Here is a 288,358-nt window from a genome sequence, read left to right on the forward strand (position 1 = left end):
CCAAAATACAGTTATGGTGGTGTTATCTTTACCAGCAATTCTTCCCTGAATAGAAAATCAAGAGAGATCGGGAACCATTTCTCATAACTAATTTGCAGTGTGCAACTGAAAAAAAAAGCATCCCTAATTTTCTTATGTTTCTTGATTCCAGAATGTTACAGAAACATTCATCTTGATAGACTTGTTTAAAAATTAAAAGAAATGACTTCTGACCTCAATTTCACTTTATTATAATAAATCAGTTTCAAGCTCATTTGTGGTTAATCTCCATTGGAAATGTAGATTACCCAATCAGAACTGAACAAGTCCCTCAGGGAAGATCTCGTGTCACATAAAAATTCAACTCAAAATTCACCTAATAAATCAGCAAGTAGAGGTTTGCATTGATGTAGATACTAAGTCCATCTAAATTCTATTAAGAACCTCTAAATCCCATTTCAGGACAGAAAAAGAAAGAAACTTTCTAAATGAAGCATCCCTGAGAGATGCCTTAAACTATACATGCAAACATTTAATCACTGCCTAGGTGTTTTGTCCACCTGCAAGTCAGTCATTTGTGGCTGATGTGTACATAATTGGGAGCTTAATCCTATGGATCAGTGTTAGCTGCAAACATGGAACTGAATGAGAATGTCCTAGTTTCCTGGTTTGTTTTCAGAACATTCTTAGTCCTGCAGATCCAAACAATACATTTCACTGCTTGTGTCGGTCTCAATAATTATACATTTCTGAGAAGTCAGAGAAATGTATATTTTTTTCCGCTGCAAGGTTTATCTGTCTCTCTCTTTTTCTATCACATTGGAAAAATAAATAAGCAAATAAGCTCCCCACCCTTCCTTCCTTCCTTCCTTCCTTCCTTCCTTCCTTCCTTCCTTCCTTCCTTCCTTCCTTCCTTCCTTCCTTCCTTCCTTCCTTCCTGGATTAGAAAGAAGCTGGTATGTCCTTGTAGAGAAAATCTCCATGATTCAAGATGCTGCAGCTTCTTCCAGTCCACTAAAACCTTGGGTGCAGAGGTTCCCTAAATTTCTGCAAAATTGCTATTTTTAATCTGACAGGAAGAGAAATGCATTAAATCACATAATCTCTACTTGACTAAGTTATTTTAAAAATGTAAAGATTCCCCTTAGTGGAGCGGGCAACTTTAACATACATGGACTTCAGTTTCCAGAATTCCCCAGTTAGCATATCTTGGGAATTCTGGCAGTTGAAGTTCACACATCTTAAAGTTGCCAAGCTTGAGAAACCCCAAATTAGTGTACCTTCTAACATACAGATCATATGATGTATGATATATTTCAAAAATGTTCCTTTATCCATGTCTAGTCACTCTAGAAATTGATTTTATACTATGTCAGGAAGTTGTCCTGTTATATGATTCAGTTGTACAGCTTGGGGCACAACATCTTTGTGATTGAAAGCTAAATTTGTCCTTTTAGAAATGTATACAGTGCCATTGTCAGCCCCTGCTTTGCTAGTTTCAACCAGAGGAGCAGCTGAAATGGTTTTAATTCAATTCAAATTGGAATGTAATTATAATTAGACTAAATCAATTTAACCAAATGCAGTTAAGAAAGTAGCTCTATATGTGCTTTATAGGGGTTCAGAAAGTTGATTAAATTTGCTGAACCAAATCACTGTTCTGTAGTTTTGTATCTTTATAAATATGTTTATACATATCTAAGATTATATCAAAATCTTTTATTTTATTTATTTTAAAAGCAATTGAGTCCATTATACCACTTCTGGGTCCCTATTCACCTCTTAAGATTTCTCAGAGAAGCCCTAGTAGGCTGTTGATTTACATTTTTGACATTAACCCAAATTCTTGTTTTGTCAGACAAACTGAAACGGTTTTAAGAAAGCAGTTTTGTTTTGTTTTTTAAAAAAGCACCACCGAAATCTTTTGAATATGAAACCAGCCCGCAGTTCTATTTTGTCTACAATATTTTTTTATTATTTGATGTTTTGGTTTAGTTTGTTTTAATGATGGAAAGAGAATGATTGAAGATGGCATTGCACACTGTAGATGTTTGCATATTTTCTGCTAATTCACATCTGCTGTTTTTACTGGCTTTGTAATTATGCTACACGTGATTCAGTTATGTGAACATCAGCCAGTTGCTAGCCCTGCTTCATATGGTAGTCATATATGAATGTTAGCCAACAGAAAATCCCAAAGAGAGAAACAAGAAAAATTCAGTTCAAGGAGACAAACTGACCCATGTTTATCTCACATGAGAATGTTCTTGTCTGTAGCACATACATGATCAGAAGCAGCTGCTAGCTATGTAGGATGAGAGCAAGACAGTAGCATCAAGCACAAACATGCACAGAATGAGGTGTGGGGGGGAAGCATGCAACAATACAAAATTGGGGGAAATGTTATAAACATCCTCAGTTGCCATGTTGGCAAGCTGTTGTCCCAAAAAGGACAGTCTTGTGGCTTCTTAAGAATTAAGACGTTTTGCTTTAAGCTTTTGTGGAATCAGTCTATTGGTTCATCAGATACATAGAACGTATTCCCATGGAAGGAATACTCATTCTACTTAATACAATATAACTAAGAGAGAAAGGAATTCCATTTCTTCTGTTTGGCAAGTTGCCTTGCCCCCTGCTTATACCGTTCCTAGAAGAAACATCAGTATGCCTCCCCCACAAACACTTTTTTTCCCCTCTTCATGACAGATCCCAGATGGAGGAATCTCCTGGGATCTGGGAATGGTTTTTGCTATAGTACTGTGAAGATTAGTGTTGATCCTATTCAGATCAACCCTTCAGTTTGAACTATTGATTCAGTTTGAACTGTGGGCTCAAACTAATTCAGCATGTCAAGCTGATCTTCTGCATTTTTAAAAAGGGATATGAAAAGTTTGATTTTTGCCTGTGTGTAAAGTCAGTTCAGTTTGGAGTTATAGATCAAATGGCTTTCAAATTTAATCTCTGAATCAAAGCTTTGCACAGCCCTATTCTGGACTTGTTGGAAAAGACAGATGTAACAGTATGATGTGGTACCTGCTTGGGATACATAATAATTATTCCAATTACTATGGAAAAACTTTCTTCATCTGAGTGGGCAATAGGAGAGGGTAGACTTAAATAGATATATTAATTATATACCCATCAATTATCAGTATAAATACAAAGTATAATAAAAATTAGCATAGAATTGTCAAAACAAGAGGCAGCAAATATGTGAAATGTGGTGAATTTTAGTCTAACAAATCTAGAGGGCACCAGATTGAATTGGGCTGCTATAAACAAGGTATTTAGATATTTAAACTAAACTTAAACTTAAATTACATACACATATATAGGCTACGGGGGTTCTTTCAAAAGACCAATTCCTACAAGCCTATCATTCCGTAAAGGAGTTTACTATGTAATGGGAAAAACTGATTGTGAAAATCAGACATAATATGACTTGAGACAAAAACATAATAATCTTGAAGTAGAGCAAACAGATGGTTCTTCAAGATATATCCGTGAGTCAACTGCTTGTAGCCAAATTTTCTAAATGTTAACTGTTGCTTGAACTGTGCTTTCAGCTTAAAGTTTGATGCTATTTGGAAAGATTTAAACTGTGATCTTGCTACGATCTTAATAGTTTGAAGAATTGTGCGGAATACAAAAATATCATTCTAACAAGATATTTTTTTTCCTGTGAAACAGATTCACATGTTCATTCTTCATTTCTTGGATTTCAATGTCATTGTCATTGCTATCCAACATATATCAAGATGATTTCTGAGTTCCAAAAACATGTTAAATAGCAGCCTATTTCCTAAGAATTTGCCTGGACATCAAAATTAGCTACTGTTGATATTCTCTGGGTTAGAGTTTTCAACTTCATGACACATTACAATTCACTTTGAAACCATGCACTCTTGTAGTGATCTTTTGTTCATCTTTTGCCAAAACATATTTCAGGAAGCTTATTTTTTTTAAAAAAAAGTTTTGCTGGTATTTCTGAAGAAGCACTATTGTTTTAAGTTGTGAAGTGTGTAGTATTTGTAATAGATTTGTATTGCATATCTTTTATAATTTTATAATTCTGAAATCCATTTGGCTTCCCAACTTGAGAGAAGTTTGCTCCTAGTCTTTTCTCTTGGGGAAGATCCAAAGCCAGAGAAGCTGCATTCTGCTGGATATATGAGTTTTTTGAAGGAAAAGCAGAACATTGAGGCACACCATTTCCTATGTCATAACTAATTCAGTTCATGAACTAACACTCTTCCATAAGAATGCCTCTCCTCCTTGGAAAGAAGTTTCAAAAGATAATTATCTTTCTTCCAATTAAGTAGGAGCTTGTATGGAGAAAATGTGTGGTGGTTTATTTTTATCTCCTGCAGAACTAAGAATTAGTGCCTTTGAACTCTTTTCCAGCTTGGATTGTGACTTCAAACAAATGTGGGTTCACCACAGATTTCCCCATTTTTCCACCACGCAATCATCCAACTGCTCATTTCCTGGGGAAAGAAATTCCTTCTCTTGGGTTCTTGAGCCTCTGTGTGGGTATATGAACTAAAAAAAAGAACCAAGTAGTGGATTTATTTTTTAGGTTACCTTTGAAAGATTTTTTAGAGCAAAACATCCAGGCAGCATTTGGAGAGGCTTCAATGTGATGGAAAGATATGAAATATGTGCCAGCAATAACCATTGTCATGTTGCAACCATAATGTTAAAGTATGTTGTCCTCAGAATTTTTTTTGGTTTTTTTTTTGTTTTAAAAAAAACCTTGAGAATGAAATGGAAAACAGGTGGTCTTTTATGGAGGACAAAACTCTTTTTTATAAATTTTGAAGTTAGATTGAAAGACAGCACTGCAAATAACAGGAATGGGAGACAGTGCGGTAATGTAATGTTTTGGGAAATTTATTTGATCAATTTATCCCTTCAATTTTGGACATTTATCCTGGACTATTATAGCCATTGATCATATTTACAGATGTTTTCAGTTTTATTTTTTTTAATGTTATGTTCAGTCATATCCAAATCTCAGAGACTGCATGGACATCCCTGCAGTTTTCTTAATAAGGTTTTTCAGGAGTCACTTTGCCATCACCTCCTTGCTAGGAGTGAGAGAAGGTTACTGGGGTCGCCTATGGGACTAGAACTCACAGTCTCCCGGTTTCTAGCCTGATGTCTTCGCCACTACACAAAACTGGCTCTTGGTGTGAAATTGTTGCAAGAAAAGAAAAGGGCAGTTAAGTGAGACATTCTATGGATTTCACTCACATGGACTAAATTGGATGCTGCTAATCTAATGAAAAGTAGATTAAAATAAAGGCTGCTCAGAATTCAGTGCAGTTTCTGTTATTCTGACTCAGAGCATCCTCTGCTCTTTTGTGGCTGGTGCATTTACACTGCAGAGAAAGAGAAGGGAGAGGGATGTGGAGAGTGCTTTCAGGGCTTCTCTAATGGGACTACAGCTCTGAGACTTGTGGGTGAGGAGGGAGAGATTCGGTAATCCTCTGTATTGTTTGTCAGGCAGTGTCTGAATATAACAGACATTGGCTGAGTTCACAAATTAGGATAAATATTTTAACAAAGGATAAATGTTTTAACAAAGCTCGGTGAAGCAGAATTTAATTTTTAGCAAAATAAATTCAGTTCTCAATTAGATTTTTTCCCCCAAAGTAACACAGTCAAACCTAGCTTATTAAAATTGATGCACAATGACCCATCTAGTAAGTGAAATATTCCTAAATCTTTCATGCGTAGACTTCCCATTGCAAACATTCAGAAATCTTTCTGCACTCACAACTTTGTCACCTCATGCTTAGACTATTGCAATTTGTACATATACCATATACCGTACATATACCAAGTAAACAATCACTTTTTGATATCCACCTGGAGATTTCAGCTGGGGCAGCATAAGATGGTTTGAAAAGCAGTGTGCATATCTAGCTTTGCCAAAATGGAGAATTACACAGAGGTCAGGTTTGAATTCTTGGTTATTTTGGATTCTTTGAGCTTGGCATTTTGACATGCTTAGGTTTGGTCTTGTGCCACTGTTATTATGGGAATTCTGTAGGTTGTCAGGTGCAATTCAAGCTGTTGCCTCTAATAGTTTAATACTTCAATATCACTGCCTGTCTATTGAGTCCTGATAAACTGGTTAAGTCTGCCCACATGGAAAAACGTCTTTCCATTGATAAAATACTGGTTCCGTCTATACCAACTTAGTAGAAAAATCTCAGTCAGTCATGGTCTCCCTTCCTGTGGAACTGTGAATGGTGAATGTTGCCGTTATTTTATGATATTTATGGTTTTGGATTGGTTACTGTTGATGGAATCTGCTCGAAGCCCAGATAAGAAAAGAACCTAAGAGACAAAAAATTTTGCTCTTTCTGTCCTACCTTGTTTTTTTTTCCCCCTGCAGGTTAGAAGCATTAGTTAAAAAGTAGATTTCTCTGAACATTCAAATAAGACAAATTACACTAAATGCTTTGCATTTGTTTAGAGAAACTCTTTTGTCTATTGACTCTTATCTTTTCTGCTAATGGCATCAGATAGTGTACCCAGTGCATGAACTCTATGGAATATCTCATCTAATTACCGCTTGATTTTCATGCAAATTAATTTAAACTAAAAGGGTAAAAATAGCGAACTGCAGAAATTAATGATTTGTTACGCCCTCCCTTTTTCCATTCTGATGCCCTCTAACTTTAGGGTTCTTTTATGGAAAAAAAAAGAAAAAGAGATAGCAGATCTACATTTTTAAGCTGATTTATATACAGGATGGCTATTTTGTTCTCTTGATAATAAGGCAATGATAAAAGGAAATGTGCTACAGAAAACTCTGAAATCTGAAACAGTTATACCCCGCCTCCCTTTTTCTTTTTATCTTCCCCAATGAGTCAGTCTGCTCAGGTTGATAAGAAAATTCTGTTTATTGCAGAGGTTTGACATTGGGTTATGAAATATACAACTGCATAAATATCCCAGAGGGTTTAAAAAAATGCCGCAGTCTCTGTTTCATACTGCTACTAATCATCTATTGCAGTTTAAATACCAATTCAGTATCCCCTAATAACAATAGAATTTGAAAAGCTTCTCCTTAAATTTTGAACTATCAAAAATGCTGGGAAGTATGAAATTCATATACGGTAATATTTTCTACCCTTGAGAGTATAATGTGAGTTTTGTAGAACATTTTTGAGTCTCATCAAGTATCTACTGAAACAAATTTATATTAACCAGTTTTTGCATCTTGTTTTAAAATATGCAAGCATATTTTAAACAAACCACCAATTAGCATAGCTTTGGCCCTTGCCCCTTCCCATTTGCTAATCCCTTCTGTCAGGACTTTTTAAAAGAAGTTGTGCAAAGATCCTACCCATGCTTTGTCAATTGCAGCAGAATGGCTGGTTTTCAGTCATTGCACTAAGCCAGCGTTTCCCAACCTTAGGAACTTGAAGATGTGTGGACTGAAGTCCACGCATCTTCAAGTTCCTAAGGTTGGGAAACGCTGCACTAAGCCACAAAGTGGTTTGCTTTTGGTATAGCATCACAGATCACTTTAATAATGGAACTGTTTAGCACAAAGGGCAAAGCAGGCCATTTATTTATTTAATACAAATTTGAGGCTGCCCAGCTTCTCTGTGGATGTTATTATTTTATTTATTTATTTTTATTCCATTTATATCCCGCCCTTCTCCGAAGACTCAGGGCGGCTTACAAGCTTAGCAGTAGCCTTCATTCTATGTATATGCCTGCCTATTAGGGCTTTCACACACAACCATGTGGAAGACCACATTGGAGCTGTGACCAAGGGGGCCTTCTCCCGGGTTCGACTAGTTCGCCAACTATGGCCTTATCTAGACCTGGATTCCTTACGTACAGTCACCCATGCCCTTGTGACATCTCGCCTAGACTATTGTAACGCTCTCTACATGGGGCTGCCCTTGAGATCCACTCGGAAGCTTCAACTGGTGCAAAGTGCGGCGGCACGGACACTCTTGGGAGCCTCCCGATACTCCCATATCACACCTCTCCTCCGTGCACTGCACTGGCTTCCGGTTGCCTTCCGTGTGAAGTTCAAGGTGCTAACAATGACATTCAAAGCCCTACATGGCATGGGTCCGGACTACCTACGGGAGCACCTTCTGCCAATGTCAGCACCCCACCGTCCTGTGCGCTCCCACAGAGAGGGCCTCCTCAGGGTGCCACCGCTCAAGGAATGTCGGCTGGTGGCCCCCAGGGGGAGGGCATTCTCAGTGGGTGCGCCAGCCCTCTGGAACACCTTACCTACCGAAATCCGGATGGCCCCTGACCTCCGTACCTTCCGTCGCGACTTAAAAACTTTTTTGTTCCAGCAGGCTGGCCTGGCATGATAGCGTTAATTGGGGTCCCAGTTTGTGTTCATTAGTGTTTCTTATTATTTTATTGTTCGGTCTGTATTCTTCGTCCTTCCTCTGTACACCGCCCCGAGTCCCTCGGGAGAAGGGCGGTTTATAAAAACTGATAAATAAATAAATAAATAAATAAATAAATAAATAAACCCAAGCGGCATTATTACAAAGTCAGCTTAATTGCCCCCAACAATCTGGGTCCTCATTTTACCTACCTCAGAAGGATGGAAGGCTGAGTCAACCTTGAGCCTGGTGGGACTCGAACCTGCACTAATTGCAGGCAGCTGGTGTTACTTAAGGAGGCATTAGCCCACTGCTCCACCAAGGCTCTTTTAGAGAGGGCAGTAAATGCCACCAAGAAGGCATTCTTCCTAGATCTCTTGAGATGACACTGAAGGCACCAGAATGTGTCCACTGTACATATACCAAGTAAATGATTGGCGACCAATTACCATTTCCCATATCTTAAAATCAGGTGCCAATGGTATCCATCCAAAGGACCACTTGGGGCACCAATCGGGTGGTATATATATTTAATTACCAAAAGCAGCTCCCAAACCATCAATGCCTGTCCCACTACAAGGTCCTCCAGATCCTCTCTAGGACTCCATCCCTAATTTTTCCTCCTCCATGCAAAAGCCATTCAGGGAACTGAGGTACCAACGAACTCAACGCACATTCAAGGACTCTCCTAACACTGGGGGCAACAACAGATAAGCCAACTCATGTGGCCTCTGGAAGCATAGGCACTAATCTCACTAGCCTTGTCTGGCCAGCACCCGGTCTAGCAGCTACCTTGGTCCTACCACCTACACCTGGATGATAGGAAGAGTCTCAAGAGAGGCTATTCATGGCATATTTTATTCCTTTAGGCCTCCACACTATCTTCATGTTGACCATTGTCCTGATCTAAAACCACTATGACTCCTGATGATCCCAAACCTTCATTCTTTTTGTTGCTGTCCTCATCTATGCCTTTATGCCAACCTTCTTCTCTGACATCTCTCCAAGGCATCCAACGATGTCTGAGGTACCAAAGCTCATCTGGGGCCACTGAATGCTATACTTACAGTTCCTGCATTCCACACCATGAGCCCAGATGCTCTCTAGTTCTCCGAACGACTGCATACACCCTGAAATAAGGTATCTAGCTTCATAAAATGTAGAGTCTGTACTTGAATCATATCTAATCAGAATCAGCTCTCAGTTAACTCTGTGACATTTGTCCCTGATAAATTGGTCTAGAATCCCATATTTTCATGGCCATTAACACTGATTCTCTATTGGCCTTTACCTCCTGTTCAGTGGAGGTGAACGTAAACTTGTCAAACCCCTGGATCATCTGAAACCCTGGATGTTGATAGAAAATTATTCATGTTTGAAACTAATGTTAATATTTGCCCATCTTACTCATTCAAGTGAACAAGAAATATTTCTGTGTTTCCATTTGTTCTAAACTATTTTGTCACAAGCACATCCTTTAATTGAGAAATTTGCTCAATATTTGCTGGGTTATTAAATTGCAGATATTCTGAAGTGTGCCGGAAAGTGCTATCTAAAGTTAATATAAGATTGCACTTCTGCTTGACTCCATCTGTTCCACTTCTTTATTACTGCCCACAGAAATAAGAGTAGATGGTGAGCAGTAATAGTACATAATAAAAAGTTATATTGGATTAATGTGTCAGCAGGATATCAGTGCATTATATAATAAAATATTACATGCCAGATTAAAAATGTGGCTGTGGTGGTGAAGAAATGGAACAATCTAGACAAAAATAAATGTCTTGAATCCAATAGTCCAAATGGAAATTTATCAAGATCCAACTTAGAAATAAGGAGAAATTCCCTGACAGTGAGAACAATTAACTAATGGACAACTTGTCTCCAGAAATTGTGGGTGCTCCATCACTAGAGTTTTTTAAGAAGAGACTGGACCACCCATTTGTCTGAAATGGTATAGGGTTTCCTGCCTGAGCAGGGGGTTGGACTAGAAGATCCTCAAGATCTGTTCCAGCTCTGTTATAAAAGAGCTGTAAAAGACTGGACACAGCCTAACAACTGTCCAGGAAAGCTTTCTTTCCTAGAAATTCTGGATTTACATTCCTTTCCTTGTCTGCTGTTATCTAGTCAGCCTTGAGTAAATTTCTATTCTCACCTAGCAAGTATGTCTGTGAATTTAAATCCTGGCATCACCCTATGAGAAAAGGGGGGCGGGGTTTAATAATAGAATAGGAGAAGTTCTTTCTCCTTCAAGAAATCCTTTACCTCTTGCATTACCCAATGGCAGATTTTAATCTGAATTGTTCATGTCTTTAAAAATGAAAACTGATGCAATAAACTTGGACAAGTAGATGCTCTGGGGATCTACCAACTGTCATCCTAATTAATGATCTCTTCAATTTCCCTGAGGATATAAGGATCTGTCAAACACACATACACACACACACACACACACACCAGTTTGCCAATGATGACTCAAAGAAGCCTCCTATAATCTCACACAACTCCTCTGCTATCCAGAACAGTTCTAGATTCTCTCCATTCTTGATGCCATACTGTAGATATTCCTTATGCTGTGCTCAATTATAATCACCTTTGTATGTCTGCCAATTAAACATGACAATGTTCTTCCAGATAAAAATATAAAGGATCAGAGCCTTGAGGGGGGGGAGCACCTCAGTATGATGATAAAATTATTTTTATTTATATTCACAGGCAATTAACTGTTACAGGCAATTAATCTGGAAGTGATTCTGATTTTTTAATAAGCTTTCGGGGGAAAGAAAGAAAAGAAAAGGTCCATTTGATTATGAACAACCCTAACAATATGAAATAAAATTGTTTCATTTTATACTATATGGTTTATTGTTTTACTCTCCAATAAAAGGAATTTCACACATTCACATGACTGTTTAAGAGATAACAATATATGAATACTTAATATAGGTGATGAACATCTTTATGATGACGTTATTGATTAACTAATCTTTCTTTGGGATTTTTTTTTGCTAGTAATTGTTAGTTTAGCTATATATTTTTTTAAAAAAAGTTATGACTGATGATGCTCTAGACCAGGGGTGTCAAACTGCCGGCCCGCGGGCTGGAGCGTCACAGAGAAACCACGCCCATCCCATTTTGGGCAATGGGAAAAAGTTCTGATACGTCGCACGATGTCACATGACATTGCGAGTTTGACATGCCTGTTCTAGACAAAGATCTGTACACAATTTAGTTTATAAGTAAGTATATATTTCAATTATCTGGATCAAGATTTCAGTTTGTGAAGGACCAGGAAACTTCTTAACTTTGTTTTAACTTTTGCTTAACTATTCTCTGCCATATTATACACTGATCCAGAATTATGATTAACAGCAGCTACAGTTTAAATCCTAGTAGGATTTAAAGGTTGCTTGCCTTGGCTGTACTATAGTTAGAATACTGTTGGACTACAATAGCACATACATTGCAGCAAATAAATAAATAAAACAGCTAAACTTTATCAGTTCAGACAAGCAGAAGAGAATCTTCGGAGTCTCTCTTTCACTTGTGCCAAAATGGAAAATACATCAAGCCAATGTTTGTTTATTATATCTCTTTCCTGCTTGTTCATGTTGTAGTGAACATTTAAGCTACACAATGAAACTGTTCACTGACATTAAACAAATAATCTCCAAAAAAGGAGTGTTGCATTACAAAATGATTTTATTTTTTCAATCACATGGTTTCATCTCAAATTATTGAAATATTTTCTGTGGATATTTCTATGGATAGAACAGATTTACTGCCATGGTAGGTTTTTTTTTAATGTGCAGTGTTACACACATTATAGCCTCCTTGAACAGAGAGCCTTCATCAATAGTGCAAAATGGAAAGTACCTTACATATTTTTTTATATTAAAAATACTTCAAGTGAGACAAGAAATTACAGCGCTATAGGCTTAAAAATCATTTGTGGAAAGATCTAGAAAAAAACCATTAACAAGCAATAAAATTGTAGAACATCTGAAGCTGGTGTGTGCCCTAATAAAATGTAACCTGATGGGCAAGATAACGTACATCTCGTGAAAAAGCATTTAGACAAGTTTCAATAGAGTAGACAGATTAGGCTGTGTTAAATTATTCCATATGGACATGAACATTCTATTTGAAAGCAATAAAACTGACCATGAATTAGATCCTTTTGCTGATGATCACCCTGTAAAATAGGATCAGTAAAAGCCTAAAGAAATATAGGAAACTAACCGACCAACAGAGTTGGAAGGGATCTTTGAGGTCTTCTATTCCAACCCCCTGCTCAAGGAGGAAACATGATACTATCCAAACTCCAGTTTCTAGAGGCAAATTGTTCCACTGATTAATGTTCTGTCAGGAAGTTTCTCCTTAGTTCTAGGTTGCTTCTCTCCTTGAGTAGTTTCCATCCATTGCTTCTTGTCCTGCCTTCAGGTGCTTTGGAGCTTGGCTCCCTCTTCTTTGTGGCAGCCCCTGAGATATTGGAACTCTGCTATCATGTCACCCCTCACTCTTCTCTTCATTAAACTACACATACCCAATTCCAGCAATCATTGTTTGTATGTCTTAGCCTCCAGTCCTCTAATCATCTTTATTGCTCTTCTCTGCACTCTTTCTAAAGTCTCAACATCTTTATATATATATATATATATATATATATATATATATATATATATATATATATATATATATATATATATATATATATATGTGTGTGTGTGTGTGTGTGTAAATTACTAACAAAGAATTAAAGGGAAACTGGGATGCATTTCTGACTCCTTAGTCGTCCTCAGCCAGCCATACCCTTCTGAGATTCGAACCAGGGCTGATTGCATATGAGGCAGTGTTATTTGCCTCTAAGCCACAAGGTCTCTCTCGCTCTGTTAGCTTTTTTTCTGCAAGGGAAGATATGTTTCAAATGTTAACTATTTAGATTACCTTGCTAGGCCCCAAACATGGGGCAAATCTTTATTTCCTGTTTTCAGCCTATCTTGAAGGCTATCGAACAGGCAGTAGTCACACCGGACAATTCATATATTTGTGTAAATTACTAACAAAGAATTAAAGGGAAACTGGGATGCATTTCTGACTCCTTAGTCGTCCTCAGCCAGCCATACCCTTCTGAGATTCGAACCAGGGCTGATTGCATATGAGGCAGTGTTATTTGCCTCTAAGCCACAAGGTCTCTCTCGCTCTGTTAGCTTTTTTTCTGCAAGGGAAGATATGTTTCAAATGTTAACTATTTAGATTACCTTGCTAGGCCCCAAACATGGGGCAAATCTTTATTTCCTGTTTTCAGCCTATCTTGAAGGCTATCGAACAGGCAGTAGTCACACCGGACAATTCATATATTTGTGTAAATTACTAACAAAGAATTAAAGGGAAACTGGGATGCATTTCTGACTCCTTAGTCGTCCTCAGCCAGCCATACCCTTCTGAGATTCGAACCAGGGCTGATTGCATATGAGGCAGTGTTATTTGCCTCTAAGCCACAAGGTCTCTCTCGCTCTGTTAGCTTTTTTTCTGCAAGGGAAGATATGTTTCAAATGTTAACTATTTAGATTACCTTGCTAGGCCCCAAACATGGGGCAAATCTTTATTTCCTGTTTTCAGCCTATCTTGAAGGCTATCGAACAGGCAGTAGTCACACCGGACAATTCATATATTTGTGTAAATTACTAACAAAGAATTAAAGGGAAACTGGGATGCATTTCTGACTCCTTAGTCGTCCTCAGCCAGCCATACCCTTCTGAGATTCGAACCAGGGCTGATTGCATATGAGGCAGTGTTATTTGCCTCTAAGCCACAAGGTCTCTCTCGCTCTGTTAGCTTTTTTTCTGCAAGGGAAGATATGTTTCAAATGTTAACTATTTAGATTACCTTGCTAGGCCCCAAACATGGGGCAAATCTTTATTTCCTGTTTTCAGCCTATCTTGAAGGCTATCGAACAGGCAGTAGTCACACCGGACAATTCATATATTTGTGTAAATTACTAACAAAGAATTAAAGGGAAACTGGGATGCATTTCTGACTCCTTAGTCGTCCTCAGCCAGGTAATCTAAATAGTTAACATTTGAAACATATCTTCCCTTGCAGAAAAAAAGCTAACAGAGCGAGAGAGACCTTGTGGCTTAGAGGCAAATAACACTGCCTCATATGCAATCAGCCCTGGTTCGAATCTCAGAAGGGTATGGCTGGCTGAGGACGACTAAGGAGTCAGAAATGCATCCCAGTTTCCCTTTAATTCTTTGTTAGTAATTTACACAAATATATGAATTGTCCGGTGTGACTACTGCCTGTTCGATAGCCTTCAAGATAGGCTGAAAACAGGAAATAAAGATTTGCCCCATGTTTGGGGCCTAGCAAGGTAATCTAAATAGTTAACATTTGAAACATATCTTCCCTTGCAGAAAAAAAGCTAACAGAGCGAGAGAGACCTTGTGGCTTAGAGGCAAATAACACTGCCTCATATGCAATCAGCCCTGGTTCGAATCTCAGAAGGGTATGGCTGGCTGAGGACGACTAAGGAGTCAGAAATGCATCCCAGTTTCCCTTTAATTCTTTGTTAGTAATTTACACAAATATATGAATTGTCCGGTGTGACTACTGCCTGTTCGATAGCCTTCAAGATAGGCTGAAAACAGGAAATAAAGATTTGCCCCATGTTTGGGGCCTAGCAAGGTAATCTAAATAGTTAACATTTGAAACATATCTTCCCTTGCAGAAAAAAAGCTAACAGAGCGAGAGAGACCTTGTGGCTTAGAGGCAAATAACACTGCCTCATATGCAATCAGCCCTGGTTCGAATCTCAGAAGGGTATGGCTGGCTGAGGACGACTAAGGAGTCAGAAATGCATCCCAGTTTCCCTTTAATTCTTTGTTAGTAATTTACACAAATATATGAATTGTCCGGTGTGACTACTGCCTGTTCGATAGCCTTCAAGATAGGCTGAAAACAGGAAATAAAGATTTGCCCCATGTTTGGGGCCTAGCAAGGTAATCTAAATAGTTAACATTTGAAACATATCTTCCCTTGCAGAAAAAAAGCTAACAGAGCGAGAGAGACCTTGTGGCTTAGAGGCAAATAACACTGCCTCATATGCAATCAGCCCTGGTTCGAATCTCAGAAGGGTATGGCTGGCTGAGGACGACTAAGGAGTCAGAAATGCATCCCAGTTTCCCTTTAATTCTTTGTTAGTAATTTACACAAATATATGAATTGTCCGGTGTGACTACTGCCTGTTCGATAGCCTTCAAGATAGGCTGAAAACAGGAAATAAAGATTTGCCCCATGTTTGGGGCCTAGCAAGGTAATCTAAATAGTTAACATTTGAAACATATCTTCCCTTGCAGAAAAAAAGCTAACAGAGCGAGAGAGACCTTGTGGCTTAGAGGCAAATAACACTGCCTCATATGCAATCAGCCCTGGTTCGAATCTCAGAAGGGTATGGCTGGCTGAGGACGACTAAGGAGTCAGAAATGCATCCCAGTTTCCCTTTAATTCTTTGTTAGTAATTTACACAAATATATGAATTGTCCGGTGTGACTACTGCCTGTTCGATAGCCTTCAAGATAGGCTGAAAACAGGAAATAAAGATTTGCCCCATGTTTGGGGCCTAGCAAGGTAATCTAAATAGTTAACATTTGAAACATATCTTCCCTTGCAGAAAAAAAGCTAACAGAGCGAGAGAGACCTTGTGGCTTAGAGGCAAATAACACTGCCTCATATGCAATCAGCCCTGGTTCGAATCTCAGAAGGGTATGGCTGGCTGAGGACGACTAAGGAGTCAGAAATGCATCCCAGTTTCCCTTTAATTCTTTGTTAGTAATTTACACAAATATATGAATTGTCCGGTGTGACTACTGCCTGTTCGATAGCCTTCAAGATAGGCTGAAAACAGGAAATAAAGATTTGCCCCATGTTTGGGGCCTAGCAAGGTAATCTAAATAGTTAACATTTGAAACATATCTTCCCTTGCAGAAAAAAAGCTAACAGAGCGAGAGAGACCTTGTGGCTTAGAGGCAAATAACACTGCCTCATATGCAATCAGCCCTGGTTCGAATCTCAGAAGGGTATGGCTGGCTGAGGACGACTAAGGAGTCAGAAATGCATCCCAGTTTCCCTTTAATTCTTTGTTAGTAATTTACACAAATATATGAATTGTCCGGTGTGACTACTGCCTGTTCGATAGCCTTCAAGATAGGCTGAAAACAGGAAATAAAGATTTGCCCCATGTTTGGGGCCTAGCAAGGTAATCTAAATAGTTAACATTTGAAACATATCTTCCCTTGCAGAAAAAAAGCTAACAGAGCGAGAGAGACCTTGTGGCTTAGAGGCAAATAACACTGCCTCATATGCAATCAGCCCTGGTTCGAATCTCAGAAGGGTATGGCTGGCTGAGGACGACTAAGGAGTCAGAAATGCATCCCAGTTTCCCTTTAATTCTTTGTTAGTAATTTACACAAATATATGAATTGTCCGGTGTGACTACTGCCTGTTCGATAGCCTTCAAGATAGGCTGAAAACAGGAAATAAAGATTTGCCCCATGTTTGGGGCCTAGCAAGGTAATCTAAATAGTTAACATTTGAAACATATCTTCCCTTGCAGAAAAAAAGCTAACAGAGCGAGAGAGACCTTGTGGCTTAGAGGCAAATAACACTGCCTCATATGCAATCAGCCCTGGTTCGAATCTCAGAAGGGTATGGCTGGCTGAGGACGACTAAGGAGTCAGAAATGCATCCCAGTTTCCCTTTAATTCTTTGTTAGTAATTTACACAAATATATGAATTGTCCGGTGTGACTACTGCCTGTTCGATAGCCTTCAAGATAGGCTGAAAACAGGAAATAAAGATTTGCCCCATGTTTGGGGCCTAGCAAGGTAATCTAAATAGTTAACATTTGAAACATATATATATATATATATATATATATATATATATATATATATATATATATATATATATATATATATATATATATATTGCAACCAAAACTAGATGCAATATTCCAAGTGTGATCTTACTACACTTTACAAACTGTTGGGAAATTGCCCCACCAAGCCCATTATTAAACAATACTGTCAATGTTTTATCCTACTTTTCAGATAGGGTTGTATATTCTGGATATGAAAATTCTCAAAGTCTCGCGCAGGGAAAGTTTACCATGTTTTTCCTCAATTGATCTAATCCAAGATTTTGAGTTATTCAGCCTAATACGTAAGTGGGCAAAATATATTTTCTATCAACCCTCATATCTATTTGGACTGTTTGATGATTTTTGGTTTTAGAATAGGGTTGCTAAACCTGTTCTGGAAATGAAGCTTGTTCATAAATGGGCTTTCCAAGATCTTGTAACTTTCCATAAATTGAAGAATATGCCATAACATGTTACAGATATGGTTAAAATTCTATCCACACTTGTCCAGTTAGTAGATGTGAAACATTTTAGAAAACAAAGACTGTCCTCTGGAAAGCTTCTAAAGAAGCATGTCCTTCTGAGTATTTGTTTCTAACAGGAATCCCTGGTTTTACAAGATTAATGATGAAGTTTGAGATTAACTCTTGGACAGCATGGGAGCTAAAAGGAACCATTTGTCAGCTAGTTCATATTTTGCTTTTGAAGCCAGTTAACTAATCAGCCAAACAGAAAGTGAACTAAGATAAATGAAGGCCATTTGATTATGTAGAAAACTGAACATGAAGATAAATTCTGCACATTTTGCTTCATTTCATTTGAAGTTATCATCGCCATAATTGCTTATGAGCACTCAAGGTGCTCTTCATAACAGCCAGAACATTAGAGGCTTAATTAATTAATTATTTAAGCTGTCTTTTGCTGGGCCAGATTTTTGCTGCTGTTGTTCTTTTTTTCTGTCCCAGCCCCCCCCCCCCACCTCTCCTTACCTCCCATTAATACTGCAATGTGTTCACTCTGAGAAAAACAGGGAAGTAGAAAGCTGGAACATAAATAAATATTGATTTAGCTGATTCCAAATTATGGCTTTATAGACTGGGAGCATGCCAAAGCATTGTGGGGTTTTGGTTTCTGTTTATGAAGGGGACAATGACAAGAAACAACCAATTAATTGCCACTCTCTTCTCCAGTTCCCTGTGCATTGAATAATAATAATAATAATAATAATAATAATAATAATAATAATAATAATAATAATAATAATAAGAAGAAGAAGAAGAAGAAGAAGAAGAAGAAGAAGAAGAAGAAGAAGAAGAAGAAGAAGAAGAAGAAGTTGGAAGGGACCTTGGAGGTCATCTAGTCCAACCCCCTGCTAAGGCAGGAAACCCTATACCATTTCAGACAAATGGCTGTCCAGTCTCTTCTTAAAAACTTCCAGTGTTGGAGCATTCACCACTTCTGGAGGCAGGTTGTTCCACTGGTTAGTTCTTCTAACTGTCAGGAAGTTTCTCCTTAGTTCTAGGTTGCTTCTCTCCTTGACTAGTTTCCATCCATTGCTTCTTGTCCTGCTTTCAGGTGCTTTGGAGAATAGCTTGGCTCCCTCTTCTTTGTGGCGGCCCCTGAGATATTGGAACACTGCTATCATGTCACCCCTCACCCTTCTCTTCATTAAACTAGACATACCCAATTCCAGCCACCGTTCCCTATATGTTTTAACCTCCAGTCCCCCAATGATCTTTGTTGCTCTTCTCTGTACTCTTTCTAGAGTCTCAACATCTTTTTTACATCGTGGTGACGATTGACACGTAAAAGGACAGGGTGAATGTTTGGTACAGTTAGAAAATAAATTCTAGTGTTTCTAGTCTAAGCTTAGAGGTGGATGCAGCAGCATTGATGTTCAAATGATATTCAATGTGCTTGTTCAGAGTCATTGTTTCCATTTCAACCGCTGATTCTCATGACTTTCTGAATAGCCAATAACCTTGTAAAATATATTGAAAAGACTATACAGCATTGTTATGGAATTATAGCAAAAAGCCATTAGTGGTGTATACATCCTGAAGTTGGAGTGTTTTGTTGTCTTCCTGTAAGTAAGAAGTAAATAGCATCCTTTCTTCTATACTGTAGTATGTCATATTCTTGGATATAGTAGAATGGTGTGTTATGTTTAATCATGGATGGAGACTGTTTCAGGAAGAGAGGTGCAGGCTTAAAGTAGGATGCAAAAGATTCTCATTGATCCCTTTTCTCTGTGTTTAACAAAGTATATATATCTGAGTGCACATAGTCTTTTAATCCAGAATTTATTTTTAACTGAATACCTGGTCTCTATTAATACCAAATGCTATTGGTTTGGGGCTGCCTGATCATGGATATCTTTAGTTCTGAGGTAGCCAGACTGTTCCAATCAAAGCTGGTATACAATCTTAGAGTCCTCAAAGCCATCCTTTCTGCTAGTTGCAACTATTTTTATGACACCACTATTTTGCACTGTATACTGGCAGGCTTCTAGTCTGTTCAGAGTGCTACTTGTCACTAAGAATGGCAATAACAATAGCACTTAGACTTATGTACCTTTCACAGTGCTTTACAGCCTTCTCTAACAGTTTACTGAATCAGCATATTGTACCCAACAATCTAGGTCTTCATTTTACTGACCTCAGAAGGATGGAAGCCTGAGTCAACCTTGAGCTGGTCAGGATTGAATCCCTGACAGTGGGCAGAGTTAGCCTGCAATACTGCATTCTAACCACTGCGTCACCACAAAGTCCTTCTGGGCATAGACCCAGGAGACTTGAAGGACTATCTATCTTGGGTTGTCTCTTCCACCTGTCATGTTCTGTCTATCATTAAAAGGACTTTTGGTGAAATGCCTCTTTACTCCCCAACAATAGATACTTTGGGTTTGGTACTAGCTTATTTTACTTCACCCTAAGAAGTATAGAATTTGGTTTGGAAAGAATTAGATGAAATTTCTAAGTGTAGGAAAGGAACTGCTTCAGCACAATATATTTCTAGGTTGAAATAAAACAAGGACCAGAAATATAAAATCCAAAGTCAAACCAAGTTATTTAGAATCATCTTCCTACAGGCTTTTGTTTTATTTTCAAAGCACTTTCAAAGGCAAATTCTTTTTCATCATCTGATTGCATGAGAATTGATAGGAAAAAATAATATAGCGGAATTTTCTTCATAGCACTAGTATGGCATAAAGTACTATAATCATCTTCATTATCCTTCAGATTTTTCCTTTCAACATGAGTTGGCTTCTATATTTCTAAACTGTATAAATGACATTTGTTTTGAGAGATTGGGAAACCAAGAATCGAAAGAATAAACTACAATGTTGTAAAAAAAAAAGTGCATTTCAGCAGACCATCAAAAGAGAACAGAACATAATGGTCATCTTGTCTTGTTCATGGCTGACCTAATTTTGCTTGTGATAAAAAATTAAGGAAAGGAGATTAAGCAAATACAAAGAAGACAGGCAAATATGGTGAGAATATTGTAGATGCGTTCAGCTTAAAGACTAGTAAGAAGCTTATTCAGTTCATATAGAAATCTAAAGTAATAAGATTAAGAAACAGAAATAATCAGCAACCATATACACACACAAATATAGGAAGTAGAACAATAAGTGACATTTACAAGAGTGAAGAAAAATTAAAAAGATATAATGCAATATTAAGAGCTCATATGCTAAATTAAAGATACCTTCTTTGTAAGATGATGTTGCAGTTTATCAAGGAGACTATAAAAATAACAGAGGAACCATCCAAATCCAGACCAGATGTCCTAAACAGAGGTCCCCAACCTTGGCAATTTTAAAAATTGTGGACTTCAACTCCCAGAATTCCCCAGCCCACCACGCTTCCAAATTATTAAATAACAGTTATATTTTTGTTTTAATTTATGTTCATAATTTTTTTTAAAAAAGGTTATATGTTATATGGTGCTATGTTCAGGCAATTATACCAATTTACTTTGCAGTAAAAGAGCTTCTTAACTGTATTTGTTAACAACAGTGGTAACATGATTTAAAACATGGTTGACAAAAGAAAATATGGGGAGGAGAGGATATTCAGCCTGTGGAGTTGTGAATTGAAGGTGTATTGGATATTGCTGAGCAAATTCAAATCAAAATGTTGAAATTAAAAGAGATAAAGCAGCAACCCTGAGATCAAAATATCTCCCCAAATTAGATTTGCACCTCCTCAGGGCCATATTATCTTGACATGACTTGATCAATCATTGCAAGACAAATACTTCAAGTTAAGCAAGTGCATTTCACTTTGATGGAGATAAAGTTGAATCATACTTTCTCCTTTCTGCTGATATGAAAATGGAGAGAATCAGTCTCAATGAGAATGAAATGGAATCTTTGCATTTTGAGTTCTATGGGATAAACAAAACATCAGTTCCATATTTTATATAAAAACCTTAAATCAGGAAGAAGAGGGGGGTGGAATTAATTCAACGTGCACAATCCAAATATGTAGAGGTGTGAATCATCAAGTCTATTATGAATTGATAAGGTGTATCTTATTCATTTGCTTTTAGGAATTCATTTTAATTTTCTCAGTTCTTTTGGTCACTATGGCTATTTCCTGTATGGACTACTGCAATGCACTCTATCTGGGGCTAACACTGAAAAGTCTGTAGAAGCTGCAGAAGCATGGGCAATCCTGAATGCCACTAGGTTTGTTCATGTGATGCCTCTGCTACATGAACTGCATTAGGTACCAGTTTGCATCTGGGTCCAACTCAAAGTGTTGGTTATCACCTTTAAGCCCCTTCATGGGATGGGACCAGGTTACCTGATGAATTGTCTCATTCCAATCACATTGGCCCATCACACCCACCTGATTAGATGGTGAGGACATGTTGTGGAAAATGTTGGTAAAAGAATTTCATCTGTTAGGATCAAGGAAGAGAGTCTTCTTTATCATTGCCCCCACCCTCTGGAGCACTTTACCCCCACTCTTTTGGCCTTATGAAAGAATGTTAAGAGCTATAATCTAAATGGGTGGGATCCAGACTGCTGGAGTCTTACACTGACCTGTGTGTCACTCTTCTAAAATATACAAGAAGCTCTGTAAACTAATTGTCCCTTCACCTGTATCCCTTTTCCTTTAAATGCACTTCTCTGGAAGGCATTGTTGTTCATGGTCTATAGCTATGGGAGAATTCAGGAGAATAAAACACTTGGAATGAAATTTTAAGTGAGGCAGGGGAAGAAATTTTCAGAACCACAGATAGCTCAGTATGAAATGGGATGAAGATATGGACTACATGCCAAAAGATCTAATGAAAATGAATGGTAGAGACTGTTGTAGCACAAATTTGGAATCTGTACAGAGTGTACATAAAAAATTCCATCTTTCCAGAGGGTAATTGATCCATTTTACATGTTGGATATCCCACACTTTTACCATTTTAACCACACACATACACACACATGACACACATACACAGCACACAAAGATCCACACAAACATATGTGTGTATACACCCACATATACTATATACACATACATGTAGGCACACACAGAGAGATACACAAATCTCTCTTTCTGTAAGTAACAATTTGCCACTGAAGTTACAAAAGGAAGAGGGCTGTTTGATAGGGTTTTTTTCCTCTCCTGTAGGAGATATTTTGAATGTAATTAAGCATCAAAAACTACATTTTGGTATCATTTCAAAAGTAAAAGAAGTAAGAGTAATAGACAAATGCAATGGGAATTCAAAAATCAAAGCAGACAATCCACCATCAGTCTTTCCATTGTAATATTTAAAAAAAGGAATGAAGGATGCAGCATGTATTTTTTCTCTGTTAGGCTTTTTCTGCAGCTCTCTTAAGAGATGCTGAAAATAATATTTAGGGCAAATGCATTTCAGATTGACAATGTCAAAGAGTCTAAGGGGGCTAATTCACACATTATTACTTTCAGTCTGATAACTAAAACATGGTTTACTAGGCCAAAGGCAGTACATACATTGTGTCTATCCAGTCTCCCTTTTGCCCTTTCTTCTCTTGAGCCCCTGGGAGAAAACTAAATCATTATCCTTTTCTTTCGTTCCTCAATACTGTTGTTTAAGTTTTGACTATATCCCTAGCTTGTATATAGAAGCAAACTGCCATTTAGAAACTTGAGCTTGAAAATTCATGTATTCATGTATGATATACAAATCTAGAAGGATTTCATTAAGGCAGATAGGTTAAAGGGGGGGAGGAGAATTCAATCAAGATATTATTTCTCATTTCAACAAATTGTTGTTCATCAAATTGAAATTGTTTTGTGTGAGCCACAATAGAGACAAAAATTCAGCTGGGTTGAATCTGAAAATAAGCTTGGTGAAATGTAGAAGCTGGTTTTTATAGAAAGCTTTATTTATTTACTAATTTCTATAGAAAATGAGATTTCCCAATGTTATTAGGCCTCAGCTGTGAGTTTTGGACAGTCTCTTCTCTAGCGATGCCTAGTGAAAGAGGTGACCGATTGCATTCACCCTTATGTGTTAGGGTTAGAATCCTTTGATTATAGAAAATAAAGACAGAAGAGAAAGCATAATAAATATGAAGTTGGGCATATAGGAGAGCCTCTTATTATAGTCTGAATATGTCACTTCTTCTTCCCTCTCCCCAACCCTGGTATATATATATGTAAGGCCAATAAAATAATCGTCATCATCATAATCATTATTCTAGAGTGTTTCTCACAGGTGGAGAATCCACTTTTCACATCAACAAGTGTCATCTTGTCCTTTTACTGAGCTTACTAATGAAATAACAGTAAGTACACTAAAAAGCATAGGTGGATAGGACACATGCAAAAAAAGGTGACCGAGTCATTTATCATACAAACTGTTGTTTGAATAGTAATTGTTTCATGTTCTAAGCTAAAATGCTTAATAGCATAAAATAGTCTGTGTATGTGAGGATTACCGCACGGTTAACTCCCAACAGGGTTGATCTATTCACCCCAGCAAGGCTTTCTTATATTAAAAATATGATGACTAGATGTGCACTATACGTTTAACTCCAGGATGGCTTATTGTGTGGTTCAGATCCAGCTTCTTGGGTAAATTTATGTTTCACTGTTTACGTAAAACCCCAAATGAGTAAATCCAGTAACAAAGTTCAGTGAATTTTGCAAATTGTTCCCTGTTTTTAATGTCATGGCAAATCATGGAAGAAATAGTGGGTGCTAACATGAAAGAAAATTGAAACCCCTGGGTTAGTTGAGAACTACAGGTGTCAGAAGTGAGAGATTTCATGGATACTTCCGGCTGTCTCAAGAATAGCTTTTGGAGACTGTACAAAGAGATGTATTTTTACTTATGTCTTAAGAGTAATCTCAATTCAGGAACTGCTTCAATTTTAGAGCTAGAATGTTTGCTGCCTGGATCAAATCAAATAAAACTATTCCTTCACTCACCTCTAAAAGCAAAGCATAAACAGAAATTGAGTAAGATGAATTTTTCTTCAAAACTGACAATAGCCTACATTGGTCTACATTGTCATCTGGAAAAAGGGAATAGGAAGTCCAGGTAGATGCAGTGAGAAACTGTCTCTTTTAATTGTCTAGTAGTTACCATTCTGTGCAACTGCTTTTATGGTACCTTGAAAATATGTATAAGTATATAAATTATTCTGAGAAACTAAATTATAGTTAGATCCTAGAACCTCGATGAAAGTGCACTAAACAGTTTGAAGTGCATTTCAAAACATTAAAGGCTAAAGGAAAAATGTACTTGTGTATTTATTCTCAAACTGAACCAAGAATAGTTTTTCAATCACTGCTGTAGGCAGATGTTTGTTTTTAAGGGGATCCCCTCGGGTCTATTTTATACATCCATGGTAAACTGTCCCTGAGATTTCTTATAAAACAAGATGAACTATAATATCAAGATAACATGGGACTTCCTTGTCAGCTTGGCTAATGGAAAAGTAGTCTCAAACCATTTCAATAAATAAATACACCAAAAACTTTTTCTTTGCAAAGATAGTAACCTGTGCCTTACAAACTCTCCACTGAGTTCTTTATGACTTATGCTGCTTTTCCTGGCCTGTGAGGCAAAATTCAAGTGTCTGCTCTATATGGAAATAAATGTGTCTGGTTGACATTGATTTTGAGCAGTACGTGCAGAGGAGAAGGGAGATGATTTGCCCTCTAGCCTTCCCATGATTTCATAATGAAGATAAATGAGTCCCCAGTTTTCTCTTGTTTATTGATTCTCTGCTCTTTCATTGGCTCTTAAAACTTTTGCTTTACTTGAAATGCTGCTTTAAAGATGGTGCATATTAACATTCCTTCATATATTTGCATACTGCAGGTGTGACAAAGATATAATGAGGTTTTGTCCTCTAATTACAAATTCATTTTTCATTTCTTCATCCTTTGTTTTCATAAGACCCTATATAGCAAGTATGCCTGCATTTTATACAGAGTTGATCAGTCAACTCAACAGAGTTCCAATCAATTAAAATTGGATAGCAAGACGAAAGCTGCCAAAATGGCAAACCAATTGTTGTATAAACTCACTTAGGAGCAGTGGTTATAAAGAAGGTTGTTAAATGAGGTATTGGTGTGTTATAACTTGTTATTATAAAACAACTGTAAATCACTCTTTACCTTTCAGATACAGATGTCTAAGAATATTATTCCCAGTCTTAAAGGTTGCATTATTTCCTGTGAATTCAGGGCTTCAAGGAATTGTAAAAAGCCAAAACTTATGGTACTAATAGTTTGGGAGAAGAGAAAACATATCCCCAATGCAATTTTTATGTGAAATGGTGTTGTTTTGATCTGGTCTGGTGACTGACTGATTCCAATCTAGTCTAGTATGACTGATTTCAGTGCCAAGAGCTCATCTATGACATGTTTAATAAAGTTATGCACAATGTGGCCATCAGCTCCCTTGCAGAAAGTAAGAATTTTATTTATGCACATTAGTTACAAAGTTGACATTTGGATTGTCTGCACTGAAAATGAAGACTGAATTCAATGATGGTCTAAAATTCTCCATTAGTCTTGTATCCCATCTTCTGTTTCATCAGGGCTTTCCAAAGAATCTATTGTTCTGTTCATTAAAACTTGCTATGGAGGAAAATTGCCAATTGCACTGTGGATCTATAATTTCTTTAGATTCTGAGTTGTTTGATGTCCTGGATTCCATGACATTTTACATTATGTAATATATTTAAACTAATAAAGATTCCTTTCACTTTTATCAACTTTCAGACAAAGTAATTAGTAAGTGGTGTCAATATTCATCAAATATTTTTGTTCATGGGAGGCAAAGCCTTGGACTGGGTGGGTGGCTCACACACATGAATGCAGATCTATATATGAGAACCTAATAGATATGGTGGAGTTTCTCCAACTGAATGTGCTGTGATCTTTTGTTATGAAAGGACATGTAGTCCCATGCAGAAATATAGAATACCCAACTCTCTTGCCTGGAATTTGCAATAATAAAATTGTTGTCATCCCACCTTGATTCTTTACTTGAGTTCCCAAGGTGGATCATAGAACTGGTGGAGTCATTAAATATAGAGAAGAGATCTCTTATGTTGTCTAGTAAATGGTTTATTGATAGTTCATTAGGTCTGTACCTGTAAGTCATCATTATGTAGCAAATATTAGTTGTTGTTGAGATCCAGTTCATATAGGCAGACTTATGCCAAAAAAGTCCTGAAGAAGTTAACACTGTTTGAGGAAGGAAAATTAGTGGCTTCTACATCAAGCTGACAAGGATCAGAATCCCTGTCAAAAATGGGGAAAATAGCATTTGGAAAATTAGTTCAATTATTTTTAGCACAGCCTGTTAACACAGATTTGTTTAGAAATTGAACCTATGGGCTGTGATACTTTCTCTGCCAATTGCAAAATAGTTATGTATTTTCTTTAGATTCTGATTTGTTTCATTTCCTGGGTCACCTAACATTTTACAAATTAGTCCCCATTCAGAAACACAGAAAGGAGTCTGTCATTACATATCTTCATCCAGTAAAAGAGTGTTCTGAATGTTTCAACACAATGGCTATATTAGAATACTGAGAAAACCATCTCTTTTTTTAGATATAAATGAAAGGTCCTTCATTTTTTTCTCTATATTACCATTTTTCTTACTGGAATTAAAATTCTACCTAAACCTCATTATAGGAGTTTCTTTAAAGCACTTGTATTCCCTAGCAATTAACCACAGACAATTTAATCACTGCATAGTATTTGCCCATTTGAAATGATGACCATGAAAGTATGTTCTCTGTTTTTGCTTATTAAGGGTAATCTGCAACCCAACCACAGTTGTTATTCTCCTTCATCAAACAACATATTGTTAGTTTATGACTCCAAGTTGTGTATTTTTATGTGGAGTTTACCCCAATTGATTCTGATAGACAGTTAGACACAATGTGTTTTTTATCCTAATTATCCTTGATTGTTAAAGTCAGCAATCAAGATTTTGTATCACTGGTATGTGGTTAGTATTGCTAATACCAGAATCTCATGCAGATGCTGCACAGCTGGTAATATATTTTTCCTCTGATGAGCAAGAAAAGGACACACAATTGCAAATACTATATATACATTTCTTCTCTCAGCAGTACATGTTCACAAAACTACAGCCTCAAAGACACAGAATCCAGGATTCTGAGCATTCATTCTTGGAAACTCAATTTAAGTTTGGTGTAATTTCCTCCAGTGAAGGATTGCATTTCTTCAGAAATCTTAAATGCTTTTTAAACAATTGGAATTCAGGACTAGATGCAGAACCTATAAGACATTTTGTTTCAGGAATGTAATTAGAGTTGCTTCTATGAACATGAACAGACCTGAAGCTCACTCATAAGGATGGAATGTCAAAGTCCACATCATTTAAAGGTGATACAGTCTTGTCCTCTAACAGAAAGAATTGTTTAGTGGGCTCAGTATCTTTCATCTGAGAGAATTGCTTCACTTTGCTTAACATTAAAATATTTAACCACAGCTGAATACTGCATAAGTATATATAAGTATACAGTATAATCTTCTCTTCTGGAATTATTGACTGAATGATCATAATCATAATAGTAAAGTTGGAAGGGACCTTGGAGGTCATCTAGTCCAACCCCCTGCTCAGGCAGGAAACCCTATACCATTTCAGACAAGTGGCTGTCCAGTCTCTTCTTAAAAACTTCCAGTGTTGGAGCATTCACAGCTTCTGGAGGCAAGTCATTCCACCGATTAATTGTTCTAACTGTCAGGAAGTTTCTCCTTAGTTCTAGGTTGCTTCTCTCCTTGACTAGTTTCCATCCGTTGCTTCTTGTCCTGTTGATAGATAAAAAGTTTGTTGGACTTCTGGTGAGGTTATGTCAAAATAAACACATCCCCAACAAAGATAGAGACAATGACTATAGCAAAGTCCAAAGTACCAGTGAGTAGACAAATTATTTCCAGATAACAAGAGGTCCCACATGTGCACTGAATGGCTGTTTCTTGTGAGAAGACTGCAGGATGGCGATCTCTCATGTGTTTAAGAGCCAGAAGATCATCTCTTTACTTTTTACTGGATTTACAAAAGAGGCTTATTAAAGCCTTGACAAAGCTTCTATGACTGGAAAGAGAAAAACTGATGAGAAACAAAATCTTACATCATCTGAAGGGGTGAGATATCAAGATTGTTAGAAGTAAAAGGAAGGATTATAAAGTTGGATTGTTTGATCAATGTTGAAATAAGACATGTTTTTATAAAGCTTTGGTAACCCTTTACAGACTTTCTGCTTTAAACCAGGACTGAAAAGTTGATGATTTATGGATTTGCAGATAGAAAAGAAATGGATTAATGGAAAAAAAATGTTTGTACCTGTATGTATGTGGGGGGTGAAGAATTATCAAATTTGTTTTTACTTTGATAAAGATTGGGATTCACTTCTTATATAGTGTGTGTGTATGTGTGTGTGTGTGTGTGTGTGTGTGTGTGTCTGTGTGTATTATCTTCCTTTTCTTTTTCTTTCTTTGCACTTTATATTTTTTCTATTTCTAAGTTTATTTTGTATTCACTTTTATTGCTATAATTAAAATCTTTAATGAAATTACGGTATTCTTTTTTTAAAAAAATATGTTGAGTGATCTTGGACTGTCTTAATTTTGATCAGACTATCATAAGATCACTTTCAGTTTCACATCTCAGTTGTATATTATTTCTCTACATGTATGTATCTTCCCTTAGCTTTTGAGCTGAGAATTAAATCACAAAATTCAAATTTATAATGAGTCCAAAGGATAATTGCATTTCAATAAGTATATTTTGCTCTGAGAAGTGAGAATGTGGTTTAGTTTAAAATGTGAGTGGATGAAACTTTAAAGTATCTCTAGGGAGAATTCACTCTTTCCTAACTACATCAAAATTATTTGTATAAGCCTGTCACTTAAATGTTTGTAATTTCTCCAACTACTAGGGTTGGCTTGCTGTGTTTAGAAGAGAAGAATTTAAATGGAGCAGCCTTTGTTTTTCCACTTTTTTATTCGACTTTGTGATAATCACTCAGCAGGCATATTTTAAACTTTACTAAGTTCTGCAGCATCACATTTTTTTTTCATTTACCATCATGGTAAAGAATTTATTGCCCTTTAAGACACCCACACTGCTAGTTTAGAAGGGATGGCAAAAGCCATTTCAAGACTGAGGCAGTTTCAAAACAGATGTCATTCTAATGAGACAGTGAGCAGATGGTGCACCTCTGCGGTTTTACACTTCTCCACTGCTCTGTACTATACAGTGATTCTTCCACTCTGAGTGTGGCCCATGTTAATATGTTTGCTTCATATGTTTCAAGATATGAAGAACATCAAAACATCAAGGGTACAGTTTCCCCTCATAGTGGCCAAAGATGTCTCTGGAAAATTCTTAAACCATGAATAGATTTTTTTTTCATACCGACACATGATAGACTAAAAATGGTGACTTCAAAATAAAAGAAATGAGTGGGAGTATGATAGAAGATAAATTTGGTTTCATTTCTTTTAAATTAAATAGAATAAAAATGTATTAATATGACTGATTTGTAGACACATTTAAATATATGTGTCATTTATCTATCTATCTATCTATCTATCTATCTATCTATCTATCTACAGTATCTATCTATCTATCTATCTTTCTATCATCTATTCTCTTTCCCTTCCCTCCTCTCTCTCTTCCCCCCTCTCTTCACCTCCCTCCCTTAATCACATAGTAAATTCTTGATAGCTAAGAACATGATATATAAAACACAATAAAACAACAATTGAAATGCACATACTCAAAAAATAAGATTAATTTTCCAATTCAAGCAACAAAGTCCATTCCTGAAAAGGAACTAGAAGTTCCAACTTCATCATCTTCCAGAATTTCATCAAGATTGGTTCTACCTGTCCTCTTGGAAAACAGTGCACACAGAAGGGCCATCACCAAACAAAAACTACTAGATTCCTCATGAAAACAAGGAATAACTAATCCTTTTTTCCCCTCTTATGATCAACATGTTGAATGTATTTATCCTATTTGAAGATGTGGAAACAAACTGGAAGAGAATTCAACAAAGGCAAGGATAGTCAGGGGGCTACTAAGACATGCTAAGTCTTGTAAAAGAGGGAGGGAGGAAAGGAGAGGGAAAGAGAGAGAGACCTGTGAATCTTTAATCTTGAGAAGACAGACTGAGAAATGTCCTCTGCAAATATCCAGAGGGAAGCCAAGTTCTGTTTTCTATTGTTCCAGAGGGCAAGACATGTAACAATAGATTTCAGTTACAGGAAGACGGATTCCAATTAGATGTTAGGAGGGGGGAAAAAACATCTTAAGAGTAAGAGTTCAAGAGTGAATCCAATTGCTCAAAGAGTAATGTTGGATGTATTCAAACAGAGGCTAAAGAGCTATCTGTGGGGATGCTACTATTTGGATTCCAGCGGTGAAAGGCTGGACTGGATTGCTCAAGAGCATCTTCCTACTCTTTGATTCTCAATTTCTATGATACGAATAGACAATTCCCCCAACCCTAAAATGACCCCAGCCCTGTAAACTTTTTATAGCTTACATCAGCCACTCACCCATTGAAGCTTTTGACCACCTCCCTTGCCCTCCATAAAAAATGAAAGATGCTGGCTCAGGTCTAGGAGATTGTTTATGATTTCTCTGCAGATTTGCACAAATGGTTATAAACTCAACAAGTTCAGTTCAGAGCCTACAGACTGTTTTATTTTCAATGCTTGCTATGTTTTGCCATGAGGGTTCTTTCTTCTGATCATTGTACTAGTACTCCCCTTAGTCTTTCTTTCTTTCTTTTTCTTTCTTTCTTTCTTTCTTTCTTTCTTTCTTTCTTTCTTTCTTTCTTTCTTTCTTTCTTTCTTTCTTTCTTTCCCTTCCTTCCTTCCTTCCTTCCTTCCTTCCTTCCTTCCTTTCTTTCTTTCTTTCTTTCTTTCTTTCTTTCTTTCTTTCTTTCTTTCTTTCTTTCTTTCTTTCTTTCTTTCTTCCTTTCGTTCACTTGCTCAAGTTTGGATAGCGTCCTGTTCGGTTGATATTGCTCAAGAAAATAAACTCTTTATTACACTTAGTCAATGACCTTGAGTTTTCTTTGGCCTGTCCTTTTCACTTTTCAGGATTATTCTTGTCCCTCTCTTTGCATCCACTGTGCTTTAGCCTTTTCCTCTGGCCAATATCATTATCTCTTTTTTCTCGAAATATAATTGTTGAAGAGTCCAGTCCTTTTTGCTCCCTATTTTCTCTGCCTCTGTTTCCAAAATATGTCCAATTTCTGACAGATGCCACATCACTCTATTAAATTCCACATGCACAAATCTTTATTATTACCTTCTCCCTCCTCTGGGCAATAGTGTTCTCCATCTTATCAAGGTTGTAGTCTGGATTTCCTTTTTCATTTATGGCCTGCTCTGTTGCTTTAGTTATTTCTCCTGTGCTAATCTCTGAATCAGTTCACATGGCATCTAGATAAAACAGACCCCTGGAAAAACTATAATGCTTTTCACTTTTTGTTTATTTTTTATTACTTTTCCCCTAAGAAATGTGTTGAGGTAACATAATCTTTTAAAAAACTGAATTTGTTTGGTTTATCTACAATGTAATAATTCTGAAATTTCCACTTTGAATTGCACTTATGAGAAATACACAAAGGGTGTTTGGGCAAGTTGGGAAGTTTTTAATTAGACAATTTCCTGTGTTAATCAATGTATCATTTAATTATCTATTTTATGAATGGTTTAATTGTATATTTCAAGCTGCAGCTCTAATAAGTGGTATCTACACAAGCTAGTAGGAATTAAATGATGGATGGATGGATGGATGGATGGATGAATGGATGGATACCAACAATGCAAATTGGCATTGCCGGTTTTACAAATAATGAACTACTCAAACTACTGAAATGCATCGTGCCCAAAGCCACTTTCTTAACTCAAAACCCTAGAAATCATTTGTTTCTCCTCTCTTTACAAGCTAATTTTAATTTATTTCTTTATTCCCATAGTTGAACTTTGCTAGGTTTGCTTCCAGTGATTTATATTGAACCTCTTCCAAATAATAAGTTTATCAGTGATTATTCATTTTAGACCCTTCTTCTTCTTTTCAGTTTCAGTTTCAGTTTCAGTTTATTTGATTTATATACCGCCCTTCTCCTTGGTAGGACTCAGGGCGGTTCACAGGGCATATATAAAAAACAAAAAACACTATACAAAAATTAAAAAAGAATTAAACCCTTGCCCAATAAAACAGTAATACAGATTAAAAACAATTAAAAAACCCATAATCCCCATCAGGCCAGACCAGCTAATTCGAACAGATGGGTCTTCAGGCCCCGACGGAAAGTTCGAAGGTCTGGTGCCATCCGGAGCTCCACCGGCAATTGATTCCATAAAGCCGGGGCCCCCACAGAGAAGGCCCTCCCCCTGGGGGCCACCAGTCGACACTCCCTGACTGGCGGCACCCTGAGGAGGCCCTCTCTGTGGGAACGCACAGGGCGGAGGGGAGTCGATGCCGGCAGCAGGTGGTCCCTGAGGTAACCCGGACCCATGCCATGTAGGGCCTTAAAGATCGTAACCAACACCTTGAACCTCACCCGAAAGACAACCGGTAACCAATGCAGCTCGCGGAGCAAAGGTGTAACATGGGAGTACCGGGAAACTCCCAAGACAACTCTCGCGGCCGCATTCTGTACCAGTTGGAGCCTCCGAGTGGTCTTCAAGGGAAGCCCCATGTAGAGAGCATTACAGTAGTCAAGGCGAGAGGTCACGAGCGCATGAGTGACTGTACACAGGGCATCCCGGTTTAGATAGGGCCGCAACTGGCGCACCAGGCGAACCTGGGCGAAAGCCCCCCTAGTCACGGCCACTATATGCTCTTCCAAAGTAAGCCGCGAATCTAGAAGGACTCCCAAGTTGCGAGCCCTATCCACGGGGGGTAAGAGCTCACCCCCCATAGAAAGAGATGGAACATTTGGAATGTCCCGGGATGCCGGAATGCACAGCCACTCAGTCTTGTCAGGGTTGAGCTGAAGTCTGTTCCTCCCCATCCAGACCCGAACCGCCTCCAGGCAACGGGACATCACGGCGAGGGCATCACTGGGGTGGTTTGGGGTCGAAAAGAAAAGTTGGGTATCATCGGCATACTGATGATACCCAACTCCAAAACCACGAATGATCTCACCCAGCGGTTTCATATAGATGTTGAACAGGAGAGGCGAGAGAACCGACCCCTGAGGAACTCCACAAACGAGAGACCTAGGGGCCGATCTCTGCCCCCCTGCCAACACCGACTCCGAGCGTCCCAGGAGATAGGAGGAGAACCACTGAAGAACTGTGCCTCCCACTCCCAATCCCCTGAGACGCCGCAGCAAGATACCATGGTCGATGGTATCGAAAGCCGCTGAGAGGTCTAATAGGACTAGGATAGAGGAATGTCCCCTATCCCGCGCCCTCCAGAGATCATTCACCAGAGCGACCAATGCCGTCTCCGTGCTGTACCCGGGCCTGAAACCCGATTGGTAGGGGTCCAGATAATCCGCTTCATCCAGGACCAGAGGGAGCTGATGCGCCACCACACTCTCAACAACCTTCGCAAGAAAGCGAAGGTTGGAGACTGGACGAAAGTTGTTCAAAACGGCTGGGTCCAGGACAGGCTTCTTGAGGAGAGGTCTCACCACCGCCTCCTTCAAGACGGCGGGGAAATAACCCTCACTCAAAGAAGCAGATATAACCGCCTGGAACCAGCCTCGTGTCCTCTCCCTAGCTGCATAAACCAGCCAGGAAGGGCACGGGTCCAACAAACATGTGGAGGAGCTCAGCCTCCCCATAATCCTGTCCACTTCATCAGGGGTCACAGAATCAAACTCTTCCCAGATAACATTGACAAGACCGCCCGTGTCCTGATCGCCTGACTCTGCCCAGCTGGAGTCCAAACCGGTCCGAATCCGAGCGATTTTATCCGACAGATGATGACTAAATTCCTCGGCACGACCTTGCAAGGGATCCTCTCTCACCTCCTGATTGAGAAGTGAGCGAGTCACCCTAAACAAGGCGGCCGGGCGATTATCTGCGGACGCGATGAGGGTGGAGAAGTAATTACACCTCGCCACCCTCATCGCTGCGAGATAAGACCTAATATAGGTTCTTAACCGCAATCGGTCGGGTTCGGATCGGCTAGACCTCCAGCAGCTCTCTAGGCCCCGTTTCCTTCACATTTTCATTAAATATTTCTCTTCTGCATTTTTCCTCTTATGTGGCGCTTTCTACAACTCTCTCCCATTTATTTTTTTATTTTTATTTTTTAAAAAACACCTCTCTCTTTCTTTAAATTCATTGTATATGTATCTATTAACATCTCATAAAAATAGAAAAATTTTCTCAGGAATCTAAGGCAGATGTTCAAAATGTATAAGCATGAAAAGATAGTTCGGATACGCATACAGATTTTGCTCCTCTATCCAAACCTCTCTGTTTTAAATTGGGTACCCAAAATGAAATTGAAACGATATTCAATTTAATACAAGGGCAAAATTGTACATGAGCAAGGAATCCTTGCCTTATTCAATATCACCTTATTTTGGTCAATGACCAGGTCAACCTTGCCTTATTGCCTGGAACACATTAACTACAGTAAAGGCAGTCAAATAAAAATCTATTTCCACTTCAGCTTGCAGGTAGAATTGAATGTGGCTGGAATGAATTCCCTGTGGTTTTTTTTTACTTAAAAACACTTAACAATCTGTAAACTTCTGAAGGCAGTTTTTTTTCTTCTATCTCTTTGTCTTATTTTTAATTTAATATGTGCTTTTAGTAGAGCTGTTTTTAAAACATTTAAAGCTAACATTTCTTATATGAGAGCAGCTTTCACAAATAACAAATAATTCTTTGTTTAAACACATATTTATGTATTTGCACAAGAGGCAAAATCCTAAAATGTCTTTTCCTCCTATCCTTGCAAAAAATTGTTTTCATATTGAAATGGGTCATTTTATTGATTCCAAAATACTATTTGCATAGGACACAATAAATAAAATGTTGACAGGTTGTCACAGATTGGTAGGAAAGTTGATCACATTAATTATCCTACATTTACTAAAATACAGATATTCCTCAAGGCAGTACAGGTAATCCTCAACTTATGACCACAATTGAGCTCAAAATTTTGTTTTTGAGACAGTTGTTAAGTGAGTTTTTGCCCCATATTACAACCTTTCTTGCTTTCTTGTTAAGTGCTGGTGTTGTTAAGTGAACCCTTAACCCTTCTCTTTTAATGCATGGTTTTGCATGCTTGAGTCAAAACATACATTAAATCAAAGTAGATAGCTTACCATTATGTCTCTGGATTCAGACTCCATGGATTGACTTAGTTTAATAAAAAGTAACTAGTTATTTTGAGCGAACCGAACAGCGTTAACATGTAGGGCAGGATATACTTTCATATATACTTAGAGAACTTAGCACATATTTTCCAAGACCAGTGCATGTTTTACCTTAATTAGCTGTTTACCAAGTACTGTTTATTGTCTTAGTTCTATGACAATACGTTTATTTTGCTTACTATAATACACCTCTGCTTTGAAAATACATACAGGAAAACATGTTTTATAAATAAATAAAACAATCTAAGATTGTAATACACAGGAACAGCGTAGGAAAGCCTGCAGATCATGGCTTCTAGAATTCTTTCCAACTCTTTTCCTAGCAATGGGCATAGGGTGTATCGGTATTTTTTGTTTAAATGTGTAACAAGATAACAGGATGAATTTTTGTCTCTATATGAGCTTCTGTTCTTTGCTTGTACTGTGTGTATCTCTGTATCATCTCCATCTCCGTGGGTGTTTCTGTACTCTGCTTGTACTAGGTGTGTCTGGATGTGTATGTCCTAGAAAGCCTTGACCAGTTTAGTTGGTCAATAATTCTAGGCCTCTCTACTTTGGGTTATGTGCTGAGTGAGTGTCCAACATCCTATCTCATAGGGATGCTTTGGGCCATTAAATTTGCCAGGATTTTTTCCCCCCTTCAATTGCCTGATCCCTGATCCCTGATCCAATCCACTCTTGAATGTTGCTTTCCTTTTGACAGATCTATTCACTCCCACCATATGCTCCCCATTCCATACTGTGTTTGAAGATCTCCCTATGCTGGGTGGATAGATGGAAATATCTTACATAAGTTCCACTCTTTGTTAAGTCTAGAAAGAATAAAAAGTGGGTTGTAGATAATATGTGTACGGAGTTTCTCAATCATCTGGGTCATGGCTTTCCCTAAGGTGCTTTTTTCCAAAAAAAAACAACTAGAAACACAAAACGTTTCAAATTAAAAACCAAGAAAGTCCAGTTGCCTTTTTTGGGGGGGAGGGGAAGCACCTTTGGGACGTTGTGGATAATAATTCTCTTTGTCTATCTCCTCACTCTTTGCGAAGATGTTCTTATTATGAAATTAAAAACTGTAGTGAGTTAGGTACCCAGCTCTATAATAAGAAGCTAATTTCTCAATAAAGGATCCTGCCAACATTGGAAATGTTTTCCTTCAGACCAATGGGCTAAGCAACATCCTGCAATGACACCCGTATGACTAAAAATAAATAACCTTAAATGGGAAACGCTAATAGTTGTTCACTGTTGAGCCTATTGGTATGGAAATGAGTATATCACTCTTTTCCTTCTGTTTCTTGGAACATATACATGACTCTTTCTTAATGATTCTTTTGTTTTAAGCCGAGCACAGTATCAGCTCAGTGGAAATCTGTCGCGATGGCCAAGCAGCCCTCTTTGAGAGGGAACATTTGACTTCCGAAATAAACTTGGTGACTGAGAGCCAGCTTCTTGAGAGTGATAACAGCATTGGCAAAACAGCTGCCAGCCAAATCAACGGGCTGCTCTATTAAAAACCGACATGCCGTCCATTAATGCAGAACAACTACGCGGGGTTATTAGGCAGCTATGCAAATATGCTAAATTAATCATTTTGGCACAAAGCCTCTCACTCTTGCAATAAAAGCAATGGCAGCCTTATCTGTGAGAAGGAAATGCCACTTGGGAGGCGATCATAGAGCCGTTGTCATCATCCTGTTTGAATTGGTTTCTCTTTGAGGAAACTGAAAAGCTGGGAATCTAAGATTACCCAACCATGGGACTAAATTGGTTCACTCCTGTTTCTCAGAATGTAATTGCAACTTAATTATAGCACAGACTTTGCTTTGACTGCATCAGTTCCAGCAAATGGGTCCAACAGTGGGTCCAAAATGGGTCCAACAGTGGAAGACGTAAACTTCGTGGGTGCGGCTCGTGGCTGTTTTTCTGAACAGATCTCATTCTCTCTCCTTCAGGCAGAGTTTCATTTTTCCCTCATCTTTTTTCATCTTCTTTAAACTCTGTTCCACAAATGTGAGGTATTATTGCTTCATATTTTTGAGCAATACTTTTCTCTTTTTCTCCATATATTTAATTGGCCATTTTTATCTGTTCTGGACAGCATTTGGGAACACTTTTCTCCAACAGAACTGCAACCTAGTACACATTATTTGTGAATATATATTTTTAATGAAGATGTTTGCTAATATATATGGTGGGACGTTGAATGAGAATATTGAAAACCCCATAGAAGTGCACGTTTTGGGAGAAAAGGTACTTAATTTGAACTCATATATTGATTTGAATATACAAAGAAAGCTGCTTAAGTTCACAATGAAGTACAAAATCAATGCATTTTCACCCATAACTAATTATGGAATGCGAAAGAATAATGAGAGCCAGTCTGACCTAATGGTTAAAGTACCAGACTAAAAACCAGGAGACTGTGAGTTCTAATCTTGCCTTAGGCACAAAATCTGAAACCTTAAGCCAGTTTCTCTCTCTCTCTCTCTCTCTCTCTCTCTCTCTCTCTCTCTCTCTCTCTCTCTCTCTCTCTCTCTCTCTCTTTCTCTCTCTCTCTCTCTCTCTCTCCCTCCCTCCCTCCCTCCCTCCCTCCCTCCCTCCCCCTAAGGAAAACTTGTCCCGATAGTCACCAAGAGTCAACACTGTCTCAAAGATGCATACACAAAAGGAATAATCCTTCAGATGTTGTGGGTGCTTCATCATTGGAGGTTTTTAAAAGGAGCTTGGACTACCATTTGTCTGAAATGGTATAAGGTCTCCTACTTAACCAGAGGGTGGACTAGAAGACCTCCAAGATCCATTCTAACTCTCTTATTTTATATCTATATCTTAAATATGTACATTGCACAACTACAAATACTATGTAGAGGGTTGTTTTTTTTTTTACTGTGGCAATCTATACCAGTGAGAACATCCTCCTCTGAAAACTTTAAAATTATTAGTCAAGCACCATATTAGGAATTACAGTATGTAGCAATATCAATATAACTTTAATAGACTGTTAAATAGCTAATCTTTCTAATAGTTTAGGTATTTACTCTCATAATATTAACCCACTATTATTTAATCCAGGGGTTCCCAACCAGGGGTGCGAGACGATAGTCTACAGGGTGTAAAAACTTGGCTTTTCAAAATGATAGTGTATATGTGTAATTTGTTGCTGATATTTCAAACTTTTGTAAGGGGTGCGAGAATATATATCAGAAGTGTTCTAGTGGTGCAGGGTATAGAAAAGGTTGGGAACCACTGATTTAATCTAAAAGTGAGGAGGCAAAGCAATCTTAGAAATAAGAGTGAGAGGACATTAAAGCAGATTTTTTTTCATAGTTTGTAGTACATGGCTTGACCTGAAAGTGTGGTTTTTCAGCTAAAAAATAACTTCAAAAATCACCCAAAACATGACATATAAAAATGGGCTAGAATTACACCGACCCATCCATCCATAGATCATATCATTAAAAGCCAATCCGTAATAACTGAGTCTTTATGTGAAGTGGATCTGTCAAAATTGCAACTTTTATCGTTTCAATTTTGAACCAAGACAGATTTTTATCTATGTTTTCCCCGAGGGGCAGATATTACAGCCCAATGAAACTGAGAGTTAATGGTAGACTATCAACATGAAAATCTGTGTTTCTGCCCCATTAAGAACCTTGAGAATTATAACCCAGCATTTCACATTTGTTCAGATAAAGAATGGCTGTTCCTGTTGACTGCTAGATCTAACAGATGATTTTTGAGTTGGGACAAGACAACAGCTGTTTGTTAAATTGTAATTTTTAAAAGATGCATCATGTACAGGTTGTTATTAAAACTGCTTTATCTACCTTTAAGATACATTCCTTATGCTGTCTGCATTAAACATGCTTGAGTAAAGGACATAAGTGATAATAGTTGTTATTTAATCTCTAGAGTACATAGAACTGATGGATGCGTTCCCACACTGATTTACAGTTTTCTCATTTTTAAAAAACAGATAAATCTGTGGAACTGCCATGACATATGAAATGCATCCCCGAGCAAATTAAAGTACTTAGAAAGTAATAAAAAATGTGAGTAATTATCATCTGATTATAACTGAATGCATTAGGCAGCTCAGCATCCTTTGAAGTGTTTTAATATATTAATCAAACTAGTCATCAGCAATTCTGACTTAGGCTTACTACTGTTATGGATCTTTCTGTGAGCAAATGAACTCTTGATATAGTTTTTTTTTCTCTGTCTGGACATTTGAAGTCATTGTGTATTTTTTTTTAATTTTAATTTTAATTCCATTTATATCCCGCCCTTCTCCGAAGACTCAGGGCAGCTTACAAGCTTAGCAGTAGCCTTCATTCTATGTATATGCCTGCTTATGTGTCTGACTTTGTATGTATCAATCAATCAAACAATTAATCAATCAATCAACCTAAGTAGGTATTGCTCTCTGAGCATAGGAAGCAATGCAATCTACATTGGTCCTTAAAGCAAGCTGTGGAGGTGACATGTTTTGCATCACGAAACATCAAGAAAGGCACAATTCACCTTGAGTAGATATTTTGCTTCTAGACCAGTGGTGGCGAAACTTTTAGAGACTGAGTGCCCAAACCGCAACCCCAAACCCACTTATTTATTGCAAAGTGCCAGGGGCACATCAGCATTATGGTGCCCTGGGGGGGGCAATGCCACTTCTGGCACGAAAAAAACAGGGGTGCAAAAATGGGCCACTGTGCTGCAAGGCGCTGCACCATGCAAGAACGGGGCAGGGCTAGTGAGTATCGCACAGGCACTAGCCCCACCCCATTTGCAGCGCGTGCATGCTCGCGGCCTTGTGTGCATGTGCACGTATGTAAAATGCTTCCCTCTCCCTTTTCTTCCAGTCCACCAATCGACAATGGTTGGTGACCTCTACTTGAGCTTGCTAGTTGGCTGCTTCGCCTCCTTTGTGCTGGGTGGGGCTCCTGCTCCAGGCAGCGGTGGAGGACTGATGGACCTGCTGGTGGTGGTGGCGGCGCGCGTGCCAACAGAGAGGGCTCTGAGTGCCGCCTCTGGCACATGTGCCATAGTTTCGCCACCACTGTTCTAGACAAACAGCTGCCATGGTGTGCAGTGTCTAGTAACAAAGGACTAATGAAGATATGTTCTAAACAATGCTGTATTGCTTTGCTTCCCAAATCTGCTTCAGCAGGTGGGGGAATTAAAACTTTCCTAAATGTCTGTGGAGATTCTTGATCATCCAGATCATGGTTGTCCCAAACGTGCTTTTTCAAAAGACAATTGGACTTTTGTTTTGCTTAAAAACATTTAACTTCTCATCCAAGAAGCTTCTTCAGAACAAGTAAAAGCTTCCCTTACTTGCTGTTTGGCCTCAGGCATGTGTTTGGTACTTTATTTATTCACTATAATCCTCAACATATATTTACACATATGCACTCACACATACAATTTGTCAGAAGTCAGTAGCACAATGTCTGCAAGATCTTTGCTACAACTAAACCGCCTTACAGAAATGCTTTGTGAAATGCATTATTTTCAGTGAAATTGCTATAAGAGATAGACTGTAGACTGTATTGCTATGACCTCATTAAGATTGCAGAATATGATAGCTTATACTGACTAATAATACATCCTTATCAATCATGTTGAAGTTCAATTGTCAAATAATAGAACAACATGTATTTGGTGGTGGACAGCCCTTAAAAAAATCTGTCTTGGAGCTGATTTAGAAGATTCATTTTTATTTCTTCTAGTCGTTAGTCCAATTAGTTTCCTTTGAATTCATCAAGAAGGAAAGTTTCCTTAATTGTCATCCAAAAAAAAAAAAAAGAATCCTCAGAGATTTAATAAGAAAAAAAATACAATCAATGACGAGTTGATTAGTTCTTCAGGAAAAGAAGGATCCATGCAACTTTTTTTTTCAGTAATGCAAGAAATAAAATAAAATAATAAAGGAATCATAACATCAGTCAAAAATGATGTTCTGTCAAAATCTACAAGTTTTTCCCCAAAAGTGTTATTCTAGAATTTGGTATTTCAGCTTTATTCTTTATTCTCAAGGTGAGGAGGAGGAGGAGCAGGAGGAGGAGGAGGAGGAGGAGGATATCCCTGGTATAATATCTTGCTGTGAACAGAGAATTACAAGTGATCCAACTCTGCAAATCTGTTTATTAAGCAAAGCAAGTAATGTGCAATGATTCCTTAAAAAAAGATTTGCAATGATTGTCTTATGAACTTAGGGACAAACCTCATTCTTAATAAATTAGTGAAATCCATTCAGCCATGTACCTATTACCAGATCTTATAGTTATTTAATAACAAATGATTGTTAGGTCTTCAAAATCTATATCATATATACATATGTGTTTATGTGTGATGTCTCTCTTTGGAAGCATCTCTCCAGCCACATAGGACTTTTCTATTTAAGTCTTTTCATACCAATGTCTCCAGTGAATTTGGATTGCTTTCGTGATGGACAAAGACAGAAAGACCAAGCCATAACTGAATAGCCAATACTTTCTTTGCAAAAGATGCCCTACGCACAGTCACTCATGCGCTCGTGACCTCCCGTTTGGACTACTGCAACGCTCTCTACATGGGGCTGCCCTTGAGGACCACTCGGAGGCTTCAGCTGGTGCAGAATGCGGCTGCGCGAGTTGTGATGGGGGTTTCCCGATACTCCCATGTAACACCTCTACTCCGCGAGCTGCATTGGCTTCTGGTTGCCCTCCGGGTGAGATTCAAGGTGCTGGTGATGACCTATAAAGCTCTACATGGCTTGGGTCCGGGATATCTGAGGGAACACCTGCTGCCGGCATCAAGTTCCCTTCGTCCAGTGCGCTCCCACAGGGAGGGTCTTCTCAGGGTGCCACCGGTAAGAGATTGCTGGTGGACGACACTCAGGGATAGGGCCTTCTCAGTGGGGGCGCCTGCCCTTTGGAACCAGCTGCCAGTGGAGCTGAGGACTGCCCCCGACCTCCGTTCATTCCGCCGGGACCTGAAGACCTGGCTCTTCGAGCTCTCTGGCCCAGGCTGAGGATTAATCTTATTTTAACTATTTTATTTATGCAGGGACAAATATATTTTTTTAAAATTTGTTTTTAACTTTTGTATCTTGGTTGTTGTTTTTTTTAATCACCCTGTAAACCGCCCTGAGTCCTTCGGGAAAGGGCGGTATATAAATGTAATTAAATAAATAAATAAATAAATAAATAAAAAAAATAGGAGCATTGAGTGGCAGAAAAATTAAGAGGCTGAAGGGAGTTGCTTTCCATTGTATTAAATCGGAGACAAAGTGACATCTTTTGAAGCAAATTTAGCAACTTGTCTTCAGTATTCACAAGAATAGTGACTCACACAGAAAAAGAAGAATGGATAGACAGAAAGCATCCTCATATTTCAAATTCTGAATTAAATGAGGTTCATCCCACCCCCTTCTGTCTCTTCCAAACTGCCAAGCAGAGATTGCAGACTGTCAGTGCTTTGGACTGGATTTTATTGACAGAAGCCAAATAACATGAGAAACAGCAATATCTAAGCCCTTGTTCAATCAAGGAACAATGCAGACTTCTACTTTTCTATCTTGGCTGGATCTGCTCTGAAGTAATAGAGGCCCTGTGACTTTAGAGGGAAAGCTGTTGTGTAGTTGATTAACTCCAATTAAAATACATACCCACATTACATTTTAATTCCAATGAGTTTGTTCTTCCCACAGAATCCATTCAGCTCTGTTTTATCGCCTGTAACATCACCATATAAATGGCTGGGAGAGGAGGAGAAAGATGAAAGCTTTCAAATAAAAAGTCCAATAAACACAAAACAATAAAATGATTAATGCATCCACGGCTGCCAGAATCAATCTAAATAGAAAATACTACACTACTAATTTCCAAATTAAGATTTGGTGAGCAACTACCAATCAAATTAATGTTGTTGCACAATAAGAGAAAATTATGGACAAGAGGTCCGTCTGGCCTTTTGAGTATCTTCAAAATAATATTGCAGTGAATCAAAAGAATCAATCTACTAATTAATTTCAAAAAAGTAATCAGTCGAGTAGAAAAATGCAATCAGTCTAGTACTAATAGATGCACAAATATAATTTTGATTACAAAAATACTGATATCCCATGGCAAAAGTTGTTCATAACTAAAATGCATTTTAGTATTCTCAAGGAAGACCTTTTAAATAGAAGGCTCTTGAATTTATAATATTTCTCCTGGTTCTTTTTAAAACATATTTTATATCTGTATGTAAAAAAATGTCCATTTCCAGTCTTGGGGATCTTTATTAGACGAATCAGTGTTTTTAATTAGCATTTCCTCTGTTGAACTAAACCTATTGAGATTACTACACTTAGTAAAATTTAATTAACTTGACAAAAGAGCTAATTGTTTTCTTGCCACTGGTCCTTTTCAGAAACCAAAAATAATACTCTCTTAGTTAGGCAGTTACAACTTCTTTTAGTCGCCCTACATTTTTAAAAGGAAAATGTAACATTTTATTTCTACAAAATAATGGCCTGTTTTTGATGTCTTTATGTTAGAATTATCTGAATCTAATGCCAAACAGTAGGAACAAAAGCATGTTTTTAAGAGAGCACCTTATTAAGAAATAATGTATGTCTCTGATTGGCAGCTGTAAATTGAGCATGAATTTATTGATGTATTTTTTTTGTTTTGCTTTGCAGTTCTCTAGATTAATTAATAAATGCTCTATAATCAGTAATGGGTATATCACCCTGGGAGAAATAAAAAACTACTTCTAGAACTAGCCTAAAGAAATGTTTAGTCTGGAATTTTAAAGATGGATATCAATAATTACAAAGCCCATAATTTGAACCTACTCTGAATTTAAGAAATTCAGAATAGTCTATATCTCATCTATTTAATTTTGAATGAAATCAGTAAGAGATCTATTGCATCAAAAATTTGCATTATTTTCTGAACATAATTGAAACTTTTGCAAATATATGATTCAGGATCCATTATTCCATTGCGTAGGTATTTTTATTTATTTTTATTTATTTATTTTTATTATGCAACATTTCCTAATATGCACATTTGGAACAAAATTTAGGAATGTAGGAAATGCCAACAAATGGACAAATCATCTATCAGTATAAAGAAGCACACTATTATTTGTTTTGCTGTCATTTGCTTTGAGGATGGGATACACCTGTGTGATCACACAGAATATTTCAGTGACAAAGCTGCAGTTCATAGAGGGCTTCTATGCTATGATGTATATCAGGCATGTAATGAAGTCATCTTGGACATGCAGAAAGCCTTCTCTAGATCAGGATGGAGAAATAAAACATTCACATACATATTATATATGAGAGTTATTCATATGCATTAAAGTAGGTGTTTGAGTTGGATTAGAAGCTTCCAAAGTGTGCATTTCCCATACAGGGAATAAATGTGCTTTTCAGAAAATTACAGCGATCAATACCTTAAAAGGTCAGAAAAAAAGCAGATGTGCTCGAAGTTTGGTACGTGGTCTGTTTCCATCTAATGAAAAGTGATTGGGGTCATTTGACATGTGAATTGAGATGATAATTGTGGTCCCTGAATACAGAGTATAATCAAGAATGCAGAATATAATATTCTCTATGCATGTATGTGTAAGTGTTTGTGCATGTAGTCTCTCTCTCTCTCTCTCTCTCTGTATGTGTGTGTGTGTGTGTGTATGAATTGTAGAGTACTGTAATGAAATATTCCTCCATTTCAAATGTGTTTCCATTTATGAAGGGAAACAATGATTTAAGATGAATTGGGAAGGGGGGAGAGTTCTAGTTCTATTTCTAGTTTGTGATGGGTGATCTTAGCACCCTAGTAAGACTGTAGCCAATAGTTCTTTTTTCTTCTTTTTTTATAAAACTCCTAAAGTGCATTTGCAGTAAGGTGAATCCATCTATCATCTGTCTGTCTGTCTGTCTGTCTGTCTGTCTGTCTGTCTGTCTCTCTCTCTTGAAGACAGTCTTGCCTTTAATGTTAATAAGAAAAGTGCTTTTTGAAGCAATTACATGAAATAAATGTTCAGTTTAAACCGTTGTTTTGCTTCTAATCAGCTTTGCTTTACAGCACAAAATTCTGCTGGTGTCCATCATATTTGTAGCATTGCTAATGATGAGGTAGACTAGTGGTCTATGCAGTTACAATTTGATTGCCTATGATCCACTGAAGACAAAAGACAAGACAGAATTATTACCCCAAATCTCTCTTTAGTTTATCATGTGATTTGTTAGGGATGAACTAACAGGGACTCTTAAGATCACATTCAATATTTCTGTCCAGCATTATTGTTAAAAAATAATCCAAAGACTCTATGGATGCAAACATGGGCATATTCCTAGTTTGTTTAATCATATTTGCAGACAAAAAGAATTAAGCAGGCAGGCTTAGCAAGTATGCATTAACATTCTTGTTTGATTACAATAAAATCATGGGGGAAATATAGAAGAAGTAAAGTAAGACAGGAGGTGTATTAGACAAATGAAAACTTATAAAGTAGATAATAAGATAAAGATAAGACCAAAACAAATATATTCCTAATGTAAAAACTAGCCTTAGAGTCAATCCAAGAAAGAGATCATGAAAGGAATTTTCCAGAATGAGAGAATAGAACCTCAGTTAGTGTTAAAATGTTGATTTTGTGAATCTTTTGTAGTCCTCTCTCTCACCCTCAAGGTGTAGGAACTATACTATCTTCCTTCCTACCTTCCTCTCTCCCACCCACCCTACCTCCCTCTGTCCCTCCATCCCTTTGTCTTTCTTTCTTTCTTTCTTTCTTTCTTTCTTTCTTTCTTTCTTTCTTTCTTTCTTTCTTTCTTTCTTTCTTTCTTTTTCTTTCTTTCTTTCTTTCTCTTTCTTTCTCTTTCTTTCTTTCTTTCTTTCTTTCTTTCTTTCTTTCTTTCTTTCTCTTTCTTTCTTTCTTCTTTCTCTTTCTTTCTTTCTTTCTTTCTTTCTTTCTTTCTTTCTTTCTTTCTTTCTTTCTTTCTTTCTTTCTTTCTTTCCTTTTTTCTTTCCTTTTCTTTTTCCTGGTGGCGTTTTGTGCTTATTTTGTTGTTGGAGGTGCAAATGGAGTATTGTTTTCTGTGTTTCACCTTTCTACTCCAGTTCTATATATTAGTTGTATGAGAGGGATGCCTTGATCCGTTGTTAGTGGAGTTTCTCATTGTGAGCCTCAATGTGAGACAGAATGCTCATTGTAATGCCTCACTTATAATTTAACAAAAAACATCAGACATTTGCAGACCAGTGAAACTATATTGTATATCACAGAATTAAAAACAAAAGAAATGTGTTATATTATTTAGAGTGAAACATGTCTTGAAATACTTATGTTAATATGCCTGAATAAAGCAAAGATAGGTTTGTTCGTTTGTTTGTGAATGGAGAACACCTATAGCAGCAAAATTTAATATATCATGTTTTTCTCTCACCTCTTTTCAGTTCAGAGTCATGTTTGATCTTTTAACACAGCTCTAAATTCTAGCTGTAAAAATGAATCGATAGCAGTGTGTGTTGATTTCAGACTCCATCCATTGCCCTCCAGCCCTCCAATTTAGCCCTTTTAACCTTTTAAGCTGTCAGAAGGATCAGGCAATGTAGCATTTTCTTTAAAAGTAATTAATTTAATCTAGAGAGATTTATACAGCGGTTACATTTTCTGACAAGGCATCCTTCTAATTTTGTTTCTCAACTGAAAAGCCTTAAGTCAGCTATGCCCTTTGGCCCCTCTCAAAACATGTTGCAGTTATTACACCCAACTATTGTATATTTTTGACCAAAGAACATCACAGTCCTTCTGTCTGGGATGGTCATCCTCTTCTTCCAAGCAACCAACTTCAGGAGGGATACCAATGTAATAGTGGAAGTGGAGAGGGAAGACCTAGCCAACCAAATCAATTAAGTTAACCTTTATGATCAGAGGGTTGACAGATGTCACAGTGAGATCATCTTCACCTCTCTCAAACTTTCCTAAAATCTCCATCTAGAATACTGGATACAGATTACAATCTTCCTGACCCAGTAAATATTTACATTCAAGGATTTAATAAACATTCAGGACTACAATCCCACCCCAAATCTGGGAGGCTACATCTTTAGAGTGATGTCCCAAATAAATTTACAGGTGTCAATTCTTTGGCATGTTAGCATCTAATCATGTCTTTGATCATCATACCTGATTCCAAACCTGTTATCTTCCATACATTGGCTAAGGAAGGAAGCCTCAGTGATGCAGGAAGCTTAATGAGTCACCTTCTGTCATATGAAGGATCAGGGTGTCCCAAATAAACAAAACCCCAAAGAATTCCTTCATGAATGAAATATCAAACCTACTGCAATACAATTCTGTCCCCCAACACTGATCATTTCCATAAGATCAAAGACTTCTTATCAGATCCAGATAATAAGAGGATCCATGGTTCCTCTTATTTCATAGTATCTCCATTTTCGTTCCATTTCTGCTAGCAAAGACATTCTAAATTCACTATTGGTGAATGTAAGTTTTTACTGGCCAATAAAGACATTTAAAAACATCTGTGAATCTGGGCTGTACAATAATGAAAGTTAGATAGCATTTGTTGTAAGGGTGCAAAAATTGCCTACTTTTCATTATTACCTTGAATCCTAATATGATTGGATTCAACCCTATTTAATATACATCCTTTTCATATGCTTTTTGCTGATTGATGTATAATCATTTTCTGAAATGAAATAAGGCCTTCTGAAGAGGATGTTTCATTTCAAAATTATATATAATTTATAAAGAATTTTAGGGGGAAGGATGTAGTCTAAAGATTGTATAATGTTCGCTTTTTGAACAGACATTTTGGAGAGAAAAAGAAAAGTTACTTAAAACTAAAAAGCAAAGTAATTTTTAGATACGCTTTTGTTATTTAGAAAGATTTGCATTATTTATGCAGTTTTGTCCCAAACTTATTTCTTTTGTAAATGAAGAAGCCCTTTCAGTTTTCCAAAGAACACTGACTGAGGAACGTGAATTCAACGTTGGCATTCCAGATTAGGAGTGAGGGTGAAGAACAAAAGGGAACATCATTTTTGTAGCTGGAAATATGTATTATTCAAATTATTTAGCTAGTAAATAGAAGGGTGGTTAGTGATGCAGTAGATCCCTGAAGTGGATATTGGAATTCAACTTTTTGTTCACTGGATTTCTGCACCTGTCATCTTCACTAAGTAGTAGAAACATTAGAAGTTTGCAGGGTGGGTAGGTGCTTTTATGCTTTTTATGACTGATTTTAATTTTTTTTCATCATTTTCTTCATTCTTCAATTCAGTTTTCTTTTGGTTTTGTGATTCCAACTTGGGCAGTTCAGATACTCTTCTGACTAGCTGTCAGAATCCATTTATATCACATTTCATAAATGTATAGGTAGAACAATGTGCTTATTCTGGGGATTCTGCCATCTCTCCGAAGGGGGGGGAGAGGATAGACTTAAGGCGATCTTCAAACAACAGGGAACATTTGAACTGGGGGAGGGAGGGGGAGAGACAGATCTGGATTGCATCTTCATTTACAACTGAAAAGGAAAGCAATAACCATAAAACCAAGGAGAGTTCCCTTTCCCATGGAAGGACCTGACACCTAAGCAAATGATGAGAGCCTGACCAAATGGACTAGGGGAGGGGCTGAAATGGGAATGCTTTATATAGGATTGAAATGTAACTTTGTTAGATTCCGTCTTGTATTGCCACAATCGATTCCATCCTAGTAAACATTTTCCTTTTGGACTAAACTTGCATCCAAGAGTTCTTATTTCCTAAGATGTGGATTGAGGTGGGTCCTGACACTAGCTATCTCTCTGTAATGGAAGAAAATGTGCTGTAGATTTATAGATTTCAGTAGATCTCTGTATCTGAGACTTTCCTATAATTGTGTTATTTTTGAAATACAACCTTGTCTTCATTTAGTAAAAGACTCACAAGTATTTTCTTATAAAATATGTACACCCCTAGCCTTGCTACATCTTTCACAGTGCTAACTAATACTTTACAACTGGAAGGCCAAGGATTTCTGGGTTGTCTTTTTTAAGGATTAGGAGTTATTTATTTATTTAAATTAAGGACTGTAAATTAAGCCAAAGGGAAGTCTTATGCATTTGGCCTTTTTTTTCTTTTTGCCAAAAATTGCCCACAAGTTCTTGGATGTTGGGTGCTATTTTCTATGTAGTATGAGGATTACATAAAGAGATTTGGAGCTAAGTGCAACATTCTGTCCTGGTGTCACAGAATGATGATTTTTTTTAAAAAAAAAAAGCATAACTATTTGCTGGAAGCATTTATGCAAGATAAAAGTCTTTACTATGTTTCAAGATTTTATGTGTGTGGTTTTAGTCCATAAAATTCATGTCCATTATGCTCCAGGGTTTGTTTATTTTTGCTTACAAGCAAAAGTATTTTTTTTAAAGCCCACTGAAAATGATATATTGAAATGTACAGTCCTTATTGCCTACTTCTCTGAGCTTGGCTATTTTCTTCCTATCTTTGTTTGCTGTTTGTTTCTGCAGCAAAAGAAACCGAAAGGGGAATTATCTAATCTGCTCACATTGATTGAGACCCCACACATGTCAGAACAGAAATTCCCTAACTCAGTGATACTTGACAAACTACAGTTTAGGCACCCTGATTGATTTCTCTCTTGGTTAGCTTTTGTTTTATATTTCTAATAGTTTTTAAGCAGTTGATTGAAGAAATGGACCTGAAGTTGTCCAACTCAGACTTAACATACTATGCTTGAAGAAAATATGTGGCTGAGAATGATGTATGAAACCTACGTAATTTTAAACAAAATCCATTGTTACAAGACACAAATGTATCCTACCTTTTAATGAGCATGTTTCCTTCTTCTTCCATCACTCGCTTTAATTTTTGGCTTCAAACGGGGGGAAAAAAACATATTATGGATACCATCAGATTTGCATCCCACTCCGTGACTGAGTTCTCCTAGCCCAGCTTATTAAGGGTAAATAGTTATTGCAACTCTGCTTCCTTGGACAACTGAAATTTAAATTTCATTCTTCAGTTTCCTGAGTCATTAAAGTTTAATTCTCAAGGTATTCATCAGATAAGCTAAGTGACGCATGAAAAGTTATCTTACTATCCAGGAGTTTCCTGCCCTTTCTCCAGATGGATTAAGGGTGCAGTAAAAGCATCTAGAAAGCTGATGTCAGAACAGGTCTGCTGATTAATGGATCCCTGGGACTTTCTGACACCTTTGTATGGATTAGAGAGATCAGAGACAGCAGGCCAGAGTGCATTGCTTCAGAGAAGCAACCAAAGGTCAGAAGCATTGTAGAATCCCAGAGAGAAACATTAGACACAGACCTTCCTCTAGGGTGGGATAATGGTCTGCAAAGGCTAGTAATACCATGAAAGGTCACTTTGTAGTAGTCAAGCAAAAACCAGCTGCAAGACAGATGTTGTTAAAGAGTGAAGGGAAGGGTGGATCCAGCAGTAAAGAATCTATAGTGAAATAAAACTCATCATATGTCAGGCATGAGCTAATTCTATAAAGGACCCAATCTGGGTCAGTCACAGAGATTTAATCTTCCAAACTTTTGGATTCGTGCTTGAGTCCATCCTACGGGAACTTCTCTTTAATCAGAATGTAAACGTTCTGTAAAGGTTCATAAAAGGTAGACCTTCATCTTGCACTGTTGAAAAAGCAAAGTTGACTCTCTGGGTGTTGCTGTTGTTGTTGTTTTAAAAAAAACAACTTCAATTTGTGAATTGAAAAGATAGGAATTGGCCATTCACGTATTGATTACATTGCAAAAGGACATTGAATGTTATTTCTCTTACATTTTTGTCAGCTTTTTTTTCATGAATGATTGCATGATAATCAGGTGTCACCCTTTCATGTAGAAGTGGAGCTCTGAAAAACTCTTGGTTGAACTGTCTAGGTTAATATTGACAGTAGCAACATACAAGGAATCCCATAGTATTAGATAAATATAGCCTCTGAATTATATTTTCTTTCAAATAAGGGAGAGAGCATGATGCCTTACAGATGTTTGACTGCAACTTTCACAATCCCTTGCCATTAGCTGGAAAAGATGGGGCTGATGAAGATAAACCTGGTGTATCTAGGCTAGGAATTACATTTATCTTCAGGCTGAGATTATAGAGTAATAGAAGCTCATGTTTGTAGTGAGCATGGTCAGAGCAAGTAAGTCCTAGTAAGAAAAGATTGCACTTCATTGGCCATATATTACTTAATGTATAGATTGCAACTGCAGAGCAAGTAAACAACCTTTGCTGAAACAACAGCACAACATGATCTGTGTGTTTCTCTCTATATACTGTATACACATCCATCCATACACACATCCTTTGAGAATCAACAATTAAACAGTCAACCAAACAGGAAAAAAATAAGGTATTGTTTCCCCATCATGACTCCAAAATATTGTTTTTATTGAAACAATGACAAAACAAATAATTGAAGAAGAACTTGGCTGCGGGGTATATAAATTAAAGTTATTTAAATGTCAAGAATGGAGGGAAGACAATTATGAAAAATAACTGGATTCCCTTAATTATTGCAGTTGTAGAATATTTTTTTCCTTTGTCTTTATAGATGGGGAAAATAGTCTTGAGAAACAGCCAAGAAATGTATAGCACAACTAATTGCTGAAGTCTCAAAGAGCATGTATGCAACTCCATGCAAGTATAGAAGAAAAACAGGAGTTTCTCTGAGGAATTGCAACATTAGCCTGATGATACCCTGTTGGCTCTACTTGTATTTTGAGGTAGGTTAATATAAACATTTTTAACCTTACCAAGTTATTGCTAGGATGTTATTATATCAAGATAGTAATCTGCTCTTGCTTTATCCAGGCAAATATGATAGTATAGATCATGATCTGAAAACATGAACTGCAAAATTTGGCATCTTTTGCATGGCACTGTAATTAATTTATCATAATAATTTCCCCTTTCCTTTCCTTTCCTTTCCTTTCCTTTCCTTTCCTTTCCTTTCCTTTCCTTTCCTTTCCTTTCCTTTCCTTTCCTTTCCTTTCCTTTCCCTTCCCTTTCTTTCCTTTCCTTTCCTTTCCTTTCCTAATATATGTTTCCTAATAAGGAAAACATATTTTAAGCAACTCTGCAACTAAGTTTTGAAAGAAAATCTTGAAAATGGGAAAGCCAAGTCTCACTAGAGAAAAAAAAGTTGGGAAATAAAGGGATTGGCTAATTAGCTTTAATTGGGTCAGGCTGGATAGGGCTGATTGCCATAATTAACACTGCTTAATGAGCTTCCTAAGGGAATGTCCTTTGAGGCACAGGGTGAAGGTGAGAAAGTGATTTAGACTATCACAAAGGAAATTGTATAGCTTCTAACTAATATGAAAATATATGCATATTGAGCAAATATGCAGGAGAAGCATTTAAGTGATTATATTCAATGGAATGGCTATGCTGTTGGTTGGATGAACTAACTGATTGGCCCCTGGGATGCCCTTCTATAAGTTTTTATTTACTATTTACTTATTAAACATATTTTTATAAAGCCGCCAAACTCACACATAGTGATTCCAGCTGGCATACAATATTAAAAATTCACAGTTAATAACCCACAATTTAAACCTTCCCTACCCCATGTTGGTAGATCTGCCATGATCTGCAAGTCTAAATGAGGGTTGGGCCAAAGGCTTTGTTTGAATACACATTACTCAGTTCAAAGATGGATATGAATTTTTAAAAACTTATTCTTGTAATGCAATTTTCTACTTTAAAAAAAAATCCTGTGTTCAAAGTAGTATTTGTTGATTAAGATGATACTATCAAGGTATGTATGCTACTGGTTGATGTTGATATTTTTTTTAATGCTGTTGTTATTTTAATTATTTCTTAATAACATGTTACAACTGAAGTTTTATCATTCTTCTTTACCAATGATGTTTTAATAGTATTTATATTTTGTGAGCCTCTAAGAGGCTTGGACAGATTATTAGAGTTATAGAATGGCTGAGTACCTTTATTGAACAAGGGCAAACAGCACATTCCAAAATACACAATATTCCCTTTAAGCATTCAACTTCTGAGACACGGAGATACTTCAGAATTGCTGTTTTAGTTGAATTTTGTATGTTTGGTAATTTGACAGGCCTTTCTATTTTAGCACTAAATAATTAATGTTATTAAGTGCATGTTTCCTTTGCATACTGCTTGCATACTATTTTTCTCTCAGACCAGGAGAGTATTTGAACTGCAGCAAAATGTTTTATAGTTTATGATATGGCCCTGATAAATATGTAATTTAAATTAATGACAAAGCCTTTGACTTAAAACAGATAACAGCCCAGCTCCTTGGGCCATCCAGCATAAAATCCCATTAATTAAAGATGTATACTGTGTTGGCAGAAGGCCTTTGAGCATTCCTTTGCAATTCACACCTACCTCAAGCCACCCACACTGGAAAAAAAGCATATTGTCAAAATAAAAACTGCCAATCTGAGTTAGGAGGAACAGAGTCATATGGCAGAGAGCTATTTGCAATCATTGTATTAACAGAAGCAATGACCTTTACATACTCCAAAGAAAGCCATATGGGACAGTTTGTCAAGCAAAACCCTTTAATCATTTCTAACATGGGAGGAATATGTAATTCAACGGTCAGCCTTGGAGCAAAACTGGAGCAAGGAAGCTGAGCTTCAACCACACTCCCCCACCTCCCCTTAAAAGAGCCACCAAGATTTTTTGAAGTATCCAAGCATTAGCATTTTCCAGGTTTCTGTTTTGAACAAAATGTTCATCTAAAACATTGGCCTAATGGTGCTCAAAGGATGGAAAACAGATGGTCGGCAGTCATTTCCATCAAGAATCTAAATTAAACCCATTGGATGCTTCTTGAATTAATGAAAGTTGAATAATATACACTGGCAGCCTGTGAAGTTCTTATGATTTTTGGCAGTATAAAACACCACTGTGGTTATCTGCATACGGCCAACCACATCTTTGGTACAAGTCCATTGACTACAATAGATGTACTCGGAGATGAATTTGGCCTCTTGACGCTCATAAAATTTTCTTTTCTTTTTCACTTGGCTCTCAACTTTTCCAGTGTTTCATTTTAAGAGGACATAGCCTACTTCAGCTGAGTAAATTGCTCAGATGTTGACACTGCTTTTTAAAAAGACTTCTGGAATGGTTTACAATATAAATTGTATGCATTTCATTGTTCATTGTATGATATATATATTTTTATACACTGAGTATAGAAAGTCTTATGTGTAGTCTATATTCACTAAAAATATTGACATACAAAGAGAACTAATTCTGTGGTGTTCCATGTAGAAATCTGTGTAAATCTGCACCAGATTAGTGTTCAATGTATGTGCTGCATTGTGTCAGTGTTCATAACATACCATTATATGTTATTCTATAACAGTTTCTTTGGAAAATGTAGCTTTATATAAAGTCTTTTTTACATACGGTAATTAAGTTATTCTTCAAGCTGGTTATGTTCAGATTGAGACTTAACATCAGAAATGTTATTGCTTTACAACTTGGATCTGTAAAAATGGAAATAGATTTATTTTACCTGCAGTGCTATCCTTTACTTGTGGACCGAAGGAAGGAGAAAGACTAATGTGAAAAAAAATTGCCTGGACTGATTGGTCTGGATAAAGAAAATTAACTTCACAGTTTGAATATTTGGGTCATTCATTTCTCATGGGCTTTTAATCTCTGACATCTTTAAAGTTTTAGCAGAAATGTGGGTATTGGTTATGATTTGGGCGACAATTCTTCTCAGTTGTATAGCATAAGTGCCAAGTAATTGCAAGGCTAATACATCTCTGAAGTGAGAGTAAGTAGTTAAGTGGAGATAGAAGTTATCACAGAAGAAAAACAATGGTGCTAGCTCTGTGGAGTTCTTGTTGTTTGCTAAGCATGGCTGTTTGTTTGCTGATGTTTCATTACCCAACTAGGTAACATCTTCAGTGCAACAAGGAAATGTTCTCCATTTATATAAAGATGACTGTCCTGCTGTTGTTGTTGGAGATGATGTTGTTGTTGTTGTTTTCTTTGATAGTTCTTTGATATGGCTTTTGTTTACTGCTTGATTGTTTGAGTGGGTTGGTGTTAGTTCTTTCTTTGTCCCTTGAATTAAGAAATCAGTGGGATAACACCCTTTGCTTACAATAAATTCATTCAAGAGCCCCTGCCCTCCACGAGTTGCTGTGATAAAAAACAAAGGACAAACAAAATCTATGATCCAAGGATAGCTATTTATGGGGGGGCGGGGGAAGTATCAAGGAATATTGTGATTATGGATTTTTTTCATAAAATAAATATTGTGCTTCATCTCTGTTTTAGATGAAAATAAAAGTTCTTATTCAACATCCTACATTTTAACAAAAAAATTGAAAGAATTTCTAGCTAGTAGATGACAGCATCTAAGAATCTGGACATTTTCCTCCTGGACAAACTGTATGTCTTGTCTACCTTTTGGGAGTCCATGGTGTGTGGGGGTGATATATTCCTCTTTGTGCAACACTAAATCTGGCAAATAAACCAGTGAAGAAGGAAATTCTTGTGCTGCAATGTTTTATATAAATCTTGAGTAATGTGGGGAATAAATTCATGACACAATAATTATTGTTAGTTATAAGTAATTTTGCAATGTACATTTTTAACAAAACAAATAAGCATTGCTGTTGTATTTGGTAAATTGTACCAATTTGATTATAGTCTTTCCTCAAAATTTAGAAATAATTTGGAAGGGTATTTTGTTTGAATGTATGCGTGTACAGTGATAGATTTGAAGAAGAAGAAAAAATGCTGTAAGGAATTCCAAGCTGATTCATCAAATCCAACTTGCACAATGTAGCTAATTCCTATGAATTCAGGAAACAATTTGTGGTTTGGATTGTGTAAACGTCAGTTGGTTTCCATCAACAAGTGAATATTTATTCCTCTGAAAGCAAACAGCAGAACAGCTTCAGAAAGTGAGATGGACAGAATATAAATTGAATATATAAAGAAATAACAGCAAACATTTACTTGCATCCTATTTCAGCAAATACATTATTTTATTTCTCATAGGTTTTATGTAGCTTATTATTAATGTTGCTATGTACTACTCTAGCACCAAAATTAAGATTTGACTAGAAAATTATTAGAAAAGCCCCCCCAAAATCAAAGCCAGTTATAAATGGAATCACTACCAAGAAACAAACAAAAATATCCCTAGCTTCCATTTTGATTTTTCACTTGCTTCACATTCTGATAAAAGTGGCTGATTTACCACAATCATCTGTTTCTCAGAATTTTCACATAGAAGTTTGGCCCTCTTTTGCATACACAGCACAGAAAATGAAAATAATATGAACCAAATGTGCAATACGAGAATTCATATGTATTGTGTAAAGATTGTGATTCTCTGCAACAAGACAGGCAGTTAACAAATCTCCAGCCTAGACCACATACATATGATTACAGTTGTGCAGAGTCTGTAAATACCTAGGATATATAGGGTCTTCTGAAATTCAGTATTGGTGTGAACATTGCTAATCTAGATAGCTTTGAATCTTAAACAAAAGTGACTTACAGCAACAAAAACTGGTTGTAACATACTCTGAAGCTGCATTAAAATATTTTATGGGTTCAAATTAAGAGATAGAAATGTGCCACTGTTGTATTTAGGGCAAATATAAAAAAAATCTGTCACAATAGATTTCAATTAAATACAGAGTGATAAAAATTAACAAAAAACACATTTTAACTTTAATTCCCACAATGAATGACTGGTTGAAAAACTTATGGAATCAGCAGAGATGGATAACTTGAGTGCCGTAATCAAATACAGCTAATTTTGATTCCACTTGGAAACCACTTCTGGACTATGTGCTTGAGGTGAGCGAAAAAAATGAAACTTTGACTTTGGGTTTTGCTGATTAGGTAGGTTTATTGTTATAGAAATGGCTAGTATATATTACTATGTAAAGGCAAAAATATGAGGTTGGTATGTTATTACCATATTCTGCTGTGCTAAAAACTGTCAGAAATCAATGTTTTTCCTTCCTTTTCCCTTTTCATCCTACCCTACGCTTTTTCTTCCCCTACTTTCCCACTATTTTCATATATTTTTTTGCATTTTATATTTTGATCAACTAATAAAACTAATAAAAAACTAAAACTAAAAATACATTGTACACATCTAAAAACTCATCATGGTGGGAAAGTGAGAAGATTAATGTCAGGGAAGATTGCACTTTACAGATATATAATATATAATATATATATTACTAACAAAGAATTAAGGGAGACTGAGATGCATTTCTGACTCTTTAGTCTTCATCAGTCAGCCATACCCTTCTGAGATTCAAACCTGGGCTGATTGCGCATTAGGCAGTGTATTTACCTCTTTGAGCCACAGGATCTCTCTTGCTCTGTTAGCTTTCTGCAAGGGGAGATATGTGTCAAATGTTAACTATTTAGATTACCTTGCTAGGCCCCAAACATGGGGCAAATCTTTATTTCCTGTTTTCAGCCTATCTTGAAGGCCATCGAACAGGCTGTAGTCACACCGGACAGTTCATATATTTGTGTAAATTACTAACAAAGAATTAAGGGAGACTGAGATGCATTTCTGACTCTTTAGTCTTCATCAGTCAGACATACCCTTCTGAGATTCGAACCTGGGAGATATATATATATATATATATATATATATATATATATATATATATATATATATATATATATATATATATATATATATATATATATATGTGTGTGTGTGTGTGTGTGTGTGTGTGTGTGTGTGTGTGTGTGTGTGTATGTATATGTATATGTATATGTATATGTATATGTATATGTATATATATATATATATGTGTGTGTGTGTGTGTGTGTATATATATATATATATATATATATATAACTATTTTCAGGGAAAATAATACAAACATGAAGGAGTTTATAAGTGAAAGCAAATATCTTATTTATGAACCTTTCAAAAAAAATTCCTAGCTTATAAAAAAAAATATTATGGGCTGTAGTGCTATCCTGTCATGACAACACTAAAAAACACTAAACTTCTACCAAATACATGTGCAAACAAAAGATGTAATTTTAGTTTTTGGGAACAGTGTATTTTTAATTCTGTGCAGTCTCTTGCATGCCTACCAAAGTAAGTCCCTAATCTCAAGATTTTTATGTCTCTCTCTTTTTGTATCATACAAATGGTTTCTAAATCACTGCATGAGTTGTTTCATTTCATGTTATGTTTCTTTTACAAACTACCATGGTCATTATGGCTGGTAAACCGTAGGTTTGCTGCTTAAGGTGATATAAGCCTTAACCTAGCCAGTTAAGGCTTACTCAACTATCTATAGGCTAATTGTGACTTCATCTAGTATGTGAACCTAGCTATGAAGGTTGTAGGATTTCAACCAATGAATGCATTACTGTATTCTAGGTCAAAATGTTGGAAACATAACCACAGAATGACATTTAATATAGTTTCTGCTTCCTTTTGCATATACATCACATTTTCCAAATTTAGATTTTATTTCTTTCCATCCCAGCTGGTATGCAATGCCTTTAGGTCCCTGATTCTTTTGTTTAATAATAGCATCAGGCCGAGCTTTCTCATGTTTCTCCTTATTTTCTTCATTTGGTTGTTAAATGTCTGGTTTCCCGGAACATTTTGCAATATCCTTTGCATAAGAGCTGGCAGACCATTATTTGGATGTAGTCAGCATGTATCTTAAGTGGTGAAAAAGAGCTCGCTATAAATAATGCAGCCAATGAACATTGCTTCCAGAAGACACTAGTTAAAAGTTAAAAAGAAACAAACAAATTCACGGACAGCAGACTAATAATATTAGTAATTATAATTTTAAGCATTATTAATAATATTTAGAGAGGTCCCAGGTTGAATTGAAAGACATTTAAATGAGGTTTTTCCCCCCCTCTGGAATTCCAAAGGTTTCCCTTTTTCTTGTTCCCTTAGAAAAGTAACAATAATGACAATTCATTGATTGCATTTATAACATTTTTCATCCTCTCCCCAAAGAGCTGTGCCTCTTTACACATAGGTAGTTCTCGACCTACAACTGGTCATTTTGCAAGCATTGAAAGATATGATGCTCCCTCTCAAAAGCTGCTTGTGATCCAAATTAGACATTCTGGCAACCTTTATGTTTATGTGAGGAAGAATAAAAAATAATCCTAAGCAAATGAATAAGGCTTCTGTAATCAACAACAGTAAAATGGTTCATCCGCTTGCTCTCTTATTGGAGGTGAAATCCTCTATATTATAAACTTTTTGTCGTTATCTCAGTGATATTCCTAATTGAGATGAAGATGAAGGAAACTCTATGGTTTTTTTTTTCCTGGAAGGGCAGAAACTTTTTTTGATCTAGCATTCTCTGTAGGATTGAACTGAAGAAGCTTTCTAGTGTCTGTCAAGTATCTTCCAATTCAATATAGATGTTGCCAGTATTTCTTTAAATGCAAGAACTTACTTAGCAACATTAGCTAACACATTAAATAAGTCCACAATATATATATATATATATATATATATATATATATATATATATATATATATATATATATATATATGTGTGTGTGTGTGTGTGTGTGTGTGTGTGTGTGTGTGTGTGTGTATGTGTGTGTGTGTGTGTGTATAGATATATATATATATATATATATATATATATATATATATATATATATATATATATATGTATACTGTATTCCCCTTTTCCATGTTTAAGAAGCAGAGCAAGTAGTAAAAAAGAATCTTTTATTTCAAAGTCTGCTTCGTATATTGAAGCACATATTAAAGCAACAGTACAATGTTCATAAAATATAAGTGTGATGTAACATTTCTTACATGTCAGAATACTGATATTTGTATGTATACTAAAAATAAGAACTTTAAAATTGTACAAATAGATACATTTAAAAATGACATAGAAATAGGGCTTCTCCCACTGCAACAAGACAGAGTTTTATATCTGGCACGTATTAGATTAAGATGAAAGTATAAGCAAAAAGATTTACAAGAGTCAGCAGAAACAAGTTGGATGCTCAAGAGACATTATAATTGTACATTGTCCTGTACATATATCATATGTGTTTAAGCTGGCTGAATATTATATGTTTCAAGTTTAAAAATGCACTACGTAGGGAGTGTCCATAGTTTAAGGCGAAATTACAGCTCGGAACTGTTATCTTTTTCTAATTTGTGGAAGCTTCTTTGACATAAAAGATTTAACTGTTCAGAGTACATAAAAAGACTGCCCCTCAGTTCTAAGATGGCATTTAGAATTTCCTTTACTTAAATATGTTTTAATCATTATTCTTTATAAGAGATCATTTCCCTCTTCTAGCAAAGTTGAGACCCAACTCCCATCTTAGCCTCTTTTTTTTCATGAAAAGGTACTTCACAGTATTTCCTGTCCATTTTTTTTTCATCAAAGGACCCCCTCCCCATCAAACCTAAATGCAGAATATGAATTTTTCTTCCCTTTTTGTTTAAAAAATACCTGCTTACATTTCTTCTGAATATTTTTTTTCATTATTTTTTTAGCACATTAGACACAGTTCTTAAGGCCAAATTGAGAACTTTATTGTTAAGAGTCATCTTCAAAAGTGTCTTTGGAGCCGTATAAATCTGCTAGTTTCTTAAAACGAGGTCCCCAGTTTTGTAGATAGTCATAATCTAGATCAGAATCCGTGGTTGCCGATTCTAACGAGCTCAGTGAACCGGCTATTGATCCTCTCCCTTCGTAGCCATAGATCTGGATGGAATCATAAGGAGGAGCCGTGGGGTCATTATCTGCTTCTTGTATTCTCGTGTTAATAAAATCATCCACATCAACACTGTTGGGAGCTGGCCGAAGCCCGGGCCGTGGCATATACTGGTACTCTGGCTTGATGTCTTTGCGAGGGATAAATCCATTGATACCATCTGGATTTTGCAAAGTAGCGATGTCAAAAGCTTCGGTGTCTTCTTCGCCACCACCTTCATCATCATAAGTAATGATGTTCTCCCGTACATCTTCTTCTTCAAAAACAATGAGAGGCTCTTTCTTTTGTCGTTTTAGTGTCACAAAGAGCACAACGATCACTAAGGAAAGAGGAGAAACATTTAACAACAACAACCCAGAAATGATTCATGCAAAAGTCCCAGTTGTTCACTATCTGAAAGTGTAGGGTTTGAGGAATTGTATAAGAAGGTTCTGTAATTCAATGAAATAGAAGGAAAAACAAGAGAAAGACATGTTTATGGAAGTACCCCTAGCACCCTTTGTTGCATGAATAAAAAAAGTGCTTCAGTTACTGAAGAGGCCAGTCCTTGGAATCCATCTGCTTAGGCTACAGTACATTCCAAAATTAATCCATAGGTAATAGATTTTTCGTCTAGCTTTAGCTTCATGAGTAGCTCTGAATTCCTGTGGGACAGCAAAAGTATTTTTTTGGGGGGAAGGGTTGCTTGTTCAACTGGTCTGTGCCAAACCATCTAATCAGAAAATGGAGGAGGTGAAGGAAAAATGGAAGGACTAGTACATTTCAGGGTCCAGCTTTACATGTCCATCTGCGCCTGATAGTTTCAAGATTTTTTTTTTTTAAAAAAATGGAATTCCAGTTTGTCGCTGAGAAAAGTCATATATTATTTCAGGTTGGATTTCTACATCATGCTAAGCCACAATGTGCTTGATCGTTCACAACTACCAAGTTGTATTCTATTCGATAAATCATGCTTGAACAAACCAACCATGGCTTAATATAATGAGCAAACCTATCTGTAGTAGCAGGACTAAGCTGATCATAAGGTGAAAGGTTAGAGGTCTCAAATCTCTTTTTCCAGAACCTCAGTGAACGGTTGTGAGGTTCTGAAATCTAACAACTTGATGCAAGAAGGGAAACAATAAGCCTTTCAAAATTCCATCCACAGGTAAGTGTAGATCTCCATTAGAAAATCTTATTTGAAGCCTGGATGACAATGCTTTGATTTATACATTTTGTTGTTGTTGTTGTTGTTCTCCTCTTCAGGACAGGAGCTGTTCAGGTATGCTTTATTTCTTAGATGTCCTACCACACATTATACAACATAAATTTAAGTAGTTCAAGCCAAAAACCCATGAAAAACAGGCATTTCTAAGTCCTACCAGAAGCAGTATTTGAGGAAAAATATCCTGCCTAAATTTTCCACTGTATCTTAGCAACATTTTAAAAACAGGGCAGTGTCTCAAGTTTTATCTGTAAATGTATGCTTTAAAAGAGGAAAATGCAGTTCCAATCAAACAATTCTCCTTTTCTTATCTAGTCTAAAAACTGTAACTCTATAGAGTTTCTATTTGGATATTAGAAAGAATAGCACAATACCTTAAACTGCTGAATACTGTAGTGTGATACCCCGCTACAATGGGCCCTTTGTATGAAAGTGGCAGAAAAGAGTGGTGGTCATGAAGATGCACACATGAAACAGCTTCCACAAAATACTTAAAGGATATCTAAAGCATCTTCAACAATAGCAAAAAAGAATCTCAACTCATGTCTCATTAATCCAACATTTACTTGTTTAGTTGAGACAGGAAAACCCACTTTGGGGGTTTCAGGGAAAAAAAGGGTGATTTTCACTGCTCTGGTTTTTTTTCTAAATTAACTGACACAATATTAGATACCAGGGCTGTAACCTAGAATAAATTACAATTTGTATTTTAGAATTTCTTTCTTCAAAAGGAAGGTGTTGACTGAGAGAGAATTTGGATGTCATTTGGGATGGTATAGGATAGGAGCCTTCAAACTTGGCAACTTTAAGACTTGTGGACTTCAATTCCCAGCATTACCCAGCCAATATGGATGGTTGAGGAATTCTGGGAATTGAAGTCCATAAGTCTTAAAGATACCAGGTTTGGAGACCCACTGGTGTGGGATAATGATCCTGTTCCGTGCTGCCTCTAGTTTGGGAGGCTCTTAGCTCCACCCAATGAAATAAAGGAGTCTTAGAACATTGCTTTCATTCTTGGATCATACTTAAAAGAGGGGAGAATAGATTAGGTAAAGTGTTTGGGAGGGAGAGGAAGAACTTAAAATAGCCTTACCTAACAATATCACAATGCAAGCAAGGATCGCTATTAAAGCTCCAGTGCTTAATCCAGCATTGAGGATGTAGGCTTCTTGATTGCAAGAGATCACACCACCATTCCCATCACAACTGCAAACTCGAATAGGAAGCATGTTGGTGCTGCTTTGAGGAGGGTTCCCACCGTCACTTATCACAATATGCAAAATATAGGAATCTTGCACTTGTCGGCTGAAGCTTGTGCGTTTTGCATAAACGCTTGCAGAGTTATCTGTTTTAGATAAAAGAATAGAATTTGCCTTTCAATATTAAAGCGTTTCGGGGGGGGAAGGAATTCTCTGCCTTCACACACTTAGTCAACTGGTTTGTCCCTTCCTCCCCAGCACAAATATTCTTCTCAGAATAACATATTCTTAAATATGTCATTTAAGAATTGAAGGTACTATTGGAAAGAATATACCTTGTCTGAAGGTATGGCTAATCCACATATTGTCCTGGTTCACAAAAATGCCATTAATGAACCACCTCAATGAAAGGAGTTTCTTTGTGATATTCTAATCTTGAGAGGTAATCCAGTCAAGAAAATCGCTCAGAAGTATGAGCAATATCTTTATTAACATTCTGGTTCCATTTGTAGCCGTAAGTTGAGAACTACCCAGAAAGCAAGAGTTCTCTGTCTTAGGTATGTGGATTCCTTCCTTAAACTCGCAGTGATCAGAAAGACAAATTCTACGTCCTGCAAACCCAACTCTTATTTTGCCCATGTATACCTACTTAACACATGTTCAGCATGTATTATTGGTAGTACACAAACATACAATGGATGGTCCATTTTGTATCAGCCAAAATAAAAATAAATAAATTTGAAAAACAAAATACCAGTATTCCATAAGATTAGCACACCTTGTTCTGTTCTGATACTTTGAAAACCCTGAAATCACACAAGTCAACAATTTAGTGAGATTTCAAGCTGCTAAAAAATGGAGGTGATCTGAAGATGCTTTCTTCGTGGTGGTTGCCATAAAGGAAATGACTTGTAAAGCATTTCTAGGCAATTTGAGGCATTCTTTTTGGGTGAAATAGTGTTCCTTTACATCAGGGTGTCAAAACCTGGCAACTTTAAGACTTATGGACTTCAATTCCCTCAGCCAGCCAAAGTTACCAAGTTGGGAGACCTCTGTTCTACACCACCGGTCAAAGAATGCCGACTGGTGGCCCCCAGGGGGAGGGCGTTCTCTGTGGGTGCACCGGATTTATGGAACCATCTTCCGGTCGAGCTCTGGATGGCGCCCGATCTCCGCTCCTTCCGGCGCGATCTTAAAACCCATCTCTTTGAACAAGCTGGCCTGGCCTGATGGGACGGGGTGGGATTTTATAAACGGATTTTAATTTTTAATCTGTATTAATTTATTATGGGCACTGTTGAATTACTTTTTAATAATTTTTAATTTTTGTATCTTGTTTTTTATGTATTGCCCTGTTCACCGCCCTGAGTCCTTCGGGAGAAGGGCGGTATACAAATTAAATTAATAATAATAATAATAATAATAATAATAATAATAATAATAATAATAATAATAATAAATCAGCTTCACTCTTGATCCACTTTTAAAAGTTATTGGAGACTGAGTTCTTCTGGAGGGTATTTGGGACATGACACCTCTTTAGCATTGTGTGCTTTATGTCTTCTAGTTTTCTTTGTGTTGATGCTTATTATATTAGGTTTCTATTGAATTTGGAAGCCTGAAGTCTTTAAATTGTAGCAAGATTTTTTTTAAAGAATCAGTCCATTCATTTCATACGCTGAGTGTTATTTTATACATTTGCTTTGTTTATTCAGTTGGATATATTCAGATAGTGCCGTAATTTGGAACAGACTAGCGTGGAAGTTGCAAAAAGGGAAAGAAAAACTGGAAGATGGTTGTAACAAATAACTCCCATACTATGGCCAAGAAAACACCATCGGTAGAGCCATCTTTGTGCCAAAAGTGAAGCATACCTCAAATAAGACTTTGCTGTGTGAGAAGTAGTAAAAGAAAAAAATGATAAAGGCTTATGTGCTCATTCTCAATGGAACTAAAAAGCTAAATAAATTTAGTTGCCAACATTTTCTTCCACTATATTTCCTGGGTATTGTTTTTGGCAGATATTTTGCTGTTTAAGCACATGAAAAAAAGGCAGATATTCAGACATAATGTCACCAGGCAGACCTCCAAAAAAGCCAGGCCAGAAACTAAATTTAGCTCAGTGCAGAAATTTCTAATGCTATCATTTCCTATGACTTTACTTACAGTTTTAAAACCGGGTGAGCAAGCCAAACCCTACTGTATATTTTTCTATCCCGGGTCTGCCCTTATAATCAGATGTGATAATTTTACAGTATCGGGCTAGTATTAAATATGTTCATGTTCTCTGTCTGAAAGGATTATGCTAAGACTATGTGTCTCTCTGTGTGTGTGTGTGTGTTAAACTGACCACTTTTGGAGCAAGCTGTCATTAAAGTAACAGAAGGCTATAATCCTAAATACATTTATCTGGAAGTCCCATGGAGCTCGGTAGGAGCTACTTCTAGGTAAATATAATTGGCACTTTGTGGTCTGTCTTGCAAAGTACTTTAAGCTCTGAAGCACAGGAGGGACTAATCACTTCCTCAACCAGCTGCAACCTTGTACCAGTGGAGTTTCCTGGATCCAAAGTAGCTACCTTACACAACAAGAGATTTGCTTACAACAAAGCAGGTAACCACTGAGGACCAAATTCCCCTGTGGAACAATCTGCACAAGGACATTGGAAAGCAACTGGCTAGCATCAAAAATTGGATACACATGTTACGTCATTCTCACACACACCCCATTCCTAGTCTAAACTTCAGATGGTAACTTCTCTTTTTCTTCCATGCAGCAGGCAGGAAAGCGATAGAGATCTGAACTGGTCACTCATGTAGAGTTTTTGCATTCAGACTAAGGGCTATGGGCAGTTCAATAAAGGAGCCTAGGTCAAAGGTCCCCAACCTTTGGGGCATCAGGGACAGGGGGGCATGGTTGCGTGGTTTTGTGTGCTGCCTGCATTCCACGGATGGGGCTTTGCTTGTTTGTGCTGGCATACTGCAGCCCAGTACTGGTCCATGGACCGGGGTTGGGTACCCCTGGCCTAGGTGTTACTGCAATGAAATCTCAGCACCTGCTGACTTTATTTAAATGATTTTCCTCCTGCAGGTCCAACTGTCTGCAGAATAAAAAAAAACATCACATGTAGTTACGTATGCACTGGCTTCTATGTCAACTAGGTGTCTGCATTATCAGTGATTTGATTTATACAGAATAGGATACAGAATAACAGAGATCTTCTGCAGGTTTTCAAGTACTCTGATAAAGCAGGAGATCCTATATCATTCTGGAGAAATACGCTGGTATTTTGCTCAAGCAAGAGACCTTACACCCTGAAATCCTGGATAAATATTTTTTTTTAATGTCATTTCTTTTCTTACTTTAAAACAAAGAAGTACCTCCCTGGAAAGGGCATGGAGAAAGTGTTTGCATTATAGTAGCACGAGAGTGATGGAAGCAATGTATAACTGTTACCACACATAGTGTTTTGGTAAATAAAACTGGAAGCTTGATGTATGATTGGGAGTGACAGATATCCCAGGATTAACTAAAAAATGAAAATGGCTGATGCATAATCAGCTTGTTATCCGAACCACTGAACTATCAGGTCAGGGAAAATCACTTCCACAGAGATGTCTGCATAGCAGCTTTTTATAGACCACCTGGTGGATGTTTGTATCTTCTCTTTTTCTTCCTGTCATTTTTTTTTGGATGTGCCCATGCCTAAGCTGAGCTATTCAACAAAAGCTTGAATATATTGTTTCATGAAGGGCTATTCTACTGATACAGTGGTTCCTCGGCTCTCATCATTGATTAGTTCTGGGAGGTGCGGTAAGTCAGAAAAATGATGAGTACCAAACAGTTTTTCCCCATAAGGAATAATGTAGTGAATCACAAGGCAGCCAACAACAACAAGTTCCAGCTTGTGTGTTGAGTACCCAACAAACGCTAAATGACGGAACAACATTTTCATGTCAAAATGTGTTGACTATCAAATTACATGAGTTTCAAATGGTTGAGTACCAAGGTACCGCTGTACTTGGAGGATCTTGTTCCGCATTTTAGTTCTTCTATTGTTATTTTCAAAAACAAAAATCCATTATTTTAACAGGACAAGATGATCAATTATGCTAAGACACATTTTCAGATTTCCCTCCCTCCCTCTGCTTAACTTCAGGTTTTTTGATATCAAACATTAAATTCTAATGTGTATTTCCAAATTCAATCAACAATTTACCACTGTTTTATCATTCTTGAACCCTCAAAATTCTGCAGCAATTGGATTGAATTGATTCAGAATCAGTGGTGGGATTCAAATATGGGAACAACTGGTTCTCTGTGCGGATGCCGCTTCCAAAAGTCCATTCTGGGCCTGGGCAATAAAAAATTAGTTACCGGTTCTGCCGAACTGGTGCGAACTGGCTGAATCCCACCACTGAGAAAACAAAGAAAATACTCATTTCATATAATTGAAAATTTGAAAAAAAGACTTAAAGTTTTCTTTGTATATTGGTCGCTGTTATTTCTATTTATTCTTATCTATTTATTGTGCTTTAGATCTGAAAAACTTTATTTCCTTACCTTTAGTTTTCCGCTGAACAATCTAGAAAGCTGCTTTTTGTTGCTTTATTGTCACTGAAATGTGTGTGTGTGTGTGTGTGTGTGTGTGTTTTGGATGGAAGAAGATAGGGTGAACCAAGGAAAGGTCATTGTAAATAGTTATATTTACTAGGTGCTAAACTAGAGGAGAAATGCAATTCTTTCGGACCAGATCTAATATTACTGATGGCAGTCATGCAGAAAGCAGAAAAGTAGCAAAAAATTTGAAGGTCAGAAAAACAAGAGTTTCAGTAGCCTTTGAATATATACCTCATTTTTTTAAGTCACAAAAGAAGGCAGCTTGATTAAATTTAAGGTCTGATTCACACAATGATTTAATCCTGTTAAGGAGCAGTCATTACTGATTTCTTCTGAGGATTAACAGTTCTATTTGAACAGGTAGGCAGCAAGGTTAATAAAAGAGAATTTAGCATAGAAATGTCTTTCAAAGAAGATAATTTCAGAAAATGTTATGGGAATAACATTAGGGCAATTATTTACTTAACTGATGGTCAAGAAATGTGAGGGAATGTCAAATTTATCACTATAATAATAATCTCCAGTCTTCCTGACTTCTACACTTCCCACAACTCCCTGGGAACTTTTCAGTAGCGTAATAAGGAGTAATCTAACCATTGAGAAATTGTTGTAAATCTTCTCCTTTCCCTTAATTAAAAGGTAATTAAATAAAATTTTAAAAGGTGGGGGTTTTTTTGTCCAGAAATCTGGTAGAAATTTTTCAAAGACTATTTGAACTCAGCTCTATTTGCATGTGACTTCCTATAACCAATTCTTAGATATAACCTGCAGATAGAATACAGAAGTTCTAGATTCACGATAGTCAAGGTGTTGTATTGATCTTCACTTCCAAAAATTTAAAATAAATCAGGCAGCTAGATGTTACAATGACTCTGTCATTAATTATCTTCCATTGATTGGAATTATCTTCCAAACAATTAATGAAAAAGTAAAAAAGTTTAATGGCTTGTTACAAAAGTGATAGATACCATTGGACCATTAGCGGGTAAGCAGTGAAACAAATTAGAAAGATGTTAGGGTTTCCTTTAGTGAAAATCTGCCAGCATTTCTAGCATGTCTGGTAATATTGGAAAATTATAATTTTAACATATTTGCAAATCCCACATTTACACATTTAATTTTATTCCTTCACTATCTTTTTGTCTTTCATTATATCTACCCTACATCTGTATCATCTATACCTATATATCTATCTGTCCCCAAAATGTTCAGTTAAGAGAATATATTTAAAAAACTATCCTCAAACAGAGACTAGATAGTCATACTATACGTAAATATCGTTATAGAAATACTTTAGCTCTGGAATTCCTTCTGTGTGGCAAAACATTAGAGTAGATAGCCTTCTAGCTTAAAAAAGCCTCCAGCTCTATGGTTTCTATGAACTGTGCTGCTAAATAATTTAGGTTGCCTGGCAACATATCAACATAAGGAGCTAACCTACTTTTTTTTCTTATGAATTCCTGGAGGTTTTTTCCTCAAAGAAAATTCTGGTAGGTAAATTACTCATGTTTTCATTATATGAGAAAAACTGTGTTATTTGTCTTTGGTAGCACAAAATCAGAAGGCATTTGAAAGTAGCATTTGCAACTGACTTTTTTAAAAGCATAAAAATATCTATCTACCTATCTATCTATCTATCTATCTATCTATCATCTATCTATCTGCCTTTTGGGGGGAAAAAGCACCTTTGAGACAATCAGAAGATAAGCTTTATCTAAGCTACCCCTCTCTTATATGTACTATTTGCAATTTCCTAATTGGCAAATGGGGTGGGCTTGGCTGTTTAATCTGAAGCTATTGATAGCTGAAGGTGAAATTCTTTAATTTTAAACATTTGATCTCTGAAGAGGTTGGCCAGTTATTTATCTGGTTCAGTGTGAAACATCCTCCTGTGGCAACTCACCAGGAAGAGTGTTCAGATTGCTTCTGACAAATTAGGGACATCCGTTTGATTCAGTTGGTTAATATGATGATTTAAATCAATTCAGAAATCCAAACCAATAGAAACTTTGATTGAAAGTATTGAATAGGGTGGATTTGCTTGCTAAAAAAAAGAATCTTCTGATACAGTTCAGGGATTCTGTCTGATTAGGAAATTTCCTTTGGTTTGAAGAGTTTATTGAACTAATTATGAACTGAGAATTGCACAACCCATTCATTGAAATACACACACACACATACACACACACACACATACACACACACACATACATATACATATATATACATATATAAAGTAAAGGTAAAGTTTCCCCCGCACATACGTGCTAGTCGTTTCCGACTCTAGGGGCCGGTGCTCATCTCCGTTTCAAAGCCGAAGAGCCAGCGCTTGTCCGAGGACATCTCCGTGGTCATGTGGCTGGCATGACTAGACGCCAAAGGCGCACGGAACCCTGTTACCTTCCCACCGTAGTGGTCCCTATTTTTCTACTTGCATTTTTACGTGCTTTCGAACTGCTAGGTTGGCAGAAGCTGGGACGAGTAACAGGCGCTCACTCTGTTACGCGGCACTTGGGATTCGACCCGCCAAACTGCCGACCTTCCGATCGACAAGCTCAGCGTCCTAACCCACTGAGCCACCGCGTCCCTTTTTATACATACATACATACATACATACATACATATATATACACACACACACACACACACACATATATATATATACATATATATATACACACATATATATACACACATGTACATGTACATGTACATATACATACATACATACATACACACACACACACACACATATATACTGCTAAGCTTATGGATTGTGCAGTTCTCCTACTTGATATTGTGTATATGCATTGATTAGATCTCTGATATCCTACTAATACTATGATTTTTCATAGTGGAAAAATCAGAATTTTACATTAAAATTGTCTTTGTCTTAGTTGCTCAGTTTTGGATTGTGTTAGATTTAGATCATTGCATTTGCATAATAGATATCTGATTTGAAAGATGGCTTCTCTAACATTTCCCAACAATATTTGAAGTGAATTGAAAGTTTACTATAAAGTATTTTTCCAAACATTAAATCAAGTAAAAAGACTGAGGTTTCATGTTTAATGAGGGCGGAACACGTTAAAAGGCTTTTAAAAAAACTTATTTTGAGTCAAATGGTAACGTAACATTCACCATGTGTTTCTAATTTTTGCCTTCAAACCGCAAACTCTTCTAAAGTTGCAGAACAAATACTGCTGGATCAATGCAGCAATTGTTCGTTGCTATACTTTTAGCCTAAGTGCCTATCTAGTGTCAACAGGGTGTATATGATATCAATCCAATATGAACAATCAAGAACATACCTGACATTCCCAAATGGCAGTAATAACTTTAAGTAGAATAATTTTGGGTGAAATAGAACCATTGTTTCTGTAATGGATTGGGGAAGCTCTGGAATAAATTTTATAATCCACAGGGCCTCTAGGAATGCTGTGGGTAGGAGGGTGACGTCTATCGCTATCCATGATCTGTAAGGGGGATGCTTTGAGGGGAAAAATGTATTTGGAAGCTAGCTGGTACAAACATTTGAAAAACAGCCAAGTAATGCACCATTGAGCTCTGGCTTAATGAAAAAATATTACTTTTGTATTTTAGCTTTTACATTTTGGGGGATCAACAGTTCCTCAGCTGCGAGGCTATAACCACAAATTTGGGAGAGAGCCACACTGAATCAAGTGGAACCTATTTTGACTTGGCGTGTATAGGATTGTGTGAACTGTAGAGTACTGTGATGAAATATTCCTCCATTTCAAATGTGTTTCCATTTATGAAGGGAAACAATGATTTAAGATAAATTGGGAAGGGGGGAAGAGTTCTATTTCTAGTTTTTGACTGATTATCTTAGCACCCTAGCAAAACTGTATCCAATAGTTCTTTTATAAAACTCCTAAAGTACATTTGCAGTAAAGTGAATCTATCATCTGTCTGTTTGTCTATCTCTCTGTCATCTCTCTCTCTCTATTTTTCCATCTATCTATCTATCTATCTATCTATCTATCTATCTATCTATCTATCTATCTATCTATCACAGACATGTCAAACACAAGGCCTGGGGGCCGGATCTGGCCCGCGAAGTGGTTTTATGTGGCCCGCGAAGCCATCCTGGAAACAGTGAGGGAACGGCCCCCACTGCCTTGGCCCTGGCCCAGAGACCCTCCTTCTGCCAGAGACCCTCAGATCTGTCCCACTCCTGCCCAGGCCCCCATAGGCACCCCTGATGCCAACGATGTAGAGCTGGCCATGCCCACCCAGTAGGCAATACGCACTCTAGCCACGCCCACCCAGTAGGCCACGCCCACCCTGGCCACACCCACCTGGCCCCCTGAGGGCAACCGTAATGCTGATGCGGCCCTCAATGAAATTGAGTTTGACACCCCTGATCTATCATCTCTCATCTCTCTCTGTGTCTCTATCCCATCCATCCATCATCCATACATTCCCCTGTCTATAACCCTTCCTACAATCATTTCGTTTAAGCCTGGGCAACAGTGAAACTGTGAAAAACAGCTCAGAGAGCTTTGAAAAAATGCATAAAATGCCACTAAAGATCATAATAATTGCTCTAGTGTTTTGTCACTATCAGTCTTCTTAATAACTACATGAAATCTGTATGAAGTAGGGGGTAGATTTGCAAAGCTTAGTGAGAACATTTTAACATGTACCATTCCGTTGTTGTTTTTTAAAAAAAAAGCTGTACGATTTGAAACATCCAACAACTTGCCATGTCCAATCTTCATCAGCTATAAATTTCAAAGAGCAGAATCTTTTGATTTGTTGGTATCTTTCATATTGGGTTGTCAATAAGGGAAAGGGAAAATAGGTGTGACAATTTCTTGTCATTTGAAGAAGGGCAAGTCAGAAAAAGGCCACACAAATGAGATTGGAACTGTAGGTGTTTGATATACAAGAGTAAGAGAATTCCGAAAGCCTGGTTGTGTTTTGCCCTCTCATTTATTTAGAGCAGTGTTTCTCAACAAGGGGGTCCTTGGTGCTCTCTGAAGTCAGTTGTTTTCTTGCAGATGTTTCATTACCCAAACTAGGTAACATCATCAGTAACAGATAACATCACTAGCACTAATTTTACCTAGTTTGGATAATGAAACATCTGCAAGGGGGGAAAAAAAACTCTTGCACCAAGGACCTCTCATTTTGATCCTGAGCTACAAATATTCTCCTTTATTAGTATTTCAACTGGTCAGTCCTAGAGGAGATCAACCCTGACTGCTCTTTAGAAGGCCAGATCCTGAAGCTGAAACTCAAATCCTTTGGCCACCTAATGAGAAGGAAGGACTCACTGGTGAAGAGCCTCATGCTGGGAAAGATTGAGGGCAAGAGAAGAAGGGGACGACAGAGAATGAGGTGGCTGGATGGAGTCACTGAAGCAGGAGGTGTGACCTTAAATGGACTCCAGAAGATGGCGGAGAACAGGAAGGCCTGGAGGAACGTTGTCCATAGGGTCGCGATGGGTCGGACACGACTTCGCAACTAACAACAACAACAACATTAGTATTTCTCAACCTTGGCAAGTTTAAGATATGTGGTTTTCAACTCCCGGTTGAAATTATCAAGAAGAATTCTTCTAGTGAAAAAAAACAAAACAAAACACCAGAGCAATTTTTTAGGTTTTTAGTTGCATTTTACCGCATTCTATGCATTTTTGTGAAGCTCACTCCCCACGTTTAAGTCACTGCTGAAGAAAATCAGTCATGGCTAATGAGGGGAAAAAAACCTACTGCAAGGATAATTAGTTTCCTCCCATCCTCTATAATGAATATAAGTACAAACCTCGGTTATCTCTGAGAGTAAAATTGGGCTTCTGCATCATTTCAGGTGGCAAATGGAAGATGAATCTTGGCCCATTGGCTGTATCGTCTTTGTCCTCTGCGAAAATTGTAATTAGTGGCTGGAAAGAAAGGCACTTATCAGTATGCATTTGAAATCTCCTCTCCCTGCCTCAACTTTTAGACTTTCCATGTTGGGATCTGCTATGTAGAATAAACTTTCAATCAAAGCACCTTCTAAATCACTCATGTTTTAGGATAAGAAGGCAGTAACAATAGGGTTTCAGAGAAGTTCAGTACCCGCAGTCCTCGACTTACAGCCACAATTGAGCCCAAAATTTCTGTTGCTAATTGACACATTACTATGGTTGTTAAGTTAGTAACGCAGTCTTAATTCAAAAGCTTCCCCATTGACTTTGCTTGTCAGAAGGTCGCAAAAACTGACCACATGACCCTGGGGCACTGCAACCATCATAAATATGAGTCAGTTGCCAAACATCTGGATTTTGATCATGTGACCCTGGGGATGCTGCAACGGTTGAAAAACAGTCATAAGTCACTTTTTTCAGTGCCATTGTAACTTCAAACCTAAATGAACCGTTGTAAGGGATTACCTGTAGTAACGATAGTAAGAATAGTCTTCCCACTGCTACTACCAACCAGTTAGACAGATTTAGTAGAGATGCTCATTATTACATTTATTTATTTAAAGCCAGCAGAAATCCTGGCCTGCTTTTCCTGCTTCTCCTTTTTTGTACGGGCTGCCCAGAGAAACCAAAATGGTCAATCTTGAGGAAGAAAAGAGAATGTGGACAAGCTTACCTTATTCGTCTGGGGTTTTTCACATAGAAAAGCTTCATAGGGCTCCTTAAACTTGGGGATATTATCGTTTAGGTCAAGAACTTTAATTGCTACTGGAACTTTGGCTTCTTGGTGCCGATTATCTGCAATAGTTATTGAGAAGGAAAACATAATAGCACACAGCACAAAGTTGTCGGTCCGATTTTGTTTTTTTTTTCTACTTCAAATGTCTCATTGTAGACCCCTCCCCAGCCTTCGACCTACTCAACGTTGTTTTGTAATCTTCACGGAGCAATAACTCGGATACCCAGATTGTCCATGACTTTGTTCACATGACACTCTTAACTGAATGTGTGGATTAGCATGGCGTACACAAAACCAGAAAGGGGGGGGGGAAACACCCAACCCTGGGTCTGTTTGGGACTATGATATCTCTGCTAGTTAACCATATTGCTCAAATGATTGATTTCAGCTGATAGTAAGTGATTAGACTCTCTTCTCAGTGGTAGAGGAAAAACTCCCAGAAAGGCTCATTAAAAGGAAACATCCTGCAAACTATGTGGATGTTTGGGTTTTTTGCACCTATGGCAAAAACAAAATGAATGCCTCCCTTTCTGCCGAAAGCAAAACAAAACAGGAACTGGGGGAGAGGAGAGAGGCGAGGGGAGGAGTGAAGAGTTCATGCACTGACAGGGTCAACTGCCCAACAGATCAGTGATGGCGAACCTTTCCTTTTAGAGACCGAGTGCCCCAAAACTGCTCCCAACTGCCCCCTCTCCACTCCCGCTCCACCCCATCCCACCCTCTCTGCCCCCGCTCCACCCCCAGCCTAGCCCCGCCCACCCACAGGGCCACCCACTGCTTCCACAGACCACCACAGATTATCCAGGTGGCCCAGCAGCACCATGGCGGCCATGCCCAATGCCCGTGCCCCGCAGCATCATCTGCACACAACGGGGCACCAGGGTGGAGTCTTGTCCTTGCTTGCCAGCTTCCATGTCCTTGGCTGCGCTGCTCCGCTCTGGCTGTGCTCAGAAGCAACTCTCCTCTGGGGGGGCTGCTGGTGAGGAGGGGGCCATGGGGGGAGGTGGGGCTGCAGCGACAGTGTGAGTGCCCACAGTGAGGGCTCTGAGTGCCGCCCCTGGCACTTGTGCCATAGGTTCACCACCACTGAGATAGATTATTTGGTACATCTATATAGTATAAACATGACCTGCGACTTTCTAGGTATTAGTAGAAGATTAGTAAAATGTTATCAGAATTAATGAGTTCACATCATCAGACCCTCTCACTAATAAACCATGTCAATTGGATAATTTTTTTAAAGCTCTGCTCATTAATATTTTAGGATTGGCATGCTTTCTAGTTTGGCAAGGTCAGAAACAAAGCAGCATGAAATCAGTCTACTCTATCACCATGACAAGGGAGAGGTAGAAGCTCTTTCTGCCACTCAAAAATAGAAACCCTCAATCCCATTGTACTTTGTGGTCAGAAGCAAAAGGTACAAAGATTAAGCACTGACTTCAGCTATGAATCAAGTGTCCTCTTTATGCTGGAGGGCTGCCTGCATTCTTTCTTAATGCCTTGCATATAGCGGTTTTTACAATAAATGTTTGCATCAGATACCTATATCCTGGATCTCTGGTTACACAACTTCCAGTTCCTGAGAAAGCCTACAATTGTGCAGTTGAAACTGAACACTAACGAATTGGATAACTTGATGTGCATTTTGGCTGACTGGAGATGGATAGATTGATGATCAGCATAGCGTTATTCTCCCTGCCTCAACGAAAACTAGAAATTGATCGGCTACAGGATAAAAAGATTAAGTGGCTGCTCTATCAAGCAGTCAACAATGCGTGCTCAGGTTGCTTTATCCAAAATTACCTCTTTGTTCCTCTTGGGTCGGTGGAAATCCAGATGAATTTGTGGCAATGAGTTATTGAGCAATATATTGATCAAGCATGGGCTTAATAGAAAACAATGGATGACTTTCTTTTAAATTGCTTCGGTTTTTGAAACGCATGATCCCCCCATCTAAGATTAGTTTGAGTGGCCTTGATGGAGGCATCCATGCATGCCTGTATATATCTGCGTGAGGTTAAGCATTATAGGAGTTTAAAGGTAAAGGTAAAGGTTCCCCCGCACATGCGTGCTAGTCGTTTCCAACTCTAGGGGCCGGTGCTCATCTCCGTTTCAAAGCCGAACAGCCAGCGCTTGTCCGAGGACGTCTCCGTGGTCATGTGGCCAGCATGACTAGACACCAAAGGCGCACAGAACGCTGTTACCTCCCCACCGTAGTGGTCCCTATTTTTCTACTTGCATTTTTACGTGCTTTCGAACTGCTAGGTTGGCAGAGGCTGGGACAAGTAACAGGCACTCACTCTGTTACGCGGCACTCAGGATTTGACCTGCCAAGCTGCCGACCTTCTGATCAACAAGCTTAGCGTCCTCACCCACTGAGCCATCACATCCCTTTATAGGAGTTTAGTCCTGTCTAACTTCACTTCACACAGCATCCATGGTCATGTAGTCAGGTGATAATTACTTGACAGAATTCACTGGTGAGACGGGCCTATCTTCCCTTTTTTTTTGTTCATTAAAGCAAAATGAACTTGATTTTCTGATAAATGACACAGGGTAATGCTGTAAAACTATCATTCTGGGAAGTCTATTTTAAAAAAAAGAAGAGGTCACAATAAGAAGATGGAAAACAAATGAGGTGAAGTGAGTTTTTGTGATAAGGAGGGTCCAATCAGAAAAAAAGACCCAGGGTCCTTTGAGCTTGGCTTCCTTCAGTAATGAGGGATTCCAAAGAGAAAACCATGTATAGTTTCTGCAGAATGTTAATATCTATTGACATCAGAAAGTAGAGGAGAGAAAGTATGTTTATCTAATAGTGCCCAGAATCAGTCTGGGTTTCACTGAATGGTATATTGCTGAATATACATACCATTTGTCTGAAGTTACAACAGCACTGGAAAAAGCGACTTATAAATGTGGTTCACATTTGTGACCACTGCAGCATCCCCATGGTCACAGTATAGAAATTCAGATGCTTGGCAAAGGGTTCATATTTCTGACTGTTACAGTGTCCTGGGGTCATTTTGTCCCCTTCTCACAAGCAAAGTCAATAGGGAAGTAAGATTCATTTTGCAACTGCATTACTAACTTAACAACTACAGTGATCTACTTAACAACTGTGGCAAGAAAGTTAGTAAAATGGGACAAAACTTAACTGTTTCACTTAGCAACAGAATTTTTGGGGTCCATTGTGGTGATAAGTCAAGGTCTATCCGTATTCCTATAGGTAGACAGGTTTAGTAGCCTTCTACCTTTTTATTTCAAGCTATAACCCAATGATGGCGAAACGTTTAGAGACTGAGTGCCCAAACTGCGACCCAAAACCCACTTATATGTATCATCGGGTGCCAGGTGGGCATGGCCCATTGGGTGGGTGTGGCCAATTGGGAGGGCGTGGCCCATTGGGTGGGTGTGGCTGTGGTGGTAATGGCAGACTGGATGGGACTAAAAGGTTCAATCAATTAATTCCAACTTTACAAGATCTTTTTTTTTCCGTGAGAAGTTGAAATTGATTGATTGAACCTTTTTTTTTTTGCACATGGTGGAGGAGACCTAAAGCAAAAAGGGTTTATAAAAGCCAGCTGAAGGCCTAGGACTGGGCCAATGGTGCATATGCCCACAGAGAGGGTTCTGCATGCCACCTGTGGCAGCAGTCACATAGCTTCGCCACCATGGACTTAGTGTTATCTATGTTTCTTGGTAAAATACATGGGAAAATCCCATTGGAGGAAAATTCCACTTAGGGTTAGGGTTAGGTCACCATGAATTCAGAGAGCAAAATGGACATCGCCAACAAACTGGGAATACTTTGGTATGGTTAGGAAGCCACTAACATTTCTAGCCTGCCCTATCTGTTTCCTGGTAAAATGCATGGGAAAATCTCATTGGAGGAAAATTCCACTTAGGGTTAGGTCACCATGAACTCATAGAGCAAAATGCACATCGCCAACTAATTCGGAGTGCTTGGGCATGGTTAGGAGGGAAGTAACCTTTCTAGCCTGCCCTATCTCTGTTTCCTGGTAAAATACATGGGAAAATCCCATTGGAGGAAAATTCCACTTAGGGTTAGGTCACCATGAACTCAGAGATCAAAATGGACATCGTCATTTATGTATTTATTTTGCACACGGTATTGGAGGCCTAAAGTGAAAAAGTTTTATAAAAGCCAGCTGAAGGCCTAGGACTGGGGCAACGGCGTGTGTGCCAACAGAGAGGGCTCTGCATGCCAGCTCTGGTATGCGTGCCATAGGTTTGCCACTATGGCTATAACCCAACCAAGGGCACCATATCACAAAAAAGATGTTGAGAGACTGGAAAAAATTCAGAGAAGAGCAACTAAGATGATCAAAGGCCTGGAGACCAAAACATATGAAGGCAGAGAGGGTCACATTGTTCACCAAAGCATATGAGGGAAAGACGAGAAACAATGGTTGGAAGCTGATCAAAGAGAGAAGCAACCTGGAATTAAGGAGAAACTTCCTGATAGTGAGGACAATCAATGAATGGAACAGCTTACCCCTAGAAATTGTGGGTGCTCCATCACTGGAAGTTTTTAAAAAGAGACTGGACAATCATCTGAATGAGGACCTCCTGCTTGAGCAGGGAGCTGGACTAGAAGACCTCCAAGGTCCCATTCTATTCTATTCTATTCTATTCTATTCTATTCTATTCTATTCTATTCTATTCTATTCTATTCTATTCTATTCCATTCCATTCCATTCCATTCCATTCCATTCCATTCCATTCCATTCCATTCCATTCCATTCCATTCCATTCTATTCTATTCTATTCTATTCTATTCTATTCTATTCTATTCTATTCTATTCTATTCTATTCTATTCTATTCTATTCTATTCCTTTCTGTTCTGTTCTGTTCTGTTCTGTTCTGTTCTGTTCTATTATCTCAGGTCCAATGTGAAATCTCATCCGAATTGAAAGTGACCATAGGTTAAATATCAGTCCCAAATATATTGGGATCCCAGCAACTTTCATTTCTTCAAAAGTGGGGACTGCTGTGCATACTAGAACAGGGATTTTGTTTGTTTGTTTGTTTGTTTGTTTTTGAACACTTACGAACTTCTGATGCTAACACGGAGATGTTGTGCCAGGCTATTTCTTCCCTATCCAGTTTTTTTGTGGTTGTAATTGAGCCATCTTCTGGACTGATGCTGAAGTATCTGTCGAGGTCAGTGTGACGATCAATTGAATATCTAAAAGGGGATGCAAATGAAGTTATTAGAAGAGAATTGTTCATTGTCCTCAGTTCATTTAATGTCTCCCAAACAGTGTAGCACAGATTACTATAAGAATAGCTTGGTGGGAACATGCTTAGCAAGATGAAAATATTAATTAGAATGACTAGATCACTTCTAAATGGAAACACTTTGCTCTTTCTTAGTAGCATGGAGTAACAACTCAGGAGTATAGTGCAAGGAGCCTTGGTGGAGCAGTGGGCTAATGCCTCCTTAAGTAACGCCAGCTGCCTGCAATTAGTGTAGGTTCGAGTCCCACCAGGCTCAAGGTTGACTCAGCCTTCCATCCTTCCGAGGTAGGTAAAATGAGGACCCAGATTGTTGGGGGCAATAAGCTGACTTTGTAATAATGCCGCTTCGGGGGGGGGGGGCGAAAGCCCTAATAAGCAGGCATATACATAGAATGAAGGCTATTGCTAAGCACATTGATTTGTGCTTTAAATTGTAAGCCACCCTGAGTCTTCGGAGAAGGGCGTGATATAAATGGGATTAAAATTAAAAAATATATATGTCTTGTTTTTCTTTGCTTTTGGTAGTAGAGACTACTTGTAAAGGTAAGGCTATTCAATTATTCAGTGGGCATAGACATTTTACTTGTATCCCAGATGAGCAAAGGTCTTTATACAGAGTATAAAGTATGAGTATGACTTTGTAATAATGCCGCTTGGGTGTGTGTGTGTGAAAGCCCTAATAAGCAGGCATATACATAGAATGAAGGCTACTGCTAAGCTTGTAAGCCGCCCTGAGTCTTCGGAGAAGGGCGGGATATAAATGGAATTAAATAAAAATATGTGACTTGCTTCTGTTCATATGTTATAACCCTGTATGATGCAAAGTTCTAGGTCACAGCAGGAAAGTATGTCTGTGGAACAAATAACTTTCTTCAGCAGTTCCTCTAATATGTGGACCTAGAATGGCAAAGAAGCCACAATATAAAACCCTGGTCTCTCAACTGTGTAGGTCTTCATTTGCCAATAAAAGTAGTATCCTATGTAGTGTTCTCTCCACATGCCCCACACATTGGTGCCACTAGGTGTGTTTTCTTGTCAAATATTCTATAATCGTTTATCCCGAATGAAAGCAAGCAATGATGTAATAATCTCTCTGGAAGGTATAATTCATGTGGTAGTGTTTGGGAAAGAACTTGATGCGAAGGTCTGGTTTTCATCAATTCATCCAAAATCCTTCTTCAGAGGATTTTCAACTGCAGTTCTAGCATTGTTCACAATTACTATTGCTGGAGCCGCTGAGAGTTATAATTCAATGTCACAATTTCCCTACTCTTCTGTGTGACTTAATTGTCAGCTACCTTATTATATCTTATTCAAGAGCTCTTATTCAGAATCTATTTTAATATTTTTCAAATGTCATTTTTAAAAAAGCTGGCATTGCTTTAACATTGCTAATATTAAAACTGATAATTATATATTTCTAAAAGCAGACCAGTTTATTGCAATGGTGCTAGCTCATTGGCTGCTCTGTCCTATTTAGGAGTTAGAGGGGAGTGATGGCTTAGCAGTTAAAGACACGGGAGTTTGTCAACTGGAAAGCTGAACTGGGTTCAAGATCTGAATACTGCATGAGGGAGTGAGCTCTCATTACTTGCCTCAGCTCCTGCCCACCTAGCAGTTTGAAAGCATGCAAATGCGAGTAGATTAATAGGTATCCCTTTGGTGGGAAGGTAACAGCTTTCCATGCGACTTTGGTATATGCTGGTCACATGACCATGGAAAACGTCTTCAGACAACAATGTCTGCCTTGGCTAAAAAACAGAGATGAGCACATACCCTAGGACATGACTGGACGGGGAAAGCTTGACCTTTTATTTAGGAGTTAACTACTTGCATTCCAACAGTGAAATTCTAGTTGCTGCCAAGAGCAGTGTATGCTGGATTCACATGGCTTCCTAGATCAGCTTATTAATGCTTGGCTGAATAATGGTGGATTATATATCTTACAAAATCTGAGGTCCAGATATCAGTTCTTTCCTTTCCCGCTACTTAGATCAGTATATATATGATGGAATGTAGTAGGCTGGATTCCAAGGAGTGAGACAATGTAGACCAGATGGGGCTGTGTGAGAGAAAGAGGGTAATGACAGCCCCTCCCTATGTACTATATACATAGAGTATATAGTAGATATAGATAGTAGATAGTGTTTACTCTGTCAAGATTGATGTCAGGCCCAAAGCCAAAAATGACATGTGGAGATTCTTCCAAGCTGAGTTCTTCGTTGCCTCTACACCAACTATTAGGGAGGATCTGTCTTCTGTCTTCACCTTCCTTCTCTCATATAACCTAACTAAACTCAGTTTCTCTTATCCCTCTGGAATACACTACATTTCCTTTCTTCTGGGAATCAAGCCCACTACATTCCATCACAGTATCAGATAGAAGAGGTTTTGGGAAGTGGACTTTTCTTATGCATTTGAGATCGTATGATTGATATGTACCCTGAGAAATACAACTTTTGAGATTGTTGCATCTCTAACGCTTCTGAACACTGTTTCAGTGATGGCACTGAGAGTAAAGGTAAAGGTTCCCCCGCACATGCGTGCTAGTCGTTTCCGACTCTAGCGGCCGGTGCTCATCTCCGTTTCAAAGCTGAAGAGCCAACACCTGTCTGAGGACGTCTCTGTGGTCATGTGGCCGGCATGACTAGATGCCAAAGGCGCACGGAACGCTGTTACCTTCCCACCGGAGTGGTCCCTATTTTTCTACTTGCATTTTTAACGTGTTTTCGAACTGCTAGGTTGGCAGAAGCTGGGACGAGTAACAGGCACTCACTCTGTTACGCGGCACTCGGGATTCAACCCGCCAAACTGCCGACCTTCTGATCGACAAGCTCAGCGTCCTAACCCACTGAGCCACCACGTCCCTAGGGCTAAAATATTTAATTTCATGATTGTGTATGCAAATAACAAATAATTATTAAAAATGTCTACATCCCCCTATAGGTTGTCAATGTACACCACATCCACTGTTATCTTTATGTATCTGCACAACCTTTGTGCAGGATCATCAGGTTTTTTTTTTCTCTTCTTCTTAACATTCATACTACTAACTATGCCTGGAAATTGCTATGCTTGGTAACTAAAGAGGAAAAAGTAAAATTGCTCCTCCCTATAGTGCAGAGGTCTTCGAACTTGGCAACTTTTAAGACTTGTGGACTTCACCTCCCAGAATTCCTCAGCCAGCCACAAACCTTAAAGTTGCCAAGTTTGAAGACCCTTGCTATAGTGTCTCGCATTACTATTACATTGCAAGTGATTAAGTTATTATTGATGGGATTTTCAGCATTTTCTATGTTAAGCCATTGTTGCCTGTTATAAGCATACCTTATAGGGCTGTTTTTAGCATCAGGGTCTTTGGCATGTACCCGTCCAACTGGAGCACCCGGCCCTGCGTTCTCTTCCACTTCGAGGATGTATAATGGTGCTAAAAACATGGGGGGCTCATCAGCATCCTCAACACTGATCTTCACAGTCACCGTATCCTTGAATGGCCCATTGCTGATGAATTTGGGGTCAATATATATGTTGGCTGCCTCCACCTTCAGGCTGTAGGTTCTTTTGGTTTCATAATCAAGTTGCTGGAGTCAAAAAGAAAAGAAGAAAATACGAGGATTATTTTTTTATATATTTTTTTTAACAAACAACAACATAAAAGATAAACCTTCTTAGAGTTGAATTCAATCCTTACTGTTTTCATGGATCCATCCATCCCTGAGGTTTTTTTTGGTCAGCATTATATAGACGGCTTGCCATTGCTTTCTCTCTGCATCATTTTTGATTTCCCAGTTTGGCCTCCACCCTGAGTTTTCCTCATAATCTCCCGCAAAGTACTAACCAGAACCAGTCCTGCATAGTTTCCAGCCTAGATTAAGTGAGCCAGATGCTGCCAGATGCTGAAACCACATCCATTTCATTTTTCTACTTACCTCCCATGCACACATAATTCCTATATTTCTTTTAAAAGCTTTTTTTTAAAAACCTAAACAATATTTAAAATATCATTTTAAAATATGAAAATCATTTTAGATTCATTGAGAATATAGTATCTTCCCTACTTTTCGTTTGGGAAGAGAAATAAATTTAGGATAGTCTTTGTTTGAGGAAATATCACAATACTTTCAGAACCATGCAGATTTATAGGTAAAATGGGAACTGAAATGACTCCTTCACTGACCAATGTTCAAAACTGTGGAATTGAACAATATGAACTTAAAGGGCATCTTATGTTTTATGACCATTTCTACATCTCCAAGGTCCAGCCTGTAACCTTAAGAATTAATAAGATGTTATTAAGATTACAAGAAAAACTGTGGTATAGATGGACACTACTGTTAACTAAACCATGGTAACATTTCCTATTTTTTTTATATTATTCAAGGCATAAGTACCAGGAGGGGAGTTATAATCTGGATGCCCATGTTTAATAATGCCTGGTCTAAATGTTCCCAAGTGCTAGAGCTATTACTGATAGCATTGCTCTTATAGCAAATCAGGGAGCTTCATTCTATAACAGTTTATAGATTCTGATATCTAGTTGCTCCTGTCTGGGCTCATTTCCAATTAAAATATAGATACCCAATTGAGTACTTCACATTTCCCATTTCCATACATACATAGACATGTGCATAGGTCTCTAACATGCATAATTATTGTGAGTTATTCTGACCTGCTCAAGTCAAAATAGATTTGTTAGGATATAAATTTAATAATGACAAAGCACCCAACCACCTAAATACACCTTAAGAATTATGGATGAACATATGCAAGGAGCAGAATGGAAAGCTACCTTAAAAATGCCACCTTTTTCATAAACAACTCAAGGCAGAAAATATACCAATACACCTTTCTTCACTTGTTTTCCCCACAACAGTAACCCTGTGAAGAGAATTGGGCTGAAGAATAGTGACTGGCTCAAAGTCACTGAGCCATTTTTTTTCATGCCCAAGGCAGGACTACAACTCACAATCTCCTGGTTTCTAGGCCACTACATCCAACTGTCTCTCTTTAATTTTATCTCTTTAACCCACATACAAATCAACCTAATGAAAATACCTCAGACTCAAACACATGACTCTGGTTAGTTAACAGAGGGGAGGGGAAAGAAGATAAAACAGATAGCAGAAAAACAATAAACAAGAGCTAATACAGGACCCAAGTTAAAATCTTCAACACAATCTAATTAAGATTTAGGTTCAACTATACATCCTTGGAATAAGAACCTTCCAAAATAGCTTTGGAGATGGTTCTAGGAATTGTAGAATTGATTTTAGGAACTTAAATGGCACCCTCTCTGCTATAGTTAGGTTGCTATAAGGCCCTGACTGAATACTGTAGAACAATCCCCCAAATATAGAAATACTGATCAGTGGAGTCCTTGGTGATCTCTGAACTTGGTTGTTTTTTTGCAGACATTTCATTACTCAACTAGGTAACATCACTGACTACTGATGTTACCTAGCTGGATAATGAAACATCTGAAAGAAAACAGCCAAGCTCAGAGAGCACTAAGGACTCCACAGTTCAACCCTGAGTTGCAAATATTAGTTTCTATTCTATTGGTAAACACTAATCACCTGCAATGTTGGCAAAGTCATTAGTTTTACAGAAGCTGAGCAGAGCTGTTTCCATTGCCATTTTGCATACAATGTTTACCTTGGTGACTTTGGCTGTGAAATGAAAGAAAATAATTTTTGGAATAGCGAACTGGAAGCTAAAAGTGGCTTTTGTTAAACTGCAAGATGGAAACACAGTCCTGATCAACCCATGCCTGCTTTATTTCCCCCTTTTTTATTTTTATTTTCCTCTTTCTTTTTTTCCTTTCAATCAACGGAGACTGCATTCAGAAGGAATCTTGACAGCCGAAATTAAGTTTTCCTCAGGAAAAAAAAAGCATGCAGACACAAAAGAAATCCCTTGTAATTTTCACATTATCTGAAAATTCACACTGTCTTGCCAACTTGAAAATAAATGCTTCATTATAACTAAGGCAATCCCCTTCATTTATTTCCAAGTTAATATGCAGTATGCTTTGAAGAGGGAACAGCGTTGATTTCTCAAGAGGAGGATCAGTAAAAGAATAATGTACTTTTCTCCACTTTAAAATGATGTTAAGCAGCTTCTATGCACCAGTACTTTATTTTTATAATCTCTTTCCTTTCATTTCTGGCTCCAAGCCTTAAGAGGTAAGAGTAAAATGGGATGCCGGAAGTTAATCATAGCTTTGTAAACAAATTATCCCAAACTGCTTTTGCTCTGATTTTTTTTACCATGAGTGATAATTCTATGGCTATTATATGTTTCATGATGCATGGAAAGGAAGTAAAGTATGTATTATCTATTCAGGAATGGAATGAATGCATTTCTTACCTTCTTAAGCTTCACAACGCCTTCCTGAGTCTCATAATCGGTTGTGATTTCAAACACTTCTATACCGTCACCATCAATGATGTTATAAGTTACTAAACCATTTTCTCCAATGTCTGGATCTTTCGCTTTTACTCTTCCAGCTTCCTCACCAGGAACGGCAGCTTCCGATATTGACATCTGATAAACACCTAGGCAAAAAAAAAAAAATGGTGCTTATCAGTAAATGAGCTACTGCTAATTCCTTCGGGAGTATTTACTTTATTGACTCCATCAAGATATGCAAAAACTAGCAGAGGAAACAGAGAGAGAACACCGACACATTCAGAGATTCTAAGTCAGATTCATGAAGCAATTCACCCATTAAAAGGTCTCTTGGCACGTAGTGTTTTGCCCCATCGCACTTTGTTTTTCTCAAGAATGGTTTAATTAAAATAGAGAAATGCTATTTTGGCAGGCTATAAGGCAAAACTCTTCTCTCAGTCATTATGGACTTGGGTGGTCTTATACTTTTTTTTAAAAAAACTTCTTGTATGGAGGCTGTAATGGAAATTCTTGCTTTTCCACTTACTTTTTTCCCTCCAGCTTTTTTTTTTCCTCATATAATAAAATACACAACTGCTGCCTAAGTGAAGTCAATTCAGATGTGTGCTTATAAAAATCCATTTTTGAACTAATCCACAAAACATTTGGCTCTTTCTGGAGTTTCTGGAGCACATTAACCCTTTTCATTAATCCAGTTAAGATGAGGGACAATGTGAACACAATTCAGGAGACACAAAACTGTAAAGAATATTGACATGAGGGAGGGAGGGAGGGAGGGAGGGAGGGAGGGAGGGAGGGAAGGAAGGAAGGAAGGAAGGAAGGAAGGAAGGAAGGAAGGAAGGAAGGAAGGAAGGAAGGAAGGAAATTGTTGGAATGCCTGGAAAGGCGGTGAACAAAATACTTAAAAGAGCAGCAATAAGTTGAAGAAAACTGAAATAAAAGAACCAGTATTTCTTTTTATTATATACATAGAGTGCAAGCTTGACATATAGACACAATTGCCCCGGGCCCCTAAGACAGAGGAAACTGTATCCAACTATGATTTAATCCTTATAAATGATTAGTTGGGTCAATACTTGACTTCCTAACTCATTCCTATCCACAGAACTATTAAAAACAATGCCACACCCAAACATTATAAAGGAAAACTGTCATAAAAATTAGGAAAATTAGGGATTTCACTACTTCACTTCTTTTCAATATATCAGAATTCATATACAGCCATATTGTGGGTACTGCATTGGTATTGGGTAGGCTTTAGTGGAGAAATCATACCACTATTTTATTTTTTTTGACTGGCTTGTAAGTATTTAGAGGATCACCTGGTGTAGGTACAAGTGACCTGGATGATTTGTGTGCCTTGAGTGGCAATGTTGAGAGTGAGGTGCAATCAGGATTGTGGCAGAGTACAAGTGAAGTTCTAACAGCTGCTAATGATTTAATTGGGGTCATGCTGTGCAGCACTAGACATTGTGCCTGAGTTTGTGTATTTATATAATTTAATCATTTTCACTCATAAATTACCCACAAGCTGTTGATGCCTTTTATTTGCCCACATATTTAAGAAGGGTTAAATCTCCCCCTAATGCCCGTTTCATATTTGATGCATCAGTGATGGTTGTGTACATATTCACTTCTAAATACAAAAATAAAAATATGTAAGCAAATTTAAAAAAAAACTCTCATAACTTGACACCTTCATAAACTAAATGGAGCCATCAAAAAGCAACCGACATGCAGGTTCTGTCATTCTTGAAGACTATTGTTGAAACCAGTCTAAACTGAGAAGCAACCATGAAACCTGCTTTTTAAGAACCTGGATGTTGTCTCTGCTACGCTCACAAATTCATAAAAAAAGATGGAGAGTTGGGGTGCTTCGCTTTGCATTTTTTATTTTATTTTAACGTTGGTCTCTTGTCTTACAGTGCATAACTATTTCTCTCTAAAATGCATTTCCATTGCTTCCATCCTCCATCTGTCTCCGTTAACAGCATTTCCCACCAAAAGTCTAGACCACATGCCACTGATCTCAGCAGGAGCGTATTGTTAATACATCATCGTCCAGTATGTTTTCAAAATGAGGCGGCACAAAAGTCCCTACCTCCTCCTGTGCCTTAATCCTCATCTTTGAAATGGTTCACTGTGTGTCCCTGGAAATGGTTCAACTCTTTTATGTATTTTTTTTTTCCTTTACAAAAGAGTTTTTTTAAAAACACACACACACACAGGCACACACACACAACCTCAGAATGTAAAATATGCCTGAGATACCTCTTGATTCCTTTTGTACATGAATCTATTCCAGACAGAGAAAATGTTTATGGATTAATCCCGAGTGCCGCATAACAGAGTGAGCGCCTGTTACTCGTCCCAGCTTCTGCCAACCTAGCAGTTCGAAAGCACGTCAAAATGCAAGTAGGAAAATAGGGACCACTACGGTGAGAAGGTAACAGCGTTCCGTGCGCCTTAGGCATCTAGTCATGCCGGCCACATGACCATGGAGATGTCCTCGGACAAGCGCTGGCTCTTCGGCTTTGAAACGGAGATGAGCACCGGCCCCTAGAGTCGGAAACGACTAGCACGCATGCGCGGGGGAACCTTTACCTTTACTATGGAATAATAAAAGGATGAAACCAGGAGGAAGAGGCTCCTTCACAAAATAGCTGCTATGGCAATCGTGCACCATTGAAACATTACCATCTACAAAAATCTAAGTTGCCAGGCTGGTTACTCTCATTCAGTCTCAGCTCCTCAGATACCTTCTAGTATTTGAGTTTACCTTTGGATTTTTCTAGACAAGTAGGCACATTTTCCAGAGTATTGGCCACTACCACTTACCATTCTTAACTGTTAAGAAAGCAAGTGTGGCTCTGTTAGGATTGCCATCCTGCTTCGCCATGCTTTGCGTGCTGCCAGTCTGTCATACGCAAACCGGGGTGGGGGGAGGAATTGTGGGGTGGGATAAGGTGTGGAGGTGTTAGTATGAGAGGAATCAAAACTACTCATTGTGCCATCCTGTGAGAGCCACCAGCAGTTCCAAGGTCACACTATGGAATGCAGCACCATCCAGCCCTGGGACTATTACTCAAACACTTTGTTTGAATTCAATTGGATACTTAAGAGATAACCCAAGGGGGACAGTGGGAGTAAGGGGAAAGCGAACCATATGCTTTGGGCACAAAAATCTCAACTATGGCTTTGCCTCTCTGTGACCACTTGACTTTAGTAAAGCGTACTTTTGCTACTAATGGAGTCTTTGTTTTCTAATCGACCAGAATGGGATGGTTGGTTGATAGGATCTAAAGGAACCAAGTAGAATCAAATTAATATATATTACAAGCTTGTTAAGCTACAGTCTCTTGACTTTCTGATGCAAAAAAGTTAAAACCTTATGAACAGAGACATTTAGGGATACCCTGTGTATTGCTTTGAGATTGAAGATATAACATTATTAACCAGAGATATTGGGTTTTCATTTCTAAAGACCACATGCCACTGGAGTTATTGGAGGACAGAAGCAGGGATCTTACATTAGGAGAGCATGGGTTTCAAAAATGGTTCAAAAAGGCGCTTCAGAACAGGGGTGTGGCATCTCTTTAAAGCAGCTTTATCTTTTTTTGCAGGCTTGTGACTCCTTAAAGAGTCTGTATTTTTAATGTGATTCCTTAAAGCAGCCATGTCCTTCTTTTGACAAACAGCCTCTGAATAAATGTAGCTGCTTGAAAGACGCACTAGGAAATGGTTGCTGGAATTGGGTATGTGTAGTTTAACGAAGAGAAGAGTGAGGGATGAAATGATAGCAGTGTTCCAATATCTCAGGGGCTGCCCCAAAGAAGAGGGAGTCAAGCTATTCTCCAAAGCACCTGAAAGCAGGACAAGAAGCAACGGATGGAAACTAGTCAAGGAGAGAAGCAACCTAGAACTAAGGAGAAATTCCCTGACAGTTAGAACAATTAATCAGTGGAACAATCTGCCTCCAGAGGTGGTGAATGCTCCAACACGAGGTTTTTAAGAAGAGACTGGACAGCCATTTGCCTGAAATGGTATAGGGTTTCCTGCCTGAGCAGGGGGTTGGACTAGATGACCTTCAAGGTCCCTTCCAAATTATTATTATTATTATTATTATTATTATTATTATTATTATTATTATTATTATTATTATTATTATTATTATCACCCTTTTACATGTTTCAAAAGCACCTCCTCCAAATCATTTTTAGAGCTCAGGCAGCCCCACCATTCTAGAAATCATTAATAATCATAATAAGAATATGATACCTAATTGCACAGAATCAATATATTACTGTATAAATGTTTGCTGGCAAATAAAAGAGGAAGAGGAGAATTACTCAGCTTCAGTGAGGCTTCTGGTATGAGAAACAGGATACATTGGACTTACTCTGTGGGAACTTCGGTGGGTTGTCATTGACATCTGTGAGGGTAATTGTCACTTTGGTGGTTCCTGAAAGCCCTCCCATGTGTCCTCCCATGTCCTTTGCTTGTATCACTACATGATATTCTTCCTTTGCTTCTCTGTCCATGTTGGGAAGAGCTGTTCGTATAATGCCTTCAGGAAAAAGGTCAGAAGAAAGGGTTCACAATAGGTTCGTCAAAGGTTTATCTCACCATAACTCTGTTCCACATCTATTCATTGGCAGATATTTGTTTAGATTATTGTACAAGAGAGAAACTGCCTTCAGCAATTGTAGCATACATCAACCTCAGGTCACTCCACCCATACTCCATAGATAAATATCTGCTATGGGTTAAAAAACAGATGGATGAAGAATATGTGGTTTTCATAATTTAATATGAATTTAATCTATTTGCATGTCCTGCACTTAGGATAATTAGAATGCAACTTTATAGACAATTGTGAACTTTCCAGTAGAAAAAAAATTGTATACATTGACTGGATTTTATACATGGGTATCTATATTCAGGGAAATACATCCATTAGAATTGCATTATATTGCTTAGAAAATGTAATGCCCCTCCCCCCCAAAAGTAGAATACTTTACGGGAGAAGAAAATTTTCAAACACGTTGTCTAAAAAGCACAAGACTGAAAAAAAAAAGAAAAGGAAGCCAAACACAATAGAAGCATCCATCTGTAAAATTGGATTCTGCAAGAGCTTGATAAGCTTTCTCCGTGATCTTGCCTGGTCCAGCTTATAATATGATGATTGTTGAGGTTTTAATGGAGAAGTCTGAGGAATTTGATCTTTGCCATATCCAATATGAGAACGGGCATTAGGATTTGCACACAAAAGGTTGATTTATATTATCTCATCTCTGATTGCTACCAAAAACAGCTGGCCTCCCAGTAGCAAAATGTTATTCCAAGCCTGTTGTAATAATCCCAGTATTATGTTGCTGCTGTTTGTTTTAGAAAAATGAAAGTGAGGCCGCATTGTTAGAAACATCTATTGCATTTTGGTCTTTATCAGTTTTTTTGGGTTTGGGATCATGATCAGAATGGGTTCACTAATCCATATGTAATCCAGGAATCAAAGCTAGGCTTAGATCTCAAAATTTCCACACTAGACTTCAAGACTAGTGTTTGTTCTGTGGTGGGATTTGGTGGGAATTTGAGACATTATGATGCTATTTTCTCACTGAAGGGAAATCGTGGCTTTATTTTTTCTCCAAAAAGAGAAAGAGAAAGAGGGAGGGAGGGAGGGAGGGAGAGAGAGAGGGAGGGAGGAAGGAAGGAAGGAAGGAAGGAAGGAAGGAAGGAAGGAAGGAAGGAAGGAAGGAAGGAAGGAAGGAAGGAAGGAAGGGCTACTTTGATGGCTTTATATCTAGGACATATCAAATGAGCGTATCTTAAACTGATAAACTTTTTATCCAATTTCCTCCTTCTCCACAGCTCTGCACCAGCTCATATTCAAACAGGGCGAACTGAATATGAGATTCCCAAATACTTGTATAGCAAACTTTCTATCCAGCAATAGAGTAATATAGTAATGTAACAAGGGGAGATTTAACAACATCCCTTTTCAATGATGTTTGCATCTGTTTTGGATGCAAAGGTTAAGACTATCACCCACATCTTCCTGAGCTGCAAGTATATTATATTACATCCTGAGCACTTCATCAACAAAGATTTGGACTGGCCCCAGTCTGCAGTTCTGTTCTTCCTACAGTCTCACTCAGTCACCACAAAGGCCACTTCATCCTGCACCATTGCAATCACAATTAGAAAAGGATTAGACCATTTTGAAACAAATGGTTTTATGTCAAAACCACTTAGCTAATGTTTCTTATTGACCCAGTGGCGTAGCGTGGGGGGTGCAGGGGGGGCCGGCCGCACCGGGCGCAACATCTGGGGGGGCGCCCATTAAGCTCGTCGGAGGGGGATGATTCTGCTTCACCAAGGGTCGGAGGAGCGAGTGAGTGGGCGGAGCATAGAAAGCAACCGCATTCGCTGCGCCCAGCCAGAGCGGGATCCCGTCCTCTCGCGGCTGCGGATCGCCTCCTTTCTCGGGTGGGGGTGGGGAGGCTTGGCGGCGTCTTGCCTCCCTCTCTTTCTCCCGCCGCGGCTCTCCTCCGCTTGGCTCTCAACCTGCAAGCCCGGCCCCCCCGCCCCAGCTCCCGCCCCCGTCTCCTCCTTTCCCGGAGGTAAAGGTAACAACTGCAGCCGCCGCACCTGCGGCTGCTTGCTGCTCCTCCTCCTCCTCCTCCTCCTCCTGCCGTATTGACTCTCTGCGGCCACTCGGTTCCCCCTGCAGGAGGCGATCAGGACGCCCCCCCGACACACGTCGCCAGCAGCGAGAGTTTCCAGCCAGTCCGGCGAATCTTTGGGGCGAGGTGCCAAAGAGAAGGAGGCGGCTTGGCTTGGATAAGCAGCGTCTGGGCAGAAAATAGGTCAGGCGCCACAGCAAGTATGAATTCCTGGGGTTCAGCCTAAGCAGGCAAAGCTGCAGGGTGGGTTGGTTGGCTTTTCCGGCTTTGGAATAACCTTGGGAAGCTGAGGCATTGTAAGTTGGAAGTCATTGTTTGTTGCCTAACATGTTGGGTCACCCCACACCACATGCTAAGCCATAAACCGTGGTTGGTATCCAGGGTTTAGGACAAGATGGAGAAAACTAGCCAATTGTGGGATCATAAATCTTGATGAAGCCCATCATCGCTCCATGTGATATATGCACTCAATCTACAAACGTAGTCCAAGCCTATTCACATCTGTTGTAAGGTCATTCTCTCGTGGGGTTTATCTTGACATCCACTAAGATTGGAACAAACATGCCCCATTAACCATTTTCAATGCCATGTCCTCTCTTTGTCTCATCCTAAATCACAGCTGAGGCACCTTAAAGTTGCCTTGTTTCAGTTTTAAACTAGCATTTTCCCTCTTCTCCAGAGACCCTTTTTTGCCTTGAACCTAACTCAGGGGTAGGCAACCTTGGCTCTTTTATGACTCATGGACTTCAACTCCCAGAATTCCTGAGCTAGTGGAAGAGACTCGAGTGCTAAAATCCACGGGTTGGGGGCGCAAATTACTTGCCTTGCCCCGGGTGCTGACAACCCACGCTATGCCACTGGAATTGACCTCCCCATCATATACTCTGCTCATATACAATCTCTCTCTCTCTCTCTCTCTCTCTCTCTCTCTCTCTCTCTCTCTCTCTCTCTCTCTCTCTCTCTCTCTCTCTGTCTACCACTTCTACATTTTAGCTTTTTTAATCGGCCATTAGTATTTAAGTTGAGTTAACTGTTTTCTCTCCCCCCCCTCTCTTCATTACCTAGTTTTGGTCTTTGAATGTATAGCAAATAACTAAAACCAGGGTACTTGGGATATGGAGTAAGGGACTAATACATTTGTTAACAAAATATACAGTAACCTCTGGAGGAATGGGGACTTTTGCTCCTGCTTCTGAGCATTTCAAGTTAGCAGCAGTGTTCAAAACTGTACACCACCTTCACACTGCTTGTGAAGGTTTGGGGCGGCTGAAAACAATGTGGACATAATTTATACTCCCTGAGTATTACCTCTTCCACATCCTGAATGCATTTTTAAGTCTTGTCCCTTCTTTCCTAAATACTCTTTGAAATGCATTAGGGAAAACATTAAAACTGTGTTTTATGCTACTATTTTTCATGAAGATTTGTAATGGAGACAACAGAAATAGGAAAGAATAGTAGTGGGGAGCCACTTCTTTGATATATATTATATGGGATCCACTGTTGATAACAAAATTTAACTTTTATCTAAGTTTAGAAGTAATTTCTTTTATAAACCCCTGGAATCATATATACTATGATGTGGTTATAATTCCTGTTAGAGATTCTTTTATAGCTTGAAAAAAGTGTCAAAGTCTTCAGATATGCAGAAGGTGCATTTACTTTAAATCAAGCAAGAAAATCAAAGGTATTGTTTTCTCTAAAATAAATCCAAGGGCTGAATGCAAATGACAGATCAAACAGAAATACCCTGATGCTTTCAAAGCAAGGTTCTTAAGGCCTGTTGGAACTATGGGAGCATTTGGTAATGGAAAAGAAAGTTTTTTGTTTGAGGTTGAATTAGAAATTCCAGGATTTGTCGTGTGTGTGTGTGTGTGTGTGTGTGTGTGTGTGTGTGTGTGAGGTTTCTTGTTCCTTGTTGTTGCTATTTTTTATTAGAATCAGCAGGTGAATTGTGTTTTATCTTCTGATCATCATATTTGGGACACATAAAGGAATCTTGGTAGTGGCACAGTGGTTAGAATGCAGTATTGCAGGCTAATTTTGCTGATTGCCAGGAGTTCAATCATCACTGGGTCAACATTGAGTCAGCCTTCCATCTTTCCGACATTGGTAAAATGAGGACCCAGATTGTTGGGGGCAATACGTTGACTCTGTAAACTGCTTAAAGAGGTCTGTAAAACACTATGAAGCAGTACATGACTCTTAAGCACTAGTGCTATTGCTAATCTCTTTCAGGTCATTAGCCAGACACATTAAAGCCAATGACCATGGCTTGAACCTGTAGCCCAATAACAACTGGATGACAGAGTCATGTATTTAAAAATGGATGGTGATATAACCTGAATAAATTTGGAAAGTTTCTGGCTGCTCACTTCGATTCTAAAATTCTTTTTCAGTTATCACATGGTTGACCAGTACCTGTTTGTGGCTCCACAGAGAAATATGGTTGGCCTTCAAGAATGCTGTAAACAAGTTTGGCACTATTTCCATAGGTAGGATCATCAGCATCTGAGGCTGTCACCTGAATAACAGATGTACCTGCAAACAGAAAAGGGAACAGATATATAAATATACATTTTAGATATACATATGCTTTTCCCCACTTCCAAAATTTCTAGATTAAGTACAGTGCCAACTTCACCTTTCAATGGAACAATGAGAAACATATGAGAGGTGATCTTTACTAATTATACCCTGGAAAATCCACCTTTCATTTCTTTAAAAGAGGTTTTACTAACAAATCACCAATGGTTATCCAACAGCTGTACCAGGGATTAAAGCAGATCTCTATTCAATTAGTATTATTTATTTTGTGGGGGGGGAATTAAACAGTTGAGTTAATTCTATTTGCTAAATGCATTTCTCCTCCCCCGCCCTTCCTTGAAATTTGTTAATATTATGATTTGGGGTATTAATTTTAGGGTTGTACAGCTCTTTGCATCCAATCTTTAAAAGTGCTTTGGAGCGCATGGGAGTGTGAACGTGACACCTGCCTGCAACATCTTAAAGCAGTCACATCTCTTCCCACGTTTGCTGTGCAAGAATGTGCTATTTCAAAAGAAATAAATTATATTGCCACTGAATCTGCTTGCTTGATTCCCCCAACGTGCTAAAGACAAGGTTCCTATAACACACCTATAACTATCCAGCTCTGTGAGCTTTGTTGCATATGCAGTGATTCACTCAGCATTTTTCTGCATCTTTCAAGGGTAATTGCTTTATTGTAAAGGGAGTTTATTTGCCTGGAAAGGACATTTAAGTTATGCTTTATATTTTGTATTGTGTAAAAGCCTTAGTCAGCCAGTATTGTAGTAAATACCAAAACACTTCCATGATATACATATGATAAATGGAAAGTGACTATTGGCACAATATAGACCACAGTATAATCAGCTGAGATTGGCAAGCTAATTATGGCAAGCTAATTATGATCTGGTATTTGGTGCATAAGTCTTGTAGATGCGCATGCAAAATTTTGCTGTTTGTTTCCTTTATGGATAAAAAATGATGACTCCTCCCTCTAAGGACTGTTATTTGTCTGTTTAGAAAAAAATCACAAGTGGGATTGGATTATGGACAGCTGTTGTTCTAATTCTTTCCAACTAATGAAATGCCGGAAAACAAATAATGAAAACGAGGCAGAATCACTCTCCCCAAACCAAGTGGAACAAGACCAAATTTGGGAACAAGCCAGCATAAGAGAGACTGAATTTGAAAATGAGCCAGGTTAGGTCAGGGGCTAAGAAACAGTCCATTAAAATTTCCCCCAGTGCCATCCTGATTTGATGTGTGCAGTGCTTGGATATAAAGCACATTTGCTGGCTTTGGAACACAGCAAATAAGGATGCCATGGGGGGGGGAATATAATGCAGCTTTTTTCTTAACCTTTGGCATGATCTGGCCCATTTTGATCTGATCTGGTCTGAGTTTTTTTGTACATCTTCTAAACAAGTCTTTTCCTCGGCTTGAATATGCATTTGAGTTAAGGAGGCATTAAGAGAGATAAAAACCCTTGACAATTCTTGCTGTTGTCACCTTAACACCGTCCAAATTCAAGAGATATTTTTGAGTCCCGATGGCTATCAGGCAACCTTTTGGAAATTAGTCTATTAATTGCTGCAAGTACAGGGAAAGGACATAGACCAGATCCAAAGCAGCTTTGTCTGCTCCAGAATTGCAATAGGAGAAGCAGTTGGTTAGCATTTTTGGAAAATTGCTGATTTCTCCATTCTAAGTCTCCTTTGTTCCTCCCTCAAAGTCATATACCAATAAAAAAAAAGGAGAGCTATTAGCAAAGGCCAGGAATGAATTAATAAAGGCCAGGAACAAATTCCAGAAACTCGGCATGCTTTCCAAAACTTGTTTAAGTCCCCGGTTAGCTGTGTCTTGCTTCTCATAAACAGAGGAGCTGTTTCTTCCGGATTGTTGAAAATTAGCTGCTTTAAGTGTTCTCCAACTGTCACTTAGCCAACAGCTATTTCATAATGCTACCTGAATTGTTTTCATCCCTGGTGGTCACAATAAAAGCTGCAACTTAGCTTGTTTGATTTTTTTTTCTCCTCATCTTCTCTCCCCCTTCTATTTTTATTTTGCAGCATAGCTTTTAGATGATCAGAACAGAAGTCAGGTACTCTCATTGTTCATATAAATAAAAGGCTTTAGATGCACAAATAAATCTCTACCCAGATAGCAGTGTTTCATATTACTTACAGTCAAAAGGGAAAAAACAACAACAACACTGTTATCCATGCATGTAAGAAGCTAGTGTACGAGGAAGAAATCCATCCAGATTTCCTCTCAAATAATTTAGATGGGAAATCTTTCATCAGCTGGAGAATCCTTAGCATTGTCTGAAGGAATAGGGAGCCTTGTCCTACCACAATTGATTTTATTCAAGGCAAGGTACCAAAAGCAAGATACATTTCCCCCTGGATTATCACTCTTCCAGACAAAAGGACAAGAAGCAAGTAAATGCCCCTAATCATGAATTTTAAAAATGTCAGGGTGAAAGATTTGCCTACAATTGCTCTGCTTCTCAGAAACCAGGAGAGGAGAAATATCTGTCCCTTCCCTAGGGTAGCAGAATAAAAACTACTCCTTCAGCCATTGATTTTTTTTTCCATGGTGTTGCAGGCCTATTTTCAAAGTTATGATTTCCTTCTTCAACAATACTTATGAGAATTAAGGCCAGACAACTTTTATCTGGTCTAGTGGTTAATGCACCAGACCCAAAAACCAAGAGACTGAGAGTTCTAGTGTTGCCTTAGGGATAAAAGCCAGCTGGGTGAGTTTGGGCCAGTCATTCTCTCTCAGGGCAATCTATGTCAGGGAGTTGTTGAGAGGAGGAAGTAGCATTGGGTATGTTCTCCACCTTGAGTTATTTGTAAAAATAATAATAATAATTGGATACAATTAAATGTAGTCTAACCCTAGGGACACAGTGGCTCAGTGGGTTAGGACGCTGAGCTTGTCGATCAGAAGGCCGGCAGTTTGGCGGGTCGAATCCCGAGGACCGCGTAACAGAGTGAGCACCTGTTACTCGTCCCAGCTTCTGCCAACCTAGCAGTTCGAAAGCATGTAAAAATGCAAGTAAAAAAATAGGGACCACTACGGTGGGAAGGTAACAGCGTTCTGTGCGCCTTTGGCGTCTAGTCATGCCGGCTACATGACCATGGAGACGTCCTCGGACAAGCGCTGGCTCTTCAGCTTTGAAACGGAGATGAGCACCGGCCCCTAGAGTCGGAAACGACTAGCACGCATGTGCGGGGGAACCTGTACCTTTACCTTGAGTCTAACCCTATGCTATATGCAAATACTAATTGATAATCAAGTAATTGTCCAACAGTGAAGTTCTTGTTGCTCTCTGAGCTTAGTTGACCAATGCCTCCATAATTCAACCCACACCTACATATCTTCCTTTCTAAACATCCACATCCCAGCAGGAGAATAATAGGGCACGTTTGTGTTACCTACCCACATTGGATCTCTCTGGTACATTGGCATGATAATTTTCATGAAGGAATTCAGGAGGGTTGTCATTGATATCTTGGACTTTGACGATGAATTCTGAGGGTGGCTCTAAGGGCCGGTTGGTGTTTCGGTCCACAGCTTGGGCAGTTAATGTGTATTGAGCTCTTTCTTCTCGATCCAATGTCTTTGTTGCATGGATGTTCCCTGATTTGTCATCTATAACAAAAATAATGCCCGCTCCTTCACCTGAGAGAATGTATTTGATGTTCCCATCACCAGAATCAATATCTGAATGAAGCTGCAAAATGAAAAATAAATATTCACATAAAGTCGCCAAAGCCTACAAAGGCTACTGCTATGCCAAATATCTCTAATATTTTCCCAAAATATTTTTCTTCAACTTTCACGGTACATAATTACTGTTTTGTCTTTTCTTTTCTTTTCTTTTCTTTTCTTTTCTTTTCTTTTCTTTTCTTTTCTTTTCAAAGAAGGAGAAAGAAAAGTTTAATTTCCAAGGATGGAAGCCTACCTAAAGATGTTTGTTGATTATACAATTCGTTCTCTAGTGGTCCATTGCCTCCCCTGGCTTTCTACATTTCAACCCAAATCCATTGTTTATTTATTTCCACATTGCCCATCAGTGACTATGGATCACTGCTTAGGACGTTCTGCATTTATTGAGCCTGCCTAATTTCTGGAGCAAGTTTATCAGACTAAGCCCAAGGTATTGAAATTTACTTTGTTGTATTTGCTTGCTTGTTCAGACACTATGCTAATATTGTAAAAATATACCCTAGTAATGGCATCCATGCTGTATTTTGGGTGAATTAAACCAGGAGACTGAGAGTTCTAGTCCCATTTTAGACCTGAAAGCTAGCTTGGTGAGTTGGGGCCAATTACCAGGAGACTGTGAGTTCTGATCCCATTTTAGCCTGAAAGTTGGCTGAGTGAATTTGGGCCAGTCAATCTCGGTCCACTATGTTGAACTTGGGTGACAAGTTGGGGTGACAAGTTGGTTGGTCAATTCCTATTTCAACAAATGGATCAATCCTCAGTTGATCTGAAAAAGTGGAGCCTGCACTTGCAAAGGCTGGGAAATACACACACACACACACACACACACACACACACACACACACATACACACACACACTTTTATATCATTAACATTGATACTTTTGAAGCATTTACAAGACAGTGGTCATCACAAGCACTGGTATATTATCTGCTCAAATTTATTGTTTGGATTTCTTTTACAGTTTTTTATTCTAGAATCAATGTTCCTTAAGGAATGTATAACTTGAATGTATGTTTTGATTGGAACAATGGATCATCAAATTGAGTTTTGAAATATAGTATCTGATCTTACATCTGGTGATTAAATAACGTATAATTTTCCTGTCCTACATATTTAATTTGTCCATCCTCTCCTTCAGTTAAATGTATAAGCTATTTTAGAATGCAAAACATAAAAGCAACATATAATCAGAGACAAAAAGAGCAGTACAGACCATAAAACAAGGCAGTAAAGCTCAGAAACTACAATTAAAGTCAATATCATATTCATTTTAACTTAGAATGTGGTACAGAGTTTTGATGGTACAATGAATGTTTTGCATGGAGAAGATTTTGGATGAATTATGACATCTCCAGGGAAGACAGGGGAAAGGCAAGAAGGAAGAGAATGCATATCTGGGAAAAATAATCAATATTGGCAAGTAATCAAACCAGATATGAGCCCATAGACCAAATTCCTTAGACGAGTTAACATTTTTAACTTAAACCGAAGAAGCTAAATGCTAATAGAACATGTTTTTAATTTTATCTGTATTATCCAAGTCTCTGCCTAAGAATTCTGTTTTTCTTCCCTTTCTGCAAGAAACTCTCAAAAGCATAAATGAATCTGTCTTGTATGGCCCCACTAAGGCTTTTCATTTTGGTCTTGGACTATTAACCTTAAATACCAAAGAATGGACTGTTGTTTGGCTGGATGTATAGCTAAATGAATTAATTCTAGTCTCAACTGGATAGGAGAGGTCTTGCCATTCATCTTTAAAGAACAAATCATTATACCAAAATATGCATCTTAGGATTATGAAAGAACAAAAAGATACTTAAAAAAAACTTACTCGGCCTACTAGTACAGGATCCGGTCCAGTATATTCTTCTATTACAAAAAACTGGTTCCATACCCATCCTCTTTTTGACCTCTGGAGAACTTGCCCTTCCTTCCCTTTCTCATGATGGTCATGCAGTGACGGCCTTGAATGGTTCAGATTGTCTGTTGCCATAACAAAGCTGCAGCACAGCATTCCCAGACAGAAAAGGGCAGCATGTAAACAGTAATCTTCCTTCATTTTTGGTTAATATATAGGCACCAGAGTACTCCCCAATTTTTCCCCCCCTTTCTTCTCAAAGGATCACCACAAAAGTGAACAGGGATACTATAATCCTCTGGAAAGTTCACAGGTTTTCCGTAACCGAGACGTCAATGTTCCTTAAGTCCATCACTTTAACTCCGTATAGACTTCAAACAGTTTCCTAGAGTGAGAAGGAGAACCCAAACAAGACAAAATTAGTTCTCTGTGTTTTATTCTAAGCTCAGCATTTCAGAAACGTAGCACGTAACGAAAGCTTAATAGACCATTGAAACAAGATGCTTGTTTCTTTCCCAAGACGATAATATAAATGAAATATAAAGACACTACATAAATTATTCACTAGGATGGCCAAGATTGGATGGTCTCCCTAGGTTGGAAACAATAATCTAAGTATATCTTGAATTCTCAGGATATCATATTTTTAATAACTTGCTAAAAACATAAAGCTTTGTATTAGTTGGAAAAAAATTTTCAAAACTGTAGAGCAGTGCTCATTTTACTCTTTAGCGTCCCCTCTTTTTAAAAACAAAAACAAAAAACAAACTTGTAATTTTGGGACACACCCTTTCAGTGGTCCAACTTAAGATCTGAACTGATATTTTTAAACAGAGGGTTTTTTGCTACCTTTGGAGGGCAGTAAAGACCACATCTTAGTTCAATAAAGCATTTATCATTTCTGGAGTCCAAGCTGAAGGCCCATCCTTTCTGTTACCATTAAAAGAACAGGAGACTTTCTCACAGTGTGCAAAGTAATGTATCCTTAACTTGGGCTGGGAAGCAAAGAGATATCCATCTGCAGTGGTACAGGAGAATGATCTGGGAGACTACGGAAAGAGATACTGGGAACGGTGAGATAAGAGACAACATAGTCCACAGCTCCATAGTGGGAGAGGGGAAAAAAACCCTAGAAGAAACCCTTCCTGGTATCTTGGGCTATAAATGAGAGAAGATGAGAATTGTACTTACGGATTTGCAAGATTCCATTAATACAATTTTACAGTGAAGTAGAATTAGCTCATCTGGTTATGTTTCCTATCTAATCTACCTGCTAAGGCTGATGCCAACATAACATGAGTTATCACTATGATTTTACCCTCCTGCATATATCAGATTTAACCTAAATATAGTTGCTTCAGACATTTTGACCTCCCTGGTACGGATGAAAATTCCAACTAAGGTAAAAAAAAAAATCTGGGATGCTATCTTCAGAGAGATAAGGAATCTACCAGGCCAAAAGCTAGTGGTGTAATATTAAATTCCCAATCCTTTTTTAGTGTCATAATGTCAGGCATGCCTGGTTGGATTTGGATAAGATAGTGGTAGCCTGCTAGATTTGGATAAGATCTTTATAATCTTAGCTACTCTATTACATCTCTATTTCCAACTGCACTTTCATATAGCTAGTTTCCATAGTACAAAAGAAAAAAAAGAAATTCAATTCCTAGTTCTTGAAACAACCTGGCAATCACTACCAGGTTCTTTAGTTCAATAAGGGTACCAATTTTGGGGAGATTGATGGAGTGGCTACAAAGAAACATTATTGCCTGTAATAAACATGGTTTATCTTCATTTGATATGTCCACCCTAAAGGAACTTCTCCTTTTAACAGAAAGTTCTTATTAACTGAAAGTACTATATATATATATATATATATATATATATATATATATATATATATATATATATGGCAAGCATTATTTAAAGCATCTCTACTTCATCAGATATTTCAATAAGAACATTTTCAAAATTCAACTGAGCTCCTACTGTTTACTCAGTTTTTTTTCATTACATCCAAACTGTATAATTAGCACATAAAATGGATATTTCTCACTTTCTAATCTCAGAAGCTTGGAAAAGCAGGCTGTACCTGGACAACAAGCTATATTTAATAATGTGTGAACTGTTGGGCAGATCATAGTGGATTTACTGTAGAAAATAAGTTCAAAGGCTATTTTGGTGACCAGATACAGATCCTTCTACAATAGTTCTTATCATGGTTCTAGATTCTTAATAAAACATCAGAAAGTACATTCTAAGGGAACCCTTATATATGTCAGATGCAAAGAATCAGGACTATCCATAAAGTAGCAACATAGAAGATTTATTCAAGCCTATATTAAGAGAATCTAGTCAACTAATGTTTAACACTAAATTGGAGCCAGATAAGAGTCAACAGAATTCAGAAGGGGGTTGGACTTGATAACACATTTAACCCTGCCACTCAGCTCTGCCTGCTCTTCTCTTACTATCCTCCTTAGAATAAAAAAAAAGATAGGGGAAAATTAAAGGAGATAAAGGAAACATACAAACAATTTTTCTTTTGCCAGATCATTAATTTTAAATGTTCCCATCCAACAGTAGGTATGTGAAAAATCCACAAATATTTCCCCTAACATCTAAAAAGTAGCTTAACTGTATTACTGGGTTTGGTAATGCAATTATATGGAAAGCCTGCAGAAATATCAAAAGGGGGAGATGCAGATATATGAAAGTGTTTACTATCAGTTGTTCAGGCATGAAAAAAACTGAACACAAAACATTAACCACACATTTAAGCCATTATCTTTAATTTACTAATTAGGGCTTAATGCAGTAATCGCTTGCAATCCCTTTATTTTTCAAAATGTCTCTGTGTAGTGACATCTGTGGAGTCTCTGTGTAACGTTCAAAATAGAATGGGGTCTATTTTGAATCAAGCCCTGCTGTATCTGGGCTTGTTGAGATGAAACAACAAGTTTCCTTTGAGCTTACAAACCAGAGTCTTCATTTGGGCTTGGAATAAAAGAAAATAAGCCCTTTTCATCTGAACAATAATGGTATGTCAGCCCCACTCTTGCCTTTAGCTTCTTCTAAAAGCATCTGGGCTTTCTAACCATATGAAATACTGTAAAAAAGGACACCAAGGAATTAGGATCAGAGAAAGCTCAAAATACACAAGAATGTAAAAAAAGGAGAAGAAAAAAAAAAGAAAACCAACAACAGCAGCATATTGGACCAGGCTGAAGCTTGCTTAATTCAGCATTTAAACACACAAGCCACAAAGAAAACAGAACCTCTCTTGGGAGGGAGCACATTTTAATAAAACACATACTTAAAGGGCAGACCATGCTCTTACTAACATCTAACAGGCTATTGCCATCTTTGTGAGACAGCTTTGAGCACTGTTCAGACATCACAGCTGGTCCAAATTGCAGCACAGAACTGTTCACCGATGCAGTATTGCTGAATAAAGTCCTATTACATCTGGACTGCAAGCTCTGCATCGGTTATCGATAGGTTATATGTGTGCAATTCACTATGTTGGGTTTCATCTGTAAGACCCCAGAGACCTGACTCTCGGTACATGTTGTCTTCTGTTCTCCTGACTGATGAGTCCTCAACTTGCAAAATCTGTCAGTGGTTTTCTGTAACAGGTAAAGGTAAGGTAAAGGTTCCCCAGCACATGCGTGCTAGTCGTTTCCAACTCTAGGGGCCGGTGCTCATCTCCGTTTCAAAGCCGAAGAGCCAGCGCTTGTCCGAGGACGTCTCCGTGGTCATGTGGCCGGCATGACTAGACGCCAAAGGTGCACGGAATGCTGTTACCTTCCCACCGTAGTGGTCCCTATTTTTCTACTTGCATTTTTACATGCATTCTAACTGCTAGGTTGGTAGAAGCTGGGACGAGTAACAGGTGTTCACTCTGCTACGTGGCATTCAGGATTCGACCCACCAAACTGCTGACCTTCTGATCGACAAGCTCAGCATCCTAACCCACTCAGCCACTGCATCCCTACTCTGTAACAGGTAGGGAGCAATATTTTTTTAGCTGCAGCCAATATATTTTGGAACCGTCTTCCTCCTCTTTTAAGTCCAGGGTTGTGTCTAATATGATGACCTTGTGCAAGTGAGTGAACTTTGTGTGGCTCTGGATGTCCTTTAGAGAATGATGAGAGGATACCATCTGACTTTTGTATTATGCATTGTGGATTTAGCATTGGTTTCTACGTTTTTGTTGTAAGCTACCCCAAGACCAGGTAAATTGATGTGGTACCTGAGTTCTTAAATATGCATAAATCTCCCCTCCACTGGAAAAGCAAAAGGCTGAGCAGCCAATAAAGGAGGCACTAATTTGCCCTGATACTTTTATTAAGAACTCTTGAAGGAGGTTTGAATAAAAGTAGAAATGAATATTGTATTTTTAAACTTACAGTGACATCAGCCTCCTTGCTATTCCTTGTCACAGAGCCCAAAGAAAATAGTGTGCAAAATGGGGTAAAATGTGAAAGGAAAAAAAGAAAACGAAACAGATTTGTACAGCTCTAGATGCTGACATTTTAAAACTAAAATGCATAATTAACATGAAAAAGCACCATTCTATAAAATATCAAGTGGCATCCTCACTCCAAAGCAAGCAAGCAGACAAGCAACAACCTTTTAAGAAAAATAAGTCTGTTTTTTTTTTTGCTTTCCAAAAAGTATATTAATTTTACACAGTAAAAGTTCCACATCAATTTTCTTAAAGGAGAAGGGAGATAAAAATGATCATCTGATAATAAAAAGACAAGGCAAGAACTTAGAAATCATGTCGGATTATTTTCCAATGTCTTCTCTGTCTGCATATATAATCCTAGTTGGACCAAAAATATTTCTATAGAGTGCTTTTTCATTTGACGTTCATAATCTCTTACCATCATCTAACCAGCATTTTTGCATGATAAAATGGTAGCTGTTCCGCCAGAATACAGAATTCATAAAGCAGATTTTGAGGCTCCACCCAATAATAATCTTATGAAAGATTGAGGCATTTATTGAAATGAAGTGGGGAAGGAATTTCTGAAATGCTCCAATCAATTTCATTTCATCTCTAGCAAATCAGGACAGTTGTGAAAAACTATAGATTTTCGTTCCCATGGCTTCTTTAGACTGTTCAACTTCCAATGGGCTGCTTTGCCTATAATAATGTCATTATGCTGTATGATTTTGTTAATAAAATCTGCTGCGTAATAGTCAAGACAGCCCAATTTATATACTGTATTGCCAAGGAAAGCCAATGGTGAAAATAAAGATGTGCAATTTGGATGGGATCAGAATAACAATTATTTTGGATTTCATTTGTGTGCAATTAGTTATTTCAAGATACATAAAGGGTGTCAGTTTGGATCCATGTCTAAGGGTCCTGCTTTGGATACAAAAATACTTGGGTCAGTACTTTTTCTCAGCCCTAGGAAAAAAGCAATGATCATCCACTTTCAAAACCTTGCCAAACAAACGGCAGGGACTTCTCCAGGCCACTGCCAGAAGTTAATATTGACTTGAATGAACCCCCTTCCTTTAAAAAGGTACACAGAGCAGCTTATAGGCTTATTCTTCACTATTTTTGACAGTTTTCCCTTTCAGCTACATTCAAAATGGTTTGCGGTGAATTTTGGAAAGAAACACACCCAATAATTTTGGTGCCACAATGTGACCCACAGGTCTGACATGGAATGCTTCCAAGGCTGAAACCTACCATAGGAAGTCAAAGCCTTTCATTTTAATTTTATCTTAACTTCTGTATTTAATTGTATGTTATTGTCGTTAGCCGCCCTGGGTCCTTCGGGAGATAGGGCGGCATATAAGTCCCAATAATAAATAAATAAATAAATAAATAAATAAATAAATAAATCAGGGAACCTCAGTCAACCACTATTTATATACCTTCAAATATTATGTTGGAGAATTGTGAATCAGACCCAGTAGCGTTTACTAATGCAAATATTGTAAGAGATGTTCTGACTTAGTGTGTTTCTGGGTGCCGTTCAAGGTGCTAATTGTTACCCCTATGTCATTTGTGGTCTGGTGATCTGCTATCTGTTCTGGACAGAAACAGCCTATCCACTTTGAGTGCCTGCTGAATGTCTCTCCACTGAGATGTCACATCAAACATTCCCCTTACTGAAGGCTGGGAATAGTTGCTAGTAAAAAGAGAAAACACTCCAAGAGCTAATCAATCAGTATATAATGAATCAATCAATCCAGACCAGTGTTTCTCAAGCTTGACAACTTTAAGATATGTGGACTTCAACTCCCAGGTTCCCCCAGCCAGCATGAGAGGAAGTCCACATGTCTTAAAGTTATCAAGCTTGAGAAACAGATCTAGATAAGAGTCCAGCAAATCCCCAGAAAGTCAAAGTCTAAGCAACCAATCAGAAGCAGAATTTTTTCCCTTGTTCTCAGATGAGTTTTTTAAAATGGGAAGAGTCATCTGTCTTTTTGCCTTAGACAATCTTCCATTGCAGAGGAGAAAATCATTCCAAGCTGTCTTCTGCCAGTTAAATTGAGTCATCCCAGTCCCGGCATACATATTAAGGAATCTGAAGAAATTAGTGATCTAAAGGAAATATGGAGAGTGGGTGTGATAAGAATCCCTTTGTTCATTCATATTAGGAATTGGCTTGCACAGAAATGCTTATTATTGCCTTACTCTACTTCTCTCTCTGGTTTTATACATACTGTATAAAGAATCCTTGCTATTGACAGGAATCCTGATAGCCTTGCTTTCATTTGCCCATTGCTCTTTTAATGCTATACTGGGTCTTCAAATCTTAATAGACAACTCTGTCTTCTCATTAGATACTGCATTCATTCTGGCAGGAATGTAGCTAAATGTTTGGTAGCTCTGATGCTGCAGAAAAGAACTTCTACTTTCTCCCTCCAGAATAAACCACAGGGGAGAAATTTACTCTTAAATAAAAGTGGTGCTGCCAGGCTACCAATTAGCTCACTCCTCCAAACAATATGAGACAATGCAACAATAAGAATTGGACAGGAAGGGCTTAGGGACACCTGTGTAAAAGTGCCAGAAGTGTCCCTTGGTGCATCTGCAAGTGTGTACTCCATTATAGCTATTTATGGAACAATGCATTTGTGAATATGCAGCAATGCTGATATAAATAATGTTATTCCTCTGTGCTACACTGTGGAATAAACAATTGCCTGTGTTTCCCAACTCTGTCTCAATGAACTGAATTATTATGGAAAGGTGTTTAAGTAAGCTTGCTTCCCTGCTGAGAATTTTTATGAGCAATAGGGGGGAAAAATGGCTTCAGTCTGCTTAGTTATTAGCAGCCCTGTTATTCCTCTAGCAATTCAAGAATTCTCTTACATTTCAAGAAATTGGAGCTTGACTGTATTAACATTTCTGAATTGGATATGCACCAGATCAATAGTGATAAGAGACTTGTTCAGTTTGACTCTGGGTATGGATACAAGCTTAATTCCAGTAAACAAGAGCCTTGCCACAAAGAGCCATTATTCTGCATCATAAACATGGACAATAGTGCGTGGAAATTCTCAGTCCATGGAAATAGTCTATGGAAATTCTCAGTCCTGTTGGTCATGGTTGTCCCAAAGATGCTTTTTTTCAAAAGGCAACTGGACTTCCTTTTTTCCCCCCTTGAAGATGTTTCACTTCTCATCCAAGAAGCTTCTTCAGTTCTCACTGAATGGTAAAGAATGGAAGGATTCTATTCAGTTAGAACTGAAGAAGCTTCTTGGATGAGAAGTGAAACCTTTTCAAGGAAAAACAAAGTCTAGTCGCCTTTTGAAAAAGCACCTTTGAGACAATACTAATGTTTTTCCACCATTGTTCCCAACAAACACAAATCTCACATGATTCAAGAGGTACCACATACAGATGGTACCATTAGTGGCCATTAATAGACCAATCCTCCATGGATCTCTCTGATCCCCTTTTAACTTCTAAACACAACACACCACAGCAAATTGTGTAAGCAAGTATTTCTTTTTATCCTAAATCCTAAATATCTCCTCATATGGCTTTAATGAAAAAAACCCAAATTCTAAAGTGTGGCACAAGGAGAAACATGCAAACACATACACACACAAACACACCTCTCTATATTTTTAATGACCTATATCGGTGTTTCTTGACCTTGGCCACTTTAAGATGGATGGACTTCAGCTGGTTGGCTGGGAATTCAGAGAGGTGAAGCGTACCCATCTTAAAGTGGCCAAGGTTGAGAAACACTAGCCTATATTATTTCACATATCTAGATTATGGTTTTCCTTTACATATGTTCCCTCCAAATTAAAGTGCATGGGTGTCAAACCCAATCGCGTCACACGACACATTGTGATGTTTTTTTTTGCCTTTGCAGAGCCTGGGTAAGCGTTGCCTGCATGTGACACACCTGGCCCACAGCCCACCAGTTTGACACCCCTTCTTTAGAGGATACGCCTTTGGTATCTTAATAATTTTGGCTGCAGTTCATAAGATAACAATCAAGTGATTCAAAGATGCTAATTTTGTAGGAAAAAAAGCTAATAGTAGTAGAATAGGGAAGAAAAACAGGAGGGAATGTTATGTCAGCAGGCTGTGAGCTTCTCCTAAGGGCAATGGGCTAAACTGAAGGCACTAGTAATCAGTTGCAGAAGGCTTTGTCTCTTTCTCAGATCTGCTCTTGATAAGGAACAGTTAATACAGGGGTCTTCAAACTTGGCCCTTTTATGACTTGTGGACTTCAACTCCCAGAATTCCTCAGCCAGCACGCCTTGCTGAGGAATTCTGGGAGCTGAAATCCACAAGTCATAAAAGGGCCAAGTTTGAAGACCCCTGAGTTAATATATCTCTTCAGGACTTTGAAGAGATAGTAACATTCCAGCCAGCTGTTAGAGAAGCGCTTAAAATGGTCACTCTCTCTAAATAGGACAACACTGGGATTAGCTCCTGGAAACTCTTCCTTCTCTGTGTCCAAAAGAGTAGAGACAACTAAGGCTGCTGGATGGAAGTTGTAGTGAAATTAAAAGCTGGTGAGATCAGAACTTCATTGCAAAGTTATGAGGCAATATCTGGAGAAGCCATCCTACTCTTCCGAATTTATAACTCTTCTCCAACCTCCCTCAGGGTTGCTTGCAACTGAGATTCTTCCTGATCATCTCAAGACTCTGGGACTAAGAACTTTCTCTTCTTATTTTCCCCTTAGGATCTGACTTTGCTCACTGAGTTAAACAGACCAAGCTATAAACAATGAACCATGCTATCTGTAAGAGGCTACTAATCACTGATTAGTAGCCAGCTGCTCTTTTTTCTCCATATTAGACCAGCTATGCCAATTATTTAAGAGTGATTTATAGCTATTACAGTCATAAAACAGAGTAATCATTTCCAGACTATGGAATTTTATCTCCCTTTGGAGATAAAATCCATCTATCTTTCCCCTACAACATTACACCCACAACAATATTTTACAAGATTTAAGAGGAGAAAGACAACAATTTTAGGCCCTTTGAATGACTTTTAGTGATTCCTTTGTTATCTTAAAATGTTTTTAGATTTTTTTTCCCCCTTCTTTTACAGAAAAGTGTGTTTTCTACATGTGCTCTCACATGGACATCTGTATGTATTAATGTATACAAATTACATTAATGGTTCAAATTATGCCAGTGCCAATCATCCAAACAAATAGCTTCTTGGACTTTAAAGTTGAAAGGGGAAAATTCAGTTTAAAATCTTCCTGTAGGGAGTAAAACTGAACAATTTTACTAAAATCTTTCAAATATCAGAAATAATGATTGGCTAATGGTGATAAATGTTAACGCAATTTAGCTTCACATATTGTGCTACACCATGATTTATTTTAACTTTGATTTGTTAGACAAAAAAAAATCCAGGCTCTCTTGTAAGCACTAAAGCATAAATTATATTTTAAAATCCACACATATAACAAATAAAGACATAGTCATTAATTTCTATAAGACCTTTTATTTTTTTTATTGCTAAATGTCTAGTAAAAACAATGGTTAAGAAAGGTTGGAAACTATTATTTTTTAAAAAAATGTGTTTTAACCTTCTTAAAGGTAAAGGTAAAGGTTCCCCCGCACATGCGTGCTAGTCATTTCCGACTCTAGGGGCCGGTGCTCATCTCCGTTTCAAAGCCGAAGAGCCAGCGCTTGTCCAAGGACGTCTCCGTGGTCATGTGGCCGGCATGACTAGATGCCAAAGGCGCACGGAACGCTCTTACCTTTCCACCATAGTGGTCCCTATTTTTCTACTTGCATTTTTATGTGCTTTCGAACTGCTAGGTTGGCAGAAGCTGGGACGAGTAACAGACGCTCACTCTGCTACGCGGCACTCGGGATTCGACCCGCCAAACTGCCGACCTTCTGATCGACAAGCTCATCGTCCTAGCCCACTGAGCCACCGCGTCCCTTTTAACCTTCTTAGGCAATCTCAATCAGTATTCCAAACATCAGCAAATAGCAAAACTGTCAGCTCAGGCTGATAATTGTTTTTTTCTTAAATCCATTTGACACTGATAATGCTACCTGTGTCAGTTTTTCTGACAATATCCAATTTTAACCTATCTGCACTTGCCTGGAAGTGAAGCAATATCAGCAAATAAGAATACAACTTGATGTCATTCTCCATGTTAAATCACATGATCCAGGACATGTGCTAAAATGTAATTTGAGAATTGTTGACTTATCCATGAAAATGGAGTTCTTTTGCAGTAACAGAATAGCAGAGTTGGAAGGGACTTTGGAGGCATTTTAGTTCAACTCTCTGCTCAAGCACGAGAGACTACAACGCTCCCGGACAAGTGGCTCTCCAATCTCTTCTTACAAGCCTCCAGTGATGGAGCACCTACAATTTCTGAAGGCAAGCAGTTCCGCTGTTAATTGATCTCACCGTTAGGAAATTTCTCCTTAGTTCTGGGTTGCTTCTCTCCTTGATTGTTTTTCATCCATTGCTTCTTGAGTTGCTTTCTGGTGCTTTGGAAAGTAGGTTGACCCCTCTCTTTGTGGCAGCCCTCAAATATTAGAACACTCCTATCATGTCACCCCTGATCCTTCTTTTTACTAGACTAGCCGTACCCAATTCCTGCAATCGTTCTTCATATGTTTTAGCCTCCAGCCCCCTAATCATCTTTGTAGTAGATCCTTCTCTTCCCTTCTAGAAGTATATTTATGTGTCAGGAATTTCTCACCTCCTTTACAGGTATACAAAGCCAATGGTGCATTACATGGTAATGATTCCAGGAGCCTAAGAGCTCATATTACTTTTTGAAGCCATGCTCGAGCATGATCATTTGTGCAGTGCGAGTTGCTTCCAAATAACCAAGAATGGGATTGCAGTTATTTGGTGTCATGCTACCACAACAAAAGAGATCTCTACATTAGCTGACATTTTATTTAATTAATTTATATGATGGGGGGGGCATCTCACAGTTCAAGGTGATTCTGGCCAGCTTACTGTTAAAGGCATAATGATCAAGTTAACCAGAAAAGATGGGACTCAGATCAAGGGCCTTAACCGATGAGCCACTGCATTGTCACCATGAGCCTTAACAATTTTCAAGAGGGCCATAGAAGAAAAGAATCTTGATGAACACTGACCTACCAGACATTTCAATAATCGAGTTAGCCAGAAATCAAAGCAGAGCAAATATATACTGTGAGTAGAGCCGTGGAGCCACTGCAAAAAAAAAAAAAAGGCTTTTCCTTCTGTCACTCTTGGGCATTTAATAAAGATGGCAATTGGAACAAAATAAAATACAAGAGAGAGCCATCCTTATTATTTGCCTTGTAGGCTGAGAATTTCTCCAATTATACAGTGTAAAGAACGTGAAGAATATGAGAAGATTCTAAAGCTGCTCACATAGGTTCCTGCATATGCACCCAAAGGGTTTGTTTCGGCAGAGTCCCTGAAGTTCTTTGGGGCACTGATGGTTTCTGATGCACAGCACCATCCATGCTTGTGAATTTCTTTCCGAAGATTGGGACTTTGTCCGATCAGTGCACATCAGTAACGGAGTGGTGGGTAAGAAGCATGATCCCACCTCTATTTCAATTATGCTGTGAAAGCATGCTGGCATCTCTCCCAGGCATTGCACTAGTTTTGACAAGAGCAATATGCTGTATTATTTATATTCGATTGCCACAGTTATTCTGTTTCCTCAGTCTCCATTTAATTTGCAGGTATGTGCAGTGTGGATCTAGTAAAGCCCAATTTAAGCATGTAATAGAAGCAAAACAGCCCCCAAACTGAAATGACATAGAAATTGTCTTAAGGGAAAACAAGGGAGGGAAAAAAAGAAAAAAAAACTAAAAGGTTCAGGAAATGAAAAATGGTTATAAATGGTTTTTAACGTTCCTTTGCTGCCTTTAGGGAGATGCTCTTGAGATAAATGTGATACCAGCTGTCTGTTTTTTTAAATATAAACTCTGCTGGAATAGCAAACCAAGCAGCATTAAACAAAAAAAAGTAGGCTTATTATGGAACAGAGTGATTGACAATATCATTTGAAATAAAGGCTAGGCTCTTAGGGGAAATTTATTCTAAAACAATAATTGTGTACTTGTGCAACTCAGAACTAAGTGGAAAATTCACATTGTACTCAAAATACAATATTGCCATCCCCTTTGCCCATTCCGCTTCCAGTTCTGCTTGATTTTTATATGTGGTTGTTGAGGGGACCCAGGAGGGAATAATCCATGTCAAGTAACTGTCTTTTTGTCACTTATTTTCACCCAGTTCTCATGCATGTTTTGTTCAAGGTCAGGCTTAGCCTAAGCACATTCCTTTTTTTGCATGCACACTCTACAAAACAAAAATGCTGTAGCAAAAATCATTGTAATTTATGATCTGTCCAGCTCTAACCCAAATCTAAATAGCAGTCTAAATCTCAAATTCTGTCTTTTAGATGAATAAGCCTCAGGGTTGCTGAAGCTACCAGAAATGCAGAACATTTTCCTATCAATTAGGAATTAATACAACCCTTAAGAATGAATTTGTTCTCCACAGTTTTGCTCTGCATCCTTTTAACAGTTTGCATGTTACTTTCTGTTTTGTTTTGTTTTTAGATTTACAAATTGCTCATCATCCAAAGAAACAATTAAGGACTTTATTGGAGTTTCTCGGATCATCGATCAGAGACCACATCCACACAAAAGTTACCAGCCTGAGCAGGTAAGTGAAAATTCGAATACTATCGTAAGTTTGTCTTTTCTTCTATCTAAACATCTGCTGGTGGGGAGGGGGGGGGAGAACATTTGACCTCTGATGTTTTTTCTTGCCACAAGCAAATGATTCATTCAAAAGAATCACTGGTGAATCAAGATTTTAGCAGCAGTCTTGTTCTTAGGGAGAAAAGATTAATAGTCTTCCCCAGTCTGGAGTTTGTGCAAACTGTTAATTGTGGGGGTGGGGGGGGGGAATGCTCACCATTGTATGAACCAAGGCGGAAAGGCTTTGGAAGTTGTACTGAGCAGAAATCTTCTCCTTCTCTTCATTACTATTTTGATTATTCTGATGAAATTTAATTAAAGACTATTTTGAATTATTTTGTTGTTGTTGTTGGTAAAAGAAATGGATGTGTGTTTGTTGGTGTTTCTATACTTATTTAAGTTGCTTAGGCCAAGAGATGTGTCTGAATGTCTTTTCTTTACTTGTACAGTCTTCTCTCCAGCTTTCTGCTGCTCCCCTGGCTTTTCACTTTTTCATTCCCCTGGGCAGGTCTCAAAAGGGAATTCCTTTTACCTGGAACTTGTTTCTGGTGGGAATATATATAAAAATGAAAACAAACCAGCAAGAGTCACCTCCACCAATTTTCTACAAAAATACAGGTAGTCCTCAACTTACGACCACAATTGAGCTCAAAGTTTCTGTTAAGTGGGTTTTGCTATTTTGCAACCTTTCTTGCCACAGTGGTTAAGTGTGATCGCTGCAGATGTTAAAACTAGTGACACATTTGTTAAATGAATCTGATTTCCCCACTGACTTTACTTGTCAGAAAGTCCCAAAAGGTGAGCACATGAACCCAGGACACTGCAACTGTCATAAATATGAGGATATGGTTTGAATTTTGATCATACGACCCTGGGGATGACGCAACAATCATAAGTGTGAAAAACTTGTAACTTCAAACAGTCACTAAGCGAACTGTTGTAAGTCAAGGACTTGTATGCTCAACAAAAACGTCAAGAGAAAGTCCCAAAGGTGCTTTTTCCCCAAATGTTTCACTTCTTATCCAAGAAGCTTCTTCAGTCTAACTGTTTTCAAGGAAAACCTCAACAAAGTCCAGTTGTCTTTCAGGGGGGAAAAAGCACCTTTTGGGCAAACATTATTATTATTATTATTATTATTATTATTATTATTATTATTATTATTATTATTTATTGAACTTATATACCGCCCTTCTCCCGTAGGACCCAGGGCGGTTCACAAGGCAATTAAAATAACATTACAATACAAAAAGTTAATAACAATTAAAATAGATTAAATTATCCTTGATTAAAAATCTAAAACCCCTATAACTCTGATTAAAAACCCAATTACAATAAGTTAAAAATTAAAAATTCTCAGTCCTGGCCAGAAAGCTCAAAAAGCCAGGTCTTCAGGTCCCGGCGGAATGAGCGAAAATCAGGGGCAGTCCTGAGCTCTACGGGTAACTGGTTCCAGAGGGCAGGTGCGCCCACAGAGAAGGCCCTCCCCCTGGGTGTTGCCCACCGGCAATCCTTTGCCGGCGGCACCCTGAGAAGGCCCTCCCTGTGGGAGCGCACAGGACGAAGGGAACTTGATGCTGGCAGCAGGTGTTCCCTCAGATATCCCGGACCCAGGCCATGTAGGGCTTTATAGGTCATCACCAATTTCCATAGACATCAGGAGAAAGTGAAAAATGAAATGCTGAAACACCCTGAAAATAGGCTAGAAAAGTAGATGTCCTTTCTTTCTCAGGAGGAACCTTTGACAAATGGCAAATTGGGGGTCCTTTGTGCTCTCAGAGCTTGCTTGTTTTCTTGCAGACATTGCATTACCCAAACTAGGTAACGTCATCAGTAAGGAGTGAGATATTCTCTCCATTTATATTCTAATGGCTTGCCCTATCAGTCTTGGTGGGAGCAATCGTGGAGGTTCTTTGGTTGGGCTGTTTACTGTTAGGTTATTTGGCAGTTCCTTGACTGGAGTATTCTTTATTTCTTGATTATTGGTCTTATGTTAAATTTGGAATTAATGTATGTTCATCTGGGTGTTGATTGCTCGTGTTTTGGTCTTTTTGTTCCCCTTTTGGCTTGTGGATTGTCTCTTTTGCACAGTATGCAGAGTATGATTGTGTCTGTGTGTCCATTGTTGGCTAATCTGACAGAGTGCCAGACTTCTAGAAATTCCCCTAGTGTTTTTGTACATGGCTTGATCTAGGATGGTCCTAGTTGAAACTATGGTTAAGTCCATATGTTGTGAAATTAAAGACTTTTCAACATGTCTTCTGGCTTGTTTACTTAGGATGCTTTGGAAGGCTTTAATTTGCTTGTTTGCTACTCTGAATTCATGTGTTTGTAATAGTCTGTTGGTAGTTTCTGAGATGTTTTTGATGTATGGCTTGTATTGGTTGTGTTAAATTGGGTTGTGTGGTCAGGCAATTTTTTTATGAAGTTTCATGGATATCCTTTTTGTTGGAAGATGTATAGATGCTCTGTTTCCTTCTCCTGTTGTGCAGGGTGGCTGCAGTGTGTTGGAGCACATTTAAATAAACAGATTCAGAATTGCATCTAGGATTAGATAAATTCAAGAGACAAACTTCCCAATTTCCTCACTTTGTTTGTAGTAAAATTTCTCCAGGTATTTTTCTACAAATGTATCTCATCACTAGCAATGTTGATAACACCAATTTTCTTTCTTCCTCAATCTTATATAATCAAACATTAATGTACAGGACAGCAAGGAGTAACCTTAGCAGCTACTTTTTAAAAAGTATATTCTTCAAAGTAGTCTTTTTCTAGAAATATGAAATTGTAAACTCCAAAAATTCAGCTTCTCTAAGAAATAGTTTGCTCAACTCCTGAGTATGCAGCCTCTCTTTTTCCCTCTTGCACACACACACACACACACAGAAACAACCTCCCATTACATTAATTGCATAATCACTGCCAATGTTTATGAAAGTTGCAGAAATCGACAAAACTCAATAGCCAACTATCTTCTCAAAAATCTAGTGCCATTTTCATTCTGGTTTATGAGATCATTTAATAAATAGCTGATACTTCCTGAGCCAGGAAGTATAATGAGTAAAACTAAAATCCAACCATTGCTTAGGAAGCACAAAATAGGTAAAGCAACGCCTTTCACTAAAGCAGTCTCTGCTGATATGAGTGTGATTTATTAAGGAACTTACTTATGCCTAGACTGAAGCCAAAGCAGACAGTCTCTGGCCATTTTCTAAATCTACCATGAGATTTCTGAATGTGCCCTTGTTCACACAAACAAATTACCCCTTCCTTGTTTTGAAAAAAAATGGAATATTGATGGATTTCTTGTTTAATTTAGTTCCTGTCTTTTAAAGCATCCTGTCTTTCTGATTTGTCTGATTTATAATCCCAGTCAGAGGTAGAGTGACATTTATGTATATTTATTATACACATGTGTCCTGTCCTTTAATGTTTTCTTGTCCTTGGAATTTATTTATGGGTTTTTTTTCTCTATGCAAGAACCAGACTCAGAAGCTTAACTCATGTATTTACATATGTTTTCTGAATCATAAATTTTCTAAACACAGTAGCTCTTCCTGTCCTTAAAACTTCAGTCATTTTCTTTCTTGCTGTTATTCCCTTTTGAGTCTATCCAAGAAATACCAGCAGGAACTAGCACATTTCAGGAGTTGTAATTCTGCAGGTCATATGTCACATTTAACCTTCTTTGAAATCCCATGATGATATATTAACCTACAGAGATGGAAGAAGCAGACAGGAGCAGAGTCATCCCCAGCATTATGTGCTCCTCTGCATATCTAGAAAAACCTCTTTTGGAAGACAGATTGTCTAACAGTGGAGGGTCTCTTTGGTTGGATGATCTGAGAAAATCAGTGCCTACAACCATGTGGACAAAATTGTTAAAGGTAGTTGTTCTTTCAACTGGAATTGGTCTCACCTGGAGCACACAATTCCCTTGTGTGCTTACAGATTGAATAGAATGGTCCTGTTGTAAAATGAAATGGGGAAGGGGAGAAAAAAAATACTTAACATCATATACCCACTGATATTAGTTAAAAAAATTGCCATAACACTGAGCCGTGTTCAGCTTTTGGGGTCACCAGCAACCTTTTCTTCTGCAGCCACGGTGGGTGTAAGAAATCTGTTCCTTTGTCAGAAGTATCAGAAATAACCATCATTCTTTAAGCTTACTAATACGTACTAAATTCCTTTCTCTCTATCTCATTTTTTTCTAGCCATTGATAAAAAGTATCCCCTGTTCTAAAATATACTGAGTCTTCTTTCATTTTCAATGTCCACCTGTCCATTTCTGCACAATCTAGAATTTTTTTGATTAACTCTTTCTCCGTTGGTAATTCTGCATTTTTCCAATGCTAAGCGAATAAAATTCTCGCTGCAGTTATTACCTGTAATATTAAATATATACATTCTTTCTCGTAGTTTCCTACAATAAAATAATTACGGCTTGAAATCTATATGTTTTTTAATCATTTTCTCTAACCATGTATGTATTCTTGATCAGAATCTTTTGGCTTTAGGATATGACCACCAAAGATGATAATATGTGCCTGGTTTTTGTCTACATTTCCAACAGTTGCTAGACATATTTTTAAACATTATTGGAACCCAGACAAGAGCTTTGACATACAGTAGTGTGGTATGGTTTCCTTACAATAAGATGATGATTATGGTGATCAGGATAGATAGATAGATAGATAGATAGATAGATAGATAGATAGATAGATAGATAGATAGATAGATAGATAGATAGACAGACAGACAGACAGACAGACAGACAGACAGACAGACAGAATAACTGAAAGATTAGGATGGAGCTGCAATATAAATAATAAATACTATTCTGTGAGGGGTTTTGAAACATCCTTTCACCCACAGAACCAAAGAATACTCGACACCATTATTACAAGAAGACAGAGCAGCATTATGATGCCAGGAAGCAAGTGAGAACATTGTCCTTTGTAAAAATAGAGACTGTAAATGTCTCAACATTAAAAAGACCCCTTTCAGTCAAAGTTCTAGATTAGTAATGGAATGAATGCTGGCTGTTTAAGAAGGTATATATAGTCATTTATTGACTTTTTCTTTAAAGAGAAATCTCATTTCTAAGGTATCTGGAATGGCATGCATTTTGTCAATGGATATTATATCCTTTTTATAAAGAATAGTTGTCCAATTATTGTATTCTATTGACTATTTATTCTAGGCTGGTCAGACTCTGCACTAGGTTACTGTCTCCAGTTCTGGGGACTCGTGACACTTGGTGAAGGATTCAGATAGAACACAATCAAGACCACAAGTAATATTCTAATTTGATAACATTGACATTTGCAACTTTTTTCCATGCACCAAGCATGATCAAGCACTATAAGAACAGAGTATGTTTGTTTTGTTTTGTTTTGAGAAGGGAAAACTGCAGGACTATATGATAGGGCTCTCAAAGTACCTGAAGGAGTATAAACAGATGGCTAAGACTAAAGTTCTATTTCCCAGAGACTATAAAATCATAATTCTAGGAGGAAAATGTCAGCCAAACGTTAGGAAAATCTTCCAAATTATAAGAGCAGTTCCGAAAATGGAATTGCTTAGTCAACTAAGGAGATGATAAGGTCCCTTTCACCGGCTATGTTAAGCATAGAGTATATACTACTCTCTGCTGAACAGTTTTAATTTGGATTGCTGAACAGAAGAGGGAGTATGATTTGCTTTCTTTTCAACTCTGATTTCCATAATTTCTGTGAATAAGGTCCTGATTTTAAACAGAATATTTTCTAGGGAAACACTGATGCATTACAGCTATGTGGCTTTGCAAACAGCTTTAAAAGTAGCCAGATGCTAATGTCAGAGCAACTTGCTACCTTTTCTCTAGAACATTTATTTATTTACTTAAAAGATTTATATGGCTGCCCATTTAAGAACTCTGATGGCTCACAACAACAGGAAAACCAATAAATATAACAATCACAAGACCATAAAAGACTGTGAAATAATAAGTATTTCCAGAAAATGGCAGCTTGGATTAATTTCAAACTACTGCTAGCTTCTTCAGCTATTTGTTGCTTGGAATTGAACTTCCAAATTTTGAATTTCCAAAAGTGACCATGAAAAATTCTGCCCACTGCAACACTACTATAATTGTTCTTTCCTGGCTATAGAACACTCTACTAATACCAATGATAAACCTATGTTTAGTATGTTTAAAAATATTTACAATCCAAATAAAATAAAAGTTTAGATACCTGATTAGATAGATTAGATAACCTTTATTGTCATTTTTTTTACTGTGGGCATACTGACACACATTAAAAATGAAATTTTGTTGCCTTCTTCCCAAAAGTGTACACATACATAACACACATATAGACATGCTATATACATTCATATGTATATATACATATGTATGCAATCTTAATTATCAACAAAAAACAAAATGCATATGTATCTTTCAGTTACTAGAGTCTGCACTTCATACTGTCACTAGATCAGCACACCAATGTACTAAATATTGATCAGAAATAATTCACATAGAGATAATACTATACAATACAGAACAATTAAATCTAAGAGAAGAGAACAAAGATGTGTTATTATTTACAAAATCATAGCCATGGTTAATAACACTCCTGGAATCTTATAATTTTATTTATCATTAAGTTTAGCAGACCTTTCTGAGAATATAACTCATACTAGGGCAGTCCTTTTCTAATGAACTTCAGCATAAACATTGTAAGATAAGACACTGTATTTCACTGGGTGTAGTTCTTGGTTATTGCATGAATAAGTCAAAAAAATAAATTTGCAATTAATACCATATTTAGTTTGGTCTAGATGTGAAAGATTAGTCTTGGGATAGTTTAGAAATTATACAATTGTTGCAACATGGTAAAACGTCATCATCTATTTCTGGGCAACCTCGACTGAGCTGAGAACATCATCCTGTGATCCTAAGGCTTTACTGTTGTGTAGAAATATCAGTGATAAAGTCAACATTCTGGACAAAAGAGAGACATTTCCATGACATTTGGACCTCAACAAACAACACTTAAATAACCTTATAGAAAATCTAGAACACATTTTCATACCATGCCAAAGCAACTGAATTGATGGGGTCCTTGACTTCATCAGGAAGCCAGTTCAATTTCCTTATCTAAATGACATAATCTCTATGTTATATCTTCCATTTACTAGCTTTTTTTAGATTGCTGAAGTGAAAGAACACAAAAGATTGAGAAATGTTATCTTCTTTTCATCTCCTAAGCCTTATTTATATGCAGAGGAGAATAGAGTGCTGGAATTGCTATCATATTTTGTGATCGCTAGGATTTCTGATTAGAAATTCATTTATGCAAGCTTGGAAAAAAATGTAAATAATTAGTAAATTAATAGAGACATAATAAAGTTTATCGAGGGAAATAAGCAAAGCTGTTATGCACATGTTAGATTTTCAAGCCATTTACCCTCGGCTGGCTGTCATTTGTTCCCCTCTCCCTGCCAAGCTAACTTCTGGCTTTTTACAATAAAGAACTAGCTGTAGCTTTGTCATAAAAAAATTCAACTATGCCGAAGTTGCGCATGTGTGTGCATTTTAAAGGATTATTTCATCATGCAATCATCTCTTTAAAAGTCTAGAGTTTCTCTGGCCTCCCCTGTTCCCCTTAAGTACTAAGGAAGACATCAGAAACTATTTCTTGAGCCAAATCCATATGCAGAGTGCATATTTAGGTGAATTTGATGCAGTACTTTTTGCCTGGATGATAATATGTGCATGTGAATATTTCATCTTTCAGTGAGCTTTGATGATTTAGATATTGAAACAGGAAATTTCTTTTCTGAGTGGGCACAGCAGGAGAGAAAATCTTTTCAAACAGAAGCACCACCACCACCACAAAAAGATGGAGTTAGAAATGGAAAATGCAAATGCCATATAGATATTTACTAGGTTTACATGCCAGTCAATGTAAGCAAAGCTTATCTGCCCTTCCTTTGTGGGAGTGGAGAGAATGATAGAAATATGTGGCAATGTGAACATACAGAATCACTTAGGCAAGAAACAGCATTACATCCACCACAATTTCTCTTGGCTTTCAAGTTTAAAATACCCAAGAAAATCAATAGAATACTTCTGGGGACTAACTCCTGCTTGAACCTGTTCAGTGTTTGGAAGAAGGGCTGACAAATTGCTTTTTCTTCCTTGCTCTACAATTTTTCAGAATGAAAATAGAATATCTGCTTTAAAATCCTAGAAACAGGATGTTTCAATATTCTTATTATCTCAAACAATGAGGTATTTCAAGTGAAGACTTTTTGCATCCCATGAATCAGATAGATGAGAGAGAAGATACAGTAGATGATGATAGATGATCAGATAGGTCAATAAGTAGATGATAGATAGATAGATAGATAGATAGATAGATAGATAGATAGATAGATAGATAGATAGATAGATAGATAGAGATAGACAGAGACAGACAGACAGACAGACAGACAGACAAACAGACAAGATAGGAAGAGAGATGAGAGATGAGAGATAGAAGATGAGAGAGAGATGAGAGAGAGATCCATTGGCAAAGTGACTGTTGGAGTTGTGAAACACTAAGAAGCTAATGGAACTGTCATCATGACTGAACCACTTTGGGCTCCAGTTCATGAGTCTACAGTCTGAAGTGATTTCAATTTCAACCTCCATAGCATTCCTGCTCTGCTTTGTGTTCTCCTTCCCCTAGGGATGTTTTTTTAAAATAAAATAAAATAAAATAAAATAAAATAAAATAAAATAAAATAAAATAAAATAAATAAAATAAAATAAAATAATAAAATAAAATAAAATAAAATAAAATAAAATAATAAAATAAAATAAAATAAAATAAAATAATAAAATAAAATAAAATAAAATAAAATAATAAAATAAAATAAAATAAATAAAATAAAATAAAATAAAATAAAATAAAATAAAATAAAATAAAATAATAAAATAAGATAAAATAAAATAAAATAAAAATAGAGCCTTCCAGGAAACTCACTATGATGTGGCATTTTGCTTGGGTTTAATAAAGACATGTATTTACTATGACTTTTGGATATTTTCTCCATGCACCCCATAACAATGGATGTCCAGGCAGCTCATAGAAATTAGATAATATTCTTCTATTTGCAAAATACCATGTTGACTTTTCAAGGCTACGATCATGCATCCATTATCTCCCGCTGTTGACTAAAATAGATTCTCAAACCAAGGCCAGAGAGAGAGAGAGAGGAGAGAGAGAGAGAAAAAAAATGCATTTATATCTCCTGTTTTGAAGTGATGGGGTACAAAGCCTGGCAAATTATTTCTATTTCCCTCTACTTCCTTATTGTATCTCTGGAACCCTTTTATAGAGTTTCCATAGAAATAAAAGCCCTTGTTAAGGTGCACACCAGGGGCTGATCGTTAAGTAGCTGCTAGCCTTTTCTCTGCTTCAGCTAGGCAGAAGAAAAAAAAATACTTGATGGCAAGTAGACTATAGAACAAAATCAAAGATGATTGAGAGATCAAGCTTGAAAATGTTTAATTTGACTTGCTATTTCTCCAGAGTTTTCTGCCTTTGGAAAAGAGACTTTGTTTTTCAAGCTGCTTGAGAATTTGAAGCATACATTCTCCGTGCTGATTCATATGGATGTTTATTTACTGTTGTATTTCTTGTAAAGGTGAAAATATCCATACACAGACCTATTTTTCTAAATTATTTGGCACTGCAATTGCCGCTTTTGAATTTGTTTATGACAGGCTATTATTTTACTAGGAGACTATTACTGTGGTTATGATTTTTTTTTTAAAAAATTAATCTACTATATCCACTTTACTGTATTTTTCTATTGCTTCGGGATTCTGCGATGCTAAAAGATTTGGGAAAATATGAATAAAAATATAGAGACCTCTCACCATCTCTTAGCCCCTGCTTACCATAGCATATTTTAAGTGGTTCTTAAGATATAATATGGATTAAGGGAAGTCTGGTCCATGTCAATTCTGCATATTTTCACTTATTTATTCATCTTGCTTAACTTCTGAAAGAATTAGTGAAACATTTCTGTGTAGACATGGGAAATCCATCATGGTTGTTTTACAGATGTTCTATCTGGTGTTTCCTTAATTTATGGACTTCTTTGAAAGTACTTACTTGAAACATCGTTAAACCACACACAACACTTCGTACTTCTAAGCAGTACAGAACAACAAAAAGGTGCAATAAATAAATATATCAAAGATCTGATATAATTTAAAAAATACTTTTTAAAAAATGGTGAAGTTAATGTTTTTTTAATGTTTATGGACTTTAGTAGCTAGAAGCAATAATTATTATGCCATTAGCATATGCCATGGCATAATAATGGGTTCTACTGAGTCATTTGTGATTTTGCAGATGTCCTTAATATGAGATTATTTAAGTTTGTAGATACTCAACACACATTAAAACAAATGTCTTATCTGTTTGACTACCAAATGGGGTTTATTGATCTTTGATTCTAATTGCTCTAGTTTGCATTAGCTCTTGATTGAAAGGTACACTGACTTGCCTTTCTGGCAAGGTTTTTTTTATCCTTCTTTAAGAAATTTCACAAAGCCTGTCATTTAGCTGCCAGAAATGAGATTATGAACAGTCAAGGACATTTTGAGCAGAATTGAAGCCGCTATCAAGCAGAACATCACCGACTATGAAACAATATAAATTAAGAGTCTTGGTGGAGCAGTGGGCTAATGCCTCCTTAAGTAACACCAGCTGCCTGCAATTAGTGCAGGTTCGAGTCCCACCAGGCTCAAGGTTGACTCAGCCTTCCATCCTTCCGAGGTAGGTAAAATGAGGACCCAGATTGTTGGGGGCAATAAGCTGACTTTGTAATAATGCCGCTTGGGGGTGTGTGTGAAAGCCCTAATAAGCAGGCATATACATAGAATGAAGGCAACTGCTAAGCTTGTAAGCCGCCCTGAGTCTTCGGAGAAGGGCGGGATATAAATGGAATTAAAATAAAAAATAAAAATAAATGAGTCTGCTAAATACTGCATGATAATGTCAGAGTTGCCTGAATCTTAACTACAGGCATCTATCTAAGTTCAAATGAGGATATAATGTTCAAAGTATCTAAGAAGGTTTGTGTCAAGCATGATTACCTGTATGCAAATATGCTTATGTTGGAAAGACTTTGGAAGACAGGGAAAAGAGACTCTGCCATGGAAATGGACAGGTAAGAGAAAGCAGGATCCAGCAGTTGGATAGTGGGTGGGAGGTTCAAAGGAAGTTAAGAAGAGCCTCAGAAGAGACCCTCCACTTACACACCCCTGTTTCTCAGGCTCTAAAGAGATGTGGAGAGAATTGTACCTTCAAAAAATGATGTCAGACTCACCAGGAATCATCACCATCTGAGCTAATTCTACTTTATTCTAAGCCAATGTTTCGACAGAACTTTAAAGTTTGAAAGTACTTTTTTTCCCCTCTCCCTCATCTTTTTATAGCCCAAGGAACTAGGGAAAGTCTCCTCTGAGCTTCTTACCCCATCCACTCTCCATCTGCAGGCTATGCTGTCTCTTATCTGACCATTCCCTTGGCAACATCCCTTGGCCCAGTCTCCAAGTTCTTTCCCACATACCATTATAAAGGAGAACCAGTAAAAGAACCAAAGGGGGGAAAATGGAAAGAGCTAAAGCAAAAAAGAGAGAGAGAGGCACTCAGAGACAGAGAGCTGAACAATCTGGGGATCACCCCCACTTTGAAGTTTTCATCTCCTAGGATCATGTTAGTCAAATTCCCTCTTTTTACAGAATAGAGAATAACAGAGTTGGAAGGGAATCTTCTAGACCAGGGGTCTTCAAACTTGTCCCTTTTAGGACTTGTGGACTTCAACTCCCAGAATTCCTCAGCCAGGGATGCTGGATGAGGAATTCAGGGAGTTGAAGTCCACAAGTCATAAAAGGGCCAAGTTTGAAGACCCCTGGTCTAGACCAACCCTTGTTCAAGCGGGAGATCTATACCATTCCAGATAAGTGGGTATCCAGTCTCTTTTTAAAAACTTCCAGCAATGGAGCACCCACAACTTTTGGAGGCAAGCCAATCATCGATTAATTGTTCTCATTGTCAGGAAATTTCTCCTTAGTTCTAGGTTTGATCTCACTTTAATGATCTTCCATCTGTTACTTCTTGTCCTGCCCTCAGGTGCTTTGGAGAATTGGTTGACCCCCCACTCCCCTCTGTGACAACCCCTCAATTATTGGAAAACTGCTCTCATGTCACCCCTAGTCCTTCTCTTAAGGTTAGACATACCCAGTTCCCTCAACCATTCATCATACACGTTAGCCTCTTGTCCCTTAAACATCTTTCTTGCTCTTTGCACTGTTTAGTGTTGTGTTTCTTCTCTTCTCTTTGGCAGTTAAGAAGCAGACTTTTCTGTCACTCTCCTGGCTCCCCAGATACAAGGACCAACATTTCATGCATCAGGCATTCTGGCAATGTCACAATTATAATCTAATCAATCTGGAAGATAGCTTGAACAAAGCTGCAGTAGGTTCAGGATGTTCTAGTATTTTACAGCTGTACAGAGATTGACTAGTGCAAGCTTTTGGAATACAGCATCTTACCTTCAACCTTTGGAAGCTTGTTGCCAGTTAAAGTACCATATTCCATCCATTTGAGCAAATTAACAGTTCCAGTAAAGCTTGTGTTTATGCACAGATATGCATTTAATCACCCAAGACTTTCTGAAAAAGAAAAAGGGAGGACACAGAAGTCAAGATGTAAGTCAGAGTAACAACAGCGATGCCAAAAAGAAGACATAAACTTTTAATTATCCATCCTTCCCACTCTGCGCTGTAGAAAAGAAACTGCATCTTGGGCCCAAATTAGACTTAACAAATAACAGATGCAAAATGTTCCCATAATTAAAGCAATAGAAACCAGGTCAGTATCCCTTCAAAGTAAAATGTACATTCATAAAAGGAGCATCATCATGAAAACAAAAATTTTACAGCACTAATAGAATCTCATTGCTGAGACGTAGCTTGTCTGTTAGGTGGATCCCCATCTTTAACATTTCTGAACTACAAATTAAGACAAAATAGGCATTATTACTTGGTGTGGAATGGCATTCAGTTTCGTCTCGCAGTGATTCTCAACCTTGGCAACTTGAAGATGTGTGGGTTTCAACTCTCGGAATTCTGAGAGTTAAAGTCCACCCATTTTCAAGTTGCCAAAATTCAGAAACACTGGTCTGTAAAAGACTTTAAGGACTGCAAAAATGGAAGACTGAATAACAGAATAACAGAGTTGGAAGGGACCTTAGAGGTTTTTCTAATTCAGCTTCCTGCTCAGGCAGGAAGCCCTATACCATTTCAGAAAAAAATGGTTGTCCAGTCGCTTCTTGAAAACTTCCAGTGTTGGATCACCTACAACTTCTGAAGAGAAGTCATTACACTGATTGTCACATGCAGCCTGTAGAAGACTGTTGCCCATCCCCAAGAACAAACTACAGAATTAGGAAAGTCGGACTTATTTCCAACTGTTCTTTTTGTTGTGACATGGTTTATTGTGGCTTCAAATCCTGCCTTGGACCATTACTGTATATACTGACCTTTTCTAAAAATAAATCTCTGAAAATGCCTTCTCTTCAGCTTAAAGCACTCTATTAAATATAGCTGAAAATGCTTTGTGACACTTAAATCTACAAACATTCAAGAAGTGTAGAAGAGCTGTCTGGGAAACGTCTGGGGAATTTAAGGATTTTGTCAAGAGGGAACAAAAAGAAATACCATCTAGTGGGCATATCTCAAGATATCACGTCATGAAGCAACACACAATACTGGGTTCAGACTTTTTTTTAATTAATAATCCCTAATTAACTCCTGCCGAGACTTATTGTAATTCTCAAATAACACATCACAATCTCTATTTGTAGTTGTTTTTTAAATGTTATTTAATCAGCTAAGTTCTTTAAATCACACAATTTTGTCCTGGTTCAAGTTTGCAGCATTGGAAGTCCCACTGCAACAGACAGCCAAGGGAAAAGAGCAGGACATTTGATTCATTGCCGCCAACAAACAGTCCTTCCAATTCGAAAAACAGGATTATAGGTTTTTATTCTTGCAAATAAGCCATGTCTTAAGAAGATTGTTTATCCAAAGTGGCAAGCATAGTGATTCTTAAACCTCTGATAATTCAGGTACAAAAAAGGGAGCTTTTTTTTTTAAAGCAACTCTATTGTCCCCATATTAATTACTTCACAGTCCCTGGCTGTTTAAATGGACAGTCCTGAGACCGAAGAACCAGTTAAATCCTACATTGTCCTTGCATGATAAAAAAAAGGTTATAGAGGCTGAAAAGCAGAGGGACAGAATCTCACAGCTCCTTCGCCTGCACTGTGAAAGGATCATTGTGTCATCCTCATAAATCCTCTGCTCCCTGGCTCTTGACAACCAAAGCGATGGACAATAGAATTCTTGTATTGGACAAAACATCCCTTGTGTGCCAACGAGCTTATCTATTTAATTTACAAATGTCTTTCGTTGTCCCCCAATAATTCCCCATTAGTTTTTTTAAAAAAAACACACACCACCCCTATTATGAAGAAGACTAAATAAATATTCACAGTTCTATAGCAAATTTGCTAGCGTGAATGGCATCAATAGAAAACAGGGGAGAAAAGAGATCATGCTTTTCTTTCTATTTTTCCCATTTTTCAGCCCCCATCCCTGTGTGTAATTTATCATTGCTTTATGCACTGGCTACATATGCTTTCATATAGTTTTCTGTTTTCTCATAGGGAGAGCCACCACTGCTCACCTAGATTTAGAAATAGCCATCCCTCCAAAGCCAGTTAGGTAACATAAATATATGGTGTCTACGAATGTTCCGAATCTTTATGGATTTAAGGAAGTCATCATAGATTGTATATCTTGGATTTTTATTTTTTAGGATTATATCTCTTTTGGGTTCATTTCCATTTTCCAGAATCTCTTTCCTCTGACTTTTTTCCTTACTTGTGTCTGTTTACCTGCCTTCTTTGCAATACTTCCATATCTTTTAAGTTAGGAGATGTAGATAGATAGATAGATAGATAGATAGATAGATAGATAGATAGATAGATAGATATAGATGGATGGATGGATAGATAGATAGATAGATAGATAGATAGATAGATAGATAGATAGATATAGATGGATGGATGGATAGATAGATAGATAGATAGATAGATAGATAGATAGATAGATAGATAGAAGAAAGACAGAATGAATAGATTTCTGAGATGAAGGCTGTCCATTGCTTTTGAATGGTAATCAAGGACCATTCCCTCATTATGGACAGATGTAGTAAGACCATAACAAAAATGAAAATTGATTAATATCAAAGTTAAACATCACTAGTAAAACTATATGGAACCAGTTTGGTCTACTAATTAAAGACACAAGGCTAGAAACCATCAACAGTGGTTTCTAGTCCTTCTTTATAAATCAGACATGTCAAACTTGCGAAATCATGTGACGTCACACAATGCATTGGGAGAGTTTTGTCATTGCTGGCAATGGGGCAGGCACGGCTTCTGGATGACGCATCCGGCCCGTGGGCTGGTAGTTTGACAATCCTGTTACAAATGAACCCAGTCACCCTCAGCCCTACTGAAATCCTCCCAGGAAAACTATAGGGGCTTGTCCAGGCAATGTCAGTCCTAACCACAAGAAAGAAAAGAAAAGAAAAAAAGAAAAGAAAAGAAAAGAAAAGAAAAGAAAAGAAAAGAAAAGAAAAGAAAAGAAAAGAAAAGAAAAGAAAAGAAAAGAAAAGAAAAGAGAAAACCACAAACATCTATTTTCCAGGCCTATATTTAATATGCAATGTTGCTTGAATCTGTCTTAATAAATGACCCATTTTGAGCAATCCTTTTCAGATGATTTATTGATTTATTGATTAATGCTTCTCATTATTTCTGGGGTGCAAAGTTCTTCTACTGTATACTTTTGCATACAAATGTAACACAGGGTCATCCAGGACTTTGGAATTGCAACTGAGTCCTTTGGGAAAGGGCGGTATATAAATGTAATAAAATAAATAAAATAAATAAATAAACTCCCTCTCAAACACTGTAGTTTGTCCCAATATTCAATCAATAGACTGATTTCAGCTTGTGAGAAACTAGATCAGAGTAAATCTTCCCCAGACCAGCAAATGAACATATTTAACACAATGGCTCACTGATTGAAGCTCATCTAACCTACCTTATATTCAAATCAGATGATTAATCATGTTTATTTCAGATATTTCTCACCTGCTACCCAATTTAGCACATTTCTAGAAGAATCCATAATTTTAAACCTACAACCCAGTGAAAGATAACTAAAGCAAAATTTAAAGCAAACATAAACCTCAGTAATTCTTTGCAAGAACAATTTTGAAAAGACCCCCACACTAGAATATTGAAAAATATACAGTAGACAAAAAGATGACAAGCATATAGACGTAAATATAGATATATGTATTTGATAACAGAGCAGCCTTACAACACCCTAAAAATGCATTTATTACTTTATTAGTCATACATTACATTCATTATATGCCTACTGTATACAACACCAATGTAATGTCACCACATTGTAATAATCTTCAGTTGTTAAAATGTCAAAAGACTCTTTTATTCAAACACATATAGAACCAATGTATATAATTAAATAATGAATGCAGTATACGGAAGCTTGAGTATGACCTCAGTAAGCAATTAAAGTTTAAAAATGGAAAAGAAAAAGCTCCTTGGTAATGCTAGAAGGAAAAGGCACATCTATTCAACTCCTTTATTTTTGCTCAACAAAAGAGATGGAATCCATCAGACAAATTGTGAAAAACATGGTGATGTATGAAAGTGATACAAAAATAAAGCCAGTTACTTTGAGTGAAATTTCCAGAAACAGATGACTTGTATGCTAGGATATTGAAGTTGCTCCTGGGTGCTCTGTTCAAATCTTTTACTTGTCAAAAAAAAAAAATCTTGGAGAACTGTTGAAATGGCAGATAAATGCTTCATTAGGAAGCAGAAGTCAAATGCATAGACTCTAAGTAGAGAAAATAGTGACTTGACAATAGCACTAACTAGCAAGATCTTGGAATACTTATTAATTACAAGTTGATTATAACTGAAGAGCATGACCCAGCTACTTAAAAGCTAAACACACCTTTAGACTGCGACAAAAGATGTGTAGCTAACAAATCAAGAAATGAATTTGTTTCTTTTTTTTTCTTCACTGCCTTTTGTTAGACCAACCAATTTTTTTTTAATTATTATTTCACTTCTGGGCATTGTGATTTAAAAAGGATTCAGAGAAACTTAAATAGGTTCAAAAAAAAATTATCAGTATACTAGAAACTAAATTCTGTAAAACCATATTGAAGAAACTGGGAGTATTTAACCTTAAGCAGACAAGGTTGAAGACAGAACTATTCACATTTCACAAAGAAGACTAATAATAAGAACTTCTTCTCTACCAGTTCAGATTTATAGACTCCTGGTTTTAAATTATGGGAAGCTAATTCTATTTGAATATTGGAAGGAAGTAAATCTTAGCAGAAAGATTTGGAACAAATTTCAACATTGGAACCAATTTTTCAGAAAAGGCTCCCTTTTCTGGGTCCAAGTAGAGGCTAGACACCATCTGTCAAAGATTCATCAGCTTAAATTCCTGCACCGAACAGGGAATTGGATTCTGTATTAAATCACTGCTTCCAACTCTATTATTTTAATATTTTATTTAATCTGAAATGGAAGTATGTCAGTCCAAAAGATTTTTTTTAACTTGGATATATCCTTTAAAACTCCTTTCTTCCTATGTTGAAGGATCCACAATTTATCAAACACATCTTTCTTCTCCTTCCCCCACTGCTCTTCTTTCAGTCTGGCTGTTCTCCACAAAATCATTGGCTGCTTCTAAACCTGGTGCTGGCAATAAAAGTACATTCAGATGGGCTTGGCTGGGTTGAACAGTCCAAACACTCAATGAAAACTCCCCACAGCTGGCAACTATATTGGTCAAAATGAACTCACCCTGACAACAGAGCTGCACAAATGCATTGTGGGTGGGTCTCTAAGCCAGATCCAATTTAGGCAGTCGCCAAGCCAAGTCAATGGAGCAGCCTTAAATATGTGGATTGTTATTGAAAGATAACAAAATAGCTCTGCCACATAACAAGGATTTTATCTCATTACAGTGGCTCCTGTGATGCATTAATGTTTATCTATGTCTTTATGGTCTTTTAATTGATAAAGTGGGGTATCAAGAACACAAAAGCTTCAAAACAAGGATCTTAATTACAGAGACATTTTGACAATGATCATGAAGTAAATAGGCACTTAAAAAACATATTGTCCTGAAAGGAGTTTTTCCCTTCCCAACAGCCAAACATTTCAAAATGTGAAGATGGCTTCAAAAATCACTAACAATAATGGAGCTTGGGAATTTTTTTTCCCTAAAACTACCTAATCTTTGCAGGAGAATTGTAACCTTATTCTCTAAGCAAGTGCTCTATTTCCTGCAAGAGTCAGATGAATTGGAATGCAGTTCAAGGTGCTGATCATCACTTTGTAAAACCATGAAATTGTTGTAGGACAGTCTCTCTGTAAGAATCTCTGCCCATCCCACTAGATCAGATAGAACAAACCTGCTCCAGGTTCTCTACTTACATCTTGTTGTCTCGTGGGACCTCGTGCCTTTTCTGGGTCTCCCCCTACCCTCCCACCAATGATTAGACAGACCCCCATCTGTCTTTCAGAAGGCTGTTAAGACCTGGATTTTTACTGGGGTGCTAGGATTGTATAAGTAGGATATGGAATTGTATATGGAAGGACAGCAGCTGAGTCTGCTGTGAGTCATTCCAAGGAAAACAATTGGGAGGCAAGGTGTTTTTACAGTTTCATTGTTTTGATTGTCTTTTGATGGTCATTTTTTTGTTGGTTTTATTATGCTGAGTCACCCAGAATTGCTTAAAGGGGTCGCCATATAAATCTTTTCAATGAATAATTCTGTAGATGTCTTTCTGGGTCCTCACAGTACCAACAAGACACCAGGTTCCAAGCAGAGAATAGTGGAATAATAGAGTTGGAAGGGACCCTGCAGGACTTCTAGTCCAGCCCAATATGCTATTGCTTAGAGTATTTGCCACCTCAGTCATTATTAATCAAAATTTGCCACCTCAGTCATTATTAATCCATAATGACTCCGCAGGGTCTTCATTCAGTCTTTATCCCCTTATGATTCTTTATAGATGCCTTCGAGCATTCCAAGTGTCTGCTCTAGCTCCTATTTTCTTGTATGTACTTAACGTAATTATAAGACAAATAGTAGACTATTTTAGCACGAATTTCCCTGGACTTGTTAAAGTTTCAAGCACTTGTTTAATAAAAATAAAAACAAAATCTGACCGTTCAAAGTACCTGAAAAAAAAATCAGCTTTGTACAAAACCACATTTTTTTTTCTCCCTCAGAGGAGGAAAAACAGATAAACTAATAGCTTTTCAGCAAAAACAGACCCCACCCAATCATTCAGAAAAGGAAGATAATTACTTTTGGCAGCCAATTTGGGGTGTTACAAACCGGCAGAAAAAAATATAGTTCCATATTATATGCTTATTGCAAGTTACGAAAACATAGAATTTTCCATCTGAGATGCCAAAGTACCCTTGGCTGGCCTTGGGATACGTGCATTTTGACCTGGAACAGAAGAAGGAGGGGGGAATTGTTGTGGCTTTTTTGCAAAATGTTTTGGTCCAGCTCTGTTTGTGTTTGCCTTTCTGGATGGCTTTTTTTCATAGAAGTGGTGAGGAGTGAGAAGGTGTTTCTCGAGGGCTTTCTAAGAGTTCGCTTACTTTTCTTTGGGGGGGTCATGCTTTGGCATCTTGTGGCGTACAAACGTATGGTACTGCTTCAGCAACACAGCACAAGGGGCACTTCAGGCGACCTAGAATTTTAATGGGGGGAAAAAAAACGTTGGGTCTACCGCAAAGATGGGCACCTATTCAGAGAGTTTGGGTTTTAGTGTTAAATAGCAAAAAACCCTATATCATCTCTCATGGGCATCATTAATTGTGCAGCTGGCTAAATTATTGGTTTATTTGTAGTTAGTGTAGATCGAAGGTAAAATTTGACATTTTGACTCTTGTTTTTGAAATGCCTTAACCAATTCCATTGACAAGCAGTCTTCTTGAGCCAATATGGATCTTCTACCCGTAGTGTGGTGTTTCTCAATGTTTATGGCTTTAAGATGGGTGATCTTCAACTCCCAGAATTCTGCTGCCTGAGGAATTGTGGAAGTTGAAATCCACAAATCTGACAGTCAACAAAGTAGAGAAACATCATTGTAGTGGTAGTGCTTACTGGCATGTGCAAATAATCATTTAATGTGATAGTCTCTTACCAATGTACCTTGAATATAATGCTTCTTTATGTAACAAGTTTATCAATACAGCTATCCATTCTACATTACAAAATGGCTTAAACAGGAGAGATTATTTGTTCCCATAGGTTCTGGATTGCTTAACTTTGAAAAATAAGATCTGTGAGAGAAGAGATCAAAGACTTGTATATAATCAACAATACGGCTGTCATGCTCTGGGTATCAATCTAATCTTGGGAGCAAAATTTGTTCCAACTTGGCATTGATAAACTTGTCCTCTGTTAAACCTTCTGTCATGATTCTGATAGATGAGACCAGTAGAAATAAGGACTCTGAGGCAATTGCTTTCCTCAAATTTAAATTTGAGTTTAAGCCATGTGGGTAAATGTTCATCAAGATACTTTGTTGCAACAAATGTTTTATAATGCGCTCTATGAAAAATAATTTCCTTCTTTTTCTCCCAAACTTCCATCATTTTGCTGGAGTACCCTGTATGTTATGAATATTTTCTGAACGTATCATTTTAGAAAACTAGATAGATAGATAGATAGATAGATAGATAGATAGATAGATAGATAGATAGATAGATAGGATGAGGTAGGTGGATGGGTGAAGGATGGATGGATAGACAGATAGATGAGATATAGACAGATAATGTTGCTAAATTCTTTCTATTTCTCCATTATCTCCAGGATTTTTTTTTTAAAGCACTATGCAAAGGACCAGCATTTTCAACAACCAAAATATCAGGAGCTCTTTTCCGGTCAGATCTCATTAGCATCAATATAGTTAGATTTATTCCCCAATGTTTTGCCTTTATTTAGCATTAACCCACATTTGACATTTTGTATGATATTCTAGATCTTTTTGATAAAAGATGTCAAGACTGAGCCTGAAGCTTTTTGATATTAAATATACTGGCTGCCTCATTCCCCCCTCCACTTTTTTTTGCCATTACAGCAAAGTTTTGGGCTGTTTGAAAAAGAATCCATCATTTAACCCAGGAAATATTTTGTATTAATTCAGGAAGTACTAAATTCTTTGTTTATATTACCTACATAAGAAGCCTGTTTGGATTTATGGCTCAGCTCATGAACTGCACTAAACCATGGCTTATTTGAACCACAGTTAAAATAATAAGCTACTGTCATATATTTTACCTACAAACCACAATTTTCAAGTCCAATGGGCTGATTGCACAAACCGTGATCAGTCCAAAACACACAACATTATCATCTAGCACAATGTGTAGATTCTAGCAATCTTAAATTTTAAGGACAAAGTCAAAAAGCATTCAGTTCTCTACTTTTCTTTCTGCAAATGCATCAGTTAGGCTTCCATTTGGTTAATATCACAATATTTAATAACTTCCAATGTTTGAAAAAAATTGTTTGGCTTGTCTTGATTATGGATGCCCTCTGAAAATCAGAGATTTATTCTAAGGAACAAAAGACAGACTTTAGGGGGAAAAAAGCAGAGAGATGTGACATGCAAGCAACAGATCTCAACATTTAGTTAGAGTAGATGCCTCATCAGGAGCTAAATCTCAGGATTCAGTGTATTTTTGATAGGATTTGGATCAATGCTGGTTTTAAAGTATGTCCCACAGGGATGCTAAGGAAAAGAAGATTTATCCTGCTTAATCCTATAGGGAAAAATAAACAAAACAAGAATCAGCTTTTCCAAATTGGTTCGGGATAACAATATGCCCACACAAAAATTGATTTTAAGTTGGTTGCTTCTGTTGATACATGTATAATGAATCAATATTATGGCAATGTTGGAATGAAAAACAAACTTTAAAAAGCTAAATGAATGTTTACCAACAAGAAGTGGATAAAGAAAATGTGGGGTCCTTGGTGCTCTCTGAGCTTGGTTGTTTTCTTGCAGTTATTTCATTACACAACTAACAGTATCTATGCTAGAAGTGAATGTAGTTTGCTCCCTCTTTATAATCAAGTGGCTTGCACTGTCCCTGTTGGTGGGAGTGTCCTTGGTGGATGTTATTTACTGTTTGGTTGTTTTGTCTGAGATGGTAGTTCCTTGATTGGTGTGTTTCCATCCTGGTTGTTGGTGTACAATTAATCCTGGCATTTACTGCTGGTGAAGAGGTGTATTATTCCCTTGGTTTCCTTTTTTTAGTTTTTTAATTGTCTCTTTTGAATGGCGTGTAGATGTTGTTTACCTCTATGAACCTGTTGATGGCTGAACAAAAGGTTTGGGAAGAATCTGCCCCATAGCAAATACATTGGCAGCAGTTTTCCTCCAGTTCTGTCTATTTGGTATGTCTGTCTACCCTACCATGTATTTAGCTACCTACCTTTAAAGCCTTGTTCACAATGAAGAGATATGAGTAGCCTGTTAGATTGCAGCTATCATTATAGGCATGCTCTACAGTGTCACTGTTATACAGCAATGGCAGCATAATGTGCAACTTGTTACAAAATGTCTTGATGCCCATGATGGGCAATGGCATTATCAGTGATGTGCCAGGTACCATATTGGTTCCACAGTTCTGCTGCAGCACTGGGGAAAATTCCCATTCTAGGATCAGAAACTTTCTTCCCATCCCGTAATGCCTTTACCATTTGCCTACCACTATCCTGGAACTGAACGGTAAGAAATGAAGGTTAAATTCTTATATGAAAATTAGGCATTGTTTTATCTGTCATTAAACTACTAGCAAGATGTGGCCCCACATCTAAGGGTTACTGAAGAACAGTAAAACCAAAGTTTGAGAACAATCAGGGAAGATTAATCTTTATAATATTATGGAACCATTGAAACTATGAAGCCAGCTTAGCTTTCTTGGGTAGCTTGTTGGCAAAAGTGCCCATCACACACACACACACACACACACACACACACACACACACACACACAAATGCAAAAGCAACTAGAGATTACCTGGAGCCAGTATCATTCTGCCATGACTTGGACTGGGCATTATCCCTCTTGCAAAAGCTCCTAGAAACATTTTAATAATTTCCCTTCACTGACATAACATACTGTGCTTGAGGCTTTCGGTATTAATGAGATTGAGGCTTGCAGACCCATTTGCCGGGTTAGGATAATAAAAATAACACGAAAGTCAGGCTAGACTACGATTGAGAAATAACTCTGATGAAGCATAACATCTCAAGTGCTGCCCCCAAATTTTATACACTAATGCGAGTTTGGAATAATATTCAAGTTCAAGCCACCACCTTTAAAATCTAGTGAAGGAGTTTTAAGCACGTATTCAATTCCAGTACTCAGAATAAATTGGTTTCATCAACTCCTTGCTTGGTTCATGTAGTTATTATGGACAGACACAATTTATTTCCATGAAGCACTTTAGACCATAGAAATGACACAGCATAAAGGCCAAGGCTATTCATCTCAACAACTGGTGTTTTCTCTAAACTGTTTCCTCTAATGCATCCAACTTCTATGCATAACCAGTACAATACAGAAGCGTCTTCTGTAGAACAGCTTGTCACAGCTTGTCCTGAAACAAGCAGTATTTCTACTTTAATTTTAAGACATTGAGATCTCGGGGAGAGCACAATGATTCACAGAGATGATTCAATGTTTTCCTTGAAGGATTATCAAAAGAAACATCTTCTCTTTGATGGTTACACATATCCATTGTAGGTTATATACAAATCATGTATTTGGAAGGAAACAAAATGCAACAACCTTTTAAAATATAAAGCTGAAAGATTGCAGCATCCAACCTGGGTCAGTCACTGGTCTTGTGTTGGATCCCAACCTCAGGGAACTTCCCTCTAGCAGAGTGTGTGCTTTGGGCTATTCTGTGTGTTTATATGGCTGCTTGTGGCTTTTTCATTCTTGATTGGGGTGCTGATGGCCAACTATTAAGTTGTTGGCTCTTGTTTCCTGGTGCTGCCAAGCCCTTGCCCCTCTCTGCTGTAGACAAGTTCCCTGAGGATGGGTTCCAGCATGAATCCAAAAGCTTGGAAGACTAAGCCTCTCGCCCGGTGACTGACCCAGATTGAATCCTACAACATTATCCTGGGACACGTATATTTGCCTTCATTCAGGAGCTGAAAGATTCCATATATGGGTACAAGGAGCTATATCACCATTAACTGATAAATGATGTCACAAGAACAGCAGAGAGATAATAATAATAATAATAATAATAATAATAATAATAATAATAATAATAATAATAATAATAATATAACAATAATGCTAAAACTTTAAGTTACCAAAGTCAGCAGATGCTACAGCTTCCCTTTAAAGTGGACAAAGCAGTCCAGTTATTAGCAAATTAAAATAACCCTTAGGTTCTCCAAGAATTCCATTGGGGATGTTAGTCACACTCTTCTCATTGATTTTAATTTAAGTTCCTGAGAAGTTCAGTAAAGCTGCATCTCCAGTGAATCTTTTTCAAACAAACAACTGGCAGTTTAATAAGTCATGATTTCTAAACCCCATGCCCATTTTTTTAATGAAGACTTAGGGGCAAGGCAAAGTAGAAGAGATGAGGAAGAGAATGATGAGAAAGAAAGCAATATATAGCTTATGATCAAGGCTAACTGTGGTGACTCAATGTTCATTTCTTCTTTACTACTGGATATTTTTTTTAAAAAAAATACTTTTGTTCAGAAGTAAGGGTAATTACAGTAATAATGAAATAGAACAAAGAGAAAAGTTGCCTGCTGTCAAAAGATTCCCTTCCTTTATCTTGAATGAACATCAGCCAATTCTCAGTAAATTTATCTTGTGTTATTCTAATTTCATTCCCAATGAGTATCTGTTCCAGATTAAATCCTGTTGAATTCAATGGAGCTATTTTTCATAGCAAAGATTTATGTCAGGGTAGAGAAACCACATTTCCTACACCAGATGCCAATCCCCCCAGGCTTAGTGTGTGTGTGTGTGTGTGTGTGTGTGTACTTCTCTTGCAACATGACTGTAAAAATTGAATGGCAATAACTCCCATTATTTTGAAGCAGAAAGGAAACACTCCCAGCATTGTAGTGGAACAAGTAAAAGGTGTTTAACAAAGTGTTGAAATAAAGTTATACAGATAGTCCTCAACTTACAACAATTTGCTTAGCAATTATTTGAAGTTACAACGGCTCTAAAAAGTGATTTACAAGACTATTCACACTAACAATCGTTGCAGCATCCCTCATGATCACATGGTCAAAATTCGGGCACTTGGCAACCAGAATGAATTGACAATGGTTGCAGCATCCCAAGGTCATGTGGTCACCATGTGTGATCTTTCCAGCTGGATTCTGATGAGCAAACCTAATAGGACAACCTAGATATCCTTCCTGATTGCTGTGATTCTCTTGACAATCCATGTTGAAAAACATTGTAAAATTGGGTGTGATTCACTTAACAATTACCTTGCTCAGCAATGCAATTTCTTATCCCAGTTGCGGTTGTAAGTTAAGGACTACCTGTAGTCTTGAAACTCTACCCAAAAAAGAATTGGGGAGAAAAATGAACTTCTTGCATGTTCACAGACTGACCTCACCTAATTTTCCATATTATCATTTCATATACCGTACATAAAATAAAGAAGATCTGATTTCCAGCCATTTTCAGATGAGATTGTCAGTGTTTATCTATCCTTGATATATAGCCTTCCATACTTTTTCCTCCAGAAGAATAGCTTTATTATTATTAGAGTCGGGCACAATACAAATTTAATAAATTGTTATTATTTGAATATAATATGCATTCCTTATTTCATAAACTGTCTCAGAAAAGCACCTCTTACAATCCATCTTTTTTTTTCATTATGATCAAGTTGCCTCAGTTATATCACACTACAACACAATTTCTGTCCAATGATTTGGAAATACACTACAGGTGATAAGTTTAGCATTAAAGCCTTGCCAGGCAGATACTGCTGAATTTGAGAATTCATAAATCCTGAGTTATAATGGTACAACTCAAAGTGTTTAGCTACAATGAAATGGTAAATGCTGTTCTGAATAAGATGTGATTTCAATTCTTAAACAACTTCCGAAGAAGAAAAGAAATTATGATCTAGGGGAGGGGATACACTGTGTTCCTTTAGTTGTTACAGGTAGTCCTTGATTTATAACAGCTAGGTCTCAAATGTGTGTTTCTAAATAATCCCCTTCATGGATTACTGCCTTGTCGTGGTGAAGGGGCTTGCGTAATTCAATGAAGCTATGAGCTATGCCGTGCAGGGCCACCCAAGACGGACAGGTCATAGCAGACAGTTCTGACAAAACGTGATCCAGGAAATGGCAACCCACTCCAGTATCTTTGCCATGAAAACCCTATGGACAGTACCAAAAGACAAAGCGATATGACGCTGGAAGATGAGCCCCTCAGGTCGGAAGGCGTCCAATATGCTACTGGGGAAGAGCAGAAGGCTAGTACTAGTAGCGCCAGAAAGAATGAAGCGACTGGGCCAAAGCCGAAAGGACGCTCAGCTGTGGATATGTCTGGTGGTGAAAGGAAAGTCCGATGCTGTAAAGATTTTTTCTCCATAGGAACCTGGAATGTAAGATCCATGAATCAAGGAAAGCTGGACATGGTCAAACAAGAGATGACAAGACTAAACATCGACATCTTAGGTATCAGCGAACTAAAATGGACAGGAATGGGTGAATTTAATTCAGATGTTGTTGTTGTTGGTAGAGGACAGGAAGGCCTGGAGGAACATTGTCCATAGGGTTGCGATGGGTCGGACACGACTTCGCAACTAACAACAACAACAAAATAAGACATTTGTTAAGTAAGTTTTGCCCCACTTTACAGCTTTTTCTTGCCACAATTATTAAGTGAACCACTGCAGTTGTTACATTAGTAACATAGCTGATAAGTAAATCTGGTTTGACTTTGCTTGTCAGAAAGTCGCGAAAGATGACCACATGATCCTGGGAAACTGCCACCCTCATAAATATGAGTAAGTTGCCAGCTGTCTGAATTTTGATCATGTGACCATGGGGATGCAGCAACAGTCATGTGAAAAATGATCGTAAGCCATGTTGTAACTTTGAATGGTCCCTAAACGAATGTTGTAAGTTGAAGACCTCCTGTACTTTGGCTATGCTGGCTGAGGCTTATGCTGCCTGGACTGGAGCGCATCATCTGGAAAACAGCAAGTTTTTAACCTTTGCCTTAACGTGAACTGACATGTTTTCGTTGAAATGGAGAATTTTGGGTGCTCAGGAATTCTCGTATTATTGATAGAGGCAACAGCAGAATGGGAAATGGCAGTTGTGCAAATTGGGTGGGCATCTCATACATAGGCCCAAGGCTTTTTTTTATCATAGAATGCCCAGAACGGAGTTCAGGCACCTTTTTTGGATGGAACCTTGTAGGGTAGGCAAGGCAGATTGTATGACGTGTGTGAATTCCGGCATCTTTTTTTTTTTTTACAAAAAAAGCACTGCATAGGCCAATATTTTTTCCCCCAAAATTGGGGGGTTTCCCCAGCTTTGATTTATAGGTCCATAGCAAGGAATTGAAAAATGGTTGGACACTACCCATCACTACCCACCTTCTATGATACAGATAGGGATTATAGCAGGTGGTTTTCTGTTCCATCAATACTTCGTAATATTGACTTTTTAAGACTAAATGATGCCTTAATATCGTTGCAACTCTCAATCTACTTAAAAGATCATATCATAGTGATCTTTGCACTGATCCTTCCACTTGACCTTTGGGTGACATTCCAAAAGGAAAAGAATCTAAAGTTTATGATATGCTTATTTATCATGTGCTTAATCACTTGGGATTGGTGTTAAAAGAGTTGGAGGAGAGTTAAATATACTATAGCCATACAGTAGATTCTCAGGCTAATGCAAGATAGTTTTAATCTTTATTTGTGTGCTATGCTGGTTTGTGCCCATTATAAAGATTGACTGATTGACTTGTGAGAATTTCAGAGAAACATGCAATTGGACTGCAGAAGTTCAATGTTTATTTTCTATTTTCTGGCTCTCTCTTACATAGTATTTGAAAGGAAATAGTCTAAATAGAATCAGTAGAAAGGTACTGCATATATACTGTAATAAGGATTTTTTTTATTTCTTTAATTTAAATTGTGCACATGCTTAATTAAGGGACTTAAATCTGATGAATTTAATGATAATTAATATCAATTGTTTAATATCCATAAGATTTTTTAAACCAAAGAAGCAGCTCATATACCAGGGGTCTTCAAACTTGGCCCTTTTATGACTTGTGGACTTCCACTCCCAGAATTCCTCAGCCAGCTGGGATTTGGAGTCCACAAGTCATAAAACAACCATGTTTGAAGGCCCCTGTCATATACAAACATTTCCTTTCAACCCACGTTAGTTTCTCTTGTTCCTCATTTTCTCATCCAGCTTTAAAAGAAACACTTTGATCGCTAACAAGATAACGAAGCAGTGCAGAACTGCAGGTATTCCATCCCCTCGCCTTAAAAGTTCTTTTAATACAATTATTTGATTATAACCACAACTGGTTCAAAACTAAGAACTCAAGCTCACATTCTCAGCAAGATTCTTGCTCATTTTCCCAGTAACCGTAAAACATTTTGTGTTTCCTTGGGACAAAATAAAATAATAAAATAGACTGAACAAAAAGTCTTGACCATGAAGCATTGGGATAATTGGCTTTCAAGCTGTTGTCCTGCCCATTTTACACAAAGCACCTTGTTCACACAATGCTCTCATACTCTCTTCTCCAAACTTGGGGTCCAGTTGAAGGGATGATTAAAGTCTCTGACATCAGTCAATTTTTTGGAACTGTGAAAGGACAAACTTTTTTCTTTTCTAGTACTTTTTTTCAACACAGTCATTTTTATTATTCTTATTTTTAGACACTTTAGAATTTTAAGTGTTGTTCATAAAATAGCTGCAGTGGGGAAAATTTTCCTGCTCAGAAAGATCTGCTGGATAAGGATGGCCATTAGCTTGTCAGAGGTCATCTTTTTAAAGTCTCCAGCCAACCTATGGACAGGGTGATTAGACTGATGATGTTTCCAATAGAAAATACAAGCTTTCCAAATCCCTTTCCAAATAGTTTCTAAGGACAAAGCTTTTTTCCAATGGCAGTATTATTATTAATAAATAAACCCATGAAAAGAGCTGCTTCATTATGTGTTATCTTAGAACAGAACAAGAAAGCTGCAGATTGCTGGGTATGCGATTATATTATGAACTGTTTCAGTACATTAAGGGCACTGTCCATGAATCTAATGAACCCAAAGTTCTTGAAGTCAGTTTTGCAAACTTTTTTTTCATTCCTATCAATCCTGAATACCAAGTATAGTCAGGGAATGCCATGAACTACTCAATGATCAACACAGGACTGCAAAAGAGTCATTGGTCAGGGTTTTTTTCCCCTGGTCTACAATAACAGCAACAACAAAAATGTCTGTCATTGTACTACCATAAAGGACAAAATAAATTACTAGTCTCCTGTGTTCTGAAGACATAATAGGTGTGATTGGCTGTTTTCCAAAACAATCTGAGCTATTAGTATAAGAGGGCAGCTTCCTAGCCATTATTTTTCCTTTCCTGAAATGCTAAGCTAGTGATGGGCTAGGGCGATGCCATGATACCATATTTTTCAGGCAGGAATTTTCTCAGCAGCTTCTGCAATGTTATATATGTTTGGAAGGAAGAATAAAGGCCCATTTGAGAGCATAGGCTAAAAACAAACTTAAGTAAGAGTTTGATTCAGCCATGCTATAATAGCTGGAGAAGGTTAGGCAGGATGGTGAAATTGCATAGATGGTAAATGAAAGAATAAGAATCAGGTTTTCTAATTAGGCTGACATAGCAACCTTATTATTTGTCCAGTAATAAAATCAGCAACCTCATATTTCGTCTTCTACTTTTGCAGTATTTTTAAAGCTATTTTTACATCTAAAAGAGACCATGACCATTTGATGGGGGTGATGATGGAAATGATGCCCGGAGAATGCAGACTTTGCCTTTCATACTTTCATTTCAAAATAAAAAGGCAAATAGGGGATCTTATGACTTTGGTATAGATATCCATGATGGAGACTGACTGACAAATACCACCATCTGAATGGCATCAGAGCCCAGTCACAAACACCAGATATATTTTGTAATTAATGACTATACTACAAGCTGACATTTTGCCACATAGCAAATTCCCACATCAGGCAAAGAACCTGGGGATACTTCAAACTGTTACTCAATTCATTTTTATCAGGAATTAGGCAATTGGTGAAAGACCTAAAATACAGGTCCCCATAATTAAATCTAGAGAAGATAAACCCTAGGGAAGAGATGATAACAATTTGTTCTCTCTTGCTCCAGAGGGCAGGATAGGAATTCCAGGGGAGATCTGCAAACATTTTTAGAAAGTATAGCTAATTATTAGGAGAAATTTCAGAGTGATGGTGGTCTTCTCTTCCATAGAGTCATTGAAGGTAAAAGGTAAAGGTAAAGGTTCCCCCGCACATATGTGCTAGTCGTTTCCAACTCTAGGGGCAGGTGCTCATCTCCGTTTCAAAGCCGAAGAGCCAGTGTTTGTCCGAGGACGTCTCCGTGGTCACGTGGCCGGCATGACTAGATGCCAAAGGCACACGGAACACTGTGGGACACGGTGGCTCAGTGGGTTAGGACGCTGAGCTTGTCGATCAGAAGGTTGGCAGTTTGGCGGGTCGAATCCCGAGTGCCGCATAAGAGAGTGAGCGCCTGTTACTCGTCCCAGCTTCTGCCAACCTAGCAGTTCGAAAGCACGTAAAAATGCAAGTAGAAAAATAGGGACCACTACGGTGGGAAGGTAACAGTCACTGAAGCAGAGGTTAATTGCCTATTGTTAGTAAAACTTCATCATAAAGGTTGTCCTCAATTTGTGAACACAACTGAACCCAAAATTTCTGTTGCTAAGTGAGGCATTTTTTTCTGCCCCATTTTACGACCTTTCGTGCTACAGTTGTTAAGTGAATCACTGCAATTTTTAAGTTAGTAACACGGTTGTTAAGTGAAGCAGGCTTCCCCATTGACTTTGCTCTGTCAGAAAGTCACAAAAGGGGATCACATGACCCCGGGACACTGTGACTGTCTTAAATATGACTCAGTTGCCAAGCATCCAAATTTTGATGCTGTATGGGGATGCTGTAACGATTGTGTGAAAAATGGTCATAAATCGCTTTTTTTCAGTCCTGTTGTAATTTTGAACAATCACTAATTGAACAATTATAAGTCAAGGCCTACATACATTATAGAGCATTAGTTATCATATGTTGTTATAATAATAATAATAATTGGTTTGATATGTTTTTTCATTGACAAAAGGGTCATAATACAGCACAAGTATAGTTCCACATTCCTACTAAACCAGTGTTTCCCAACCTTAGGAACTTGAAGATGCGTGGACTTCAACTCCCAGAATTCCCCAGCCAGCTATGCTGGCTGGGGAATTCTGGGAGTTGAAGTCCACGCATCTTCAAGTTCCTAAGGTTGAGAAACGCTGTACTAAACAACAATATATCTCATTATATACAGAAAATATGTTCCCCTATAGCTTTTGACTCTTACTTAACCACCAGCCAGCACTTTTCTCTATGACTTAATTTCAGAAAAGTAGATTTCTTCCTGAGTCTGGAATCTCTAATTGGATAGTCATTTAACCTTCTTTAATCTCTTGAAATGAAATAGGTATCCTCACATTTCGGTCCATTCAGAGCTGTCAGAGCTGGAAGATTAAGTTTAATGAAAATTGGGTGATTCCCTTGCTCCTCACACAATCCAAGGATTGCCAAAAAGTTTAGCTGGATTGAAATATCTGGTTGAATGCTCTTGTGAGGCAAACACCTTGTTCGCTGGACCAATGTGGCACTGTTGTTTGAATCCTTTGTTTGATTCATTGCTTGTGTCTCTTTATGATAGAAAGAGTATGCTGTATAACTTCACTTATACTATCAAGGTTACAAGTCATTTTGGTTTAATTGGAATTCCCCACTTTAAGAGTGTGAAAACAGCTATTTCTGGAAAAAGGCAAGACATACATATTTTTCTCCAGACTATTTCCTTCAGGTTCATCTTCCTGACCCCTAATTTGTTGTTTTTGCATCAATTCCTTTTTTTTTTACTCTCTCCATCCAATCCAAAGTAACTTCTTTTCTGTAGTGAAAACAATAGATTATGTGGAAATAGAATGAACACTGTAAACATGTAATTGAGCGAGAACACTGGAATATACTACGTACATGAAGGAGGAGGGCAAGCAGTTTTGTTTTGTTTTTGATAGTTTGCTGTTTTTAATTATAGAATTAATCATGGGTAACTCATCAAGAGAAACAAAATCCAAGTGCAGAAATTTCAAGGCAACTAGGCAGTTTGTTAGCAAGGACAAAAGAGGAGCAATAAACGTAGCGCTAACAACCAAGAGCTAGATTTGAAAGCTTTTCAGCTTGATTTCTCTTATCTTCAACCAAGGCTTAGAACAAGCCAGAAGCAGAAGAATGAAATTGTCAGAGATAATATTATGCTCATGCCTGTATTCATAAGTAAATTTTATTTCCAAGGGCTTTTGCTCCTTAAGACAAGATACCTATGATATTGAGGTTGTATCATTTTCTGAATATGCTTCCAAGTATTATCTGGTGGTTTAGTATTAGAGAAGGAGACACTTCTCTGCCTTCTATAGGGATTTAACTGATATTTTTTCCTAGGAAGTAAGTAGATGCTCCCTGATGAAGTCAGGGCTTGGCAGGAGAATGGTGATGCTCTAAGAGACTAGATTTTCTTTGGAAGAGAACTCCTCCTTCTTAACAAGAAGTAAGAATAACACCAGAAAATGAATGGACTCTGTAATTAATTCCAGATTCAAGTTACTAGAGTAGAAAGTATTGAAGTCCTGGCAGAACCTCCATTCCAGAGTCTTCTGTTGTCAATGTTTATATCTGGGACTAGATTTTAAGATTCCGATTATAAGTAACAGTAGCTTGGAAGTTCCCCCATCTTGTTCCACCCCATTGACTCTTCTGGATCATAAATTATAAATGATCTTAAATGTCATCTAGTCCAACCCCTTTCATTTATAGGGTCCATTACATAACCACCCAATCTCTGACTGGAGACCTCTAGTAAAAGAGACTGTTTCATAGTTTCTACAGTCAAGAAATTTCTCACAATGTGTATGCTGAATTTTCTTCCTTCTTTCTTTAACCCACTATTTTAGTCCTGCCCTCTGGGCCAGTAGGGATTAAGTTCATTTGCTCTTCTGGGTCACAACCCTTCAGATAGTCTTTTTTTTTTTGGTTATTTAACACATTTACTGAAGATAAGGCACAAGGATGTAGTGAGTCAGAAATCCAGGCTTCCCCTGTTTTTCAGTGTACAAGCATATTAGAGAAAAATGTGCCTAAGGACCATCTTGGGTTTTAGTAATTACACAGCATATAATGGAATATGTAGAAAAGCTTTATCTTGATCACTCAGTGCTAGGTATTCTTCTGACATCTCCTCGGGCTTAATACCTCTTTAATATTCCCACATAAATAATTCAAATCTTCTTCATTAACCTTCCTGGCAGCTGCCACAGTCGAGATCCTCCAGAGGCTGCAAGAGCTTCTCTTCCTCAAAAGATGAAAACATTTGATCTGAGATTGTTGCATTTCCCCCCCCCTTAATTTTGTAATTGTTTGCAAATGGAAGTGCTGAGGTGCTCCTCTTTAGCAAGAAGTATATTTTCAGGAATGCCTAAAGGTATTGCAGGGGTAAGCAAACTCTTGGCATTATTTGAACTGCATCATCAAGAACCAAGCAGAAGATGAGAATTACTTCTGAGTGCAGACGATGGAACCGCACAGCCATAACTCAACAAACATAGATTTCAAGGAACATTTTGCAAAGCCTTTACAGGCAGAGTCAGCTGATCAACATTATCACTCCTTTTCTGATTTCATGTTCTGTACGGATTTTCGGCATACTGAGACTTGTCTAAAGTATTCATAGAAAAGTACCAAATCAAATCAAATATTTATTAGGTTGAAGAAGGACTACTACTGGAAAGCTATAAAGCAGGCAGTGTTGTGATTCAGGGTCAGCCTGTGGGTTTGGCAGTTGGGTCGGACGACTCAGAGGAGGAGGGGGGTGTTGAAGAGCTTGCTGATGAGAGCCCTCAGCCAGGCCCCTCCCACCTGGTCACGACGGAGACCCAGCTGTGTGAACCTGACAGCGTGGATGAAGATGACCCACAGCTGGCCCTGTTCAAGGACGTCCGACGCAGGAGGCAGTCAATCAGGAGTAAACAGAGGAAGGCAATGGGGCACCTCAGAAGGAGGCAGAGAGAAGCCACGCCCTGAACTGTATAAAAGGGGAATGCGTGGGAGGGCTGGTTTGCTGAAGGCAACCGCTTGAAAAGCTCCTGTTTCTTGGTTCGTGTCTTGTTTGTTTTTGTATCAATAAATTTGGCAGGCTAGTGCTCACTTCGGCAGCACATATACTAAAATTGGAACGATACAGATAAGATTAGCATGGCCCCTGCGCAAGGATGACACGCAAATTCGTGAAGCGTTAAAAAAAATAAAAAAATAAATTTGGCAGGCTTAATTCCAGCCTCTTGCCTTCTTGTAAAAGGGGTTGTGCCTGCCTTTTCTGCAGGGCCGGTAGCAGGCTGGTACAGAACAGGCAGTCTGTGTTCAAGACCAGAGTGCCACATGAAGAGGTGAATTCCTGTCCTCGTTCCAGTTCCTGCCAACCTAGCAGTTTGAAAGCATGCAAATGCAAGTAGATAAATAGGTACCACTTCAGTGGGGAAAGTAACAGAGCTCTGTGACATCATGCTGGCCACATGGCCACAGAAATGTCTTCAGACAGGTGCTGGCTAAATGGCCTTGAAATGGAGATGAGCACTGCCCCCTAAAGTAAACTAAACTAAATAAATAAATAAAGTCAGCAACAACTAGTGGAGTAAAATCCGCAGTGACTCCTTTCCCTTTACCAAAGAAGGAGGCTGGGGTGGGGTACACTCAAATTAAAAATTAAAAAGCACAGATGATACATAAAAACATTGAAAACAACCTTCTGTTGTCTATATTGGGAAGGAATGGAAGGAGAAAATGCTCTTGGAAATTTCTGCTCCAATAAATTTAAAGCTTTGCTCTAGTGAAAGTTTGCCAAAATTCAGATTGCACCAAGTGCCAATGCAGATAATTCAACAAAAGGTTCCAGACCTGTATCAATCATCTGCACTCATCTGCAATTAGCACACTTCATTAATCACATTTGTCCACAATTATCAGACCCAACAAACCAACCTGATTAAAAAAGAGAGAAGATGATGGGCATAACAGTGTAATAGATCAGGAAGGACTTCCTTCTTCCTTAAAGAAATGTTTAATTTGCGAATGGTCTTAAACTGGAGCAGCTTTTTATTATCTTTGGGAAGCTAGGAAACTGGTAAGCTGCTAGTGGTAAATAGTAAAACTGCCCATTGCAACCATGGACATTTTATTTTGGACTGCTTAAGCAGAGGGCTGGACTAGAAGACTTTCAAGGTCCTTCCAACTGTTAGTATTTCAAGAAACAGCCTGCTTAGGAAGAATTTTGCCTGAATTATATGCGGGCACGGCATAAACCACACAAGGAAATGTTTCCTGGGTTGAAGCCTCCTTCCAAGATTAATTCATTCTTAATTAATCCCATACTGTAACCAGCATCATTGTGCAGCCAGCTGAATTTTGAAATGGGATCGACTAAGACAGAAAGAAAGAAATCCAACTGAAAGTAATGACAAGTTCAGATCCAGTAAATAGATCACTAGCTTTGTGCTTCCTTCCCCCTCTGAAGAATGTTTTCAGGGCTGGCTAGTTTGTTCAGGAAAATGATGCTGTTTTCTCAAATGGAACCCTAATAACAACAATAACCTATGATTTTACTTTTTTTTCTAGCTGCCCTGTTTCAGTCCTCACTACCTTACTGAAAATAAATTCAAGCCACCGAAAATTGTTACCTTATAGCTTTTGCTCAAGCCAAACATTATTGACTAAGTTGGATGTATTTAGTCTGTGTGTGTGTGTGTGTGTGTGTGTGTGTCTTTCTGTTCTCTCTCTCTGTCTGTCTCTCTGTCTGTCTGTCTGTCTCTCTGTCTCTCTCTCATTTCTTCAAAATTTAACTGTCCCAGATGGATGGGATGCAAATTTTACATTGATGCATGACCAGATTCACCAATGCAGGTCAAATCCAAGTAATCATTAACTTACTGAGCCTCAAAGCAGTGTGGGGTGAAAAAAATGCCTTAAATGCCAAATTTCTTATTAACTCCTGCCACTGTCCTTCATTGTAAGAACACAGAACAGCTCTTCCAACTGTATTACAAGAGAACAGAACGTTCCTTGTTCACACTTTCCCATCTGAATGAAATCTAATTGTGTTGGGGAAACTGTCTGTGAACTGTCATAATGAAGAACGGCAGAGCTTTGTTTAGTTCCACCATAACGTTTCTTTTGGGGTGGGGAGAGTCTTCCAATGAAAGCAATAGTGTCCCTTATTTTCTTTTGATTAAAAGCCAGGCACTCCCTAATACCTTACGACAGGTTGAAGATTGATATAATTCCTGATGTGAAACAGGATGATGTAAAATGAATGATTTCATCAAAGGCTGGCTTGTGACTTCCAGCCTCCATATTCTCTTCTAAAACTGAATCCTAACCCTAAAGGAAGCTGCCAACATTTCAATCATTGCTGTTTATACATCAGATTTTTTTTAAAAAAAAAATCTTATGTAGCTATGAGGTCTTTGGGGCTGTCTGAGCTTCATTGTTTTCTTGCAGACCTTTCATTACCAAACATCATCAGTGCTAATAAGAGGAGAGTTTTGCTCTCTTTGATATACTAACTAGTGGCTTGCCCTATCTGTTGATAGGCGTGGACTTGATAGTATAGGGTCACTGGTATATAAAATGAGAGCAAACCCTACTTCCTTACTAGCACTCATGATGTTATCTAGTTTGGTAATGAAACATCTGCAAGAAAATGACCAAGCTCAGACAAGCACCAAGGGATCCCAGAGTTTAACCCTGAGCTATAAATATTCTCTTCTATTAGTAACTTTTGTAGTTTTTAAGAAACGGCAGTATGCATAGGATCAATAGAACTTGTTATGATAGGTCTCATTTTTATAGTGTAGGGAATGGGTTGCCCTTCCCACAAATATTTCATGTCCATAAAAGATTTGACTCATGTGGATAACACCATAACTTCCAATAGGACATGAAAGCTATAGTCTCAATTTCTAGCTATTGGAATTTAACAACTTACTCCATCTGACCTAGAAGATTTCGGTAACCTGTTTATTACAGTATGTCTCCTTTAAAACCATCTCAACTGATGGCCAATACCACATCTGCTATTTATGAATCTTTCCTGTTCTCTCCCTTCTTCTGACATTTTTATTTCTGTTGAGTAGAAAAGCACAAAACTGCTGAGCAATCCCATCTGGTCAGTGGAGCTAAAAGCCCTTGATTTGGATGCACACGGAATCCATCACTTATCACTGCGTATCTTCCTACTGTATAATTTTATAGAGCATCATATTTTTCTCTAAGTTGTCTCAATGAGAGAGGGAAGAACCGGAGAAAAATATCTATCTATCCCACTCCCAGACATTTATAATAAATCTCTTTCCTTTGCTATAAATTCAGTCAATGTTGCACCAGTATCATGGTAGAAGATAAAACAGAGACATTGCACCCATCTTGCATTGGCTTGAAATGTTGGAAGGAATAGTATAGGGCAGACATGTCAAACTCACGACATCATGTGATGTCGCATGATGTATTGGAGCTTTTTTCCCATTGCCGGCAATGGGGTGGGCACGGTTTTGTCGTGACGTGTCTGACCTGTGGGCCGGCAGTTTGACACCCCTGGTATAGGGTCTCCTGTGGGAGCAGGAGGTTGGACTAAAAGACCTCCAACGTCCCTTTCCACTCTGTTATGCTGTTATTGTTGTCCATGATGCTGAACCTGTTTTCTTACAAGGAAATGTCTGGTTTAACCCCATAGCAAAAAGCTACAAAATATCACATCCTATGGCAGTATGGCAGTCCCTCCCTGAAATCTAAGAAGCTGCCACATTGCTGTCTGTTTGAAAACATCCACAGTTCAGTAACGACAAATAAAGAGCTTCTGTATAACAGCATAAAGCTTGACTACGTTACAAAATAAACAGCCTGTGGAAAATAGATTTTTTTTCAGCCTAACATCCTTCAGTTGTATTAATCAATAGCAACTGTAAGCACACCATTTTCAGATATAATCATTTTCAAGATGACAGCCTCCCTTTTAGGTCAATAAAGCCTGCTTAAAAGTAAGTATTCCGCATTCTGAAACCATCAGCCAGTGTAAAATTTACATGGCCACCCATTCTAAATCCTTCCATGCCTCAAGGAAGCAGTGCAGCTTTCTGCTGTATCCTTAGAGTAACTAATCAATTTGCTTGCCCAGACAGAATGGAATGGAATCTGGAAGGTCTTGGAGGTCTTCTAGTCCAGCCCCATGCTGGTCTTCTAGTCCAGCCCCCCCATCTCAGACAAGTGACTCTCTAATCTCTTCTTTAAAATCTCCAGTGATGGAGCACCCACAATTTCTGAAGGCAAGCTGTTCCACTGGTTAATTGTCCTCACTGTTAGGAAGTTTTTCCTTAATTCCAGGTTGCTTCTCTCTTTGGCCAATTTCCAACCATTGTTTCTTGTCTGGCCCTCTGGTGCTTTGGAGAACAACATGACCCCCTCTTCTTTGTGGCAGCCTCTTAGTTGCTGTTCTCTGAACTTTGGAAGCCATGACATTTTGTAGTAGCCCTAGCATTCCAACAACGGAGAAACACAACTAGTCACTCCTTGGCATCCATATGGCAAAGGTTTTCCAAATAAAAGCATGAAGCAAAATCTATGAATAATGTAAAAGGAACAATACATTTAGAAATATCTTTGTAAAGGTGGCAGAGAATTGAATTTTCTACATGTTGACATCCTGCAGAATACATTAGATACTATTTTACTCAGTCTATTGTTTGTTTGTTTTAAATAAAAATGACTCGACCTTTGTCTGCTGTTCTGCTGTGGCATTTACTATCCACAATTACAGAGCTATTTTCCACCCATGGGAACGGGGCAATACATCTCTAGCTCACTATCATCTATTTATGAAATGCAATTGTGGAAGATAGAATCCTAGCAACCTAATTCTCTTGGAAAGCTCAGTTTGACAGAGCTAGTTTCACCTTAAGGGCTAGTTCATCAAGTCTATTCTTGGAGGATTTGGAAAGCATGGTCTTTCAGCTGTGCTTCAAAGGCCAGGTTCTCCAAGTTCACTCAGCCACCTCCATTTCAAAGCTACTAGTTATTGTCTACCCGCTACCAAGTGTCTTCCTTTTCATTCTTCCTTCTGTGTAATTTCATGCTGCACCATCAGAAAAAAGGTCCAAAACTTGTCAGAATAAACAGTCAAAAGAACTAGGACAAATGAAAGAGGACAGAAAAAAGCTGGAAGTCTTTTTAAAGGCTATAGAAAAAAAAGAACACAAATTATTTTTATCGGTGGATGATGCAAATATAGTATAAACTGAGATAATGTCAGGTGCAGACAACCAGAACCACAAGGGTAGAGTTCAAAGTAGACACTTTACTGTTTTATGCCTATTTCACAGGTATCTCCCCAAAACGGCAGCTCTTACTTGAGAAAGACTAGATACTGTAAGTCTCAAGAGGCAATTGAGAGAGTCATATCTTGTGCTCCTGTGACTAATTCTCCACTTGACCTTTCCTCCCCAAAAAGGAGGGTTGGATGCTACTTCAAATTCTAAGCATAATCCTTTCCTTAGCTAAAACTCCGAAAATGGCAGAGCAACCATTTTCAGAAAAGTAACCATGTTAAGTCCATTTCTAGAAGCTCGCTCTTATTTCAGGCCACTGGCCACCGCAGAGTCCCTTATTCTAAGATGTAAATAACAATCCCATTCTGCTGGAAAATATTTTGCACTAGGAGCTGATAAGCATCATTCCTAATAGTCATCTTTCTCTGATCAACAATCAAAAGACATGAAAACTTTCTGAAGAAAGCTTGACTATGCCAACAATGGTAGTTACATTAGTGTGTTGTTTTTTAAAAAAAAAATACCCTGTAGGGATTTTCATTTTAAATGGCAACATCCTAAAGAAAAGAAAAAAAGCTAGAGTTGCTGTTTTTTTTCCAAATCTTTGAGCAATTTGCATTAACAGCTAAATAGATTAGCAGAAGTGTTCAAAAGCTATGCCTCCATGTGTTCATGACACGTAGAGACAAATAGCTATGAAAAAAAAATATTTAAAAAAACCCAACTCCGTGGAAAAATTGTGAAAGGCTGGTTATGAGTAGTATGCAACATTCAGCATGATATAGTGGTTAAGATGTTGTACTAAGATTGGCAAGACCCAAGATCAAGTCTTTTTTCAGCCATAACTAAACGTAATAGAAATTAAGGTGGTTGCAAATGTACATTAGTCTCTAACTCGTATTTTTTTTAAAAAAATATTTACTTGTATCCTGCCTTTATTATTTTTACAAATAACTCAAAGTGACATCTCAATACACCTTTCTCCTCCTAGGTATGCAAGAACATTGTATTTTGTTTTAATTCAGGGAGATGAAATTTGGAAATACTTTAGACACATACCTTCCTAATTCATTGGAGTATATAACAAGTAGGAGGATGTGAAGCACAATCTGACTTGCAAGATGCTGTTTGTTAGTCAATCTCAATGAAGCTGATTTATGGGGCAGATCTATCTAGTGGACTGGTGCTACATGAGTTCAACCTTTCCTTCCTTCCTTCCTTCCTTCCTTCCTTCCTTCCTTCCTTCCTTCCTTCCTTCCTTCCTTCCTTTCCTTCCTTCCTTCCTTCCTGTTTGCATGAAATTTCTCATACAAGGCACTTCATCCAATCAGGCCAATACATAGTTGGATAAGTTCAGCTCATTAAACATATCTTACTTCTGAGAAGGAGTTGAATGATTTGGATCATCAAATAAAACACATCTTTAAAATCCCCACTTCCTGAACAAATGTTCAGATTATAATCCTCCCAATCAATCCGTACTTCTCTGAATTTCCCCTTTCTTTTCCACCAAAAACTCCTCTTATTCTTTTAATGTTTTGATTATGGACTATATAGACGATGCAAAAAAAAAGTCCTGCTGCTTTATAAATGCAATAAAAAGAAAATTACATAAATGTCAAAGCATTAGATTGATTGGGCTGAAATGATACCCTTTCACTTGATTTATTTATTTATTATTTTCAAGAAAGGATTCATAATTACAAAGATGAAAAACTGAAGTGTTAATGACAAGAAATTATTGCTAGTGAAGTTCTCCATTCTCTATCAATTATACTCCTAACTAACAACTCTTACCCCTGCTTTTGATAACACACTTCAGATTTTACTAACTGTTCTTTCCTCTGTCTGCTTCAATGGATTATGCTCATCAAATGGAAACACAATTGATCTCAAAGATAGATGTTTATCTTAGTTAATTAGACAGAACCACCATTTGATCAGAGGTGGTGTCTCTAAAGTGATTTGGAAGTGCTAATCTCAGGGCTGTGCAGAGGTTTGAAAGGCTGTTTCAGTTCAATAAAGCTTCCATTGAATGACTCCCAGATTTGTAAATCAGTGAGGACATACTTCAAAGAAGTGAATCCAGTTAGGTGCCTTTGAAGCACTTCATAGAGTTTTAAAGTTCCTTGCACATTCAATGGATCTCCTACTGTTTTTATGGTTGTTAAAGGCAATAAATGCTACAACTCTATATATGGAGATGTTGAAAGAGGAGAAGGTTGGGTGATGTGATGGAGTCTCTCACATTGGGTTATATTTCTTCATTTAAATTTTGCCTATCAGAGTCCTTTTGGTCAAAAATGATACTTTTGAGTTTCTCTCTTACTCTCAGCTACTTCAATATGATTAGCCATATGTATTAACTTTGCTCACGAATTCAAATAGAGTCCAAAATGTTTTATTCATGTGTTTGTATGACTTTTACGACACACACACACACACGAACAATTCTGTGAGAAAGCCAACCTTGTGAAATATTGAGACTCTGGAAAGAGTGCAGAGAAGAGTAACAAGAATGATTGGGGAGGGTGGAGGCTAAAACATATGAAGAACAGGTACAGGAATTGGGTATGTCTAGGGCTAGGTAATGAAAAGAAGGACTAGGAGAAACATGATAGCAGTGTTCCAATATTTGAGGGGCTCCTACAAAGAGCAGGGGGTCAAACTATTTTCCAAAGCACCAAAAGGTAAGAAAGAAAAAAATGGATGGAAACTAACCAAGGAGAAAAGCAACCTAGAACTAAAGAGAAATTTCCTAATGCTGAGAGCAATCAACAAATAACTAAGCTTCAAATGTTGTGGGTGCTCCATCACTGTAGGCTTTCAAAAAGTGACTTGACAACCTTTTTGTCTGAAATGATATAGAGTCTCCTGCTTGAGCAGGGGATTGGACTAGAAGACCTCCAAGGTCCCTTCGAATTCTACTATGATGGCATGCTACTCTATATTAGCCCTGCCAACACAACTGGGCTTTAGTCCTCAATACTCTGAATAGAAACTGGTAGGCATTTTTGGATCAAACCTCACTTTTAAATTCTGCATGTCTGGATTAGCCTTAAGACTTCTTGACAATGAATAGATGGATGGCAGGCTAGCTCTCTTGAAACTTTACTGATTTTATAATTATGAGTCATTGCACCATCACTCAGTTGTTTAGGCTAGATTGGCATTTTTGTCCATCTTTCTAGTCCCTCCCAAAAACCTGCAATAGGCATATGTGGATGCCTGATGATGTTAGAGGTATAGTCTGAGGATGTAAGCTATTCTGAATAAAGCTGCCTTTTGCAATTGACTGATAAGGATTTTGTCAATGCCGATAATGTTGAGTGGTGCTCCAACGGTGGGATTGCACCCAAGGCGTCTATTACTATTGATATTACCTGATTATTAAATAATAATAATAATAATAATAATAATAATAATAATAATAATAATAATAATAATATTTCTACCATCAACACTTGTCAAATGCCAGCTGTTTCTTCTATGGCAGGGGTGTCAAACTCAATTTCATTGAGGGCCGCATCAGCATTGCGGTTGCCCTCAGGGGGCTGGGTAGGCGTGGCCAGGGTGGGCATGGCCTACTGGGTGGGCATGGCTAGAGTGTGTATGGCCTACTGGGTGGGCGTGGCCAGCTCTACATAGTTGGCATCAAGGGTGCCTATGGGGGACTGGGCAGCAGTGGGACAGATCTGAGGGTCTCTGGCAGGAGGAGAGTCTCTGGGCCAGGGCCAAGGCAGTGGGGGCCGTTCCCTCACTGTTTCCAAGATGGCTTCGTGGGCCACATGAAACCACTTTGCAGGCCGGATCCAGCCCCCGGGCCTTGTGTTTGACATGTCTGTTCTATGGTCTTATGACTGTGCCAGCCAATTCCTGATGTTTCTGCTAATTAACTAACTAATTTAAAGTATTGTCAATAAGCCATAATCCCACACAAACAAATCCTCTACCTGTTGAAGGGGTTTTTCCCAGGAGAGTCCTAGCTTGCCAACTTTTGTATTACTCTTCCTTCAGTGATCAGAGGCAATAAAGCTGCAACATACATTATGGTGAAGTAAATAACTGCTCTTTTAGTCCTGCTGAAGGGAAGTCAAAATTTGCCAATTATCCTGCACAACTTGACATCTCCCCCAAAGTGTGCGATGAGAAGATCCTTCCCAGGAGGGCCCAAATTTGTCAACAAACTGCACCAAGCCTACTGGCATGCCACAAAGGTAGCAAATGTAAGAGTAACTCAACAGCTATGCTTGAGTGTCTTGCTAAGAGGAGACATCCCAGAAAAACAAGGAAAAACAAGTCCAATAATAAACAAGAAAAACAAGTCCAATAATAATTGAAAAGCTGGAACAGGACAGTGTTGGCAATGATTCTTTACATTTTAGAATCTTTGAGAGATAATTTAGAGACTGCTATCCTTTTAATGAAGCTCATCCTAGAGAGCTATTTAGTATATGGGAGAGAAGATAGCCTGATCTTCCACTGGGAGACAATTCCAGAGCCCTGGCATTAGCACAGAACAGCCGTATCTTCCAGCTTCAGCTACTTTCAATTTTTCCAAAATGTAGGAGAATGTGGTGTTTCTCACTAGGTTATCTAGTAAAGTTGATCCCAGTTGGAGATGGTCTTGTGGGTATCTGGATTTTGAGCAATAAAGGGTTTTCTAGGTCTATAAGCCCATGGGATAATCTTTGACTTATGACCACAATTTAGCCCAAATTTTCTGTTGCTGAGACATTTGTTAAGTGAGTTTTGCCCTATTTTATAACCTTTCTTGCCACACTTGTTAAACAACTCTGACTTCCCCATTGATTTTGCTTGTCAGAAGGGCGCATGACCCCAGGATGCTGTAACCATCATAAATATAAGAGCCTTGGTGGAGCAGTGGGCTAATGCCTCCTTAAGTAACACCAGCTGCCTGCAACTAGTGCAGGTTCGAGTCCCACCAGGCTCAAGGTTGACTCAGCCTTCCATCCTTCCGAGGTAGGTAAAATGAGGACCCAGATTGTTGGGGGCAATCAAGCTGACTTTGTAATAATGCCGCTTGGAGGTGTGTGTGAAAGCCCTAATAAGCAGGCATATACATAGAATGAAGGCTACTGCTAAGCTTGTAAGCCGCCCTGAGTCTTCGGAGAAGGGCGGGATATAAATGGAATTAAAAAAAAATATGAGTCAGTTGCCAAGCATCTGAATTTTGACACATGACCATGGGGATGCCGCAATAGTCAAAAGTGTGAAAAACAATGATAAGTCACTTTTTCAGTGCTGTGGTAACTTGAAACAGTCACTAAACAAACTCGACTACCTATACAGCTATAATCCATAGCTCTCTCTAAGCCTATATAAATCCATATAAATCTTTTTTTAATTCATCCTTACCCAGTTTTTCAAAATTTCCACCTCATCTACAAGAATGATTTCCATGCTTTAAAAATAATCCAGCCCTGTGCAATTTCGCTCTAGCATAAATTCCAGCGCTATATTTATAAACTACAGTGATTCTGCAATCTCTCTCTCTCTCTCTCTCTCTCTCTCTCTCTCTCTCTCTCTCTCTCTCTCTCTCTCTCACACACACACACACACACACACACACACACAGATAGTACAATATCACCATCTGCTAAGCTTCAAAATGTCAAAAAATTGGCCCACTATTATCAGTTCAGGGATAAATGAGAGCAGGTGAGGCCTAATTATTAAATTTACAGTGTTAGATCTTTGTCTTCATTTCTGAAGCATCTTATCTGCATCTGCACACTGTAAAGGTCATATCTGTAACCAACGTTTTATTCTGACTCTACCCTGCTGAAATAAGGAGACAGAAGGTCCCAAGGAAGGAACATAACTTTATTTTCCCTTAGTTTGTTAATGCAAAATGCACAGAAAGAAGACAATAAGCAATAAGAGAGAAATTAATAAAAGAAGCAAAAAGACAATTCTTCCCCTTCAACAAGCCTAATAAAAAAGGAGGAAACATTAGTTACTCTGGGGTCTTTATGATGGAGCAACTCAATTCAAATGAAATATCTGCTCGCTAACCTTGAAGATTTTTTTTTTAAAAAAACTAAGCATCTGAGGTTTTATTTATTTGATTGGGTGCTCCATCACTGGAGGTTTTTAAGAAGAAACTAGACAGTCACTTGTCTGAAACGGTATAGGTTCTCCTGTTCGAGCAGGGCGGCTGGACTAGAAGACCTCCAAGGTCCCTTCCAGCTCTATTCTATTCTATGGATTGATTTTTACCCACCTTTGTTAATATTTATAAACAACTCGAGGTGGCAAATTTACCTCATACTAATTCCTCCTCCTATTTCCTGTGAGGTAGATTAGACTTGAGAGAGAGTGACTAGCTCAAAGTGACCCGATTGGTTTTGACGCCTAAAGTGGAACTAGAACTCACCGTCTCCTGGTTTCTAGCCTAAGGCCTTAATTACTACAGCAAACTGGCTCCAATAATTTAACACTTTAAATTTACTTAAAACGTGGCACCACTGTGATTATATGGATCCCATGGAATTGGCCCCTGCTACTCTGATTCTAAGCACATTGATTTGGAGGGAAAGCACCAGTCACATTGGTGGCTCAGCGGTTAAGATGGTGGGCTTGTCAGCTGGAAAGCTGGCAACCCAGGTTCAAGATTTGAGTGCCACACGAGACGGGGTGAGCTCCTGTCCTCACCCCAGCTCCTGCCAACCTAGAAATTTGAAAACATACAAATGCAAGTAAGTAGATAAATAAGTACCACTTTGACGGGAAGGTAGCAGTGCTTCAATGACATCCTGCTGGCCACATAACCACCATAATGTCTTTGGACACTGCTGGCCCAATGACCTTGAAGCGGAGATGAGCACCGTGACTTATAGTCAGCAATGACTAGCTGAGTAAATGACTAGTAGAGACTCTTTCACCTTTACACTACCCATCACATCTCTGCAAAAAAGTATACTTTGCATTTGTTCTGTACCAGCCTACTACCGGCCCTGCAGATAAGGCAGGGACAACCCCTTTACAAGAAGGCAAGAGGCTGGAACTAAGCCTGCCAAATTTATGGACACAAAAGCAAACAGAGCAAAAACAAGACACGAACCATGAAACAGGAGCTATTCAAATGGTTGCCTTCAGCAAACCAGCCCTCCCACGCATTCCCCTTTTAAACAGTTCAGGGCGTGGCTTCTCTCTGCCTCCTTCCGAGGTGCCCCATTGCCTTCCTCTGTTTACTCCTGATTGACTGCCTCCTGCATTGGGCATCCTTGAACAGGGGTCATCTTCATACACGCTGTCAGGCTCACACAGCTGGGTCTGCATCGTAACCAGGTGGGAGGGGCCTGGCTGAGGGCTCTCATCAGCAAGCTCTCCAACACCCTCAGCAACCTCTCCAACACCCCCCTCCTCCTCCTCTGAATCGTCCGACCCAACTGCCGAACCCACAGGCTGACCCTGAATCACAACAGCATTTTTGCTATTACCTGGACTATTTCAACCAAGCTTATCTCTGGCCCAATTTCATAGGAACGCTAAACTAACATTAGTACAATTTCCCCCACAGGGAATTATGCATATTGAAAGGGTGGGGGGCTATTTTAAAATGTACTGTACTTGGCATTAAATACAGGACTAAATGAATCACAGGAGGTGGGAGTCGAGGAAATAGGACAGAAGTGTTCTTTGATTTCAGCACAATTCTCAATGCCAAATCAGATTTGGTTTTACCTTAGTGCAGATTTTAAATTAACTCCAAATTTAAAGCGAGGGAATGCTGTTATACAAGAGAATAAGTCTGCTGAAATCGGCTGGAATAATTATGCTTATGATTGGAATACGCAGGCTCTAGGATCATATGCTATTTAAAAAAATAATGTCTTGATCATGAAATATGTTATTCCTTTAAGACTTTTTTGTGTGGTTAATCGTAAGAGACAACCATAGTAACCTCATAATTGCAATTACTGTGTGTAGAAATATATTCTCTCTCTCTCTCTCTCTCTCTCTCTCTCTCTCTCTCTCTCTCTCTCTCTCTCTCTCTGTGTGTGTGTGTGTGTGTGTTTGTGTGTGTGTACATATTAAACCACCAAGGTGACAGAGTCAATGGGCTTGCAAAAATGTATGAAGTTTCTTATTTGAGGCTGAGCTAACACTTTCATATATTTTAACTTGCTTCTGCAAAGAAACCATATGGGAACTGATCCACACAAACACACTTCTTTTATAATGATACTTTTAAACCTTCTGGCTTCATTCCTTGAAATATTTCTTGCCTTCCCACCTCCTCTTTTGAAGCAGACAATCTCACAGTAAATCTCCCGAGCAAGGATAGAGAGAATGACAGATTTTATATTATTTTGATGATGAGAATTCAAGGAAAAAGTTTGATTGACACCTTTTGCATGAGAAATCTTTTTAAAGAAGGAAGAACACTCGATGTGGGGGAATATTATCATCGGGGCTGAGGACCAGATCACACTGCAGCTGGAAGAAATAGAAGGAGTTAGGTAAAGCCAGAAAGGTGACAGATAGTCAGATATTAAAATGCTGTTAACTTCAAGGATTAAAGAATGTCTCCCAGGCTTCCATGTCTTCAATTCTTTATGATGTATTGGAATGCAGCTCTCATTCCAACGGCTCATGGATGCCAGGAATTGTAGACTGAAACATCCAAGAAACTGGAGTTCCAAGTCTTGTTTCCACCCTAGTGCTTTACTAATAACCCGGAACTTACACACTTCAGTTAAACTCTGCCCCCACATAAATAAATAAATTCTGACACACAGAGAGAATTAACAGGGGGACCTCTGAAGTCTTCTAGTCCAATCCTCTGCTCAAGCACCCACAACTTCTGGTTAATTGTTCTCACTATTAGGTTTTTTTTCTTTAGTTCTAGGTTGCTTCTCTCTCCACCAGCTGCTTCTTGTTCTACCATCAGGTGTTTTGGAGAAAAGTTGAGCCCCTCTTCTTTGTGGCAACCCCTCAAATATTGGAACACTGCTATCATGTCACCCCTAGTCCTTCTTTTCAGTACAAACCCAATTCCTGCAATGATCAACACAGTCAGTTGGGAAGAACCAAAATAAACACCTTTATCCCAAATCACAGCCCTACTCCCAGATAAAATGCTTCCGAAGACACACTGCCTGCACTAAGGCCTAAGCAACCTACGTTAGCTTCTTTTTCTAAAATCTTCTGTTCCCCAGTTCCATGTACCATGATCGAAGAGAATCCCATCTTCCGAAAAACAATTGCATACTAGTTTGTAGGGATGTGTTTGAAAACTTGAAATGGCAGCTTCAAATCATAAAGCTATGTTCAAGTGTTCCACAAAGAGAGAAAAACAGCTAACATTCTAAGAGGTTCATTCTGAAATCAGGACAAACACTTCATTCATTTCTGGTTTTGTTCCCACAAAATATATACAACTCAACTTTTATTGTAAAATTTTGTTTCAAGCTCAAAACAAAACAGGCTTCCCACATACCCCCTTGGTATTTTGAGCATGCTTACTCTGAATCTTCTCTCTTGTAATGTTTTTTTTTTTTTTTAAGAAAAGAAAATAATCCTATCAATGAAGATTCCATTACTTTTGAAGTTAACTAAAATTGCAAAAGAGGATGTTTTTAAAAACAATTTGGTTCTTTAAACATTTAAATATCCTGCATGCATGGCCCAAATTTGATTTTCATTATCTAAAAAGGAACTGGGGGATGGGGAACGAAGTTGGATTACTGCCATAATTTATGGCACATCTGGCTGCAAACCAGCATGCAAAATAATTGCTTTGCCAGAGATAATCAGGAAAACAGGATCTTGAATAATGAAATTGCATGGGCTAAGACCTAACTAGAGAGCTAGCGAATTTCATAGCCCTCTTCCATTACTGACTGATTTTGTGTCACCAAGTCAGTATCAATTCTTAGCAAGTACATAGATAGATTTTCCCAAGGATGACCTTCCATCATAAAATGGCTAAATGCACATAACGCTTCAAACCCAGATTAGTAATAGCAATAAATAAAGATGATTTTGGCTTGATGTCAAGCTTTCAACGAGGAACTCTTCAAAAAACTCTGAGGCATTGTTTACCTTAAGTCTTTATTAGAGCAATATAACATTGGCAATAGTTAGTTAAAGCCGAAATCTGGATTCCGCTCCCCTGAGCACAATAATATTAAAGCATAGTTCCCTTCTTTAGTTAACCGTCATAAATCACATTCTCCAATTAGTTGAAAGGTGAGTTTTCCCTCCTAAGCTTAACCCGCCAGTTCTTATCTCCTCTTATTACATACAACCATGAAAAATGCTTTGCTGCTATGTTATTATGTCCATGCATGTTCTTCCTTCCCCCTTCCATCTTCATCTAACTTTAACTCTAAAAGTGATACACAGGTAGAAATATAAAATAGCTGCTTCTTCATCTTTTGTCAAAGCAAGACCATCTGATGTTAGCCGTGTTGACATAAGGGGCTGGAGGCTAAAACATATAAAGAAGAATGGTTGGAGGAACTGGATATGTCTAGTCTAATGAAAAGAAGAACTAGGGAGACATGATAGCAGTGTATCAATATTTGAGGGTCTGCCACAGAGAAGAGCATCAGAAGGCAAGACAAGAAGCAATGGACGGAAACTGATCAAGGAGAAAACCAACCTGCAATAAAGGAGAAACTTCCTAAAAGTGAGAACAGTTAACCAGTGGAACTGCTTGCCTCCGGAAGTTCTGGGTGCTCCATTACTGAGGTTTTTAAGAAAAGACTGGAAAGCCCTCTGTCTGAAATGGTATAGGATCTCCTGCTTGAGCAGGGGATTAGACTAGGTGCGATTCAAGGTGCTGATAATCACCTTTAAAGCCCTACATAGCTTAGGCCCGGGGTACTTGTGAGACCACCTGCTGCCAATGTCAGCCTCCCATCGCCCGGTTCGCTCCCACAGAATCGGCCTCCTCAGGGTGCCGTCTGCCAGGCAATGCCGGCTGGCGGCCCCCAGGGGGAGAGCCTTCTCTGTGGGTGCACCGACCCTCTGGAACGAACTACCCCCGGAGCTTCAGACGGCCCCCGACCTTCGATCCTTCCGCCGTGACCTAAAGACCTGGTTATTCCAACAAGCGGGCCTGGACTGATCTTAGTTTTTACATTGGGTTTTTTTATTGGTTTAAATTGTTCCTATTTCTTATATTGTTTAATCCTCTTTTAATTTTTGTATTTATATCTTTTAACTTTTTATTGTTGTGAGTGGCCCTGAGTCCTTCGGGAAAGGGCGGTATATAAATCTAAATAAATAAATTTAATCAACCTAAACCTAAACCTCCAAGGTCCCTTCCAACTCTGTTAGTCCATTACATTCTGTTGAATCTTGGTCCACTGAATTAAATCATTTATACAACCTGCCAAATCCACACTAGCTAACAAATTATTACAGTCACAGTGCAAAGTATGTTCAAACAAACTAGATCATGATTTAACATAGTGGTTTGATTTATCTGACATTTTTTTATTTTTTTTTATTTTTAATCCCATTTATATCCCGCCCTTCTCCGAAGAAGGCGGCTTACAATCTAAAGCACAAATCAATGTGCTTAGCAGTAGCCTTCATTCTATGTATATGCCTGCTTATTAGGGCTTTCGCCCCCCCCCAAGCGGCATTATTACAAAGTCAGCTTAATTGCCCCCAACAATCTGGGTCCTGTGAAGACAATGGCTGGATCTCCACACAACGTTGCTGAATTATCAATTACCTAATACCATTTTGGTTTACCCTAATATGAATTTTCATCACACTTACAGGCAATAGTAGTGCCCACGTCTGACATCTAATCTCAGACATTTTTTTAGGCTGAGGCCAAATTTCCTACCTGGTTTAAATGTCTATGGAAATTCTCAGTCATTCAGGTCATGCTTGTCCCAAAGGTGCTTTTTCAGGAGGCAACAGGACTTTTTTGTTTTTGTCTGAAGACATTTTACTTCTCATCCAAGAAGCTTCTTCAGCTCTGACTGGATGGTGGGGAATCCCTCACCATCCAGTCAGAACTGAAGAAGCTTCTTGGATGCAAAGTAAAACATCTTCACAGAAAAACAAGAAAATCTAGTTGCCTTGTGAAAAAGCGTCTTTGGTACTACCTGGTTTAAATAGAAATATCATTACCCCTGGCTTGAAATATCTCATACAGATATCCAGGATGATATTTCTAAGAACAAGTGATAGGTCTGATAAGGAACGTGGTAAAAAATGCACAAGAATAGAGAATCTTGGGGCACTACATTAAATGGGGAAGCAGTTGTGTTCCAGATATTTCTTACTATCTATCTTCAGTCTCGTCATCCTTGGGGCTTTCAGGAATCCAAAAAAACACCTGGAAGTTTACAGTTGCTGCCTTAGGTTTCAGGGGACCCACTTTATAAGTTGTGTATCTGTGTTTTTGCATTTCTCATTTTGTTTTCCATTTCATTTCGCTGCAAGCATCAGACTGACAGTTGCTATGTGGCCCACAAAAGTTTCTTACGTATATGCTGTTTTCTGAGACTCTGTTACTTTTTGCTTTTCCTGGGGAAGCAAATCTCTTAGAAGTATTGTTGCGGATATGATATCAGCAATTACTTTGAACAATATAACTTCTCCAACATACCTGTCTTGATTCTTATTTTTTTTAGTAGGGTGAGTATATGTTTGTGTGAGAGACACACAGAGAGTGACCAAGTAAAGATATATATGTACTGTAAGTGTGTTCACATATATATGTGCACACACATTTTAATTCACCTGAGAAATTGGAAGAACACTGATATTTCAATCATTTTAATTACCAAGGTTCTGATTACATTTTAAATTATCCTCATACTTAAGTAGTGTATGAAACATTGGTTCTCTACAACTCAGATGATAAATTTATTTTTCAAGAAATAACTCTCTGAGATGCCATTCAAATATAATGAAATTATGTCTGCTAACAATGCCAAGGTTGGACCCAGCCTTATGCTAAAATCAGACCTTTTAAAATTAATGCAGTACGTTAGCTATGATTTATGCACATCTAATGGGTTTCAATGGGTTTACCTGAAATAAGACCAAACCAGGATCTGCCCCATTGGCACAATGCATACATTGAGCTAAGCTCTGGATTGCTTTAATCATGGTTTGTTGGTTAGGTCACAATGGCCTGTTGTACTCTAAGCCATAAATCATGATTAAGTAACTGATTATGACTTAGCATGATGTGCAGATGTTACCAGCTATTTCAAATGTCCGTGTACAGATAAGTAGAAGTTTTCTCTCCTTATTCTGACATCTTTTACACTTAACCTCATTTAGCAATCTTGCAGATATTGTATTTGCTCCATTGAACTGTGTGAGAAAACTCACAAGTGTGAGAAGGTAATTTGAATATTTGCACATGGAAGAACAAATGGAAATGTTAGTTGAAAACAAAATCAGATTGTTCAAAAAGTGTTACTATTTGCATACTGAATATTATTATGTGCAGTTTAGACATTGATCTCTAATTATATTCCTATGGAGGAAAATGAAGCTCCATATTTAAACTTGCCACCTTATTGATGAGGGCTTCTCACTTGGAACTATGAAATAGCAACATCATATTAATTTCCATCTCCAATCAGGTAGATAACGTGATCTGGATTTAGCCATGCACGGGTTCCATCATGATGCTTGGGGATGCAGTAAACAGTCAAAAGTACAAATTCATTGTGTGAACCACTCAAAGACATGGATTTGCATAACCACACTCAACCATCTTCATTGAGAGTTAGCACACATCCCAGTAAACCTTGCATTATAAATGATTGTAATTTGTACAAAGTTCAGATGCAAATTAAATAAGACACGCCGTTTATGGAGGCTTAGAATAGATCATTTGTTCTTGACTTAGCATGCAGATCGTCCTCAACTTACCACAGTTCATTCAGTGACACTTCAAAGTTACAACAGCACTGGAAAAAAAGTGACTTCCACACTTACGACCCTTGCAGCATCCCCATGCTCACGTGATCAAAATTCAGATGCTGGCCAATTAACTCATATTCATGACGATCCCGGAATCAGGTGATCCCCTTTTATGACCTTCTGACAAGCAAAGTCAATGGAGGAAGCCAGATTCCCTTAACAACCGGGTTGCTAGCTTGACAACTGCAGTGATTCATTTCACAACTGTGGCAAGAAAGATCGTAACATGGGGCAAAATTCCCTTAACAACTGTTTCACTTAGGCAAGAAATGTTGGGCTCAATTGTGGTCCTACGTCGAGGACCACCTGCAATGGAAAACTTTTCCTTTCCCCCCCCCCACCCAACAATTATACCTTTTAAATTAGATATAAGCTTAACAGTTAACATCTGGGTATAACAACGAAGATTAAGGGCTTCGGAACAGCACATGTAGTTTTTAACTTTTATTTGGACATCAAACACGCAAGAGCACCACTCCAGTAGTATTCCACACTGTTTAACCAGTGTAAATGTATAGTTTTCTTTCACCTCCCTGCCCCAGGAGAAAGTGGATAAACTCCATCTTATTCTGTCTTTCAGGAGAAGAATCTGACACTGACATTGTTTTGTTGCTGTTGTGTGAAGCTGTTCTCATCCTATAATGACTATAAGCCTCCAAAGCAGCACCATACAATTTCATTAAAACCTTTCCTGAACTACGCTCCCATCATCCATAAAGACAGATTGCTACTACAGAAATGGAATATCTCTTCCAATATAATTAAAGGACTTGATTAACCCTATTTCATATTCTGAAAGGGGAGGGGGGAATACAATAAATTCCCCCTCAAACTGCTACTACTTCTTAAAAAAAACATTTTTTTTAATATTCAACCCAGCCCAACAGTCCAATCTTTGATCCTGGATTAGGCATGGACAGATTGTATGATTTAGTAACAGTAATAAAGGTAGAAGGGATCTTGGAGGTCTTCTAGTCCAACCCCCCTGCTCAGGCAGGAAACCCTACACCATTTCAGACAAATGGTTGTTGTCCAGTCTCTTCTTAAAAGCTTCCAGTGTTGGAGCAGCTTCTGGAGGCAGGTTGCTCCACTGATTAATTGTTCTGTCAGGAAATTTCTCCTTAGTTCTACGTTGCTTCTCTCCTTGATCAGTTTCCATCTGTTGCTTCTTGTCCTGCCTTCAGGTGCTTTGGAGAATAGCTTGACTCCCTCTTCTTTGTGGCAGCCCCTGAGATACTGGAACACTGCTATCATGTCCCCCCTTGTCCTTCTCTTCATTAAACTAGACATACTCAATTCCAGCAACCGTTCCTTATATGTTTTAGCCTCCAGTCCCCTAATCAACTTTGTTGCTCTTCTCTGTACTCTTTCTAGAGTCTCAACATCTTTTTTACATCGTGGTGATGTAAATTTCTCATAGCTTATTCCTTCCAAGGAATTCTTTAACTCAATGTTTTTCAGGGAGTAAATCCCAAAGAAATATAACTGCCTGTGAAAGTATATGACAGTTGCAGGGTCCCAGGGTCATGTAACAAACACCTTTTGTGATCTTCTGAAAAGCAAAGTCAATGGAGAAGCCAGATTCAATTAACAGCTGTGCCCCTAACCAAGCAACTGCCCGGACTGACTTAACAACAGTGGCAAGAAAGGTTGTAAAATGGGGCAACTTAACAAATGTCTTACTTAGCAACAAAAGTTTAGGGCTCCATTGCGGTCACAGGTCAAGGACTACCTGTGCATAATATAACAGTTTTCCTCATGATGACTATTGCTTGAGAACGCTGAGAGTCATAACTATTGAAAAACCTCAGGGACCGCTCTAAATAATGCTGGAAGTATTCCAATAAAGACTTCTAGTAATTCAGTCCAGCATTCCAGTAAATAAAAGAAGAACTGTTCAACTCAAAAAAAAAACACCAAAAATGTCTACAGGTTATTCTTCTGTGTAGAAAGGGCATGACCTGGAAACACATCCTATAAATATTAGATTAAATGTTTGTTTTAAAATGTACAAGGCCTCATATTCACCCCTAAAGAATGGTCTATATAAAAGCTATTGAGCATAAGAGGAAAAAGTAATAGTCTAATCATTAATGCAATTCCTACAACTGTTTCAGTCAACTAAACAAATAAAAAAATGAAATTTTCAATTGTCTGTTATATATATATATGTATGTATGTATGTATGTATGTATATGTATATGTATATGTATATACATATATATGTATATACAGATACATATATACTGTGTGTAGATAGATAGATAGATAGATAGATAGATAGATAGATAGACAGACAGACAGACAGACAGACAGACAGACAGACAGACAGACAGACAGATTTTAATCTGGGGCCAAGAAGGTCTCAGGAAAGGCATTTGATATGTTTTATTATTATGAATAAATCAATATTCTCAGAAAACCTGGAGGCTTTTGCTACAAAAATTCATATTAAAATAAAAAATGCCAGGGGAATATTATATTTGGTTAGAACTATTCAAGTCATCTTGGAGGATGAACATTTCTGAAATTTATCCATTAGTAGAAATACTAAGAAGCTCATTCTTCTAAATCTCTCATTATTCTATTTTCCAACATCTGTAAGATATGGCCAAAGGCTTCTCACAAAATTAAGAGATAGAAAAGATACTCTCTGTGTTCAAGTGTCTTGGCAGGATAAATTTTCAAAAGAAAGTTCTCATTCAAGTATGTAATGCTACCATTAAACTGGTTTATTATTTGGTACTCTGATAGAAACTCTTATTAAAGTTACAGCAAGACGGCCCAAAAAATGGCAGTGGCAAACCATTTCCACCTTCATATTCTCTTAACTTTCTTTTCTTCTTCTAGACATTTCATCACCAGGCTAGGTAGTGAAATATCTGCAACAAGAGAAGAAGCTTGGAGAAGACCAGGGGCCTAACAATTCAACCTGAGCTTCATTTATTCTCCATTATCTGACTCCCACCCTAGAAAGACTGTATAGATGTGTCCATGAAATCATCAAAAATCAAGCTTGAATGGAAGGAGAGTTTACTTATTTTTAAGCCTGATTCAGTCAACATGCTAAACTATATCCAAGTTAATCACAGTGACTGGTTTCACTTAACATGGAAGAGCTAAATAAGTAAGTCACATCATGGCTGAACGTGATGACTTGGATTATGCAGCACGCAGAGGCAGTAGCTGAATTTCAAGAAGGGCTCAATGAGAAATTACCATTTTACTCTATTTTAGCATGTTGTGAAGAGGCAGCGCAGAGGTTGAGGATCATTTATTCTTGAGGAGATGGAAGATTAGAACTGGAGCTAGTTACAGATAGTTCCTGACTTATAAACCACAGTTAAGGACAACATTTCTGTTGCTAAGCAAGACAGTTGTTTTGTGAATTTTGCTCCATTTTACAACCTTCCTTTTCACTGTTGTTAAGTGAATCACTGCACTTATTAAGTCGGCAACATCGTTGTTAAGTGAATCTTACTTTTGCATTGGCTTGTTGGAAGGTCGCAAAAAGTGATCACCTGACCCCGGGACACTGCAACCGTCATAAATACGAGTCAGTTGCCAAGCCATTTGAATTTTGATCACATGATTTGCTGCAGGTGTGGTAAGTCATAAGTCATTTTTTTCCCCTCAGTGCTGTTCCAACTTCAAATGGTCACTAAACGAATTGTTGTAAGTCAAGGACTGCCTGTCCTCCATTCCTCAGCCACACCAGGCTGTCAAAATCCCACAGGATTGTTGAAAACTCTCGAGGTGGAGTCACACAAGTCTGAAAGTAACGCCAGAAAGACTCGAGTAGTAAGATGTTAGTCCTGACAAACTGGCTGAGCATTAATCTGAACCACAACACGATTGTATTCGGTCTCCCCTGAGAGGACAAACAATACCAGTGGTAACAACACAGTTTTTCACACTGGCCTAAAAAGCTGACAGGCTGAGAGTTGAGCTTGAAAAGAATGCCAGCGCCCTCTGGCGATCCCAAGCTCCAGCTCTTAAAGAAATTACGACTGAAGGTAGTAGTAGACCCACGTATAGATTTCTTGCTAAGACAGCTTAAAGGCATGAAAGCATAAAGAATGTTTTACCAAGAAATGAGAGCCTTTATTAAAACAAACACAAGAACGGTACAATAACAAGAGCTGATGCAATCATCTGGTATTATCAAACTGTGATCCTTTCCAAGTTTACTTTTAACAGACTCTTAACTTAAAAGACGGAATAATGGCTTTGTCAACTTGAAGCCCGCACAAAAATACTTTTATGCTGTGTTATTTATTTATATGACATCAGTCAGATAACCATGCACAGGAGACAGGGGCTTAAAAGTCAACTAAAAATGAGAAGATTGCAGTGTGCCGGTGATATAAATTAATACGCCATATTTAACATTTTCCTTTCCAACAAATATTTCTAACTTCAATGTAGCATCCCAATATTAATCAACAAACTAGGAGCATCGTAGCTAATTAAACATCCCCGAGGCCCACTTAGAAATCCACCCACAAAAAATGTTCATAGAAGCTGTGAGATAGATAGGTTGAAAAGCAGAGAAGCCAAATAGCACCAGTTTTAAATCTCATGGATACATACATACATATATATAGCTGTCATAGAGAATTGATCAACCATCCACTAAATTGGTTGTTTTCCTCAATTCCATCATCAATTAAGAGAGCCCGAAGTGGTTGAGCTGCAAGCTCTCCCACAAACAAGCTACATAGTCAAATTCTTCAGAAAATGATTCTTCAAATTTATCAGAAGCAATAAAACGCACACATTCCAGAAATCCCTTGCATTTCCATAAAAAAATATTGTTCCATTATTAAGTTGTTCCCAAATAGAGTAAGAGCGAGATGTTCTACTTGATAGCTAGTTATGCCTTAAAAAAAGCTTTCTCTGATTGACTTCCCCTGTTTTATACTATATTACTTAAATTATAAAATACAAATTTTAATTTACTGAAAAGACCATATATATGTAGATAGATATAGTACTAATTATAATTGGCCAGACTAATACATTTGTATGGTTAAATTTCCCTGTTTATCCTCCTATTATCCATACACATTTACTTGATAGAAAACATACATTTTGTCAGGTCACCTCTGTCTGCAGTGGTTCTTGCCCTGCCCCTCAATAAGAAATTACCCATCATAATTTTGATTAAATTCTTATCATTTCCTGGACTATTGATGCTGATTGTAGCACTTCATTGCGCTAATGAATTTAGCCAAATGTGCGAACTTTGTACATTTCTGCAAAGTCAGGCCCGAATGAGGAATGTATAAATAGTATTTCCACATCATCATCTGATTCCTCTGGTTTCACTATTGGAATTGGAGTTTTAAATAGAAAAATTCTATAATGCAGAATTGCAACCGCCGCAACATTAATCAAAGAAAGCAAAGAGAGCTTTGTTGGCATTGGCAAGGAGCGACCTGTTTTTGTTTTTAAGTTTGCGGACCGATCTCTCTTCTTGCAGGCTGCATTGAGGTCAGCTGCTTTCTAACCGCACTCCCACAAATATTTTATGGGGGCTGGGACATGCCATTTTAAAAAATCTGCTGAAACAGCTCTAACAAGGATCACCAATCTGCAGCTTTTGCCTGCATTCAAATTTCACCTCTATTTTATTGCCTCTTTTGCTAGCCTTGGATGGTGCTGAAGCCAGGCTACCCAATGCAGCACCTAACAAAATAGTTCCGCGTCCATTCACAACATTTCCCCAGTCCCTTCTTCCACAGATAGAAAAAAATAAATAAAAACTGCAGGATTTCTCGTTCTTCCTCAGGAACACTCTTAGGTTTAATTGTCACACAAAGGCTGTACTCTTTGGCAAATATTCACTGGAGAATATGATATATTATCTAAGAAGAATGGTATGTTTTTCAAACATTAATGGTAGTGCTAGGGAGGTGGGGGGGCTTAGGAAGAGGAGGAGGAAGAGAGAGGAGGAGGAGGAGGAGGAGGAGGAGAAAAAACAAGGGCAGTCAGTGCTTTCAAGCTTCATGATTCTGCTTACATCTAACAGAAACCCTATGACTTGACTATCTCTTTTACGACCATCAGTCATAAAAATTAATTAATTTCTTAACCCTCGGTCAGTGGCCCACGAAATGCTCATTGTGCCATTTCCAAAAATGAGCAGAAAGTTCTGGGAACGTAAAAGTGAGTGGAGAAACCGTTTGCTTCTCCTTGGAAGTTAAACGTAGCTTGAAAGAGTGACCTGATTTTCTTGCCTTTGTCTTTGATGGGCAAATGCCCTACACCACTTCATTGCAGCATTCACTTTTCAACAACAACAACAACAACAACAACAAGTATAAAAGGGGGAATTCTTCCCCCACCTCCCATCTCCTTCTTCCCTCCAATCCCCCCTGTGCCAACTAGCTTCCCCTTTCCGTTCAGCGCCCAGTGAAATGAATATTTAAAGGCACTGGGGATCAATGGGCATCGCTCCAAAAGGGGAAGTTGTTCTGATGATGTCAGATTGCAAGATGGGGGCTCTTGAGGGCCTCCTAGGCAAAGGACCGTTAGGCAGAGGGACCAAACAGCTTTCTAAGCTCATTTTCTTTCCATCTTCCCCCGTGGTTCAGATTTTCTAAAGATCAGCCAAAGGCTATAACGATTTTCCGCCCAAAGCCACAGAGTAAAGGCGGTTGGGAGCAAGAATGGAGCCGTTTGGAAAAATCAGAATAAAAGTCTCTCTGATTGGGGGGGGGGAAGGGGGAAGGGACTCCCGAATCTCGGATTGGAAAAGGTCTGACCGCTTTCCCTTCTCCCTGCCCAAACATCTTACACGGAGAATATTTGCGAATTCTTCAGCATTTCCTACTGAGATTCTGCCCCTTCCCAAACAGCCTTTCCCCCCCCCCTCCCGCCCCAGAAGCGAACCGGAGTGGAACCACTTTCTTTCCTACGGGTTGCTGCTATACGTCGGAACGCGCAGTCTCGAGTGGGCTTTGCAAAAGACGCCGCCGGAGATTCAGAGCGGCGCGTGCGAGGACACGCGCCGCGAGGACACGCGCGCGCGCGTACACACACACACGCACACGCACACACACAGCGACCTCGAGAGAAGGAACGACGGAATCTAGAACTTAAAAGATGGGCTTTGTAGTCGGATGGGGAAGGGCGGCGACCGGAGCAACCCAGAGAGAGCTGAAGATGCCTCTGGTGCCACGCAGGCAGGCACGCACGCACCTCGCTTTCAACGCCCGGATTGTTGCAACGCTTAAGATTGTCTGAACCTGGAGGCTCCGCTAGCCCAGACTCGGCTTTGGCTGGCCAACGGTGCTCGCGAATGCCAAAACCGTGGAACGGAATAAAAGAAATCTCCCGAGCTCACTTTCAACACAAACACACACACACACACTCACACACACACACACACACACACACACCCAAAGAGAGAGAAAGAGAGAGAGAAATACAAGAACAGAGGAAGGGGGACGACGACGACCCCCCCCAAAAAGCCCCCTCCCCAGAGATCTTGAAGGCTCATTTTCAGCCTCCGAGGCTTCCCTCTGTGCCTTTTTCATTCTTCTCCAGCCCGGCTCGCTTGGTGACCCCCCCCCTTCTAAGCTCCGCGTCGGGCTATAGGGCACTTTCCAGCCCCCTCCCCAATCTTCCCCCTGCTTCTCTCCCTGCCTCTCCTGACGTCCTTGACGGCCGGAGCGAGCCCAAAAAGCTCCGGTCCAACTCCTTCCGCAGCATCCTTCTGCCCCGTCGGCTGGCTGAGCAGACTTCCCCCCCTCTCTTCATCTTTCGCTCGCTCTCCTCCTCCTCCTCTTTCCAAATCCGTCTCAAAGGAGCCCAGAATTGAAGAAAAACCCCACCACCACCACCACCCTCCTTCCCTAGAATTTGAGGGCCACCCGAGGGCCGGCGGGGGGAAGGCAGCCGTTACCTGGAAATCTGCCGGCCCCGGATTCTCTCCGGATCACCTCTGGAGAAAGGCGAGCAGGCGAGTCCCATTCACAAGTATAGAGGCGCAGCGTCTGCTGGTTCGCTCGCTCTCCAGCCTATTCCACTCCGCTGGCAACGCGGCTGAATGAGGCTTGGAGCTAGTGGAAGGAGAGAGAGAGAGAGAGAGAGAGAGAGAGAGAGAGAGCGCTTGGGGTGGAGGGGGGGGCGAGAGAAAGAGAGGAGGGAGGCACAGGGGGAGGGGGAAAGAGGGGGAGAGAAAGGGAGAAGGCTGGAGGCTTGGCTTGGGCTTCTTCTGCCGGGAAGAGCTGGGGTAACCTCAACGCTGCCCGCTCCTTTCCCTTTTCGTGGGGTGCCTCTCTTTCCCCCTCGCTTGCCTTCTTACAAGGCGGATTTGGCTGGGCAGAATGTTAACCAGGCTGCCTGGTGCTGGAGGAGAAGCAATAAGGAAGGAGCAGATCAGCCCTGTCCCAGGCATTTAGGGTCTCTTGCACAGTTGGCTCTCTCCAGGCTTAGTCATTCCCAGGGGAGTTCCCTGTTCCAGTTCAGACATACTTTATTTTTCCCCCTTTCTTACTTTCAACAAACTCCAAACCCCTCCTTTGTAAAGGGGTGCCTGCTAAAATTCATCCTGCACCTCCCACCCACCATGGAGAGAAGAGTCTCGTGCTGGATGCAACGTTTCGAAAAGGAAAGGGGTTTCATCGTCTTCATGTGAGGAAGATGATGAAAAGCAGAGCCAGACAAGGCAGGCTGGTTTTGGAAAGCCAGGAGGCTGGGGTGGTGGGGGGGGCAGGGCCAGGGTGGTGGTGGTGTTTATAGCCCTGGAATCATAGCAAAAACAATCTCCGTAATTCCTGACTTTTCACACCTAGATTTCTTAGCCTGATCTGAAGATTCAGCCCCCTCAGCCACGAGAGTAACTTTGCTACAACATATGCAAAAAGCAGAGAGGCAGGGTTGTATGTGGTTACCTGGAAGAGTTCTCAGAGTTCTACACTCTTATGAGAAAAATGGACCACTCAGGGCTCTAGGTAAGACTTCTAGATAGCCCACATTCTGCAACATGCTACAGCCAGCACCATGCATCTGTGAGGTCTGTCTAAAGTCTACCTGTTGGCACTCAAGCGTTAAAACAACTTTTCGAGACAGCTTGTGGCACCATCTGTGCCTTCCTTCCAAGACTTGCCTAACTATCTGTAAATCCTGACTAGGGCCTGAACCTGTCAGATCTAAACGTTCTATCTTCCATGTTGGAATTCGGCTTTAGGACTTCGGGTGCCTTTATGCCTGAAGTAAACTATGGCCAGCTGCACTTCTGATGGGATTTCTAGGGAAATCCCTCTCGTGACACTGGCTTTCAGCTCTTTGACTACATGGGGAAACTTTTATAAAGATGGGATGAACAAAGATAAGATAAACAGGATGAGAGCCAGTTTGATCTAGTGGTTAAGGCGCCCGGCTAGAAAGCAGGAGACGGTGAGTTGTAGTCCCGTCTTAGCCATGATAGCCAGCTGGGTGACTTTGGGCCAATCCCTCTCTCTCTCTCTCTCAGCCCAACCCACCTCAAAGGACTGTCGTTGTGGGGAAAATAGGAGGAGGAAGGTGTCTTGAAGATGTTCACCACCTTGAGTTATTTGTACAAATAATAACAATAATAAATAAACAAGTCAATAAATATTCCTTCCCCTTTGCATGTAGCAAAAACATCCAAGTGAATCTGTCTTCCCTTTATAACATGGGTGTCAAATTCACCACATCACATGACGTGGGGTGACGTATTGCAACTTTTTTTGCATTGGCGGAGCTGGGGTGGGCGCAGCCTCTGCATGATGCAACCGGCCCGCGGGCCAGCAGTTTGACACCCCTGCATTATAACATATTATTTATACAGAAGGAGTCATCATGATAAAGGGATGATGATGATGATGATGATGATGATGATGCCCATTCAGTCGTGTCTGACTCTGGGCAATTCTTTGGGCCAGGTCACCCCAAATCTTCCAATCTTGCACTACTTGAACCTTTTAAAGTGTGAAGGATTAAAGAGACCAACTATACGACCATCAGCTGATGTTCTAGTCTTTTCCTGATCTGTATTATTTGGAATTGCAGTAACAGAATTAGATTTCAGTGGTGTCCAGCACACAACTAAAACTCTCTATGCATTTTAAGATAATCATAATCATCATAATCATCATAATTATAATCATAATAATAAAGTTGTAAGGGATCTTGGAGGTCTTCTAGTCCAACCTCTTGCTCAGGCAGGAAACCCTATACCATTTCAGACAAATGGCTGTCCATTCTCTTCTTAAAAACTTCCAGTGTTGGACAATTCACAACTTCTGGAGGCAGGTTGTTCCACTGATTAATTGTTCTAACTGTTCCAGGTTGCTTATCTCCTTGATTAGTTTCCATCCATTGCTTCTTGTCTTGCCTTCAGGCACTTTGGAGAATAGCTTGACTCCCTCTTCTTTGTGGCAGCCCCAGAGATATTGGAACACTGCTATCATGTCACCTCCTCATCCTTTTCTTCACTAGACTAGACATAACCAATTCCAGCAAACGTTCCTTATATATTTTAGCCTCCAGTCCCCTGATCATTAAGAGTTGTGGTGGCGCCGTGTTTAGAATGCAGTATTGCAAGCTAATTTTGCCCACTGCCAGCAGTTTGATCCTCACTGGCTCAAGGTTGACTCAGCCTTCCATCCTCCTGAGGTCTGTAAAATGAGGATCCAGATTGTGGGGGACAATATGGTGACTCAGTAAACTGCTAGAGAGGGCTGTAAAGCACTATGAAGCAGTATGTAAGTGCTATTGCTATTAAACCAATGCATTGGGAATGAAATAAAATTAGGCTTTTCTCAGTGGCGTGGTAGATCTATATTTGTTGAAAGGCTTGTTGCTTTGTTTTTAATATAATGGACACATGGTCCCCTTACTTAAAAATCTCAAGGGAAAGAGCGACTGGGAGAATGGTATCAAGAACAATAAGAAGACAACTGGACATTATTTATTTATTAATCAAATTTATCTAATTACCCCTCTCATGAGATATTTCTTAGTTCCACATTTTTACATTATTTTCTAGGAAAAAGAACAGGCAGAGCCAGGGAGTGGAGTTAAACGAGTCATCAGCCTAGAGTCATTATGTTTCCACAAATGGTTTAAGTCTAACCCCTCCTGAATTCCGTTGACTCTTATCTACCACCAATTAATCATTGAAAATTAGTTGACTAGATTCTTGTTTGGAGGCTTGAGCCATGCATCTTCTTAATTGTAACTTAGCCTATGATCCTGATTCATTGTGACTGGCACTTTTGATATATATGTACAAGGACAGAGGTCTGAAAAGAGGAGTACACTGAGACAGAAATAATCCAATCTTGGAATGAGTTATTCTGGATGGATCAGAAGTGACCTGCCCTCAAAGTGAACCATTTTTGCCTTTGCTCTGAGGCAAGACTGACCCATTTTGAGATCCAATCATTTCCAAAACCCTCCAAAGGACCCAATCGGAAGGCAAGCTTGGAATGTTCAGAATTCAAAATATTTTGCATACTTTCAGAGATGTGATGTGTCTAAAATAAGCCATTCTGCCTTGTCTTGCCTAATACCCAAATCTGACAATTTGATATGAGATCAATTATCCTTAAATCCCTAAAAGCAGCATTTTCAATTAAGTAGGAGTGACACATTGCAATGATAATAAGGCTACAAGTATCCCCAATAGTAAAGTTCCCCCTTCCCATTTAGTTAGTTAGTTGGCTGGTTGGTTGGTTGGTTGGTTGGTTGGTCCCCTGGAGTACATGTTGACTCTGGGCAACTGCTTGGACAAACCCCTGTATTTTCTTAGTAAGATTTCAGAAGTGGCTTGCCATTGTCTTCTTCTTAGGGCTGAGACATAGTGAATGGCTCAAGGTCACCCAGTTGAATTTGTGCGTAAGGTGCAACTAGAAAACACAATCTCCCAGTTTGTAGCATAATGCTTAACCATGAGACCAAACTGGCCCACAAAAGCCTGCCTTAGTCCAGAATAACGGTTCCAATGGCCCTGATACCAAACAGCAAAGATTATAGCAGTGATATTTGGAAATCAAATCCTATACACACCAAGTGGAAACTGCAGAAAATGAAAATTAAGAGAGTTAACTCTTAAGAAAAAAAATCCAAATAGCCTGTATTTATAGATGAATAGAGTACTACAAGGTATTCCACTTAAGATATGTAAACATCAGGTGAGCATCTCTGATTAATTTCATCCTACAATGCAGATTCTGCATGGAGCATGGAATAAGGTCCCTTTTGACCATCACACTATGAATCTAAGGGACGGTGACCTGATAAACATGAACAAAATAAATAAACAGGAATACACTTCTTCTTTTGCAGAGCTACAGGGCATACATTGATTCATTGTCTTAGCATGTCACAACTACCTTCCTGAATCGAGAATGAATAGGAGGGAAAAAAAGGCAAAGTATGGAACACTACAGGGCAATGCTCTGGATCAAAGAGTAGCAGAAGAAGATAGATGTAGCTTTGTACAATAAATTGTTGTTGTTAGTTGCGAAGTCGTGTCCGACCCATCGCGACCCTATGGACAATGTTCCTCCAGGCCTTCCTGTCCTCTACCATCTTCTGGAGTCCATTTAAGCTCATGCCTCCTGCTTCAGTGACTCCATCCAGCCACCTCATTCTCTGTCGTCCCCTCCTTCTCTTGCCCTCAACCTTTCCCAGCATTAGGCTCTTCTCCAGTGAGTCCTTCCTTCTCATTAGGTGGCCAAAGTATTTGAGTTTTAGCTTCGGGATCTGGCCTTCTAAAGAGCAGTCAGGGTTGATCTCCTCTAGGACTGACCGGTTTGATCGCCTTTCAGTCCAAGGGACTCACAGGAGTCTTCTCCAGCACCATAGTTCAAAGGCCTCAATTCTTTGGCGCTCAGCCTTTTTTATGGTCCAACTTTCACTGCCATACATTGCAACTGGAAAGACCATAGCCTTGACTATACGCACTTTTGTTGACAGGGTGATGTCTCTGCTTTTTAGTGTGCTGTCTAGATTTGCCATGGCTTTCCTCCCTAGGAGCAAGCGTCTTTTGATTTCTTGGCTACAGTCCCCATCTGCAGTGATCTTGGAGCCCAGGAAAATAAAATCTGTCACTACCTCCATTTCCTCCCCATCTATTTGCCAGGAATTGAGAGGGCCAGATGCCATGATCTTGGTTTTCTTAATGTTAAGTTTCATCCCAACTTTTGCACTCTCCTTCTTCACCCGCAACACGAGGCTCTTTAGTTCTTCTTCACTTTCTGCCATTAGAGTGGTATCATCTGCACAATAAATGCATCCTCTCAAATACAGGGACCCTCAAACAATGTGCATCTAGCACAGCAACACACACAAAACACACTCATCTACCTCCTACACCCATTTTATGTATAGAATAATCTTATAGAATAATCTATAAACTACAACAGGCTAACTCATGAATACAGGACAGTCCAGGTACATCCAGCCAGCTGGGAAGTTTGCAAATGGCAAGCACATGACCCAGGCCCCTGCAGCCATCCTAAATCTATGCCAGTTGCCAAGCAGCTGAATTTGGATCATGTGGCCATGGGGGATGCCGCAGGGGTTGCTAAGTGTAAGTCACTTTTTCAGTGTCATTGTAACTTCAAAGGGTTGCTAAATGAGTGGATGTAAATTGAGGACTAGAGGGACGCGGTGGCTCAGTGGGTTAGGACGCTGAGCTTGTCAATCAGAAGGTCGGCAGTTTGGCGGGTCGAATCCCGAGTGCCGCGTAACAGAGTGAGCGCCTGTTACTCGTCCCAGCTTCTGCCAACCTAGCAGTTCGAAAGCATGTAAAAATGCAAGTAGAAAAATAGGGACCACTATGGTGGGAAGGTAACAGCGTTCTGTGCGCTTTTGGCGTCTAGTCATGCCGGCCACATGACCACGGAGACGTCCTCGGACAAGCGCTGGCTCTTCGGCTTTGAAACGGAGATGAGCGCCGGCCCCTAGAGTCAGAAATGACTAGCACGCATGTGCGGGGGAACCTGTACCTTTACTTTTTTTTAAATTGAGGACTACCTGAACATGCCACTTAAATTGGATGCCCTCTTCTCCCTAACGATAGGACTGGATCCAGCTGCCATCCTCACCTAAATTTTCCTCTAGTTCCAAATCACAAAGATACAGTTTCTTATAGCGTCAGTGAACTCTCTTTCCCATGTTTTCCTGATGCCAAGGAACATCAGTCCCCAAAGCATCCTCACTGTTATCGGGCTGGCACAAGGTGCTTCATCAATAGAGGTTTTTAAGAAGAGACTGGACAGCCACTTGTCTGAGATGGTATAGGGCAGGGGTCTTCAAACTTGGCCCTTTTGTGACTTGTGGACTTCAACTCCCAGAATTCCTCAGCCAGGCACGCTGGCTGAGGAATTCTGGGAGTTGAAGTCCACAAGACATAAAAGGGCCAAGTTTGAAGACCCCTGGTACAGGGTCTCCTGTCTGACCAGGAGGTTGGACTAGAAGACCTCCAGGGTCCCTTCCAGCTCTATTCTGACTGATTGAAAACAGCCCCAACTTTGTTGAGGAAAGCATTTTGTGCTGTGGACATCACACCATTCATCTTGCCAATGCTGCTTGCCTCACTGAGCCCCCTTTTGTATCTCTTTCCACAACTGCCAGTCACTCATGGGGAGCTCCAAAAACGGACTCCGTGTGCACAAAGCACTCCTGAAAGCGTCTCGCTATGACTCACACGCTGAAGGAGACCCTCCCAAGGAGGCTTCCCTGCCTTTATTAGAAGCAGCCATTTTGTTGCTCCATGGAGCGGTTTTTTAAGGGTGTTGCACACAAAGCAAAATCTAGCATATTTTATCAATAGACATGCAGATGCAAATTTGCTTAAAAATGGGAAAGCTAATTACAAACAGACATTCTTACTTCAGGCCTGGACTTTGTAGACAACCAGTCAGAAGAAAAATCTGGAAGACTGGAACCCCCCAGGAGAAAAAAAGGAAGGAGGAAATCTGATTTTCCAAGCATTACCCACTCACTCTGCCAAAAGGGGTATGCTGCAGATCCCCTTGGCCAAAGAATTTTGCCTGGCAGGATCCAGGAAAATAGCCTTCATTTCAGTGGCTCCCGTCTTTTGGAACAAGCCCACCCCCCCCGGAGGTGAGATCTCCCCCATCCCCTTTTCCTCCCGAAAGGGCCTGAAAACATGGCCCTGCCAAGCTAGCTTCAAACACTCTGGAGATGGCTAGTAGATTAGGTAAAAAAAATCATACCTCCACCCCATTTTCTACACAGGCTCCTTTTTAGCTAGTCTTGGTTAATTTCAATGTTTTAATTCTTAATGCTGAAGTTTTTATATTGTTGTAAACTTCCCAGAATTTGCTTGATAGTGAAATGACCAGTATATACATTTAATAACATAAAATCAAATAAATAAATAAACAAGCAAGCCTCTTTGGATTTTACCCTGAAATTACACTTAGGGTAACACGCTTGCTGTTCTGTTAATCTGAGGACTAGCAACTTTTTATGTTGTGTTTTTATACTGTGTAAGCCATCCAGATTGATGTGAGAAGGGCAAAATAATATAAATTAAAATAATACAATAATAAGGTAAAGATAAAGGTTCCCCGCACATGCGTGCTAGTCGTTTCCGACTCTAGGGGCCGGTGCTCATCTCCGTTTCAAAGCCGAAGAGCCAGCGCTTATCCGAGGACATCTCCGTGGTCATGTGGCCGGCATGACTAGACGCCAAAGGCGCACGGAACGCTGTTACCTTCCGACCATAGTGGTCTTTTTCTACTTGTATTTTTACGTGCTTTCGAATTGCTAGGTTGGCAGAAGCTGGGATGAGTAACAGGCGCTCACTCTGTTATGCGGCACTCGGGATTTGACCCGCCAAACTGCCGACCTTCTGATCGACAAGCTCAGCGTCCTAACCCACTGAGCCACCGCGTCCCTAATACAATAATACAATACAATAAATAAAATAAAATAATAAAATAAAATAAAATAAAATAAAAAAGTAAAATAAAGTAAAAGAAAAGAAAAGAAAACAAAACAAAACAATACAATACAACAAATAAAATAATAAAATAAAATAAAATAAAATAAAATAAAGTAAAGTAAAATAATAAAATAAAATAAAATAAAATAAAATAAAATAATAAAATAAAATAATAAAATAAAATAAATAAAATAAAATAAAATAATAAAATAATAAAATAAAATAAAATAAAATAATAAAATAATAAAATAAAATAAAATAAAATAAAATAAAATAATAAAATAAAATAAAATAATAAAATAAAATAAAATAAAATAAAATAAAATAAAAAATAAATAAAATAAAATAATAAAATAAAATAAAATAATAAAATAAAATAAAATAAAATAATAAATAAAATAAAATAAAGTAAATAAACAAGCCTCTTCGGATTTTAGCCAGAAATTCTGCTTAGGGTATCACCCTTTCTGTTCTGTTAATCTGAGGACTAGCAACTTTTTTATACTATGTTTTTATATTGTGTAAGCCACTCAGATTCACCTGAGAAGGGTGACATAAACAAACAAACAAACATGTCTCTTTGGATTTCAACTGGAAATCACGGTCACCCTTTCTCTTCTGTTAATCTGAGGACTAGCAACCTTCACTATTTTTTTCAAGGGAATATAGAGACTCTTATTATTACAAATGAGCTTTATTACTCAATGTAGGACAGTCATTTAAGGGCCTTGGATGAAATTTCCTTTGATTCTGAAGTTATTAATAGGCTATACAGTGAAGAAGGTAAAGGAGGAAAACGGCATTTTCTTGAATATAGAGAGAAAAACAGATGTGGGAGGTCCAGATGGTTAATCTTTTAATGATAGGAAAAAGCCCTAGAGAGCTCTCTGGAAAAGGAAAGAATGTGTCTGAGAAGCGAGGATTTTTTTTAAAAAAAGAAAAAAAAAGAAGTTAATGTACTAATCTTCCAGGAAAAAAGAAAGGGGAATCTTGTTTGAAAAGGATTTGGTCAGCTAGAACTTCATAGTACTCCTTGGTGGCTCTGTAATGGTTACTAAGCCAAACTATCCACTTAGAAAAGTTCTTTAAATATTTGGCTTTGATTGAAAGCAGAGGTGGCATCTGTGGATATGTTTTGTTGGAGAAACCAAAAATATTTCTTCTCACCATAACCCAGGCCAAAAACTGCATTCTTCCCCATTTCCCTTAAGCCCAAATAAGATAATATATATATTCTAAAATCAGGGGGCTAGAATAAATTATGCGGCTCCATGACAGTTACGTTAGCATTACAGATCTGATGTCTTGCTGTGCTGTGGGGGTTTCGGTCATGGAAACAAATGAAGAAAATGAAAGAAGAAAAAGAGACTTATATGAGGGATGACTTAGAATCAGAATAGAATGCAGAATTATAGAGTTGGAAGAGGCCTTGGAGGTCTTTACTCTAAGCCCCTGCTTGAGTAGGAGACCCTATAGTAGGGGTAGGCAACCTTGGCTCTTTTATGACTCATGAACTTCAACTCCTAGAATTCCTGAGCCAGCATGGCTGGCTCAGGAATTCTGGGAGTTGAAGTCCACGAGTCATAAAAGAGCCAAGGTTGCCTACCATTCCAGATAAATAAAGGTAAAGGTTCCCCCGCACATGCGTGCTAGTCGTTTCCGACTCTAGGGGCCGGTGCTCATCTCCGTTTCAAAGCCGAAGAGCCAGCGCTTGTCCAAGGATGTCTCCGTGGTCATGTGGCCGGCATGACTAGACGCCAAAGGCGCACGGAACGCTGTTACCTTCCCACCGGAGTGGTCCCTATTTTTCTACTTACATTTTTACGTGCTTTCGAACTGCTAGGTTGGCAGAAGCTGGGACGAGTAACAGGCGTTCACTTTGTTATGCGGCACTCAGGATTCGACCCGCCAAACTGCTGACCTTCTGATCGACAAGCTCAGCGTCCTAACCCACTGAGCCACTGCGTCCCTGTATATATATGTATGTATGTATATATATGTATATATATATATATATATGTATGATATATATATATGTATGAGATATATAGATATATATATTAGTCTCCTGCCTTTCTTTGTATGATTTTGCTTTTAATGGTTTCCATCTTCCCAACAGGAAATATTTTGGTTCTTTTTTATTCAGATGAGAAAGTTTAAACAGCTGGAAAGGAATGGTGAAAAGAGGGGTAAGGAGAAGCCACAACACCATCCACAATACCCACTGACCCCTCCAGCTATAAGCAAGTCCATAAATATCACCAAGTGATTCTCAAAAAAAAATATTCAAGGTGAAGAAAGAGAAGTGACTTTTTTGACATGCAACTCTGAGATAAAACAAGGCATATTTTAAACAGGCCATTATTTTGAAAAGGCCATACTTCAGTTGGAGAAGAAAATCCCTAAGCTGCTATCCGTTTCCAATTCTCAAGTGGGATTTCTGGGTTTTAGAAAGAGACTTATTGTGGTTTAAGGGGCATGGTTGATGCTTCTCAGAAGTTGAGAGCCAAGACAATTTGCATTTTAGTTCTGTAAATATTGTTAATATAGCTTGACAGAGATTAAGTAAACCCCCAGCTGAGTCTATTGAGTTTGAAATGAACTATTTGTGGGAATGTCATCACCTGCTTCTTTAGGAAATGAAGCTGACAATACAAATGTTAACAAGGATGAGACTTGATTAGTTTCCATCTTTGAGATTTTGTCTCAGAAAGCTAAATCAAATACCAACCAATTACTAACACCAGGTCAGATAAGCTTACATTCATTTGTTACAGTGCTATTAAAAGGTATGAATGAAACTTTTCCATTATGGATCAATAACTAGTACATGGCTTCACAGCAGCATTTGTCCTGTAACTTACAGTCAACTTTAGTTGTGTGAGTTTACACATACGGTAACTGATTGTGTCAAAATCTGAGTTGGCATGTGCATTCAGGTGCATGCTTGTGTGTGCTTGCAATTCTGTGTGTGTATATGTCCCTTTGAATCAACGTTGACTTTTGGCAACTGCCTGGACAAGTCTCTGCCATTTTCTTGGCAAGATTTCAAAAGTGGTTTGTCATTGTCTGTTTCCTAGGGCTGAGAAGGAGTGACTGGCCCGAGGTCAGCCAGCTGTCTTTGTGGCTAAGGGGGACTAGAACTTACACTAGACTAGACCAAACTGATAAACTGGCTTGTGAACAGAAAAGTCTCATCATGGAGAATAACCAATTCAATTTACTGGTATTTCCAAAAAGTCTGGGGTTATGCAGTTGAAGGATAGTTTCGTGCTCAATCTTTTGACAATGACAAACCACTTTTAAAATCTTGCCATTTTCCTGGTTCTGATGGCTGAAGCTGGTAGAAACAGGAACAAGAAGTACAAGGAGGTCCAGCATTAAAACACTCTGTTGGCATCCTCTAAACATAAAAGCCAAGAAAAAAGAAATCCCACATCATGGAAGGGTGAGCGAAAGAGACCTAGGATTTAAATATGGCTTTATTCCTTTAGATGAACTCCTTTGGCATGTGCAATAAAAGCAACTTATCTTTCCAAGCCTTGTCCTTGACTCTTTACTGATAGCCCCTGAGTGAATGTTTGAATTTCTAGAGAAAACGATTTATTTCCATCCCCTGGGTAAAGCTCTGACACAAGGGATAAAATGAATGGCCATGTCATAGATCAATTTGATTTAAAGAAGGAGATGAGGTAGAAGAGGCCATTCAGGAAACAACACTGTCTCCAAGAGGAAATGATAATAGGTTTTAAAGGTTTTTTTTAAACAAAACAAAACAAAACAAAAACAACCCATTGAAAATATCATGCTTGAAGGTGTCAATCTGGAGGACCTGGAAGAAGGAAAATGAGACATAGTCTTCTTCCTAGAATTCTTCACTTGCAACTGCTTTTGGTAGCATGCTGCTTCCAACCTCAAAATAACTTCTAGTCTTCGACACCAACACCTTGACAGATGTGTTTGTTGTGATTCAGGGTCAGCCTGTGGGTTCGGCAGTTGGGTTGGATGACTCAGAGGAGGAGGGGGGTGTTGAAGACCTTGCTGAGGGGGTTGAAGATCTTGCTGATGAGAGCCCTCAGCCAGGCCCCTCCCACTTGGTCACCACGGAGACCCAGCTGTGTGAGCCTGACAGTGTGGATGAAGATGACCCACAGCTGGCCCTGTTCAAGGACGCCCGACGCAGGAGGCAGTCAATTAGGAGTAAACAGAGGAAGGCAATGGGGCTCCTCGGAAGGAGGCAGAGAGAAGCCACACCCTGAACTCTATATAAGGGGAATGTCTGGGAGGGCTGGTTTGCTGAAGGCAACCGCTCGGATGGTTCATGTTTCTTAAAGCTCCTGTTTCTTGGTTGGTGTCTTGTTTGTTTTTGTAGCTATAAATTTGGCAGGTGTAATTCCAGCCTCTTGCCGGTTGTAAAGGGGTTGTCCCTGCCTTTTCTGCAGGGCCGGTAGCAGGCTGGTACAGAATAGTGTTCTCCAATTCCTTTTGAAGTCATTCGAGTTAGAACATAGAACAATAGAGTTGGAAGGGACCTTAGAGGTCTTCTAGTCCAACCCGCTGCTTGAGCAGCAAACCCTATACCATTTCAGATAAATGGTTGTTCGGGCTCTTTTTTTAAAAGCCTCCAGTGAAGCCTCCAACTTCTGAAGGCAAACTGTTCCATTGGTTGATTTCTCTCACCATGAGGAAATTTCTCCTTAGTTCTAGGTTGCTTCTCTCCTTGATTAGTTTCCATCTGTTGCTTCTTGTCTTACCTTTTGGTGCTTTTGGAATAGTTTTACCCCCTCATCTTTGTAGGAGTCCCTCAAATAGACAGCTCAGTGGGTTGATCAAAGCTACTAATTTAGGATCATGGTTTGACTTCACGTCAAATAGTTCTGCAATACAATGCAGTACAAATTAATGGCCATCAGCCCACCATGGGATAAGGACACCCACAGATTAATTATGTACCTTAAAAATGGGGGATGTTATCTGATGTAGTTATGGGGAATGGCTTTTTATGATTGAAAGGAAAAAAAACAACAACAACGAGAGAATAACCTAAAATTGTTTAGAAACCAGAGCAGATGTCAGCATCAGCAGAAAAGCACTCCTGTCAACACTAAAATTAATGCCGTCTCAAAATCAGTTCAAAAATTGGCTTGCATAGTGAAAGGGCAGGAGTCTTCCCTTGCTTCCCTTTAGTTTCAGGATGCTTTAGAATCTCTTAAATTTCTCTTGGTGGCATTTTTTCAGTTTGCTGTTGTAGTAGCAGAACGTACTACTGGTGGCATTGTTGTTTTGTGTTATGTATCCTTCCATCTGTATCAAAGCTTCCTGGCAACATATATTTTCCATTCTGAAAAGGAAAAAAAAATCACATGTGGGTTGTTCCTCAGGATTAATTGCACTAAAATAATCCAGAGATGCTGCAACATACTAGGAGTTTGATGGTATAAAGACAGGGCAGTCAGGCAGATATTTTGCCGATCCTGTTATTAAAACACACTCCTCTTGAAAGAATTCCCTACAAATTCTTTTCTCCTTTGAGACCGATGCTGAAAGCAAATTTTCTTTCATGCACCTGAGCAGCGGTTTGAAAAATTCAGATATTTTTTCTTCAGGACACTACTTCCTAGAGCAGGGGTGTCAAACTGCCGGCCCACGGGCTGGATACATCATAGCAAAACTGCACCCACCCCATTGCCAGCAATGGAAAAAAAGTCGCAATACGTTGCAACATGTCACGTTGACCTTGCGAGTTTGACACCCCTGTCCTAGGGGAACAGACACATCTCCTATGCTCAATGCTTAGTCCGTCTCTTGCAGATCTCCCTCTGAGTATTTCTAGAAACTCCTACTCTAGTTTCTCAAGTGAGATGGTTCACATATGCTTGGCAGAAGCTGTTCTTCTCCAACAAGAGGGAGGATGAGAACATGTTGTTGTTTTAATTTGTTTGATGCTGATTGTGCTGCAGCTGCCAAAAAACCCAATGCAGTCCTAGGCTGCATCAACAGAGGGAGAGTATGAAGATCACGTAAAGTGTTTGAAATGCTTTATAGGGCTCTGGTAAGACTACACTTGGAATAATGTGTCAAGTTCTGGTCACCGTGATACAAAAAAAGATGTTGAAGACTCTAGAAAGAGTTCAGAGAAGAGCAATAAAGATGATTAGAGGACGGAAGACTAAACCTTACAATGAACAGTTGTGGGAACTTGGAATGCCTAATGAAGAGAAGGACGAGGGGGTGAAATGATTGCAGTATTCAATATCTCAGGGGCTGCCACAAAGAAGAGGGGGCCAACCTATTCTCAAAAGCATCAGAAGGCAGGACAAGAAGCAAGGGATGGAAAATAATCAAGGAAAGAACCATCTTAAAACTAAGGAGAAATTTCTTGACAGTGAGAACAGTTAATCAGTGGTAAAACTTGCCACCAGAAGTTGTGGATGCTCCGTCACTGGAGAGTTTTAAGAACCACTATTTATCTGGAAGGGACGCGGTGGCTCAGTGGGTTAGGACACTGAGCTTGTCAATCAGGAGGTCGACAGTTTGGTGGGTCGAATCCCGAGTGCCGCATAACAAAGTGAACGCCTGTTACTCGTCCCAGCTTCTGCCAACCTAGCAGTTTGAAAGCACGTAAAAACGCAAGTAGAAAAATAGGGACCACTATGGTGGGAAGGTAACAGCGTTCCTTGCGCCTTTGGCATCTAGTCATGCCGGCCACATGACCACAGAGACGTCCTCGGACGAGCGCTGGCTCTTCGGCTATGAAACGGAGATGAGCACCAGCCCCTAGAGTCGGAAACGACTAGCACGCATGTGCGGGGGAACCTTTACCTTTATTATATATATATAGGCCATTTGGCATTAAGTAAATGCAAGAATGAAACAGAATAAACAGAATAACAGAGTTGGAAGAGACCTTGGAGGTCTTCTAGTCCAACCCCCTGTTCAAGCAGGAGACCCTATGCTATTTTAGACAAGTGATTGTCCAGTCCCTTCTTCTTAAAAGCCTCCAGTGTTGGAGGACCCTCAACTTCTGAAAGCAAGTTTTTCTTTGGTTGATTGCTCTCACTGTCAGGAAATTTCTCCTTAGGTTGCTTCTCTCTTTGCACAGTTTTCATCCATTTTTTTCTTGTCTTGCCTTCTGGTGCTTTAGAAAATACGTTGGCCCCCTCTTCTTGTTTTTGTTAAAAGAAAATTGTTTTAACAAAAAAACCCAGTTCCCTTTTAACAATTGCATCAAAATTCACTTGAAGGTGCAATATCTTTCATCAAATTAAATGAGAACTGAAAGGGAAAAAAAATACAGGAGGATTTCTCTAAGCCAGGGGTCCCCAACCCCTGGTCTGTGGACCAGTACCGGGCCGCAGCATGCTAGCAACCGGTCCGCACAAACAAGCAAAGCCCCATCCACGAGATGCAGGCCGCACACAAAACTACGCACCCTCTGGTCTGTGGAAAAACCTCTCTCCACAGAACCGGTTCCTGGTGCCCAAAAAGTTGGGGGCCTCTGCTCTAAGCAACTTTAACACAGATGAAGACATGCTCTGCAACTGAATTATAACCTTTTCCTCTGCAAATAGTTAAGAGAAAAAGACGCAGCATCTGAAGCAGGAAATTCAAATCAATCAAACAAACCCAAAGAAAACATTCAACAAGAGCAAAGCTGCCAAATGTTAATAACACAATCAATTTTCCATCTTGAACTCCTATTCTTACAGAGCTTCATGATGGATCTAGCCTTTTTGGTGGGACCACTACTCAAAAAACATTACATTCTTGCATTTATGCCTGGGACCAAAGTACATTAAAAAAAAAAATAAAGTGAGGAGGAATATGCTGGGAAGAATTTCTGAAGTCTACTTTACTCTAATATTTCTCTAGCAGATTTGCAGAATCTGGGAGGCTACATTAATCTCAAGTGAATGCTAGGACTGGCTCAGACATCCCATTATCTCATATGTTGTTAAAGTGACATAAGTTTCAGACATAAACATAGGAAGTTTATACATACTTTCAAAAACACACACACACACACACACACACACACACACACACACACAGACACACACACAGAAACAGAGCAATATGTTTCTGTTAGCAACATCTGTGATAACACATTTGCAAACCTTAAAGAGAAAGGTGATTTGTCTGCTTTGAGATCTTACCATTGAATAATACAGATGTTGTTTTAAAGCTTTGCAGCCAGCTTCCTACTTTAGCTAATTTTATCATATTTTTTTTAAAAGGTGAACAGAAAATAACCAGAGTTGGCTATATTCCAGCCAATAAAGTCCTAATTTTAAAACATGAAACAGACAGAGATAGAGATAGAGATATGTTGCTCTACATTTGATCTAAGAAGAGAACAATTCTACACTTCCTTGCTACTTTCAGATACCAGCCTTGCTATAATATAGAAATAGTCCTCCACTTATGACTACAGTTGAGATGAGAATTGCCATTGTTAAGCAAGACAATTGTTTATTGACTTGTGTCCAATTTTACAAACTTTTGTACCTCAGTTGTTAAGTGGATCATGTGGTCATAAGCAAATCCAGCTTCCCCAATTGACTTTGCTTATCAGAAACTGGTTGGGACAGTCACAAATGGCGATTACATGACCCTGGGACGCCCCCTCTTCTTGTTTTTGTTAAAAGAAAATTGTTTTAACAAAAAAACCCAGTTCCCTTTTAACAATTGCATCAAAATTCACTTGAAGGTGCAATATCTTTCATCAAATTAAATGAGAACTGAAAGGGAAAAAAAATACAGGAGGATTTCTCTAAGCCAGGGGTCCCCAACCCCTGGTCTGTGGACCAGTACCGGGCCGCAGCATGCTAGCAACCGGTCCGCACAAACAAGCAAAGCCCCATCCACGAGATGCAGGCCGCACACAAAACTACGCACCCTCTGGTCTGTGGAAAAACCTCTCTCCACAGAACCGGTTCCTGGTGCCCAAAAAGTTGGGGGCCTCTGCTCTAAGCAACTTTAACACAGATGAAGACATGCTCTGCAACTGAATTATAACCTTTTCCTCTGCAAATAGTTAAGAGAAAAAGACGCAGCATCTGAAGCAGGAAATTCAAATCAATCAAACAAACCCAAAGAAAACATTCAACAAGAGCAAAGCTGCCAAATGTTAATAACACAATCAATTTTCCATCTTGAACTCCTATTCTTACAGAGCTTCATGATGGATCTAGCCTTTTTGGTGGGACCACTACTCAAAAAACATTACATTCTTGCATTTATGCCTGGGACCAAAGTACATTAAAAAAAAAAATAAAGTGAGGAGGAATATGCTGGGAAGAATTTCTGAAGTCTACTTTACTCTAATATTTCTCTAGCAGATTTGCAGAATCTGGGAGGCTACATTAATCTCAAGTGAATGCTAGGACTGGCTCAGACATCCCATTATCTCATATGTTGTTAAAGTGACATAAGTTTCAGACATAAACATAGGAAGTTTATACATACTTTCAAAAACACACACACACACACACACACACACACACACACACACACAGACACACACACAGAAACAGAGCAATATGTTTCTGTTAGCAACATCTGTGATAACACATTTGCAAACCTTAAAGAGAAAGGTGATTTGTCTGCTTTGAGATCTTACCATTGAATAATACAGATGTTGTTTTAAAGCTTTGCAGCCAGCTTCCTACTTTAGCTAATTTTATCATATTTTTTTTAAAAGGTGAACAGAAAATAACCAGAGTTGGCTATATTCCAGCCAATAAAGTCCTAATTTTAAAACATGAAACAGACAGAGATAGAGATAGAGATATGTTGCTCTACATTTGATCTAAGAAGAGAACAATTCTACACTTCCTTGCTACTTTCAGATACCAGCCTTGCTATAATATAGAAATAGTCCTCCACTTATGACTACAGTTGAGATGAGAATTGCCATTGTTAAGCAAGACAATTGTTTATTGACTTGTGTCCAATTTTACAAACTTTTGTACCTCAGTTGTTAAGTGGATCATGTGGTCATAAGCAAATCCAGCTTCCCCAATTGACTTTGCTTATCAGAAACTGGTTGGGACAGTCACAAATGGCGATTACATGACCCTGGGACGCTGCAACTTTTGTAAATAAATGCCGTTTTCCAAGACTTCAAATGTGGATCGTGTGCCTGAATGCTATGGTTGTGAATACAAAGACAGGATGTAATTTACTTTTTTTTCAGTGCTCTTGTTATTTCAAACGGCTGCAAAATGAGTGGCTGTAACTTGAGGACTACATCTGCAGTGTTACCAATTCTTCATAATAGTATTCAAAATTCACTGAAATATGACCTGTTTCATAAAGTAGACTTAATGAACATCTAGTTCACCATGTTACATTACTCTGTAATTTGATAGATACTGTATAGCGTTCCACACACTAACCTCTTATGCTCCTTATATATATATAATTTCTCCAAGATCATTTGAGCCATGAAGGGTTAGAAGATATATGCATTAAAACAGAAAATACATATGTTTGTGTGTGTGTGTATGTATGTATGTATAATGTATGCATGTATGTGTGTACTTTTAAGATATACATCTTCTAACCCTTCATGGCTGAAATGATCTAAGACAGGGGTGTCAAACTCAATTTCATTGAGGGCCGCATCAGCATTGCAGTTGCCCTCAAGGGGCCGGGTGGGTATGGCCAGGGTGGGCATGGCCTACTGGGTGGGCGTGGCTAGAGTGTGTATGGCCTACTGGGTGGGCGTGGCCAACTCTACATCATTCGCATCAAGGGTGCCTATGGGGGCCTGGGAAGGAGTGGGACAGATCTGAGGGTCTCTGGCAGAAGGAGGGTCTCTGGGCCAGGGCCAAGGCAGTGGGGGCTGTTCCCTCACTGTTTCCAGGATGGCTTCGCGGGCCACATGAACACTTTGTGGGCCGGATCCAGCCCCCGGGCCTTGTGTTTGACATGTCTGATCTAAGAGGAAAAAAACAAATGCACTAAAAAGTAACAATGTATTGCTTCTATTAAGGAAAATTTCTTGCAAAAAATGCAGATATTAATGGGAAAATTACACCCCCAAATTTAAGTACAATAGAGAAAATATACACTTTAGAAAAATATATATACTGTTTTATTTTTATTTTATTTTAATTCCATTTATATCCCGCCCTTCTCTGAAGACTCAGGGCGGCTTACAAGCTTAGCAGTAGCCTTCATTCTATGTATATGCCTGCTTATTAGGGCTTTCACACACACCCCAAGCGGCATTATTACAAAGTCAGCTTAATTGCCCCCAACAATCTGGGTCCTCATTTTACCTACCTCGGAAGGATGGAAGGCTGAGTCAACCTTGAGCCTGGTGGGACTCGAACCTGCACTAATTGCAGGCAGCTGGTGTTACTTAAGGAGGCATTAGCCCACTGCTCCACCAAGGCTCTTGTGCAAAGGATGCCAAATAACCCTGGTTACAAATTTTAAAAAAAAGTACGTAGATATGAGAGGTTTGTTTATCCCAGGAATCCAATACCTTGTAATTCCACAAATTTCAAAGGCTAAAGAGAGGACAAAGGAAGAACAATAACAAAATATTCTAGAAGTAAACCTGGAACATGGAGAAGAGTTATGTTCCACAATCAGCTCCTCATTGCTACTCTTTCTTTTTTTCCTTTTTCAACAAAGATTTCTTAAGTGTCTGTAATACTTCTGATTTTGCTGCAACTAGCTCTTTGCTTCTCCTCTCCAAAATATTTCACGGTAGAAATATTAGACCCAATTAGACCCAATTGTTATGATCTCACACAGAGTCCCAGCCCCCTTGCACATGCAAGGAAATAATGGATTTTTTTTTTAAAAAAAAAAAGCTATTTGGAAAAAGATAGGGTTTCCTTTTGGCCATAAAAAGCTGCAGCACGTGATCTGGGTTACAGAGAACAATCTGGCAGCATGGGGAAAAGAGAAAGAGACAGAAGGAAAATCCTCACACATTCACAGAAATGCGTTTGGTTTTTTTTTTAAGAATGTGAGACAGGACGAGAGGAAAATAAGGCAGTAAGAGTTTTTTTCAGAAGAACAAATGCAGTCTTCTAATCCCGTGACTTTCTTTTTTTTCTGATTTTACTCAGAAAGCTTTGGATCTGCAGCTCACTTGACCCAGGACCCATGAAGAAAATAACTTGAATAATTGCCAAATTATTTCTTAAAGAGAGGCAGAACCTGTTTGGGATTAATCTATGATTTGGCTGCATGTTCACTGTTTCCCACACTTGAGTAAAAGGTAAAGAGATTGTTTCCTTCTTCTACAGCAAGACAGTATATATTTCATGTTCATGATAACACAGCCTACATTTGTCTTGCGTTTACAATACATTTAGATTTGTTTAAAAAGAAGAAGAGAATGACACTAAGCAGAAGCCACTTACACAACTGTGACTTAGGAATGCAGTTAAAAGCACACCATTTCTGTCCAAATGAATTAGCAAAAACAAAAAGACTGTTTACCGCCGATTTAACTGGTTCCCCTTTTCTCTTCCTTCTCCTCCCCTTCCTCTTGCAGAATGTTTGCAATTCCTACAGGCCCCAAAGAGATGTGACGTAAATTGCCTGATTAAAAATTCTAAGTAGCAGCTTCAGAGGAGACAAAAGTCATCATGCCAAGTGCTGGTGGGGATATTTTGACATCCACACCCTGGCTGTAATTGTGAATAAAACTGTCCATTTGACCTGCTTTTTGCATTGAGAGGGAAAGGTCTTCTACAGCAGGGCTTTTCAACCAGTGGTACGGGTACCACCTGTGGTACATTGGCACCTGGCAGGTGGTACGCGACCATCCTAGAAAAGTGGTAGCGGGGGAGGGGAATGAGCTGAACTGGTGGCAACACCGCACAAGCCTGAGCGAGAGACGGCTGGAGCTGCAGGGTTGTCAGGGCTCAGCGAAAGCACCAGGATCAGTGCTTCTTCAGGGCTGTCAGGGCTCATTGGAAGTGCCAGGATCAGCGCCAGGCTCCGGCTGCAGCTCAGCACTGATCCTGTCACTTCTGAGCCCAGAAGAAGCACCAATCCTCTGGAATGTTGCAGCATCTCCAGGGTCTTGTGATTTACATTCAGACGCTTGGCAACTGATTCATATTTATGATGGTCACAGTGTCCCAGGGTCATGTGAAATGACCCAAACCTGCTGCAACCACCCAGCAGAGGGGGGGAATAAAAACCAAACACCCCCCACCCCACCTCCGCAGCCAATCCTCAACAGAAATGCTCACAACAATAAAAACCTCGGACAGGAGGAAGAGCGCCGCCGGGCGGGCAGGCAGGTGTCCTGCTCGGCTGTGGCTTGGGGGGCACTTTTTTCAGTGCCATTGTAACTTTGAACAGTCACTAAGTGAACTGCTGTAAGTCGAGGACTACCTGTACTTCATCCCTTTTTTCCTTTTTTTGGGCGGCAGGGTCATCAAGTTTTTGACACCTTGCTAGGCAACTGGTGGTACTCGGATGTTGCCATATCCTAAAAGTAGTACAATGGGTGAAAAAGTTGAAAAGCCCTGTTCTACAGGAATCAACAGAGGTCCCCTTCCAAGAGAAATACGTAGACTTTCCAAGGTCACGTTTGGGTTGAGTCCACATTATAGGAAGGAAAACTTTAAAATTCCTATGAACCGTGATTCCGAAACTGCTATAATTTGTACATTGGCTGCCAGTTGTGTGTGATAAAGTGATGAAGCCTTGGTTGAAATGTCATAAGGTAAGCTTCACCCCTTTTGCACTTATTTATTTATTAGATTTTTTTTTAAAAAAAAATCTGCTTTCATTGCTTTATAAATAACTGAAGGTGGCAAACATACCTAGCCTTCCCCCTATATCTCCTACAATAATAACCCTGGGCGACCGGACCCAGAGAGTGACTGGTTCAAAGTCCACCCAGGTGGCTTTCATACCTAAAATGAGACTAAAACTCACTGACCCCTGGTTTCTAGGCCAGCAACTTAACCACTACATCAAACTGGCACTGCATGTTGTCACACAAATACAAAAAAAGAGGCACAGCTTGCATTATGATAGCAATAGGCACATTTTGTCATTTTGGTATACCATTAGGGTTAGAAAACAGACACCTCCATACCTATGTCACAGACCTGGTTCCAGCTTACCTCTTTTTCTACTCCAGAGCAAGAGAAGGGACATTGGTCTCTCTTTCTCCTTAGTTCTAGGATGTTTCTCTCCTTGGTTAGTTTCCATCCATTGTTTTTGTCTTCTGGTGCTTTGGCAGTCCCTCAAATACTGGAACACTGCTATTATGTCACTCCTGGTCCTTCTTTTTACTAGAGTAGACATACCCAATTCCTATAAACATTGTTCGTATGTTTCAGCCTCCAATCCAGCCCTACATGGCCTGGGTCCGGGCTATTTGAGGGAACACCTGCTGCCGGCATCAAACGCCCTTCGCCCAGTGCGCTCCCACAGGGAGGGTCTGCTCAGGGTGCCGCCGGTGAGAGATTGCCGGCGGGTGACACCCAGGGATAGGGCCTTCTCAGTGGGAGCGCCTGCCCTCTGGAACCAGCTGCCGGTGGAGCTGAGGACTGCCCCCGACCTCCGATCATTCCGCCGGGGCCTGAAGACCTGGCTCTTTGAGCTCTCAGGCCCAGGCTGAGGAGAAATTTTTAATTGGGGTTTTAAGTATACAGGGTCAATTTAATATTTTTTAATTTGGTTTTTTAACTTTTGTATGGTGGATTTTTTAATTCCCTGTAAACCGCCCTGAGTCCTCAGGGAATAGGGCGGTATATAAATGTAACTAAATAAATAAATAAATAAATAATCATCTTAATTGCTCTTCTTTGCATTCTTTCCAGTGTCAACATCTTTTTTTATATATCACGGTGACCAAAACTGGATATTTCAAGTATGGTCCTACTAAGGCCTTATAAAGGGGTACTAGAACTTCATGTGATCTTTTTTCTAACCCTCTGTTGAGGCACCCTAGGACTGCATTGGCTTTTTGGGCAGACTTTTGGCTCATATTTAAGTGATTGCCCAACTGAGGCATTCTACCTTTCAAAAAGGAAGTCTTCCATGTGCATTTCAAATGCATTCAGATTATCTACTGGTGTTTTCAGGATTTTATTTGTGAAGTTACTTTTGCCTGACACCTTCACTCCTGGGTAAGGTAAGGTGAACCTTGGTAAAATATACTATTAGGGCTAATGCCTGTTATTAGCATAAGACATATGCATATTCCAGTGCAGGAGCGGCTTTTTTGGCCTTTTCATTAACCATCTATTTTATACAAGGCTAACCTAATATTTGACAAAACATCACTGCTGAAGAACTGAAAAGGAAGGCTGAATAGGTATACTGTAAGGTGGACCTCATAAAGCTTTTAATGCCTCACCGCTTTTGATAATGGCCTTTTAGAGACATGGCTCATAAAGTGAGATTTCTTATTTTAGATAAGGTATTATTTACTATTAGAAACTGGAGGTTCATTTCTGATGTCCCATTTTTTAAAAATATAGATATAGATATAGATATTAAGGGGAAAATATTCAAGCCATGCCCCCATTCACCTCTTTCCAAGATAATGAGAATATTTCTCATAAGTTGCTTCTTTGAATCCTATTAAGTAATTACCGGTTGCTGGAGAAACCTAGGTCTTCAGACAGAGGTCAAGATGAACTGTGTGAATACAGAGGACTAAAACAAAAACACGGTAAAAGTCAAGATAAACCTAATCATGAATATCATAATTAATGTGCGCCACTGTGTTCATAGAAAAAAGTGACCATAAAGGTTATCCTATCTCATTCCCATAATATCATTTGTATTGAGTGTTTCAGTTTTTATGCTATTTTTTACCCAGGCAGTTGTATAATCCTGTAAATACATCCTATTTACTTCAATCAGATTTTATTTTACAGGTTAGGCATTTACTTTTCCTTTCTTAGGCTACAAACATTGGCAACATGAAGAACATGAGCATTATCTTTATCTCATGCTCTACTCTCCTTTATGTGAAATGCTTAAAGGTATTCCTGGAAATATCAATGGTAGACAAACTCAAATTTTCTTTTTTTTATTGAAAAGTTTTACAGTACATTTTTTAAATAGAAAAGAGCTGAATACAGGGTATAAGCTCACAAACTTAAGCTAAAATATGCTAACAACAAAAATAAAACATTAAATTCTATTGCACTTTAACTCTCCATAGTCATAACTATATTACTAACAAATAACTAATAACTAATAATACGTCATATAAAACCACTACTTATTCAAATGCTAAATGAAACTTTTTAGTCCCATATTTATTCTGAATATATTCAATCCATTTTTTCCACTCCACAATATATCTCTGTTGCGATTGTTCTTTCAAATATGCTGAAATCTTTGCCATTTCTGCCAGATTAGAAACTTTCAAAGTCCACTCTTCAATAGTCGGCAGTTCCTCCTTCTTCCAATATTGCGCTACTAAAAGTCTTGCTGCCATAATTAAATGACAAACTCAAATTTTTAAATAGGAAAACTAAATAAATGTAATAAGTGATACATTGACAGATGGATAGATTAGCAGATGGAAAGATAGATAGATAGATAGATAGATAGATAGATAGATAGATAGATAGATAGATAGATAGATAGATAGATAGATACAGGGCTTTTTTTCTCATAGAACACTCAGAACGGAGTTCCAGCACCTTTTTTGGATGGAACCTTCTAGGGTAGGCAAGGCGGGTTGTATGACGTGTGTGAGTTCCGGCACCTTTTTCTTTTACAAAAAAAGCACTGGATAGATAGATAGATAGATAGATAGATAGATAGATAGATAGACAGACAGACAGACAGACAGACAGACAGACAGACAGACAGACAGACAGACACAGAGACATAGAGAATTTTCAGGGGCAAGTTTTAAAGTAGTAATGTCAAAATGCTAGGACCGTGGTGGCGAACCTGTAGCACACGTTCCACAGGTGGCACGCAAAACCCACTCTGTTGGAATGTGCGCCATTGCACCAATCCTGGGTTTTATAAAACCTTTTCACTTTAGGCATCCACCACCAAGTGCAAAAAAAATAAAATAGTGATGTCCATTTTGCTCTATGAGTTCCTGGTGACCTAACCCTAACCCTAAGTTGAATTTTCCTCCAATGGAATTTTCCCATGTATTTTACTAGGAAACATAGATAGAGCGGCCTAGAAAGGTAAGTGCCCTCCTATCCATACCCAAGCACTCTGAGTTGGTTGGTGATGTCCATTTTGCTCTCTCTGGTCACCTAACCCTAACCCTAAGTCCATGGTGGTGACCCTATGGGACACCTGCCACAGGTGGCATGCAGAGCCCTCTCTGTGGGCACGTGCACCTTTGCCTGAATCCTAGGCCTTCAGGTGGGTTTTATAAATCCTTTTCACTTTAGGCCTCCACTGCCATGTGCAAAAAAAGAAAAAAAATGTTCAATCAATCTATCAATTTCAATGTCTCGCGGGGAAGAAAAAGATCTCGCAAAGTTGGAATTGATTGAACTTTTTAGTCCTACCCCTTCTGCCGTTACCACCTCAGCTACACCCCCCAATGGACCACACCTACCCAATTGGCCACACCCACCCAATGGGCCATGCCCACCTGGCACCCAATGATACGTAAATGGGTTTTGGGTCGCAGTTTGGGTACTTGGTCTCTAAAAGGTTCGCCATGATTGTGCTAGGACATCCATAGCAGCTGATGTGCTAGCACTGCTGTGACAGCTTATTTGATGGTTAAATTCTACTATGGAAAGAAACATTTATTTGTTTGTTTGTTTCAAACTGCCAGAATCAGCAGCTGCCATAAAAGCCAACACAGTCTTAGGCTGCATTAACAGAGGGATAGAATCAAGATCATGTTTAAATGTTAGTACCACTTTATAATGCTAAGACCACACCTGAAATATAGCATCCAGTTTTGGTCACCTTAATAAAAAAAAGATGCCAAGAGCCTAGACAGAATGCAGAGCAGGAAAACAAAGATGATTAGGGGACTGGAAGCTAAAACATATGATGAATAGTTGCAGGGATTGAATATGTCTAGTTTAATAAAAAGAAGAACTAGGGGTGACATGATAGCAATGTTCCAAGATCTAAGGGGCTGCCATAAAGAAGAGGGGATCAAGCTATTCTCCAAAGCATCTGAATGCAGGACAAGAAGCACTGGATGGAAACTAATCAAGGAGAGAAACAATCTACAACTAAGACATTTCCCGACAGTTGGAACAATTAACCAGTGGAATAACTTGCTTCCACAAGTTGTGAATGCTCCAATACTGGAGATTTTTAAGAATAGATTGGACAACCATTTGTCTGAAATGGTATAGAGTTTCCTGCCTGAGCAGGAGGTTGTCCAAGATCCCTTCCAACTCTGTTATTCTATTATTCTGTAAACTTGTATTCTGCCCATCTTGCCCAAGGTGACTCTAGGTAGTTTACAATATGTTTGCTGACAAAGAATTATACAGCTGGATATTTCAGCAAACTACCTTTTTTAAAAAGTCAAAGGTGTTTCTGTACAGTTCCCTTGTTATGGAAAACCTGGTTCTAAAATCACTCTGATCTGATTGCTGCTTCTCGTACATATAAAGCAACTGCATTATTAATCAGTGGCTTGGCTTGTTCAAACTCATATCAAAAGAAGTACTTTCCCCTTTCCACTTTGTTCCAATTTCTGCAGCCTTTTAAAGACCCGATTTTCTTCTCTTCCCAAGAAGTGCACTTCAGCTTATTTTGTGCTCGCTTTGGGCTACATCTGATTCCCCAGATTGCTAACATCCCCAGATGTGTGCAAAATAGATTTAAGAGAGGACACCATGGCTAACCCTTTTGTGCTGAAGAACTACAGGCAGTAATACTTATCAGGCACAAAGATCTTTCTTCATTTAAAGCCCACAGCTTGAGATAGTCAATCATGCCCAGCATGTATTCAAGGTTTGGTTTTTATTATCATTGGGAATTTGTGTGTGTCCACATTGTGTGTGTGTGTGTGTGTGATTTGTTACCACTATGCATTTCTTGCCTCTGTGACTCAATAGCTACTTAGCTACCTATTCAAGGTCTTTATCAGAGATGCTGTTATCCCTGCTGTCTGAGTAGCAGTTTTGTATTAGTCTGAGGAATCGTTTGTCACCTTCTGCCTCCCTGGGAACAATTATAAATGGAGCCTTTCCTGTTTGCAGCTGTAAATAGCACCCATGCAGAAGATACATTACACCAATGTTTTATCAATTATTTAAATTCCGTGTAATAATAAGTTACCGTCATTGTCATAATGATCATCATCATTCAAGATCTGCATTTACTTTCAAAAAGGATAGGTGGAATGGCTGGCCTCCAAAAAATTGGGATAATCTATGACTGTAGGTTTTCAAGAAGAGGCTGGACAGCCATTTGTCTGAATGGTTTAAGGTATGGACAGAGCAGAGAGTTGGACTAGAAGACCTTCAAGTACCCTTCCAACTTAATTATTCTGTATTCTGTAGGCTTTGGTTAACCTCAATGATTTCTCACTGAAAGTCATGGAAGCCTTTACATGTTTCTTCAGATATAACTATCACTCAGCAAGACATATTTCTGATTCAATATGTTTCATCCTGCTTAGGTAACTGGTGATGTCTCCACACCAATATATATCTTCAGAGTTAACAAGGTTGATACTATACGGATAGTATACTATAGATAAAGGTAAAGGTAAAGGTTCCCCCACACATGCATGCTAGTCGTTTCCGACTCTAGGGGCCGGTGCTCATCTCCGTTTCAAAGCCGAAGAGCCAGCGCTTGTCCGAGGATGTCTCCATGGTCATGTGGCCGGCATGACTAGACGCCAAAGGCGCACGGAACGCTGTTACCTTCCCACCGTAGTGGTCCCTATTTTTCTACTTGCATTTTTACGTGCTTTCAAACTGCTAGGTTGGCAGAAGCTGGGATGAGTAACAGGCGCTCACTCTGTTACGCGGCACTCGAGATTCGACCCGCCAAACTGCCGACCTGATCGACAAGCTCAGCGTCCTAACCCACTGAGACACCGCGTCCCTCATACTATAGATAGATATAGTAAAAAATGGAATGATAATACCAAAAGACTGGGAAATAGAAATACAGCTTTATAAGTATAAATCTCATACATATAAAGTGTAAGCACCATAACTAATCAGAAAAAGCACACCCTATTTAATTTTCACAGCTTTACTCCACTAATGGAATATCCATGGAGAGGGAGAGGGGACCCTTAGGTCATGAGTGAAGCCTATACACTTGTAATCAAACACCTGGATTGCATACATTAAGGTGATTATTCCCTTGTTCCCAAGTAGGAGGCCTCTATCTGCTGTGACACAGATCTCACTGATGCTAAAAAGAGACAACATATTTCTGATTAATAACCTACTAATGGGATTGGCCAATGTGGATGCCTGCCTCAGTGCCAGTCCTGGCAAATGAATTGCTTTGGGATTTGGGATTTTGGTTGTTTCCATTCAGGGATCAGCATTTGAGCAACTGTTGTGTAGGCATCTGATTTCCCAGTAAAAACAGAGAGATGATTTTAATGGGCTGTTGTGTTCTCTCCTCTCTCTCTCTCTCTCTCTCTCTCTCTCTCACACACACACACACACACATACACACACACACAGAGAGAGAGAGAGAGAGAGAGAGAGTATTTTGGATTGTGTGTTTATTAAATAAGAAAGATGTTCTGCTTTCAAATGGATGGCATTTGACCTTGGTCAGGATAGCTCACGTTTTTCATAAGTGTCACAATGACATGTTTCTGGGATCAGCTAGCTTTGATTGACACCTCTTTCAGAGAACCAAATATAACCCAGAACAGGAAACAATATTCCTAGATTTAGTTAATTATTTGATAACTGGAACGAGTGTCATTCTGTCCTTTAATTATTCTCCTCCAGAAATTAGCAAAGATTATCTGTTTCACACATCAAATAATGTCAGGACTTCTTAGCGAAAAATTTACAGGAGTTGGCAGTTGACATAAACTCACTCCATAAGCTGCTGCTATCATATTCCCTGATCATATTTCCTCAGAAGCCTAAAATTGCAATTCAGATCAAAATACAATGATTGTATGTTTTCACTTTGACTTAATAAACCACCTAAAATCTTTTTAATGCACATATTTTCATGGAGACTCTCAGTAAACGTGACAAGCCCAAGATTTCAAATATCTCTGCATAAAAGTCTATTTTAAAGGTCTATTTTAAAGATGCAAAGAGACACCTTCTCCAAATTTAAGCTCAATTTAAAACTTTCTCTTTGATAGCTCCATTGTAAATTCATTGCTTGGATCTGCTATGCATAGAGTATTCTGCCCCAGACTGATTATTTCGATAAGGGTGTAGTGATTGGTGTAGTGATTAAGGTATCTGGTTAGAAAGTCAGAGATTCTGAAATCTAGTTCTGCCTTAGACACAAAGCCAGTTGGGTGACCCTAGGCTAGTCATCCTCTCTCAGCCTGAGAAGGAGGCAATGGCAAACTACTTCCAAAATCTTACCAAAAAAACAGTAAGGGCTTGTCCAGGCAGCTGCCAGGAGTCAAGAAGGAGAAAGGAGAAAGAGAAGGAGAAGGAGTTCCATAAATTTACTACATATTTTTCCAATCCAGTAATCTCCAGATACTCCCAGTATCTAATTTCCCAGGTATTTTTCCACCTAGAGTTAAGTACTTTGCGAATACAAAGATGTCACCCTGAGAACTACCACTGGCCAGAATTGGTATTATTCAGCCAGACGTCCAAGAATGGGTACAAACAGATAGGTTTGGAGGCTGCCTTTATATCTAGTCAAGGGCTGAACCCAGCAAAGCAATAAAATAAAATTGCACTCCTCTGTGATACGTTACCTTGCCTAAGATCTGTTTGGGATACGAGACTTGGCTACTTTGCTTGTTTGTTTTGGTTTTGTTTTAACTGCATCCAGACTAGTTTAGGGGCTTCATGTATTTCCAGTTGCAATATGATGAGAAGTTCTGCCAAAGATTTTAGGAAGGCTGCTGGTTCAAGGGCACTGCAGCCTAAGAGTGCATAATCTAAATAGGCGTATAATTCTTGGATCAAAATATTATAAAAACAGGAAGCTGATTTACATTTTCCTCACTGAATGCAAAAGGTCAATTAAATCATTCCACATCTATTTTCAAACACACACACTTATTAATTACACATTGCCTTGTTTGAACTCCTAAGCTAATGGGTTGGTTGTTCTTTGTTTCCGTGGATATTAATCAGTGAGTTCAGGATCTCTGATACTAAGAGAATATTAGTACAAGGTTAAACATGATCATAAGCAGAGCCTTCCCTTGAGGTCCCATGGTTTTTCAATTTGCAAGATTTCCACGACTAGAGGAGAGCTGGATGCATTTCAAGAGCTGCTGCTTGTGGTAAAATACATTTGCAGCTGCTGGAGAGGCTGTTTGGGGGATTTGAAAAGTTGGCAGGCAAGCAACAGAGAACAATGGAAAGAACATACTGGAGAGATAACAGGTAATCAATTGCAAAGGTAAGGAATCTCAAAGCTACATTTATGAGACCTCCACTCTGTTCTTCAACAGAAATGTTTCATTGACACTTACTTATTAGGTCCTCTTTTTGACAGCTTGCCTTTTAAGTCCTGTTGCTCAAAAGCACTTAATCATATGCTTGGTTGCAAAGTGTAAAAAAAACAGGAACTGTCGTTTCCATGTTATTCCCAAATGGGTTTCCTGCAAATATCAAGGAAGGGTGAACACTAAATATTCTGAATCAGATACTGTACCTCAGACATGTCAAACACAAGGCCTGGGGGGCCAGATCCGGCCCGCGAAGTGGTTTCATGTGGCCTGCGAAGCCATCCTGGAAACAGTGAGGGAACGGCCCCCACTGCCTTGGCCCAGAGACCCTCCTTCTGCCAGAGACCCTCAGATCTGTCCCACTCCTGCCCAGGCCCCCATAGGCACCCTTGATGCGAACGATGTAGAGCTGGCCACGCCCACCCAGTAGGCCATGCGCACTCTAACCACGCCCACCCAGTAGGCCACGCCCACCCTGGCCATACCCATCCTGGCCCCCTGAGGGCAACCACAATGCTGATGCGGCCCTCAATGAAATTGAGTTTGACACCCCTGCTGTACCTGAAACATTTTCACCCCATGCGTAAGGACTGTAGCTTTAACAGATATATCTGAGATTTTTTTTATTTCTGCCTCATCCACAAATGCATGTTCCTTCTTTTCCATAGTTTTTAAATTATAAACCTGGGGTTTGTAAATAGATCTCCAGATTGTCGGTTGTAATCTCGTGGAGCTTTTTTGGCTATAATCTGTCTTGGGAACATTTGTGGTGAAGCAGCAGGATAAAATCTCTTTAAATACATAATTGTAATAGGGGAGCTTAATTGCAAGCATGTGATAGCTGTGTTTCCTACATTTTGGGGTACATTTAAACATCATCACAGGTCTAGCTTTTAAAATAATTGGAATCCAAGACTAACAGTATGAACAGTGTGAAGCAAACATTTCTAATTATACAAGCAGATTTGAAAACAACACTGCAACGTCTTCATCATATAGTGCTATTGATAAGTGAAGATGAATGAGAATAGTTAAAGTTAAATATTAGAGCAAGAATAATATTAAAGATATCAAGGTTACACTATTGGGCATTTGTTTGTATGGAATGAGATATAAACCTCATTGACCATCAAAATACTGTATCTGTATTCAAAGTCCTTGAAAGCAACTTTATTTTTATTTTATTTTTATTTTATTTTTTTTTAAAAAGAGGGGAGGCATCAGAACTTTTGAGAACAGTAAGAACAGTGAGAACAATTAACCACTGGAACGGCTTGCCTTCAGAAGTTGTGGGTGCTCTATCACTGGAGGCTTTTATGAAGGGACTGGAAAGTCACTTGTCTGGAATGGTATAGGGTCTCCTGCTGGAGCAGGGGGCTGGACTAGAAGACCTCCAAGGACCCTTCCAACTGTTATTCTGTTAACTCCCTTTGTTTAAACATGTTATTTAATTGGAATCTGGGATGAGGAGTCAATGGCCCTCCAGCCAGGAAGGTTGATGCCAGTATAGGGGTGGGAGGTGTTGACCAGCAACACTGAGTGGGCCAGATTCTTCACCTTCTCCTTAGCAACATGGTATTTTCCACCAACATGCAACATAGTTCCCATAATTCCTATGGAGAGTGGAATTGTGGTTCAGCAGCATCTGAACGCCTTGTGCCTCTTCTGCAAAATCAAACGTATATTAAAAGAGGAGATGATATGTTCTTTTATAAAAGATCTAACCCGAAGGTTGTAAGTCTGCATTTAGCCCCAAAGATTTTGATAGAGACACTTCTCAAAATATCACTTTTAAATTGACAAAAGTGGAGGAAAAATAGTAATACATAGGAAACAATCAACATGGTATATGTTGATCAACAGGGGTGTATGAATCTGACCAGGCTATTTTGAATCAGCTGTTTGATTCATATAATTGAGTCAGTTCTATTTGATGGAATAATTACATTGGTTTGAAGTGACTTGGAAAAAAAAATAATGATTCAGTTGGGAAAAATGAATAAGCTTTTGCTCACGGAAATTGTCCATCCAGTTCACAAAGTTGATTTAAATGGGAGATTTTCTGATGAAATGTCCTATGAAGGTCCATGTATTAGATCTTACAAGAAGGTTTGTCTGTTTTATGCTGGTATCCCACTTTCCTTTCAATAGCTGTATGATGTTAAATATTGTTATTGGTCGCATAAAATCTAATCAGTTGCTTGGATTGTGAGGCTGAATGTCAGTTTGACTCTGGAAAAGGGAAGGAGAATGCCAAATCTATTACTTTCCTCTCCCCTTCATTCTTTTTTCATTTTCTATCTCTTATTCTCTTCTTTCTCCCCTTTTTTCCTTACCCTCTTTCTTCAGCCATCTTCCTTCCTTCCTTCCTTCCTTCCTTCCTTCCTTCCTTCCTTCCTTCCTTCCTTCCTTCCTTCCTTCCTTCCTTCCTTCCAATGATCTAGTCAATAATTCATTATATTTTGAATAGGGTTAAGAGAGTTCCTATCTCCTTTTGAGACTAGAACCAAACCTAAAGAAACCAAGTCAGCAGCTTTTTTCTGCTGGAAAAGCAAGACCTTCTCAGAGCTGGGAGTGAACTGTTGATAGTCTCTTGGCTTATCAGCTACCACCCCAAGGGAAGCTTTTTGAACTAATCCATATATTGAGTTGTATGTTCTGTTTGGAGGGACGCGGTGGCTCAGTGGGTTAGGACGCTGAGCTTGTCGATCAGAAGGTCGGAAGTTTGGCGGGTCGAATCCCGAGTGCCGCGTAACAGAGTGAGCGCCTGTTACTCATCCCAGCTTCTGCCAACCTAGCAGTTCGAAAGCACGTAAAAATGCAAGTAGAAAAATAGGGACCACTCCAGTGGGAAGGTAACAGCGTTCCATGCCCCTTTGGCATCTAGTCATGCTGGCCACATGACCACGGAGATGTCCTCAGACAAGTGCTGGCTCTTTGGCTTTGAAACGGAGATGAGCACCGGCCCCTAGAGTTGGAAACGACTAGCACGCATGTGCGGGGGAACCTTTACCTTTACCTTTATGTTCTGTTTAGAGCAAAACGTTGTTCATCGTAGAGCATGGTAGGTTTGTTAAGAATCAATCCATGGGTAGAAAAGGCATGGCAGTTATGCACCCTCATCAGGTTTGGTGTTTTTACCTTTATGACTATCCCACCCAACGTAGTGAGACCTAACAGAAGAATTAGATGGGAAACCCTGCCCCTGTTGAAGATTGAAGCAGTGAAATATAAGAAACTGAAAGTGTGGGTTGCTTTGTCAAACAGCACCAGCATCCCCCTGACCTTCAGGGGACAAACATGACAGTGACTTTAATTGAGCAATCAGACCAACAGTGATGCACTGACAGGTTGCCGGGGTCACAAGTCTCCCAATGTGTCCAGATCAACCACTGACTAGAGGTATGTGAGAGGTATGAGGCTGTGAGAGGTATGAGGCTGCTAAGAAACCACACCTGTATCAGGAGAAACACCTAAAATGTGATGCATTTATGACGTGCTTTTTAAATGAAAATGAGTCTTTATGCATTATTGGCTCCATAACAAGTTACATTTGTTTATTTCAAGCATTTTTTTATGCTGCCCTTCAGCCCCTCTCCATCACCCAAGCCCCTTCAAAAACTTCTTCCCAAAATAGTAGATAGCTCAAGCTTCTTCCAAAAGGCATGGAACTAAAAGATGTGAATGGAGAGATTTGGAAAAAAAAGGAAACAGGGGTGAGGAGACATAAGGATGGCTACTGCTTCATTGCCCAAATATATGGAAATAATAGTTCTTGGTTTCCACTGCAACTGTCTTCTGCTTGTCCTTCTTGTCAGTCTTCTCTTTGCCTTTGAATTTTTTCCTATTGCTTTCTGTTCCTGAGATCAATCTTAACCTGCTGCTTTCATGTCTTGCCAATCTCTCCAGCTCCTTTCTCTGAGCATCCCTGCACTGCACCCTTAAGCTCCTGTTGCCTTGTGCTTGTGTTTATCAGTTCTACGTCTGTTTAAGAGAGTGCTACTAGACTAAGGCACTTTGGCAATGGCTTGCGAAGTCTTCACACCCAAATTCAGGCTAATATGATCTCTCATTGGACAATTTCCCAGCTACTGTATTCTTCCAACTTTCTGTTCCAGGAGAATAATTGCTAATCACTTTCCTTCCAGTGGGGAAAATCTTACTTTATATTCTTCTGTACGTTTGTGAGTTTGCATCAATATTGATGTCATTTGCATTAAACCGAACGGATATATCCAAATTAGAGCATCACAATGTACTTACACGCTGGCCCAATAATCAGCTTTAAAACAGCAATTCTTTTCCTACTTCCCTGTTAGTTCCTAACATTTTCTAGAGCTGTCTTTATCAAAAATGGTACAAAACACAATGGCTTTACACTTGCTTTATAAATAGATTGTTGGGCACTAAAGACAAAACCCTGAAATGGCTGAAATGATATGGACATTGTGCAGTGTTGGATCATTTTTTTATTTTATTTTTTTAAAAAAGGGACAGGGAATAATAAGATATTCAAAGAAAGAAAAATATTAATTAAAAAGTCTCTATTGGGTATTAAATCTGAAATGTTCTACATCAAGGTTACATACAGAAGAAAACTATACTTTAAAGCAGCAGCAGGAAAATACACCTGGAAGTTGGATTTTTTCAGTGATCCATACCTGTTGTCCAAGTAGGAGTTGTTAAGATGAGAGACGAGACACACAAATGTGAAGAGTATTGACACAAGGAAAGAAGGGAGGGAGGGAGGGAGGGAGGGAGGGAAGGAAGGAAGGAAGGAAGGAAGGAAGGAAGGAAGGAAGGAAGGAAGGAAGGAAGGAAGGAAAAGAGGGACAGAGGGACGGAGGAGGGAGGGAGGGAGGGAGGGAGGGAGGGAGGGAGGGAAGGAAGGAAGGAAGGAAGGAAGGAAGGAAGGAAGGAAGGAAGGAAGGAAGGAAGGAAGGAAGGAGATTGTTGAAATCCCTGAAAGGCATTCACTGGGAGTTATCTGACCTTTTCTTTTTAATGTACTGACAGAATTAGTGTTGTTATTATACGAAAGAGCTCCTGTTTTTTCAGCATCATTCTGAGCAATCTTTTGTATTTTTTTACAGTCTCTCTGAGTGATTCTTTACACTTCTTTATTATGGTTATGGTCCTTTATACAGCTTTTCTTTCTCTGATGAATTTTTTTTACAAAATGATACGGTCATCCAGGGACCCCTATTTCTTTATCAATGAAAGTTTCATTGGAAGAATCCTCAGTTCTCTTCCTTTGATGTTGTCTTGAACCTTGAGAAGCTGAGGAATGTTGGAAGGATGAGCACCCAATGAATGCCACACTTTCACAGAACCCCCTTGTCTACTTTATGAGTAAATGTGTTTAGTGTGTACTCTAGATTTTATAGCAGAGAATATCTGTAGCTCAGAGTTGAACTGTGGAGTCCTTAATGCTTTCCAAGCTTGGTTGTTTGCTTGCAGATGTTTCATTTACCCAACAAAATAACATCATCAATGATAGTGACGGCCGAATTTGCTCCCTATTTATATACAGTATCTTATGTCTGTGTAGACACGTAGAGATAAATCACATTGAAACCTCACTGAAACAGACAATAAAAAGCTAAGAAGGAAACAGAAAGACCAGAATACTATCTTTCTAGAAACCAACACCCAGACAGTCCAGCAGAAAACAATACTCAAAATCAAGGAATTACCCAGAAGTAGCCCACACCAGCACAAACTAGCACAAGCTACTATATATAAACAGGGATAAAGCCACACTCATTAGCACTGATGTGACTTAGCCGGGTAATGAAGCAAACATCCAAACTCAGAGAGCACCCATGATTCCACATGAATGAAATAAATTTTTATTTCAAAATAAATACCAAAATGCCATGCATGAGAATTTGACAAAAAAAAAATTCTCTCAAGAGAAAAAAAAATGAAGCGCACATTCTTTCATCATCGAAATCATGAAAGAGAGATAGAAAAAAAAAACCACAGCCTGACCCATTTCAGCTATTACCAACATACCGCAGAGAAGAAATCCATTCCCAAAGCCACCATAGACAACAGAATGGGAGAAGGTTGCTCAATTGCCAGTGACTCATATATCCCAAGATGTGTTTTGTACATCTGGTAAAGAAAGAAAATTGGTACTCGGTATTTCTTATATACACTAAAAGAGAGACAGAGAAACTGTTCACAGCTACATTCACCTTTGGCTTTATTTTATATCAATCATCTCTTCTAAAGAACATTTCCAGAGCTTCATTTATTTATTTTTTTGAAAAGGTGCACTTCTGGTCACATATGCATAGAAGAAGGCAACATCTAAGAGAAAAACATCATTTATAGACCTCAGCTAAAGACTGAACATCTTCTGGATCAGTGAGGTGAAAAGAAGCCACCAGATTGTGACATTTGCTTATTGCATAAAACTAACCTCACCATTCTTGTTGATGGTGATCAATCAATCAATTAACCAATCAGTCAATCAGAATAGAGCTAGAAAGGATCTGGGAGGTCTCCTAGTCCGATCTTCTGATAAAGCTGGAGACTCTACACCATACTGCATCTAGTTTTGGTCACCACATTACAAAAAAGCCTTGGTGGAGCAGTGGGCTAATGCCTCCTTAAGTAACACCAGCTGCCTGCAATTAGTGCAGGTTCGCGTCCAACCAGCCTCAAGGTTGACTCAGCCTTCCATCCTTCCGAGGTAGGTAAAATGAGGACCCAGATTGTTGGGGGCAATAAGATGACTTTGTAATAATGCTGCTTGGGTGTGTGTGTGAAAGCCCTAATAAGCAGGCATATACACAGAATGAAGGCTATTGCTAAGCACATTGATTTGTGCTTTAGATTGTAAGCCGCCCTGAGTCTTCGGAGAAGGGTGGGATATAAATGGGATTAAAATAAAAAGATGTTGAGACTTTGGAAAAAGTGCAGAGTAGAGCAACTAAGAGGATTAAAAGCCTGGAGACTAAAACATATGAACGATTGTAGGATTTGGGTATGGCTAATCCAGAGAAAAGAAGGACTATGGGGTGACATGATAGCAATATTCCAGTAGTTGAGGGGCTGTCACAAAGAAGAGGGGTCAACTTATTTTCCAAAGCACCAGAAGACAAGACAAGAAGCAATGGATGGAAACTCATCAAGGAGAGAAGCAACCTGAAATAAAGTAGAAACTTCCTAACAGTGAGGACAATTGACCACCTGTCTGAAATTATATAGGATCTCCTGCTTGAGCCGGTAGTTTGACTAGAAGACCTCTAAGGTCCCTTCCAGTTCTATTCTGATTCTGATTGCAGACAAATGGCTGTCCAGTCTCTTCTTAAGATCCCCCAGTGATGACATACCCAGTTCTTAATTGTTTTTACTGTTAGGAAGTTTCTCCACAACTCCAGGTTGCTTCTCTCCTTGATTAATATCCATCCATTGTTTTTTTGTCTTGCTTTCTGGTGCTTTGAAAAATAAGTTAATCCTCACTTCTTTGTGGCAGTCCCTCAAATACGGGAACACTGCTATCATGTCACCCCAAGTCCTTCTTTTCTCTAGCCATACACAATTCTTGCAACCATTCTTCGTATGTTTTAGCCTTCAGGCCATTAATCACCTTAGTTGCTCTTTTCTGAACTTTTCCCAAAGTCTCACCATCTTTTTTGTAATGTGGTAAGCCAAACTGGATTCCAGGTGTGGTCTTACTAAGGTTTTATAAAGCAATACTAATACTTCTACCTTTTATTATCTATCTAATCTTCTCTAATAATTCTATTCTATTCTATTCTATTCTATCCTATTCTATTCTATTCCATTCCATTCCATTCCATTCCATTCCATTCCATTCCATTCCATTCCATTCCATTCCATTCCATTCCATTCCATTCCATTCCATTCTATTCTATTCTATTCTATTCTATTCTATTCTATTCTATTCTATTCTATTCTATTCCATTCCATTCCATTCCATTCCATTCCATTCCATTCCATTCCATTCCATTCCATTCTTTCTAATCTTCTATGAAAGGGTTTATTACTTCTTAAAAGTAGTGCCTTGGTAAGTTCAGTTTGTCTTATCTCAGATCTCCAGGTATAACAGGAATGGAGAACATTTGTCCCTTCACATGTTATTGAAGCATCATTTACCATTGCTAATTAAAGCTGATGGGACAATGATTTGGGGAAAGAAAATGAGTATCTAGAGTTTCTTCATCCCATTTTTTTCCAGAAGTGATCTTCATTCATTGTAAAAGATGTGACAAAAGAAATAAATCCAATATTTCCTGTTTAAAGCATCCTGCTCAGCATCCCCAAATAATTAAATGTTGAGAAAAACACAAATGCTTGACTGGGGAATATGTTTAAAAGGGAACCAAGAAAAGAAAAAAAAAAGAAAAGAAAGAAAGCCAGCAATGACTTTGTATTGTTCAAAGTGTAAATTACTTGAAAGAAAGAATGTGATGACATTGAAGTGACCTACAAAATCAAAAATGTTCCATACCTTAAGGACCTGAAAGAAATCTAAGGGAAAACAAACTCTCTTGTAGGGCTGTTAGACCTGCCAGGATGCAAAAAGTGCTAATTGCCATATGAATTCTGCTATTTTTATGGCTCCCTGTTTGTTTATTTTCCAAGTATACTTTTCTCTTCCTATAGCCTGATGTATTTATGCTCGCACCAAGACAGAAATGGTATCATGTTCAAAAATGTGAAACTATTTTCAGAGAGAGAGAGAGAGAAGAGAAAGAGAGAAAGAGATTTTATTCATTCTTATCTTGGGTTGATGAAATGTGGGAACAGGCCCACTTTATTTGGATAACTGTGGTTGTTTAAGAAGATTCTATTTTTGTGATGTTTGTTTGTTTACATTTTCTTGCCTAAACGTCTTACAAGTCAGTTCTATCTGTAATGAAATGTGTCGCAGATTCTGGCAACGCCGAGGGAGCCGGACCTTTACAGAAAAAAAAAAATTCCTGAGTCCAGAAGAGCAGCGAACACATGAGGAAGAAACTCAAAATAACTCTGCCTTAATTATGCTAGGTATAAGTTGAGCTAGAAAATTGTCTTGCCAGGTTTGCAAGATGTTTTTGCCTTATCCTACTAGCAATAAAAATAATTCCATCAAACCCAATGGTTTCTCTTTGCTGAGATGGCCAGTCTCAAAGGGCCTAATACGATCCTATGATGTTGATAAATATCAGCAAGGGCAACACTCAAAATGATGTTGGAAGGCCAGGACATTGAACTAAAACCTATGCAATGAAATTCAGCCTGAATAAAAGTAAAAGTCTGGCTGGGTACAAAATAGATGAACTCTATTAAGAAGGTCTGACTTGGCAGCTGAGTGGGGGAGAAAAAACACTATTAGTGTCTTAGCAGTTCAAAGTTGAGTATGAGTCTTTATCTTCAATAACACTTATACCTGTACAGAAATTGCTCCAGGATATCTATGTTGTTTCTCTTTAGAGTGCAAGGGACATTTTTATGTATTTATTTGTGAGTTGAGTAGAGTAGAGTTGCTCGCCCATAGCTCAGAATGGTTATGGAGTGTAGAACCCCAGCAGAAATGAGGTCAAATTAAGGGCAACTTCATTCTGTAAATTGTTAAGGAAAGAAATGGAGCCAAGAGAAGGGGAAAAAACTGGAATAGGAGGTCCATCAAGACTCTACATGTTCTCAGTGGGGATCCAAAGGAAAAGGCTTAGCTGAAAGGACCTAGGTTGGAGAGAAACTAAAACAAAGAGACCCTTGTATTCAGAAGACTTCCGCAAGAAGACTGGGCAACTCAAAGTTTCTTAAATAAAAGAAACTAAAATAAATGTGACGTGGCAAAGATCTCAACTTCATTTAGAACTTCCTGCACTGATCATTAATTCTAATCAAGTTGGTCTTTTGAATTACTGTTTCCTCCATAAACGCTTTTGTACTTATTTATCTGGAACATTTTTCCCCCCTGTCCTTTTGGCTTAAATTGGCTAAATTGCAAACCTTCTCCTACCCCGGGACTTATCTATTTGAAAAAAACAACAGGGAACAGGAAAACAAAACCAGGCACTGGTCTTGATTGCAAACTCACTGAAATGAGCAACTAAGTTAGAAACAGCTCAAGGAGAATAAAAGTTCACGTTGATGGCCAGGAGAATGACCCAGTTTCCGTTATCTCCATCCTGGCTTGAAGGAATTTTATTTTTATTTATTTATTTTCATTCCATTTATATCCCGCCCTTCTCCGAAGACTCAGGGCGGCTTACAAGCTTAGCAGTAGCCTTCATTCTATGTATATGCCTGCTTGTTAGGGCTTTCACACACACACCAAGCGGCATTATTACAAAGTCAGCTTATTGCCCCCAACAATCTGGGTCCCAACAATGTCTGGTGCCAGGTGGTGATCATTAAAAGAGGAGAAAAATCTGATTGAACACACTTCTCTCAGAAAAAGCCAGACCTACAATGAGTGGCCAATTGTTCTTGTTTGTTCGTTTTCTTTACTGTTCATGTTTTTTTTTTAAAGTGAAACATGAAGAAAAGAGCATGCAGGCTGGATTAAATTATATACGGGATTCAGGAATCCAATGAAGAAAAGCATGGTAGATGAAGGAAGTTGCAAAACAGGGATGGAAGAGTGGACAGGCAAAGGTATCAGAGAAAAAAAATTCCACAAGGATGGGACCATCACAAAAGGAGAAGCTACATCTTTGATACGTGCCAATTTGTTTGACCTCAGCAGTGAGCTATAAGACTAGCCTCTGAAATGTCTTTTCAGGCTCCATCCAGCTCGTATGCTTAAAGCTTCAAACAAGAATTGTAGCCAGCGTACATGAATCCCCTGCTAATAGGGTATTACTCCAGCATCTGATGATGTTTGCAGGAGGTCAAAGGAAGTCAAAGGAAAATCATCCAGTCACTTTTTTTTTAACTTATACCCACAGTAAATCTGCAAGGGCAGCATCATGTACCCCTCCCCAGCTGTGTTACCAAGAAAGTGCAAAGTTTGCTGGCATACTGTTCTGACACCTCAAAAAGCTGAATGGAGGCTGTTGAGCAAGGTCACAAGGAAGAGTCCTGTATGACACAGAATATTGGACCAGCTCCAGCAGGACTTCTTTTATGTACTTAACAGCCAACAAGACAAAAGATCCGACTCTGATTGGAAAAGAAAAACATTGGATCAAAGCTCTTTTGTTTTTCTCTTCTCACAAGCTCTCCTTATTCACCCAAACCAATAAAACAAAGAAACTTCACTTTAAGGGAAATTTGGTATCGCCTGATCTGAATAGCATTTCATGACTTTGGAGGAAATGCAAGATACATTTAATAATAGGACGGCATACAATTATTTCTTATCTCTAAGGATATTTTCCCATGTTGTATGGCTGTATTATTATTATTATCCTTCTCAGCTTTTTTACTACCTTCTCCTATTGGTACCTTATAATTATATGACCTTGTTTGAATGTACACTTGTTTTGTATGTATATGTTGTTGGTATGTTTACTGATTATATTATTGTTTGTATATACACTGACAGCTTATGCACCAGAGATAGATTCCTTGTGTGTCCAATCCCACTTAGCCAATAGAGTTCTATTCTATTCTATTCTATTCTATTCTATTCTATTCTGTTCTGTTCTGTTCTGTTCTGTTCTGTTCTGTTCTGTTCTGTTCTAGTCTAGTCTAGTCTAGTCCAGTCCAGTCCAGTCTAGTCCATCCCATCCCATCCCATCCCATCCCATCCCATCCCATCCCATCCCATCCCATCCCATCCCATCCCATCCCATCCCATCCCAATCAAGGCTGTTCAGATAGAGGTGAGAGTTAATGGGTAAGAGTGAAATACTGTATTTTGCTTGATGGCAAAACTTAATTGTTTTGTTTGCTTATGATATATTAGTGCTTTATCTTTGACCTCCACCAACGGAGCAAAATACTAAAAGTTAAAGTGGTACTGCATTTCATTAATTTTTAATGCTTTTAATTATAAGTGACCTCAAATTTAGTTTTTTTAGTTTCAATTTTTTTATTAGTTCATTAGTTCATTAAAAGATCAAGTGAAGTACTAATACCACTTTACAATGCTTTGGTAAGGCCACACCTGGAATACTGCATCCAGTTTTGGTCACCACGATGTAAAAAAGATGTCGAAACTCTAGAAAGGGTACAGAGAAGAGCAACCAAGATGATTAGGGGGCTGGAGGCTAAAACATATAGGGAACGGTTGCTGGAATTGGGTATGTGTAGTTTAATGAAGAGAAGGGTGAGGGGTGACATGATAGCAGTGTTCCAATATCTCAGGGGCTGCCCCAAAGAAGAGGGAGTCAAGCTATTCTCCAAAGCGCCCGAAGGCAGGACAAGAAGCAATGGATGGAAACTAGTCAAGGAGAGAAGCAACCTGGAACTAAGGAGGAATTTCCTGACAGTTAGAACAATTAACCAGTGGAACAACCTGCCTCCAGAGGTGGTGAATGCTCCAACACTGGAGGTTTTTAAGAAGAGACTGGACAGCCATTTGCCTGAAATGGTATAGGGTTTCCTGCCTGAGCAGGGGGTTGGACTAGATGACCTCCAAGGTCCCTTCCAACTTTATATTATTATTATTATTATTATTATTATTATTATTATTATTATTATTATTATTATTATTATTATTATTATTATAAAATGAAAATAAGGAAAATGAAAATAATGGAAAGTAGGTGAGGAAAAGGAGAAGAAGAAAAAATGTAGAGTGAAATGAGAAGAAGAAAGAAAAGCATTGACTCCCAACTTGCTAGCGCAGTAGATTAAGTTAATAACATGCAAGCTCAACTTTTTACTTTTACATAATGATATATATATATAGGGACGCGGTGGCTCAGTGGGCTAGGACGCTGAGCTTGTCGATCAGAAGGTCGGCAGTTTGGCGGGTCGAATCCTGAGTGCCGCGTAACAGAGTGAGCGCCTGTTACTCGTCCCAGCTTCTGCCCACCTAGTAGTTCAAAAGCACGTAAAAATGCAAGTAGAAAAATAGGGACCACTACGGTGGGAAGGTAACGGCGTTCTGTGCGCCTTTGGCGTCTAGTCATGCCGGCCACATGACCACAGAGACGTCCTTGGACAAGCGCTGGCTCTTCGGCTTTGAAACGGAGATGAGCACCGGCCCCTAGAGTTGGAAACGACTAGCACGCATGTGTGGGGGAACCTTTACCTTTACCTTTAATGATATATACTAGCCATTTCTATAAGAAAAAAGCTACCTAATTCTCAAAACCCAAATCCAAAGTCTAAGTTTCATTTTTTTACACCTTAAGCACAAAGTCCAGAAGCTGTTTCCAAGTGGAAACAATGTTAGCTGTAACCTCTGCTTTGATTAGGACAGACAATTTAGCCATCTCTGATAATTCCATCAGTTTTTCCAGCCAGTCATCCATTAATAGGTTGATTACACATGACCTCAAATTTAGTTTTTATCTGATCCTCTCCTATTACTTTGGCTTGACCCTACCCAATCCAAAGGCTAAGTACAGAAAAGCTTATCTGCTTTTCTTTTTCCATTGTCTTCTCCATCCTTGATACCAATAAAAGGAGAATATTTGTAGCTCAAGGTTGAAAGGATGGATCCTTGGTGCTCTCTGAGCTTGGTTGTTTTCTTGTAGATGTTTCATTACCCAAATGCTACATAATCAGTGCTATACTGATGATGTTACCTTGTTTGGGTATTGAACTGTCTGCAAGAAATCAACCAAGCTCATTGAGAACCAAGGACCCCTCAAAGAAAAATGAGTTGTGGGCAGGGGGAAAAATGATTGAACCAGATTATTTCATAATTGGCAAAGTGCCTTTGTGAGCCATAGGTAAGACAGCAGAAACCTGAGTATGTATAACTCAAGCAAATAATATTGAATGTAACTTTAGCTAAACCCCAAATGGGATAATTATTAAATTAAAACTGCTCATTTTTGTCAGCTCCATAGTTCTGTCCCTTTCCGAGGCGTCTGTACACCCCTGCTTTTTCCTCTTTTGTGTTTCTGTTTTTTGCTACTTCTCTCATTTAACCTTCAAATAAATCAGCAATATTAGATTTGTTAAGTCAATAGCTCAGTCCATAATCCTTTTTTTTTCTTCCTCTTTTGTTTTACCCTCTTTGTTGCTTTCACTTCTTAGGCATCATCGTCTTTATGTTTCCTGCATATTAAGAATGAGTCCCTTCTAGTCTACAGTGGTTATTGTTAATGCACCTGCACTAATTAATTTCATTAATAGGATTTTATTTTTTTTAAAAAAAGCATTCAACCTGGGCATCAATTCCAGTGTCATTTGCTTTGAGCAATGAGGAAACATGATTCGTTGATCGGAATTGGGCATTGATTAGAATCTTTCGCATATCCAAGTAAAGTGGAAATATATGTACCAGACTAGAATAGACTCAGAGGTCAGAGATCAGTACTCATCCTGCTTTCCCATAATCAGAGAGTGGTTAAGACAAGATATTGCTAAGGCTAGGAGAAGGTGTTAACTCTTGGGGAAAGAGTAAATATATTTCCATTTGGTAAATATATTTCCATTTCTGCTAAGCTTATATATGGAAGGGTTTCACATTGGGGATGGTTGATAGATTATTAATCCTCTCCCCCCTTCTCATCCTATTCCCTCCCTCCCTATCTTTATCTTTAGGGCTCAGTATTTGGATCTTTATAGTATTTTATTTATATCACCTAAGTTTTATATAGTTTTATCCTTTTTAATATTGTAAGCTGCCCAGAGTTACCCTGTGGTAAGATGGGTGGCCAATAAATTTTACAAACCAACCAACCAACCAACCAACCAACCTAAAAGACATAAAATTGCTACCCATTTCTGTGGGAGCATAATTGAGATAGAAGCTCAAGAAACAATAACCAGTGAAGGAAAATAACAGAAAGACTTAAAGACTTATTCTCCAGGTTTAACAAGGGATCGATGCAGTGGCTCAATAGATAGGATGCTGGACTTGTTGGCTGGGAAGCCATCAGCCCAGGTTCAAGACCCGAGCACCACACGATGGGTAAGCTCCCATCCTTACCCCAGTTCCTGCCAATTTAGCAGTTTGAAAGCATACAAATATGAGTAGATAAACAGTTACCACTTCAGTGGGAAATAACAGTGACATCATGCTGGCCTTATGACTGCGGAAATGTCTTCAGACTTCAGGTTCAATGGCCTTGAAACAGAGATGAGCACCACCCCCTTTAGTCAGCAACGACTAGCAGAGTAAAATCCGCAGGGACCCCTTTTACGTTTGACAAAGCAAAGTAGTACTATAAACCAGAGAAGCAGGCATCAACTCCCCTCCGCCCTGTGCGTGCCCACAGAGAGGGCCTCCTCAGGGTGCCTCCGGTCAGGGAATGTCGACTGGTGGCCCCCAGGGGGAGGGCCTTCTTTGTGGGTGCTCCGGCATTATGGAACCAACTGCCGGTTGAGCTCCGGATGGCATCGGACCTTTGCTCCTTCCGCCGCGGGTTGAAGACACACTTATTTGAATTAGCTGGTCTGGCCTGATGGGGAGTATTAGGGTTTTTTAATGGTTTTTTTTTACTATTTTATTGTCATTGTATTTTAATTGGGCATTTGTTTAATTTCTTTTTAATTTTTGTACTGTTATTTATATATGCCCTGTTAACCGCCCTGAGTCCTTCGGGAGAAGGGCAGTATAGAAATTGAATAAACCTAAACCTAAACCTAACTATTGTTACGATACGTTCTAAGATTCATAAATGCTGGTGATGACCTATAAAGCCCTACATGGCCTGGGTCCGGGATATCTGAGGGAACACCTGCTGCCGGCATCAAGTTCCCTTCGTCCTGTGCGCTCCCACAGGGAGGGCCTTCTCAGGGTGCCGCCAGCAAAAGATTGCCGGCGGGCAACACCCAGGGGGAGGGCATTCTCTGTGGGTGCACCTGCCCTGTGGAACCAGTTACCCGTAGAGCTTAGGACTGCCCCTGATTTTCATTCATTCCGCCGGGACCTGAAGACCTGGCTCTTTGAGCTTTCCAGCCAGGACTGAGGATTTTTTTATTTTATTTTTTAATTTTTTAACTTATTGTAATTGGGTTTTAACCAGAGATATAGGGATTTTAGATTTTAATCAAGGAAAATTTAATCTATTTTAATTGCTATTAATTTTTGTATTGTAATGTTGTTTTCATTGCCTTGTGAACCGCCCTGGGTCCTACGGGAGAAGGGCGGCATATAAGTTTAATAAATATAAATATAATATAATAAATACAGGCCAGGAAGCTGGATTATAGTTCTCTGTGCAAAAAGTCAGTATAGCCACCTGGGCAATGAAGATTCTCAGCCATCCAGGTTGAGTCCTGGCAATCAAACTTCTTTTCATTTTTTGGTTTGAAGCCTTCTGGGAAAAAATAAATAAATAAATAGCAAAAACACTAAAAAAAAATATGAACATATAGTTTTTTTATCAATAACTTAATGCAACATCAAAGCCTAACATTCTGACCATCAGCGTAGACATACATTTATTTTTCTGAAGTCTTTTTTCTTTTTCCTTTTCTTCCTGAAATGTTAGCCCAGTCTTAATCACTTACATAGATGCGTCAGGACATGTGAATCTCTGTGGTGCTGCATTAAGCTAACCACATGAAAGCTCTTTATTTTTATTTTTTCTCTAAGGTTGGACCTTGCTAGTTTTTTGGGGTTTTTTTTGAGGATGACAAGAAAAAGTAGCCAACACAAATAACAACCAAAGAATCTGAGACTCTGTTCTGAATAAATTCAGTGTGTGTGTGTGTGTGTATCCTGTCTTGTTATTACAATAATCCTTTTTTCCTTATATATTAGGGGTCTCCCTATATTCCTATTTATGAGTTTTCCTCTGTTCTTGAATACTAGTGCCTCGACAGCAAGTTTTGCAGTACGTTTAAAATTCCTGGCTGAGGAATTCTGGGAGTTGAAGTCCACAAGTCATAAAAGGGCCAAGTTTGAAGACCCCTGACCTATACCATTCCAGGCAAATGGCTGTCCAGTCTCTTCTTACTGATTAATTATTCTTGTGAGGAAATCTCCCCTTAATTCTGGGTTGGTTTTTTCATTGATTAGTTTCCAACCATTGCTTCTTGTCTTGCCTTCTGATTTTTTATTTTATTTTAATCCCATTTATATCCCGCCCTTCTCCGAAGACTCAGGGTGGCTTACAATCTAAGCACAAATCAAATGTGCTTAGCAATAGCCTGCATTCTATGTATATGCCTGCTTATTAGGGCTTTCACACACACACACCCCAAGCGGCATTATTACAAAGTCAGCTTAATTGCCCCCAACAATCTGGGTCCTCATTTTACCTACCTCGGAAGGATGGAAGGCTGAGTCAACCTTGAGCCTGGTGGGACTCGAACCTGCACTAATTGCAGGCAGCTGGTGTTACTTAAGGAGGCATTAGCCCACTGCTCCACCAAGGCTTTTGGTGATGCTTTGGAAAATAGGTTAATATCCTCTTTTTTGTGGAAATATTGGAGCACTGCTATGACGTCACCCTTAGTCCTTCCTGCAACCATTCTTCATGTTTTAACCTCTAGTCCCCTAATCATCTTTGTTGCTTTTCTCTGCAATCTTTCCAGAGTTTCTACATCTTTTTAATAATATGATGACCAAAACTAGGTATGATATTCTAAGTGTGGTCTTACTAAGGCTATATAAAGCATTATTATAAAGCTCATTCCCTTTACCTTACCGCTGTTACCCCCAGTGAGTAATAACACTTCACTGGGCCACCAACATCTCCAACATTAAAATGGAAACTGAACAATCCATAAAACAACAATCTTCCAAAAACACTGATAACATTGCTTATTGTAGTCCTTCCTTCCTTCCTTCCTTCCTTCCTTCCTTCCTTCCTTCCTTCCTTCCTTCCTTCCTTCCTTCCTTCCTCTTCCTCTTTTTGATTATATTGGTCTGTTTTCCTATCTGTAGATCTATACTCTCTCCCTTTCCCTCTCTCTCCCTCTCTTTCTCTCTACCTCTACCTCTATATTTCGCTATTTCTCATTTTCTCCTTATTTCAGGCTTCCTTTGTATTACACTAATATTCACCAAAAGTTGCAGCTCCATCCAAAATGTGTTTTTTTTTTCACAGATTGTTATCATGAAATAACAAAGTCCATGCCCATGGATGAAATTCCATGTGCTTTTAGGTTGCAAGCTAAAGGTCCAATAACACTTGCTTACAAATGTGTGTTAATTTGAACCCTTTTTCTTGCTGCTTTTATTTAATTTGCCACCCAGCTGTCTCCCATAAAAAGATATTTCTGTTTTTAGTTACAGATCTGTTCAGAAATAAAAACTCACCATAAATTCCCAACCATATGCCTATATTTTTTACTGGTTTTCTTTTGCTGACAATTTAAAAATAAGTTTATGTGCTCAGACATGCTTAAGTACATACACACATGTTATATATGCACACTTTGAGGAAAGAATAAATATACATTTTAGTATGCACCCATTCACAGGCATATGTATGTACACCTATTTGCGTAAGTCTGTTTGATACCCAGTTTTCAGCTGGAATACCATAGCTATAAATCAACATTTATTGATTTATTTCTGATTCAGAAAAAAACAAACCCAACCCTTTTATGGTCTCTACTGGGATGAGTGGATTTGTTTCATGTTTCAGTTTATTTCTTACTGATTTCTGTTGTTTTACTATGATAACTAAATAACAAAAGGAAAATATGTTTGCATATAATATGATTGATTACCAGTGTTGATAGAACCATATTAACTTCAATCTTAATTAGAATGAGAAAAGAGATGGAGAGACATTGAAACTTAGAGACATAAGGGAGGGTTTGGGGAACAGGGGGCTCAGAATTTAAGACTGAATTATTTATTTATATTTATTCATTTGAATCCCTCCTTTAGTATTTTTACAAATAACTCAAGGCTGCAAGTATATCCAATCCCCTTTCCTCTTCTTATTTTTCCTCCCAACAACAATCTTGTGAGGTGTGTTGGGCTGAGAGAGAGTGACTGGCCCAAATCACCCAGCCTTCATTCTTGCCTAAGGTGAGACTTGAACTCAAGGCCTCTCGCTTTCTAGCCTGATGCCGTAAGCGCTAGACCAAACTGGCTAAAGAGGAAAGTAGTGTCTATATGGCTAACTCCTTTATCATAGGAGGGAAAGGGCAATTCAAGTACTGATAGACAATACATAATTGAAAATCATTTGGCTGTTGTAGATATTCCTTGCCGGGTGCTATAAAATAGATTTTTTTTAGCCAACCCCCTGGGCCCTCAAATTTACAAGGAATAAAAAGGAATTCCCAACATAATGTATACAGGTAGTCCTCACCTTATGACCACAATTGAGCCCTAGTTTTCTGTTGCTAACTGAGACATTTGTTGAGTGAGTTTTGTCCCATTTTACAACTTGTCTTGCTTTCTTGCAGCTGTTAAGTTAGCGGCACGGTTGTTAAATGAATCTGGCTTCCCCATTGACTTTGCTTGTCAGAAGGTCTCAAAAGAGGATCACGTGACAACCCCCCCCTCAAAGATTTTGCAACCATCGTAAGTGTGAATCTATTGCCAAGCAGCTGAATTTTATCACATGATCATGGGGATGCTGTAAATGTTGTAAGTGTGAAAATTGGTCATGTCACTTTTTTTAAATGCCTTTGTAACTTTGAACACGGCACCACTAAATGAACTGTTGTGAGTCGAGGGTTAGCTGTAATCAAAAATAAACTTGTATAGATATGAGTTCTTGATTAATAGAATTTCTCGGGATAGACATGCAGGGGTCCAGACAAAATATCATTAATAAATTCAGCTTCTCTTTATGAGGGAAGGTTGCAAGCTGGATTCAAACATATTTCTTGGAATATTACCAACTAAAGATCCGCCCTTCTACACAGGACTGACTCATTTCATTATTAATGCTTGCAAGGCAGTAATTCAATCCATCTTTCATTTTACAATTCATAAGCAAATGCATAAAGAATGCATTGCTTGTGTTTGTTTCTAGCTTCTCATAATATATGGAGTTCTTCTGAGCAAGTTGCTCTTGTATCAAATCTCCATTTGATAGCATATTTGACTTCAATTTCCCATGTCATCATTTTTTTTCTTTTAATGTCCTTAATGTTAACATTTAAAATATGAATTTTGTTGATGTAAGGATTGTCCCTCCCCTCTTTTTCCTCTCTCTTTCTGTGTAACTTACATACACATATTTAGAGAAACATATTTTCCCCCTAGTCTTTATTTTTAGTTTTTCCTAAATTTCTTATTAAAAATGTGTTCTTTACCATAACTTTACTTTACCTTATCTTGATCAAGAAAGATGAAAAGACGTAAATTCTGTTCAGTGCTGTTTCTCTTGTTTCCGATGAGTCTGTTTGGCAGATCTAGCAAATAAATCTATGCTGAATTTCTTCCAGATGCTCTAAGAATATATGGAACTGATCCTTGCTTACTGGCTAGCAGACCCTAAATACATATTCCATTTTTTTAAAAAAATGGTCTGCACTTAACTGGCAGCTAATGGAAAATAGATATGGTACTGATCTCTTGATTGATTAATATAAATCAAAGATGCTTAAATTGCGACTCCACTTCTCTTGGAAAGAGAAAAATATAAAAACAGAAAGGCTAATCCTGTGAACTGTAATGAAAATATAGGCAAATAAAATTTAGCTTTGTTCTACTTAAATGTATTTTTTTTTTACTGTAGAGTCTACATGTTTTGGGGGAGTGTGTGCACACATACAAACACACAACCTAAATACTAATTGTGGTGCATAGTCTTCCAAAGATGAAGATTTCTGCTGAAAGCCACGTGCGCTGGTTGCAAAATTCAACCTGATGTGATTGGCTGTAATCCATCCAATTAAACATGTCATCAGTTTGAGTCACTTTATTGTCATAGCCAAGTCCAGCCCCCCATGAATTTCATAGTTTAGCCCCAATTTAGCTTTGAACGTTAATTGATTAGATTTTTGTATTAGAGGTAGCAGTAATAAACTCTTCTGTGTTTTGAACTCAATGAATGCTCCTGGTTATTTGTGCCTGACAGGAATGTTGGTAATGGATCTTGAAATGAAGATCTTTTCTAGGGGAAATTAGATATATCACAAGCTGTGTATTTGTTAAAATGAAAAGAATTCCTATGGTATTTAGTAGCACTCTACTTCCTTGTGACTTTGGTTAAGATCACATTGTTTCTCCTAAACTGGCCACCTTCCCATAACCTAGACTTTCTTTCAGCCATTATCTTAATTCTGTAGGAAGAGAGATGGAATTGTTGCTACCATTTGGACACCTAAGTAGCAGACACCATTGAGATGAAGACACATAGAAAGTAGAAAAGTATGAAGGGTGGGTTTAAGTATGTCCAGCAATTTCCCCCATTTCTGCTCTACTGCTCAGAAAAAATAGTTATAAGAAATAGTCCTCTGAGAAAAGGAATTTGCCCTTTGCTCGCCACCTCGATTTTTTCAGTTTGCTTCTCTCCAGAAAAACAGGGCTACTGTTTGGGTGCATCTGTAGATTAAAGCAGCTGAGGAAATCACAGTAGAATCACAAGGTGCCATAGTGTAATGTTTCAAGCTTGAGGAATAAGTACAATTAAGTGAACATGAAAGATTCTAGGCAATAGCAACCTTCTTTATCTCCTGTACCACTCCCTTTCAGACTGGTTGACTTGAGGTGGTTTTTGACAGACACATCTGTCACAAAGTGATGTCACCGGTCTATCTCTGACAAGCACTGTGGTTTCCTTTCCCTTTGAAGTTGTTTAACTGCTAGACGTTTCTCAAGAAGGCTGGGCAGTAAGATCTATCAAAGTGAAGAACTCACACCAAGTGTCTGAGCCCTTTTCAGAGAAGGGGACAGGATGAAGACCCAAAGAAGCTGAAGGTGCCTTTAGAACTTACACTTGAAAAATTTAAAAGACAATACAATAGCTCTCTTTGAAAAAGAAATCAAAGGACTGTCACATAAATGCTGGGGCAAATGTGCTCTTCACCGAATTAGAGAACAGCACCCAAAACCAACTGTTTTAAATCACAGGGAAAGATTTAAAAAAAAACAAAAAACCTTGCTTGACTAAGGAAATATTTCCTGACAGTAAGAACAATTCATCAATGGAACAACTTGCCTGGGTTTTTCAGCATTGGAGGGCTTGTTTGTTTGGTTATTCCCCCCCAAGACTAGTCTGGGCAGCCATTTGCCCAGGATGGTCTTCTGCTTTGAGCAGGGTTTGGGATTAGAGAATCTCCAAGCTCCTTTCCAGCCCTTTGATCCTATGATATCAAATCAATAGTTTTAGAAGGTCAATACCAAACACATCTTTTTAAGCTGGAAATCCAATAATTATAATAGATTCTTTTGGAAAAGAGCTGGTCTCAATTACTTTCAAGACGCAGGTTGAATCTGCTTTCATAAGTCAATGGTTTATTCCCCCCATACATTTATTTCAAGATGCAATAATATAGTCATAGGATAGGCTGCAAAAAAAATCATACATGGTAGCAAAGTGACACATAAAATTCTAATGTATTGCTTCAACTAATTCAGACATTTGTAACCTTGATCTGGTAGTCTTGTCCTATGAATATACAGCTGATTATTGAGGGGAGGCATGTGATGTAGTTCTATTTCTATGAAATGTGGCTTAAATTCACAAAGTTACCAAATAATGATCGTTGTGAAACTTTTTGCAGAAAAACCAATTAAAAATAAACCTGCAGCTTAATTAAACAATGACATCTAGTGGAAGTGTATCTTCGCTGTCAGGACATCTGCCTTATGGAACAGGATCTCCCAAGAGATCTGAATGCCCCCTACCCCATTGGAAACCTGGTTATTTTCCCAGGCTTGGGGTAGGGTAGTGGGTGAGACCCTGTAAATTCCTGTGCTGTTTTGTATGAGGTTTTTTTTTGGCTTTCTGGTTACACAATATTTCCTTTCTTATCTACCTTTATCATCTTTTTGGCTTTTTTACAAAAGCTCCCAGAGTCATTGAGAGTCAGAATTTCATGACATCTATGTAAAGATAAAAACAAACAAGCTGGAATCCCTGTAAAGAATTTAGCTTTATTTAATATTGCAAATTTGATGAAGCATATTGTTATCTTCTAAAGCTTATGTGAAAATAAAATATCTATGCCTTTAAAAAGGCCATAAGGTTCTTTACAGTTGAAACTAAGAAAGGCTGTTCTTATGTATAAATTGTGTGTATGTGTTGGCATACCAGTTTACTATCCTCTTGGAAACTATTTCAAGCAAGCTGCAAAGAACAATTGCAATAGAGACTAGATCTGAGTCATAGACATCCTTTCAACTACTCCATTCTTCAACAGTTTACAAGCCATCCATCATGGGGGATTTCCCCCCCTTATCTCCTGTTGTGCCAATAGTGCTAGTATGAAGAAAACTGTAAGCACCAGGATTTGGCATTTGTGGACACTTGTGAAGGTCTTACAATTCTTTTCTTGATGTTCCTTCTATTTATTATTTTTGTCCCATTTTCTTCCTGTGCAAGACAAACAACAGGAAACAGGAGAAGCTGCAGGTTCTATTCTTCTTGAAGAGTTAGTTGGTCACTAGAGAGAGATAATATAGACAGAAGAAGGAACAAGAGGGTAAAACTGCCCATTCAGGAATAGGAAGATATAGAGATGCTTGAAAAGCTGGAGTTTAGTCTCTTATTCTCTGTATCTATCTATTGCACTGAAACACGGCAAATCTCAACAGTACCTCCACTCAATTAACAGCTTTCCCCAATTTTAGGACACCCTTCAGATGGGTGGACTTCAGTTCCCAAAATGTTCAACAGTCAAGCTAATTTGGGAAAATTGTGGAGCTGAAGTTACCACGGCTGAGTAAGTTCTGAGGATCTAAAAGGTAAAGGTTTCCCTGTCCAGTGGTGTTCAACTCTAGGGCATGATGGTCATCTCTGTTTCTTGGCCAAGGGAGCCGGCATTGTTCAAAGGCACGTCTGTGGTCGTGTGGCCAGCATGACTATAACCAAAGGCACATGGAATGCTGTTACCTTCCCAACAAAGTGGTACCTATTTATCTACTCACATTTGCATGGTTTTGAACAGATAGATGGGCAGGAGCTGGGGCAGGAATGGTAGTTCACCCCATTGTGCAGCGTTTGGGTCTCAAATCAAGGCCGTCAGTTTTCCACTGACAAGCTCAGCATGTTTAACCATTGAGCCATTGTACCCCTGCTTTTTTTTGGGGGGGGGGGAAATATACATTAAGTCAAAACGATAGGAAAAAACAACATTGAATATTTTGGCATTTGTGAAATGAAATGAATGCCTGCAATTATTATTATTTTTTTCTCAACCTGCTAGCAACTACCAGAAAAAGCACTTGACTTGTAAATAGCTAGCCTTTGATTTCTTACAGAAATAATTTCTGAGGACTTGATAAATGAAATGAGGGGGGGGGAATACAAATCAAATACTTTTTTCAGATACCTGTTTTGAAAAGAAAGGAAGGTTACTGAAGAACGGTTTGCTAGTCTGAACTCTCCTTGAAAGGACAACATTGTTTTTAATAAGCTGCCTACAGAAACAAACTTCGAATTGCTTTTCGGCACTGCAATCTTGAGCGTTGCATTCGAGATAATCAGTGGCTTCCCTCTAAACATTCCTCAAGCATATTGTAATAAAGCTGTAGTGTCTTTCGAATGAGAAGGCTATATTTGTTGTTACCATCGAAAACTCTTTCAGTGAATGAGGTTCTGATGGCGGGAACCCACATTTTAAATAGGTCTTGAAAACTGGTGGCTACTGTGAACTTCTAAAGAAATACTGTTAAGGTGACTTGCAAGGAAGAGCAACAATTTGTAACACTTCTGTTGTTGTTGTTGTTGTTGTTGTTGCTCAGATCAGGGGGAAAAGAACTTTTGAAAATCCCCACATGGCCAGAGGTTTGTCTACTAGTTCACAGAAGAGAGCAGGGCACTCATGGTAAAATGCAGTCCCCAAAACGATGTGTTGGCTCCTATGATTCCGGTATTTAGGAAAATGACCAAAAAAAACACCACCCCCTTTTTTTTCATCAAGCTTTGAATTGTTTGTTCCACTGATGCTAATGATCCTGATTTTAATTTTTCCTTGATTTTAATTGCCCTGTTTTCATTCTTTGCTTTCATAATTTGCATCTGTAACTGCTTTTAGGCCCCCTTAAGTGCTATACATGCAGAAAAGGTTAGGTAGTAATGAATTATTTTTTTAAAAAAAGCAAACAAATAAAATAATACATTGGACCCATTCTTCCATGTCAGATGCCATCAGGACCCCTAATTCATTCAGCCTCTCTGTCTCTCTGTGTGTCTCTGTGTCTCTGTCTGTCTGTCTGTCTGTCTGTCTGTCTGTCTCTCTCTCTCATATTAACCTCTGTGTAGAAAGAGTGAAGGATCTTGGAACATCTAACCTTGAGAAAGGATGACTTAAGAGGGATGTGAGGACACTCTCCAATTACCCTGAAAGTCCGGTCGCATAGAACGAGATCTCTACTTCTTCTCTCATTCTAAAGTGCAAGATATGGACCAAATTATAGGAAGGCAGATTCCAATGGAAGTTTAGAAAAACACTCCCAAAGGTGAAGGACAGACAGTTTGGCAGGGGAATCACTGATCCATAGAAAGGGAAAGGTCACATTTTCTGGATTTGTTCAAGTGGGTGCCAAACATGCATCTCTTGGGGATGTTTTAATTTGAATTCCCTTCATTGAGATGAGGCTAGACCCAATGTCTTCTTCCAGTCCTGTCATTCTGTCACTATACCAACCTTGCCGGTTAAGAAATTCCAGCTGCAGGGCTCCAGGAGAACAGTGTTATTCTACCATGGCTCCCTTCATCTGGAACATTGTGACCCCTGAGGTGAGATCCCTGCCCACCCATTTGGATGCTGGGAAATATTCAACCTGTCAGGGAGGAAGGAGATAGTGCAGGGCAAGTCTGGAGACACTGCCCAACCATAAAAGGCCCAGCTGACTCCAGACTCACCCTGCATTTCCCTGTCCTGCACAGAAATGACACTCTCTGAATTTCTTGGAGCCTTTTCTAATTGTTCTCAGGGAACAGCCGCCAGACTGGGGAGATTCCTGCAGTCTCGGCAGAACTTAATAAAGTAGTTAGCTTAAACTCTTCATATGTGAATCTGGTTGTTCATGCCTGACAATAGAGGCCTGAAAACCTGGCTCTGCCAATTGGCCTGGGGTCCTGATGGGGGCGTGTCATCCTGGAGGTGTTAATGGTGCATCAGTCAGTGTTAGGGTTAATACTATTTCATTGTGTTGCTTTTATTTGATTGTAAGCCCCCTAATGGTCTCTCTAGCTTAGATGGGTGGCATATAAATTTAATAAATAAATATTTTGCCATTTCAACTTTGACAAAGTGAACCGGGTACTGAAAGCTTCTGCTTTCCAAAGAAGTCACAAAGCTAATATAGAAATGCTTTCCATCAGTCCTTTTTGGATCCAAGCAGGGGGGAATCTGTTCAACTTTACAATAAGAAAGCTTTCTAGCATCTGTTCTCTCCCCACCCCTGAGTTTTTTTGTAATCCTCCAGCTCTAATTAATTGACACTGTATTGTGCTAGTACTCCTTTCTTGTGCTACTTGTTTAGAATACGGTTATTCTCAAGGCAGCATGGCAGGCATATCTACAGGTCATGGCTATTAAAGGAAGTTAACTTCCATCATTAGCTGCAGTGTGCAGGTCAGCCTCCATGCATTTAAAAATGTTAGTCCCACCAGGAGTTCTGGTGCCACAGTCATAAATAGGTCAAGTGAAATGTCACTGATATGTAAGCATAAGAGAAAGTGAGGAATAATGGCACAACGCTATTGAATGAAGTTGCTAATGACTGGACCCTGTTGTTTTCCTGTTCCACTGAATTTGCAATCATGGAAGGATGTGTCCCTTGGCCTTGGCTCACAATTTTGTGTGTTTGTGTGTGTGTGTGTGTGTGTGTGTGTGTGTGTGTGTTTATGTGTGTGTGCATGAATCGAAATAGCACTAAAAAAACATGATACAAATTAAAGTAGCTAATCTTTCAAAGGGTCTTTAAAAACCAAACTGCTTTGGACAGCCTTCCTGCAATTTGATTTGATCTGATGTTGTCATCATTTTAATCTGTCTTCTTTGCATATAGTTGCAGTGGGGTTTTTTTTTTAATTCTATATATTTTATATTGTATGTTTCAACATAAGTTGCCCAAAGTTCTTTTGGTTGATGCAATGTGGAAATATGTTAAATAAGTAAATAAACATTATATCTAGGCAAATAACAGAAAAGAGGTTAAGTTGAATGTACTGTATCTAAACCCACACCCTTCTAGCACTGACGATATTATCTACTTGGGTAATGAAACATTTGCAAGAAAATAACCAAGCTCAGAAAGCACCAAGGACTCCATAGTTCAATCCTGAATTACAAATATTTACTTCTATTGAAGCCAGTGTCTACGATCTTTTTTATTATTATTATTCTACCCTTTGAATGTATGAACCCTAAACTTTATGTTTAGTGCAAGAGGGACAAAAATGCAAGAGGGACAAACATTTTCAAAATATTTCATTTCATGCACCTGGTAATTAAACTGAAGAAAGAATGGAATAGAATGGTCCTTTATTTCAGTCATTATCCAGCAAAATTTACGTTCAGTGCTAAAGTTAAAGCTATTTCATTATGCCAGGCTTGCCACGGTTAAAAAAAAAAGGGATAATCTATTCAGGTATATTCTCAGGTCATCATAATGCAAACAATGTGTATACTTTAAATTGATTTGTGCTGGTGCAGTTATCCAATTATTAATTATGCTGGGATACACACAAACTCACCATTTAAATAGGGTCATTGTGAATAAACATGTTTTTTGTTATGGAAATTGTCTTGGACTACAAGTGAATCTTTCTGCAAAACTCAAATCTCTCCGCCACTTTTCAGAAAATAAAATGTTTGTAGATATAGCTAGGCTGGGGAGACTTAAATAACCAGCATTATCATTTCTCTTGCCCATTGGGTGGGAAAGAGATCTTGGCATATTTTGTTACTATTAAATGCTTCTGATGCTCAAGTAGAAACTCAAACGTATGATAAATGCCCTCTACTAAAAGCTATAGCTGAATAGTTTCAGGATAATTATCTTACTATTTTTTGCCCTTCTTGTTTTAATGGCATACTTCATTCTACAGCTGCCAGATAGTAAGAGGAAATGACCAGCCTATTATTGTAGGATGAAGATCATTCTGACCTGTCCAGGAATTTATTAAGATTTACATGATCGATTCTATACTTGAATAACTTTCCAAGAAACCTATTCCTTGTGCTTCTTTAAGGGTTGGGTGGTTGCCGATTTGTTGCTGTTGTGCACCCTGGCTCCCTAACAGTATGTATCGTTGGTTGGCTCTCAAAGAATTTTTGATTTTTGATTTTTGCAGTGAAAATAGGGAGTCACTCAAAAGCCTTGACTTTGATATCATCCAAGTTCAGGTTGAGTAAACACTTGAAGCTCATAGACCATTATATTAAAAAGTTGTTAAGAGAGGAGCTGCTGAATGGGATGATATTTTATACAGTAGGAGCAGGATTTTGTTTTATTTCTGTTTTTATAGATGACTTCCTTCCTTCCTTCCTTCCTTCCTTCCTTCCTTCCTTCCTTCCTTCCTTCCTTCCTTCCTTCCTTCCTTCCTTCCTTCCAGATTTGTACTATAATTTCTTTGGTGTTGAAAGAATACAATGGCACCCTTCAGGTAGTAAAGTCAGGACCTACTAATGAACATCTAGAAACTACGGCTGTAAAAAAAAAGGCTATTTATAATCATGAGTGGCTCACCACAATCATATTAGACAAACAGACATGTCTGTCTGGATTTTAAGGCTGAAAGAACTGAGGTTTTCCCTAAGTGATGCAAAACAAGCACAACTGTTTGATCAGCTAACAGAAAATTCATCTCCTTTAAAATGTGTGCCAGCTACTTTCACCTGCAAAGCTACAGAGAGAGTGTTCAAACTGTTTTGTAGCTCTTGATAATCACAGAGAGATTATTAATGATGGAAGGATGCTTGGTAAATGCTAATGAACTTTCTGCCTAACCAGTACAAAATAACGGCTCTCCCATGCTTCTCAAAACTCATAAACAGGAAGTTGCTTCTGCCGGATTTGGTATAAGAAGCTGTAGGTGGCTCGCTCTCTGAAATGCCCCCTTCTGCTGCACCAAATGGGCACATCTGATTCTCATCAATTGTAGAGCAAATAAAAAATCCATACCACTGTTTCCAATGTAGACCAGATTATAAACCAGCTAGGGAGGGCAACGTCTGTCAATTTTTTCTCAAATGCTTCTCTGTCAGATTCATTTTTTTCCCCTCTGTGTCTCATTAGAACCAAAATATGTCAAAATTTATTTTTTTTAAAAAAAAAACCTCTTGCCGTAAAAATATGTATCAAATAATAACTAACGCCTCCTTTGAGCATTACTTTAATACATACATATAATCCTTGAAAAAATGGTGGTTCCCTCCTTACAGGCTGATGATCTAAAGAGCTTAACACAAAAGGGCAAAAATGATGGAGAAGAAAGAGGAACAGCTCTGCTACTCATGTCCTTTTGGCCACGTTGACACAAAATTCACAGTTGTGACCTTACGTGGGAAATCCCACTTTGCAAACACAAATAAATAAGTCATGGTATTTGCATTACGGTACTCATTTAATCACACTTTTCAGGGACATTAAAATCAAGCCACTCAAAAGGCCAGAGTCTAACTTTTATATCATCATCATCATCATCATTTTTGTGCCCCGTTTAAGGTTCACAGGCAATCTTAGAAAACAATAATGCTAAATAGAAGTAGCCCACAGTTCTCTGCTTATCCTTCCCTCTCAAAAGGAAAAGTAAATAAATTAAGAATGGATAGAAGACAACGTCCTAGAGGACATCAAAGAATTGCAAAATCAACCTATTAATTCACCTTCATGGCAGTCTCTTTTTTTTAACTAGCCAGACCCACCGTGCCATAAATTTTGTGAATCAGGAAGTATCCTGCCATAGTAGCAATCTATGAAGTCATCTGTGTCATGGATGAAGGCAACTATACTGTGTCCCAGGATAATGTTGCAGAATCCAATATGTGTCGATCATTTTGGTGAGACAGAAGTTCACTGAGGATGGGTTTCAGCATGAGTCAGAAAGCTCAGAAGACTAAACCTCTGGTCCCAGTGACTGATCCAGATTGGATCCTGCATCATCTGTGTCAGTTTCAAGATTTAAGGTGCTGGTACTTACCTTTAAAGCCCTACATGGCTTAGGCCTGAGATATTTGCAGGACCGTCTGCTGCCGGGAACGATCTCCCATCACCCAGTACGCTCACATAGAGAGGGCGTCCTCAGGGTGCCGTCGGCTAGACAATGTCGGCTGGTGACCCCCAGGGGGAGGGCCTTCTCTGTGGGAGCGCCAGCCCTATGGAACCAACTTCCCCTTGAGCTCCGGATGGCCCCGGATCTCCGGTCCTTTCACCGCGGCGTTAAAACACTTCTTTTCCATCAGGCTGACCTGGACTGACGACAGGGATTTTAAAATGTTTTTTAATTTTTAACTTCAATTTTAATTTATTCTATTGGGGCCGTTAATTTAATTCTTTTTAACTTTTGTATCTTTGTATTTTATTGTTGTTAGCCGCCCTGAGTCCTTCGGGAGATAGGGCCGCATATAAGTCCCAATAATAAATAAATAAATAAATAAATAAATAAATAAATAAATAAATAAATAAATAAATAAATAAATAAATAAATAAATGGTAGATCAGACTGAGAAATTAACTTCACACCAATACCAAAACTACCTCCTCCTCCTCCTCCTCCTTCTCCTCCTCCTCCTCCTCCTCCTCCTCCTCCTCCTCCTCCTCCTCCTTCTCCTCCTCCTCCTCCTCCTCCTCCTCCTCCTCCTCCTCCTCCTCCTCCTCCTCCTCCTCCTCCTTTAGTGAATTAGGGAGGTGTCTACCTGAACTGCTTTTGAATGCTATTGTTTTGTTCCAATCATCAGAATTTCTGATGGTCTGCCATCTTGCATATTTTCATCAAGGTCATCTTCCTCCCTCTCTACAATCTGCAACATGATTTCCAAATTCCAAATATGCCTAGGGCCTCCCAAATTTTGACTAAGCCATAATTCTAGTGCTATATCTTAATGTAGCTACCTCGTTTAAGTTTCTTCTCTCAAATCTAAGCTCCTTTTGCTCTACCCTTAGGGATATAGAATAAGCATCATAGAAACATAAAAGCTCTTAATAGAGCAATTACCACAAGAAGCACTTGAGTGAGAACATTTAACATTTTTGCTCATTCATCTATTGTAGATAAGTGGCACACTTCAGATGTTTTTGTTGAAACATTTAATTTTAAAAATCTCAACATGCTGTTGACATATACACTTCCACCACCACCACCACCAGAGCTACCTGAAATATTGGGATCATTAAACTGTGGATATGTAACCAGCTTTGTTTTAAGCTGTAGATCATTCAGGTTTTTTTTAAAAAAGAACCTTAATCTCAGTTACCAGCACCAATACTGATCCTAGTGACATTACTCCTTGTTGGAGCAGTGGGCTAATGCCTCCTTAAGTAACACCAGCTGCCTGCAATTAGTGCAGGTTCGAGTCCTACCAGGCTCAAGGTTGACTCAGCCTTCCATCCTTCCCAGGTAGGTAAAATGAGGACCCAGATTGTTGGGGGCAATTAAGCTGACTTTGTAATAATGCCGCTTGGGGTGTGTGTGTGAAAGCCCTAATAAGCAGGCATATACCTAGAATGAAGGCTACTGCTAAGCTTGTAAGCCGCCCTGAGTCTTCGGAGAAGGGCGGGATATAAATGGAATTAAAATAAATAAAATAAAAAATAAAAATAAAAAAATACTCAAGTTATTTTGAGAAAGAGGTCCTTTAAAAAAGCATTGCAAATGTCTCTGCTTTGTGTGTGTTTCTCTGTATCTGTCTGTGGGTCCGTGTCTATGTGTGTCCATATGTACGTGCATGCATTCAATAGCAATAGCACTTCGGCTTATATACAGTGCTGCTTCATAGTCCTTTACAGCCCTCTCTAAGCAGTTACAGCATCTTGCCCGTAACAGTCTGGGTTCTCATTTTACTGGCCTTGGAAGGATGGAAGGCTGAGTCAACCTTGAGCCAGTCAGGATCAAAAGAATTGAATTCCTGGCAGTGTGAGCTCTTCAGATCATCGACAGTTCCTTGTGATTGCTTGGGCAAGTCCCTGTGTTTTTCTTAGCAAGGTTTTGGAAATGGTTTGCTTTCTTCCTAGGGCTGAAAGAGAATGACTGGTCCAAGGTCGCCAAGTTGACTTTATGCCTAAGGCAGCACTAGAACTCAGAGTCTCCCAGTTTCTAGCTTGATGCCTTAAACCAGGGGTCTTCAAACTTGGCCCTTTTATGACTTGTGGACTTCAGCTCCCAGAATTCCTCAGCCAGCATGTCTGGCTGAGGAATTCTGGGAGTTGAAGTCCACAAGTCATAAAAGGGCCAAGTTTGAGGACCCCGGCCTTAAACGCTACACCAAAATGGCTCGGTCTATGACTTTTCCTTGGAAGATAAAATAAACTGGGAATTGTCAATAATTGCCCTGTTACCATATAAGGAACAGCAATGCCAGAATGAATCGTTCATGAAACTTGTTTAGTAATGATGTTGCGTGCTGAAACTGAAGGGGGAAAAATTGGTCTGATTGTATTGTCTTTGAGCTATTCTGACAAAACATTTGCTTGGATGTGAAACGATAGTAATCATTCAGCAATTTAGCCCATGGGTGCAAAATGTTATTTCAGAATCTGACTTCTGCTGAAACTAATGCTCAATTCCTTTCAACTCTGGTAAAATCAAGCTTCTGTGCCCACGAACATTTGTTCCTACGCCACCTGCAACAGAACATTTCTTACTGGCACTATTTCAAAGTTAAATAGGAAATAAGTAGCACTGAAAACCAATGATAGACCTCTTGGTGTTTTGCAAAGGTTCAGTGATGGTTTCTGATCCATCTTTTCAACCACAGGAAATGATCATAATACCTCCCATTTAATTAGTTATTTCATTATTTCAATAAAACAAAAAGTAAGAGGAAGCCAAAGATTATGAGCTTGTTCCTCTAAGATAATAATCTACATACTTCAGATGTCCATGCATTTTAATAGTCGTTTGGAATGAAACTGAACTGACTCTGATTCAACAATTCAGCCCACATTGTTCCAAAGATCTGAAACAGATCTTTCTCATAGTAGATATACAGATATTATATATATATATATATATATATATATATATATATATATATATATATATATATATATATATATATATATATATATATATATATATATATATATTATATTATATAAAATGTGTGATCAGGTTCCCAAGCCTCTGATGATTCAACAAAATAAATGGATCTATCTTGATTATGGTCTGTGGCCCCCAGTTGTGTTCTTCTCTGTGCAAAATATATAATACATGTTGTCTCATTCATGTTTTTTGCATGAATGCAGGATCAGACTGCATTGGAATGGATCCACCCTGACACTTCTACGGATATACCATACATGGAATTTGTATATGAAGTATGCATCATGTACATCCATATTTGATTAGCACAAAAAAACCCATAGATGCTATATTTTCCACTGAAGGTGCTTATAGATCTCACTCAAATAACTCCAAGGACTCAGTGCATCCACTAGATGCAAACAGACAGTTCCTCACAAATTCAACTTGATGGCCAGTTCTTTCCAATCCCTATATAGGGCAATCAGATTTAATCAGAAGAGTTGAAATAACAGACCTCCAAAGAGTTTTTTCTCCATATTATGAGGTTTCATCTCCATTTATTCACTTTAGTTCAGACCAAGCCAGTTTTTGCTCTGTTTGAAAAAGCTTATTTTCTTCCTAGGCTACATTCATTTTATTTCCTTCACTGTGTCAGATTTCTATGTGGTATTCACAAGGGGAAAGCAAGCATCCGAGGCAGAATCAATCTTTCAAAGCCATTATATTCCAGTGGATTTAAAAATTATGCAAAACAAGTTTCTCCCAGCTTCTAATTTAGACTTATGCTCCTAACATGCAAATCCTCAGTAGAAATGTATGAATACATAGGCAGCCTATTCAACTGTAGTGAATACTTCCAACACTGATAGGAGTTAATTTACTTAATACCTCACCTGGGATGGCCTAACTTCTTTTCCTAACCCTAACTTTGCCCTTAAAATAAGATTCATTACATGACATCAAGTAACTTCAAGGTTGTACTTTTTTCTTTCTAGCTAAGGCAACCTGATCAACCAAGGACTCAATATGGCGGTTTTCAATCCCACCAAGATTTCAGCAAAAAATATTTTTAAATTGAACCACCTCATTTGGAAACATCTCATATATCAAGACACATTCAAATATCACGGGCATATTTATTAATTTATTTTAATTGGGGTTTTACTTATACAGGGATAAATTTAATCTTTTTTAAACTTGGTTTTTTAACTTTTGTATTTTTGGTTTTTAATTACCCTGTAAACCGCCTTGAGTCCTCCGGGAAAGGGCGGTATATAAATGTAATAAAATAAATCAATAAATAAATATGGAGAAGAATTTTTGGTGCATGGAAACGTTAGCATTACTGTATTTGAAAATCTTCAGCTCATGCAACACACATTCTATGCAGGCAGTCCTTGACTCACAACCACAACTGAGCCCAAACATTATTCTGCTAAGTGAGAAATTTGTTTAGTGAGTTTTATGACTTTTCCAGCCACAGTTGTTAAGTGAATCACTGCAGTTGTGAAGTTAGTAAGACGGTTGTTAAGTGAACCTGGTTTCCCCATTGACTTTGCTTGTCAGAAGGTCGCAAAAGAGGATCACCTGAGCCTGGGACACTGCAACCTTCTAAATAGATGCCCGTTGCCAAGCATCCGGATGTAAATCACGTGATCATGTGAATGCTGCAATGGTCGTAAGTGTGAAAAATGGTCAAAGGTCACTTTTTCCAGTGCCGTTGCAACTTCAAATGGTCACTAAGAAAACTGTGGCAAGTCGAGATCTACTTGTATTTTGCACAGAGAAGAACATGGTTGTAAAGTTGTCTGTAGACCATAAGCAAGATAGATCCATGTATTTTGTTGGATCATCAGAGGCTTAGGAACCTGAGCACCCAGTGCCAAATATTGCAAGCACTGGCTCATGCATCTTTAGATCCAACATGACAACTTCTCCCACTATTACATCTACAACTTCTAGGTTTCATTGTCCATGAGGCGAGAAAAATTGTACTCTCTATGCATCTGCTACCCACTGGAAAAAGCTTTTACTGATCCAAATGTTTAGACCTATTCTTCCAGCATTTCGTGGTAGTCTGGAGAGAGCAGCAAAGAGATCTCAGTGGTGAAAGGCATACTTTAGAGACAAATTACAATTTCTCAGAGCCTGGAATCCAACAAACTGCTGTCAGATAAGATAATATAGACCCAGATAAGAGGTTAGAGATATTTGGGGGAGGGGACATCCTAACAGGAGGGAAAGGATAAAAGTGGCATGGCGCCAAGACAGTGAAAGCTCTGGCCCTTTTCTATATGCTACAGGCAGATTCAGAAGGCATGGAACATGAACGACAATAATGCAACACAGTTTTCATTAAAACCCACCCCCAGGACACGGTGTGTCTTGCAGATGCCTGTGCAAAAAGCAGGAAACTGTATGACCAGGTTTATGACATATGGAATATTGACAGCAAGTTTAGAAACATGTCACAAGTAGCTGCTTGAAAGTAGGTTTCCTATGTGCAAGATGATTCATAGAACTGTCAACTGTTAAACGCACAAAACAACAACAACAATAACAAAAATACACACAAATTGAAATCCCAGTCTTTTTTCCCTCTCTTCTGGGCAATCCACATTTTTTACAAAGCATGCTGCTTTTCAACCACACATGCCTTTATTTCCTAAGAATGCCCAGCAGTCCCACCTGAGGCCAAAGCACATTCTTTTAACACAAGGAATGCCAGGCTCTGGCAGTCTGGTTTGAAGTATCCCTGCTTCCCATTTTAATTTGTTTCTTTTTTAATTAAAAGAGTATGAAAAGAATCAGGTGGCCTGGCTGTAGCCAAAGAATGTATCTACAAGCACACTAGTATCCATGTGGACCAACGGCCAAGCCTTCATCTAGATGGACCAGCCTGGCCAGTCTAGCCAGCCGTTCAACTCTACCTTGCCAATTTGAAGTCTGTCACGGAGAAAAAAGCAAGATCTAAATAAAACTAGCTAAGAAGTGTGTTTTGCCTCTACAAAATGCTGTATAAAATAAACAGGAGGAAGAATAACATGGCTTATGGACACCACGTTGTAGCATCAAAGTTGTTTCCTGGACAGGCAAAAAGCCACCAGCCAATTTTTCCACGTAGCAGCCTATTAGGCATTGGCCTAGAGCATTTCATCTGAACAAGAGGGAGGGAAATTGGCCTCATTGTTAACATAATCTCTGGCCTTTCCCCAAACAGAAGGTGTGTGGTGCACTGTGCTGCATTTTTATCTACTCTACAGAAAAGAAAAGAAATCCAGAGAAGCCAATTTTTTTGCACTGAATAGATGGGTTTTTCCCCCTCCCCTATTGCAATGGATCACAGCAGATTCAATGGAAATGTCAATCCCAAGGGAACAAGCTTAGTGCCTTATTCATGTAATAGACCAGCTCTTTATTATCTATTATTCATTTGCAAGGTGAAATTGGAGGAGAGAAAGAATGTGCCAGACCCTGTGTTCAACCCTGGTATTTAGCAGAGGAAGAGAAGAGTTTAAAGCAAGCTCAGATGAACAAATGAGGTGCGAGCTGCCTGCGCATCAGAGCTCTCATTGGATAACCGCTTGACATAATATGGGTTGTCCTCAGAGGATCAGTTAAGTGAGGATAGATTAAAGTTTTATTAGTCTCTTCTCAACACAGTGTGTTCATCAAAAATGCAATATATGATTTTTAAAAATCCCATTCGTAGCATAGCAGGAACGTAACAGCTGCTTGCATAGGGACACATAGCTCCTGTCTTTTTAAAAAAAACTATCATGGATATAGGTAAATGGGCCCAGTAGGTTCATTCCATTCATATTTCTGTTTTAGTAGCATATTTCAAATCTGGAATACTTTTTCTGAGAATTAAAAGAAAGGGGGGGGGGAATTCCCAGGATTGATACTGGCAATTACAATTCTGCTTCCTTTTCAAAAGGTACTCAGTTTAAAATTTAATGACAAGGACTAGAGGTGACATGATAGCAATGTTCCAATATCTAAAGGACTGCTATAAAGAAGACACCTATTCTCCAAAGCCCCTGAAGGCAGGACAAGAAGCAACATAGATGGAAACTAACCAAGGAGAGAAGCAACCTAGAACTAAGGAGAAATTCCCTGACAGTTAGAACAATTAATCAATGGAATGACTTGCCTCCAGAAGTTATGGATGCTCCAACTCTGGAAGTTTTTAAGAAGAGACCGGACAGCCATTTGTCTGAAATGGTATAGGGTTTCCTGCCTGAGCAGGGGATTGGACTAGATGACCTCCAAGGTCCCTTCCAACTCTGTTATTCTGTTATCTCTTAAGAGAGCTTAAGATCTCTTCCAGAACTTTAAACAATAACTTTTAACAAACTCACCCTGTTGCTAGGAAAGGAAGAACCTTTCACTAGACTTCTTGAACTGACTGCATAACTTTGCATCACATGGTCCTTCCAGGAAATGTAGAGAAGAAGCTTCTAGTGTGCAAAAAAAAATACTGCTGTAAAAACTCTAAATGTTCTAAACGTTAAATCGAAGTTACTCTTTGAACATCATTTATATCATCTTCCTAAACTTTTTTTTCCCCTGTAGAACAGCTAGTTATAGTATTGTAGTCCAACAGGGTCTCTGTTTTTTCTCTACTGTGTCGGACAGTGGCTATCATGTTGGTTCAAGAAAAAGAAGGAACCAAAATGTCATTAAGCAGAAGAGCACCAACAAACACTTTTCATAATCTGGTTATCAGTTGCCTGTGTTCCATATCTCAGAATATAAAATCAGTTCAATTGACAAGTGTTTGAGCGTAAAGATCTTCCAGCAATCCAGTGCTCTGTAATTTTATAATGGGCAATAAAACAGTGATAATGGAAATGAATGAAGTTCAATGAGTTCAAAACCTATTTTATGTTATTTATTTGATTTTTTTAGTGCATTGTAATCTCATGAGCCTCAGAGGCTAGAGCAAGACAGTAAAAGCAACAGAATTAAAACAACACATAATCCAAATGGCAAAAATAAAAGTGAACTAGGAGAGGCGAGATAATAAGAACAACTCAAAGAGCTGTAATGCTGCTGAAAGTTTCTTTTTAAAAGCTCAGTTTTTAATAACTTCTTAAAAGCTACCAGGAGGAAGCCAATCTGAACTCAGTGGGGAGGTCTGTTCAGTGCTGCTTCTTCATAGCAGTATCTTCTAGCTTTGGCCCTGTTGGCATCACAAAAATGTGGGACACAAGGAGCTGTTCTCTTATGCAAATGTTACAGGGTACTATCATTTATTTTATTTTATTTTTTTATTTTAATTCTATTTATCTCCCGCCCTTCTCCGAAGACTCAGGGCGGCTTACAAGCTTAGCAGTAGCCTTCATTCTATGTATATGCCTGCTTATTAGGGCTTTCACACACACCCCCAAGAGGCATTATTACAAAGTCAGCTTAATTGCCCCCAACAATCTGGGTCCTCATTTTACCTACCTGGGAAGGATGGAAGGCTGAGTCAACCTTGAGCCTGGTGGGACTTGAACCTGCACTAATTGCAGGCAGCTGGTGTTACTTAAGGAGGCATTAGCCCACTGCTCCACCAAGGCATCAACCACATTGCCAAGTAGGATGGCACAATCTTCTGCGCCTCTTAGGATCATCCTACCTTCTGAGTATTTGTGTGTAGTTTTCAGAGCTGGGTCAGTGGGTCCTGAAAAGACATTCCTATCCAAGCTTGCTTGTTTTCTTGCAGGCATTTCATTACCCAAGTAGATATTACCAACTAGATAAGATACCTTCACCATCATTGAAGAAGTTACCTACTTGGGTCAGGAAATTTCTGAAGAAAAACAACCAAGGGCCAAGGACTCCACAATTCAACTCATGAGTTACAAATATTTCCTTCTATTGATACAGTCCTATCCACATAATCTTAAAAGTATTTCTGCCTGTTATGATGCCTCTTCCAGTGGGTTTTATCTGTAGGACATGAATTGGCCCATTTCTCCCAGTAGCAGAACAGGAGTTAATTCGGCACAGAATTACAAATAGTCTTTCACAACCATTCATTGAGCAGCCATTCAAAGTTACGGTGGCACTGAGGAAAAGTGGGTTGCAATCAGTTCTCACGCTCATGACCGTCACAGCATCCATATCATCACGTGATCAAAATGCAGGTAATTGCAGGAAGGCCTCTATTTACAATAGTTGTAGAGTCCCTGAGTTATGTGATTGCCGTTTGCAACTTTCCCAGCTGCCTTCTGACAAGCAAAGTACAGGGTGAAAATGGATTCACTTAATGACTATATGATTCAGTTAACAGTTTAGTTCAGTTAACAGATTCATTTCGCTTAGCAAATATAACAAAGAAAGGCCATACAATCGGCCACGCTTAACACATGCCTTGTTTAGCAACCAAAATTCTGGCTCCAGTTGTGGTTGCAAGTGGAGAACTACTTGTATTGCAGATTAATTCTGTTCAGAGCATGGAACAATGGCAGCAGCTGACACCAGCCAGCATTCCGGATGTTCCTTACAGTATAATAAAAGTACAGGCGCTACACCACAAAAGCCATGTTGTCTGCCTTCTCACAGCTGTGCCTAAGGGAAGATGGACAGGTAATTTCCTGTCTCCTGTTCCCAAGCAAAGCATTCAAAGAAGTTTATGAAAGTATATGTTGGGGAGAGTGAAAAGCCTTTCTGATGAAGACAGATTGGATTTGAAAGGGAGGGGGAAATGCAACTCTTGTTCAGGAAGTCGAATATGTACATCCATAATAAGCCTGTCAAAAATAAAAATAAAAGGGCAGAGTACATAAAGAAACAAGCCTGAGCTCTGATAGTCAGCACCTTAGAGAGATGTTCTGTTTTTGTGGTTTCCTTCAGTTGCTAAGCTTGTACGCCCGCTGCTTTGCTTCATCAGACACGTGAAGTGGAACCATTGATAGGCTAGCAAATTCAGTAAATTATGAGAATATTTACAAATCACCATCTTTTGTTCTTCGCATGGTATCCTCTGAGGAACAGAACTCATCTCAGGATTCTTCAAACCATCCCGGACAAAATATTGCAATCTTTTTCTTGAAAACCTCCTGTGATGGAGTACCCACAGCTCCCCCAAAAAAGGCTGTTCTACTGCATAATTGCCCTCACAGTCAGGAAATTCTTCTTTTCAGTATGTTTCTCACTCTGTAAAGCTTCTGCCCATTGATTCTTGTCCTACCCTTGGGAGTTAGGGAGAAAGCATCCACATCTTCTTCCCAATGATAATCCTTTAAATATTTGAAGTCTGCTATGATGCAGGCTAATCAATCTAATCAGCAGCTCACTTTGATACTTTTTGAGGAGGGGAATACACTTACAGGTGTAGTGTAAGTGATGGGAGGGGGAAAAGCTACCTCAAATTATTTTGAACTAAAAATCCTACATTCCAAGCTCCAAAAAATCTTGGAAAGAAACCTAGGAAAGAAAAAGAAAATCCTAGAGTGATACAAGCCAATGGTTTTGCATCATTGTCCCATCCTTGGTGATCCTCCATTTCAGACATACTGTAGATGCAGAGAAAAACATACAGAATTCACTTCTGTCTTAATTTATCTTTGAATTCACTTCTATCTTTTTATTTATCAATCCTTGACCTGTCAAATGTAACCTTCTAAATATTTGGGGGTTTCTTGTTCTTTTTCTCCCTGTCTTCTCTTCCGAAGACAGCTCAGAGGTTGGAAACTGAACAAAGAGAGAAGCAACCTAGAATTAAGGAGAAACTTCCTGACAGAGAGGACAATTAACCAGTGGAACGGCTTGCCTCCAGAAATCATAAGCGCTCCATCACTGGAGATTTTTTAAGAAGAGACTAGACAGTCACTTGTGGTATAGGTTCTCCTGCTTGAGTGGGAGGCTGGACTGGAGGACCTCCATGGTCCCTTCCAGCTTCTATTCTATTCTATTCTATTCTATTCTATTCTATTCTATTCTATTCTATTCTATTCTATTCTATTCTATTCTATTCTATTCTATTCTATTCTATTCTATTCTATTCTATTCCTATTCTATTCATGTGCTGTTTTAGAGTTCACTGTTTGCAAATTTGTCACAGATGTTTTAAAACATTTTTGTATACCCGGCTTTATAAATATGTGTATTTCCAAATAGATTTACCTTTAGCAATGTAAGTGACTAGTAATTAAAAATATACATTATAATTTTTGGAAACCTATGCCTTTTTTTTTTAACTTGGTGCCTTCCAGCTGTATTGGAGCATCAGAATGCAAAATTTGCAGTCTGATGCTGGCTGGTGATTCTGTAGCATATTTAAAAACTATCAATTTGTAAAAGGCTGGAAAACTGCTTTTCAGAACTCAGGATTATCTAGTGAAATTGACTGATGATAATGAACTTGTCTGACAATTGCTTCAGACCGCATGACGTTGAATCCTACTGCTGCACTCAAACTGCCAGGGGAAAATTAGTACCATAGTTTACATTTTGTAAACTTCCAAGGTAATCGTGTTAGCCACTGAGAAGTGAAGCTGGATCACATTTTCGAGGCTGCTTTGGAGTGATCAAATTGGGGCATTCTTCTGTAAAGTCCAGCAAGATTCCGGTGGCTCAATGTACCGCATTTATAGAAGTTGCTTTAGGAAATCTGAAATCCTTCCCTGAGCAAATCACCCAAGCAGTTTCAAGTCGTGCACATTCCGACATAAAGTTCACCTTGGGTGGAGGTCATTGACAAGCCCCATAATTTAGTAGCCTGATAGTGAAAAGAGAAGAAGAATTTTCTTCCTCTGAGACGACAGGCTGCCTCAAAATGGTCTCTACTTGGGTTGCTGGTGCCCTGTCCCTTTAAGACCTCTCTCCAGCCAGCCAGCCAGCCACCAGTTCCTATAAAAACTGAGCATCTGGGTGTGCTGATATGAGTGGGAAGGTAGTTTGCATTTGTTTAGGAAAACTAAAACAGCCTGGTGGCCTAAGGCAAATAGAAGAGTTACTGTTCTCTGGAAGTAGGACTCACAAAGTAAAGTAGTAGAGGAGCAGGAGTTGTACTACAATTGACGGAAGAATGGTAGAACAACCAGCTAGTTTGAGTACTTATGTATGGCGGCCTAGTAGTTAAGACACTGAGCTTATCAACCAGCCAGTTGGCAGTTCGAGACCCAAGCATCATGTGATGGGGTGAACTCCCGTCCCTGCCTCACTTCCTGCCAGCCTCTCAGTTCAAAAGCATGCAAAGGCAAGTAGATAAATAGGTACCACTTTGGTGGGAACGTAACAGTGTTCTGTGTGCCACATGACCACAGAAATGTGTTCAGAGAACACTGGCTCCCTCTGCTAGGAAACAGAGATGAGCGCTGCCCCCTACAGTTGGACATGACTGAACAGGGGAAATTTTTACTTTTCACCTTTCTTGACTGTGTTGCCAGAGGCCAAGTAGGGTTGTGTTGGGTCTCTGAGGTTTTGGAGCCCACTAGTAATTTGGTTAAATATAAGAGAACCCATGTCCTCCCGTATTCCTAGTTAAACATGTTCACCTTCCTTTCTCACTCCATCTTCTGTTTCAGATTTGTCCACAGTGCTTAACTGCTCGTCTGCCTCCTTAGCCAGTGGTGGGATTCAAATAGGTGAACAACCGGTTCTCTGTGTGGATGCTGCTTCCGGAAGTCCATTCCGGGCCTGGGCAACAAAAAATTAGCTACCGGTTCTCTGCCGAAGTGGTGCGAACCGGCTGAATCCCACCACTCTCCTTAGCCATTAGATTTTCAGATATTTGGACTTGCTTACCAGTTTATTCTTCTTGCTTACGTAAGGGAGCATTTAGCCCTATAGACATCGCATTAATGAAAGTATCAATATGTTCAAAAGTGTCAATGTGCTTAAAATGAGGAGATACTAAAAATCACAGGATTTAGATAACTGTTAGCTGCTAACGAATTGAGCCCTGAAAGATTAGAAGGCGTTTTTTTTCTTTTAATTACTTTCTCACAGCATTCAGAAAAAAAAACAAACAATAAAAAAAAATTAACAGCAAAATGAGGAAAAATAGAGACAGGCTTCTGGGTTTTTTTTCCCCTCCCCCTCCCTCCCCCCCCTCCTGTATCTCTCCATGTTCGTATATTGAGTCAGGTCTGGTAAAGACAGGGGGGCAAAACTGAAGTGAATAGCATTTGGAAGTAACTGTAAGCATATTTGTGAACAACTGTCATTTGACATTTTTGTTGGCAATGACAAAATATGTAAATCACCCTAATCACATGCAAATAATATGCGGCCTTCCTGCTGGATGATATTTTCCAAGCTGGCCCTGTCTTCTCTTTCGCTTGCCCATATCTGTTTGAGGTTTTAATTCTAGGGCTGTCAAACAATGAAAATAATAATACATTTGTCTTGATGAACCATTTGTCTTTTTAACGCATGTAATGTATTAATCAAAACTGAACTGAATATAAATATAGCCTAAATCAGACCACGGATCGCCTTGAACATTCTTTTTTTTAACGTGAGATAACTCATAGCCTAATAAACAAAATAGTGAAAAGAAAGTATCACTATTAATCTTTATAATTGTTCTTTGCAAACGTGGGCATTTCTTTTTTTAAAAAATAATAATTATACTGCATTAAATTTCTATAAAAAAATAATATATAAAAGGAAAAAATCAAAAAGGACGGGGGGGAAATTGTAAAGGAAAAAAAATGAAAATAAACAAAAGTAACTTCCAATTGTCTTTGACAGTTACAAATATTCCACTCTTTCTCCACTCTTTGGTCAGTTGACTTGCTGAGACTCCTATGGTCTGATGCTGTGAGAAGAGTATTGAGCTTGGAATTAAGGACAAAGATTTTGGAAGGATTCATGGAAGTGATATTAAGACCTTGGATGCAAACCTTTGAAAATCGATATAGTTTATGAGGTGATTCAGATGGGGCTATAGTATTGCATGAACTTGAGAACTTTGGCAGAAGACCATGCAATATTCACAAAGTATCTTGAAAAGAAACCCATCTGGTGTTCACAAATTCAGCCTACAGACCATTCTGTGGTGTTACCTTTTAACACTGGCATGTTTACCTGAGGATCATTTGATAAAATGCTGAAATGAAGGGTTACAAATACATTATAGCCTGCTGATATACTTCATTTTGAGGGGATAGTGTATAAACAGTAGCTGTTTTCACATACATAATAGAGCCTTGGTGGAGCAGTGGGCTAATGCCTCCTTAAGTAACACCAGCTGCCTGCAATTAGTGCAGGTTTGCATCCCACCAGGCTCAAGGTTGACTCAGCCTTCCATCCTTCCGAGGTAGGTAAAATGAGGACCCAGATTGTTGGGGGCAATAGGCTGACTTTGTAATAATGCCGCTTGGGGGTGTGTGAAAGCCCTAATAAGCAGGCATATGCATAGAATGAAGGCTACTGCTAAGCTTGTAAGCTGCCCTGAGTCTTCGGAGAAGGGCAGGATATAAATGGAATTAAAATAAAAAATAAAATAAATAAAAATACTGTGGTGAGCTGACCTTTTGCTCCCCGAAGAAGCCAACCAACATATTTACTTATTCATTTATTTTATTTAAAACATCTATGTAGCTGCCATACCCCAAAATCATTTCACACTCATTTTTGCCTGGAAAAGTTCATAGAAATGTCATCGAACCCTCTAATACAACTCAAAGGAAACTTTACCCTTTATTAAAACCTGGTTTTAATAAGTGGAAATGGAAGTGCCACTATTTTCTCTATTTCTGCCATGGTTCAAGAACCGAGGCACCACTTACTTGCTTTAGATGTTTCTTTCCACAAAATGGGACAACTCAGCTCAGTTGAAAATGGAAAGAAGAGGATTGAAACAAAGGAGGCAAAGTGAGGCGATTAGTGGCCGATTTGAGCACTCTGTCTGCAGTACGTTGAGCAGAAATGTCAAAGTGCACAACTTTGATCCAGCTTGGCTCTTCCAGAAATGAAATTTTGCTTCTGCTCTGCTATGGCACAACAACTTAAAGAGAGCTAAGTCAACTTGCTTAGCCATTTCAGTTGGGCAGAAAGAGCTGCCTGTGTCTGCAAAATTCCTTTTAGACTCTGGATTGAAAAAGCACACCCTTTTGAAGGTCGGCATGATTGAAGTTTACCTGTGTGGATACTCTAAATTCTCACAAATGTACACACTAGAGACAAAATGGGGGATCCCTTAACTGAAATAAAAACAACCCCTTTCCAAACCACCTTCAGCATTGCTAAGAAAGCACACGGCTCTGTTAGTTGTCTTTTTACTCACCATGCTAATAGGAATCGGTCAAAAGTGTTCCTCATAATTTTACTTTGCCAAGGAAAATGAAGACACAATAGAAATTTAGGACATTCATTCTTGGGTTATTATATTCAAATTGATTCAGTGTTTTGTTTTGCTCTCTTGGGAGGTGAGGGTGAAGAAGAAAAGTCCATTGTTTTCCCACAATGAGGAACACTATGATTATTACCGGGAGCTAAAATAAATTTTAATATAATTCCATTTAAGTTGTTTTACGATGTCAGATATATTTTACATTTCAAATAACACCCGAGTTAAGATTAATCATTTTAGTGTTTGAAGCTAGATTTGAACAAGAAGAAATTTGGATACATTTTATCCAGTACATTAAGTTGCCTATAAATTACAGTCTTCAGCAATTATACCTGAGGTATAAAATATTTCGCTTTATCATGAGACAGGTAGACAATGCATATTTTTTCCCATGACTTTGTTCTAATCACTTGGCAAAAAGCATGCGTAATTTGATTATAGAGAGCTTTAGCTCAGTCTTAAATTTTATTTTTGCCTCACAGTGGAAGAAACATACTCTTTAGTAAATAATAGGAAATTTTTAGTGCTTCTAAGCTTTTTTATCAACTAAGCAACTGATTTCAAATCAGCAGCTCTACTTAAAATGTTTATTCACCTATAAAGCTGTTATTTCGGATGCAAACATTGTGTAGTTGGCCCATTTTCTTCCATTGACCTATCCCTTTTAAGACATCTTCTCTGCTTCCCTGTCTCACTGTTTTTCACACCACCATTCCCAGGCTGCTTTCTGTAGCTAAGAAAATAAATAAATATACATAACTCGGGTACATGTCAACATTTGAGGCTTCGGCTTCTTTCTTTAAAATGGGACCTTTAAATAGGAACTCCTTGTATTCAGATATCTGCGGGAAAAGGTGTTGACGGCTCTGCTGTTTAACACAGGCCATCAAATCCCACTAAAGCTTTAATGGTGAGATTCTTCCCTTAGGAAACTATGGATAAATAATATGAAGCTAGATTCACATGAGTGTACTTGGGTAGCACCGAACCAGCCAGTCTCTTGCTGGAAAGGAGAAGCAAACCATCATAAAAACAGAGCTGCTGATCCTAATTTATTTATTTTTATGAGTGCATGATTTTTGTGTGTTCATGCCTATGGAGAATACACATCAAAAGAACATCTTTTTAAAGCTGCAACACTCTCCATTGGACATTTATCTGGAAATAGCTAGGAGAGGGCAGGGGAGTGAAGAATGGAAGGAGACAATTAGGAATATAATGTCCAAATGCCCAGCAATACATAAACAAACTGCAGTTCTGTTTGTAAAGGTTTGAAAGCAAAAGAAGCAAACAAAGAAATATTTTGAGGGAGGAGGTGTGGTTCCTCTCTCAAAAGAGAGGAGAGAGAGAGAGAGAGACCTTGAGGTCTCTGTTTTGCATAAGACAGTTCTTTGTCTATGTATGACTTCTATCTTGTCTGCAATAAAACAAATTTTATAGCAGTGTTGTCTTGGAGAAATTCTGCTGTAAGCAAGTCCTAAAGTACAGAATTAAGTGTCTGGAAACTAGAGATTTATTGCAAAGCCTGGCATGAAGTCTGACACTAAAGTTCTAAGTTTGGTCTCAGCTTCATTTTCACAGTGTTTCTTTGCCTTAAGAGATTTCCCAAAGGAATGCTTTGTTTTTGTCCGGAAGGAAGCATCTCCTGTTGCCTATGGGACTGAGATGTAGAGGAGGAGATGGAGGTGGAGACAGAGAGAGAGATGTTAGAGATAGATAGATAGATAGATAGATAGATAGATAGATAGATAGATAGATAGATAGATAGATAGATAGATACTGTAGATAGATAAATAGATAATAGAGATTTCTGTTGTAAAGTTCATTGATCTACTTTGAAGTAAATAAAAGATAGCAGAGTGATAGGGTGGGGGCAGAATAAGAAGACACATCCAATTTCATTTTTGATCTGTGCCATTGTGCCCACAGTAAAAAATGACAATAAAGATTATCTTATCTTATCTTATCTTATCTTATCTTATCTTATCTTATCTTATCTTATCTTATCTTCTCATCTCATCTCATCTCATCTCATCTCATCTCATCTCATCTCATCTCATCTCATCTCATCTATCTTATCTTATCTTATCTTATCTTACCTTACCTTACCTTACCTTACCTTACCTTACCTTACCTTACCTTACCTTATCTTCTATATCTGAAGACTTGTTATATTTTCACATTCACAGCTTTGCTTCTTGTTACGGCTGAAAGAGCAACCCATTTCAGAAAATCTTCATTCTTAAACAGTGATTTCCCAATGTTTTGGTTTATACTTCCAGTAAGCCCATGTCCTAGGCCATGTTGCTGGAATTAATGGGTAATGAAGTCCCCCACAAAAAACATAGAGAATATCAAGTTGCTTATGTCTACTTAGGAACATGCTCCAAAAACTGCATTCAAGAGCTTGAAAATTATACGGGGTTGGGCTTGACTACTTTTGAATAGAAAACTTTCAGAGCATATTAGAGTTGTAGGCTAGATTGGGAAATGAATAAAAATTCCAGAAGGCAGTGGCAAACCAAGGAATATCTACAGTAAGTCAGCAGAGGTCAAATTCAAATTGTAAGTGATTTTAGTTTTGCATTCCATAGAATAAATAAACATGAAAAAAAATCTACTTTGACCAAGGTCATTCATTAGAAAATCAGAACCACTGAATACCTGGATGCCTGCACATCTGATCACATGGAGTCTTTTATCTAAACTAATCTGTGGGATAAGTATGTTTTCCCCTAGCATTCCTCCTATTGGAGGCATAAGATCTGAAGTTATTATGTTTCTTTCATTTACACCTTCTCTTCTTGGTTTAGTTTTCTATGTGTGAAATAATTACAAAGAAGTTGAGGGAGAAGATTATTTAAAGTTAACCAATACAGCTGGTACTTTGACAAAAAAATTCATTTCTGAAAAGATAAAATTGTAGCCACATAATTATTATTTTTTTTCTCCCCCTTCCTAGCCTCCATCCCAAGGTAGCTAAAAATACCCTGTTCACAGCACTCTGGATTGAGGTTTTTTTTTTTTCTTTTCTATTTAATAATGTTACAGAGAATATGAAAACTCTACTCTAATTACTTGCTGGCTAGTGTACAAACAAGGCAGAGGACCATGTATATGTATATATTGCCAGATCTATCACAATACACTGACAAGCTCCCTAGCTCCCAATAAATTGTCTTCCTTGACAACTTTTTATCTTTCATCATGGAAATATACTCCAATTATATTATATTGCAGAAATAGTTCCCTGTTGGTCATACACACAATAAAAGGTATGAGTTGCCCGTATGTTCTCAATACAAAGAAGTTTTGGCATCACATAACTCCCATATGCTTTTCTCATAGGTAGTGAAGCCTAGGGCCACAATGTGAATACTGGGATACTATACAAAACAAAAAGTTTTCCCTTGCCAGAAAACCCTTTTTTTAAAAAAAAATTAGCAGCTATGAAGCAAGAAGTATAGATTTTAAGGCAGCGGACCATTATTATTTTTCTTTTTTATAATGCCAAGACAGACTTGTAGCTCTTCAAAACTTATTTCCCCCCTGTAAAAGAGACATTCTTTTGAAGTGTCCCTGATCATTTTCATCCATTGGGGTCAGGTTGGAAGAACGAGAACATGTGTGCTTCAATGGCATGAATCAAACTATGTGATTTGTGTATATCTGTATCATGATGCTAGTACCTTATGATGAAGCTTCCTTCCTTCCTTCCTTCCTTCCTTCCTTCCTTCCTTCCTTCCTTCCTTCCTTCCTTCCTTCCATCCATCCCTCCATCTATCCATGTACCATATAAAGGTAAAGGTTCCCCCGCACACACGTGCTAGTTGTTTCCGACTCTAGGGGCCGGCACTCATCTCCGTTTCAAAGCCGAAGAGCCAGCGCTTGTCCGAGGACATCTCCGTGCTCATGTGGCCGGCATGACTAGACGCCAAAGGCGCACGGAACGCTATTACCTTCCCACTGGAGTGGTCCCTATTTTTCTACTTGCATTTTTACGTGCTTTCGAACTGCTAGGTTGGCAGAAGCTGGGACGAGTAACAGGCGCTCACTCTGTTACACGGCACTCGGGATTCGACCCGCCAAACTGCCGACCTTCTGATCGACAAGCTCAGCGTCCTAACCCACTGAGCCACCACGTCCCTATGTACCATATAGGTATATCCTAAAACCCCAAAATGGTGGAAAGACCTTATGCTTCTGGTGCTGTTTTCTGTTACATATACTTTTCTATCATTCCAAGACATCCTGGCTTCCTCTACTTCTTACTCTGAAAAATAATTTTAAAAATTGAAGCATTTTCTTATCGTGTCTCCATTGGGATTTCATGGATGTATGATTGTAATGGAATCTGTGGATGACCTAGGGGGAGGGGGAGGGGGAGGGGAGAGAGATGCAACCTAGGAAAGAATCTGACAAGAGAAGCAGGAGCTCTCAGTAGCTTAACAGTCTGAGAAAGAAACTTAGGAAGAACTTGACTTAATGGATCGAGCAGTTAAAAGTGATGGCCAGACATTTGTGCCTTCAGAGTTGCAAGATTCTGTTAAAGTAGCCCTCCAGTAAAAGTAGAATTAGTTCATCTAATCCTGTTTCCCATCTGGTTTAGCTGGGAGGGCTGATCATGAGAAAGCGGAGAGGCTGCACAGATTGTGGTACAATAAAAGTCAGGACATGCGTGCATTGCTTTGCTTCCTGTAAAATTAGGTTGGTGGAAGGAATACCAATCCCACCACGCATGAAGATTTGTGTGGAATGCTTTCCTCTTTGCAAATAAATTGTAAAAGCAAATTCTTCATCGGTTTTAATGAAAACTGGTAGAAAAAAGTTGTTCAGCACCAAATTTTTGCCGCAACAGTAGTAAGTAGAATGTATGGACACATGTATCAAAAAGTCAAAACACTGGTTGCAATCAGGTTTAGCTTGGCTTAGTCTTTTTTGGACCTGTGTTGAAGTTACACTCATATATAAAGAGGTTGAGTTTGATAACATAATCACAACCATTACAATTATTTATTGTTTTATGTGCACATCCCCAATTACTACAGGCTGACAGGAATTGTATACCAATGTTTTGTACCAATAATTTTGGGGGGAATGTGCAGGAGAACTGATCATTGCCTTCCAAACTGCAGAATCTTCACTTTCAAAACCACTAATTCTAATTTCTAACCGCAAACCTATTTTAATCTTCTCTCACCAACCAGTACCCACCACTGATAGTTTCAAGAACATATTATTTTATTTTGATCAGTTCCTACAAGGAATTATTGTTGAAGTGGTGGAATATATGGGGGTGAAAGAATAAGCCCTTTTCACTGGAAGAGGCTAATTATTTTGGCAAGAAAATTATGATAACGGAGAGACTTAGCATCTAGGTACTAAATGGGATTCATCAATCCCTGTTTGTTTTACTAAGAGACTCAGTGGGGCTATTCAGTCCTAAGGGTTTAGATTAGCTGTAGGAAACAAATGCCAGCCTACAACAGAGCTGCATTTGAAGTACCATGTTACATCAGACAAGTCTGTAAGGGTTTGCAAAACTGCCCCATTTATCATTGCCACAGGCCATCGGTCTTTCCCCCTCGAATTTCAGATGATAGTCTGCTAATTTATTTTGGCATTACAGTATGCAAGGGAAATGCGCAACAGAATTTTGCTGGGCAAGATGCTTCTGCTGAAGCTACTGCATTTTATGCTTTCCCAGTTACAACTGATGTTCTCCTAGCATTCATTCAGCATCCAAAATCACAGCATCAATTCTATCCCTGCACTTTAGAAGGTGAGGGAATTCTTTTTGTGGGCCTCTCTTTTCACCCCCTCTGATGATTGCTCGTAGTTCTAGAAATGCTGGTTTCATGAGTCTGATGGGGGGAAAAATTGCTTCATGATAACATTCTGGCCTTAACACTGAAAACTATGAGAATCAGAGTGGCAGAGTAGTTAGATGCTTGGACATGGACTTCAGTAATCATGCTTCAGATCTTCACTCATAGGCCTGCTTCACCCTATGTTCTGACTTGCTCTGTGCAAACCATGATTTATGAATTAGCATTGAGGTAGCAAAGCTTGTTCACAATTAGGACCAAGAAAGCTATATCTAGCATGATATATGACAGTAATTAATGTGTATCATTGCTAATGATGATAGCTCCTTATTGATGGGTGCTCTCTTTGAAAGCAACTGTTTTGTACCAGCCTGCTACCGGCCCTGCAGAAAAGGCAGGGACAACCCCTTTACAAACGGCAAGAGGCTGGAACTAAGCCTGCCAAATTTATTAACATAAAACAGAGCAAAACAAGACACGAACCATGAAACAGGAGCTATTCAAACGGTTGCCTTCAGCAAACCAGACCTCCCACGCATTCCCCTTTTATACAGTTCAGGGTGTGGCTTCTCTCTGCCTCCTTCCGAGGTGCCCCATTGCCTTCCTCTGTTTACTCCTGATTGACTGCCTCCTGCGTCGGGCATCCTTGAACAGGGCCAGCTGTGGGTCATCTTCATCCACGCTGTCAGGCTCACACAGCTGGGTCTGCGTCGTGACCAGGTGGGAGGGGCCTGGCTGAGGGTTCTCATTAGCAAGCTCTCCAACCCCCTCAGCAAGCACTTCAACACCCCCCTCCTCCTCTTCTGAGTCGTCCGACCCAACTGCCGAACTCACAGGCTGACCCTGAATCACAACAGCAACCTCTATTCTATGGAATAGAAAAAAGAGAAGCAATCAAATCACTGAAAATATTTGCTGTCAAAGTCTAACTTAAATTAAGACTGTAGGGAGAATCCACTCCTTCTCCCTCTTCTTCCACTTTTTCTCCAGGAGAACAATGTGGTGTATATTATATTCTTTCATTCATGTTATTCCAACAGCAACCATCCAGTGTATTAAGTTAGGCTGAACCGTCTAGTGAGTTCCACTCAGTTAATTTTCAGGGCTGGGTATGGTCTGAAACCTAGGTCTCCCTTATTTCTCTGAAGAGAAATAACTCAATGAATCAAATGAATTGCTTAAATTTCAACAAAGTTTATTTTATATTACCTTGACCAAATTTAGACTTTTATCCTGGCCAGCTTACTATTCATCTTGACCTGAAATAGGTCATCTATTTCTCGCCTCTGAAAGCTTGCCCAGGTTCTGCTGAATGTACAGACCAAGAAGAAGGTCAGGCAGGAACATCTGAATTGCCCATGGCAAATCTCTACAAGCAGCAAACAGACAAGGTTGACAGATGATCTGACCCCAAGCTTTCCCCACTGAAATAAGATGCATTGCCTTTTATTTACATTACATTATTTCCACCAAGCTTTGACCAAGCTGAAAACAGCTCAATAATAGACATTAGTACGCATATTGGTTTACTTGCCTACCGGCCTCCAAAGCCTTATGCTTCTATATTTTATCCCCATTTTATTCTGTTACTTAATTAGGATTTGCAATGAAGTATGAATTACTACTCAAGCTGGCTAGCAACAAAGGAACACAGGGGTTTTCTTCTTGACTCTTGAGAACATCTCTGCGTGAGAGAAACATGTTGACATTACACAGAATGGAGCCCTCCCTAAAAAGCAAAATGGTTTTACTTGTAAAACTAAGAGTGTGTTAGAGAGCAAAAAAAAAAAGTTCTTTGTTCCTTCCAAACACTTCTGAGCCATAATTCTCAGAGGATTGCTTGCAATATTTTGCTGAATTGAGAATTATTGACACTCTCACATATTTCCTCCTATCCTACCATCCCAATGCTTTCTGGCATGAATCTGAATTGCAGAGATATAAAAAAAGAACACACAAAAACGAGGTTTCTTCCATTCATCCATTCTTATCACGGGATTTTTTTTACTTTCTTGGGAGACACATACTTTTCTACGAGGAGCTTGAAATGTTTTCATCTGGCTTCCAGCTTCCAGCACTACATTTTGTATCTTTTAAAACCATATTCAATGAAAGATTTTGTGAAAGTTAACCTTACTGATCTATGAAATGTTAGATCCTGCCATGAATTATAATCCATCTTTGCCTGCTTTGTCATATCCAGTTTTGGAAACTCTGGTGAATTTTTTTTTAATGTCATTATTTTTAAGCCATCCTATCTCATCAACAGCCCCATCTGTGGGATAGGGGAAGGATCAAAGTAGGCACGGTGCTAGTTTGTTACATGAGGTACATAGCTGCCCATCTTCAAACCCCTGTATTTTTGTCCATGAGCAGTGCTTTTTTTGTAAGAGAAAAAGGTGCTGGAACTCACACATGTCATACAACCCGCCTTGCCTACCCTACAAGGTTCCATCCAAAAAAGGTGCCGGAACTCTATTCTGAGTGTTCTATGAGAAAAAAAGCCCTGTCCATGAGTATGGCATCAGTACATATGCATAAGACACAATTACAGTCTCTTAACCGGTCTTGCTTCCTTTGATCCACACGATGCAGACGGTGGGCTAGGATAGGGGAGATTTGAGGTTAGAGGTTGGCTCAGCAATTTTGGGTCAGTCGTTGTCTCTAAAGCCTAGAATTGTTTTTTTTTCTTGCTAGCATTTTCCCACAAGTCCAAGGTCTACTCTCTTTTTTTGATCAATTGAGTGTTGATTAATTTTGACATGAATTGACTGATCAGCTTTTTGCCCAAATATGACATCATAGGCTGTGAGAGAGGGACTGCCTCCCCTTTTGCTCTCTTTCTTGTCTACTTAAGAGACTGCAGCCTCTTTGGAACCAATTTTCATCCTAGGTGACCTCATGGCATTGGACACTACAAAAAAGTTAACCTAGCAATCCGGTCTAATAAACTACTGATAGGTAATAAAGAAGGCCAGGGGGCTATTTCCCTCTACTATTTCTCTTTACTCTTTTTTCCCCCTTTTTTTTGGGGGGGGGGATGGAGAGTGGGTTATTGAAGCATCTAGGTACAGTAATTCTGAAAATAGAAGAAAACCAGAGGAGATAATTCTGTGCTTATTCAGTCCCTTATCACTTTCCTCTGTGCAGAATTATTCCAAATGATCAAGTAGCTTGCTTTAAAAACAATGCTTTCATAATTTACAGTCCTAGAGTAGGAAGTTACAAAACAGGTCTACAACCCACACTGGGCTAGCATGATAGACTGCCATCCAAAACCTTCAATGAAGTAGCCTTTAACAAGCAGTGGATTGATCTGGCTGATGATTTTCAGAAAGATTTAAATTCGTTCATTACATTCCCTAGGTGGCCTTGGGCCATTCATTGGAGCCAATTCATTTTGCTGGGATGATAAAACCGAGAGAGGGAACTACCGATAAGGGCATTTTTTTATGGAATAATATCTGAGATTGGAAAGTGCTGTATCTTCCATGCTTGCCTTCCTCTTTACGGTTTTGGCAATTGCTCCGCAAAATTTCAAAGATGTGAGTTCCAGTATCTTGGCTTTTTAAATGAAGGAACATACATATCTCATAGCCTTCAAATACAGGTTTGCATGTGTGCCCTTGATGTAAAGGAAAATTGTACTGTTTGGTATGAAGGTGGACAGGGCGCTGCATTTCTCTGATTAGCATTACATAGGGGAAGATCTTCCTTCTGCCTGCATAAGTGACTGACAGCTTGGGTCAGATGGCACAATTTAGTAAAGGGCACCAAGATAGGGAGCAAGAGAGAGGTTGGCTCAATTTTATTATGAACAGTCCTTCTAGGATGTGGTCTTACTTTGCAAGTCAAGCCAAAACCAGAACTGATGAGGTTTTTTCAGCCCTGGGAAATAAATCCCCCCTCCTCAATTCACAATCCCTTCCTACTTTATTATAGCATTCCTATTCTACTAGGGTCATCAAGTCAGCAGTGCTGGAGTCTGAGATTAAAGTTAGCAGCTAGTTCCAGTTTTAGCACAAGGTCACAGTTCAAGGCTCAGCTAAAAGAGGAAAAAGGCATTTGAAGCTGAAGAGGCAGAGAAAAGAAACCAAACCAAAGAAATCATAACCCATTGTCCAAGATGGTCTGTCAGCTATGCAGAATTTGATCCCAAGGGAGTTGAGTTCCAATCTTGTTTCTTCCAGGTGGTGGAGGCTCACAGGTTGGGGCCAGTGAATGCCATTCTTCATGCTAGGCTGAACTTTTTTCTTCTTCTCTTTCAATGTGATGGGATAGAATGTGTTTTCTTTTCATAGGAAGAATGTTAATACAATTCTTATGGGTGAAACACAGATTTCTTAAAAGACGAGTCTTGTATTTGACTGTGCAATCACTTTCTGAAAAATAATACAAAGAATTCTGTAAATACAGTGTTCAGTCTCCATTTGAAAATGTAAAAAATAAAAAAAAAATAGCACACCGGATTAAAAACAAAGGCTGATATGAATGTTTGGATCAAATGTTCAAAGAGTTGGGGAAGGGCAGATGTCCGCTCAAAGTCAAAGGAGATGTGGTACATCGCGTTATTTGTACATCACCCGGAGACCTTAGAGTTGAGTAATCTAGAAATTAAGCTGATAGCTAATTTCAGTTCTCTTTCTCCCACTCTCTTTCTCTCTCTGTGTGTAATTTTTAGCCTTTTGTTGATTTATTTATTTATTTGGATTGTTCACATTTTGGAGAATGTTCTCTTTTTTCCCCTTCTGTTTCTTGGATTTGTTCAGGTTTTTTCTCCCCTATTGTTTATTCATTGTCTTTAGTATTTCATTGTCTCATCATTGCTTATCTTTGTATTTTCATAGTCACTACATTTGTTTTGTCATCTTCCTAAAACATCACCATAAAATGAGGAAGAAAGGGGAAATCTATTTTCCCGCCTTTTGACGAATCTACAGGCATTTTTGTCTGTTCTTCTAATCTTCTATCAAGATTGATAACAATTGGGCAGAGAATCACTAAGACACTTGTAAGTTCCTTTGAAATTCCTTGCAGGTAATGCATGCATGAAATCTTTCCTGAAGATTTGGCTCAGAAGACACATTCAGTGCTCTTATATCATAGCTTAATTGATAATAGGTTGAACAAATAACTTCACTGTTAGTTCCAAGGATGCTTTTTCAAAAGGCAACTGGATTTTCTTTGTTTTTGCTTGAAGGTGTTTCACTTCTCATCCAAGAAGTTCCTTCGGTTCTGAATCTTCTTGGAAGAAGCTTCTTAGATGAGAAGTGACATGACTTCAGGCAAAACCAAAGAAAATCCAATTGTCTTTTGAAAAAGCACCTTTGGGACAACCATGACCTGGAATTTCCTTGGACATTCATTGTCTCACTGAGAAAATTTATTTCTCAGATTCAGCTTTTCTTTCTTTCTCAACGTGGCCCACTAATTTAATATTTTTTATGTACACAACTCCGCTTCCTCTAATTTTTGTTTTGATTTGTTTTGACGGGAGGTGTATTTTTATTAATCCTATTCAAGAAAAAATATCTCTTCCACCTCTTCCCGCTCAGTTTGGGGAGGGGAAATTTCCTTTTGGAATTCTTCCTAAGGGGAAGAGAGCTTAGTAAATTCCTCAAGGGTGGAATGTAAGGTTCGTGTATGGTTTATTAGTAATCAATACAATTATTATTTTGACTGAAAAGCCACTTTTTCCCAAAGTAGTTGAAGGATAGAGGAGGATCTGGACTCTCCAGCGGTCTTTAGCCTCTCTGGGTTTCCATTCTTCAATTAAATCCCAAAGGAAAATGTTAGGAGAAAATTTGTTCTGTAAGACTTTTTTTTTTTTTAGATTGAGAAATGAAGGCAACCAGGAAGGCTACCGGTGATTTTACGATAAAATACTCCCAAGCCTGTCTCCTTCTATCACCTCTAGGAATCATGTAAATTCAGAAACAAAAATGAGGAATGTCAGAAATAAATTCTCAAGTATCTCTAGGATAATGTACCAAAGCAACAACTTCTTTCCTAGAGAAAAGAACCTGGATAAACACCACATCGTAGATTATTAATCTTTCATCCCTAAACTCATTCTGAGTGCTAGCAATTTGCCCTAATCTTGATGAATATCTTTCCCATCTGATATTAGGAAGGTACAAAGAAAGGCTATTTTGTACTTCTTGTAAACATTCCAGAATAACAGAGTTGGAAGGGACCTTGGAGGTCTTCTAGTCCAACCCTCTGCTCAAGCAGGAGACCCTATACCATTTCAGACAAATGGTTGTTTGATCTCTTATTAAAATCTCCAGTGTTGGAGCACCCACAACTTCTGGAGACAAGTCATTCCACTGATTAATTGTTCTAACTTTCAGGCAATTTCTCCCTAGTTTTAGGTTGGTTCCAGAAGATTTCAAAAGATCCATGTGACCCCTGTGTATTTGTCATTTACTCCCTGGCTACAGTATCAATGCCAGATGAGCATTTCTATCTCCAAGTGAAGTTTCTCAGATCAAATCATCAGAGCAATTCATCACAGTCATTGGAGGCATCCAATCCTCCATCACAATGTCACCAAACCATCTTCTTTGAGTTTTCCAAATGCTTAAAGCCTCCTCAGATGAGTGGGCCACTTTCCATAACTCTTCAGTTTGTATAACCGACTGATAAACTTACAACTTTAATTAAAACGTGGAGAATGGATCATCTTAATTAATGAAATAGAGCAGTTTGTATATTAAATGCCAGTACGTTAGGCTCATTGACTGGGTGTCCTACATAAGTGTCTACAGCTAAGCACGTGCCTGCCTGGAAGGCTTAAATAGTTACCCTTTTCAGACAGCACTTATTCTGCACCATTGGCTGGTTGATTAGAAATAGTGCTATTTGCACTAATTGAATATGACCACGGCTAAATAACAATATCAATACCACAGATTTTCTAATCAATCACAGTCTATTTTGAAATTACAAAGCCGCCTTTCCTCTAAGCTAATGAGGGCTTCCTGCCACCAAGAATCTGCTACATACAAATTGGGCAAAGCTTTAGACAGAGGAATCAATTTATTTCTAATCACGTTGCTTCCACATAGATATGTTAATAACTTCCTATTGTTTTATATCTGGGTTACATCCGTGAATTAAAAAAATAATAATAACTGTACAAAGACAATTGAAGCATGCACATCTAAATATATTTTCATAGGTGTAAGCCAAGTACTGCAAAAACCAAAGGATAATTACTTTTTTTTTCCAGGAGATATGGATCAAATCAACTTGTGTTCACAAAGATTAAACTCCTAAAACATTTCTAGGCAGGCCCTTGGGAGGCATAATCAGCATCTTATATTATAAATAAGATGAAGCTGCAGGAATCCACAGTAATGGAAGGTCACACAGAGGGAAGATATGGCATCATTGCTTTCTTCTTCATTGTTTAGCCTGATTACATCCCAGAATTTTTAAAAAAAAATTAAAAGGGATCTCATTGTAATCTGTTGATCTACTGCATCATTTCTTTCTAAGACTTTTTTATCCTTTGTTACAAAGAATGCATTTAGCATCAAATTGACCTTCCTTCCTTCCTTCCTTCCTTCCTTCCTTCCTTCCTTCCTTCCTTCCTTCCTTCCTTCCTTCCTTCCTTGTGCTAAATTTTAGCATTTGGGGAACTAAGATAGCAGACAGATCTGTGTTCATCCCTGTGTTAATTTTAAAAGAAAAAGATGGAATAACGTCTGCAGTTTTTTGTTTTTTGTTTTTTAAATTCTCTGGCTAAGTGTATTTGAATTTACACTCGGTGATCTATCCCAGCATAAGTATACTGAGATGACTTAAATTCCTGGCATATTCATATCTCAAAACTGGGTTCATATTCTAAACCCCTGATCCTGTCCATTATCATGCCAATGTAGCTTTAACAACAGCAAACATCTGGAGGGCTTTTTTACTTGTTAAGTAAAATTTCTCTTGAATCAAGCTTGTATCTTGGTGGCTTCAGGGACACATATATGTAGTTTTCTTGACAACAGTACAAAAATGGTTTCTTACTCCCTTGTTCTGGGAGTATTTTCTTGACTTCTCTGTTCAGGTTACAACAGCTCTAAGATCAAAATGTAAACTAGCTCTGGCTGTATCCATATTGCTTAGCTTTTCAGGTTCAGCCAAGATTCACTAGGACACTTCATTATAATTGTTTAGAAAGAGTTCCAAACATTGCTTATATTCCTAAGCCTTCTAATATTACTGTTTTACCCTTTATGGGTTTTGTGCATTTCTGTTTGTGTGTGTGTATGTGTGTGATTTCTACCATCCCTCCAGTAGAAAAAGCCACCCAGAGCCACAATTTAAATAGAATTTCAGAGTAATATCAAGAAATATAAAAAAGATACAATTGAAGTCAGTTCTAGATGGCTGTATCGATACAGCTATGTCATTTTCTAGGCAACAATTTGGAAGTGTCTTGTGCCTTTCTTCAATTTCCTATTTGGTCCTCTAGATCTCCTAGTGGTCTTCCATCAAATGCTAACCAGGTCCTGTGAAATATGTTTTCTGCTCCTCAATATTTTGGATTTGTAACCTTGCTATAAATTTTGAAACTGCACTGAAACTGCCCCTTGATGGAAATGAAGGAGCTGTTCAGTCTATCATTATAATGTTCGTGCTGCATTGTTCCATAAATGGAGCTGTTTTTTTTATTTAGAAGACATTAGATGATATTAATAGGACACTGTGCTGCTGGCACATACTGTACATTTGGGAAGGACTTGATAGGTGGATAAAAATGCCAAATCCAGTTTGCTTCGACAAAACCATGTGGTGTATTCAACAAACAGTAAGAAGTTGTAAAATATAGTGTAGATTTTATGATGACTTCAGATAAAGGGCTAGAGTGAAGGTTTGTCTAATCCATGTGTATTTAAAACATATAAAGAATATACAGGGAATGGATGGCGTGAAAACAGTGTGATATAATGGTGAGAGTGCAGGGATCGGTAAGATGCCAAACCTAGGACATGGAATCAAATCGAATAGTATCTCTCCCTTTATGATATTGCTAGGATGCATCTTAGAAGCCTAGAAGGCTGCATTGCCATTGTAGAGAGATTATATATATACACATTCTCCCAAATTAATACAACTTCTGCAGACAATGGATGGCATGGCAGATCCACCAGACAGCTGAACATCCATGCTTGCCACCATTATTTTTACAATAATTATCCCAACAGTTATTGGGCTATAGTCTCCTCCACCATGACACAAGAACTTCTGTGTACAAGGAGCAGGGGAAAGAAAGTCTTCTCCAAGGAAAATGATCAAATCTCTCCAAAATTCCAAGAAGAAAATAAAAGTACTTCTCCATATAATATGCACATGATATTGAAGTTGTGAGCATCAAACATGCCTTTAGTGTTTCTGGTGGGGCCTCCTATTTTCACACAGATGTGAGGGTTTAGGATTCTTTTTTATTCATTTTGGGGAATTTGCCAATTTTTCTAATCAAAAGAGCTGGGATAAAGGTTGGTCTTTGGTCTTCTTTTTCCCCCATGTCTGTGATTTGGATCAGGTCATGTTACAAGCACACCCAGAAACTCTGTGATATATATATATATATATCTTACATTTGGCACCCAACCCTACTTTTTTCCTGATTAGATTCTGATGGTGATAGAAACCAGCTCCTCTCCATTTCTCTGATTAAAAGCATCCTTTGATGACCACTTTTATGATTTAATACAAATGTTGCAATAACATTCCTGCTGTCACTTCAAGCATGCCTCTTTTCACCAGGGCAAGACCCAAGATATTTTGAATAGGGGAAAGAAAAAGCATTGCAGTTTTTTTTAAAGAATCCCCAACTACAGAATGTGTTACTGCCAGTTTCATGATGGCCTGTAGCTATCTTGGTTTTATTACATTTCCCAGGAAGGGGGCATCACACCCTGACAGACAGCATCTGGCTTAGGAGACCCTCTTAATTTAAAAACAACAAACTAATTATTGTCACCTACTCTTTCCTGCAGCTTTTTTTATTTATCTATTGCCCAGATACGATTGGATCAGCATTTGGTGTTTCTGCTGAATGTCTGCCTTTCTTAAATAGGACTGTATTTTTTAAAAAAAATAATAAAAGGAGTCAATTTCACATTAACCAGTGCAGGAAATGAAATATAGATTAATGTGCATAGTTGGGATATTTTTCTTAAGTCTCTTTTAAAAAAAATCACTCTCAGCTTCAAACTATAACCTCCATCTGGACTTTTAAGAATATCAAAGTTGTAGCAGAGACTAGCACTAGATTCATAAATTGTCAAAAGTGACATGGTAATATATATAAAATTGGCTTTCTTATTTTCTTGCACTTTGATCTTATGTTGCTTTCGTAATATGGGATTCTTTCTCAGTTAGGGTAACCCAATTCATATTAACACATATCCACATGATCAGTCTCATAAATATCTGGACCATAACTTATTCTATGATTGCTGAAACTTTGTGGGAAGTCAGTAATACTAGAATTTACAAAGTCATTCAGTTAAGTTGGTCAGTTGGGAGCTTCTGGGCAGAAATCTTTTTGTGAAATGGGTGGGGAAGGGAGGCAGAGAAAGCAATGCTTTTAAGAATTCCACGCTGGATGTCATCTCAGCAAAATGAGAAGCCAAGTTGAAAACACAGGGAGCTGCCATGATTCAAAAGACATCTAATTCCACCCCAATCTGGAGGAACTTCTTAATCTCCTCAAGAGTCCTCTCCAGTTTCCCCTTCCAGGATGAGGAGATCATGGCTCTAATAATTCTAACTGTGGTTTCAGTAGAGCCAGAATTTGACTGCCAAGGAATCTAGGGAATCATCACTGGAGTTTTTTAAGAAGAGATTGGACAGCCACTTGTCTGAAATTGTATAGGGTCTCCTGCTAGAGCAAGGGGTTGGACTAGGAGACTTCCAACTCTATTCTGATTGGTTGGATCAGTTTCTTTAGCTGCAGACTGACGGATCTAAGTGCTACAGATGATGACAGAATCAAAGAGAAACATGTTTAGATTGCTGCCCACTTGCCGTTGTAATGAATATAATAATTTCTATGATGGCCACAGACCAGCATTGCAATTAAATAATAATAATAATAATAATAATAATAATAATAATAATAATAATAATAATAATAATAATAATAATAATAATAATAGGAAAATATAAGATAATATATTACAATTAGTGGTAGATTGTCAGTGTGCAGTCATAGCCTGCCTAATTTTGTAGGCAGTATAACAGAATTGAGCTACCTTGAAAGAAGCTGCATCATACTGATCGGATAACAGCAATTGTATGTAAAAAGCCATCGTAACATATATCATTAACATATTTATATCTATAGTTACACTCCACCTTATTTTATTAGGAACTGGGCCTATTGAAGAATTTAGTTTCAGGTTAAGCAAAAAAGAAGGAAGTGAGTGTTACTAGTGGCCCAGATTCTGTTCCATACTTCTGATAATATAGAGCTCTTCGTTAGTCTTCTACTCTTCGCATTTTAATCTCTCTTGCAGTATCCAGAAATCATATTTCTGTAGGAATTTTTTTAAAAAAAATATTAAAAACAATTATTAAATATATGGTATTTGTGTTGACCTGAGTAAATAGATAAAACTGCTGTGAACTCTGACAAATTGCAGCAAATAAAGCATATCATATTTAAGAAACGATCATGACAGTCTATATAGAACTTATCTGCAGAAGATTTCCCAAAAATTGTTCTTTGTCAGTCAAAGGTTTTTCTGCTCTCACATAAACTAAAATTGAGTGAATGCATATCTCCATATTCATTTCCTGTCCTTATTTTTCGCTCACAAACATGCATACAAATCAAAGTCACCAGTGAAAGAAAGGTTACTTGGGGTGGGGGTGGGTGGGAAAAAGACATCACAGTTGAAACTTTACCATTGTAATCATTTCTGTCACTGAGAAGACAGTCAGCAGAACAGACCTGGATAAACTCAGGAGATATTGACCCTTTACCTTCCTATAAACAATTGTAATCATCTAAAAGGCAAGACAAGTAAGTGGCCATCTGTGCTTGGTCTGGAGTTTCCAGTCAACTTTTTAATCACACGTCAAAGTGTCATTCCTTTGATGTAGATGAAGGTTTTCTGGACAAATGTCTTCAGACCACAGTAGATAAGGTACCATAAACAAGTTTAGCTTCAAAGCCTCCTAGGGTGTCTAAAGGAAGTCATGGGGGACATAACTTCTTATCCTGCCAGATACACACATAGGGAAAGTATGCAAAGATTAGACCAAACCTAACTATTTGCCAGTTTACTAAAGAAAGCAATAGTATCCCACATTAGGAATGTGAAACAAGCATCTTGATTATTATTGGTGGAGGATTGATGCGGCCTCTCTAATTGAACATCTATAAACACCTTTTTTCCAGTGCATGCATATTCTTTTTTAATGAATTTTATTCCCAAACTTGGGTTTGGTAGTGTCTGGTTTTTCTTGTTTCATTGAAAAAGGGTAATGGTAGTGCAAAATGCAAGCTACAAAGCTATATACTTTTCACAAGATGCTTCATCCCATTCTTTGTCCCACTCTCCTTCCAGAGCAGCCAATCAAAATTTGGTAACCTACTTAGCACGTTGCAATCTTATTAAATAAATTTATTTAATATATTTTTCAATGGAATATTTTCCCCCAGTTTTTCCCCCCAAACTGTGGTTTCCTCATAAATGCTGATACTTCCCTTTTGCATGGAACACATTATCCATCCATCCATCCATCCACCCACCCACCCACCCACCCATCTAAGTGCCTAAGAAACCACACTCTCTGAATATGCTCCATGACTCATCCTTGGCTTTAGGTACCAATTTAGTTGAATTCCATGGAAATTATAACCCAAAGAGTTTCTTAGTCCAGCTCATTGCCTTTCAATTGCTGCTGAATTTCAATCGCCTCAGCAGCATGGCTGGGGTGAGCAGTGTTAGAAATTTTGGTTAGCAACAACTGAAGAGCCATTGATTGCACACTCCTGGCCAATAAATTGTCACCAGACTGTGTCACTCTGAATACACAACTGTGGAACTTATATTTAGATTTAATTTTAAAGATATATATATCTAGGAATCTATATATATTGATGGAAATCCTACAGCAGTTACAGGACATTTTCTTTAGGATTCCTTGTTTAGAACTCCTCGGTGACCATTTCAGTACAAATTTATTAGCCAAAAAATATATAAGTTCAGTATGTATTTGGGAGGCTTACTTGCATGGGGATTTGTTTTGGGGCGAAGGCATAAATATAAAGAATTATCAATCATGTTCAAAGATATGAGAGTCAGTTCGGTCTAGTGGTTAAGCCACCAGGTCAGGAAGCCGGAGATTGTGAGTTCAAGTCCCACCTTTGTCACAAAAGCCAGCTGGGTGACCTTGGGCCAGTCACCTCACAGCCAACACCTCACAGCCAACACCTTACAGCATTGTTGTGGTAGGGAAAATAGGAGGAAGAAGATGATCATTACCTTGGGTTGTTTGTAAAAATAATAAAAATGGGATACAAACAAACAAATAAATAAATAGTGTGAAATGAGTGAGTTTCATTATGTAATTATAACAATATAGTATGTTCTTCATCTGTTCTTCGGTGCTTACTATTATTGAAGTAAAAGAGTTAGTTTTTGACTAGGGAGTATCAGACTAATAAAACAGCCTAGAGAGCTCAAACAATTTTATCTTTTTTTCCCAAGTAACGTTGCCTTTTCTCTGCTTTCAGAAGTATCATTGTAATGTGACATTTTTCAGCCATTGCTGAGTGATGACTTAGTAATATAGATAGGATGTTTAAGGCTTCTAAGGAAGTGTGGGGAATAGTACTAAATGAATAAGATCTTCAGGGGCCTTAGGTGACAATGCAGTATTTTTCTCTTTGTGTCAGCCTACACAAAATAAATTTTGTGGTGGAAACCAAAATAAACCTCAAGGAAGAAGATTAAGGACTCATGAATTTGCACTTTCTCATTTCCCAAGTCACATCTGGAGAAGGAATTCTCAATAGTAGCATAACCAGGTGAAAATCTGCTCTTCTTGTTATTACTGCCCAATTTTACATCTTACTCAAACTTGTCAAAATAAAAATAAAAAAGATCAAGGAGGTAACGTTTGGGTAGGAATAATCCATAAGAATAGGATATTCTATCCTTCTGACTGATAACATAGTTAATTCAGGGCCAGAAAGCAAGCTAGGAGACCCCAAGCTAAAAGAGCAGCAGATAAGAACCTAAGCAAATGGAAGAAGGCAAGTTCTTGGAATCCTTTCAAGTGAGCCCAGTGACTGAAAATCTTCCCTGTTAGAAAATGAGACGGATGCTACTTCAGAAACCCTCTAAATTCTGTGGAAGCCCCATGTAGACAATATGAAGTGAATTGAGGGGTCTTTGGTACTCTATGAGATTGGCTGTTTTCTTGCAGACCTTCCATTATCTAAAAACTAGGTAGCATTGAAGTGCTAGTTATGAAGTGAATTGTATACATCTCTATCTCTTCTGCAGGTGGTACAATGGATCAGTGGTTAAGATGCTGGGCTTGTTGGATGGAAAACTGACAGCCTGGGTTTGAGATCTAAGTGTCACATGGTGGGGTGAGTGCCCATCTTTACCTAGCTTCTGCTCACCTAGCAGTTCAAAAGCATGCAAATGCAAGTAGATAAATAGGTACCACTTTGGTGAGGAGGAAACATCATGCTGGCCATAGGACCATGGAAATATCTTTGGACAATGCTGGCCCATGACCTTAAAATGTAATTGAGTGCTGCCCCCTATAGTCAGCAACTAATAAGTGGAGTAAATTTTGCAGAAATTCCTATCTCTTTTGAAGGAATGGTCAGGACTGATATCGTACTTCAATAGATTGGGGGAGTCTACATCAGAGGACAATGGTACAATGCTGGTTTCTAACTGGGGATACTTTTCTTCTAGAACAGGGTGTTGTTGTGATTCAGGGTCAGCCTGTGGGTTCGGCAGTTGGGTCGGACGACTCAGAGGAGCAGGGGGGTGTTGAAGACCTTGCTGAGGGGGTTGAAGATCTTGCTGATGAGAGCCCTCAGCCAGGCCCCTCCCACTTGGTCACCACGGAGACCCAGCTGTGTGAGCCTGACAGTGTGGATGAAGATGACCCACAGCTGGCCCTGTTCAAGGACGCCCAACGCAGGAGGCAGTCAATTAGGAGTAAACAGAGGAAGGCAATGGGGCTTCTTGGAAGGAGGCAGAGAGAAGCCACGCCCTGAACTCTATATAAGGGGAATGTCTGGGAGGGCTGGTTTGCTGAAGGCAACCACTCGGATGGTTCATGTTTCTTAAAGCTCCTGTTTCTTGGTTCGTGTCTTGTTTGTTTTTGTAGCTATAAATTTCGCAGGCGTAATTCCAGCCTCTTGCCGGTTGTAAAGGGGTTGTCCCTGCCTTTTCTGCAGGGCCAGTAGCAGGCTGGTACAGAACAGGTGTCAAACTTGCAATGTCACATGATGTGTCACAATGTATGGCGACTTTTTTCCCATTGCTGGAACTGGGGCGGCTGCGGTTTTGGCATGATGTATCTGGCCCACGGGCCAGCAGTTTGACACCCCTGTTCTACAGATTACAAGATCAATCATCTGATTGATTGATTATGTGCCTTAAATTGTTTTCAATTTCTAGCAACCACACAGTTAAATTTTCTCCATGATAATCTGTTCCTAACAAGGTCTTTTAGGTCTTCCAACGGTGCTATTCCTGTAGATGCAGCCATTTATATCGGCTGTTCAACAATGGTAAATGCATCTTGTGTTCTGAGCAAGTGATAAAATACAATAGAATGTGGATTTCAAATGAGATTCGCCTTCCTCAATTAACTTTTGTGGCTCATATAGTTAGAGGAAATGTCACAATGGCTTCATTCTGCAAGGTAACGAATATGCTAATGCTGACTATAAACAGGAAGGCAAAATCTGTCGTTTCCAGAAATCTGGTGATGGATTTTTGTAGGCATATAAATTGCTCTCTTATACTGCCAAGAAAACTGCAGGGACCAACTTGAAGACACACAACACAAATGCACACATCCACACACAAAATAGATTTAACCTGTTACGATACTGCAGCCTTTATATTGGAGGAATCTCGTGTTTCGGTCTCATTCTTTGAGCTTAACTTCAGCAAACTGTTTAATTCCAGAAAAGCATTTTATGCAACTGAGTAAACTTGCCCAACTGCGCCTAAAACAGGGGCTTTGTCTGTATCACTGATAACATCACCCGTGTATCACATTAGAACCATGCCCAAAGAAGTCAATTTTCTTCTAAAGATGAATCACGAGATTCAATCAAATTGTATTAGGGTTGATGGAATTCTACATATTTTGCATTCATAAAATGAGAGTTCATTCCTTGGCCATTTCAGCGAAAGGATCAACTGCTGGGAAAATATCCTTAGAAGGAACCTTTGCCAGAGAAATTAGAGAATTGTTTCCAGACTGAACACACCAAGAGTGTACAATCTTTTTTTTTTCTTTTGAACTGAGGGTTACTCTTGAACTTTGAGTGCCACGTTCAAAATTGCATTTCACCATTTAAATGAAACTGTAGCCAGGAACTGGTTGCCCAGTTAACTAATTCAAAATGATGTAAATTAAATTAAATGCTATTTACTACTAAATTTAAATACTATTGCAAAAACATTGCCATGCATTTATAAACTATTCAGGTGTTAAAAGTTACAACTTATTCATTTTTGGCATTGTACTGGAAATCGCATTGGAAGTGGATGGAGATTATATATCCCTGGAAGAAATAATAGGCTTGATCGACTTTCATCAATCTTATACCAATCAAGACTACAATTCCAAGAAAATGATTTCAGCTGTGGAAAGCAACCATGGATATTAGGAAAAATGAGAATCCTAATCCAACCTAATTAGAAGGCAACAGAATTTTGTTTGGTAGCTGTTTATAATTAGTGCAGGTTCAAGTCCCACCAGGCTCAAGGTTGACTCAGCCTTCCATCCTTCCGAGGTAGGTAAAATGAGGACCCAGATTGTTGGGGTCAATAAGCTGACTTTGTAAAAATGCCGCTTGGGGGGCCCTGAAAGCCCTAATAAGCGGGCATATACATAGAATGAAGGCTACTGCTAAGCTCATTGATTTGTGCTTTAGAATTGTAAGCCGCCCTAAGTCTTCGGAGAAGGGCGGGATATAAATGGGATTAAATAATAATAATAATAATAATAATAATAATTAAGGCACATATCTCCTTTCAAAAAGGATCCCAAGAAGCTACATGTCCTGTTTCAGTTGGTGACTGAATTTAGTAAAAAAAAAAATCACATACTTCCAACTGTATTTTGTCTCATGTTATGTATGTGTGTGTGTATGTGTGTGCGCACACATGCACACACACACACAAACATTTCCCAAGTGCTTTATTCATAATCCACATGTCCATAAACATAATGCTAATAACTCCATAAATTCATCCGTAATAGTTGTTCTCTTCTTGTTTTGTCATTCTATGGCAGCTCTGCTCCATTTATATATGCCCTTTAGTTTGCTTCATTGCCTACACATTGATTATTTCACATTTTGTCAGTATTAGATGTGAAACAGTATTTTCCACTTGCGATGTTTGGCACCTAAAAGAATAAAATCCACTTAAATTTAGCCCACTTCTCCTCTCTCCTTCGTAAGCCCCACCTGCTTAACAGCTTTTGTTATTTGTAATATATTTAATTAGGTTGATGTTAAGAATCAATTACTTGAACTATTTGTGTGAAAATTTTTTCCCCAACAAGTTGTCATCACAGAGCTCAGTCTCATTATTTGTGTTTTTTCTGCTGTGGCAAACAATTTTTCCCCCAGTCTTTGTATGCAAAGATTAGAAAAGTATGCTCTTCAGACTCTAAAAGAGCCTTGGTGGAGCAGTGGGCTAATGCCTCCTTAAGTAACACCAGCTGCCTGCAATTAGTGCAGGTTTGAGTCCCACCAGGCTCAAGGTTGACTCAGCCTTCCATCCTTCCGAGGTAGGTAAAATGAGGACCCAGATTGTCGGGGGCAATTAAGCTGACTTTGTAATAATGCTGCTTGGGGGTGTGTGTGAAAGCCCTAATAAGCAGGCATATACATAGAATGAAGGCTACTGCTAAGCTTGTAAGCCGCCCTGAATCTTCGGAGAAGGGAGGGATATAAATGGAATTAAAATAAATAAAAAATAAATAAAAATAAATAGTAATAATACAAGGATCAGACCTAATCAACGAGAGAACCAGGGCTTTTTTTGCCATAGAACGCTCAGAACGGAGTTCCGGCACCTTTTTTGGATGAAACCTTGTAGGGTAGGCAAGACGGGTTGTATGATATGTGTGAGTTCCGGCATCTTTTTTTTTTTTTTTACAAAAAAAGCACTGGAGAGAACCAACCTAAAAGTAAAAAGATATTTCTCGACAGTTAGCACAATTAGTCAGTGGAACAACTTGCCTCCAGAAGTTATGAATGCTGGAGGTTTTTAAGAAGAGACCGGACAGCCATTTGTCTGAAATGGTATAGAATTTCCTGCTTGAGCAGACCTTCAAGGCCCCTTCCAACTCTATTATTCTGTTAGCCCTCATGTACAATCACAGTTAAATCTATAATGACAAAATTTCCTTCTTTCCCAAGACTTTCATATAAGTCTCAAAGGTGCTTTTTCCAAAAGGCAACTGGATTTTCTTGTTGTTGTTTTATTCTTTGAAAATGTTTTGCTTCTCACCCAAGAAGAAAGTCCAGATGCCTATTGGAAAAAGTGACTCTGGGCCAACCATGACCTGGATGATTGAAAATCTCCATTGACACTTCCATGTACAGTAAGATTCCTTCGGATGAAGGAGAATTCAGTAGGAAGGAGTAATTATATATGTGTGTCTCTGTGTGTATATCAATAACTCAGGGCCATTTTTAAAAAATACTGCAAATGAACAGGGCAATCCTTTATATCTCTATCCAGTAGTAGGTCAAATTTAACTCAGTTATTTTTGTACTCTCAGATAACATTGAACAGAATAGCAGGAAAACCCTGTGAAAGTAATGAAACTCAAGAAAACCTCTTTTTCTGCAATTACTTTGAAGCAAAAGAGTTACTTAGAAGAAAAAAGAGTTATTTCAAAGCACAATGGAACTTTGATATACTTTCCATGTGTTTGATGCAGTCTTATTATACAATTCATGATTTACATTTTACAATTGGTATGTTGTATGTTGAAGATTACCTGTGCCATAAGAGAGTGTAAGGTTGCTGAGTCCGAAGGCCTCCAAAAAGCAAAGTATTTAAAGACTTCCAATCAAAACTTGGTGGAGCAGTGGGCTAATGCCTCCTTAAGTAACAAAAGCTGCCTGCAATTAGTGCAGGTTTGCATCCCACCAGGCTCAAGGTTGACTCAGCCTTCCATCCTTCCGAGGTAGGTCAAATGAGGACCCAGATTGTTGGGGGCAATTAAGCTGACTTTGTAATAATGCCACTTGGGGTGTGTGTGAAAGCCCTAATAAGCAGGCATATACATAAAATGAAGGCTACTGCTAAGCTTGTAAGCCGCCATGAGTCTTCGGAGAAGGGCGGGATATAAATGGAATTAAAATAAAATAAAATAAAATAAAATAAATAAAAACTGACTCCTTGGCTGACAACCATTTTTCTCTTAGTCTAGAACAGGTCTCCCCAGCCTTTTCAATTTCCTGGTTGTCAGGACTTCAGATCCCAAATTTCCACAGACAACATGCCTATTGACGAACCTTCAGGATGTTGAAATCTACACATCTGGAAGTTGCCATGACTGGGAAAGACCAACACTAGAAATAAATGATGCCAATACTGCTCCAATGGCTATGGAGATTCTCAGTCATCCAAGTCATGGTTGTCCCAAAGGTGCTGACAAGATGAAAACAATAAGTCATGTAGCTAGGACTTTATTTGGATAGAGCTGGAGGTTGACAGGTGCTTTCTCAGGAGTGCTTTGTCCAGTTGCTTCCTGAAAAAGCACCTTTGGGATTGTCCCAGTGGGTTTCCAAGCCAAACAAAAGGTGGGCCTCCACCCAAAATACATGATACTTTACAAATGTTAGATTTGACCCTTTTTCCCAAAATTAATTTAAAGAAATGACAGCTGGACAGGGAGTTTAGAGACTCTCCCATTTAGATCTCATGTTGTTCTTTTCCTTCCCTTTAATCTGCCAGTAGAAATCTTTCAACGCCAAGAATACGTAAGAAACACATATGGCCTCATTCTTTTTCAAATATACTGCAGTATGCCTCAGTAGGCATAATCTTAGAAGAGAATTTCCCTCATGCATTAGGAAGAGAAAGTGGAATGCATCTTCAAAGGTGGCATCTGCCATCCACAGCTTTTGATTGTCCTTTTGTCAATGAATGAAGACAGAAAGATGCAATCAAATTAATAGGGAGGAGGTATTTTTGAAGTTAGGCAATCAAAAGAGTTTAACTGATAAAGCTATCATACAAATTGGTTGAAAGTTTGTCCTATACGTATTTTCTTTGAAATAAGTCCCGTTATTTTTAATCAACCTTGCATGGGTATGTACAGTATGTATAACAAACCAATCTTTATTCCAGTCATAGACTAGCAAATAAAATACAAAAGTCACAATTAATTGAGATAAAAGGAAACTTATAGTGGTACCTCGGTACTCATCATTAATAGGTTCTGGGAAGCATGATGAATGCAAAACTGATGAGTACCAAACAATTTTTTTCCCTACAAGGAATAATGTAGTGAGTCACAAGGCAGCTGATACCCACAGGTTCTAGCTTGAGGGTTGAGTACCAGGACAAAGTTTGCTTGTCAAAATGCATTGAGTACCAAATTCAATGAGTTTCAGAGCAGTTGAGTACCAAGTACCACAGTATAGGTATTTTAAAATATGTAAACAGGGCTAGTGTTAATACTATGGCGTATAGTGCAGGCTACAGAACAGTGTTGGGCTGTGGTGAAGGAAATAAAATCAGGTTGATCTGATCATGGCATCTTTAAATAAAACAAATTGGAATGACCATGATACTTAGTAAAGAGTGGAAATAATAATTCCTGAAGAGCACCTGCATATTGTGGACAATAAGAATAGCCTGTTCCATCAATTCAATTATTCCTCCACTGCATGGAGTTTTCTATATCTATGTATATATAGAGGGAACATATTGCGACCATCCTGAGTTGAGTACAAAAATGCTTTGAACAAGGACTCTGTAAATGTCAATTTTTCTTTCACTATCACAGTGAACTTTGATTTATAATTTAAAGGACTACAGGGTGAAGCAACGTATTAACTTATATCCATTTTCATGGTAGATTTTCCTCATTTCACAAAACCTTCTTCACCACTGTTCAATATTTGGAACAAAAAATTAGGAACCTGGGACCCTGAGCTACATCTATCATCCTTTAATCTTCTTGGTTGCTCTTCTCTGCACTTTTTTCCAAACTCAACATCTTTTTTTGTAATATGGCGACCAACACTGGATGCAGTATTCCAGGTATGGTCTTACTAGGGCTTTATAAAGCAGGACTAATACTTAATGCTCTGACTGTTTTTAGTCCCATTCCCGTGCTGTCAGAGGAGAGTAAAAAAAATATTCAGATCCCTCTGAACTCAGCTTTTATATTTTAATTGCTCTGATTTGGCGGGGGGGGGGGAACGGACCAACAATTATAGTCACAATAAACAGGAGCAAAAGTAAGAGCTACAATTGTAAAAGCTGAGAGAATGCAAAACCAGGTCTGGTTACATGCCAATGAGGCCTGCCCCGATCTTGTACCGTGCACTATTTATTTGATAATCTGATCAAAGTTTAGGACTGTCTACCTATCAGTGGAATTCTGGGTGGCAAACAGAGATCAAAACCTATTACAGTTAACTAAATCAAACCAAGTCAAGGCTCCTCATCTAAAAATCTCATTACCAACATGATATACAAGCCAAAGGATTGTCAACATTCTGGTCCAGGGCTTGTTGGGATCAGCCAGGCTTTCACTGTATTCAGGCTGCCAGCAGGCTGCCAGCGCCATCTGTATCTCAGAACAGAGGCTATTTCACCAGGACAGAAAAAGCATCTTTCCTATTTTGCCAAGGAGACCTGGAAAATGCCAGATCTGATGGGATAGAAAGAAACCACAGAGGATATGAAAGACAACTAATGTGTACAATGGGTGAATTTTATTGACTGCAGGGAAGGTGGCTGGATCATTAGTTTCAGAAGAACAATTAGAGATCATTGCAACAGCAACTATGCTTGGCCAACTCTTCAGTGTGTTCGGATAAATTCTTACTGATGGTAACAATAAAACTTGCTAGTCCAACATTAGCATTCCTTTAGGCGGGAGCATAATCTGAGCAAGCCTGTGATTGCTGACAAAGCAGGGGAAAAAAAAGATGTATGGTGTGAACCAGCCCTGAAATTCCTTGTATCTTTCCAGCAGGAAGCCCTGGATACCAAGTATATAGTATAATTTACAAATGCTGTCATTTCTAGGGTTGCCAAGTATTTTTGAGGAGAGGAAGAATAAATTGACTCCGAATTTCTGTTTTGCAGTGCCAAAACTAATTGAGTATTAGCTTATATTTTCTTTGCTGTATTTCTCCAACACTTTCATTTTTATCAGCAGGTAATAAATAAAGCAAGCCCAAAGGAAGGTTGAGGTGAATATATCAAAGCTTGTCAGGGGAAAAAAAATCTTTATTTCTCTCTCCCACCATTTCTCATTTACCCTGATTTGAATGGCTTATGAGCATTGCATTATGTTGAAAAGAATAATATGCTCAGGTTTCTGTTTTAGCAGAAAGGAGATTAGAAAGCGTCCCCCATTATTTTCACATTGGAAACTTTAATCCTTTATAAAACTAATGGGTAGTTTTTATAAGGAAGGATGCATAGCATTGAGGGAGGAAAAAAACCCACTGGTGGCAGTATAAACAGTAGTTTTAGTAGGGCAAGGCCTGTTTTGTCTCTGATCACAAAACAGATATTATAGGTATGGGAGGGGGAAAACCCCACTCAATCAATTCAAAATTATCCTTAAATTTGAAATGCCCATTCACCCAAATTTGCAGTTTGATTCAAAGAGCTATTTGCTTGAACAGAATATATTGATTCAAAAGTTCAATTTAACAAAAAAAATGTGTGTGTTGTCAAAAGCCCATTGACTTCAAAGAGTCCAAATTAATTCTACACACTAGATCAATTAAATGATTTGTTTACATGATGTCTCAGCCTAACCCAGTTCACAGGGTTGCACTGAGTAAAACAGGAGTATGCCACGTATATTCCCTTGGTTTTCTGGAAGACAAGAGGCTTATCCATCTAACAAATAAGAATAAGAACTGAGAGGAGAAGAATCCCATTGAGTTCAACCCAAGGATGAAATCATCTGACATTCCAGGTTCAAGGTTGACTCAGCCTTCCATTCTTCCGAGGTAGGTAAAATGAGGACCCAGATTGTTGGGGGCAATTAAGCTGACTTTGTAATAATGCCACTTGGGGGGGGGGGGCGAAAGCCCTAATAAGCAGGCATATACATAGAATGAAGGCTACTGCTAAGCTTGTAAGCCGCCCTGAGTCTTCAGAGAAGGGCGGGATATAAATGGAATTAAAATAAAAATAAATAAAAAATAAAATTCCTTTGTATGTCCAACTATAGTTTTCAATCAATGGTATCTGAGTGTATGAGTTGTCTGAAAAAGCAGAAAGCAGTGTTTCCTAATCAGCATCCACCAAATAGCAACAGCACTTACTTATATACCGCTTCACAGTGCTTTACAGCCCTCTCTAAGTGGTTTGCAGAGTCAGAATATTGCCCCCAACAATCTGGGTCCTCATTTTACCAACCTCAGAAGGATGGAAGGCTGAGTTCACCTTGAGCCAGTCAGGATCGAACTGCTGGGACTGAGCAGAATTAGCCTGCAATGCTGCATCACCACAGCTCAGTGTATGTCAATACTAAATGTACCTGGACTATAAGTTCTACAATACCTAGCTAATCAGTTCCTATCAGGATTCACCAAGATTATATGCTTCAAACTTCCGTACAGATGGTCCTCAATTTACAGTCATAACTGGGACCAGAATTCCCATTGCTGAACAAGGCAAATTTTAAGTAAGTCACCTGTTTTTAATGACCTTTTTCCATGGCTGTTAAGAAAATCATTGCAATTCTTAAATGAAGCATACAGCTGCTAAGCTTCCCCCATTGATTTTGCTTGTCAGAAGCCAGTTGGGAAGTTCCCAAATGGTGATCACATGATTCCAGGATCCTGCAACCATGACAAATACATGCTGTCAAGCATCTGAATTTTGATCATGTGATCATAAGTGTGAGGAATGATCATAAGTTATCATTTTAGTACCTTCAAACTGTTGTAACAAGGGCTGCAAATTGAGGATTTACTGTAATTACTGTGATGTAATTCTTTTCAACAGCACGGATAGATGCCTATAGGATCACAGAATAAGAGAGTTAAATGGGACCTTGGAGGTCTCAAGCAGGAAACCCTATACCATTTCAGACAAATGGCTGTCCAATCTTTTTTTAAAACCCTCCCAGCATTGGAGCACCCACATTGCCCTTGAGGACCACTCGGAGGATTCAACTGGTGCAGAATACGGCCGCGCGAGTTGTGATGGGGGTTTCCCAATACTCCCATGTAACACCTCTTCTCCGCGAGCTGCATTGGCTTCCAGTTGCCCTCCAGGTGAGATTCAAGGTGTTGGTGATGACCTATAGAGCCCTTAATGGCATGGGTCTGGATTATCTTCAGGAGTACCTGTTGCCAGCATCAACTTCCCATCGTCCTGTGCGCTCCCACAGGGAGGGCCTCCTCAGGGTGCCGCCGGTCAGGGAGTGCCAGCTGGCGGCCCCCAGGGGGAGGGCGTTCTCGGTGGGCATGCCTGCCCTTTGGAATCAGCTGCCTGTGGAACTCCGTATAGCCCCCGACCTTCGCTTATTTTGCCGGGACCTAAAAACCTGGCTATTTGAGCTTGCCAGCCTGGACTGAGGGTTTGGGTTTTTAGTTTTAATTTTAATTTTTGGGGCTATTTAATTTAATTCTATTTTAACTTTGTATATTGTATTGTTTTAATTGCCCTGTAAACTGCCCTGAGTCCTTCGGGAAATGGGCGGTATATAAATCCAAATAATAAATAAATAAACTTCTGGAGCCAAGTCATTCCACTGGTTAATTGTTCTCATTGTCAGGAAACTTCTCTTTAGTTCTTGGTTGGTTCTATCCTTGATTAGCTTCCATCCATTACATATAAGAATAAGGCAGTCCTTCAGAGTCCCACTACCACATTTCAAGGGCAGAAGAGTGATTTGCTGTGTAAGAATTATGTGTGGATCCATAAACTGTATTGCACTTCCTACTTTGTGGAATATATATGCCGTGAACCTGCTTGTAAACATTTCTGTTCAGGCATGCATGAGCATAATGAATGAATCAAAGGAATGAAATGAACCAGTGAATAACTGAGACATGACCAGACTTCTAATACCATTATTATTATTTTTTTATTAATAATTCAAATGTATGGGCAGTCCAACTTGTAGCCACTCTGGGCAACATACAGGACAAAAAATATCACTTTTTAAAAGTTATGTCACCACATTTTTATGGAGTTTATGGATTATTATTTTTTGGGGGGAGGGGGGAAATATCCTACAAAGATCATCAACAGTAAACAAATCTACTAGTCCAAGTAGATTTTAGACATGAAAGATCAGAGAAAACATTGTCTTATTCTTCAGCACAAAGAACAAATGTATGGTGGTGAAATAAAAGTTTTGGATGTGCAAGGCCTCTTATTAGGATTACAGAGGATTTTTATCTTGTGTAAATTGTCAACAGAGAAAACATGATTTGTATCCCACCTCTCATCCTGGAGTGCAGCACTATGTAATAGACAAAGTCTGATTTTCACAGAAGATGTGAGGTTGAGGTTTGATTGAGTTTCTAAGGCATGAATGGGGTTCTCCTGTGCTCTGTATCTTGGTTCCCAAATAGTGGTTCTCAAGACTTGGGACTGTGAATGTTAATTTATGTTTATGGCTGGTCCATCAGGTATATGTCTTTGTATGGCATGGCCATGATCATTCTCAGCTTTATCGTGACATTTATTCCAGATGTCCTCACACCAATGCTCTAGTCCTGGTCCTAATGAGTCAGGGATGTACAACTTTAAGATTTGGGGACTTCAACTTCCAGAATTCTGGGAGTTGAAGTCCACAGGTCTTAAAGTTGCCAAGCCTTGGACGCCTCTGTCCAAGATGAAAGAGCAGTTCTCAATTGCCTTCACAACTGATTTCCAAGCAGAACTTCCTCATTTTAGAATCAGCCTTTAAACCCTTCATTTTGATGAGTAGCACCTGGAATAGCACACCAGCATCCTGTCCTAAGAAAGGCAGAACAACTATTCCTAACAGGAATATTCATCAGGTTGCATGCATAAGACATTTTCTTCTATATAAAGTGAAATGTCATTGGAAATCCATGTAACCACCTCTGAACAGCTATTATTTCTTCTGCTGAACCTTATGGAGCTTCTTGCTTGCTTGCTTGCTTGCTTGCTTATTTATTTATTTATTTAGGGTTTTTTGTGTCTTTTCTTTTCTTTTGTTTTTTTGCAACAGAGAAACATCTGAGAAGCACAGTGGCATGTCACTTTTGGCTGCCAACCGGAGAAAATAACTCATTCTATGGAGTAGGACCAAAAGCTGCCTGGAGCTTCCTTTCGCACTTGGTGAAGTGATAAATAAATCAGCAGCCCTCTCTTAGCAGAGAGCAAAACCACTGTCTATTCAGTGCGCTGCCTTAAGTGTCTCTCTGGCTTCAAGTGGCAAAAACATGCAAGGTAATATAATAGACACATTTCTAGGCTTCAAGAGCCTTGCGTTTTTGCTTCCATGGCCTTACTCTACTATCCGGGGATTGGCATAACACTTGATTTCTGAACCGAGTCAGTTCAGTATCTGCTCCCTAATGTTCTCAAACAGTCTGCTTTCTAAATTTATCTGGGATTTTTGAAAAGACATCCACTCAACAGGTGCACTGAAGGACACTGGTGTGGGATAGGGCTATCCACCACGGTTGGGTGTCTAGTCAGATTTACCGATTTATTTATTTATTTAGTGTTTGGCAGAAATGTTAAAAAGCATATCACCAGGGCATTCTTAACAAGCACATATGAAATATTTGCTCTATTTACAAACTCAAAGGTAGGCTATTTATATAGACAATACATGATGCAGCTAAATGCAGAAAGTCTCTGGGGTTTTCCCTACTATGTCTAGTCAGAAGGAGTTATAGACAAGCCTACTGTCAGGCTTGCCACAACCTACACCTCTAAATGGAAACAATCCTTGTCTCCATTTATTGAGAAAGGTATATTTTTGTTAGAGGTTAAGTGTATTGCAGTACTGCATAGCCAGAACTGAGAATTGTACACCAAAATCCCTAAATTCTATTTCCCCATCCAACTGTTCCTCGGTGTACACCCCACGGTAACCAATCAAGTCTATTCCAGATGTTTTCATAACGGTCAGTCCAAGCACAGCTTGGTGTACAGCTCCCTCCTGCTTCCAGCTGCATGACCTTGGGGCAGCATCTTAAGCAGGTAGAGTCTCTACTTTCGATTCCCCAAGTACTCAACCTCTATCCTCTCTCCCCACAGTTCATGGCAGTCTGTCACCACATGACAGCAAAGCATAGCAAGCAAAAGGTGATGGTTAACACCTACCCCCCACTCTAGTTTATATATTTCATTTTTATTTAGTTGTTAAATTTATTTGCCACTCATATGGCCACGGGACTACTCTGGGCGACTCACAGTAATAAAAATGAAAAGCGTGCAAACAGTACAAAAGTTAAAATAATAGAATAAATGAAGTAAATGATGACAAAGGGACACAAGAAGAATAAATACACCAATATGATGACCCAAAAGATAGATGGACGGAGAGCAGAGAGCAAGGGGGAGGGAGGGGGAGTCTGCCATGAAACTAGCAGCCACCTCCAGTAAGGAACTCTCCACCTTTTTTGTTCGCTTTCATTTTTGTTTCATTTTCATTTCCTATTGCGGATCTTTGGATTTCTCCATATGAAACAACATTCCCCCAACATTACATTTTGTATAGCCTTTTCTCTAAAATACCAATATTTGAAACCCCCTCCCCCCTCCCATAAAAGAGAATATTTGTAGCTGAGGGTTGAAATGTGGGGTCCTTGGTGCTTTCTGAGCTTGGCTATGTCCTTTCAGACGTTTCATTACCAAACTAAGTAACAGCATCAATGCTAATGTAGACCAGCATTGATTGCGCAGTGGGCTAATGCCTCCTTAAGTAACACCAGCTGCCTGCAATTAGTGCAGGTTCGCATCCCACCAGGCTCAAGGTTGACTCAGCCTTCCATCCTTCCCAGGTAGGTAAAATGAGGACCCAGATTGTTGGGGGCAATAAGCTGACTTTGTAATAATGCCGCTTGGGGGCCCCCAAAAGCCCTAATAAGCAGGCATATACATAGAATGAAGGCTATTGCTAAGCACATTGGTTTGTGCTTAAATTGTAAGCCACCCTGAGTCTTCGGAGAAGGGCGGGATATAAATGGGATTAAAATAAAAAAAAAATTATGTTACCACGTTTGGGTAATGAAATGTCTGCAAGAAAACAACCAAGCTCAGAGAGCACCAAGAACCCCTCCCTCCACACACACACTTTTGTTATATACAGCATCAGAGCTAAGAAGGATGTCACAAAATGTCACAGAGGTGCATCATCCATGCAGTTAGCTTGTGTTCTACATATTCTGGAAATGACAGTGTAGTTCAACAGCCTCTTATTAGTCTCATCTCTGTTGAAACCACTTCACCACAGGGTTTTTTTTTCTATTCCTTTGTCTCCTTCTCACAATTGTTTCAGAATTTAGCTTGCTGACTTATTGTTAAGCTTACTTCATAGTATCAATTTGAGAGATGGGACTAAAAGTACCATCCAATCATATTTTGACGTGGGTTTGAATGTTTCCTGGTTTTCCACATTTTTTTTATCTGAAATGAATACATGGGACAAGGCGTTCTCATTTATTGCTTTTCCTTGGATTAAAATATTGGGAGTCAGGGAAATTATAACCTCTGG

The 288,358-nt window shown here is 38.8% G+C and overlaps 1 protein-coding gene across 1 annotated transcript; it reads right to left on the bottom strand.

Annotated features, from left to right (window-relative positions):
- Positions 1-60,990: 60,990 nt before the first annotated feature.
- Positions 60,991-177,267, bottom strand: CDH11 (cadherin 11). Its single transcript, XM_083370509.1, has 13 exons — positions 177,152-177,267; positions 127,938-128,057; positions 102,095-102,506; positions 99,969-100,263; positions 96,414-96,533; positions 91,706-91,873; positions 87,265-87,452; positions 84,223-84,476; positions 80,706-80,842; positions 75,570-75,691; positions 74,752-74,869; positions 64,233-64,484; positions 60,991-62,254 (listed from the first exon to the last, which is right to left on the bottom strand). The coding sequence occupies exons 3-13, from the start codon at positions 102,320-102,322 to the stop codon at positions 61,758-61,760; spliced, it is 2,379 nt and encodes a 792-aa protein (XP_083226635.1). The 5' UTR covers positions 102,323-102,506; positions 127,938-128,057; positions 177,152-177,267; the 3' UTR covers positions 60,991-61,757.
- Positions 177,268-288,358: the final 111,091 nt, after the last annotated feature.

Source organism: Vipera ursinii (assembly GCF_947247035.1).
Source record: "Vipera ursinii genome assembly, chromosome: 10".
NCBI classification, from domain to species: domain Eukaryota; kingdom Metazoa; phylum Chordata; class Lepidosauria; order Squamata; family Viperidae; genus Vipera; species Vipera ursinii.

Coding starts and splice junctions, on each gene's coding strand:
- CDH11 (XM_083370509.1), bottom strand. CDS start 102,322: ATGAAGGAAGATTACTGTTTACATGCTGCCCTTTTCTGTCTGGGAATG. Junction 75,692..80,705: donor CGTGTTAGCATCAGAAGTTC/GTAAGTGTTCAA, acceptor TAACTATTGCAG/ATAATCGGCACCAAGAAGCC. Junction 74,870..75,569: donor AAAAACCCCAGACGAATAAG/GTAAGCTTGTCC, acceptor CTTTCTTTCCAG/CCACTAATTACAATTTTCGC.